We start from the raw sequence: 261,903 nt of genomic DNA, 5'->3' as shown, positions 1-261,903 counted from the left end.
GGCGGTCTATCGTTGCATCGAGCCTTCTCCATCCTCCTCTCATGGAGTCGATTATCAATCTTTATAGCCAGGGCGACCAGAGAATCGAATTTGGATGGCAGATCGAGTGGGGCCAGGTGGTCTTTAATGTCCTCGGATAGACTGTGCAGGAACGTGTCACACAATGAATTCTCTCCCCACTCACTCTCCGACGCCAGGGTGCGGAAGCGTATAGCATGATCGGCGACTCGACTGCTTCCCTGTCGCAAGTCCAACAGTCCACGAGCCGCCTCTCTGCCTGGTGTGTGATGATCGAAAACTTTGCGGAGGGCTTCCGCGAAACTCCTCGCTGAAACACAAGTTAACGACTTCTTGTCCCACTCTGCGGTAGCCCACTCTTGGGCCCTTCCAGAAAGGTGAGTAATCATAAACGCCACCCCGAGAGCTCTCTGAGGGGTAAGAGTGAGGCTGCAGTTCAAAAGTCATTGAGCAGAGTGACAGGAAGGAGCGACAGGTAGACGGATCACCATCCTACCTCTCGATACTAGGGAGACGGGGGTCTGGGTGAACAACAGGATGAGCCTCCCTAGGCTGAGGAGCAGGCTGAGCAGGTGGATCCGAAGCAGTGGTTCTCAGGCTAGCGAGCATCTGTTGCATCTGGTTGGAAAGATCTTGGAACTGAACTGACAGGGAAGTTTGAAACGCATCCTGTCTGGCTTGCAATTGCTGTACGCCACCCACCAGAGAAGACAGCTGCTGCTCATGATCGTGAAGCAAACTCCCTTGTGCACGGAGAGCCGAGCGAAAAACGTCTTCCTCTGCTGAGTCTGTCATGGCCAGATTGTACTGTAACAGTCCTTTACAGATCTGGGACTCAGTAGCAGAAAAGAAGCACGAGAAGCAAAATAAAGTATAAAAAAATAAAACTTTACTTCAAAAGTCCATTCAGGGATAAGGCAAAATCCAAAGTCATAGATCCAGGCAGAGTCAAAAAGCCAGTTGTCCAAAACACGAATGAAAGAGCTGGAGAGCATGCACCCTCTGGCAGAGGGTGAGGGGAAACACAGGGTACAAAAAGAGTGCTTAATGAGAAACAAGGTACAGGTGTGTGGGGAAACAAACAGGAAGTAAAGCTAGACACAGGACACAAGAACCCGGACAACAAAATAAAACAGGAAGTGGATACCAACAAACAGACTGCACAGATGTTACAATTTCATTTTATAGGTTGTAATTACTTGAGCATTGCTAGAAGAGAGCCTGAGACTCAAGCATTTCTCTGCCAGCGACTGCTTAATGTTATTCTTATGCATTTGACAATAAAAAATCTTGAATCTTGAAGTCAGGACAAAACGTAATTTGGAGCTTAGCTGCAGTTGGGTCTTATATTGTGGTCTTTCTTTGTAGTCATCAGGGAAATAGCTTGCGCACAGGATCCAAAATTAGCTATACTTACATAGCTTTTCACAGTCCAGACCAACTATGCTATGAAGAATACAGGAAGACACCATTATAACATTGCATGAAGAGGGACTTTATATGTCTCTTCAGTGGCAGTGAATACAACACATAGCCTTTCAATGACTTTTGCGCTGCAACTTGAGCTTACCCAGACATTTAGAGTCCCCTAACTACCCCAATGTGCAAGTACTCTCTCACACACTTGGAGAGACTCACTTCCCACGACAAAATGATACCAAAAATATCATAGCAAACAACTTCTCAAACTTGCAAATTGCTAGAAATTTTTCTTTGTGCCTGTTGCTTGGTACCTATTGTCAATTATCATATTGCCAGTTAGTAATAACTTGATGTAAATGGTCTGTATTCTGAGAGATATGGGGTCAGATCAGTAGCAATATTCACAAATGCACACTGAAGGATTCACAAATACATTCCAATGCACACAAAAAGTTATCAATGTATATAAATGTCAAAGAAACTAAATTAAATATTTTCACAAATATATTTTGGCATTTGTGTGTGTATTTATCTATTTTTGTGTGTGTTTGTATGCATTTGTGTGTGAATTCGATTGAAATTGTGTATGAATTGCTCTACACGTGTGTGTGGATTTGTATGCATTTGTGGGTGGCTTTTTGAGACTCCGTTGACGTCCCTGGATTCACAAATGAATGTGAATCCAATCTTGACTGTTGCTTTTGGACAGTTTCAAGCTGCGAAGGAACAGCTTGAAACAAGAAACTCCTTCAAAAACTATGGGTCCTATCGGATGCATTACACCATCAGTATCCCAAGACTTTGTCGAACACAGTGATATGCAAATGTTGTTGATAAATTTTAAATGTTTGACCCTGAAAGCGATATCAAAAAATTTGACTTTGAGCTACCTTCCATAAATATACTATATTCTCTTTTAATTTGGGAGTGAATGTGCTGGTTGGGTGGGACTCCTGTCGTGGTTAAGCGCCAAAAATTGCAGGGGTGCTAGATTTCAGCACCATTTTTACATTGTGTGTTTGATAGCAATTTCAAGGATCAAATGTCAGCTCCATTGATGATGTCATCTACTCTAACTCTGAACATTCCATCCAATACACACCAATTGTAAAAGACATTTTTTTGCAATTTCGGAGCAAACCGTTTGGCGAACTTCACAAATTTTTATTGTCCAAAATTTGTGAAGTTTATCTTTTTGCATTTTTCGTTTTAAAGATCCTATCTGTAGCTCTCTGGTTTTCCTGCTCGGCCCCTGACAGTCTCACTGAAATCAATAGTTGTTCTGCATGGCTAATGTGTTCAAAATATGTTTAATAAAAGTATCGCTCAATCATGTTGTGTTGCTTCCAATTACTGAATGGGCTGAATAGTTAAATTAAGCATTGTACATTAGCATCATTACTTTGTCCTTTTTTTTGGTCATTTTTGCATATTACTGATTCATGTTTGTATTTCTTAACTTGTCATGACTAAACAAATGACATAAGCGCTCAATCATTTGGATAGTTTAAAACAATTGCAGACTTTCGTAGACAAGAAAGGAATTTGAGACTGAGAATTCATTCTTGATGTGGTAAATAGCAGTTGACAATACCATCTGTTGGCTAGCTTCCAATCATGTCACATGAACTTCTGAAGGAGATGTTGCCCTTGGGAAATGATTCGGTTGATTTCCATTCTTCAGCTATGATGGCCAAAACTTAAAATATATTCTTGAGAACATGATCCACAATCTGATCAAAGTCACTATTAGGGGCAAAGGCCTCAGTAAGCCTGCTGAGATCTTTTCACTTATTGTTGCCACAGCCATTTTCTTAGTTTAATCATCTTGTTGCCATCATAAACACACCAGTGCTGGGCTAAGTGCTGCTAGGCTGGCATGTTTCCATAGCAACCACTGAAGTGGAGCACTGTAGCTGCTCCAGTCTAAAGATAGAACCCTTCTAAGCACACCAGTTGGGCAGCCGATCCACAGTGATCATTTTCAACACACAGAGGAAGAATTGCTACAGCCGACAATGAATGGCACTGAATGATAAGAGACAGAGACTGAGAAATAGAGCATCGGAAGTCAAAAGCAGGTTTGTTTTTTACCTCATATATGTCTTCAAAGTGCAGCTTAAGACAAATGGGAGTAGAGTTATCACAGGCAAGTTAGCTGTCCATAAACATAAATATGAAATTAGGAAGAAAACAGAGTTATAAAGACTGATCTCAAAATAAGCACAATGGAACACACTGGGTTGAATAAGGTGAAATTTAGTGGAAAAATTCAGGTGCAATATTCAAAGGACTAACATATTTAATAAGAACAATTCAAAGCAGTGAGCTTGAAAACAGCTGCAATTCTGTAGAGCTAAAGAGAATCGTAGAGTTTCTGAGTACCAGGGCTATAGTGGAGAGAAAGCACATGCATGGAGGAATCCAAATCAAGTTGAAATTATTTTAGTCAAACCAAAATACAATTATACAGATTTATACACAAGATTGGAAGCTGTTGTAAAATAATTAACAGATCTTTAATCCAGGGACTAACATGCAATTTTATAAGTTTATTTTTCTTTTATGCGGTTTCTGGCATCCTTACTACCGTGAGGGTTGAGGTTTTCTAAGATGAAAATATACTTGTTACAGCAGCAGAAGAGCAAAATAAAGTACAAAAAAAGACTAACAGTTGTGAGTAAAGTGATATGTTATCTGTGAAAACACTTCAAGTAATGCTTAGTAGTTGTGGTGTTGTCATATGAAACAATTTACTGCCTTTATGCTGGTCTCGAACAATTGTATGGCAAATTGTTTTTTATCAGTTGGGAAACGCAGATTATTAATTATCCACCCAAGTCAAATTGTTCACCTATGTATTAAGTATAAATTAAGTTAATACATTCAGGCATAAACTCTTCAAATCAAAATCACCAAGGAAGTTTAGGTATTGTGATAGAAAATAGTTTTAAAGCATCCTTTAGATTTTCTTCAAATTTTAATGATTGGTGTTTTCAAATGTCACCTTTGTATTCTTCAAGTTGTTGGTAAGACACAAATGCAAAATAAAAAAAACACAAAAACAACAAACTTAAGAAGCATATTTAAATCCACAGAAATAGAGACACACAAGAAGAGATGACTTCACCAGCCAACTGCATGTCTCACATGTCACATGACCTTGCCACATTCTCCACAGTGCCTCTAATTAATGGAAATGTATGGAGCATCTGAGATGACGTCATTGAGCCTGATGTAAGGCTGCCTGTCTCTCTGAAGAGGCCTTCATAACACATCAGCAGCCTTCCACCCACTCACATTCTGTTCTGGAGAGGAGTAATGTGCACAGCTATGAGCTACAACAAAGCAGGGACACTCACACCGAATGACAACGATGTTACAGCGAAACACACACATGACCTGTGGTTGTTTATCATGAAAATAAAATATATCTCTTTGGAAAGAAGAATCATTGTTCTCGCTTGTATACATGTAGTTCGATATTAGACAAAAGGACTGTGCAAAAGGTCCTTTGAATGTGTCACATAGTCTTCTTCAACAGAATTAGTACACTGTGTTGTACATGACATTGTAGGTGTTCCAACCTTCCATTTGTCTAAGAACTTATCTTCCACATTGATTTAATAAGTTAGTTTGACCTTTCGTTCTTGACACAACTTTCTCATCTCTGTCGGTCTGCTTGTCCTGGCACTGCACTTTCTTTCTCATAAGTAAACGTTTTACTTCCAAAGCAATTATTATAATGTACCAAATCCAATGTTACTTTAGGTGACATCACTTTGCGCCAGCTGAGAGATACCACCATTAATTAACAAAGGTTCAAACGTAAAAGCAAAAACACATGTGATAGACTCCGTCACAGTGGGTAGAAGTAGTGAGTCACTCATACTTTGCCAGCAGCTGTAGAACATTTAAATCTCCATGGCATGGTGAGCTCAAAGAAGGGCTACTTTACTAACTATTAAAAAAATGTATGGATTGGTTGCTCATTTTAGAAATATTATCCACAGCAGGTGAGGAAATGGTGATGAGGTTATACTTCTTGAGAATGGACCTGAAAGACTTTTAAATTGGGTCTTAAGCAGTGAAGCCAGTAACGCAAAAAGTGGTCAGATTAGAGTAACGTGTTACTCAACGACTCTGGACGCGTATCTGTCCCGTCTCACGGATCACCTCAGCAACGGAGCCCGCTGGGGGAACCCTCCGTTTCACGTCATTTTTATGTTGAGGCGGCGGGGGTGTTGTCGGCAGCTGCTGAATGTAACTAATAAAGTAACTTGTAATCTAACTAAGTTACTTTTAAAATCAAGTAATCTGTAAAGTAACTAAGTTTACTTTTTCAAAGTAACTGTGGCAACACTGGTCTTAAGTGATTGAAGTTTAAAGCTAACAGAAGGTTGCATGATGAGCTTGGAAGGTGAAAGGCCAGAATAGAGGGAAATATAGGATCTATTGTGAGAATCCGCGATCAGAGTGCATGGAGTAAGAAAGGACAGTTTTTTAAGGTGAAAAAAATCCAATCCACAATCCAGTTTACAGGGATTTTGCCAAACACGGAGGAGCATGTAATGATAATTGAGTTGGAGGATCATGTAGAAATAAAGAATAGGTGGATCAGTGCTTGTGCGCCCTTTAATATACTGTAAACTTTGATAAAATTAACAGAGGTGGCACATGCATTCTATGGTCATTTTTTGTATGACTGGTTGGGTTGCAAAAGGGGTGGCCAATTTTCGAAAAATTTCCATGGGAAATTAAGCTTTTTTACCGCAATTAAACGCTGAGCAATAAAACGTCATTCAAAACTCTATTTTAATGATGTATGGAATGCAGCACACGCTGCACTGTGCATTTCTCCATCATATTGGTAGTGCATTCTTTCATGTTCAGTGCATCCTTCCATCACATGCACAGATAATTCCCTGCATCCTGCACACTACAGCAGGTAGTCAGCTAACTATTTCTATCTCTGGCATTGCATTAGTGTTTTTTACAAGCTTTTTTCTCATCTTATTCTACAGAACAATGCCACGTGCACTAGCTCATGTGTGGTGACATTTCACCCTAGCCAATGTAGAAGAAAAGGCTGTGTACATTTGCAAATACTGTACAAAGACCTATGTTAAGAATACAAACACAAAGATGCAGAACCATATAGTCAAGTGCCAAAAGTTTCCTCAGGGCTCAAATCAGCTTATGACAAAACAAAATGTTTATATTTATGTCTGTATATGAGAAGGTAAATACAGTTAGTATAACTTACTCACAAAATTTTCAGTTTATTCCCGTTAATTCCTGTGGAAGTTTCCAACTTTGAATATTCCCGGAATTTTGTAACCTTAATGACTTGGTGTTTCACATGCCTCAAGCTACTCTAAAACCAAAACAGACGCTGGAGAAACACTTGACATCATGACAAGAAATCAGTTCATATCTATTAAAGCCCAATATTAAATAAATATAGCTATAACTTACTTATTGGAGGGGCGGCTGTTGCTGAGGAGTAGAGTGGTCGTCCTGGACCCAGAAGGTCGACAGTTCAATCCTCAGTCTTCCCCATCTGAAGTGTCCTCGGGCAAGATACTGAACCCCTAAATGGCTTCTCATAGAAATACGTAAATGTAAGTCGCTTTGGATAAAAGCGCTTGCCAAAAGAAATGTAATAATAATATTAAAATTAATAATTGCATTAGGCAAAAGGTGCCTTCAATCAGTCTTTTAATTGAAAAATACATCACTCACCATGTCGAGGCCACTCTAGAATCACCCAATTGGAAGATCAGAAGATAATTTTTGTGAACAAGCAGGGATTGAGACTGAATGAGAGCTCTAGGACCCTGCACTGCACACCTACATCTGAGACCTTCAGACGGTACTCGCTGTCAATCACATAGTGTACATGCACCAATGCATATCTGTTAGTTACTGTCAATATTACTCTTAATGGGACCATCATTTACTGAATGAACATCATGCTGAATAGAGGAAGAGTTGGAACTGTAGCAATTGAGACCATAAAGTCAATATGGAAATGTATTTACGTTATAAATTAAGTTTTCTATTACCAGCCTACGGTTAATACCATTTAGTGTGGTAAAATTGCAGTAGAATGGAAAATCCAGTATTTTAAACAGGTTGAGATGATGGTTGTAATGATGCCAAGTATAAGGTGTCATGTTCAATCATACAACTTATCCATTTGGATGGTTTTTGGAAGGAAAAGGTCAGAAAAGTAGCGAAAGTTGAAAGGTAATGTGTGCTGTGTTGCTGTGTTCAGTACTAAATATCGTAGAGGTTACTTGTTACTCCATATTGATACTCCGTTGTGAAACCCCGTAGTGTAACTCATGACGTTACTTCTACATTGGCTGACTGTTCTGCAAAAGAGTAACCAATTGTGAATATGTGTCTGATCTTCTATATGTAGCATGTATTAAAAGTATTATTTAATTCCGCCAGAAATCCCTCTGTTTTTGTTAATTAATGATTTTGTACTGTGTGTTTCACATGTGTTTGGCGCCCTCTGTTGGTCGCGAGAGGCTATTGTATTTATCCTCCCGGTTTTTCACCAGAATGTTCTAGATCTGGCTGAGACCGGCATGTGACCAAATGATGAATGTTTTCTGTTCTTTTGCTGAACCTCTGAACAGAAATAAAAGTCCTGTGTCAAGAAAAGAACAAGTCCTTGTCATCCATTTTTAGACACAACGCAGAGAATATCACCACCAGAGAGAGACCTGTTACATATAGGGGTATACAAACATAACGTGTCTTTCAGCTCTGTTCACCATCGTAAATGCGCCAGAATGAGACAGGTAATAGGCCTGGTAGCGGGCCACTCAAAGTGCAGTCAGCCAATCAGAGGAGGGGCTCAAGACGCAGGTGATAACATCCTGTTCTGTCTGCAGCTCCAGAGAGGGGCAAATGAGAAGACATGGACACCCACATTGCAGCAGTTTTTTTTACTGTAAACCCCTGATATATCATCTTAGGGGTACCAATACCTAAAATGAAATCCCAGAAAGATGTAAAATATGGAACCTTTAATGATAAATGTAGACGCCTATACACACCTGTTTGTTTCTGACTGCACAGCACATTCACAGAGCAGTTCACTCATTCTGTCACAGTCTGTCAAAAATGATAGGTGCATTTTTAAATCAATTTCCTTAAACAGCCGTTGAGTATGCTCTGGCCCGCAAACCAAAGGTTAAGGAAAAAAAGATTAGTCCCCGGCCAAACATTCTAGCCAAACCCTGCGTAGGGCTAGCCTCCTCGAGTGGTGCCCTGTTTTTATATAAATAGACTGCAGATCCAGAAGATCAATGAGGTCTCAGTTATTTGGTGTGTCCTGTCCTGGAATATTACATATTACATGCATGTTCATTGCACAGTGAGCACTTGGCTGAAAAAAAAAGTAAATCATGAGACTATAAGAGAAGAGAATGTGAAGATAAGTCACATCTTACCTTGTCATATTCATGTCTTGTATATGTAATCAGGCTCATGTTCAAATGATCACAGTTCCAGTACCAACCCTCAGACCACGAAAAGGAAGGTGGTGAGCACTAAGCTAGCCTACATACCCTCCAGTATTTTGTGATGATTATGTGGATCATAGCTAGATGAGTAACTCAATATCTGTCACAATAGATGATCTATTAGAAATCACTATTTGTGGTAGCCTCAAATCTTCGTGGTATTTATTCTTGTGTTAAATTACTAGATTCATACACATGTTCAGAGCAGCACCCTTCTTCACCATCATGATGGGATGGTTAAATTTGTTACACTGGGTAAATGGTAACAGTAATTGCAAGACAAACACGAACACTCAGACAATGGTGTGTAAGTTATACAGAAATTAATCATATATCAATAATGATTTTGAGATTTTAAGATCCTATGCCTTGAAAGTTTACATTTTGGTCTGAGGATAGCATTAGAGGAGAGTTCTTCTCAGTTGAAAAGTGAGATAATGATAGTATTATACTATATGTATTTGCTTTACCGGCAAAATAAAATGCAAAAATGTTTTTCCTCAGCCATTTGTTTCCTACATTTATAACAGCATCTTTATCAGTGCACAATCAAGTTGTTTAATATTTAACAGGACAGTGCAATGATATAGCTCATGGAAGCATTTTAATAGTTTCTGGACACACCAGGATCCAAATCACTGGAGAACCATAAGAGCAAAGCTGTAATACAAAGCTGTATTGCAAAAGAACTAAAAACAAATGGAGGGATGTTGTGCTTGAACACATGAGCGAGGAGTGTTAAAATGATGAGCCTTTAACTGCTCCATCCTTTCTAATAACGACCCATTCATCCACCCCATGTGCATACATAAGGATCCTGATTCCATCCCACTCCTGATTTCATACATCCACTTAAAAACACACAGGCAGTTAATTCATGTGAAATACATTCACACACATGTCTGCATGAGAACAGAGCTCATACAGTCCAGTGCAGCTGTTGCTGAGGGGCAACCTTTCGACATGGTTATCTGGATTAATAAGATTTCCATTTTTTTATTTCATATCTCTTGGGTCTTGAAATATGTATGATTTCCCTGATTATATATTGTCAATAACAGATGGAACAACAATAAACACGCTATTATTTAACATTGCGCCTTTTTATTTCCCATAGTCCCTGGACCCTTGTGGGTTACTACTGACTCCATCCAAGGTCAGCCTAATGGAGAGAAGGGACCCAGCAGTTACTGATCTATCTTTTATAACAGCAGGACATAGAGAAGCAGGGACGTTACAGAGCAGCCAACAGAAAAATATTATCTCTGAAATAAGCTTTGAAAAAATTAACAGCACAGTGCACAGATAGGAGGAGAGGAACACACAGGTGGGAGGTTTATTTAGCTGAAGCAGCGAGTTGCTGGTGTGGTTGTGCTGAGAATATGTGTTAGTCTGTTTCTGAAGTAACATAGACCTCAGTCACAGCCATCAATCTTACATAAATCACATGCAAATGACATCAGTGACATGCGTCCTCTGACAAAGTTCCATCCCACTCTCTATCTCAGATTGGCAGAACAAAAGGAACACATATGATTATGTTCAAATAAGAAATAAATAAAAAGAGTATATTCATAACCTAGAGCAATGTTGTCTTGCCCTTATCCACACAGAAAGGAATGGAGGGGGACTCTGCCATTCATCTAACATCAAATATCTGTTAGAGTTATAGTAAGTCAATTTAAATACATTACTACTTTCATCCTTACTTCTTGCATTTACTTTTTCCATACAAATGGAATTTCAATGGTTGGCCACCAGGTGCCACCATTGTATATTATGGCCAATCTGCTGTATTGTACAAAAACACTGGCAACATATTCATAGTATGGTCATCATGTCAGGTAAGAATCCACGGGACACTGAATTCACAGGAATTCAAGGGAAGGGAAAAGAAACCAGACAGGAGAGAGAGACAGATTCATTATCTAGAAGGTACCGCTTCTGGAGCTAATCAATTGTGTGTGTGTGTGTGTGTGTGTGTGTGTGTGTGTGTGTGTGTGCGTACGTGCACTTGGATACCTATCCAACAGTGGACCATGCTGTCATTAAACATTTACCAAAAGATGACTACAAAGCCAGCAGGGGGCATTTTGATGTTCCCTGTTGGCCTGGTAAAATGTTTGGTAAAATGTATCTACTAGGTCCGTTGACTGTAATAACCATGAATAACCATGAATTATTTTTTTTTTTAAATGGTGGATGATAATTCAAAAGCATTTGGAAAAACATTAATATGAGATCAATGAAAAGATCCAGGGCCCTCCTAGCCTGACGTTGTCATACTCATAATTCTAGTCAGAAAATGGGTCAGATACTGCTCTATTGGGCTGTGATTATGGGGCGTGTTTCAACCGAACCAGGAAAAAAAATGCCTCTTCGCTCAATTGGATAGACCTACAACCAATCAGAGCAACGTAGTATGTGACGTATGTTAAGCGATGCATAGTTGTTGTCAACAGAACTCAACTGCACGCACGCTGGAAGAAGTAGAAGGAGAAGATCAGTAAAAACGATTTTTGCCGGTGTTGTAAAAATAATTTAAATATACACTGAGAACTTATCAACACGATCAGCATTTTTTTGAGAAATAGTAACGCCGGGTTCACACCGGACGCGGAGAAGACGCCAAAACGCCGCGCCGCGCTAATCCCTAGTGCGCCAGTGCTTGGCTGTTCACACCAGATGCTGAAGCGTCGGGCAGCGCTAATAATATCACCCGTTTATCCAGTAGTATAAAAGCATATAGTTACTTGTTGCTCCAACATTAAGCAACAGCGTCCACGCATTTGTCTTTTTTGGTGTTGTCTTTATACAACATGTTCCGAGGATCATACAACTCACTGTACTTCTCCACTTCAATTAGTGATGAATGTCATCCATCCATTTGATGTGTGGTGTGGCTATAGTGGATGGACAGAGGGGGACATTTAATATTGTCATTGAAAAAAAAATTTAAACTCAAGGACAACAGAAGGGCAATTCAAAGTATTGATGCATATTTGTTCATTTATATCATATAAAATATGTCATCGATATTGTTTAAAATAATTTTTCAGTGTGTTCCCTGGCGCGAAACGCTCGTGTCAAGCACAAGAAATAGACTCGACGCCGAAACGATCGCTGCACGGTGTTAGGCAGCCTTGGCGCAGCGCGGCGCCTCAGCCTGTGACCCGCACAAAGGTTTAACTTGGGAGTGGATGGGAGCAAGCTGTTATTTAAGGCTTGGCGCTGCGCTTACGCATTGCTTTGCCGTCGTTTCACCGTCCGGTGTGAACTCGGCCTAAAGGTGAATGTCTAGTACCCTCCGGGTTCTGGCCATTTCGTTCCAGACACCATCTATCTCTCAGTTCGCTGCACTCAAGCTCCACCAACTTTAGCAACCTTCCAGTGACTTGTCTCAACTCCAATCCCTATTCTGATTGCTGTCACATGAGCATGTTTCTTCTTTCTCTCACACACACCATCGATCATGCAGGTGCGGACTGAGCTGTCAATCAAGTTGAGCTGGAGGCGGGACATAACTAAACTATCAACTTTGAATGGCTGAAACTCTCACTACCTGAATCTGCTAATCACGTTAAGCTGGAGGCAGTACATGACCAAACTATCCCTTCTGAGTGGCTGATCTTACTCTACCTATCGAGGCATGATCCTTGATGTTTATTTAAACCCTTTATCGTAAATGGTTTACATGTTGGTTCAGTATGTTGATCCACCTGACAATATTTTGAGTTAGGTGAATGATTTTAGTTGCCGTTTGTGTACTGCCTGTGCAACTGCCCGAAGGAAGCCAGAAGTAGCTCAGCGAAAGATGAAGGATATTTTTGATTGTAAGGCTAAGTCTCGACAGGTTGAACCAGGTGATCAATTCTTGGCTTTGTTACGTCTTGTAGGTTCTCCTTTCCAGGCAAAGTTTAGTGGTCCATAAACAGTTAAGAGCCATATGTCTGAGCGTGACTATCTTGCCTATACACCTGGCAGGGGAAAGGGTGTGCAATGGTGTCATGTTAATCTACTAAAGTCATACTATGGACATTCTGTTACTGAGACGGTGATGGGGGTAGTACTGCTATAACAGACTCCAAGGTTGTACTGGCTGTGGCAAAGGTTGCCAGTTGTTCCATTTGAAGACTTTGTGGTTCCATCAGAGAAGAGTGCCATAGGGAAACTGAATAACATAAGCTCAACTTGTCATGGTTTTGTCTTCTGAGTGTTTATTTTTTCCACCACTTTATGAAGAGTGTTTTCAGTTTAATTATTACCTCTTTGTGTTTTAATGTTTATCCCTGTGTTTATGTTTATTTTATATTATGCTATGAGTTGTTCCTGTGTCTCATGTTTCCCCACTCCCTGTGTTCTGTTTCCTGTTTTATTTTGTAGTTTCTGCTCCCAGTGTGTTTTCTTTGTTCACTTCCTGTCTTTGTGATTGTCTTCACTACTCATCATGTGTTTCACCTGTGTTCAATTGCCCCTGCCTTCTCTGTGTGTATATAAGTCTCTGTGCTTCTCGTTGTCGTCAATGCCTCTTCTCCTTCTCATCCTCTATATCCGTCTCTAGTAAGTTACTGGTGTTTACCCCTGGCTGCTCTTGTTATTTCAGTTTGGACTTTTTGAGATCTCTTGGGCTGTGTTGGTCTGTTGAACATTTTTCCCATTACAAGGACACTTTTTGTTTATAACTCTGTCTTCGCATCTTGGGTCCACCTGCTTAACATAACCCAGACACAACTGAGTTATGTGTCAGTGGTTCAACAAACCGATCTGAATCAGTTGATTAATTCTGACCAATTCTGTGTGTGTCGGCCCTGGCTGTATGTGTTTTCCTGGCTGTGTTCTCTGAATTGCAGGTGGTTTTCTGCTTGGTTTTGCCTGACTTCCTGGTTACTGGGAGGCTCCGCCTACTATTGATTGCTGACACCTGCAAAACCCTGTATAAAGGCCAGGCTGCATTGGACTGATCTCGCTCTCTCCCTGGACAGCCAAGGTCCTGCTCCTTGTTTGTCGTCCCCCCACCCCCCCCCCCCTGCTATACAACACATGCTACATACACATGGCTTCACTACATTCCAGACACTTACAACTGACTTGACATTCCTTGAAAAAGTAGTAGCAAATCAGCTGTGAGTTTCTCCAAGGAAATAATATATATGAAGACTTTCAGTTGGGGTTTAGAGCCAATCACAGCACAGAGACAGCCTTGGCAAAAGTCACTAATGACCTAATGCCTTCAGATCAGGGATTTGTGTCTGTCCTCGTTCTGTTAGATCTTAGTGCAGCATTCAACACAATTGACCATCAAATTTTATTAAAGAGACTAGAAAAGTTCATTAGCATTAAAGGAACCGCCCTTTATATTTTTTTCTGCTCCCTTCCAATTTGTGCAAAATAATGATGAGTCATCTGTGCGCAACAAAGTTAACAATGGTGTTCCACAGGCTCTGTGCTCAGCCCAATTTTATTCTCATTATACATTATATGCATCCAGTAGGAAACATTATCAGGATATACTCGGTAAAGTTCCACTGCTATGCGTAGGACACCCTGTTATACTTGGATAGGGATCCCTCAAATGTGGCTCTCTCTGAGGTTTCTACGTTATTTTTACCCTGTTAAGAGGGTTTTTTTTTAGTAGTTTTTACTTACTCTTGTTGAAGGGTTAAGGGCAGAGGATGTCACACCATGTTAAAGCCCTATGGGACAAATTGTGATCTGTGAACATGGGCTATACAATTTGATTGAATACAATTTGTTGTTCTGTTGATTATATTTGAACATGTTGCTTTGATTCAAGCTACCTGTGTAGACCTCCCTTAATTGTTGTGGCCTAAAAGGACCGTGCAGTTAAAATGTTTAGACTTTTAACTGCACGGTTGCTTTTCAGCCATCAAGAATTTACCATAGGCCTGACATATAATTAGTTGGTTAGTGGTTTAATATGTTTTTGTATTGGACAACTGTATCTAACTCTAGTGTACATCAACAACTTGGCTGTACATGTTAACTTGTTTGTTAACATCAAAATTTATTTTTATCTTATTTTACGTTCCATATATGGTATACCTGTCATTGTTCACTTTTTGCAATTCCCTTTTTTGTCATGCTTCTGTTAAACTTGTTAACTTCTTATAATACATTGATCAATATATAAACATATTTTATATTATATTCTGAATAAAAATATGTTTTTATGTCCAATTGGGAAATAAAAAGTGAGCTCCTTGGAGGCAAAAAAATACCTTTTTAATTAAATCCAGTCTGTTAGCATCATTGTAAACGATTCTATACATACCAGGTGTTAAACAGGAACATAAATTGTGGCACACCCAGCTTCTCCTCACCTGAGCTGAGGTGCATGGTTAGTTTCCACACTTCACAACAGGCACGCTGGGTGGTGGGAGTAAAAGTCACATACATTTCTAAACTACATAAGAGATGTAAAAAAACATTTTATGAATAGATTTCTGGCTGTAACCACCAATAACTTAGATCATTGATTACATTTTGGTGACAAAGTGCTACAAAATTATGAAAAAATAAAATCACAAATTCTCTAATTTGTGATATTTTTTGCACCAACATTTATAAACATGATTACTGCCTTGAACACCTGGAAACCAGGAATCCGCCTTAATAATTAAATTAATTGAATTTGATCACTGGTCAGGTGTTTGATATACGATCTATTGGAACATAACATGCTAGCTTGGAGAAGGCTGCATCTGCACCGTTTGAGGATATACAATTATAATAACATTTATTTAGAAGGCACTTCTTAAAAACTGAGTTTACAAAGTGCTTTGACAAGAAAGCAAGTAAAGTAAATAAAATTTTATAAAGGAGTTGTTTATTATGCAGAAATATAATGTAAAGACATTTGAGGCAAATGTGACTTGATTTTTTGCTGTTAATGACTTAACTTGCTTTTATGGATTATGCAATTCTCCCACCAGGTGGCTCTTCAGACATATAAACTGCAGTGTATATAAATAAGATCAAACTTTATTCATCTCACACTGGGGAAATAACCTTGTGACAGCATCTGACAAATCAGAAAGAAGTAGACCAGGAAATAAAAATATAAATGAATCAATCAAATTTTATTTGTATAGCCCATATTCACAAATTACAATTCATCTCATAGGGCTTTAACAGGGTGTGACATCATCTGTCCTTAACCCTCAGCAAGAGTAAGGAAAAACTACAAAAAAACCCTTTTGACAGGGTCAAAATATGTAGAAACCTCAGAGAGAGCCACATGTGAGGGATCCCTCTCCCAGGACGGACAGAAGTGCAATAGATGCCACGTGCAGGACAACATCATCAATAATCAAAGTCTCTAGCAGCATTGATGAGCGTAGACATCCCGAAGGACAACCCCAACATGACATGCCAAGCAGTCCCGCTGCAAGCACAGTCCATGCTCAGCAACCATCTAGACCACGATATACCATCCAGACCAGACGCCACTCCAGTCCTCAGTCACCGTCCACCGCTGCCCACCAGGAGGACCCATCACAAGCCACCACCGCGGTCCTGGTCCACCGCCCGTGCCCAATGCCAACGCGACACAGGGTCCGCCACCAGCACCACGATCAGCCCACATGACTCAGAATCCGCCACACTGGATCCAACACCGCGACCCCTGGTGCGCGATCCACAAACCGCAATCCATGGTGCGGCCACAGAGGCCCTGGATCTGCGGGTGATAAAGCAAAGGGATTCCGGGGAAGGGGGATAGGGATGGAGAAGAGGAAGGAGAAGCTGGAAAGAGAAGCTCCGTGTGTCATGTGTCATAAAATAGAACAAGTAACGTTCTGGTGCATTAATTAGCTCTAACTATAAGTTTTATCAAAAAGGAAGGTTTTGAGCCTACTTTTAAACGAACAGATGGTGACTGCCTCCCGAACTGAAAGTGGTAGATTATTCCACAGCCGAGGGGCTTGATGGCTAAAAGCTCTGGCTCCTACTCTACTTTTAGAGAATTTAGGGACGACAAGTAGGCTTGAATTCTGGGAGCGGAGTGCTCTAGTGGGTTTATAAGGTATTAACAGCTCTTTAAGTTATAAAGGCGCTATATTATTAAGGGCCTTGAAGGTGAGGAGGAGAATTTTAAATTCTATTCTAGATTTAACTGGAAGCCAGTGTAGCGATGCTAATATTGGAGAAATGTGCTCTCTTCTCTTTGTTCTCGTCAGGACTCGTGCTGCGGCATTTTGGACAAGCTGTAGAGTCTTTAACGACTTCCTGCTGGAGCCTGATAATAATGAATTACAATAGTCCAGTCTCGATGTAACAAATGCGTGGACTAGTTTTTCTGCATCTTTTTGTGAAAGGACATGTCTATTTTTTGAAATATTACGCAAGTGGAAAAAAGCGGTCCTAGAAATTTGTTTTAAGTGACTATTAAAGGATAAATCAGGATCGAAGATCACTCCCAAGTTCCTGACTGTTTCATTGGAAGCAAGGGCAATGTCGTCTAGCGCAGCTATATCATTAGATAATGCATCCCTAAGGTGTTTGGGGCCAAGTATTATAACCTCTGTTTTGTCTGAGTTTAATAAGAGAAAATTGCGGGTCATCCAGGTTTTTATGTCCTTGAGACATGTTCGAAGTTTAGTTAATTGATTACTTTGTTCAGGTTTTATTGACAAATATAACTGGGTGTAATCCGCATAGCAGTGGAAATTTACCGAGTGTGTCCTGATAATGTTTCCTAGTGGAAGCATATATAATGAGAATAAAATTGGGCCAAGCACAGAGCCCTGTGGAACACCATGATTAACTTTGGTGCGCACAGATGACTCATTAATTTGCACAAATTGGGAGCGATCAGAAAAATACGATTTAAACCAGTTAAGGGCGGTTCCATTAATGTTAATTAACTGTTTGTCTTTGTAATAAAATTTGATGGTCAATTGTGTCGAATGCTGCACTGAGATCTAACAGAACGAGGACAGACACAAGTCCCTGATCTGAGGCTATTAAAAGGTCATTAGTGACTTTTGCCAAGGCTGTCTCTGTACTGTGATTGGCTCTAAACCCCGATTGAAAGTCTTCATATATATTATTTTCATGGAGAAACTCACACAGCTGATTGGCAACAACTTTTTCTAAGATTTTAGAAATGAAGGGGAGATTAGATATTGGCCTGTAATTGGCTAAAACCTCTGGGTCTAGGGTGGGTTTTTTGAGTAGGGGTTTGATGACAGCTATTTTAAAAGACTGTGGTACATAACCTGATGATAATGACAGATTGATAATGTTAAGTAACAAACTATCAATTAAGGGCAGAATTTCTTTAAGTAATTTGGTAGGAATGGGATCTAAGATACAGGTTGTTGGTTTAGAACCTGAGATTAATTTGGTAAACTGATCACGGTTGATCAGAGAGAAGCTGTCTAAGTAATGGGTAGGATTCTCAGCCGTTTCTGAGATCTCTGTTGTTGGGAGGGTATTAGTGCCAATTGAGGGCAGGAGATGGTGGATGTTATTTCTAATAGCTTGAATTTTATCATTAAAAAAGGTCATAAAGATATTGCTATTTAGGGATCGAGGAATACTGGGTTCGGTGGAGGTGTGACTCTCTGTCAGCCTGGCTACAGTGCTGAAGAGAAACCTGGGGTTGTTTTTATTCTCTTCTATTAGTTTTGAATAGTAGGCGGCTCTTGCTTTGTGGAGAGCCTTTTTATATTCTTTAACACTAATTTACTATGTTTGACATTTTTCTTTTTTAGAGGCGCTATTGAGTCTAATGTTAATCGTAATGAGTCTGCAGAGCTATCGACGAGGTGGTCGATCTCAATGGAGCTCAGGGTTTTAAAGAATTTGTTGTTTATATCTACTGCTAATACGGGTTTAAATGTAATTGGGATTATTTCCTTAAATTTAGCTACAGCACTATCAGGTAGACATCTAGAAAATTAATTTTTTATTAGTGGCATATATTCAGTTATTGAAAAATCAAAGGTTATTAAATTATGGTCTGATAGAACTGGATTATGCGGAAGTAATGTTAAATTTTCAATTGCGACACCGTACGATAATACAAGGTCAAGTGTGTGGTTACCACAATGAGTAGGTTTGTGCACACACTGACTGAAACCAATAGAGTCTAGTATTGAAATAAATGCTACGCTAAGGCAATCTTTATTATTATCAACATGAATATTAAAGTCACCAACAATAATAATTTTATCGGTCTTTAGGACTAAGTTTGATAAAAACTCAGGGAATTCCTTTAAAAATTCAGTATAAGCCCTGGGAGCACGGTAAACTACGGCAAATATGATTGGCTGTTGGTGGTTCCTGGATTGGCGTGGAAGACTAAGAACCAGACATTCAAATGACTTGTAGCTGAGTTTAGGTTTAGGATTAATTGATAGACTGTTAAAAATAGCAGCAACTCCACCTCCTCGCCCAATTTCTCTAGGAACCTGTGAATTGATATGACTGGGGGGAGTAGATTCATTTAGACTGACATAATCATCAGGATGCAGCGACGTCTCAGTGAGGGACAATAAATCTATGTTGTAATCAGAGACTATTTCATTAACTAAAAGAGCCTTTTTTTCCAGTGATCTAATGTTTAAAAGACCACATTTAAAAGTCTGGGTTTCCTGTATTGTTTCAGAGGTTGTTTTAATTTGTATTAAATTTTTGTGTGGAGTTCTCGCTCTGTTATTGTTTAATTTCAATAATTTAATCGGACGGTGAACAGACACAATCTCTATGGGGTTTTTTGACTGATCCAGAGGGAGCGCAGAAAAGTGTGTAGCACTGCAGCTCTGCTTCCTGGTCCTAACTATGGGTTGTCATGTTATAGACTTAGTAATATTCCTAGATAAGAGAGCTGCTCCATCCCAAGTGGGATGAACGCCGTCTCTCCTAACAAGACCAGGTTTTCTCAAAAAAGTTAGTCAATTATCTATAAAGCCCACGCCGTTTACAGGACACCACCTCGACAGCCAGCGGTTAAAAGACAACATGCGGCTAAACATGTCGTCACCTTAACATGTCATCACCTGTTGTATTAGGGAGCGGGCCAGAGAAAACTACTGTGTCCGACATCGTTTTAGCAAAAGCACACACCGACTCAACATTCAATTTAGTGACCTCCGACATACGAAGCCGGGAGTCGTTGCTGCCGACGTGAATTACGATTTTATTGTATTTACCTTTTTTAGTTTTAGCCATTAACTTAAGTTAAGATTCAATGTCGCCGGCTCTGGCCCCTGGGATACAATTAACTATGGTCGCTGGTGTCGCTAACGTGACGTTTCTCAGAACCCAGTCGCCAATAATCAGAGTTTGTTTATCAGCGGGTGCCTCGCTGAGTGGAGAGAATCTATTTGAAACGTGAGCTGGTGGCTCTTTAATCGTGGGCTTTCTAAGTCTAGCACTATGCCCCATCTGGAACGTCACCCATCTGCCCTGGGCTCCCGGCTGCACGGGACTAGTCTGGGGACTGCTCGTTAAGGCTAAGCTACGTGCTAAGCTAGGTGGCTCCGCGGCTAGCGGGAGGTGGCTAACTACAGCTAACGGAGTTTCTAAGCTGCTGAGCCGAGCTTCTAAGTCATTAAGCCGAGCCTCCATCGCTACCAACACACTACATTTATTACATGTACCTCTACTGTTAAGGGAGGCAGAGGAGTAGGTAAACATTAGACATTCGGAGCAAGAGAGAGCAGTAGAGCAACAGGGAGAGAGAGAAGACATCGCTGCTATAGAGCTACGAGGGTGAGCTCAGACAGAACACAGAATCACTAAGCACGATAGAAAAAGGGTTGGTATGTGCGAGTGTTTAACTACAGACCGGAAATTTTAGCCGTAGTGCTACAGAGAAACAGTTGTGTTTAGCATCGGAGCTAATTCGCAGAGCGACCACCACCAGTGGCAAGAAAACAGGAAATGACGCAGCATGCTTACCGTAATGACGTCCTTGAAATTACATTTGGGAATGAAGTCAACATGTTTTTTTTTAAATATGATATGAGATAGTACATATGAGTATACCATACAGGTAGTGTGCAGAGGACACTGATGTTCACAACAGTGTAAAATAGTTTTCTAACAAATAGTGCAAGTCATTCGTAGATTGTGATGAGAGAAAAAAACAGCCAATATTTAATGAATCTTTAGGATGCTGCAGTGGAGTGTGACAGCAGTGGGAAGGAAGCGCCTGTGAAAGTGATCCCTCTCATACTGTGGGTGCAGCTTTTATGACAAACTCTCTGCTTCACATTTATAAGGACCAACGATGAAACATTTAGCGATGCAGTTTGTCACTGCTCCAGTTAATGTTTGTTTACACTGCATGTGAACCTTCATTTTCTCTTACATGCGAGGTGGATACGGCGCAACAGCGTCGCCGGAGTGTAAAAATTATGTTGCTGTTGTAAAAGCTAATCTACAAATGTTCTCACATTTTATTAACCAGGCATGTATAACATTAGTATGACCCTAATGTTTAAATCAAAGGCAGTTATTACACCATTAATAATTGTTCCTCTCGCGAAACCGGCAAGTACGTCTATGGTGCATTCAAGTACGCCTTAGGACCTCGTAATTCGGTGCGCTCAGATTCTAAATTAGAGAGATTAATATACAAATGTCCTTTAGAGAAACGCATTAAAGCTCTGGCTTTTGAAATTGGTAAACAAGAATCTAATTGAATCATTTACATATTTTTAAACCTTGGCAGAGGGCAAACTTGGGGTATGTTCAGATTTAACGAAAGTAAGGCAAATTTACCATCCAATAGATTTATCGGAGGATAAATGAAAAGTACTTGTAGATTTAGATAAACATAAAATTCCCATGCCATAAGCTACTGTCTATATAATATATAAAATAAAAGGTGGTCTCAGCTCCTATATAGTACTTTACACGTGTACAGAAATGCAACATTTGCACCCACGGTCGCCTAGCAACCAGCCAGCAGCACGTTGTCAAACATACTGACCAGAGGGTTTTGCTCCCGTGGGCTCCGTGTGGTGTTTAGTTATTATCTCAATTAAATTACATTAATTTTCAGCTTTACGCAACAAAGCATTTTAGCAAATCACCGTTAACACCGTATTTGTATTTCATAGTTAACGGCAGCAAAGCATTTTTAATATTAACCCTTTCCGTGCTCGAAGTCATTTAACATGGCTGAAGTTGTGTATCCACCAGAGAGTGTCTACAACAGTTTACCGAAGACAGAGCTTCTAACTCAAAAACCATCGAGGTAAGTTTGCAGCTGTAAAAATATTATAATCTAGTCAGATTAGTTTATAAGGAAGAAGAACCTTGTTAGTTAGTTATATCTTAAGCACGTTAGTAAGATGATAAACATTGAACATAAAAAAGAAGAAGCTACATTTAGGTTAGTTAGAAATGTGTACCCTTATCTCATGCTGAGATTTTACCTAATTTAAAATATGCTACAATTCAATAGTTAAGTAATAGATGATGATCAGAAGTCAATTGCTATTTTTTGATAATTTATGACAGCATACCAATTTTTAATTGTTGTGAACATTTCCTTTCCTTAAACCTGACCTGTCCAGGGTCTAGCCCACCTCTCATTCAGTGGGCTACACCTTTCATTCAATAGATAGAATCATAATTACATTTCATCCCATTCATCCTTCTTGCACACAAATGCTAATTTATCATTTTTCTTTGCTGCCTCTGAAGGTATATGTCCAAATTTAGACAGACAGTTATTCTTGAGGAAAAGGCAAAGAAGGAAACAATGAGAACAATGGGACCAGCAAAAGTAGAGGTGGCATCACCAGACCAGTACACCAAGAAGCATTTAAAAGAGCCCAAACTGGCCAAAAGTGAGTATTTTTATCAACAACATGACCATTGCATGGATCCCAGTTTGAGCAATCATCAGCTTTTGTGCTCATCTCATATTTTTATTTCTTCTAAGAGACGCATCCCTCAAAAGAGTTTTGTCACAGCTGTACTCTGAAGAAACCACCTGTTCCTGCAAGGACAGACAATTCACCCATGGGCATTCACACAAAAAGAGACTTTATAAAGACAACTACTTTGGTTCCAATGAAGCCACAGCCAACCTGTGTGGACAGCAAGGGACACAAGCAGCGTCTCGAAAATTCAGGACTTGTCCCAAAGTATTTAAAGAAAAAGGTATTTCTGAAGATACAACACTAAAGAAAAGTTTGTGAAACAAACTTGCACACAATTTAAGAGAATTGTTTTGCTATAGTCAGTTTCAACAGTTAAGCCTCACGAGACAAATTGTGATTTGTGAATATGGGCTATACAAATAAATAATTGTATTTATGATACAAATATGATTTAAATGATTGATACAAATTCACAACTATCTGTAGGATTATGGAGAAATACCAGAGTACCTTATCCAGCGAAATGAAGAAAAGCAGAGGGATCAGGAGGATTATGAAAACTTTGTGAAAGACCAGAAGGAGCAGGGGGCCATCAAACTCATGTCTGACATGGAGCGACAAGCTCTCCTGGCGGTACTGGAAAACATTTTCTTACCTTAAACCACAGACTTCTGGTTGACTTCTACAAGGTCTATATTTGTCTGTTATGGTTGATGATATTTTCACATGTATACAAACATAGAATCCTGACATATTTTATGCATCATTTAGCATAGTTTGTTTTGACACTGACTGATGATACCTGTGTCCACTATCCAGGACCTGAAGAAGAACTGGGATAAACTCCACCACGAATATCAGGGCCTCTCGCTCATCACCGACACCCTGTCAAAGAAAGCCAACAAGGAGAAGCTTGAAGCGGCGATGAAGCAGTTGGAGGATGACATTGAACTCTTCGAGAAGTTCAAAACCATCTACCTACCCAATCACTAGGACTTAAGATCAAATTCTCTGACTTGATCTAATTCATTTTGCTTTATTTCTTTATATACCCCATCGTTTAGATAGCACATGGGCTTGAGAAGATATGTTATGAATGACCTGTAAGTCTATAGAAAAGTTAGAAAAAGAAATGTTCAAATTAGACAGGTTGTCTGATTTATATTAATGAATTAAATATTTTTACTTATCTACTTGATCATAAAAAAATCCAAAACAAAACATCTGACTATGGAGTATTTCAAAGCAATTCTCGCAAATATTTCAGAAGATTTAAGGGAAGCAGTTCATTTAGAGAATTTAATATTCAAACGTGAGAATCAAATAATGAAACAATTTATTCCCTGCTTTTTCGTTCAGCACTGGCTTGCAATATGATATTTTTTAATCAATGAATAAAAGTTAACCAAATTTATGCAGTCAATTTGTTTTTAATTGCCCTCAGTGGCTCAGTTCTTGCCAACAGTTGTGTATGATCCACACAAACACAAACACACACATTGCATTTTGTATGGTATAGCCTTTATATCAATGCATTAGATAAATTTAATGGTATTTCATCACATGCTCAAGCATCTCCCATCCTCCTAAGCATTATAACACACATCCACATGTGGATGCTGCCATTTATAGCATCACCCATCTGCAGTGACCGGCTTTGTGTGTGTGTGTGTGTGTGTGTGTGTGTGTGTGTGTGTGTGTGTGTGTGTGTGTGTGTGTGTGTGTGTGTGTGTGTGTGTGTGTGTGTGTGTGTGTGTGTGTGTGTGTGTGAGTGTGAGTGTGTGAGTGTGTGTGTGTACACTTTGGATGAAGATGGAGCTGTGCTTAAGAGGGTAAGAAAACACTCGGGAAGTTGCAGGTCTTTAACATGACGAACACAGACAGACTCACGCTTCATTCACACTCAGAGTTTAGGCATTACTTGCATGTCTTTTTACCATGATAAAAATCCAGGGGTGCCTCCAGTAGCCGTCAGCATCTGGAACCAGAAAAACACATCCAGAAGGAATTTTGGACTTTTTAGACTTTATCGCCCCCTAGGGGGAATTTGTTTTCTCAGCCAGTTCAGTTTAGTATTAAGAATGGATACAATGAAATAGCCTACTCCTGTAGTTCTGAAAATAACACTGACTCATGGGTGACACCTGAAGACACAATTAGGTGAGTGCACGGTAAAGGTTTCATGTCTAATGAACTCATAGATGCATGAATCCTGCAATTTCTGGACTACCAAAATGCCTCTTTAGCCACTTTTATCTTTTGTTATCTGCTTCTGAAATCCTGACATAGCTATTACTGACAGTCAGCTTCCCAGCAACTGTAGAGACATTAAATAAACAACTGTGAACTGTTCATGCCCATTAAAAGGACTATGGGCATGGACCTTTGACTAAGATTTAGGCAGCTGTGACTTAGGAGATACAGCGGGTCGTCCACTAACCAGAACACCCAAATGTGCTACATAGGTGCAATTTATGAATATTTGTTGACATTCCAAGTTTCTATAATTTAGGATACAAATTTGATTTTCTTCAGTGAGCGGCCATCAAGACTAGAAAATGTGTTGTATATATACAGACAATTTACCATTCAGTGTTTGAATGAAAAATCCCTTTCAAAACATACCAGAATCACTCAGGATTTTTCTTCTATTGGTCTAATTATAGTCAGCTATGTTAATGGTCTGTATTTATATAGTGCTTTTCTAGTCTTGTTGACCACTCAAAACGCTTTACAGTACAGTTTTACATTCACCCAGTCACACACACATTCATACAATGCATCTATGTGCAGCTGGGATAGAACTGACAACCTTCTGGTTAGAGGACGATAGCTCTAACCCTTGAGTCACAGTCAACCATTATATATACGTGTGAGAGTCAATTAGGAAGAAGACCCAGATATGGAACCACAGTCAAGGAAGCTCAGTATAGGAACTTTAAAAGGAATTCCGAGTATTCCCTGATAGGTCAATCAGATGAGGGATGCAAAATATGTAGGCTCAAAATCCTTACTCTTATTGAGGGTTAAGGAAATAGGATGTCACACCTTGTTAAAGCCCTATCAGATAAATTGATACTTGTGATACTTTGATTGCAAAGCTTGTGTATCAGTCAAGGCAAATATGAGAGAGTGCAGTGGAAACAAACTGAGAATAAATGCATACAGTAAACAAGGATTGACAATCAACCATCTCCTGCTCTCAATTGGCACTAATACCCTTCCCAACAACAGAGATCTCAGAAACGGCTGAGAATCCTACCCATTACTTAGACAGCTTCTCTCTGATCACCCGTGATCAGTTTACCAAATTAATCTCAGGTTCTAAACCAACAACCTGTATCTTAGATCCCATTCCTACCAAATTACTTAAAGAAATTCTGCCCTTAATGAATAGTTCGTTACTTAACATTATCAATCTGTCATTATCATCAGGTTATGTACCACAGTCTTTTAAAATAGCTGTCATCAAACCCCTACTCGAAAAACCCACCCTAGACCCAGAGGTTTTAGCCAATTACAGGCCAATATCTAATCTCCCCTTCATTTCTAAAATCTTAGAAAAAGTTGTTGCCAATCAGCTGTGTGAGTTTCTCCAGGAAAATAATATATATGAAGACTTTCAATCGGGGTTTAGAGCCAATCACAGTACAGAGACAGCCTTGGCAAAAGTCACTAATGACCTTTTAATAGCCTCAGATCAGGGACTTGTGTCTGTCCTCGTTCTGTTAGATCTCACTGCAGCATTCGACACAATTGACCATCAAATTTTATTACAAAGACTCAAACAGTTAATTAACATTAATGGAACCGCCCTTAACTGGTTTAAATCGTATTTTTCTGATCGCTCCCAATTCGTGCAAATTAATGATGAGTCATCTGTGCGCACCAAATTTAACCATGGTGTTCCACAGGGCTCTGTGCTCGGCCCAATTTTATTCTCATTATATATGCTTCCACTAGGAAACATTATCAGGACACACTCTGTAAATTTCCAGTGCTATGGGGATGACACCCAGTTACATTTGTCAATAAAACCTGAACAAAGTAATCAATTAACTAAACTTCGAACATGTCTCAAGGACATAAAAACCTGGATGACCCGCAATTTTCTCTTATTAAACTCAGACAAAACAGAGGTTATAATACTTGGCCCCAAACACCTTAATGAATATGGGCTATACAAATAAAATTTGATTGATGATCGATTGATTTAAAGAAACAACTCAATTTCATGTCTCATATCTATGTGAAATCAATTGTGTATTTTCTGTTACAACTGTCCCTGTTTGGTCAGAGGAAGAGAGAATCATCGCATCACTACATGCTCTCAGCTCTAGGCAGAGCTTTTGGGTTTTCATTTTGGAGACAATATACACTGAGATGGGGACACTGTTGCTATGGCAACACTGAGGAAGAAAGATAGAGATGGTTAGAGAGGAGGAGTAGAAGGGCTAATTAAAACAGAGAATGAAAGGGGAATGAATGAGATTTGTGTCCTCGCTGAGTTGTTTGTTGCCTCACAGGGCTGTCTGGTTCTGTGACATCAAACATCTATAAGGTCTGCAGGCAGTGAGTGAAAACAACACCACTGAATTATTCGACTGCTTTTTTTAAGTCTCACAGAGTAAGAGGTCAGCAAAACACATCTGCAAATATCTTTGGCTGGAATCGGCTGAGCTTTCACTGTCATACAATTTCCCTCTGCTGGGGTTTATGGTGACCCAACCTAGGAGAAAAAAATAAATTTCAGGCACACTACCTGCCCCCCACTTCACACACACTTGTCTCTAGTTATTAAATAATTTGTTTTTCACGATCGCTTAAACACATTTTGTCCATTCCGATGTACGGGGTAGGTGGTTAATCCGGAAATGTATCAAAACCGCCATTTATAACCTTAAACTGACTTAATCAATTGCTCATGTCAGTTAATTTGTTCAATACTTTCCCTAATGCATGCATTCACGAACTGTCGGGTCTCTGCTACATTCATTTGTTACAAAATGAACGTGTCAGAGAGGGTTACCTTGTGCCGCCCCATATTTTCCTGCCGCATGTCCTCCCTCCTCACTTCCCTGCTGATCTGTGCTCATTTAACACGTTAACACGTTTGATTTGCGTTTGGAACAGGTATTTACTCCCATTGAAAAAAGTCCTACATTTTATGCAAACACAGTTCATCTACCACACACAACACGAAACGAGAAGTGACGCACCCATCCTGGACATCAGGGTTAAAGTAACCAGAACATTCCAGAATCATGATGCGACAACGTCACTCAATAACTAAATACATGTGTGAAGAGCGAAAGAGACGAGCACACACATAAACACACACTCCTCCTGCAGACAAGAGAGAAGTTTCACTTCATTGTTGCAAAAGAGGTAATGCCCCGTTTATCCATGAACACATAAATATATGGGGCAGCTGTGGCTGAGTAAAGCAGTCGTCCTGCAACCAGAAGGTCGGCAGTTCGATCCCAGTCTTCCCCATCTGCATGCCGAAGTTTCCCTGGGCAAGAGGATGAACCCTAAATTGCCCCTCATAGAAAGACAAGTGCTGCCACAAGATGCACTGTATGAATGTGTGTGTGAATAGGTTACTGGCAAACTGTACTGTAAAGAGTTTTAAGTGGTCATCAAGACTAGAAAAGTACTATATAAATAAAAACTATTTACCATTTACCATAAATAAGAACTCAGCAGTATATTATTAAGTTTCAGTACTACGTGGACTGATTAGATTAGGAAAAAGCAGAACAGCAGAGTCTCTTGTTGACTGTCAAATAATCATGATATTGATTTGATGACTCTGATGCTTTGTCATGTTTTAAAAACTAAAACAGACTGAAACACAAGCACACTTTCCAGGTGTCATTCATGTGATTCTTGTATATAAGTCTTTATGTGCCTGTGAACTGCCTTCAACTGTAAAACCTACTGTAAGTATTTACACTAGACAATTTGGGATATTCAACATGGTTTTCGCATGGCATTTTTCACCAAAGAACCAAAATCAAGAATTGATCAAAAATCTGAAACAAAACAATCTAATCACAGATCAGAATACAGTTAATGCAAATTATTTTAACGTGGTAATACTTACAGTAAAGAAACCAGAAGAATCATGTAGGTTCTCATCAACCTTGCTGGGGATCGTAAGCAAGCATAAATCCTTGATTCAAGGAAGTGCATTTTCACACGAGGTTGTGCTCCAAATGAGGAGAGAAAGTTACATTGAGTTAATTGTAAACTCACTAAGTCAAGGAGAAGGGTCAACAGGAACTATTATGCAAACCCCAAGAGAAGATAAGCACCTGAAAACATGATTTCATATCAGCACAGTTGGGAATAGAGTGATGAGAGAACCTCTTGTTCCACTGGATTGTTGACTGGATTTTCTCCACACATATTGTCTATTTGCTCTTTTAAGCAGTCATCATACTTTTCAAATGCATGAGCTCCAAAAGATGTCTGTTGACTACGTAGTAATCATCCATCCCACCTGCCTGTAAGCACTTACCCAGATCCACTACATACTTCAAAACATGGTGTCTCTTCCTACTTGTTACTAATGAGCAGCATCTGACTGTTAGTGAACATTCTGTGGATTTTGAGCACCTTCGGGAAAAAGCTTCGACACAGCTTCCAATCTGAAATTCAATAATTAATATGCTGGTCTCTTCCAAATTGCCAGAAATAAAAAAACAAACAATGTATGATGGTGAGATCCTTCTGCACCACAGAATTTCTGGAATTCTGCTGCAGGCCAGTATCTAAAAATGGTTGTATTTTTAGAGGGCTTAGGACGTACAAAGTAACAAATGTCCTCCTGCTCCTTGCTGTCTTCTCTCTCGCTAAAACTCAGGAATGAGGAGAGACGATTGGGTAACTTTTTTGTTTAATAAAATAATACATTAATTTCGAAGATTACTGGATGAATCCCTGATAAAGAGGAACACTAATCTGCACTGACATAACAACATCATACAGATAATGAACAATTGTTTTTTGATAAATGAACAAAATGGTAAATGGTCTGCATTTACATTTCTATTCTTGAAGAATTCAATTTTATATATTGTCCATCATTACCCACACTACAGCTGACTCCCAAACATATTTTCTAGATCTCAAAAAAGCACTGTTCACCATATTGCTTATAATTAAATGATAAATATACTGTATATTGAAATTATAATATTTTGTAGTAGGGAATTATACAGTAAAGTCATTCTCATCTGCTTTCCAAGAGCACTGCTGCTCTTTGGTCCAATGCCGTAGAACTGACGATGTGAGCCACTGGAAAAGGCAGAGACGATAGATGAGGTGTATATTTTTTCAGTTTTACTTTTTTTGGTCAATTGATTAAATATCTTTACTCTTTCATTTTAGTCATTTAGCTGAGTGGTATCAGAAATATGCAACACAGATTTAATTAATAACAGCTTTAATCAACTGTATGAACTGCTGACCTCAAGTAAACCTAAATCTCACAGTAAGAACAACACTGATATTTTATAAAAGACCAACATCCTGTTATAACAAAAAACAAAACAAATTATGAAAACGCTATATGTTGTGTTTGTCCTCTGTTCCCCCACCCACAGCAGAAACAAATCTCTGCAAACCTAATGTAGGACATAGCGCATTCCACCTTTTCAATAATTTGTCATGTGGAATGACAGAGCTTTGGCATTTCCAGCGTGTATTTTTTAATTATTGATTAGAGCAATTTGCATTATTTACTGTAAATCTGACATGAGTGGATGGTTCGAGACCAACCTGCTTCGCCTCTAAGAATGCTAATGCTTAACTTATGATATGTTCCATAAACACCCATAATATTTCAATTGATTCAGCGTGTTGTTGAAGAACGGTGTAAAAAGTCAACCTTTTCTATGAATTTGACAGTACCAACCAGCTGAATGGGACCAGAATGACACATATAGACGCCCTTCCGACCTGGAATTAAAATCCATCCTGAGTGATCTGACAGCATAAAGTGAGCTACATGTAGGAATGCATTCTAATGCATCATCAATGGTAAATGGCTTTGGCTTTGTATTTATATAGTACTTTTCTAGTCTTGATGACCACTCAAAGCGCTTTACAGTACAGTTCTACATTCACACACTCATTCATACAGTGCATCTATTCGCAGCACTTTGTTATTCTATGGGGGGGCCATTTGGGGTTCAGCATCTTTCCCGAGGACACTTCGGCATGCAGATGGGTCCGACTGGGGATCGAACTGCCGACCTTCAGGTTGGAGGACGACCACTCTACGCCTCAGCCACAGCCGCCCACATCAATGCTTCTTGAAATCCGACAGCTGAGGCCACATTTGGAGGTGGTCCGGGTTGTGATGTCTTGAGAAATCAGGAGATGCTTGTGAGGCGTAGGTGCACAAATGAAGAAGACAAGCAGTGGTTTCTAACTCAAATAAGGTATTCAGATTTTTTTTCATCCAAAGGTTATCTTGATTCTAGCAGACAGCTCAAACAAAACAAACACAGGTATTTTCAGGCGAACTTCTCATTTGTTGTTTTTCGTAACATAAAACTCTCTCTCTCTATTTGTCTGTCTCTGTCTGTCTCTGTCCTCCTCTCGCTGCATGGCGCTCTCTTTCAGCTAGGCAGCAGTCTTGGCCCCGGCTGCCGTGCTTACTATGGAAAATGTAGTCACTTAACCGGATGACATGATTGGTTGTAGGCTCTGCTGTATGTATGTATCTCCCCTTGATGACACTCCCTGGCCACATAAAAAGGACTTTCTGCTAAGCTGACGGGCTCAGAGTTGCTTCAGTTTAGCAATGAACCATTATTTTTTACACTTCTGAGAACTTGTATGTTGATTTGTTTGTGGCTTCCGCAACAAAATGTATCGTTATATTAAAGGCCCTACAAGGAATTATTAATTAATTATGAAACAGTCTCATTTTAATATATGCTCCCTGTAGATATTTTATATATATTTTATATAATTTTCTATTTTTGATATTCTATTTTCTATTATTTTATTCAATATTTTGTACCTGTAATATTACTTTAGCGCTGAGTATTGCTACTTAAGAGCTTGTGACCCAAGCATTTGATTGCCAGCAACAGCTTCATGTAATTGTTGTGCAAATGACAATAAACTCTTGATTCTTGAATCTTTATGACCTACAACAGCAAATGAGACAATCAAGAATAAAATTGTTTGTGTGTATAAACTATTCTTAATGTCTGTGATGAAGTCAGATTACCCATGAGGTCAGATTTTATATACAGTCTGAAGCTGTCTTCTTCTTCTTGTTTAACGGTGGTTGGCAATTCAGTTTATGGTGGCTGACATCTCAACGTGAACCATGTTCTGAAAGTGACGTCAGTCAAAACGGACCGCGGTGAGCAGGAGAAGAGGAAAGGTGGAGCAGAGAGAGAGGCTGAGAAAAATAAAATCCTTGCATGAAGGTTTTGATTCTTTTGATATGCTTAGTTCTTAAAAATAAATATAAAATGATTGGTGAATTCCTAACCAGTCTTTGAGGGTTTACCCATCTAGTAATCTGGTATTTGGTAAATCAACAAATAGCTTTAGCCTAAAGCATTGGTTCCCAAACTGGGGTACATTCACCACCACGCTATCCAGGATTTTCCGCACATCTCTCCGGGTAGACAGGAAGCCAGGTCTCTTGTTAAGCCTTCGTCAGGGTAAGCTGAGCGCCACAGACTTTGCCATAGAATTCCGTACCTTTGCAGCTGATAGCGGCTGGAACCAGAATCAGCTTTATTTCACCTCAGTTAAAGGACGAGTAAGCTCCTCTCTACTTACCCAGTATCTTAGACCCATTGGCAACCAATGTTATCCGCATTGATAAAAGACTTTCCGACCGAGAGTGAAAGATCCAGAACCCCAGTCTTTGTCGACCTTCACCTGGTTCAGCTCATGCTTCAACGGCAGCTGATTTCCGCTCATCTACCAGTTGATCATCTCCTGAAGGACCGGGGGAATCCATGCATTTAGGACGCACACAACTGTCAGCAGAGATGCTCTGGCTTTGACTCCTGGAGGGCAGATGCTTCTACTTAGTGCAGTCAGGACATCTCCTCACCTTATGCCCGTTAAAAGATCGGGCTCTTCACTTTATTTCAAATCCCTCACGTCCACAGGTTTGCGTTACTGTGTCTTCTTCTCTCTTTCTCTGCAGCTGCCAGGTTTGATGGATTCAGGATCATACGTGAACCTTATGGACTATGGACTGGCTGAGAGCCTCTGAATAACCATGGTTATCTGATACGGATGGTGGAGGATCTTGTGGCTGCATACAGGGAGCAGAGAGCGGGACTAGACAGGAGCTGGAGGTTATCCTGAGGCAGGTGGAGAGGAAGACTACACTGATGGAGTGTCAGCTGGCCTGGTCGGGGCCCGCTCCTGCTCCCGTCTGCCGCACCGCGCTAAAGAAGGTGGTGAGCACGGCCCTGATTATGTGGCCGCATGCAGAGCTGAAGGTGACTGCGATCAAGGCCCCGAGTCCACATCCCTGAACAGCTCTGGAGAAGCCCACAGCGGTAATGTCGTCGAGTTTGCGCCCTCGCACAGCGCTGTAGCTGGTGGAGGGCACAGCTTAGGTTCTGAGTACATCAACTGTGACGTCTCCAAGCGGGTCCTTTCTCCAAGCCCCTTCCTGCCCCTGCGCCGAGTCCAGAGGTGAAGCCGGCGTCCCCTGCATCGAGGTCGGCGGTAAAGCCGCGCAACCTGTTCTTGCACGGAGGTAAGTGGTGACACCAACGCCCCCTACTCCTGTCCCTGCTCAAAGATCGATAGGGAAACCAGAGGTCCCTGTCTCCACGCCCCCTGCTCCTGTTTCCACACCCACTGCCCCGCCTGCAGGACCTGCAGCCCCTGTACCTGGTCCCTCGTCGAAGGAGAGGCCGACGCCCGCAGGTCCTGCAGCTCCTGTTACTGGTACCTCGTCGTTGGAGAGGCCGACCACGATGCTGGATTTATGTTGTATTTAATGTTTGCACCTTGGTCTTGAAATAAAGGCGTTGAAATGTTGAAGAGCAAATGGTTTGTCTCTGGCTGCTGGGGTGAGAGCCTGTGGCATGGTCCACTTCCACAAATAACTTTTTAAGGAGCCGAGGGAACCCTGCTTCAATTTTAGTGGGTATAGTGTTGTCTGGTATTGATTCATTGTGCATAAAGTGTATTCAACTATGCATCAGATTAGTGTAATAGTGTCCTTAAGCAGAATACTGAAAGGTAAATTGTGGGTCATAGAAGAGTCCCAGTATCATTTCTATATGTACGGTTGAATGAAACTTTGAGTGGTTGAACGGACTGGAAAGCTCTATTTTTCATTGTAGTTGGCTGAATGGAGCAAAGTAACGTGTTGTGAATTATTTATGCCAGTTTCCTGTAATAGGCAAACGTCTGTCTGTTTGAGTTGATGATTTATGACTTTTATTCATTTTTCTAGTTAGTGAATGACACAAAGATTCCATGAAACAAAAGTTATGGGTTGCATAGAAAACAGAATAACAAAATAATGTTTTTAATTTGTTCTCAGATGTATAGGGTTGGCGACCAGTGTGTGTGTATGGTGAGTTTATCAATGTTGGGTTTATATGTGTTTGCATATATATATATACACTACCGTTCAAACGTTTGGGGTTACCCAGACAATTTCCTGTTTTCCATGAAAACTCACTCTTTTATTTATCAAATGAGTTGCAAAATGAATAGAAAATATAGTCAAGACAATGACAAGGTTAGAAATAATGATTTTTATTTGAAATATTAATTTAGTTCTTCAAACTTTGCTTTCGTCACAGAATGCTCCATTTGCAGCAATTACAGCACTGCAGATCTTTGGCATTCTAGCTGTTAATTTGTTGAGGTAATATGTAGAAGTTTCACCCCAAGCTTCCTGAAGCCCCTCCAACCAGTTGGATTGGCTTGATGGGCACTTCTTGCCACTCCATTACAGACAGCTTACCAGATGCCTGCTTCTTCCCTAAATAGTTATTGCATATTTGGAGGTGTGCTTTGGGTCATTGTCCTGTTGTAGGAGGAAATTGGCTCCAATCAAGCGCTGTCCACAGGGTATGGCATGGCATTGCAAAATGGAGTGATAGCCTTATTTAGTTAAAATCCCTTTTACAAATCTCCCTCTTTACCAGCAGCAAAGCAGCCCCAGACCATCACATGACCTCCACCCTGCTCGACAGATGGTGTCAGGACTCTTCCAGCATCTTTTCACCTGTTCTGCGTCTCACAAATGTTTTTCTGTGTGATCAGAACACCTCAAACTTTCATTCGTCTGTCCATACCACTTTTTTCCAATGTTCCTCTGTCCAACGTCTGTGTTCTGTTGCCCATATCAATCATTTATTTGTCTTGGCCAGTCTCAGATTTGGCTTTTTCTTTTCCACTCTGCTTAGAGGGCCAGCATCCCGGAGTCGCCTCTTCACTGTAGACATTGACACTGGCGTTTTGCTGGTACCATTTAAAGAAGCTGCCAGTTGAGGACCTGTGAGGCGTCTATTTCTCAAATTAGAGACTCTAATATACTTGCCTTATTGCTGAGTTGTGCACCAGGGCCCACTTTTCTTTCTACTCTGGTTAGAGCCCATTTGTGCTGTTCTCTGAAGGGAGTAGTACACACCGTTGTAGGAAATTATCAGTTTCTTCGCAATTTCTCGCATGGAATAGCCTTCATTTCTAAGAACAAGAATAGACTGGGGAGTTTCACATGAAAGTTCTCTTTTTCTGACCATTTTGAGAGTATAATGGAACCTACAAATGTGATGTTCCAGATACTCAACTAGCTCAAAGGAAGGCCAGTTGTATAGCTTCTCTCACCAGCTAAACAGTTTTCAGTTGTGCTAACATAATTGCACAAGGGTTTTCAAGGGATTTCTAATCATTCATTATTCTTCCAAGGCACTTAGCAAACACAATGTACCATTAGAACACTGGAGTGATAGCAGCTTGAAATGGGCCTCTATACACCTATGTAGATATTTCATTAAAAACCAGATGTTTCCACCTAGAATAGTCATTAATCACATCAACAATGTATAGAGTGTATTTCTGATTAATTGAATGTTATCTTCATTGAAAAAAAACTGTGCTTTTCTTTGAAAAATATGGATATTTCTAAGTGACCCCAAACTTTTGAACAGTAGTGTACATATAGGTGAAAAATGGGCTACTGGAACAAAACATGGATGGACAAGGGTAGAGAATATGGAGCTTTTGAAATGCTACAAGCAATCCCAGAGAGAGGGGATATATGCAGAGGATGTGGGACCTATGGATACTCTGATCCATCATCAAGACTAACAAAGAAGACGATAACAGAAGACAACAAGCTGGAAACCTCATACAATACTGGGGCTAAGTTGTAAAGTACCAACTAGAAGCAGGCAAACAGGTGGAATAAAGGAAGAAACGGCTAGAGGCCAATACAAGGACATCATGGACAAAAGTGAACCAGATAACTGAGCTGCAGAAAGGAGGTACACTAAAGAGGCAGAGGCCAGGAGAAGAACGCAGATGTTCACCACCAGCCAGAGTGTTCTCTTGATGTAAGTTACATCAGGTCAGATCCACCAAGAACATATGGGAGAGAAATGCATCTTACAACAGAAAATGCTCAGCTTCTAGAGGATCTAAGAGCTGAGCACAGAAACCTCCCAGACAGAGCTGGCCCTGGTAATGGTCAAACCCTTGGCGAGACTTCAGATTGGTTCAGACTAGTGAGCCTCAAAGCCACTATCCAGGATGAGACATCAAGCATCAATGAATACATCAAGAAAATTGCCTAAAATGATAAGCTAATTAGTGAATGTCTCAGACTGCAGAAACCTGAAGTTGGTGAAGAAGACAAGGAGCAAACAACTTGGATGGACAAGCCCCTACATGACATGTACCACTGCCAGATAGAGGAAGTAGTTGATATCAAGAAGACCTCCAAAGGCTGCAGAATGCTGGACTGACAGACAAAGCTGGAGGAAATCTGGAAGGTGTTAAGACTAATGTGATCCGTGTGGTAATAGGAGCACTGGGGATGGTGACCCCAAAACTGTGAGCGTGGCTCCATCATATTCCAGGATCAACGTCTGAAGCCTCAGTCCAGAAGCGCGAGGTCCTATTAGAAGGTCATTAGTGTCTTTTGTCAAGGATGTCTCCATGCTGTGATTAGCTCCAAACCCCGACTGAAAGTTCTCATATACATTACTTACCTGGAGAAACTCACACAGCTGATTGGCGCCAACCCTTTCAAGGATTTTAGACAGGAAGGGGAGGTTGGATATCAGTCTGTAGTTGGCTACAACCTCCAGGTACAGGGTGGATTTTATGAGAAGCGGTTCAATTACAGCTAGTTTAAAGGACTGTGGTACACATCTTGATGATAATGAGATTGAATGTGTTCAACAGCTTACTATCAACTAGGGGCAGAATGTCTTTAAGTAATTTTGTACGAAAGGGATCTAAGATACAAGTTGATCAGTGAGAATAATAATTCTCAGCTGTTCCTGAGATTTCTGTTCTTGATGGCGCATTAGTGCCGACTGAGGGCAGGAGATGGTTGATTTTATTTCAAATAGCTAGAATTTTATTTCAGAAGAAGATCATAAAGATATTGCTATTCAGGGGTCGAGGAATACTGGGTTCTGTGGAGGTGTGACTCTCTGTCAGCCTGGATACAGTGCTGAAGAGAAACCACGTTTTCTCTTTATTTTCTTCTATCAATTTGGAGTAGTAGGCAGCTCTTGCTTTCCGGAGGGCCTTCTTATATGCTCAAACATGCGTTTTTTGGGCGCTACTTCCTTTCCAGTTTTCTTGACGCTTGTTTTAATATGATTCAGTGGCGTTTCTACATTAGGGGCATGTGGGGCACTGCCCCACCAGATCCAGATGGCGCTGTTGTGCTGAAAGCTAAATACATCTGGACTTTGTGGCAAAATATATTTTATTTTATTTTATATGCAATGTAGCGTGAATGTGTGTGTGACTAAACTTGACTCACAAGCATTACATTCTTGTTTTGGAGTCATTTGATTTGTGTGTGTTTCTGTCTGTGTGCTTGCTCTGTGAAACACTTCTCTCTTGCCATCCGTCTCTGTTCTGGGGGCAAAGTTTCACTCACATATCGGATGAATAATACGGTTTGATCTTCGGTTTGTTCTCCTGACAGAGAAGCTAAAGACGTCTGTGCTCCCCTTTCTGTGGTAAGTCAAGTCTAGCATTGTGTTAGTAGTGATGAACAGGTACCTCTACATGGGTTGTTAGTTAAGCCCTGCTTGCCTGCAGGCGATGCGTACGGAGTTATTGACCCGACATGAACCGACATGATCCGGTCCAGCCAGCGGGTAAAAGCGTTACAGTTGATGAGGATGAGTGTAAGATATCTAATAGTATGTAAAGTTGTTTCACTCGCCAACCCATTTGACTTGACTACCTTACACAGATTATTATTCTGCAGTAACAGATTTACTGTGATCAACTGAAACGTGAGTTTTTAAAGTCACATCTGCAAATTTAAGAGCAGCTGTTTAAAGTAGCATTATGTCTCCTAGAGTTCTTTATTCATAGTATTGATGTTGACGTTGATGTGAAGCTATGTGTCTGTCTAACCTTTTTACTTTGTAACAATACTTTTTCTTTAATGCTGTATTGTAGGCAACATCTTTGTGTCGCGCTGAGCGCTAAAGCATGTGAAATATATATGAAATAGGATTTCTGCTCCCTGCTGGCACTCAAAATGCACCCCATAGTATATTTTACTGGTCTATATAGGCATACTGCTTATAATAATCAGCTACCTCTATTTTTGTGACGGTGATATGATGTCATACAAAATTGCCCCACCAGAAATTTTAGGCTAAAATCGCCACTGATCTGATTTAATCTGTTTTTAGGACTTGGTTTGAGAAAACTCAAGTGCAGGTGTTGTGTGAATGAGTGAGTGGAACTTGTAGCGCCCAAAATGTGGCCCTTAAATCTACAAAAATAATCCCTATTATGAAACAAATGATTTGTTACTATTTTAACTTTTCAGATTTTGAACTTGACTTGAACTTGAGGATTGGTCACTTAATTACACTTCTATGTATATATATTGCAGTGTTAGAATCAGCAAGCCTCAAATAAAATGTTCTGTATTTAAAAGTTGCAGTGTGTAGAATTTAGTGACATAAAGCGGTGAAGTTGTGTGCGGCAGCTGAACACCCCTCACCTCATCCTCCCCCTCCAAACATGAAAGAGAACCTGTGGTAACCTTCATTTGTCATAAAAACTCAAAGGATGTTTAGTTTATCCAGTCTGGGATACTACAACAAACATGGCGGCCTCCATAGAGAGGATCCCCACTGATAAAAATTTAAGTATTTCATACTTAAATTTGTATCTTTTATCTAGAGAAAATAAAACCACAATTTTTATAATTTAGATGAAACAATCTCTAGGATTACTTTATATTAAATCCCTTTCACCTAAATCTTACACAATGGACCTTTCAGACAAGAGTTATGTCAGTGTAACCCATATTAATATCTCCCATTTTATAAAAGTAATAATACAGAAAAACTTGAAATATATAAATATGCATTAGAAGGTATACTAAATAAATAAATAAATAGTCCACATTAATGTTGCCCTAATTTAATAGTAATAATATAGATAAATGTGAAATAAATAAATATAAATATGTATTGTAAATGTATAAATAGATAAATAGTCCATTAAATTGACAGGGCAACTATACTTGATTGTTTTAATACTCATTTTTCTGCCTCTGGCTCCTTATTCTCTCGGTCTTCTTCCACGATTGCTATGCCTGCCCTTAATATTGCGTCTTCTGCCCCAGATGTTGGAAACATGTCTCAAGGCCTTATCCCTGCTGGTCAACCTTCCTTTGTTTTTAGGTTGTTTTCAGTGGAAGAGGTCCATAGAGCTCTTTGCTCTCTTGATATCAGTAAATCTGCAGGTCCAGATCACTTGGAACCATATTTCTTAAAGTTAGCAGCGGATTTTATTGCCAAACCGCTCCAATATCTTTTTAACCTCACTATCACCACAAATTGTATTCCTGAAATTTGGAAAGTCGCTTACGTCCTTCCCCTTTTGAAAGGAGGGGACCCTACTTGCTTGAATAATTATCGACCCATCTCCAAGTTGTCCATCCTGTCAAAGGTCCTTGAAGGTCTAGTAAACAATCAGTTGAAAGATTTTCTCCATACTAACAACATTCTCTCCCCATACCAATCCGGCTTTAGGAAACAACACAGCACAACTACAGCCTCACTCAAACTCACTAATGATATAATAGACTGGCTGGATCAAAAGAAAGTGTGCACAGCTCTCTTTGTTGACCTTTCTAAGGCCTTTGACACAGTGGATCATTCCATTCTGAAGCAACGCCTGCTTGATATAGGTTTATCTGAGCAGGCTGTTGGCTGGTTTAATAATTATCTGTCTAATAGAAAACAATGTGTTTGTTTTGAAGGCAGCTCATCCACACTGCTAAATGTCTCTACTGGTGTGCCACAGGGCTCAGTTCTTGGCCCGATTCTGTTTGTTATTTATGTAAATACATTGGGCAGTAACGTCCCAAATGCCAAATTTCATTTTTATGCTGATGACACAGTTATATACTGTTGTGGCACCACTCTTGCCGAAGCCCTTGGCAACTTACAAATTGCTTTTAACCTTGTGGAAAATCAGCTCATTGAACTTAGACTTGTCTTGAATGCCGCCAAAACCAAACTGATGATATTTTCCAATGGCAGAAAAGTGCCTGTGTCTCCACCCAGCATTTTGTCATTGCAAGGGTATGAAATTGAACTTGTGAACTGTTACAAGTATCTCGGCATTTTAATTGATGATCGACTTTCTTTTAAACCACATGTAGAAAATCTGGTAAAAAATATTAAGAGTGAAACTGGGATTCTTCTTCCGTCACAAATCTTGTTTTTCTTTTTTTACCAGAAAAAAGTTGATTGCTACCACTTTCCTCCCTGTACTTGATTACAGTGATCTCTTATATATGAATGCCCCAGCAAACTGTCTGCGTTCTCTAGACACTGTATATCATGGTGCCTTAAGGTTTGTCACTGGTTGTAAAGCCCTCACTCACCGCTGCATCTTATATGCTCGAGTTGAGTGGCCATCTCTGGCAGCACGCCGCCTTATACATTGGCATATTTTTATTTATAAAGCTATCTTGGGTCTGCTCCCCCACTACTTATGTAAGTACATCTTTAAATCCCAGAGCAATTACTGCTTACGTTCAAATGAGCTTTATTTATTAATTATGCCCAAAGTACACACTGAATTTGGTAAGCACTGTTTTAAGTTCGCTGCACCTGCTGCTTGGAATGTACTGCAAAAAACCCTAAAGTTAAAGGAGCTCATAAACCTTGACACTTTGAAGACTCGTGTGAGAGAAATTGGAGCGGCTTCATACCACACTTGTTCTTGTTTTGGTGGGAATCCGGAGCTTTAGTCCTGTTGCCTTATCTTAAGGGAACAGGGAACTTATCTTGTTTGATCTGTGTTATGTGATTTGTGTGTGTCTTGTGACTGTTTGACATTTTTTGTATGCTGCTGTCTTGGCCAGGCTTCCCTTGCAAAAGAGGTCATTGTATCTCAACGGGACCGACCTGGTTAAATAAAGGCAAATAAAAATAAAAAATAAAATTAATAAATAAGTGAAACTGGTTAAAATCCATACATGTAATTGACTTAGTCAGTTAAAACCCATGGTAAGGATAATTTAATGGAGAAATATTTAAAAGTCTTCTGAATAAATAGTGACGCTCTCCCTTTAAGAGAATTGCATCTGCGGAGGTGAGAGGAAGTGGAGGGAAGGAAAAGAACGTAAAAGGGAAAATAAGGGGGAGTACGCGAGAAAAGGAGAGAGAGGGAGAAGTTTTGCTGCTGAAATCAAGTGTTAAAAAGATATATGAGGACCTTAAAGCAGTACCCAAAGTTTGTTTAAAAGTGCATTGCATAATACTTGAAGAGGTATTGTGATCAGGTGAACCTGCGAGGGGACACCTGTGTGTGTGTTGGAGCGATACACACGCAGCACAGACAAGATGGCGAGCTAGACCGGCGGAGTCAGTTTTTAAGGGCTGAAGCGATCATCCCTTTCACCTGGACCGGACTTCTGCCACTGCGCGGATTGTATTTAGGGTACTCACTGCCAGAGTGTTTGGAGTATCAGCATTTTCTTTTACTTTTTTTAATTGAACTGAAGAAGGACTTCAGGCGGAACTTTATTTTGAAAAGACAATTACAACAAAACCCTAGGAAGAGAATAAAGGAAAGAAGAGTGGGCTCCACTCATCTAACCACTCCTTTATTTATTGAGTTATGTGTATGTATGTTTTGTTACAATGGTTAAATCATTTTATTTTGAAACAGGAAATTTCCTTTAACGTGTCAGGTGACTTATGATCAGGAAGTGAAGGAAGAGCACGGCTCAGAGCCGCTGTTTTCAGTAGTTTTCCAATCCAGTTGAGTCTGTCTGCATCTTATGCCTTTTGACAGCATCGTTGGTATGTATTGATTTGTTTTATTAGGGCCCGAGCACCGAAATCGGTGTGAGGCCCTATTGAATTCTTAATTGTTACTTATGATCGTAGATGATTATTTTTGTGACAATGTTTAGTTTGGGAAGTTTTATGCACAAAATCCATCGAGTCATTATAGTTAATAACTACTCCGCTATGACAGAATAATAGTCGATGATATGTTAAAATACAGTGGTTTACAGGAACATATGTAGGTAAATCAGCAGTAAATTCATAAAAAGGTTAAACAAAGCAATTCATTTCATTGAAGAATCAGTATATTTACATTGTGTGTATGTGTATGGTTAAAGAGAAAGCATTTTGTTTGTATTCATTATGCCTTTTGTGTGTTTTAGTTTTACTCGTTCTTACGTCAATAAACCTGTTGACAACGGACAACTGTCTCCAGAGTCATGATGTCAAGAAGGAGTTTGTCTAACTGCCGAGGTGTATCACAGCACATATACTGAGGGCAGCATAGTAAAACCACGGCTTTCTAGCGGGCAAGATAACGCAGCCAGCTGACAGACGCTACCAACAACGTCATCACACGCAGCCAGTGGATGACCATCACAGCGGTGTCTAAACAGAGGTACGTCACCAGACAACGCCATGTCCGAAGAAGCAACTTCATTGAAGATGCGGTCCCGCGCTACATCTTCTACTGCATACTCAAAGGTATCCTCAACGGGGTCTGCTGCAGCTAAAGCAAGAGCGAGAGCATAGGCAGCAAAGGCACGCATGTCCTACGCTGAAGAGGAAATGATCCTAAAACTAGAAAAAGCTAAGCTACAAGCCTCAATAGAAATGCTCAATTACAAGAAAGAGACAGCTGCAGCCGTAGCTGAGGCCGAAACCCTTGAAGCTGCGGTAGATGCAAATAGTGAAAGACACAGTTTCATGTTAAATTTGGACTCCAGTCCTTTGGAAGCTGCACAACACACAGAACAATATGTGATTGACAAAGCCGAATCACAAAACACAGACGTTCAGCTGTTTGATGATGGTGTTGTAACAAATAGAGGGCCAAACTCTAACTACGAAACTCCAGCTTCATCTATCAAATCTGAAACCAACTCAGTCCATCCGGCCCAAGCCAATATTGCTCCCCATCATACACATGGCCACTATGCAGCTTCTCAACCAACTCGCCTCACCTCACAGCAGCCTTACATCTTTGAAGATAAAAAGGTCGATAGGATACGCAATGTTCGGTTTGACAACCACAATGCCACTCCTGAGCAAGGTCTTGGACCTCAAAACGACAAAGGTCATCCTGCTCTTAAGTCCTATCCCACATCGTCAAACACCAATAATGACAACTCCAACATTAGCGACTTCGTGAGATACTTTGCTCGTCGTGAGCTTGTGGCAACAGGTCTACTTCCATTCAACGACACACCTCAGAACTACAGATCCTGGAAACGTTCTTTTCAGAACGCAACCAGAGGTTTGGACCTGACACCAAGTGAGGAAATGGATCTCCTGTTTAAGTGGCTTGGCAAAGAGTCAGCAGAACACGTCGCGCACATAATAGCAATACACATCAATCATCCATCAACAGGCTTGGCTATGATGTGGGACAGACTTGAACAGTCTTATGGCTCCGCAGAAGTAATAGAAGATGCTCTGTTCAAACGTATTGACACCTTTCCAAAAATAACAAATCGAGATTATTCAAAACTAACAAAGTTGAGTGATCTTTTAATGGAACTAGAGTCAGCCAAAGCTGAAGGAGACCTATCCGGCCTCTCTTTCCTCGATACAGCGAGAGGCGTCAACCCAATTATACAGAAACTCCCCTTCGGTCTGCAGGAAAAGTGGGCGTCAGTTGGATCATCCTACAAGCGGCAATATCACTTTTCATATCCCCCCTTTGCCTACTTCGTAAACTTTGTTAGCCTTGAAGTTAGTGTAAAAAATTACCCAAGTTTCAACTTTGTCTCTCACTCAGACATGTCTCCCAGGACAGAAAAAACAGCTTGGAAGCCAAACAGACAGCGAGAAGTATCGGTTCACAAAACGGAGATATTTCCAAAAGCCATCTCTGATCCTAGGGAGCCCTCAGCGAAATTCGATGACTGTAACAAACTGTGTCCAATCCATAAAAAACCTCATCCTCTACGCAAATGCCGTAGAGGATGCAGAGAAAAAGTCCATCGAAGACCGAAAGACATTCTTAAAAGAGAATAAAGTCTGTTTCAAATGCTGTGCTTCAGCATCACACATAGCAAAGAACTGCACATTTAATGTTCGATGTTATGAATGTAACAGTGAAAAACCCCACACAGCGCTTCACCCTGGACCTGCACCCTGGGTTGAAGGCACATACTCGTTTCCAGAGCATGGCGGGGAGCAGGATAGCTCTCCACAACCCCATGTCACCACCAAATGTACAGATGTCTGTGGCGGAGACGTGACGAACCGATCCTGCTCTAAAGTATCCCTCGTAAAAGTGTATCCAGCCGGCCACGCTGACAAAGCAGTGAAGATGTATGTGATTCTGGACGAACAGAGCAACAGATCACAAGTTCGTTCACAGTTCTTCAAAGTCTTCAATGACCAAAGTCCAAGTGCTCCTTACTCATTGAAAACATGTGCTGGAGTAAAGAAAGCTTTTTTTATCACGCCCACCTAAAGTCAGTTGCACACCTCATCCCAGATATCGACCCACAGGCCCCAATTATGCTTCTCTTAGGTCGGATGTTATCAGGGTCCATAAGGTCCGCAAACAGGTCAATGGCCCACACCACCTACCTTATGCTCAGAAGTTGGATCTGGGATGGGTCATCGTGGGAAATGTATGTTTTGGCTACGTTCACAAACAACCAACAGTGAGCGTCTTCTACACAAACACCAAGGAACGGGGACGCCCTACTCTCTTCGAACCGTGTCCTAACGTGTTCCATGTAAAGGATAAATACAGTGACATCTAGGCCACAAATCACCTCCAAACACATCCTGAGGAGATATCAAACTGTGATGTTGACAGCCTAGGACATAACATATTCAAGCAGACCAAAGACGACAACAACATGGCTCCGTCTATCCAGGACATCTCCTTCATGAAAATAATGAAAGAAGGACTAACAACAGATGCAAACAACAGTTGGGTAGCTCCATTACCCTTTAAATGTCCACGTCAACGGCTCCCCAATGACAGGCCAAAGGCATTGAACCGTCTCAAGTCGCTCCGGCGCAACTTTGAAAGGAAGCCTGAAATGAGAGACCACTTTCTCATTTTCATTGACAAGATGTTCAAGAATGGTCACGCTGAGTTAGCCCCTCCTCCCAGTGAGGATGAAGAACAGTGGTTCTTGCCAATATTTGGTGTGTACCATCCAAGAAAACCAAAACAAATACGAGTGGTCTTCGATTCCAGTGCCCAGTACAACGGTGTGTCGCTCAACAACGTATTGTTGACTGGGCCTGATCTGAACAACACGCTGCTCGATGTACTGATGCGCTTTAGCAAGAAAGCAATCGCCTTTACAACGAACATAGAACAGATGTTCTATTGTGTTACAGTAAGGGAAGACGATAGGAACTTCCTACGTTTTTTATGGTTCCAAGATAACGACCCCTTCAAAGACATTACGGAGTATCGAATGACGGTCCACGTCTTTGGAAATAGTCCTTCACCCGCAGCGATTCATGGACTGCACCAGTCTGTTCAGGTCAGTGAGCTCCACATCGACCTTGACGTCAAACGTTTTGTGATGTGTGACTTCTACGTAGACGATGGGTTGAAGTCCCTGCCCACAGTCGTAGCTGCGGTCAACCTTTTGAAAAAAACACAGGATGTTCTCGCCAAATCAGACCTAAGACTACACAAGATTGCAGCAAACAATAAGGAGGTCATGGAGGCCTTTCCGGCCAAAGATCGTGCAAAAGACCTTTAAGACCTGGATCTCAGTGCAGATACGCTGCCAATGCAGCGTAGTCTTGGATTCAATTGGGACCTCCAGACCGACTGCTTCCACTTCAGCGTCTCTGATGAGATAAAACCCTACACTCGACGGGGTGTCTTGTCCACAATCAACAGCCTCTACGATCCTCTGAAGTTTGTAGCGCCAGTCACAATACAAGGCAAGGCAATTTTGAGAGAACTCACAACTGAGAAAGGTGACTGGGACTCGTCTTTGCCCCAAGAAATGGAGGAAGCATGGACATCTTGGAGAGCATCTGTGAAGAACTGTCCCAGCTTTCTATTCCCAGAGCCTACACTACAACTTCAACCACAGCAGCTGTCAGAAGGGAATTGTACGTCTTTTCTGACGCATCCACGAAGCTATCTCCGCTGTGGCATATCTAAAAGTAACTGACTCTGCTGGAAATAACCATGTGGGATTTGTAATGGGCAAAGCCAAGCTGACCCCCCCGTCATGAGCAAACAATTCCGAGACTGGAACTTTGCGCAGCAGTGCTGAGTGGACCTAAATCTCTGTACACACCGGAGACAAGTGCCTCAGAGAGCACCTACGAGCTGGTGGACCCAGGTTCAGACCCAGACATTCGCCATATATACAGACATACGACAACATCCAAGCAGCTTGGTTCTCAACGATTCTCAAAGTTCTCATCCTGGAAGTCTCTAACTCGGGCCATTATTCGCCTCATACACATAGCCCGTCTTTTCAACAAGACCTTGAAGAACAGCCCTTGTAAGGGCTGGCATCACTGCAAAACAGGATACACTGTTGAGGAGTCTGATCAAGCGTCACACATCATCATTCAAGCAGTACAGGAGAAAGTCTACAGTCAAGAGATCAAATGTATCCAAAAACATTAGCAGATCCCTAAAAGTAGTCCTCTCAAAAACATTGATCCTTTCATTGATGCACACTGCCTTCTCACAGTCAGAGGCCGCCTCCACAATGCAAACCTTGATCAGAGTGAAAAGACTCCAGTGATTATTCCTGGCAAACATCAGGTTGCAACTTTACTCACCAAGCATCACCACGAACAAATTTATCACAGGCCGTCTGTTTACAGAAGGGGCTGTCCGTACAGCTGGCTTTTGGATAGTTGGTGGCAAAAGAAAAGTGAGCAACATCATCCACCAGTGTATAACCTGCAGAAGGCTTAGAGCCCCACTTACAATTCAAAAGATGGCCAGTCTTCCAGCGGATCGTCTCTCGAAAGAACCTCCCTTTACGAATGTCGGGCTTGATGTGTTCGGCCTTGGAGTGTTTCTTCACGTAGAACAAGAGGGGGCCATTCACACAGCAAACGATGGGCCGTAATCTTCACGTGTATGAGCATACGAGTAGTTAATATTTAAGTCATAGAATCCCTTGACACATCCAGCTTCATCAACACGCTAAGGCGCTTTCTTGCTGTGCGCGGTCCAGTCAAACACATCCGCTCAGACCGTGGCACCAACTTTGTTGGTGCCTGCAAGGAGTTGAGGATACCCTCAAACATTGACAACACAACTGTGAAGACTTACCTGTCAGGCCAAGGTTGCTCTTGGACCTTTAACCCTCCGAACGCCTCTCATTTTGGCGGTACATGGGAAAGAATGATTGGTCTTACAAGGACAATTTAGGACTCCATGTTCCTTCAGCTGAAGGACAAACTTACCCATGAGGTGCTGGTGACTTTTATGGCAGAAGTGACAGCCATTATAAATGGCAGGCCTCTTGTTCCTGTGACAACTGACTCTGAGGACTCATTTATACTCACTCCAGCTGCTCTTCTCACTCAAAATGTGAATGTCCTTTCTGCTCCTACTGGAGAGTTTGGAGTATCAGACCTCTACAAGCGCCAGTGGCGACAGGTCCAGCACCTGTCCAACATCTTTTGGGACAGATAGCGAAAGCAATTCCTCCCAACACTACAGGCGCGCAAGAAGTGGCAGTCCACTCATCCGAACATCAACCCAGGAAGTGTTGTTCTCCTCAAGGATAGCCAAGTACCAAGAAATGAATGGCCTCTTGGACTGGTAACAAAGACCTTCCCCAGCGAAGACGGGAAGGTGCGGAATGTCGAGATTAAGGTCACACGAACAGGAGTGACTAAACTCTTTCTTAGGCCTGTTTCTGAGATAGTGCTTCTTCTCCTCCCAGAGGCTCAGTGAAGTGAACTGTTTAGGATTTATTGTGTGGCATGTTATCACGCCAGGCAGGGAGTGTTTTGTTACAATGGTTAAATCAATATATCATACGTTTTATTTTGAAACAGGAAATTTCCTTTAACGTGTCAGGTGACTTATGATCAGGAAGTGAAGGAAGAGCAGGGCTCAGAGCCGCTGTTTTCAGTAGTTTTCCAATCCAGTTGAGTCTGTCTGCATCTTATGCCTTTTGACAGCATCGTTGGTATGTATAGATTTGTTTTATTGTTACTTATGATCGCAGATGATTATTTTTGTGACAATGTTTAGTTTGGGTTTAGTTTTTGAGTTTTATGCACAAAGTCCATCAAGTCATTATAGTTAATGACTACTCCGCTATGACAGAATAAATACTTGATATGTTAAAATACAGTGGTTTACAGGAACATATGTAGGTAAATCAACAGTTAATTCATAAAAAGTAGCGGTAAAACAAAGCAATTCATTTCATTGAAAAACCAGTATATTTACATTGTGTGTATGTGGAAGGTTAAGGGAGAAAGCATTTTGTTTGTATTCATTATGCCTTTTGTGTGTTTTAGTTTGACTCTTTCTTACGTCAATAAACCTGTGGACAACGGACAACTGTCTCCAGAGTTGTGATGTCAAGAAGGTGTTTGTCTAACTGCCGTGGTGTATCACAGCACATATACTGAGGGCAGCATAAAGTATGTTTATTATGTTTATAATATATATTTATTTATTATGTTTTTTGTTTAAGTGTGTTTATTAAAGTGCCAGCTTTAAATTTAAAGTACCTGGTCTCTGGCTTCTTTTTAATGTTTTCACCCCACTCCTCAGAACCTAGAACTAGTCCAGTAGTGTGACTTTTTGGTGTATTAGAGGTAAATGCTACATCAGTCTAACATTACGACGGCAAAATGGATTAGAGGACACAAGGGCTGGTTTCAATAGCATGTTTATTCCAATCACCTAGACAATGCACTGTCATCTTCCCTGTTAAACGTGCTCTGAATACCATTGTGAATTCTAGGTTCAACTGTCTGAAAACCAATACTTTGCTATTTTATAGGTTTTTCTTGCTGCATAAAATTCAGACAGCTGATCACAGTATCAGAAAACATTTATTATTCATCCAGGGACAACACAAGAGGCTACACATGCAGAAAGCATCCATTCACAGTTTAACCCATTGGATCTACATATCTAACCATGTGTGATTTTTACACTCTTTGATTTCACAGACCTTTGGGACAGACTCGAATGCCATAGAATATTCTTTTTTGACTTTATATCTAATATATTTTATATTTTATGTTACTTTGGGTGGGTAAGTGGTTTGGGGAATTCCGTTATCTTATCTTGTCATACGAAAGGAATTATGGGCAATGTTAAGGCTTTAATCGAAAGAATAAAACTAGAATTTTGCAACCTCACAACACGTCTAAATTAATCTTTTAGTAGGCTAATGGTTATGAAAAGGTAATGTCACACAGGCTGGTTTCAACATGATTTATCGCATATAAAGAGTAGAAATACAGCCCTCTTGATATGTTTTCTTAAAAAAGGCTGGTAAGAAATGGCATTCTCAAATAATAGTTATGTATGTATACTGGGATTGATAACTAGCTCTTGTAATTAAGATCAGTTGCGTGTTTCCTGTCATTTCTATTTGGGTGTAGGTTTTTTAAATATTATTAGCCTTATAGCTAAAAACTGTCAATATATTCAACCGCATTAATTTGTGTAAGTACTGTTTTAGAAAGTACAATACAATTTAATAAAGATTATGGTATTTTTCTTAATGTCTTCAAATCCCAAGTACAGTCAAATGGATGAATGTATCCTATTAGAAAGGACTTTGTGTCATGCAAAAGCCCACATATTAAACATCTGTGTCATAAAGCTCCACTGTTGTCATTAAGCCAAAATATAGCATAGGTAACATGTTTCTTAATAAGCAGGTTCACACACATGAGTTTCTTTTGAAAAAATGTCACACTTTGTCCTACAGCTCAAAATAATGACTTTTAGCATCACATGTAGTATTCAGCCAGTCTTTTGAGGTATCATTGAATTCAGTTTACTGTTATCCTTTTAGCATTACATTGGAGAATATCCTTTGTGAGAGGGTGTTAATTTTAAAGATAATTATCACTATTTACTGAGCCTAGGTAGACATATGCACGTAGGACTGTGACCTTACTGTGTTTTGCAAGTAAAGATTCAATTAAAGACTATTACAGTTTAGAAAATTGTATCTCTTCAAAAGCCTCAGTACAACAGTGTACACCTATTATGTGCAAAGCTGTCAAGTGTGTCTGCTGTCAGAACTGCCACAATCGTAGTTAACTAGTATTGAACTTTCATGAGATCATGTTCAAAACATTATTTTGACATTCTGAGAGAAGTCAAAGTAGTGTAGCTCTACCTCATCATCGGGATTAAAGTGGGCCCAATAAACTGTTCTGTGGTGCAGCTAATACAAATACATCACTCAAGTTAAACTAGAAACTATATTTAAAATATTCAATCTATCTGGGTTACTTTAAAAATAGATATTTTCTTTTGAGAGCTTTTGAGTAAAACTTAATCTTTTTTGACACGTTTTTTAGAATATGTACAAAATTTTCACTGAGTATGATGCAGAGTGAGTGAATAAGGAAACCACCCTGTTGTATCGACTTGGAGGGCAACAGCACTTAGATAGAAAAGATTGTCATCTAACTCTCACTATGAATCACATACTTTAAATAATGTACATACTGTTAAACACTTATGCACAGGGAGAGCGTGGCCTAGGGGATAGAGCGGGTGCTCTGCAACAAGAAGGTTTCCGGTTCAAATCCCACTCTATCCCATCTGCATGCCTAAGTGTCCTTGGCAAGATACTGAACCCCTAGATGGCCCCTCATAAAAAATGATGAGTGTTCTAAAAATGTAAGTCGCTTTGGATAAAAGCGTCAGCTAAATGACATGTAATGTAATGTAAATTCAAAATAAATGCTCCTTTATGAAAAAAAACCTATGATATACGCTATAGAAAAGTGACCATGCAACTGTTAATAAATCTAATAAAGCACGTACAATATTATGCAAGCTTGCAATACAAATACTGAAAATTCCATCTGATGATTTATAATATATTTCTTTGAAAATTTCTAGCTTTGGCAAACGCTCCTATATAATAACTCTGGCATAATATTTTCACAAGGGCCAATCCCGGACATATTAAGAGGGTGCTTATTTAACCACTGAGATACAGATTTATGATATGCGCTATAATGTAAAACACTGTAAATAACCACTTCTGTAATGCCTTAACTCAGAAACAGTCCACCTAAAGCATTTGCTTACTAGTCACCATTCTGTGTACAATGTACATTTGATAAACTGGGTGAGATTTGGTAGAAAATCTGCTGGTTACTTAATCGCACAAAACTGGGAAAAGGGCTGTTCTTCCAATGCATATGACAGATGGTGAAAGTAAAGCTAAACATAGCAAAAATCCCCTGCTAAAGATGTGAATAGGTTTTCATTTGATACTGACTGATCATACTGAGGTATAACAATTTGACAGCAATATTGTATATTCTTGTTGAAAAATGCTACATGTAGTGCGTATAAAGGTAGGCTACGACAAAACAGGTTTTATTGTTACTATGTTGAGCACGTTACTTTTCAGAGCATTCTGCTTCTTAATCGTCATCCAAAAACGGGGTGCTACCAAATACTCTGACAATGCTGAATTTGACCATCAGTATTCATTTTTTCATCTTTCTTGATTTAATGTGGCATACGGCTAAATTTGAGGATACGCATGAGTCTTGGCTGCTATTGCTTTGGAGAATAAGTCAGTAAGAGGAACAAACCATAGCTTTTTGCAAATTTATAAACAACTAATTGTTTAATTGAGAACAAGGCCAGGCACCATAAAAGCTAAATTTAACTAAAATTGATTGATTGTATATATATATATATGTTTCAAGCTCATAACATTAAGCATCCCCTAGTTGTTAGTGCTGAAGTTTGAAGTTCAATCAAAGGATACTTTATAACAAAATGCAGCCAGTTCTTCCCTCCTACTTTGATGTACATTGGTTTTCAAATGTGCCTTTATTGAAAAGAGAATATATTTATTATACTAATATATTTAGTTCACAGCAGTCATCTTGAGTAATGTAAATTGGAGAATTGTGTGCCAACCCAGCCTTGTGAAAAGTCCAACTGCCATGCACCTAAGCATGTCTATGCAAAGAGACATTGTATTTTTACCTGGACATCCTTGAACAAATTTGTAACTGATACTGTTAGCACAAGGCTGCAGATTTGATAGCAGTATGGATATTCTGCTAATTGTAAGTGTTCCATTGAAAGCTACGAAGTATCAACATTAGTACCTGTCAACCTGTCAAATTTAAAGGCAAGTATTGCATTGGGTTTTGGAAGTACACTAATTATCTTACAGTGTAAAGAATATTTCGGGGGTTTGCTGTTTTGGTGCTATATATATGAGGCTGGCATGGGCATCCACATCTATGTTTACGGTCTACAAGGTACAGTAAACGTGTATTTCAGTGCAAGTCACAGCATATTTGACTTTGACATAGCTATAGAAAGAATGCTAAGCACACTTACGGTTCAAAACAGTATTGAGTGTGTGCTTTCTGTACAGAAAAGAGACAAAATACAAAAAATGTCTTTGTCACACATTAATATATTGTAAAATAAATCAATTTTTATCTACTCAAATCATGTATTATGCTGTATAGTAAATAGTGTTTTCTGGTGTAGCACCGGGGAAGTAAACAGTGGTTTTACAGCTATCATACAATTAGTTTGCAGTAGTTTGCCACAGTGCAAATGTTACTGTGCAACTCACTTTTTGTCTTTTGTTAGTGATGATTTATATCCAAAACATACAGAACTGTTAAAAAAGGTTATCCTCTCTCCAAAGCACTGGCACAGCATCGACACTACAATAGGTTTCTTTGGGAGTGACCACAAAAGTACACAGTGATTATTTCTACAACACCTAAAAGGTTGTGCTTTAGTGTAAACATGTACAAAATCTCATGCTGAATAAAACATGTTTTATTTTGAATACATAATGTTATGCACAATGGCAGGTCTACTGTTGTCACAATTATGGGTTCTCTGAAAATCGACTGTGTTGCATTATTCGCTACATCTTCTTAGAAGTTTTGAGTCAGTTTATGCATTAGTCCTTAAAAACAGGAGTTATTGACGTTCCCTTGTAGAAAATATTCCGGGCATTATCAGGGCTGTTGCATCTTTCTGGAATCAGGATAATATTATTGCCTTTTCTCTGGAGCGTGGACTCTTGACTCGAGGTGACTGAGAGGGTATCTGATGCAGTCTCTCCGCCAGCTCCTCCGCCACCACTTCCTCCAGAACCAGAACCACTACCATCCCCTGGAGTGACCCTGATCGTAGATACACCCTGGGGGTGGACCCTCTGCTCTGACTGGCCAGTGTTCTGGGTGTGAACAGTAACTATGGGTGGGGTGCTAACAGTGGCAGTGGTAGTAACAATGTGATTGGCAAGCTTCCTGTCAATCAACCCTTCATGCATCGTGTCAGAGCTCTCTGAGTCTCTATTTAGATCATTGAGATCATAGGACTGCTTCAAACTCCCACATCCTCCTGCTGATCCTCCTCCTGTTGCATTAGTCCCTGCACATCCAGTAGGTCCAGTTCCATGGTCCAGGGACCGCCACCTCCATGATCCACTTCCATCTGTGGCTGGAGCTTGGATCACGGGTCTGTTGATTTCTGGGTGGGCCTCTACTCTGACAATTGCTCCAGTACTCCCTGTAATGCTGCCTGTGGTACTACAAAGTGAGCTTGGCCCTGTGGTGCTGGTAGGTGCTTGATCATTTATCACCCTGTAGCGACTAGAGCCCTGGCAACTTCCAGCGGTAGGGCAGCCCATGCTACTCTCATCTAAGCTCTTGGAATGGGTCTGTAGTAGGCCCTGCTGCTTGGACATAGCAATAACTTGCATGATTCGTGGCTGCATATTCTGTCCATTATCATTAGTCCTACAGGCTGTCTTCTCTGCTGCCCTTTGCCAGTTAGCCTGAACTGTGCTATTTGCTGTTGACATCCCGTCATTTCCTACAGCGCCCAGTGTTCTCAGGGAGGAGGTGTTGTAATTCTCATGAGCTTCCTCTGGTATGTGGACCAGCTGTGAAGACCCGGGTCTAGATTGCATGGCTATCCTGGCCCCTCCGGTGATCCCACTACAGTTACTAGGTAATGTGGTACTAGTACCACTGGCCAGTTTGGACAAGTATGCATGACTATCGAAGCCTCCATTCAGCCCCATAGCCAATGGCTCACAGCTGGATCGGAGTTCCATGCTGCCGTGGTGGTGTGGATGCATGGGGGACTGACCAGATGATGAATCTACAGAGGACGAGAAAGAGTCCGGCACCTGCAAGGAGCATTTGTGGTTGTTGTTCTTACTTTTCCATTGAGATAAAAGCTGCTTTGAGCGACTAGAGTCCATTGAGGCATGGTGGAGGGTGGATGCATGACGCCTGGCTGCTTCCTCATACGCTGCCATGGCCTGGGGGGTGTGCACTCGTGGAAGAGTGTGGCTAAAGGTTGCTATGCCATCTTTGTTGTGAGAGCTATGGGGGGAGATCACTTCCACATCTGCACTGGAACGCTTATGGTTGTCATCAGGCCGCTGTTGTTGAAGACCTCGGTGGAGGAGACCCTCTGAGTGGGAGGTGGGTATGCCTTGCTCTCCAACCATGCTGGCTTTCATTTGCAAGTGGTGGAGGACCGCCTCCTGGCTTATGTGGGGTACAGAGCAGGGAGGTCGGTGCAGCTGTGGGGGTGGGCTGTTGCTGGCCTCCTCACTAGGCTGAAAATTTCCAACTGCATACAACCCCTGGCGAAACAATAACACATCAATATCACATAACACTTGATCTCACACTATTTTTTCCTGTTACCAAACATAGAGCTTTGGAGATTAAGGTTATAGAGGAAATCAGGATGAAAGGAGGTTCTTGATTGATTGAGTGGACTGGCCCCCTACCAGGTAAACAGCAATAGCTCCTCCAAGCAGGAAGCCCAGGTAGACGTCAATAGCGTGGTTCTTATACTGAATAATCCTGGTCAGACCACAGATGATGGCACAGATGATGAAGGAGAAGACCAACAGGGGCTTGAGCAGCTTGGATGAGTCTGTCAAAGTGCTGTTGAAGTACATCTGTGGACACATTACACATTTACTCATTGTCCTGCATGTACTTTCTGTTATAACAGTGTTTTATTCCTTTACATCGACCAGGCAGTGTTATTTGGCATTTAGGTGGAAACAAAACAAGGATCGTGCTCTCGGTGTTGTCTGTTTATGTGGGTATTGAGTCACCATCTCAATGTCATTAACTTTTCATTTGGAATTATTTAATACATTAGTTGGTCGCTGCCGGGGTCATTCCACAGGCACCCTTAAGTCCTTAGTGACAATAGGTATTATTCCATTGACTCATATGTTGATCTCTGTTATACTTTTACACAAATGTAGTAGAAAGCGTAAAAAAACTAGACATTTCACAGATGAGTCAATGAACACAGTAAAGCGTAAGTAAAGTAGAGAAAAGAAACATGTGAAATAGTAAATTTCATCCCTCAGTTACAAATGTTTGTCTGTGTAGGGCTCAGTGTTTGAGGGGCACAAACCCTTACTCACCGACACATAAACAGCGGCAAAGGATGCAAGGGTAGCGTGCTGCGAAGGGAAGGACTTTCTGCAGGAGGTGAAACAGAAATAGACTCAGCCAATGTTCACTTTGCATGTGTAAGTCAACAGGAGAGGGAGAAAAACACCAGCATATTGAGATATCTCAAACACCAGCCTGCACAGACACTTTGATGTTATGGGTTGGATGACTGAACCAAATTATAGATGGCACTTTTCATCCTCTCCAAGCCATTATTAAAATGTTAGAATCCCTCCAAGTAACTAATTTCACTACAACAATCTTTTACATTGTAGTGATAGGTTTATCTGATGACACTTGCCAAGTACCAGGCGAAAATATACACATATTCTCACACATTTCTGTGTAGCAGCAGGAGCTTGACTGTGTGCTGAAAGTGAACATGCGGCCCAGTTTTCACTGAGCTCCATCCCTGTGACCTACTTCTGACAACTCCTTTTCACTCCTCCAACCACCCCTCTTCCTTACTCCTGACTTTGCATGTGTGGATGTGTAAATGCAATGCGTTCGTGCAGTTGTATATATATGTATATGTGTGTGAGTTTTGTTTGTGCTACAGTTGTGTGCTCCTTTAACCAATATTTACAGCATCTGTAGACAACTTTAAATTACATTCAAAATAAAATACTAAAAACATTTTAGGAAACAAACAGTATGAATATTGTGTATATAATTATACATCTGTCATTATACATATATCACAATAAACAGATATTATTATAATGGGTTTTATTGTCTTAAAATAATGGTCAAATGATGTAAGTATTACTACTGTTCTTATTGACCGTAAAGAGATACCTGCCAATATATGCAGCTCAAAAAAATTAAGAGAATACTTCATCTTCACAGTATACACCAAGTCAATAAAACTTCTGGGATATCAATCTGTCCATTTAGGAAGCACAAGGGCTGCTTTGGTGCAAATGAAAGTGACAACAGGTGCAATGAAGAGGCAAAAGCAAGACAACCCACAAGATGAGTTTTAGGTGTGGTGGACAGGTTTCACAGGGAATCAAGCTCCTCCAGGATGGCACATCCATAAGTACAGATCGAGTGCCGGGGCTGCGGCCACATTGTGGATTATGATCAATGCTGTAAATACCCTTATTTTTCTGATGTTCCCCTTTACACTTGACATCTAATGCACTTCTATACGTCCTGGGAGAGGGACCCCTCACACGTGGCTCTCTCTGAGGTTTCTACATTATTTTTCCCCTGTTAAAGTATTTGTTTTTTGTTTTTCAGTACTCGTTGAGGGCTAAGGGCATAGAATTTAACACCTTGTTAAAGCCCTATGAGACAAAAACATTTGATTGATTGATTGATTGATGTTCCCTTGACCTAAATCAAATTTAGCACCTATGGGACGTTATGTATTGATTCATCCGACGTTGCCAAGTTCCGCCATTTTCTGCCCAGTAGCTCACTGATCCACACCATCCGCCGACTCATCAGTAGCATGCCCAGATGTTGTCTGGAGTGCATCGAGACAGTGGGAGCCATATACAATGCTGAGTCACATTATCAGTTGCTGTGATGGAATTCAACAAGTTGGATCAGAGTACAAGGTTTTCTCTTTGCATGCCTTGATAAAGCTCAGCTTAGCTAAGCTTGTAAACACTGTGTGAGGAAACCCTCCGAAATTTGCACTAGACAGACTATGATAGAATCAGAAGATGCCTACTTGATATGACTCTGGAAGCCTGATATTAAAATCAGAGAAATATTGGAATATTTCTCTGAAGAGTGTGAAATCTGTCAATCATTAGTATGCTGGGAAGGTATGTTTAATGGTTTGTGTAGATTATGTTATATTTTATATAACATAATCTACACAATCTACTCAAGCCTATCATACAGTATATACATGCTATTTTTTATAAATGAGCACCATTCCTGTACCTATGTACCTGCTGTTGATGTTATTTATCCCTTTTAACCAACTATTTGCCTACTGTACCGCATCTTAATAACCTTAGAGGTTGGGCTAATTAAACTGATAAGGGATTATAGGAGAATTGTATTATGTAATAGACCAGACCTGGCTTAAACATTTATCTTGCTGATTCAATAATGAGTGAACCCACACTTCCTCAGTTTTATCAATCAATCAGTCAATCCTTAAGATGTGCACAGAAAGGTACAATATCCTTTCCGTCATCTTCCTAATCACACTAAAAGTTATACTTGTAGTTTAGAAATCTCAGCATCAAGACCACAATTTAAATCTTTTAAACATATTTGGACCATTTGGTTAATTGCAAGTCAGTGCAAATGTTACATTTGGGTTTCAGAAGGACCTCCAAACCAAACATTAATGTTTCATATTGTTATGCCTTTGTTAAAGGGAGACAAGTAGTATACAATGCTATTTCTGCTATTAAAATAGGCTAATAGTACCCCTGGTGCAAAATTGCTGCAGCTTCTCCTGCTCTAGAAGCAAGACTTTAGATAAAGCTGGCACAGAGAGACCAGAATACTGTTTATGCCAGCAGCAGTAGGTTATATTTAGACTCCCATAGTCTGCAGACAAAACTACATGTGTCAAACCCTGCATCGTCTCCCTATCCCAAAATCTACTCAGGCAGTCTCAGAGGAGTAAAATCTTCGAAAAAGCTCGACCAATAACTGCTAAATGAGAGGGAATATTTGTTTCTCTCTCAGTGAATAAATTTAAGATATTGCTCTATTCCTTTCTGTGACTGAACTTATCCTGCTCTGGCTTACTTGGATAAAAAAAATCTATTTGTGTAAAATGAAAAAAAAAAAAAAAAAAACAGACCTCAAAGCAAATGAAGTACATGGGTACAACTTATTACTGATCATATAATAAGACATAGCATTATTAAAATTGCATGATGGGTATATTAATGAAAAAGTATACTAGAAAATAAACAAACAAAAAAAACATATATAGACTTGGCTAGTATAACACAGTTCAAAAGTTAATGTTTGACTGTCATTACATGGTACCTCTGATGCCTTCTTTCATAAATGCAGCGAATTTGGATGATGGCCCAGATTGACATTATTTAAATTTTTCATCATTTTCTGTCCAGGCAGGCTTACTCAACTGCGGTTCCCATGTGACAAAAAGACAATGGATTTTCAAAAAAATATTAGATTCTAAATAATGTTTGTGATGGGACCAAATAATTGCTTGATTTTACACTGAAACCTCAAATTTCTCATCTCAAGAGCCATAAGTTACATCTTTTGTGTGCCTTAAAAATGTAAGACGCAAAAGTTTGTTTTTGTCTCAAGTGAAATAAATTGCAGTGGATTTATAATGTTAACAATGGACATGGAGACAATGATATCAGTGAGTGATACAGGTCTCAGTGAAAATGTATGTGTGTCATATGTGTGTTTTCAGTTTGCATGTTTAACACAATTTCATCTAACGCATCAGCTTTGTCTCTCCTTCAAATCTCTGGCCCCATAGGGAGGCCATTCTCTTTCTCTTTTGGATTTAACCTGCTCAATATCCATGTCTATTCCAAACCATATTCCAATTTGTTAGTTAAAGGATAGATGAATGATAACAAATAACACTTTTCTGTAATAAAAATCTGTTTCAAATTGCTAGAGGAATTGAACAAACCCCTCTTGTATTGTATGAACACATTGTATTAAAACTGGTGTCTTAGATTTTTTCTCTATAGAATGTGCGTAATGCATCACAAAGTATATCTACTTAAGTCAGTGGTTCTCAAAGTGTCGGGCGTGCCCCCTGGGCACTTTGGGCACTGGACACTCTCCAGGGGGGTTCAATGTCACAGACAAAAAAAAAAGACCTACCACCTGTAACTGGTTAGTGAAAGCTCCCTTAGTGGTGAAATGCTAGGTGCTGGACACAAATCAAATGCTGTTTCGTTCCTGATCCACCAATCAAAAGAGGAGTGTTACCCAGCTTGCAAATGTTTGAGAAGCCCTGACTTAAGTGATAATGACAAGACCTCGATTTTGACTTTGGATTTTGAATCATTTTAAAATAGCATATCAAATATGTTAAATACAAGCAAAACCAAAGTGTTTTTCCTCCGTACCTGCCCTGGTTGATGGCTGTGGGGTCAGCCCCTGAGCAGATATCCTCCATGACATAGGGATTCTGTTCACAGCTGATGTTCAGTGTGGTGTAATTGGGTTTACACACAGTTAGGAAGTACGGTGTTGGGTAGCCTGTCATCAGCTGGAGGATGTCAGTGATGAGGGCCGTGGCACAAAGACCAAATGCATGGACACCTGAGGACAGAGGAGAAAGTGATGTTAAAGCAGGGAATCCAGCCAGTTGCGAAAACAGCCATTGAAATTCACACACAGACATTAGTTCTATCAACAGAAAATGGTGACCGTTAAAGACACATGCATGTAAACATATTGATAATTGTCCTCTGTGCTGAGAGATTTTACCATAAAATTAGTTAAAGCTAAATGTGAGTTTTGGAATTCAGGCAAGTGCTAGCCTAAGCATCCACCCGGCCCTCCATCTACTTCCTCATAAAGTGTCTCAACTAATCCAAGAGTCAGGACATTTCTCACCTATGAGACACTGAGACAGACACATTCCGTCTCTGAGACAGAGACAGGCCCGATCATTTATTAGTTTACAGGCACATGCTCCCACCCCTGACCTTGGCCTTCACTGATGAGTTATAAGGGTGACATTTACTCAAAAAATAATAAGAATATATCATTGCACTGTTTGTTTGAAGCATAGTTTACCCCAAAATGTTATTGTTCTTCTTTATTTTCTAATATTAGAAAAAAAGCTACATACTACTAAATCTGCGTACCAACAAATCGGACAGCTCTGCGTATGAAAGAGTTGAAGTTGCATCCAGCAGCGTTGATGTTGGCCTCTGTCGCTGCACCACTCTTCCTCCGAGACAGACAGCAGAACAGGATGGCCTCTCCAATCATAATCTGTTAAAACAACAACAACAACACATATCTTACATGTGCTAACAGTGGTGGGACAGTTCTGGGGTCAATGTGTTTATTTCCTCGTTTTTTTAATATTTTATAATATTTGTACTTTTATATTCAATGTAATGCTCTTTTATAACCTATGCTGAGATGTGTTAAGTCAGTCTGAATTTGTTCACATTGTTTCCGGACACAGATTTATGATGAGAAGTGACTGGGTTATCAACTAATGGAAAAATTTAATGGTTTGATATCCAGCTGCTCCAGTCGAAACGTGGGTAAGACACTGAACCAGCTTTGATAGGTGAATGTGTGCTTGAGTTAGTGAAACCCTCTGCACAAGCGCTGTGTGAATATAGGTTATTTATACTTGTTTCATAAAATGATCGATAGGCTGGACACACAAACCAATTAGTTCTGACTATTTAAAAAGATATTGAAAGACAGTTCATTCAGCTGGTTATCTTTTCAGTCAAACCTTAATTTAAATTACAATATTTTGTATCCTTGACCTCCATCTGTCGCACAAGTCTTTTTTTATTCCCTCCCTCTTTACCCACATTCATTTCTACTGACTCCATTAAACTGGACTGATGAGATATGTCATCTCTCAATTTATATCTGAACAGCAACTCTCTAGGATCACAGATCACTGAACACAGAAGGGGAATGAGAAAAACGGGCAGTATAAAGTGTTGGATAAAGTAGCGCTCAACGACCTAGAGATCAAAGCGAGAGGAAATAGAAATTCAGTATCTGTAACAGACATAGGAAAGGATTAGAAGTACTCAGAGGAGGGATTCTAAGGATTCTGCCTAAGAGTCTGACACACAGACAATGCAGTTTATTCTTTTACACCGTCTTTTGCACTTTATTAGCTTAAACAAGTTGATGGAGCTGCTGCGGCTCTATCAGCCACAGTCTCCATCTTTTCATTCAAACTATAACTGCTGCCAATCGCTGAATATCTTTCCCAGAATAACCCACTGTTTTTTTTTATGATTTCACCAGAGTGACATGAATTCAGTAAGAATAATTTTAACTCAAGTCAAACTAAATTGTCCCACAAGCTTTGCAGGTGAGCAGTAATTCTTACACAGAGAGTCACTTAAAGCAGCTTGTATTCAGAGTCCTGACACGTAGATAGAAAAATCTACTTCTGCTCCACAAGTTGCTGGCAGATGATGTGTTATATGCTGACATGAGGAGTATTAATCTATTGATGTGTAAGGCTAAAGCGAGAAAAAAGGAGGCTCAAAATCTTAATATACGTTTTATTTAACTAGATTTTCTATTTGCAGCTCATATCGCAACATAGAAATAGTAATTGCTAAACAGCAATTATATATATATATATATATATAAAATTGTGTGTGTGTGCATATATATATATATATATATATATAATAGGAAAATATGATTATTTGCAATAAAAATGTAATTCAGCTGGTAAATTAAAGATCTGAGGAAAGTAGGATCTTCTCTTTTATTTATAGAGTAGGATTGGTATTACTGGCATTCTTTCAATGTGTTGTTGCAGGAACAAACATCCTTCCTCCCCACAGGAGTGCCAAAAGGAACCATACTATTCCCCTTCTCTTTGGATTGGATTCAAATTGATTGTCATTACACAGAGTACAAGTACAGAGGCAACGAAATGGAAAGAAACCCTAACCCTAACCAAGACAGTGGCGCAAGCCAACTAGATAATGAAAACGTTAACTCAGGGAGGTTCAATTGAGATACAAAAAAGAAAAAAAGAAACACTAACGTTAACCACCTCTTGCTGGTCTACCTTCATGTTTATATACCTGATACTGCCACGTCAAAGAACAAAGCACTGTGTTAAATCATATTAAAAGTTAGTGTAAGTTTGCTGTCCCGTCATTAATCCTTACCGTGATGGCGGGTCCGGCGAAGGCCAAGCTGAGCAGCATCAGCAGGGGGATGACCTCATGGTTTGGGTCAATGTAGGGCAGACTCAGACTCCGGTCATGGCAGGTAAAGCCAGACTTCACTGGCTTGAACACATCCGTCCACTCCAGGAAGTAGAGACTGACCACAGATGATACCAGGATCGGCAGCTATCGATGGACATAAACAGCAGAGTGAAAGCTATTAGAGGGTTCAGAGTCATAAACAGCTGAGGCAAAAGGAGCTTTAACAGATTGGCAATGAATAAATAAATAGATAAACAGGCAGTTAATGCTGCAATGTGCCTGGTTATGTACCCATAACCCTATGGTTCAATGAACATGCTAATTTGATTTAACAATAAGGAGGGAGGCATGGGAAATAGTTTTCGTGACCTCAGGGGGGGAGGATGGTGCTGAGGGGGACAAACAATGGCATGTGGAATTAATTTTTCTTACGATTAAAAGTGCTCCCCCTGATCTGAGCTCTGATCCGTGGATGAATCCTCCCCATTCCCCCAAAAAATAATGAGAAACAGCTAGTTGATTTTTGTTATAGACAGCTTGAGGTATAAAAGTCATAAAACACATAACGGTTCAGTACCAACTGTGAAATAAAGTTTGAGTAATAAAGCTGGTGTTGATCTCTCAGTTGAACAAATCAATCCATGTTCTTCAATTGTGTCTGTAATATAGCCAGTGATCGAGGGCTCAGCTGTCATGTAAATATCTGCTTTAGATAGCTACAGCTATTTGACCACTGACCTGTCTCAGTACTGTGTACTATGAGCTGGTGGCATTTTACTAGTGGATACCCAGTCTTGTCTAGGGCAGTGAGATAGCAGAGATGTGGATTTCAACAGAGAGACACCACCATAATCTTTGCTCAGTTTGTGGGATTTTCCCTTGGACACATAGTGCAGTTTCCCCTAATGGGAAAGTAATCTCAGAGTTTTGGAATGCCACATCATATAGAATCTGACATTTTCTTCAAGGTAGCACCTGTTCATTATATTGTTTCTTAGTTCAAAGAGTACACAACATGTTTTTATAACGTTGTGCAAGCTAGGCCCGATATTTTATAATAGTACTTTACTGTATTGCTGTTTTGTACTGAGATGTTATACAACCAACTACGTATAAAATGTGAAACATTTACCATTTAAATACAGTGCATGAACATGTTTCTATGCATATGTATAAGTAGATCATTAAGGTCCTTTACGCTAAATCAGTCATCAGTTTGTGCAACTTGCCTGGAACATTGCTGCGAGAATCCTAACCACAGACAGAACATTTAATTGCAATATCCTGATCCTGATCTTTCATTCATCCTGACCTATATATAAATTGCTACATGGGCAAGCACCTGACTTCCTCTCTATCTTATTACACAATGTACACCTCTCTTTTGCTTCTGGGTAGCGATGAAACAGTGTAAACATTTTATATAATGATAAGCTGTATTATCGCTATATTGTAGAAATGTGCTGAAAATAAAAATAATAAATAATAATATTGAGTAATTCTGCTAACACACACACCAAAAGACAAACACCAATGAAAACTTAACAGGGAATCAGCCTGTATCAAAGCATTCTTATATCATAGTCCCTTATCTTACATTGGAATAGATCTCAATCACAACTTTGTTCGTTTTTTTTACCCTTTATTTATATGGTGATCATATTAAAAACCTTTCTTACTTTCATTGGGATTTTTGTAGTCAATGTCTCAACATAGTTTTGTCTTTTAATCAGTGATTTATGTAATAATACATAATAAAGCTTCAAACTCCTTATTCTCCAAGCCAATAGAACCTCTAGAGCAGTGATTCTCAAATGGGGGTACGCGTACCCCTGGGGGTACTTGAAGGTACTCCAGGGGGTACTTGAGTTTTTTTTTAACATATTTAAAATTAGCATCCATTCAAAAATCCTTGGAAAATTGTTATTTAACAAATATTCAATAAAATATAAGTGTAAGTTCATGAACTAAATTTTATATTCAGTAGGCTTTTCAATTTAATTATCCTAAAAAAACAGAGTCTTCCCCATACCGATGGTTTGACCCAACCTGGCACACGCCACCTGTCATCACATGTCATCACCTGCCTTGAAAACTTCAACAATGGACTTGAGTTGAAGTGCAGCAGCAATGCTGCTGAAACACGGAGGGACAAGTACCAAAGAAGGCGAAACCAGAGCAGAGAGCCTTCCCTAAACAACACCGTGAGAGCTTGTGCCTCTTCGGAGGGGCGCTAAAACGTAAAAGTTTTCCGTTGTGAAGTTAATGATTCATAACAAGAAGTCCGCGTCTCTACCGGTACCCTTTCAAAATAAAAGCATGTAGTACAAAAAGGGAAATGAAATTGTATGACCTTAAAGCGAGCAAATATTTCACAATAAAATAACAGAAAGAGACTTCAACAATATTAACAATAACATAGATTCGTTTTTTTCTGTGGGGAGAGATTAGCCAACAGGGGCATTTAGCCACCACATCTTCAGCGGTACCTCCAGACAAAACATGAAAGTCATGTTGGTGAGCCACCTGAGTTTTTTAAGAGGAAACTTTCTGAATTCAGGTCATCTCAAGACACGATGCGAAAAGCCTCCCCAAAGCAAACGGAAACAAGCTACCTGTCAGTATTCTTTTCGATCTTTAAAGAAGATATTTTAAGATGATAAATATAAAAACAATATGTTTTGAGCTAATCTTTTATTTAAAACTAAGTTAATGATTTATTTTTTGGGAATACGTGTTTAGCTATAATTAAGTTCATGAGTTCAGTTTGAGAACATATCTTTATTAAGATCCCAAAAGAGGTCACTCTAAGTTGATAATTATTTTGAGGTGCACAAATCTTTATTTATATTGAGATAATAATAAAAGTTTTTAGTTATTTTTATATCTTTTTATGTCGAAATAGTTCAAGAGAGACCACTACAAATGAGCAATGTTATTGACATTGATGGAGTTTTAAATTTGAATGTGTCTAATTACAAGGCTTAATAAATCACATTACATCTTTCTTTCAACCAAAAATCCTTTGCGCTGGTTAGGGGGTACTCGGCAGAATTTTTTCTTCGAAGGGGGTACGCCACTGAAAAAAGGTTGAGAACCACTGCTCTAGAGAAAAGCTTTTCCAGGCTCTGAGGTTTGATGCTTTTCTATGTTGTGAGAAGGATTGCGTACATTTAAAAAAAATATATCATTCTTTACAATTTAATGATGTTGTATAAGGTGAAAGTATTTTGTGGCGAGCTGGAGAATTTCACTACAAATGGCGACTTGACATACTGGCAGCATTTATATCTGCACTTCTCTTAATGCATTATTAGACTTAAAACTGTATCTGCGCAAGAAAGGTCTAGACACTATTCAGAAAACAATGTTGGTGCATATGTTTACATGAGAGTGTGTATGACCCTAAACCATCAAATCATATTTCATCCTATTGTTAGCAGGAAGTTTTCAAAGTTTTTGATGTTGAAATGACAGTTTATCAAACTCACATGTTTTTGTATTGCAGAAACAAGAGAGTTTTATAACCTCCCATAAAACACCATATACAACATATAACAAGGAGAGAGATGGTCTGAAATGGCACAAATAATTTAAGTGGGACCTACAAGTCAAGACAGACTTGCTGAATGTCACCAGTTTATATACTGTTGTCCGACCAGGTGAGGTGAATCTCCCTGATGACCAACTCCTCCCGTCAGGCTCCTGAAGAGAGAGGCCTGCTTTGAGAGGGTCATCACACATAAAATAGACTTAAAAGCTCTGCTGCAGTTCTGTTGTGTCAGAATTTTTCCTGAATTTTTTCCAACAACCCCCTGGCTCCGTGCTGACCAATGGAAGATTAGCACAGAGGAAGTGAGGTGCATCTGAAGGCAGATATCTGATGCGTAATTGAAGGCAGATAAGTAGCCTGCAGTTAGACGTGTCATTGGGAGTTGAATGTGGCCTGGAGCTTCATGGGTTTTATCATGCAGCTTAATACCCTGACTCACTGGTACACAGTGGCAAGCGCGATGCTCGCTCAGCTAAGTAGAGCAGTGTGATGGAGGAGGGCCCCAGTGGGAGCCCAACAAAGGGAGATCTCTTCAAGTCGAAACACTTCTGCTGGAAGCTGAGCTACTAATACACAATCGTGGATAGACGCACACAACCACAAAGAGAGTCTCTGTTTGGAGACTTCCTTCCCTTTATGTGTCTCCCATTTCTGCCAAAGGAACCTCACTAACACTAGTTTTCTTGTCCTTCCATCCTGTTTCTATCATTCCCTCCACTCTCCTCTTTCTTCCGTACAAATATGTAAATTTGAACCATTCAGTTTATTTAACATCCATGGATGAATGAAAGAAGGAGAACTATAAACCTGCACACATTACTCTCAACCTCACCAACAACATATTTTCATTTTAAGTCAGAGACGACTTTTCTGAAATCTTACATTGTGTTTTTGGTTTTTTTTCATTCAAAGATGTGATTTTACTGAGCCATGACTCGATGCATATCTGCATGAAGCATCATGCAAAAAGGATGCATCTTTACTGGACCAATTCCTGCAGCATCCAGCTGAGCTCCACACCACCGAGCCCCTCCCCCCTTCTCTCTCAGGTCTGTTTTCTTGGTTTACTGTCAGCATCTCTTACCTCTCGCCAAGCATCTCAGCTTCTAGAAATTAGATATTATGTAGGTCAGTGGTGTCAACACTCACAGTGCTCATGCTCTGCAGATGAAGCTGCTCTATGAGGAATACCATACTCTACATTATTCAAAGAGGATTTATGTAAGGTATTTTATGTTAAAAGTTTATATTTATTTGTGCAGCATGATTTTGCAAAGGCTAATAGATACTTACTGCATTTGATGTTTTAGTGTCTAATCTCATGTCTGTTTTACATTCCTTTCTCTTCTTTTTAGTAATTTATTGCAGAGTTAAGTAAACAGTTTAATGGTAAAACTGCCAATGTAGAGAAAGTTATTAACAAATTCATCAAGACCTATGCACGTGTTGCTCACATCACAGTAAACATTTGACAGTGCATTGGACTACTGGGGTTACATACAACCGGAATGCTTGGATTTATGCTAAGTATATTCTTTAAATAAGCTTCTCTCCTTGAAAAGTAATGTCTCTGCTATCTTAGGTTAGCCTGGATTGCTAGTTTATACTGTCTTGTCTTACCTTGAATTGTTTGTAATAGGATTTGTTTCACCCAAGTCTTTGAGAGTTAAAGAGAACAGGCCAAAGAATTAAAATGCTTGAATTTTATTCCAATTCTGTTGAAGGGCTAAGTTCTATTTTACTTTCTTCCTGTTAGGTAAATAGACTCTTATATACTCATCTACCAGCTGCATTATCTTACCTATTGTCTTTTGAATTTCACGCTGACAGCAACTATTCTGGTACAATTGACAATTGTTGTTCTTTATCGTCCACCAGGCTCTTAGGGAGATTTTTTGAAAGAATTAGACGTCCTCCTATCAAACTTCCCAGAAAATGGCCCTTCACTTATCCTTCTAGGTGTAAGGGGTGCAGTATGGTGTGAGGATCCAATAGCACAACACGGAGGCACAGGTAGGAGCAGTTAACAAGTTTTACTTCTGAAATATGGAACACGTAAAGGCAGACCAGACACGAGAACGTGAATCCAACAGGGAGCAGGCAGAAGCAGAGTTCGTAATAGTAAAGGTCCAGGGTCGGTACACAGGCAGGCAGTCTGCGAAGGTGCAGAGTATCCGGCAGGGAAAAGGCAGAGACGAGAACCGTTAAACAGGCAGTGGTCGGCAACAAGAAAGCTATCAGAGAGAAATGCTGGGATGCTAGGAACATAAAGATACAAAGACGAACTGGCAACGCGACACAGGAACACAGAGACTAAATACACAGGGTGATTAGGAACAGGTGCAACCAATCGGGGAGGAGCTGACAATCACCAGGGTGGAACACACACGAGGGAGGGAGTGAGGAGTCTGAAACGAGAGGAGAGATGAGTAGGGACAAACAACACAAAACATAAACCATGACCACCCAGGGGAAACAACTTATTGGACAGGACGAGACTTGAAACTAGGTGACTTCAACATACAGAGTAGAAGTATTTTGACTTATTACTTTGACTTTCTTCCTTTGCCCTCTCACTCAGTTCTTCCCCTCCTACTCACAAAGCTCTTAACCACCTTGACTATATTTTCACCAGAATCTGCTCTACCTCTAACCTGACTGTAACCCCACTTCATGTCTCTGACCACGTCTGTATCTCTTACTCTCTGCCACTTTCATAATCTGACAACCCTATCACATCAACAGACTCTGTACCTGTCCATCGCAACATTTGCTCCCTCCCTTCCTCATCTCTGGCCTCCTGTTTTATCAGCACAAGTCCTCACATGCTCAGTGGTTGTGTGACTAGGCGGACGCCAACATAGCCACTATATGCGAGCATCAGAAATGAAATGGTGAAAATCTAAACACTCTGATGACCTGCTCACGTATCAATATCTTCTCTCCTCTTTTTCTGCCTCTATTACTGTGGCCCTAAGCTCTTTTTACCAAACTAAAATTCAATCCTCATTTTCAAATCCCCACAAACTCTTCTCTATCTTTTCCAACCTCATTGACCCCCCAGTCCCCCTTCTTCTTCAAATCTTCTACCAAGCCGCCTTGTCAACTACTTTACATAAAAAAAATCTTCTTCCCTTTCTTTCCAAAGCACTCAATCGTGCTCTCTATAATCACAATCATATATCTGGTTTCAAGGCAGGCCACTCAACTGAGACTGCCCTCCTTGCTGTCTCTGAGCAGCTTCACACCTCTCTCTCCTCTGTCCAAATCCTTCTAGACCAATGGTCGCAAACCCGTCGATCGCGATCTACAGTTTGATCTCGCAGTCCTCACTGTTGATCTCCGAACTCTCATGAATCACTGTGTGTCGGTTGCCTGTTGTTCACACGGCAGCTTATCCACTCCTGGCGACGAAGCTGCTGGTTTATCTACTGCATTGCCTTCAAAACAAGTCGGTTTATGTACTAAACTAAACACCAGGACACTACAGTAGGAAGATGCGCATCTTCTGGTCTGTCGATAACAATCAAAGCCCCGTAAGAACAAATTAATGTATTCAGAAAGTGAAACGCTGTAGTGCTTTTACTTTTAAACAGGTTAGGGAAGTGTTGTAGATATGTTTGTGTCATAGACAGATAAACGTTGTGTTTCACAGAAGAATAAACAGAGAAAATAAACTTTCACAAAAGTTTATCTGTTGAAATAATGTCACAAACATGCATGTTAAAATGTTCAAACAAATTTCTGTATGCGTTTCAAAATAAAAGCACTCCAGCGCTTCTGCTAACGGAATCCATTCTTTTGTTTAAAAAAAGAGGTTTCTTCACTATAAAATATTTTTAAGAGCGGAAGACGCACAGCTTCATACTGTTTAGTAATTGCATTTATTTGAGTACAAGGGACTACTTTCATACAAGGAAATATTCACATTTATGGCCATATTCAATGCGAAGCCTATGTAAAAAACATTGTGCAGCCGAAGCAGCTCCTCTGCAGAAAATATTGTTGAACTGAAGCTAAATATAGTGCACTGAACAGATGCTGTAAATATGAATATTGATATGAATGTGAATATTGTGCATTGAATAAATAAAGTTGCACAACTGCTTCTTTGTGTATATGTATGCTTCTACATTAAGCCTTTAGCAAAAATTGCAAAAACGAATCAATATGACCCTCCTAAGTGGGTTTCTTGGAAGATATTAGTGTGGTAGGCTTACGTTTGGAATTAATAAGCGATCTTAGGCTTGTAAAGGTAGGTGTTAACTGTTCTAGACTTTTCTGCTGTATTTGCCACAGTGAACCAGCAGATCCTTATTTCCACCCTTCAGGGTCTGGGTGTCTCAGGCTGAGCTCTCTCCCTTGCTCTCATTCAACTTCAATGACTGCACTTTCCAGATAACTTAGAGAGGATCTGTGTCAGAACCTTTTCCTCTCACTACTGGGAGAAAGTGCTGCACAGAGTAAAACTGTATGAATGTATGTTTGAATGGGTGAATGGCCAAACCTGATGCTCTCTGAGTGGTCATTAAGACTAGAAAAGTGCTACTGAAATATAAACCCTTTACATATTTTCTTGTGTGTTTATCTATGTATATGTGTGTGTTTGTGTGTGGACCAGGTTGCAATGACCTAAATCTGTTTACACGCTCACATTACGGAGACTTGCTGTCACACCCCGCCTCGGGTGAAGGTAATGTAACCTTAAAAAGACTGGACTTTCAAACCCAAAGATGGCAAGGCACACAGTTGCAAATTGGTTTATAACAACATTTATTCTCCCAAAGTGTCAAAATAAGTGCACAACATACATAGGAGGCCAAAACCCAAACATCTCAGTAGATATTCCGTGGAGAGCTGAGCACCCTGCACAACACCGACAACCTCCTCCGGCAACAGCATGCAGCAGACTGTCAGAAGGACAGCAGCTCACCCCTTATATACCCCATGGCCCCTCCCACTAGACAGGCCCAATCAACAGGGGGATTATAATACTGAGCATTTTGACAACCAACCATGAATACACTCATCAAAAAATACAGGAACTGCAAGTTCAGGCAGGCGGGACAGGTAATCGGCAAGCAAGTTCGTTTTTCCCGCTCTGTGAGTAATATTGAAGCAATATGGCTGTAATGCCAAGTACCATCTAGTGACACGGGAGTTCTTATCCCTCATGGAGTTGATCCAGCTCAATGCCCGGTGGTCCGTTTCCAAATCAAAGGTCCTTCCAAGAAGATAATACCGAAGGCTGTCCAATGCCCACTTGATTGCAAGACATTCCTTTTCAATGGCAGAGTACCTAGTTTCTCTGGGATGCAGTTTACGGCTCAAATAGAGAATAGGGCATTCCTCACCCTCCTTTCCTTGTGCTAGGACGGCTCCAAGGCCCACACCAGAAGCATCGACTTGAACAAGGAATCTTTGGTTAAAGTCAGGACTTTGCAAGACCGGGGAAGAGCACATGATGGCTTTGACATTGGAGAAGGCAGTTTCACATCTTTCTGACCATTTCACTGGATTAGGGGCTGCTTTGGTAGTCAGATCTATAAGAGGAGCCGTGATGGTAGAGAAATGTGGCACAAATCTCCTGTACCACCCAGAAAGCCCCAAGAATGACCGGACTTGCTTCTTTGTCCGTGGTCTAGGACTGTCTCGGATTGCCTTCACCTTGTCCACCTGAGGACGTATTTGGCCATTGCCGAGATGGTAGCCCAGATAGCAAACCTCCGTTTTGGCCCACTCACATTTCTGGGTGTTAAGTGTGAGGCCAGCGGAATGGATCCGAAACAGGATCTGATGCAGGTGAATAAGATGGTCTTCCAAGGAAGTACTAAAGACCACCACGTCATCAAGATACGCCGCAGAAAACTGGGCACATCCCTGCAGAACTCGATCCATAAGCCGCTGAAAAGTGGCAGGGGCTCCATGGAGTCCGAACGGCATGACTGTGTAATGATAGAGACCCTCTGGGCCACGGAAGGCAGTGTACTCCCTTGATTCCTTCTCCAAAGGCACTTGCCAATATCCTTTACACAGGTCAAGGGTGGTAATGAACACAGCTTGGCCAAGTTTCTCAAGGAGTCTATCAATTCGTGGCATAGGATAAGCATCGAATTTAGAAACCGCATTCACTTTTCGTAGGTCATTACAGAGTCGTATAGTGTTGTCTTTCTTTGGAACAAGAACAATGGGATTACACCACTCACTGTCTGAGGGTTCGATCACTCCTAGATCCAGCATGGTTTGTATCTCATTGTTGAGGGGTTCAGTCATTCGCTCAGGCACCCTGTATGGGCGTTGACGGATAGGGGTAGGGTTCTTTAACCGAATGACATGCTCGATTAATGGAGTTTTCCCGGGCTTTCCACTGAAAAGGTCTGGGAACTCCTCACACACCTGCAAGAGTTCAAGGGCTGGTTGTGCAGGCAAGTGACTCACGTCAGGTTGCTGTGATGTAGTAAGCATGGCTAGATCTGTATCCTCTTCGGCATCCTCCATTCCCACTTCCTGTGCCAGCATCCCCTTTTCCACAAGTTCTGGACTGTCCTGGACGTCAGTTCCTTCCACAGATCCTTTCCTCTCCTTCAATTCCTTTAGAAGGTTGATGTGGTATACCTGGGATGCCTTTCCTTTGTCCGGATGAGAGATCTCATAAGTGACAGGTCCAACTTGTCTGGCAACGGAGTAAGGACCTTGCCATTGGGCTAGCAACTTATGGCTGGAGGTTGGAAGCAAGAGGATGACCTTTTGACCTGGCCGTAGCACCCTGTGTCGTGCTTTTTGGTCATACCAGGTCTTCTGCTTCAGCTGGGCCTTTCCAAGATTCAGTTTCGCCTCAGCTCGGTATTGTTCTAGTCTGTCTCGCATCTGCAGCACATAAGAAAGCACACCCTGTGGCGCAGGTGGTTTGGACTCCCAGGATTTCTTCAAGAGATCCAAAGGACCTTGAATAGGGAACCCATACATTAGTTCGAAGGGCGAAAATCCGGTAGAGGCTTGAGGTACCTCTCGATAAGCAAAGAGCACAAAGGGAAGCCATTTATCCCAGTCCCGACCGGTGTCGCCTACGAATTTGCGTAGCATGGACTTCAGTGTTTGGTTAAATCTTTCCACCAAACCATCAGTTTGTGGATGATAGGGGGTTGTGCGAATGCCAGTAATGCCAAGTTGTTTGTGAAGCTGCTTCATAAGCTTGGAAGTGAAGTTTGTGCCTTGGTCCGTAATTATCTCATCTGGAATTCCAACTCGTGAGAAGAACTGGACAAGTGAACTAATGATTTTAGGTGTCTTGATACTCCTCAGTGGGAAGGCCTCTGGAAACCTGGTTGCGTAGTCACAGAGGACAAGGATATATTCATGGCCTGCACTGCTCTTTTCCAGTGGTCCGACGATATCTATTGCAATCCTCCGGAAAGGAACATCAATGAGAGGAAGAGGTAGTAGTGGAGCTCTCTCAGGTCGTCTCGGAGAAGTCTTCTGGCACTGCGGACAAGTTTGACAGTACTCCATGACATCTTTGACCATTAAAGGCCAAAAGAAGCGAGCTTTGACTCGAGCCAGAGTCTTTTCTTGCCCAAGATGACCAGCCCAGGGTATGGAATGAGCCAGATGGAGTACAAGAGGCCGAATACAAGTTGGAACAACCAAGCGATTCTCTGGCTGACCTGCTGTATACAGGACTCCATCCTCCAGGAGGTACTTCTCACTCTGGTCTGGCTGCAAGGTGATGTTGGCGTCTTTCATCTTCGCCAGTAGGGGTACCAGTGAGGCATCGGCTCTTTGTAGCTCTCTGATGTCTTCAGGTACCTGCCACTCTTCATCAGGTTTCAAGTTAGATAGATTGCCTAACAGTGGAGTACCTTGGATCTTCTCCAGGCGGCGCTGGCGTTTGCTTTTCCGGGGTCCCTTTTGTCCAGCCTGGCATAAAGAAGGGTCCAAGTCAGGAAGAGGCTCCAGCCCTATCTTGGCTGTCTGGGAACGGGTAAGTACTGGATAAGCCTCTTGAATGGCTGGGGTTGAATTGGACTTCACCCGCTTCTGGCGTGCCTGATGCACAAGGTCAGGGAGAATGGGTAAGTCCCTGCCCAAGATCATGTCATGGGGCATGTTTTCAAGAACCCCCACACGAAGCAAGAAAGCCTGGTCTTCAATGACGACAGTCACATCAGTCACTGGATATCTTCTTTGATCACCATGGACACACTGTATGGCGGTGGCATGCCGATAGTCAAGATTGCCAAGCAAGACAAAGGAATGGTTAAGCAGTGTCATAGAGCTACCTGTGTCAAGTAGTGCTTGCACTTGACGACCGTTAACACGAGCTGGGATCATAATAGGCTCAGTGTCAGGTTCAAGCTCAGGTTCAGGATCTGGTGCTAGGAACGGTGCCACAACTGAAGCTGGGAGAGATGGATGTGGCACATAACAGAAGCTGGACAGTTTGGGCCCTTTCAGAGGACAGACTGAGGCCCAATGCCCTGGCTGTTGACAGTGGTAGCAGATGAGATCCTTCACTGGACCCGGTCTCCAGAATCCTTTCTTCTCCCCAAAGGTGCCTGGAACACTCACGGGACCAATGGCTCTGTGCTCACCTCCTTTGTGAGACACGTCAGCTGCCCCTTGGGCTGCTACTCGGGTATTCTGTTGCCTTGGCATTCTGAGACCTTTGCGAGCATTCAAGTACTGGCCTGCAAGCTTAGCCGCAGTAAGTCCATCTTCTGGCTCATGTTCCTTGACCCAGGTCTTCATTTCGTCGGGAAGCATGCGAAGCATTTGCTCAAGAATGAGAAGCTCGGCGATGTCCTCTTTGGACCGCTGCTCTGGCTTGATCCATCTTCTGTAAAGTCCTTTGAGTCTGCTATAAGTCTCCTTGGGAGATTCACCAGGAGGTATGTAGGTCGACCGGAACTGAAGTCTGTATGTCTCAGGAGAGATGTCGAATTTTGCAAGGAGTGCTTCTTTAAGGCTAGCGTAGATGTTGGAGTCGTCTTCCTCCATCGCGGAGTAGGCATCCAGGGCTCTACCCGTCAAGAGGGGAATGAGCCGACAAGCCCATTCAGACGGAGGCCAGCCCCAGGTGCGAGCGATCCGCTCAAACCGCACAAGAAAGTTCTCAATGTCCTCTCCCTCTTGGATAGGAAGCATCTTTGGACCTGGACGCAGCGGTGTGTTGGAAGAATCTCTGGACGGAGACGGAGGGGGATTTGGTGTTGAAGCTTGAGATCTGGGAGTGGCTGTGTGTGTGTGTGTCTGTGTGTCTGTAGGCATCTGCACACGAAGACTACCATCAGAAGGTAGGTTAAGAGGAGGGTAAGCATTTTGGCTAACAGGTGAGGCGGTTATGTTGGGCACTGTAATGGCAGTTTTTAACTGCTGAATTTCACGGACCAATACACCCTCCCTACGTTGCTGGCCAATCAAAAAGTCTTTGAACATGTCAACCAGTGTAGGTTCACCTGGCATTGTTGTAGGCCTCGGTGGCTCCGCAGACCACCTAGCCTTTCTAGACCCCTCTTTGACCCGCTTCGGCCTAGCCCCCAAGTTCTCATATCCTTGACCATCTTCATCAGACTCCTCGGTGTTCCATCCCACTCCTTCACGATCCTCAGCCATAGCCGCCGCACCTTCCAGCTTCATAGCCATGGCCCTCGGTTTGGCCACCTCTTCAGCCTTCTCTGTAGTTGCTAGCACTGACACTTGGGATCGTAACCCACTTCTCGCTCTGCCTCTGCCAGGCTTGTTAAAACCTCTGCGGCCTGCCATCCCACCACTGCCACCAATTGTCACACCCCGCCTCGGGTGAAGGTAATGTAACCTTAAAAAGACTGGACTTTCAAACCCAAAGATGGCAAGGCACAAAGTTGCAAATTGGTTTATAACAACATTTATTCTCCCAAAGTGTCAAAATAAGTGCACAACATACATAGGAGGCCAAAACCCAAACATCTCAGTAGATATTCCGTGGAGAGCTGAGCACCCTGCACAACACCGACAACCTCCTCCGGCAACAGCATGCAGCACACCCCTTATATACCCCATGGCCCCTCCCACTAGACAGGCCCAATCAACAGGGGGATTATAATACTGAGCATTTTGACAACCAACCATGAATACACTCATCAAAAAATACAGCATGCATGTTAATGTTACTTTCATTTAGCAGATTAGTGATTTTCACTAGTACATTTACAATTGTCACTCATTAATGTCCAATGTCAAGGTCCAGTGTCCCCCTTTGACACAAGGGAAAATGGTTTGGCCCAAACATGGCCAATCAGTCCAATTAGTTGCAGCAGGTATTTCCTGACACCATATTTAAAGCCCTCAGCCCCACCCTGACTCTTTTAGTCTGCAGTACAGAGCCGTGGTGAGCGGGTAAGATTGTTTGTGAGTGTTTGAACAAAAAGAATGTATGCTTGAGGGCCTTGCCGCTCACACCATCCATCAATGCGCGCCGCCGACATGCAGCCAAACAGGGACAGTGGTCTAAACTGTCACACTTGCCTTCATTAATCATTACAAATTAGAGAAAAGACAAAGTCTGAAAATTATCAGTCATAGGTCACGGTTTATCCATGTGCTTCTTCAGTTTGAACTGGCTGCTGGGAGTCCCAGGTAATTAATTTGTCAGAAACCATCCCTGAACAGTATCCTGATAATCCTGGTAATCATCTAAGTTGTACAAATTGTTGATTTCTTAACCCTAGAATGGCCTCTTTATATTTAAGTGCTTTATCTATACATCAGGAGCAGGTCCTCTCCATGGAAGCTGCCGTGTTGTTTACAGTAGCCCAGACTGAACAAACCAACCCTTGGAGTTTTTATGAAAACTGAAGGATACCACAGGTTCTCTTTCATGTTTGGAAGGGGAGAGTGAGGTGAGGGGTATTCAGCTGCAACATGCAACTTCACTCAAAGATGTCACTAAATTCGCACTGCAGGGCATTATTCCACAAAAAAAGTTGCCAGGTCTGAACTGCTAATCTGCCCTTTGCAGTGCCTTAAAAAAATCGGTCTCTGACTAAAAAATGGCACACTTTAGATCAGGGGTATTTAATTAAATCGAAAAATTCTTGAAAGAAACAACATTATGTCGACATACATTATGATTCAGTGATATTTATTTTGAGGTAGTCTAGTAATTCTATCAATGTCTTTATGAAGTAAAAAACTAAAACAAAGAAAGAACAATTCAATAGTAATTCAACAATGTTTATTATAAATGTTCACATTGAGCCGGAGGCCACTCTAAAAATAATAATGAAATAAATGTTATTTTTTCACTTCAAATAAAATAAGGTTTGCATTTAACAATGAATTAAAGACCTTTTGAAAAAGTACTTAATATTAGAAGTAATAAAGATGTAGTTTGAGTTTCCCCTTTTCTTCTTCACTACATTTCACACAATCTAAACAAATATTACCTGATGAAATAGAAATGCGCCGCCAAAATCAAATAATAGATCTGGGTCCATATAGAACGGCGTATGGACCGCGTCAGATCTATCGGTGACATATGCTTTAGATGTTGGGGCAGTTTTTTTCTGCTTCAGCTTGCTATCCCAGTGAAACTAACAGCAGGGTGTGTCCAGCCTCTCAGGTAACTTCACAATCCCTAACAATCCTACAAATTAAATACCTGGGATTCCCAGCAGTCAGTTTAAACTGAAGAAGCCTCTTGGATAAGAGGTGAAATGTCTTCAAGAAACTCAACCGAGTCCAGTTCACGTGTTAGGGTTAGGAAAGTAGTAAGTATGCAAGTACTAACTATTGTTAAGGTTAGAGTAAGTCTAATGTCGCCTTAAGTCATGGAGACACAACTGTATATGTGTGGGTGTGTGCACACAAGCCTATTGTCTGTTTCTATGTCAGTGCCAGTAACCCCTAAGCGTAATGTCATTATCATGACGAGTCCTCAATGACTCACAGACAAGCTACCAGCAAGGTAGCAAGGTTGTCAAGGTTTAGAAAGAAAAGTAAAACCATCTCCAGTGTTTGCTCATATCGTGACTGCTCCACTGATGACCACAAGGATCTTTGCCTTTGTTAGCCATACTGCTGTCTTGTTGAATATTTGTGATTTCAGCTGAGCTGTCCAGTAAGACTGTCCTACACTCATGGATGCAGGGAGCAGTGAAAATTGACATAATTATTAGGACACTGCTGAATCACATCTCATGAGGTTGAACAACAGTGGATAGTTATCGGTTTTTATGCTTCAATTCTTGCCTCTAACAACGTTGTACATAGATCTTTTTTTTTGTACTTTACTTAACAGAAATGAATTAACACTTAATTTGAAATGCATCATCTGACCCCTTATAAGAGAGTGTGAGATCCCCTAGCTAAGTGCTGCTGAGCACTTTCATGCTCCTTCTTTGCCTGAACAAGGGAAGAAATTTTTACCGTGTTTTTCATGCAATATCAGCCTGTATAGACACGGCATCCTCCAGCTGCCTATCTCTAGTCTTGTAGAGGAGTTATTAATCACCAGAACAAGGCTTGAGATGACCCTCCCTCCCACCATCACTAACAACAGGACGGAAATGGATACCGAAAAGAGCGACTCAACTGCCATACAAGCCATTAGCCAGTCACCTTTATCCTCATCGTACCCTTTGACCTGTATCATTGATTACAAGGCCAACACACTTGATGACGCTATGGTGTACAACCGAAGTTACATCTGAAGAAGAGGTCACAATTGACTACAATTGTATTAGATTTAGCTGCAACACTGTATACCCCTGCCTGCCTTATAAACTACCGTAACTTGAGTTAAATAAGTATATCTGCTGAAGGCTCATAGAGCAAAACAGCGCAATCAGTGTGGTGATATAGGAGCATAATAAAATCACAGAACAAGATGTCTTCGTATTCCTATTGCTCTCTCTCTCTCTTTGAATAGCCTTGGCTCCTCTGGGGGAGCTCAGCTCAGAAGAGATGCTCCATTGCCCTACATCTGCTCTAACTCAGTGCCAGCCTCATCTCTGTGCCTCATCCTCTTTATTCCACCTCCATTCCTTCTGTTTTTGTCACACGCTGACATTCTCTATCTGTGACGCGTATTGTTCCGTTCTATCAGGCTCTTTTCATTCGTGCCGACTGGATCACTGACACTGTCCTTCCACTTTCCCCTTGGCCTGTGTGCCTAGGTTTATATAATATGGGTCTTTAAAGCTTGATATGATGCAGATATGTTGTCTTGAGCCTGCAATAAGAAGCATCACAAAACCTGGACTGCCTCTGAATCTGTATTCAACAGATAACATATTTCTTGATTGGTATCTTTGCCATTTGTAGACTTAGGGGCAGAGTATTAATATATTACATGTCATTGTTTACAGAAACATAGTCACAAATAAATATCACATCCTTATATGTATGACAACAAACATGTGTATCCCATTTAAAGAAGCCATCAAAATGCTCAAAGTTAAGCCACAAAAAATGATATAACTTCTATGACTACAAAATAAACCATGGGCCACTTTAAAGTACAGTTAGTTAAAGAGTGATAATAAGCATTGATCATGATCAAACAAACAACTGTGGCCAACAAAAGGACAACATTCCATCCCAATGAACATCAAGACTGGGACACTGTTTAAGCCTAACAAACATGAAATTATTAATTTATCACAACAGACAGAATTCAAAATTCAAACTAATAGTTTTATTGAGCAATGGAAGAATACCTTAGACCCTCCTTAGGCCATTAGATTCAGTCAGTCTGTAATTTACAACCAATGGTCGTACTATCCCCTGGGCCTGAAGGTTTCTCGGTTTTTAAGTCCTTGAAACCTAGGTAGTGGATGTCTCCATGAAGGCTGATGTCCATTTTCAACATTGCAGACTTGCAATTTTGTAATACTCACAACAGAAGTCACACAGAAAAATATTTCATTAAAACTCTAAAAAGTGTGTACGAATGTATAACGTTTTGTCACTATGAACTGATTGTGTTTGTGAAGTTAATGAGTTTTTCTGAAATATTTGGGTTATGTTAACTCATAATCTGCTATTACTAAACAAATACATATACATTTCTGTGTAAAATGATCTGCCTTAATCCATAACATATCCAATCCATTTTAATAAAATTTGTTTAGTTAACTTGTTATTATGTCAGTGTTTATTCTCAAATGTCAGAACTAGGGCACAACTATGATCACCTTATCCAACAGAGTATCGCCCAAGATACAAATGTTGTGTATCAGAAGGGGATGTGAAACACCATCAACACAAGAGCTTGGTGGTGAAAAACCATATCTGCACAAACGCGATCGTCTTTATCCCTCATCTAGGCTGCTGGCCATGTCCCTCTCTAAACACTTCTACATGTGATTCAATCTTTTGTTTACCTCCAGATTGAGATAACAGTTGTTAAGCCCTCCTCATGCTTCCATTTGTTCCACTTTGGAGGAAAGGAAGCCTGGAGCTTCACAGTGGAGCCTTACTGCACTTCAGAGTCCACAGTAAAGGGGAGCAGCCAGCCGGTTGGAGGGAACCGACAGATCATGTCTGCAGCTGCTCGTCCTCAGACGTAAATCAGGCTCGTAACTGATTAGAAGTAAAGAATTTCAGCGTGTCCAGTCTCTTATATTAGTTAAACTTAGGTGATTTATTGAAACCATAAACTGACAAATGCTTACTCTAAGCATCCCACTTATTTACACTACATATTGTCCTCTTCCTATTGTGCTCTAAATGGGAGTGATGTGGAGGGGGAATCCACAGTTCACCTTGTTTGAAAAATTACTTTTCTTGACTTGATCTGAAGCAAACATGAGGCTACAGATATTATCAAAGTTTTTATTCAAGGTACAAACAATCCTTCTCTTTGTTCCCCAATTTTTTGTTTCACATCTGTGATAGAGGACAGTGACAAAAAAAAGAAGATTGAACTGAAAACATCCCTATGTTGGAAGATTACTTACTTGATTAACTCAACTGAAGGCTCATTAACTTCTGGTAAAGTGTTGGTTATGTCCCTCCACCACTTAAAACCTGTTGAGGTATTTATATGGACACCCGATTATTGTTTTAAGACAGATCTGACATTTAAAACTATATCCGTTAAAGCCTTGAAGAAACAAACTATTCCTCCTCTTCAATATCCTGAATGCAGTAACAATTGCATTAATTAAAAAAAATACTATCACAATTACCACAACTACCACCGCTACTAGTACTGCTGCTAATAATTAAAAGTACAATAATACAAAAGTGGCTATATTCCTGTTTGCACACCAATAACCTTTACCTTTTATCTGAAGTGAATTCTAATGCTACTGGACGAATTTAAGTCCAATATTCATAAACCTTGAATATTGTGCAGCATATTGTCCTGTTGTTTATGATGCATATTGTCTAATCGTTTGACGATAATGATGATGATGCCGAATGAGGGCATCAACTGTTAGACATTTAGACTTTTACTGTTGTGTCTCGCACAGTCCATGGACAGAGTGAAATTTGGAAACATGGTGTTCATCACACCTGTGTGATCTGCAGTGAAGATTTTACAATCAATGTGTTTCATTAGATGAAACTGAAGTTGCTTTGTTCCTGTTCAAATATGTGGCTTTCATGTAAGTTTGAATGATTTATTGAACGGCTTTGATTTATTTTTTTACATTGCATGTCATCTATTTCAGAGGTCTGTTATCCTCCGACACCATCTTCAGACCCAAGATTACAGCTTTTCATAATAAGAGCTCTGTAATTGTGCTCAATATAAAGCATTGAACCAACAAAACTAAGTATCTACATAGAGAAAAGTGCTGCACATAGATGCACTGTATGAAGTGTGAATGGGTGTTTGGCAAAAAAAAATTCTTTAAAGCGCATTAAGCAGTCATCAAGTCAAGAAAAGCCCTCTCTAAATTAACCAATACTTTCAAGGAAGTGCTTCTGTGAATGTTGCTAGCATGACAGAGATGATAAATTGGCGGCGATTTTGACTGACGGCTTAACACAGTTGCCTGACCCCTGCTGTAGTTTATCAGTTGAAGTAGATGAAGACATGCTCAACTGGGCGTAACAGATTGACTGTTAGCACAGCACTTCCCTGGGCCATTTACAATTACAACTATAAATAGCTTTTTGGTGCCTGCATATTAAATGCTGTCAGGGAGCATTGAGAGGTAAATGCAATATCTCTAAAACAAAACACAACAAAACTGAGGGAATTCCCCGTCCAAGTCACCGCAGAGAGAAGAATCCACTGGAATGATGCAGTCCTCCCAACAGCATCCATCATACAATATAAGAGGCAAATCTATAATGTATGATGCCAGTTTGATTGGAGAGCCACAGGCCACTGGTGAATTAGAGCATGCATAAAGTGCACAGCAGGGGAAAGGAGTGACAGTCACCACAAGCTTTGTGCTATCTTTATTTAAATGCTTTAAATCATCAGTCAATTTGAATCATTTTCCAAAGGAATCTTTCTGCTGGATATTCCTTAAAACGAAATGGCAAAAAAGGAAACATCAACAGTGGAGTCCGGCTGAGTGACCTCATACTAAACAACCCCGTTACCACCAAGACCTCTATTTCACGTCCATCATGGCTGCACTATCTGTACAGAACATCAGTACAAAATCATGTTCATAGCTACTTGCTGAAAGGTCCTCATCTTGTTTGTATTAGGTAGTGTGCACACTGTTGCACAAACTGTTAATCTCTTGAGTCATTTTGTGTGTAAAACCATTTGATGATGCTGCTGCCATTTGCAGCTTTTGTTGCACTGCACACTAAATAAGATGCAAATGCTCAAAATATATTTTCAAAACTGGGATCTCAAAGAGTACAGGGAAAGCTTCTAGTCTGATCTTATCTTTCCTTTTTTCATAATATGAAATTAATTTGTGTCATTGTGTCATTTGTGGTTGTCTGTTGGAAGTTAATTAAAAACAGGGTAGTAAAAATAGTGTTTGTGTATGTCATTGCTGTTATTGGTGTGTGGTTTTTTTTTGTAAGATTGTATCCCAATCCATTTCCTTCGCTGTGTCCATGTTCAAGACACAAATTTCTGAAATGAGTGTATGAATATATATTATCTATCTGTTACATAACAGTTTTTGACAAAGGCTTTTGGGGCAAATTAATACATAGGCCTACTATACAAAAGCAACATACAGGAAATAGGCCCTTTGAAAACACACATTGGATTTCTTAACAGCAAATTCAGCCATATGAGAAGGTTACAGAATGATAAAATGTCATGTACACTCAAGTTTGTATGAGAATAAAATCACAAATACATGTTATGCAAATGTCTTTTACATAATGAGTGCAATGCGTTTTTATGTTGACCTTATTTTATTTTTTTAAACAATTCTATATTAACGTTATCTCCATATGAAGAGCCACTTACTAGACATGGTTATCTATAGTAGCATAATGAATTATAGTGATAGTTACACACAATAGCACCTACATCCTCGCGATGCTGAATTGGTCTGCTGATAAATGAGGTTATGAATGAGAAGCATGAACCCACCTCCACGAAATAGAAACAGGGCAGCAGGCTGACACTGTCTTTGGTCAGGATCCCCTTCTCCCTGACAGACATGGTCAGGCCACGCTCCAAATATCCAAACAGATACGAGATGCGACGAGGGGAGAAAGGCTGAGGTCTTCCAGGCTTCGTGCCGGGATCAGGAGCGCTCCATTCCGCCGTGTGGACGCGGATGCCGACACTGACGGTTGCACTGTATCCAGTCCGCACTCCCGATACTCGGATCTACACAGTCCCAAAAGCTCTGATGGGGAGAAGGACTGACCCGGTTCTGTGCACGTTCACCGACGAGCTATCAGGTACAGACCGGAGCCACACTATGGAGCCCCACCGACGGAGGCAGGAGGAGGGGGAGGAGGAGGATGAAAGGGAGCGCAGGCGCACTGTGGAGTAGTTGATACTTGGATTGGACTGATGACAGTGGCTGCAAGCAAACACGTCGGTGTCACACTATTTTCTGTGTCTATGTCCTTTTGGCACGTGTTGGTGAATATGCAGGCAACATTTGATAATTTGATGAGCTTCCACACTCACAAGCCACGTGTCACGACCAGGTGGACTGACTTGAATATGCTCTGACAGCAGCCTTTATTTATGGGATTGCAGAACACCACTTAGCACAGTGGCATTCTTGGCCCCAAATGTATCCTGTATTCTCCTTATATTGAACATAACATCCAGACAGCCATTAATAAGCCAGTTTACTAAGACAGTTCTGCTCGTGGGTCCATGCATCAAGCAATATAAATCAAAATTGTTTAAAAATAGCAATTAACCAGTTTGATTTTCATGCCTGATACATTTGAACCACTCCTCCGATATGTTTAATGTTTTATTTCTATCCAAGAAACCAAGTGGACAACCCCCAGCTGTGGAAATAATATTGAAGTATATTATCAAGTTCATTTAAAAGCCTATTGGATATATTCCTCGATCCCTAAATTGCAATATCTTTATGACCTTTTTTAATGATAAAATTCAAACTATTAGAAATAAAATCAACCATCTCCTGCCCTCAATTGGCACTAATACCCTCCCAACAACAGAGATCTCAGAAACGGCTGAGAATCCTACCCATTACTTAGACAGCTTCTCTCTGATCACCCGTGATCAGTTTACCAAATTAATCTCAGGTTCTAAACCAACAACCTGTATCTTAGATACCATTCCTACCAAATTACTTAAAGAAATTCTGCCCTTAATTGATAGTTCGTTACTTAACATTATCAATCTGTCATTATCATCAGGTTATGTACCACAGTCTTTTAAAATAGCTGTCATCAAACCCCTACTCAAAAAACCCACCCTAGACCCAGAGGTTTTAGCCAATTACAGGCCAATATCTAATCTCCCCTTCATTTCTAAAATCTTAGAAAAAGTTGTTGCCAATCAGCTGTGTGAGTTTCTCCATGAAAATAATATATATGAAGACTTTCAATCGGGGTTTAGAGCCAATCACAGTACAGAGACAGCCTTGGCAAAAGTCACTAATGACCTTTTAATAGCCTCAGATCAGGGACTTGTGCTTGTCCTCGTTCTGTTAGATCTCAGTGCAGCATTCGACACAATTGACCATCAAATTTTATTACAAAGACAAACAGTTAATTAACATTAATGGAACCGCCCTTAACTGGTTTAAATCATATTTTTCTGATCGCTCCCAATTTGTGCAAATTAATGATGAGTCATCTGTGCGCACCAAAGTTAACCATGGTGTTCCACAGGGCTCTGTGCTCGGCCCAATTTTATTCTCATTATATATGCTTCCACTAGGAAACATTATCAGGACACACTCGGTAAATTTCCACTGCTATGCGGATGACACCCAGTTATATTTGTCAATAAAACCTGAACAAAGTAATCAATTAACTAAACTTCGAACATGTCTCAAGGACATAAAAACCTGGATGACCCGCAGTTTTCTCTTATTAAACTCAGACAAAACAGAGGTTATAATACTTGGCCCCAAACACCTTAGAGATGCATTATCTAATGATATAGCTGCGCTAGACGACATTGCCCTTGCTTCCAATGAAACAGTCAGGAACTTGGGAGTGATCTTCGATCCTGATTTATCCTTTAATAGTCACTTAAAACAAATTTCTAGGATCTCTTTTTTCCACTTGCGTAATATTTTAAAAATTGGACATGTCCTTTCACAAAAAGATGCAGAAAAACTAGTCCACGCCTTTGTTACATCAAGACTGGATTATTGTAATTCATTATTATCAGGCTCCAGCAGTAAGTCGTTAAAGACTCTACAGCTTGTCCAAAATGCCGCAGCACGTGTCCTGACGAGAACAAAGAGAAGAGAGCACATTTCTCCAATATTAGCATCGCTACACTGGCTTCCAGTTAAATCTAGAATAGAATTTAAAATTCTCCTCCTCACCTTCAAGGCCCTTAATAATATAGCGCCTTTTTACCTTAAAGAGCTGTTAGTACCTTATAAACCCGCTAGAGCACTCCGCTCCCAGAATTCAAGCCTACTTGTCGTCCCTAAATTCTCTAAAAGTAGAGTAGGAGCAAGAGCTTTTAGCCATCAAGCCCCTCGGCTGTGGAATAACTTTCAGTTCGGGAGGCAGTCACCATCTGTTCGTTTAGGAGTAGGCTCAAAACCTTCCTTTTTGATAAAGCTTATAGTTAGAGCTAATTAGTGCGCCAGAACGTTACTTGTTCTATTTTATGACACATGACACACGGAGCTTCTCTTTCCAGCTTCTCCTTCCTCTTCTCCATCCCTATCCCCCTTCCCCGGAATCCCTTTGCTTTATCACCCGCAGATCCAGGGCCTCTGTTGCCGCACCATGGATTGCGGTTTGTGGATCGCGCACCGGGTTTCGCGGTGTTGGATCCAGTGTGGCGGATTCTGAGTCATGTGGGCTGATCGTGGTGCTGGTGGCGGACCCTGTGTCGCGTTGGCATTGGGCACGGGCGGTGGACCAGGACCGCGGTGGTGGCTTCTGATGGGTCCTGGTGGGCGGCGGTGGACGGTGACTGAGGACTGGAGTGGCGTCTGGTCTGGATGGTGGATCGTGGTCTAGATGGTTGCTGAGCATGGACTGTGCTTGCAGCAGGACTGCTTGGCATGTCATGTTGGGGTTGTCCTTCGGGATGTCTACCCTCATCAAATGCTGCTTGAGACTTTGATTATTGATGATGTTCTCCTGCACGTGGCATCTATTGCACTTCTGTCCGTCCTGAGAGAGGGATCCCTCACATGTGGCTCTCTCTGAGGTTTCTACATATTTTTAACCTGTTAAAAGGGTTTTTAGTAGTTTTTCCTTACTCTTGCTGAGGGTTAAGGACAGAGGATGTCACACCCTGTTAAAGCCCTATGAGATGAATTGTAATTTGTGAATATGGGCTATACAAATAAAATATGATTGATTGATTGATTGATATTATAATTACATATTTCAAATATATCATGTTCATGTATTATTTTAAGGTTATTCTAATCCCATAGACATACACAGATTATAACTCAATTTAGCCCATCAAACAACAATATTAATCATGAGCTCTGTAAATGTAATGTGTTTTTCTGCGTGTAGTCTTTTGATGAGGATTGCAGGAAGTGTCTAAAACCAATAAAGAATAATGATAATGACAGATTAACATTGAGTAGTAGGGGAGAGCAGGGTAATGTGAGACATTTTTTACATTTGCTCCCACCTAGGCGAGCTAAAATGATATATCAGTAAAATGTACATTTCCCATTAATTCGGGATATATCCTAGCAATGGAAATTATCAGAATGTCTTCAGGACAAAGGACAATGAAAATATGATAGTTTTTTTTAAAGTGGTCTTGTGACAGACCAGAGAAATCAAGGGGTTAAAGTGATCCACTTACCTTTTCCACTTTAAAACTACCATAACAACACATGTTGTAATAGTTAAAATCCTGACAGCTAGATTGACAACCACACATTCCAAAACTAATATCGGACTAGTAACAGTATCATGGGGATTGGTCAATTAAGCACATTTATGATTATTATGATTCATGTGATCTCTTGCAATCCCTAGCTTACCTGCACATTGTTTCTCTGTCCAATTGGCAGGGACAGGGATATTGCTTTTCTCTCCGTGTTCAAATGTCAGTTCACGGCACTTAACTGGAGCAAGGCCATTGAACTGGTCAGCTTGTGTTTCAATTGTTTGGCAAGCTCCTCCTCCATCTCATCTGTGAATACTCTCTTTGCCTGAGCTACTGCACCCCAGGCTACTGATTTTACTTCCCCTTTTTTCTTTATGAATCTTTTGAGGGTTGTCTTATCAATATTTCTATCCCTTCCAGCTTTTCGTAAGCATCTTGGCATGATGGCTTTTTCTACAATGTGTATGACATTAAAAATAAAACATATGTAATATAATATTACACTAAAATATGTTCAAGACTAAACTTAACTTGTGTTTCATGTCTCACTTTACCCCACAGCCAACATTTTAGAAAAAACTAAATTTCTTAGCAATTCAGGCTAATCTTCAGCTAGCATCAATCACATGCAATACATTGTTGGAAAAAAATCTGACTAAACCACAAAACCACAATGAATGATACTGTTTGATTGCATTGATCATGCAGAGACTCAGAGAGCACATATTGAGTTTGTCAAGTTGAAATTTGATATTTGAATTTATCATATTAAATTGAAAGAGCACACACTGCACCGCAAAGACGTGAGATAGAATTGTAAAAATTATTATCACCACATTGTAAAAAAATATTAATGTATAGGTGCATATTTACCCAAGCCATACAAAGCAGACCAGGTAAAACAGTGTTGGCCAAAACATATACACTCACATGCCAATGTCAATATTTGGCAGATAAGAGATTTTGCAGTAGACATTGAGAATCATTGACATCTGGCTTGATACATATGATGTGGTTTTATTGACGTGTCCTGCAATGTAGAATAGAACTGGGATAGTTATATTAACCCCAATTGATAATGCTGTTTATATTTTACACAAGGTCTCATGAATATGTAAAGTAAATGGCTGCCTCTGTGTTCATAACACCATACAGCCGAGCGATAATTAATGTGTGTTACTGTCAACATTTCAGTGTGTGTTGCTGTGATGAAGGAAGCTGTCATCACAGAGGAACAGAGGTGTAACCGCTCAGCTCTGACACACTAGCTGCTTGCCAAGGTTTCTTCCCACTGCTCCATAATGGTAAGTGGACACCATGTGCACAGTAAGTCACAGTTTGTGTAATAGGACTCTTATTACTACTAGCAGAAAAGATACAGAGTGAAGTCCAAAAACACGACGTTACATATCAAATTGTTTAGGTCAAAAACATGTGCTTGACATACAGCATATCAGAAAGGTATCCTGTGCTCTCTATTTGAAATGTTTAGTAAAATGCTTCAATGTAAAGATTTGCTAAGATTTGCTAAGATAGGCTTGGCTGTCAATCGGGTGTCCCACCCCATTTCTAAATATGAAATTTAAACTAAATCGCAAAAATAAACACTTGAACATTCATTTGTGTGATAAGAACTAATAAGCCAATTTAAATACAGCAGAGGCCTCTGCTGTGTTGCTGCTGAAAGTGTGTTTGTGCTTGAGACTGGGTTGGTTAAGACTGGGAGAGTACCTATCTGGGTTATTGTCTGTATTGAGTCTGGAGTTGGTTATATGAAGGTCTGTAGTCTGGGGGGTCCTGGACTGGTGTTGAGACTGTGTGTTGCAAACCATCTTTTGGAAAAATGTATTTTACTTTTTAGTTTGGCCCATGCCCCATCCACTAACATGGAGGGAGTGGGTGTTGGCCAGTGATGCAGCCAGCCACCAGTGCAATGTTTTTGTTTCACTTTGGAGATTTGTCATGTTTAGGCTTTGCAGTTACCCTGCTAAAACTAACACAGTCCAATACATCCGTCATGCAAGAAATCCATGGAGGTTATAATCATCTGTTTTGGTTGAAACTCCTGTAGATAGATGCTATTTAAACTTCATAGCAACTGTGTCAGTCGGGGTAGGCTTCAAAGCAGTTGTCTGTATAATACAATAATAGCAGCAATTATATATTTTGAAAATAATTTTTAATTTCTATGTTTTAACGTAATGTCGCTCCTCTCTCAAGCTCACAACTTTGAACACATACTGATTTGTTCAAAATTGTGAGTTGTATTTAGTTTTTGCACGTGTTACCTCCGACATTATTTGAATGCAGCACTCGCCTCTGTCCAGCAGAGACCGTCCCGAGCAGGCGCATGCGTGGTAGCAGCGGAACCCTCGCGCACGCAGCACCACGGTATCCTGTAGCCTCATTTAAATAACCAATATGCGGAAAAGTGTTGCGGGCAGAAGCTGGAGCTGCCGGATTATCGCGGGCGATTTGCACACAGCGGACAGTGTGGCTGTCACTCGGGTGAACTTTGGCTGCTGATGCTGCTGTTTCACCCGGAGGCACTAACTCCTGGAGCTGTCCGAGGTAGGAGTCTCTCCCCCGGTTTCCTTCATCTGAGCTGCAGCCCGATCATTACCTCCGCCACCGGCAGGAAGTGCAGCAGTGTGTCCCTCCTCACCGAAGTCACACAGATTCCAGTACCCACTATCTATCGTCAGGTTAGTGATCATTATAGAAACAATTGAACAAACTCAGCTTTTCCCTTCTGCCTGCTTGTCTGATTTTTAAACTGAATCTCAACGAGGGAAGAAACTATTTTTCTTCAACTGCAATAACGTGACACATTACATCTGTGGACACCTATAGTCCAGTCATTGAACTTAGCACCGTCAGGAAGTTTGAATGCTGAATGTTGTAGGCGGACACAGGACAGTAGCCTACAGAGCAGAGGTGCTGAGTTTGCGTCAGTGAAAGCTGCTTCTATGCTCAGACTTGGATTTGGGTTAATATATCCGTATTTAAAGAATAGCTCTGTGGGGCATGTCGGCATTAGAAGATATTTAACAAGCACAGAAATCTAATGGAAAGGTGCTTTAAGTTACATCTAAAGTATATAGACCCGTATTAAAAAAAAATCTGACTAATGCATGGGGAAAAATGAAAAGAAAATGCAAACAGCTAATGAAGAGAATTTAAGTTGTTATCTTTGTTCATGATCGCTTGCACACAATGAGAAAGACGCCCCTCCATCTTGACTGTTTTCTTCGGCCTTGTGCCCAAGTGATGCCAAGTTCTAATGGATATCTAGGTCCACACACCTTTATTAGTATCAAGGTGTAGGATGGTTTTACTGGTTGGATCTCAATGGGATTGAGTAGGTTCTATAACATGTTCCTTACAATACATGCAGTCTGGCTCTTTCTTTATTGTGTAGTTGTCACAGCCCCTTAGAAGATGTTGCAGGGACCTAATCTACATTATCTCAAGGCTCTTTACATAGTTAGGTCGAGACCTTAGAAAATTAAACAGATACCCCCCATAATCTCCCTTTTTAAAAGGGGACTGGACACAGTGTGAGCGGCCATCTGCCTCAATAGGTTGTGGCGAGCGGAGAAAAATGGGAACGTGAGGAGAGGTTGGGGGAGAAGGGAAAGAAGAGAGAGAAGTGCAGTGGGGTTGAATTATTCTTATTCTAACTATCATTATAATTGTTGTTGTTGATGATTAGTGTCCGATCTGGATCCTGCAGGTCTGGAGTCAGATGAGAAGGGTTGGGTATGCACTTTTTTTTCAATACTTTACGCTCTCTGTTCAACAAAAATTGTTTTCCTGCATAGAGAATAACGAGGCATCGTGAAAAAAAAAGACCCAAATGAACACTGTAAACGAACATAGTGGAGCTGTGCATGGCTCCCTGGAGTTATGACTGGGTATGTGCCCCTGGGTGTCTGCATATCGGCCCGCCATGGTTCTGACTGTGTGGAATGATCAGAAATGAGCTTGGAATGATCCTGTTCAAGGGGTGAGTCACATTAATATGCTCTCTTGCTCTTTATCTAACGTATACTCTCTCTTTCACTCTCCCTCATGTATACATACCCTCTCACCCGGATGCACTCACAGGTACAAAAATTTGGGACTGATTACAGACGTAATTCGGTCGATACCCTTAAAAGTACAGTACAGAGTTCGATACCCAACCCTTGAGATGAGACCACAAAGAAGACGATGGTTCAGGTTAAACATAGACTTTACATAAAGTCCAATGATCGTACACAATAAGTTATAAACAGGGAAGCAGCACAAGGCCTTTGTCCTCACTAATCACTATATAATCCACTACACCCATTTTGTAGTGCTGTCTGAATGTAATGAACTTTTTTGAGTCATTGTTCCCCCCTAATGATCTGGAAAAGTAGTGTACAACCCACGCTCAATAACCGAGCAATATATACCATCATGCACTGCGCTCCTGACCAAGAGGAGAGAAGGCAGATTGAAACGCTGACCTGTCATACAAATATGACACAGTACGAACTGCAGCAAACATGTATATTTCTACCCTTAAACATGGTCATTCGACATGTTTTAGACCTAAAAGTATTATACTAAATTTAAAATATTTTTTTTACATTTAACTTACATTAAACTTTTGCTGATTATCGCATTATATAGTTCTCTACATAGAAGTCACTATGATGTCATGTGAGTGAGTGAGAGGGTGATTTCAGACACTGCAGGAGAAGCACTGGACTCCAAACACACACAAGACAATCTGGCAGGGAACGAACAGGATGGACATTTTAAAAGGGTTTCTTGTTGGGAAAAGCAGGGACAGGAGTCTAATCCGGTGCAGGTGTTTGATGGCTGTAGTAACCAGGAATAAAAAAATCAGTGAACAGGAAATGTTAGTAAACTTCCAAATAAAACAGGAATTGGACTGGATGACACAGTTCACACGAGGATGGCCTGTGACCCCACTAATATGTCAATGGTTTTGGTAGGTTAACATTCTCTCCTCAGCTCACTTTAATGTTAAAGGGGACATGTTATGAAAATTCCACTTTTGTAATACTCACGTTAATTTGGGTATCTGGCATGTCTATTGCCCACAAACTCTGGAAAAAAACACCTCCCCCGATTTGTTGTGGTTCCTCTATGTCAGAAACGATACGCTAGAGTGCGTCGAGACACCTCAAAACGTTGGCTCAACAGTGTGGAAGGATGCTGCTGCTGCGCTAGCTCAAGCTCCCACTGCTCCCACTGCTCCCACTGCTGGGGCTCTCGCAGCCAAGCTCACCGGGGGTGAGGGGGGCGGGGCACTCAAAATAGGTCAATCTGAGGAGGGCTGTTTTAGACAGGGTAAAAAGGATGCTGTTTCAAATGATCCTTGTGGTATTTTGACCTAAATATGTTACAGCCATTTCATTAGGACCCCAAGGAACCATATCAACTGTGGTAAAATGGGCATAATATGTCCCCTTTAACTGATAAACAGTGTTTGCTGTGTCACTGATGTTAGTCTTGTGGGGTCATGTGAATTTTATTCATATTTAATGAACGTTGTCCTTCAAACTTTTAGTATCGTGGTAGCTATGGCTGAGGGGTAGAGCGGTCGTGTCCTTGGGCAAGATGCCCCTCATAGAAAAGCAAGTGCTGCTAATAGATGCACTTTATGAATGTGTGTGTGAGTGGCAAACTGTACTGTAATGCGCTTTGAGTGGTCATCAAGACTAGACAAGCACTTTATATATACAAACCATTTACAATTATTTTATTGTCTTGGTCATATTAAATTAATTAAGTCAAAACACTTTACTTTTAGTGTCATGATAATTATGTTATCGACTTATTGTACAATATATTGGCATTACCAGGATCATTTTTGACGACATTTTTGTTGGATCGCGCCACCGGCCACCTAAAAAAAAAAAAGATTAAGATATGTTTATTCATACCAAACACATGCACAGACATGCGCAACACACCCATGCAATGGCAGGCAAATTCAACCTCTGCATTTAACCCATCTGTGTGCAGGACACACAGAGCAGTGAGCGACCATGTACGGCGCTCGGGGAGCAGATGTTGGGGGAGTAAGGTGCCTTGCTCAGTGGCACTAGACAGGGTAAGGAGACTCTTGGATTTTTGGACAGATCAATCCAGGTTCGTCTTTTGTTGTCTCTCCGTGGAGTGGAACCAGAGACGAACCAGAGACCTTCTCTGCCCATAGTCCAAGTTTCTGCCACTAGACCACCGCCTTGAGTTCATTCAATCAGTCAATAATCCAATCGCAACCCAGCGCGTTTTGAAACACTATATGGAAGTGGCTGTAGAAAAATGAGTTTAGGGATCTTAGAGGATCGTCTGTTTACCTTTATAAAAGCGTGTTGTAACGTCAGTCTGAAATTGCCACTCTGGAGGAGACGCCTCGTCTCTAAAGTAAAAGTCAGGAGGAAATCATCTGGTCGAGTGTTTATTTCCTGTAGAGTTCTCCCGGAGGTAGCGGTCTTAGCTAAGTTAAAGGACAATGCCATACGCCTGACTGACTGACCGACTTGACCATCGACGATACCATGATTGCCCTGTACATACTGTATATACAAACACCGTTGTATTGAAGTGTAACAGAGACACATTCAAATTGTATTTGTTTAGCCCATATTCACAAATTACAATTAGTCTCATAGGGCTTTAACAAGGTGTTACATCCTCTGCCCTTAACCTCAACAAGAGTAAGGAAAAACAAAAAACGAAACCTTTTAACAGGGTAAAAATAACGTAGAAACATCAGAGAGAGCCACATGTGAGGGATCCTTCTCCCAGGATGGACATAAGTGCAGTAGATGCCAAGTGTAAAGGAGAACATCAGAAAAAAACAGCATTGATTAGAATAAACAGTTTTTAACATAATGGGAAGGTGTGTCGATGTTTAAAGTATTTATACAGAAGAAAATGTCTGAAAGAAATGAAGGGAGCAGCGATGACAATTGAAATGGAGGGGTTATTGCCAGTAATGGTAGAGTATGTGAGTAGGCATGTTGGATATCAAGCAGTCATGTTGTAATTATAGTCCACGTCAGCCGCCACCAGGATCACAATCCACCACGACGATCCACAATCAGGTGCCACCACGATTACGATCCACTATCACAGCGGTTCCCAAAAGTTTTAGGTCACACACCCCTTCAACATCCCGACCGGTTTCACGCATCCCCAATCCCCCACACCTTCAAAAAATGAAAAAGCAACAGAGCCTATTTATAGCTGCATTAACTACGTCATCTTTAATCATGAACACATGATCAGTACGCACATAACAAAATAATCAAGAGATCGCAACAGTGCCCTCTCAAATTCGATATGAAACACTGCAACAAAGTTTCTATACATTTCAACAAAGTTACACAAGCTGTCACTTTTAAAGAGAAAAGAGGACAGCAAGGACACACGCAAGGGTTCAGATTTGCCCATCATGAGAGAACATGGGGAAAAATGCTTTTTCCGCCACAGTAAAGAAAATTTCATCAAATTTAATTTAAAATTAACCATACATAACTGCGGTTTCAGATATTAGAATACCATTAATCGGAATCGAATTACAATAAAGTTACACACGATCCACCACGTAAACTACAAAGAGTGGCACATGCATCGGCTCAGCAACAGATATGGATAAAAAAGATGATTCATTTGAGGATTTTCAAGAGCAGCGCAGGTAGCTCAGCCTTCAGCGAGAGAGAGAGAGAGAGAGAGGGAGAGGGAGGGGGAGGGAAAACCATTACATTTTCCTCTCGCGCACCCCCTAGAGGCAGCTCGCGCACGCCCCAGACTTTGGGAATCCCTGCACTATCAATCAAACATTAATCATATTTGATTTGTATAGCCCATATTCACAAATCCAAATTTGTCTCATAGGGCTTTAACATAGTGTGACATCCTCTGTCCTATCACAATCAATGTGTACTATGACGGCATCTGATCGTGATGGGGAATCCTGATAATGGTGGCTGATGACCCTGGACCATGATTACAACAAGACTGCTTGATATTCAATATTTTTTCTCAGATACTCGACCATTACTGTCAATAATCCATCAATTTACATTCCATTATGCTACAAGTGTTTATTCTATTCGATGCTGTAAATACTCTTCTCTTTCTGATGTTCTCCTATACACGCGACATCTATTGCACTTCTGTCCGTCCTGGCAGAGGGATCCCTCACATGTGTTTCTCTATGAGGTTTCTACGTTCTTTTTACCCTGTTAAAAGTTTTTGTTGTACTTTTTACTTACTCTTGTTGATGGTTAATGGCAGAGGATGCCACACCTTGTTAAAGCCCCAAGAGACAAATTGTGTTTTGTGAATATGGGCTATATAAATACAATTTGAGTGATTGATTAATTTTGCATTCCACCGTCATGATCTATGGTCCATGGTCGCAATCTATGAGCCACCATCAAGATCCATGTTGTGGCCACAGCAGAAATCCTAGATCTGCAAACAATAAGGCACAATGAATTCGGGGATAAAAGCCAAGTGAGTAACATGTAACTTTGGTGCACATCTTTGCGCACAAAACTTACATCAAAGGAACAACTCAGGTCTCGATCTCTGATTTGCGATGCACCATCATAATCCTCAATGTGGCCACAGCCGTGGATCTGCGGACGATAAGGCAAAGGGACTCCAAGGAAGAAGTCAAGTCAGTAACATGTATTGATGAGATATTAATTCCTCATTCTAGACCTATAGCAGCATAACTAAGAGCAGGTCTAAGACAAGCCTGGACCAGCTCTAACTATAAGCTTTATCAAAAAGGAAGGTTTTAAGCCTACTCTTAAATGTACAGATGGTGTCTGCCTCCCAAACCAAAAGTTGGAGATGAGTCCACAGGAGAGGAGCCTTATAGCTGAAAACTCTGGCTACAGTGAATTCAAACTGATAAAAGAATGCTGTTTATTGTCTTGTTGACTCATAAGGACAGTTAGCTGGCCGGAGAGCTGCTTCTGGGGATAGTGAAACCAAATCAGAGGTGAGATTGAATACTGATTGTACAAATTAGTGCTTCAGTAGCATTTACACATTGCTGATATCTGCGTGAAAGTTGGTGGCTGGCAAAATGTAGTCCATATTAATAAGTTTTGACAACATCTAAAAGTACTATACATGGCACTTTAAAACAATGTTATTAAGTTAATTCTCTTTGTAATTATATATGCATATATGTATGTTATGCATACATTTTGCATCATGTTATCTTATAATCGTTTGTGTATTTTAAGGTTGCTTATTATTATACTTGTATGTTTGTTTGAGTGTTGTCCTTTCTGCACTGCGCACTGGGACAATGCCAAGGCAAGTCACAGTGAACAGTCAACAACCAAGCAACACAGTTCATTCAACTTAACTCCACTCTATGTATGGAGTTGTACAAAGAAGCCAATTCAGATGTAGAAAAGGTGTGGCGGGTAAGTGTCTTTGAAACACACTGATGACTGGAGGTTACATTGCATCGCATCATAATGCTAACAGAGAGGCCATGGTTGACTCCATGGACCATTTCTTCTGAATTCATATCAGTAAAAATGAGCCCTGGAGTTCATTTCATTAAATTACAGTGACATTTTCTACTACTTCAAGATTCAAGATTCAAGATTTTTTATTGTCAAATGCACAACAATAACATTAAGCAGTCGCTGGCAGTGAAATGCTTGAGTCTCAGGCTCTCTTTTAGCAATGCTCAAGTAATTACAACCTATAAAAGTCTTATGGCCTGGGGGATGAAACTGTCTCTGAGCCTGGTGGTGCGGGCCCGGATGCTGCGGTACCGTCGGCCAGACGGCAGCAGGCAAAAGTGTTTATCTCACTGTGCTAAGAACAGCAGTGTTGTGCAATAGTAGGAGTAGATTTGACGTTGGCTAATTATTAATGATCATGAAATATGATTATTAAAATAACAATTATTTATTAAAAATAATCAAAAATTATGAAGCTATTAATTAAGAATAGTAAAGCAATTAATTAGAAATGATACGGTTATCCATTAATAATAGTTAAAATAATTAATGAAAACAATAAAATTATCAATTAAGAATAATACAATCTGTAATCATTGCTTATTGTCGCGGGGCACCACCCTGGTTACAGGGACCAACTAGTCAAACTATAGTTATCAGTCTCAAGTGATAAAAGTTAAATTAATAATCTCAATATTTAATATTAATGATTATATAATAAACAATGAAGGGTTTTAAGTTCGAGCACAGGCTATAGTAATCCAGCTGTTTTCACATACATATGCACAAATAATCACAGAGATACAAATACTTTAATTACAAAAGTATTCATTAAAAAGGGAAATAAAGTTAATGTTATTTCAATGATTCTTCATTTAACAAACTCAAATATTTCAAAGATGGCAACAACAGCAGCAGCACTTATCACAATTAAGACCACGCATGTGATACGGGGTATCTATGTGTGTGTGTGTGTGTGATCGTGTGTGTGTCTGGCTGTCTGGGTGTGTGTGAGAAAGAAAAGGGGGAAGTGGCTATGGCGTAATGACGAGTTCACGTGGTGACGTCGTCTGGCCGAATTCAAGGTGATGTTACATTCACGTACTTTCAAGATGGAGGTTGCCTAGTGAAGCCACGTTGCGAAAAGCAAAATGGCTGCCGGTCACTGTACTTAAACAAAGGGGATCTTTAGACAAAGAGATTCCTTATCTCCTGGTTCTGGCGCCGAATGGCGTCGAGATGTATTAAGGCTCTTTAAATCTAGATTTTCTATGCCACATGAAAAAGAGAGAGAGAGAGAGAGAGAGAGGTAGAGGTAGAGAGAGATCAGGAAAGCTCTCAAAACATCGTCAGAGACAAACTTCCAGCGAAGCAGGCAGTCCAGTTACGTGAGATATATCTTTTAACAGATGTAAATCTCCGCACAATATCTCTGACGGTAACACGTAAAAAGGAAGTGCCGGTTTGTTACCGCGCGCTTCTCAGAACATAGTAGACAAAGGAACAGGATGTGACGTCTCCAGTTCGTCGTGTAACACAGCTAAAAACAGATCAGCGATCTACAAACAAACACACTCAAATAAAATGACACGCTAAGTATTTAAACTAGTCTCTTACTGTGACCTCCGCGGTGTTGCTTGTGCGTGGGGCGCGGGTTTTCCGGAAGTCCAGTGAATCTCTCGTTAAACCTCAGGATGCGTGCTCGATCGGCGGATTCCTGGAAAACAAATGAGTGAAGTCCTGGCCTCTTAAGCGGTGCTCCGGTGGGTCTCATGGTTGCAACGGAGGTCAGCGCTGGGACGAATAGAGCGAACTTCTCTTGCTCTTGGAACGGAATTCTGCCTCGTCTCTTCTCTGAAGGGATTCTGCCTCGTCTCTTCTGCAGGGATGAACAACGGTGACGCAGCTGTGGATTGTGGAAAGAAAGTCTCTGATCTCGGCCTGCGAGCGAGTTCCTGTGCGCGGCCTTTTCAAGTTATAAACAAAAATAGTCTCTATCAAAGTTAGACGTCGACTGATTAAAGAAATAAAACAAAATGAAAATAAAACAAACGTCTGTAATTGCTCCCTAAAAATACCTCCTGATCAACTAACTGGAAAGGTCAGCTCTATCTTCAGGGAATTGGGAATGGGCTGATAAAAGTTAAAGTTGAGCCTTTAGAGCTGGAACATCTGGAAGGCCCCGAAGGGCCCTGGTTAAAGTCCTCAGCAGGGAGAAAGAGCGATTATTGATGTCTCAGTGGTTTTATTCTACCTGAGAGGTCCTGCCTCCTTGAGGTGCTGGTCATAGGATGATGCTGGCTTTAAGCCAATTGAGTGTCAGAGTTGGACCTCAGTGGGCGGGGCTTGGAACTCAGCGGGGGTCCTAAAGGCTCCCCAGGACATTTTCCAACCACCAGGGGGAGATTCTTAGGCCTGCTGGAGAATGTTTTCCCTCCAAAAGTTTACAACCCTTTGTCTTCCCATCGGCTCCAGTGTCTGGTGCTCAGCCTCTGGACTCTGGCCCAACAGCAGGTTTTTCAAACAGTGACAGGATGTTGTTGACCTGAAGTTATTATTGAGTGTTTTTGCTGCTGAATGCAGATTTCTTATCAGAAATGAAACCTTGCAGTATCGAGTATTTTAAAGGGGACATATTATGCCCATTTCACCACAGTTGATATGGTTCCTTGGGGTCTTCATGAAATATCTCTAACATTTCTTGGTAAAAATACCACAAGGATCATTTAAAACAGCACCTTTTTACTCTGTCTAAAACAGACCTCCTCAGATCGACCCGTTTTGAGGGCCCCGCCCCCCTCTCACCCCGCCCCCATCTTACCCCAGCCCCTTTCACCCCTCTCATCCCTCCCCCTTCTCACCCCTCCCCCCTCTCATGGAGGTGTAAGACATAATGTTTTTACCTCCATTAATTAGCCTGTGTTTGAATGTGTTCTCACTACAGAATGAATTCAACATCTATAGGGCAGATTATGGGCCTTTATGTCTAAGAGGAATAGAGCAGTAAGTTTTTTTTTTTTTTATGCATGAGATATCAGTAATTTCTGCAATACAAATATGACTGAGGAATAAAATACATAAATTACTCTTCCCTCTGTATTACTTTGCTAACTGCTCATCTTACAAGTGTCAATTGTTGACATGTTACATATCAAACATTAAAAGCACAAAACTGTTTCTATAAACTTTTATTGTCAGAAAGATTGCCACAGAGCTTTTTATTCATAGTTATTAAATGTACTAGCTGGGACAGAGGTAATGAATACAAAAATACCAAGTATAATAAAAACATTGATTACAAAAATACAATTTGTGCCATCAGTAGCCATACTGTAAACAAAGGAACGCTTTATATTTGTGTGTCATCTTTTATTCTCTAAATACAATGTGAACTTTGCTCAGCCGTTACAGGTATTTGGCGTACAGAAGCTTTGTTAGCTGGTGTTGAGGCCCTCCGGGCCGGAGAATAAGGGTGGTCCTGCCCTCCTGCATGGTGCTCCAGATACGCAGAGTGTTCCCTGATGCTCAGGGAAGTTATACAGGGTTCAGACCTGCCCTTGATTGAAACTCGACACATAGCTGGCTATAACTTACTGCTTGTCAGTAGTGATGGGAAGTTCGGATCTTTTTACCGTATCGGTTCTTTGAATCTCGTTCACTAGAATGAACGAATCTCCTTTTGAGTCATTCGTTCGTTTCAACGGGGGGGGGGGGTGCAAACGATCAAAAGACTCGTACCCGGCAGATGAACGAATCGTTCAACTCCCGACCGTGTCTTCAGATCAGTGACTCGTTCTTCTGCCAACAGAGTCTTCGGATCAGTGATTCGTTCATCTGCCGGATACGAGTCTTTGGATCATTTTCCACGTGACCTGCAGCAGCCTATGCAACAGTCCCGATGCGCGGCCACGAGAAAATGAACGAATCACTCTTTGAGAGGACTCGTTACTCCCGAGTCCTTGTAACGAATCGTTCACGAACGACACAACACTACTTGTCAGGTTTCTCATACTTAGCAGAGAGATCCTCAGGTTTTGGGATCTTCAGCACCTCATTCACATATGGGGCCGGGTCCTGAAAAACCTCGTGAAAGATGAGGTCCAACAGGTTATCCACGTAATCTGTAATACAAATTGGGGGAAAAGTTGGACATTTTGCAGTTTTTTGTATTTATTATTTTCTTTTTATAATTATTTTGAAATTACATTATTCTATTTATCGTGAAGACGATAAATAAATGGTCTTTAAATCGTGAAGACCATTTAAAGTTAATTGATATGTTATTTATGTTTCACATACTGTTTGTACATTATTTGGATTTTAAATAGAGCCTGTGAGAATCACGGAAGGCTGCATCTGCTTTCACCGGCTTTGCTGTGCATTCGGCCTTCCTATATATTACATCTGTCCCCCGCCGACACACAGGAAACACCTCAAACAGCTGCAGGAGGCAGTTATCATAGACAATATATGTGGGTGTCTTATGAACAGGGTTGGAAGATTCCATTCTATTAGAAAGACAAAGATTTCACCAAAAGGCTGCAACAGCTAAAAAACTGTAGGATGGTAATCCATCTGATTATTGAAATGTTTAGATTAAATATTGAGTCACTCACGTCACATCTGCTGACTCAGTCAAGACTGTGATGGAGTCATCAGGATCATGGGTAGCATCCTGTGGCTCTCTGAAGTCCATACTTGAACAATTTGGGTTGTCCTCTCCCTCCTCCAAGCGAGGCCTCTTACAGCTGAGGTCCCAAAACCGACATCAGTGCAGCACAGTTTTCTGTGTGCCTATGATAAAACAGACATTCAGTATCCATGGAGTCACAACCAATGAGATGCTGTTACAACTTTAACACGGAGACACAATCAATGACTTGACGAAATAACTGAGGGTAAACCAACCTCTACTTTTGTAGTGAGGTTGCAGTGTTTTCATAGAAAGCTGCGTTCCATGTGTGAGCATCTTTGGTGGGTCCGTCTGGCATGCTACGTGATGTAGCCTAGCACTGTGAACAGATGTGCTTGCCTGAACACCAAAAGCAGCAATGTTATTCATGTTTGTACTACTGTCATGCATACAAGGATACAAGGACACATTTCCCCAAACTGGGGCTGGTAATCAATAATCGTTCTAGTCCTGCACATTATGACAACAACATACTCCGGTATCTTGGTATCAGCCCGTAGCAGCAGCTGTAGCTGGAAGTTAGGTTTGTGAGTGTTGTGCTCTCCACGCTCTTTCCCCCCCTCCGCTCGTGTGTCCTCCCGTTAGTTCTGTTCCGCTGATTTTTTCCCACGGCAGCACTGGGCTTGAAGTTAGCTACGGCCGGCGCTCGTAGCAGCTACTACAAGCATCTGTAGCTAACTTCAAGCTACAGCAGCTACAACCGGAGCTCGTAGCAGCTGCTACAAGCATCCGTAGCTAACTTCAAGCTACAGCAGCTACGACTGGAGCTCGTAGCAGCTACTACAAGCATCCGTAGCTAACTTCAAGCTACAGCAGCTACTACCGATGCTCATAGCAGCTACTACCGGGGTTCGTAGTAGCTGCTACGGGGCTCGTAGTAGCTGCTACGGGCCCCTCGAGCAGAGGGGGGGGAAGAGCACAACACTCACGAACCTGCCGTGCTCACCCCGTATCGTGGACTCCGACGCCGTTTTCTCGCTAAGACTTTCCAGCCGTTCTCGATTAATTGTTCAATAACGTTATTAATAGTCGAACATGAAAACTCCTGTAAAGTCTCTACCTATCCCCCACCACTACATACTAGCCCCCCACCCCCTCACACACACGGCACAACATGCTAACGGCACTAGCCTCCACACAAAATGTCTAAAAGAAGCAAATACCAGAATTATAAAAAAAAAATACTTACGTTTCCCTCGTCTTCAGTGTTGCAACAGAAAGATGGCACCGAACCCTCTTTCAATAACAACCTTTTAGAGAATCCGGCGTTATATTGGCCCAGGTTGATAAAACAGTCCGATTCAAAGTGGTGGCAGAAACGTTGCCATCATATATGAACTCAATCCATCTCAATCTTGTGTATTCTGAAGCTGGAGTCACATTTGTGCAGCCGACCACTGAGCATCTCGGTTGTCGAATTCGATTTATGCTGCTAGTTAGCTTATCCAAGTGTTTCCAAGTCTTGCAAGAATGAAATGGAGGCCGGACACCGATGGACCGACCGGCTATAAGTGGGAGGGTCCATCTAGGGGTGGGTCGAGTGGTAGTGGGGGAGTGCATAGAGCTATGGGGGAATGTACTAAATGGGCATGTTGCGACTATGACGTCTATTTCGGTCTTAATTCCATTGGACGCACTCTAGGACATAGTTTCTGAAATAGAGGAACCACAAGAAATCGTGGGAGTTGTTTTTTTCCAGAGTTTTTGGGAAGGTAGAAATGCCAGATACCCAAAATAATGTGTAGAAGCACTACAAAAGTGGAATTTTCATAATATGTCCCCTTTAAAGGGTTTGTTGTAGTTCTATTATCCCTCAGCAAAGCCACCGTGGAATACCCCATAATAAATCCATGCAGAAGGGTTCAACTAGAATAACATTCATGCCACTTTCACTAATTTTGCGGTGGTGCTGTGTGTAATGAGGGCAGGCAGATTGCTTCTCAGCTGGATAAAGGTCACTAGAGTTCAAGCTGGGTGTGCATGCTGTGCTGCTCTGTAAATACTGTGTGTGTGTGTGAGGGTGTGTGTGTTTGTTAGTCAAAGGGCACATTTTGTCATTTGTTTGAAGGGGTTGTTTTCCATCCCACATTATTGATGTGATATGAATGAACTGTCCGCTGGGAGAAGGTCAATGGTTAACCCCCAGCTTGTTCAGTCTCCATAGAGAAGCAGCATAGTAGCCCTGTTTGATTGTGGATGCCTGACTTGTAGTGAAAGAATAAGACAGACAGACAGGCAGGCAGGCAGGCAGGCCGGCAGACAGATGATGATACTACAGCACACTATGTAACTTTCATTAATTGAAAATGAAATCTAGGTCAAACTGATATTACTGAATAATTCAAGAACAACTGTGTGGTACATGATGGCATAGAAGTCACAACACAACTTGGCTGTAGAGAGTAATTTGCACTCCTATCAATCTAGGCAACATTTGGAAACATTATTGGTCAGGAGACCTTCACATAAAGTTGTATGCAGGCTATGTAAGCTACCATACCAGCACTAGAAATATGCATCAAAATGAGCATGGCCTGATGTCCTCAACTCATGCCATGTCTTGACCAATACTTTGCTCCTTAATGTGCAGGCACTGTATGTAGATCTTTCAAGGGATGCATGTCCTCCGGTCTCTTATTTTGTTCACTCAATGAGAAGTGACTCATTGAACGATAGGCTGAAATACAAGGGAATCATTCTACACTTTTTAACATGGGACAAAGTATCTAATTTCAAGGTTTCTCACATTTTAATGTTCATTGGAGTCACATTCCAACGATAACAATAGTGCTTTGTGATTTGCATCCAATTCAGTGTAATGAGTAAATTCACAGTTTTAGAATAATTGACACAAATAGGTAATTTCCATCCTTCTCTGATCAAGCCAGAATAGCACTTGTTGTGCATCTACAGCTCTTATTACAGATGTGCTAAGAACAGACAGACAGACAGACAGACAGACAGATACATAGATACATAGATACATAGATACTTAATTGATTCCAAAGGCAATTTCGAACAGAAAAAGCACTAACTTTTAAGTGACCTCACTAGTCAAAAGTGTCATCAAAGGTGATACATTAAAAATGTGCACCGTAAATAAGGAATACTAAGAGTTTACAACTTTGACCTATCTTAGGTACAGCAGTGCTTTAATTTAAATACTGATGTCAGCATATTACTATTCAACACAAAGTACAATGAATGCTGATGGGAATATGATGATATAAGTACAAAGCACATAGACAGTGGAACAATATACAAACACTAACCGAGTAACATGAGCGATTGTCCCCCCCCCCCCCCCCCCCCAAAGTCTGAAGATGTCTCCCAGAACAACCCACCTAATACTTGATTTTGATTAGGTTATGAATACTTTATTTATTCTGTTTATTCAGATTGCATGTTGGGCAACAGCCCAGTGAGATGACCAGACAATAGGTTATAAAAAGTGAGGCCTGTGAGCCAAGATGAAGCCAGCTAAAGTTTCCCTCTAAGATCAAGCATGGAGATTGTATCTTCTGGTGGTAACTTAATCCCTGGGGTTTCCCAGGAACCCCTGCTCTGCTCCTGGCCGCTCCCACTCTCCTTTGACCTCTGACACTCAATTGGCTTAAAGCCAGCATCATCCTATGACCAGCACCTCAAGGAGGCAGGACCTCTCACCACTGAATAAAACCACTGAGACATCAAATAATCGCTGTCCATTCTCCCTGCTAAGGAGTTCGACCAGGGCCCTTCGGGGTCTTCCAGATGTTCCAGCTCTAAAGGGGCAACTTTAACTTTAGTTTTATCAGCCATTCTCCCTGCTAAGGACTTCGACCAGGGCCCTTCGGGGGCTCCCAGATGTTCCAGCTCTAACGGGGGCAACCAGAGTTATTTTCTTTTATTTCTTTCATTTTTCTTTTATCTTAAGTTGAATCTTATTTTGAAAGACTGTTTTGTTTTTAACTTGAAAAGGCCGCGCAAAGGAACTCGCTCGCAGGCCGAGCTCAGAGACTTTCTTTTCCAAGATGTTCTGAGAAGTGCGCGGTAACAAACTGGCGCTTCCTTTTTACGTGTTACCGTCAGAGATATTGTGCGGAGATTTACATCTGTTAAAAGATAAATCTCACGTAACTGGACTGCCTGCTTCGCTAGTAGTTGTCTCTGACGATTTTTTGAGAGCTTTCCTGATCTCTCTCTATCTCTCCCTCTCTCTCTCTCTCTCTTTTCTCCTAAACCTGTTTTTACACACGTCCCGACCTACACTCACATATTTCATGTGGCATAGAAAAATCTAGATTTAAAGAGACTTAATACATTTCTATGCCATTCGGCGCCAGAACCAGGAGATAAGGAATCTCTTTGTCTAATGATCCCCTTTGTTTAAGATCAGTGACCGGCAGCCATTTTGCTTTTCGCAACGTGGCTTCACTTAGGCAACCTCCATCTTGAAAGTACGTGAATGTAACATCACTTTGAATTCGGCCAGAGGACGTCACCACGTGACCTCGTCATTACGCCATAGCCACTCCCCCTTTTTTTTTCTTACAGACACACACACACACACCCAGAGAGAGACACAGACAGGCAGACACACACACACACGACCGCACACACGCATAGGTACCCCGTATCACATGCGTGGTCTTAATTGTGATAAATGCTGCTGCTGTTGTTGCCATCTTTGAAATATTGGAGTTTGTTAAATGAAGAATCATTGAAATAACATTAGCTTTATTTCCCCTTTTTAATAAATACTTTTGTAATTAAAGTATTCGTATTGCTGTGATTATTTGTGCATATGTATGTGAATACAGCTGGATTACTATAGCCTGTGCTCGAACTTAAAACCCTTCATTGTTTATTAGATAATCATTAATATTAAATGTTGAGATTATTAATTTAACTTTTATCACTTGAGACTGATAACTATAGTTTGACTAGTTGGTCCCTTTAACCAGGGTGGTGCCCCGCTATAATAAGCAATGATTACAGATTGTATTATTCTTAATTGATAATTTTATTGTTTTCATTAATTATTTGACTATTATTAATGGATAACCGTATCATTTCTAATTAATTGTTTTACTATTCTTAATTAATAGCTTTATAATTTTTAATAAATAATTGTTATTTTAATAATCATATTTCATGATCATTGCCAACGTCAAATCTACTACTACTATTGCACAACAGTAACGTACTGCTGGCTCTGTTGTCCATGTATAATTTTGATCTATTGTTATATAATTTTCAAGATAAAACCTTTTCTTAGTGTTGTAATTGTATAATTGCTGTTGCAAGTTTGTTTGGAGATAAATCTTAATATACATAATAAACACATTCTTATGGAACAAATAAACAACAGTGGTTCTATGGATTTACATGTAAAGATATACCAAAACATTAACTAAAAATGAACATATATAAATGGAAATTAACAGAGACTGTGTTCAATATTTAATTTAATATTTTAATATTAATGACAGTTTGGATAATAAATTATGTTTTGTAAATATATATATATATATATATATATATTTATATATTAACTTTGTACAAAATTAGACCAGTAAAGGTCCATTTTCTGGTTTGTCTCAGCAGAGCAGACTGAACTGTTGTGGGTTGATTTAGTGCATCAAAGTGTAGTTTAGATACAATCTGTATCTCAGTACTGAGATCAGAAGCCCCCTATAGTAGTTAGTTATAGTAAAGCTTTTTTTATTTATATTTAGTAAACCTCATCCAGTTCTGTAATGTCAGTCCTGTGCCTAACTGGTTGTGATTTAGTGCATTAGACTGTGATATATTAATACATTTACTGTAGTTTGTACATTACAAAAATCTATTCAGAAAGAAAGTTATTGTTTTGCAATTGCATTCAGCTGGCTACTGCTCAGTGTCATCTATTCATGCCTAAAATCTATTTAGAATTTAAATGTTATGTTTTGATAGCCAATACACTATACTTGGCTGCATGGAACAATATCATGTCCCATTGTTATGTGAGATTACTGCCTCAGTTGCCTTGTTAATATAAATTGAAAAGTAATATAACATTATCAAATCATTAGAGCATTCCTTCAAAAACTGTTGTATTCTTGTATGAATTGCGTGTCACCATGTTACCATGAAGTAGTTTTCCCATCTATTTCTCATCGAACTACATTATCTTCATCTCATCGATTATAAACGTTTTTGACAAATTTCATTTAACAAAAAGAACATAAGCATGATGATACATTTCTTTAATCACCAAGGCCACTAACATGCTCTCTGCATCAGCAGTGCTTCTGTTAATGTGTTTAATAGTAAGACTCATTCAAAAACAAAATTGACAAAGTATAGTTTATTGATAATCAAAACACACGATACATATCAGACCAGCTATTTTTATGGGTTAAGATGAGGGATGAGCGAGTACACGATTATCTGTATCTGTTTAACCAACAAAATTATCCATATTCCGTACCCGTTTTTAACTAAAAGGGGGCAGAAGATGATATTTTAAGCCTGACATGGATATGGGTCAGAAGTTGCTGTATTTATTGTTTATTAGAACACTATTTACAGAACAGCCTTAGAATTGAACTGCAGATACATTTTTACAGGAAGATAACCATTCAGAAGTCTTTTTATAAACTTCAGTGAATCAATGAACACACCACATGCAGTATTAACAAGTATTAATTCCAATGCAGGTTTTCATACTCAACATTTTCATTTTTATAGATTTTCATTTTTGTTTTACTTTTTACAGAGAGACCATGTGCGTCTAGCCGGGGATGGTACACTTTAACTCGGTGTGTGGCTGGCCTATCAAGGAATGATGTAGACACAGCTATCCAATGGGGGTTTTCATTAATCAAGAGTACGGATATTGACACATTTCACTCGGATGGTACTCGTGCTCCGTAAAAGTACATTATCCGTACTGAATACTAATTTTATCTGAGTATTTGGCTCAACCCTAGTTAATATAATGTCCTGGGTTTCTATTAGATCTAGAAACATTGTTGTTATTGTTGTCAAATCATTCCCGCCTGTCAAATTAAATTCCGGTTAATTCAATACTGTCTCCTACAACTTGTGTTTTTCTCTCTGCAGAGGATGCTTATACGAGGAACAAGTCAAAATGCCTTCAAAGCAACTCGGTAGAAAAGAGCGAAGGATGCTCTATACCTTACTAGCTGGAGAGGTAAGTTCTCACCCCTAAAGACAGAAAAGTTGGATTGATATCTCCATTCTTTTATGGTTCTAAATTCTCATATATGCTGTGTTTTACCGAACAGTTTACATTTACAGCATATACATTTCCTCCGACTCCAGTTAAAGAAGATATATTATGGTTCTGTGGAAGAAGGTTTTTATGAAACAATAACGCTGCGCGAGCACAAATAACACTAATGGTTTTAATGTGAACAATGAAGTGGATTAATAATCTGGCTTCAATTCACCTCGTCAAGTCTGCCTCGCCACCTTCCTGTCTCCAAGATGTTCATATTTATGTTTAAATTCTCCCATGAATTTTGTTATTATATATCCAAATATATACAAGATACATTTATTGGTCCCACACACATGCACTGACACACGACATGCAAATGGGGGGAAATTTGTCCTCTTCTTTTGACCCATCTGGTGAACAGAGGAGGACACACAGAGCAGTGGGTAGCCATGCAATGCGCCCTGGGTGCAGGTGTTGGGGGAGTAAGGTGCCTTGCTCAGGGGCACTTAGACAGTGGGGTAGGGAGAGTCCACTTGGACTTCTGAACAGATCCAGGTGTTGTCCATCCAGGTATTTTTTTGTTGTCACTCCATGGTGTCGAACAACTCGAGACTTTCTGCCCATAGTCCTTTTTTGCTGCCACTAGTCCACCGCCTTTCCCCAAAAGTGTGAGTAGTGCCGAACGCACAAAAGGAGGTCGGAAAGGTGCGTTTATAAATGATGCTCCTGGACTGGTGAAATACATCAAATCATCAAGCTCAGGATTTTTTTGTAAATATATAAGGATTGTCAGGATTCGACCTGGGACTCCCGTGTAGCAGGCGGTTTGCCTACCACTGTGCTACGGGTGATGATGACTCAGATGCAGACAGAGAGAGACGACTTGTTGGTGAGGAATCAAAAAAGGTTTCTTTACTTGAATATGGCAGAGGATTCCATAAGGCTTGACAGCAACTCCAAAAATACTTCCAGACAACTAAAACACAGTCTGGGCAAATTTACAATGCAACTAAGGGTGTCCAAAAAAACAGGCAACAAAAGATCTCAAGGACAAAAAAGGATTAACAGAGGTTTAGCTTCTAAGCAGCGGTTTTCTGAGCAACTCACGTGGCTTAACTTACGGTGTCAATTTCCAAGACTCGGCAAACACAAAGAAACTCAGGTGGCTTTTAAAGGCTGGCAAATTAGGCACAGGTGAACACAATGAAAGCAATCAATACAACACACGTGACAGGAATCACCGGAACGCTGAGGACCCCACATGGTCATTCAGGGTACTGCAGTCCAGAAACCCTGACAAAATAGTTCTTCAGGAAACAATCAGGCAGCAGCATTTTTAACTGTTGTTGAACTTCTTGTTCACAAGTTAAAATAACAAATACCGGAGTGGCAGGTCCTCTTTTCTGTTTCAGCTACTTCTGTTGAATGATTTGATGACAGAACTAAATCAGTCATTTACTTTTGGGGTTTAGTGACTGCACACTTTTTTACTTTTAATTCAATTTCAATTTCACATTTATGAGTTGCATTCTCCAAGTAAAAAATCAATATTTTTACTTTATTGATTTCAGATTGTGGATTCATGTAATCATTTACCTGCAATTTCATAACCTCTTCCATTTTATCTGTATGTGTTGAGGATAACAAATGTTGAAGGTCGAATGAAAGGTCTTCCTTGTGGTACTTCTTCAAAAATGTTACCATGTTTGTTTAAAGTATTGCTGTAGAATATTATGATTTTTATAGAGGAGAATCACTCCTTACTTGATCACAGCCCATAATTATTTTTTTTGAATTTTCGAGTATATAAAATGTTTACAGCAATGAAAATAAAAAAATGTTATTCCTCATACAGTTAAAGGGTCACACACACACACACACACACACATACACAAAATAAAGGGGATAATCAATAATTCCATGTTACCCGTATAACATTTCCTTTTTCAGTCAGTGATAGATGTTTTGTTTGCCTGAAAGGACATTAATGAGTCCCAAATACAAACAAATTCTTCCTGTTTACAACAAACCAATCAGGGTCCACACAGTAGGCCTACGTCATTACTATAATTATCTCTGAATGTTAGAGCTGAAGCCTCTCACCCTGTTCGCATTGTGTATATTGTATCTACTAAATGTTCATGTGGCTGCATTGCTGTTTAACTGATTAGGGCCATTTACCAACTCTCCATTACCTGAATGCTAATAAATCTCAGAATATGTTGTAAAACAAGAATGCTTTTTTTCTATTTAATTTGTTTTCTATACACATTTTTGACATTGGTTCATAGTGACAACATACATCCATAAACTTAGAGTTTGGTATGTTGGAGCATGTGGTCCAGAATGAAATATGTTCAGACATTGTATCCTTATCATTTTGGATCTTATCAGAGTGATAAGATCCACAGTAGGCATAGTAGTTCAGGCTTGGAGGATCTAATGACAGATACAATCAGGTCATACTGTATGGGATGTGTGGGATTCAGTGTTTTTGGAGCTTGACTTATACTGATCTCTGACTTATTTTTCGTCACTATAGACTCAATTTCATGGGAGTGCAGTATATGAATCAGTAAAATAAATTTTCTCTAATAAAAGTCTTAAAGAGAAAAAATTCTATTGTCTAATATGAGGTAAAAAATAACTATGTCCCGTTTCAGTGTCTCCTGTAACACTTAAGTCAAATATATTTTTATATATATTAGACATATTTGTGGTTTTCTCAGCTGTTCTAACCTGTATCTCAAAAGTTAATGTAAGTGTAGAAAATATATCAAGTATTATGTCCCACACTACTTATATATGGTGTGTCTGACTCTGTAACATAGACTGTAGCCTATGCAAAACGGTTTGTAATGGAAAATCCAACCTTTGGTCTTTCTGCCTCATTTTCCTCTCTTCTTCTATGAGAGATACATTTAGAGGTAGAATATGTATGCAGCAGTAGGACTGATTATGAAGCCATTAGCATTGGGCCTAATTGTCATTCAACTCATGTAATTTATAAACTGAATAAAGGCTTTTGTTGGAATTATGTATGGCAGCAGTGAAGGTGGGTGTTAATCATTTTGTTGTCCATTGTCTGTCATTAATTATCAGAGACAGCTCTGGCCATGTCTTGCAAAAGAGCATTTAGAATGCAAATACAATTTGGGATGATCATCATTTTATTTCCCGAAACACTTTCATAAACAGTTTCTATTTTGTTATTTAAAGGAATGCAGTTGAGGCGTGTTGTTCAGAGATTGGCCACTGGAGGGCACAGCCTGTACACTCAGAAAAGGCAGGGATAAGAGAGAGTATGTTTTTCCTTTTCTGTCACACATCTCTTCTGGTATAGACCTGCACTACTGTGACCTTACATTGATACCAAATTACTCAATTACATAATGTAGTGGTATGTGTGTAGTACTATGTTAAGTATATTTGGTTGACTGTGGTGCACATTACTCTTCCTGACTAAACGCTTTCTGGTGATTCTGCACACCAGCAGCACAATCATATAAGCACTGTCAGTAGCACTACACTACACCCAGCTAAATGCACTTATCTATAAGTATCTAAAAAAAACGAGACGCTGCTGCTTTGCCTGCTTATTTAGTCTTACTGAAAGTTAGTTGTCCAGTTAGCTAGATTGCTCAAGACAAGGTTAGTTTTTTTTTTTGTATTAAAAATGCTATCTATGCTACTGGACACTCAACTTAATGTCAATACACATTTCAGGAATGGAGCTAAAAACTATTTGTTTTTAATATGTAAAGAACTTAATGTATGTTACTGTTCTTTAACTAAGTCAATAGGGAAGCAGCCATCTTCCTTTATGTGCAGAGTTTAGAAATATTTTCTTTGCAAATTAATTTTAATTGCAATGCACAAATTATATAAACACACAGTGTAGTAAAAAATCAACACCTTTCTTGCAGTTTCCTGACAAAACTATGCATAATTTGTGCAGCTTTGTTTCACAAGATCTTTTTCCTGGTTACTTTGTGATTTAACCGTCTCTTTCTCCTCAAGAGACATCTGGCATCCGATTTGCTAACGTTGTTGCTGTTGTTCAGATTTAATAGTTCAAATCAGTTGGATGAAATATATGTGAAAACAGTTTGTTGAAGATGAGAATTTGACAAAATATAACAAGGACTACGGCTAAGACTTGGTCTAACTCTAAAAATAGCAGACAAAAGTAAAAAAGAACACTGCCCGCAGTTGTGTTTTTTCCCAAATATCATAAATTACTTTTGTTTTCTACTATGTTAATTTGTTAACTAATACATGTGTTGCTCTTGGTACTTTCCCATTTATAAACACTGAATTGCAAATAAAATTAACTCCATAAAGATGCTGGCATGTTTCTTTGTTTGTTGCCTAGCAAAATTGTATGCATTATTAGAGTAACTTATCCGGTTAGATAGCAGATAGCAACCGACCGTATGGGATGTTGTAACAAGAAAAGCAAAGAGTACGAGAAATGAAAATATTGAATTGATGGAAAGCCATCATAATAGGTTGGATGCGACATGGAACTATGGACGAGCAGAAGATTAACATCCACAATTACTGAGTACCTTGGACTACAAGGTTAACAGTGCAACACTGGAGGCCAACTCTGTTGCACATATGCCTGAACCCACTCAGCAAGTTCATTGCAAAGATTGAAAATAAATACAGATTCAGAAGTGGATTGACTATCAGCCACCTATTATACATGCCATCAAGCTGTGAACGAGATTATGAGTCAAGACACAAAAACTCGAAAAACAAAGGACTGAAGGGTACAACCAAAGCCAAGCTAACTGAAACTCTACAAGCAAAGAAAAGAGGGAGGGTAAGGATTAATGGGCCATGATCCAAAATGAAAGGTGGAGTATCCGCAAAGACATCAGGGAGAGGCCCTCTGGGATGGCCCCCGGGATGAACTGCTAAGAGAGTACCTCAGTATGCATGAGAGTGAATGATGAGGAGGAAGAGAACGTATTGTGGAAACCAAGTCCCTCTGTTGGATGTACTATTGGCTAAATTAATGAATGGAACAGTTGTAAAAGGTCCAGAGTGGTCCCTGTGTATCCCTATAGGAGCATCAGGAGCTGTGACTTTAAGCTGATGGTGCCAACGGATTTCTGGTCCATCATCTGTCCAGAAGAGTGCAGTACTAGGATAAGGTATGACACTGCAAGAACCCTTAACACCTTGATCTTTTGTAAAGGACCCCAATGTCGGGGTTAGAGTGACATTTCTTTAACATTAGGGTGTATCTGAGGGCAGACAGTATTGAGCAGGAACAGAGCAAGTTTGTCCTCTAGAAGGGATCATTTTAGAAAGAGCTAAATCTGAACATGAAATGAAGAAATAATGCTCTCAAACTAAAGACAAGGCTAAAGATATAAAACAGTTTTTGCTTATCTCCTCATACAGACTGGAATATAAAGCAGGACTGCACACCCCTCCCTCATCTCACTGCCCATTTCCAGCAGGACATATGTTGAATGTATACAGATTTACAAATGGTTTAGTTTTTTCCTGAGAGGACAAGGAATCAATTGGATTAGAACGCTAATGCTTTGAGTTATCTGATAGAGGACGGAGCTTGTGCTAGTTTGCTGCCGCCTCCTTTCTAGGAAAAGAATAGAAGACAGCCAACAGATGTGTGTTGGCTCATCAGTTATAAAGTTAAGAGCTAAGCAACTTCACGGCAAAGAAAGAGTAGGATGTTTGAGTCTGTACTCATGTGTTGCATTCAGTGGTTTTACTATCCAAATACACTGTGCTTTGTCACAAAGACATAAGGCCATGTATGACAAAGAGCTTGAAAGGGAGTAGTTTCTGTAAGTCTAAAATGTCTTGACCAGAAGTTATCGTAGATCAAAAATGTGAATCTGTGCAAAGGCAAACATGCGTGAATCTGACCATCATATTGGTTTTCTAAAACTGAGATTTGGGACTGGAGGGCAGTCAGATATGATTCAAATATACCTAGGGATAAATTAATCCAGTCATAAATGTGGTCAAATTGGAACTGAAAAGAAAGAGAAAGAGGAAACTAATCTACCCAAAGGTCTTTAAAATTTTGACCATACCTAATTTGTCTTTATTCAGATTTTTGACAATCAGGAAAACTCTGGATTACCTTCAATGATGACATCAACATGTGAAAAATCTAAAACTTCTTACAGTTATTCAATGATTATTAGGGCCCGAGCACTGACAGGCACTGACGTACCAGGGCTTACATCAGATCAACTTCAAATTGAGATGAGTTTCATCACAACAAGATGGAGATACAAACTAACTCAAAGCTCATCATAAAGAATTACCATTGTATATTTGACTGTACAATTGTACATTGATCTACATTAATGTTTGTCATCATTCAAGTTCTATACATGCTATTTTATTGTACTGCTTTTCTTTTTCTTTTAATTTATTTATTTTAAGATGTATGATTATAATGAGGTATCTGGCCCTCTGAATGGCAACTGGAGGGTGGTTAGGATATAGTTAAAGTTGTGGAAAGTAGAAGAAATTTTCGTACTGTCAGCAGAAAATAAAATGTGTGCTCAAAATCGGCGCCAAAATAACGCCAAGTTCACACCAGCTGATTTTGTTCTTTTCACCATGTGTATGAATCATTCTAAATCGACAGGTGCGTGTCCACTCTCTGTAATGGGGGGGGGGGGTTCTTGTCGAGGGCAACACCAAGTTAATTACAAACGCGTGCTTTGATTACCAGCATATGCTTCTATTACAGCATGGTTCAACCTAACCTGTAGTTACGCTTAACCTTAAAGTTACTCTCGAAATCACCAAGTCAACCCCGAAGTTACCTTGATTAGCCAGTAGCCTTGCTTGGTAATTCAGGACAATGATGCAAAGCAGAGCTCAAAATCCACATCAACAATCACAAGCTTTAGCCCTTGGATCAGCTGTCACTGTCCCCTGAAATCATTGAAATGTTGTCCACTTTGTTTTTAATTTGATCTCAGGGCCATCTGAAACAATATAATAACCCAAAGTGATCTGGGTGAAAATCCCAACATCAGGAATATAATGATGCAGTTAGCTACAAAAGTAATCAAGTAAATATCAGCAGTGAGTGAATGGAAGCCTCTGCCATGGAAAGGGCATGACCTGGTTGAAGTCTGCCACTTGGCTCAAGGCCCACACAACTATGAGTGTGATCAAAAGTTTGGTGGATGGATGGATGGATGAGAATAATGGAATTATAAAAAAGAGAGCTGTGTTTGCCCTCAGCTTCTGAAGTGCTGCATTAAAAAGACGGCCTAATTTTGAATGGAATCTTTAGAGAGACACTATTAGTGTCTTTGTAATAATTTGATGTGATGAGCAGATCACCTTCAATAAGTGAGACACCTACTTTCCTTGGTCACCCATTTGGATGCAAGTCATTAGCAACGTGTTAGATGGTTCTCCCACAAATCTGTCCCTCCTTGGCTTTAATAAACAACAATGGCACCTTATAAATAATCCACCTGTTCTGTTCTTTTGTAGGTTGTATTCTTAAATAAAAGCAGGTTTCCCCTTGGTTCTTAGAATTGACCAGAAATCAGTTGCACAGAATCTAATTCTGTTTAGAATTATGTTAATAAGCCATAGGAAAATCTGTTACAGACACAGTCAAAAGGTCTCACCAAACCAGACATTAATATGATAGTTAACTTACTCCTATTGTATCATGATATCTTTTTTACCCTGTTGATTGATTAGGGGGATCAAGAATTGCCATTAGGGATTTTCCACGGATGACAAGAGTTTTATTTGAAACATGTTGTGGAAAAATGTCTTTTTTATCCATAGTTATGACATTTTTTGAATGAAAACAATACCTTACTTAAAATCCCCAACAGTGAACGATGCCATTATAAGGATTTTGTAAATGAGTGATGGTGAAATAAAATAATTTTAATCTAATTTGAACAGAATCAGCAAAACATTAACGGAGTGACTGATGAAAAGGGGTCTCAAACTCAAATTACCTGGGGGCCACTGGAGGCATTATCTGGGTTAGGCTGGGCAGCGTCACGTATTCCACAAAAAAAAACTTTGCTAAAAAAATCCAAACTTCTCAAATTTCCTTATTAACAGTTATTTAACTTCAATGGGTTCTTCTGAACATGAATAGAATATTGAAGAACATGAACAGTTCTTCTGAACATGCTTTCTCTTGCCTACTTCTTGCTGACAGATCCGGTACCTCTCATATCGAAAAAAAATAAAAATATTAATATGAATATTAAAAAAAGTTTTTAAAGAAATAATTAAAATAAAATATAACAATATAATGTAATCACTAAAACATTACGGAGCCCCTGTTGACACCGGTGGATAAATTACTAATTTGTGGCCACGCAATAACAAGATAATCTAATAAATTATATATATATATTAACAACAGCATAACAATTTCATAAAATAATAACAAATACAGACTTCTAAGATGAACCAAAATAATTATGCACATCGTCATGTACAATCTGTGGCTCGGTGCGTAAATGTCACCACCAGAGGATGAGGGAATTTAAATCATTAAAATTCATCCACACATATCAGGTGTAAATTATAATGTAAAACAGCCCAGACTGTAAAATGAAGATATTAGCTCACTGACGTGTTATAAAACTGCTGCGGTTTAGAATAATCCGTCTGCATAAAATAAGTCCCACTGCATTGTAACTGGCATGTGTGTGCTGTCTTAAGCGTCGTTTTATGTGCGTTCTGGGACCTGTGCTCGTCGTACCTGCGCTGTCATATGTACATTAGCGGTCCGGCACCTTGAGATTTACAAATGAAACACTGGATACATAATGACCTGCGCGAAAGAGGGCGGAAAACTATGCCGCACTAACATTAAACTTTCATATTAAGGTGTGGGCCACAAAATATCGTCCCGAGGGCCGCAATTGGCCCGCAAGTTTGAGACCCCTGGCATAGACCATCTGGTCCCATCTCTCCTTCCACTTGTGTTTGATGTGCTCTGTGCTTTTCCCAAAAATATCACACTAGCAGGTAGAATTATTTCAGGTCAGGAAAACAGCTGCATATCATAGCATTGTAGCATGTGATATAGGGCTGCAAGTAACAAATATTCTGATAGTCGGTTAGTCATCGATTATTGAAACGATTAATCGACTAATCTGAATATGAATGACAATTTCGCAATTGCTCTTATTTAGCCGACAACTTAAAAATTTAGCTTGAGGTTATCGAGGCATGTGATGACTGATAATAAAGACAATAAAGATCGATACCTCATTAAAAAAAAAAGTGTAAACTTTGCTGCATATAAGGGTACTGTTGAGACAAAAGCAAAGAAAAATCTACTGAATAACTGTGATTAAAAAATAAGTTTGTCAGGCATTAGGATAACATTACACGTTTAAATTTGTTTGAACCATATTTTTGTAATGGATTCTAGAATCCTGCACACAGACGTTTATATAGCAAGCTAGCTAACAGGCTATCTTGTCGAGGCAAGTCCGCATCCTTTACGTTACGATGTCAAACCTCCTCCTTAAATGCGCATGCCATGAAGTTCTCCCCCCGATGCTGTTGCAGCGGATGCCGCCATTGGTCCATGTTTTTTCGCTATTTCACATGCGCGACTTTCAGCGACAGGAAGGAAGTGAGATGGCTCACTCCTCAGTTACTTCCATCAGCACCTCCGGTAAATCAACGCTTAGTTCAGCTGCACGGCACAAAATGCAGGCGCTATGACATAATCAACCACTCATCGACGTGTAAATTCGTCTGCGACTATTTTTGTCATCGATTTTTGTCGACGACGTCAGCTAATCGTTGCACCCCTAATGTGATAGTTGTTTTTATAAACACGCATAATGTCCAGTATAGGCAGAGCTAAATCCTGTTGGCTTTACCTTCCATAAAACCACTTCCTGAGAATTTTTGTTTGACGCCTTTAAATATTGTAACTGACAGACTGGCATATTGTAAGATTCAGCTTTCTCCTTAAAACTGGTGTAAAGCAAAATGTCAGTAACAAGGCATCAAAACTAGACTCTATATTTGATTTGGTGTGAGGAGGTAAACAGGCTTTACAAGCCTCAGTAGCATGAGGGCTGTTTTGGGATACGTCATTAATTGAAACACTAACAACCCTAGAGAGTTTTGATCTACTTTGTAATGAGAGAGAGAGAGAGAGAGATGTGAGAGAATTTTGGACCATCTTCACACATTACATCTGTTCACCATGAGGAGAATAGAGCTCACACCACATATATACTCCCTTCTCTCCAAGAAATTTCCAACGTCAGGTTATAGATAAAGGGCCAAGCAGCAGTACATTGTAGTGGCTACGTTAAAGGACTTTCTTACCCAATTCAGATGCCCAGCTCTTTTGCATATTTCCCCAGTAGCAAGACGTAAGGACACAATGTGATTTAGGAATTCATACTTTAGGCTTAACTATCAAAATGGAAATGTGAACACCTACATGTAACATAGAGAGTGAAAGCAAATCTAGCAATTCATGGATGTGCTGTTGGAATGGGTGAAACAAGTAGAGGGAGATATATGGGGATGCTGTGGGAGACATCTTCAATGGCTCAAGTTACTCTTTTGGCGTTTGTATATTGTTCCACCTTCTGGTCTCCTTGATGGTAGAGGCCGAGGTAGAGGTAGAGGAAGAGGAAGAGGAAGAGGAAGAGGAAGAGGAAGACCTGAAGCAGGAGTAGAACGTGATCAAAGAAGAAGAGGACCAAATTTATCAAATTAAATTCACGCCTGGACTAAGAGTTCAGCCAAATCTTAGCAGATATACAGTGAAATCTGTCATCCTAATCTGTACTGGATACAAAATGTTCTGTTTGTCTGATATTTGCTGAGCTTATGGTTTTATGCACACTACTCTAGTAGCATGAAAACTGGGACATGTTTTGTGATGATTTTCCATGTTGACATGTTGACTGATTTGGGAATATGGAGATCTGTCTGCAGCATTGTTCTTGTTTAGTGTTTGGTGAATTTATTGTATATTTGCACTTTCTATGTTTACACCAGTTACCACCGGGCCCTGTTTTAAAAATCGTGCTTAAGCAAAAGAGAAAAATGTAATAGGCTCATTTCATCATCAACTGTTATTCATAGTCTATTGAAATAGTATAGTATTAAAATCAAATAATGTTTGGTACTGAAGCCGACCCGTTATCTAATCTGCTCTTGTTTTAATTTGCCATTGACACTATTTGTTGTTTATGCTAATGCAACATCACATCCAATTCAATATGGAGATCCATCTTTACTAAATAAAGCTCTCATTATGGTTGCCTTTTAAATGGTCTGTATTTTGAATAGACCTTTTGTAGTCTTGATGACCGTTCAAAACGCTTAACATTTATTCACCTGTTCACACACATATCAATTCAGTGCGTCTATGTTCAGCACTTTCTCTATTTTAATATGCCCAATATAAAAGTAACCAGTGTAATTTGCAACAAATGATTGTGGATGATGTACTCAACTGTGGAAAAATAACCTTCACTTATTTTGGACAATTTCAAAATCACGATTATTCAAACGATTAGGTGCCCTTATTCTGAAGTCTGAATCCTATCCCTTACCCTAACCCTTCCGGTTCAGGTAAACACTGATGCTGGCTGCGTTTCTTATTCCTCCGTGAAACCAAGATATTGGTGCCCGGTTATTCGAACCCTTAATGATGGCAATCCTAACACCCTCTGACTGGCTGACCGGCGTGGAGAAATGCGGGTCCGGTCTGAACAGCCAGGCGGCAGCGCGTTTGAGAATAGCGGTGCGCGGCACGGATGCTACATGGTGTGCTGCTGCTCGAACTTTTTCAACCCTTTTTGTCGATCAGACGGGGGGGCCCTGGTTTTCCACTCGCGCTGTTTTTTTCACCGCCGGACACCACACACACAACTCGCCACCTTCACGTTACGGCTGCTTGAGAGTGAATGCCAGTCAGCTGAGCCGTTGAATGCTTTGAGGGAAGGACTGAATGGCGTATCCGCCTCTCTTTCGAAAAAAATGCCAAATAATCGTTTCAACTCAATTATAGTAGTTTGGAGATCGTTTGACCCCATAATCGAAATCACGAATAAAGTTCGATTAATCGAGCAGCACTACTTAAACCTGCAATCACTGATTTAAGTTATGTTGAATTTGTTCTAAAACAGTTGCTCACTTCCACCTCATGCAGTTATAGAGAAACACTAGCATGGAGTTGTGTTGGAGTTTCTACCACTAACAGATCTGCAGTTGCTCTATTATCTCTGAGAGGATGAAGACTTTACGTTTCATTTATGTAATTTCTGAGTCTGGCTTAATGTTAAACTTAGCTGTTTTCTGTTTGGGTGACAGGTTTGATTGGCACTATTGTATGTGCACTAGTTATTATGTTTGGCAGCATGTTGATGAATGTGATATCTTTTTGGTGTGAGGTCCCTCTATTAAGAATCACAGAGTCGGTCAATCATACTCAGTCCACTAGTATGGTCAAGAATGGATTATCTTTACAACTTGGTTCCATTCTAGTTCAGATGTTGTAATGATGAACTATCTCAACATTTACCTGATGGACTAAGACATTTTTTTTTCATACATTTGTGTTTCTCAGAGGATAAATATTAATGAATTTAGGATTAAATCATAGTAAATAAAGTTATATAGGTATTTAGATTATTAAGTGATTCCCTGACTTTATAGCTCCACATGAGGTCAACCTTTTTGATTCTAGGTTAAATTGGCAGTGGATAGATTTACATGCAATTTGGTTCATATATATTCAAGATTAACACAAGCTGATAATGACTGAATGATTTTTTCATGTAGCACTATCAAAAGCTCAAAATGTCATTATGAGTAAATTAATAGCAATCAAATAAAAACGGCTGAAACTAAGACATTGCCTTCAGCTGAAATGTGTTTAGAGGCCAAATTCCTTCTACAATTACATTTCCTAAGAGTTTTAAATGCAGACCACTGTAAAATCAGCTACAGGATTAGCACACAAATAGTGTATATAGTCCATTGTGTGTCCTCTTTAATGTGACCCAGTGTATGTGGAGAACACGGCGCTGCACTGGCTGCCCCAGCATTCAGTCTCCACTTCCACCCATGCCTGCCACAATTGTTTCATTCATGAACAGGGGCCTGCAGGAACCGCCTTTACATCAGTGGGTTGCAAGAAAGACACTGCATGAATTTCTTATGAAGTGTGACATGCCAGATAAGCCTGGGATGCTTGAAGCATGTTTCTTTGAAGTTTTCTCCTTTGCTGCTTTGCCTTTTTAATGCGAGCTGTTTATTCACACGCGATGATGAAATCAAATCTGGTGTGCTACACTTGACTCGAGCCCTGTTAGCTAAGGTATTTTTGCACGCTTACATCTGTGATATATTGACTATATCTAGGTCACAGTGCTGCCTTTGGCCTAATGGTGTAATAAAACACAATGTAAGCATTTCTCATATTTCAACAACAACATGCCTATTTATAGATTCTCTGTTGGTCATAGAATAATGGTTTATTAATCATAATTGGGGTAAAAGTTTGAACCACCTCAAAGGAATGATCTCCTTTTTTGCTCAGGCGAGTGCGAGGTAAAACCAGTAGGCCCTGATCCGGAGACCACAGTGACCTAGATACAGAGATGGGCAAAAATACAAATTACCCCTCAAATAAATGTATTAATATAAAATACAAAATACTGGTGCCAGAAAATGTAACAAAATACAATACATGTATTTTGTATTTTAAAATATAGGAAATACTTTTTCTGGATTTTCCATTTTCTCACAATTTGGTATAGCAGAGCATTCAGGTTTTCAGAGGAGAGGCGGTGGTCTAGTGGCAGAAACTTGGGCTATGGGCAGTGAAGGTCTCTGGTTTGTCTCTGGTTCGACTCCACGGAGAGACAACAAAAGACGAAACTGGATTGATCTGTCGAAAAAATCCAAGAGTCTCCCTACCCTGTCTAGTGCCCCTGAGCAAGGCACCTTACTCCCCCAACATCTGCTCCCCGTCGCTCACTGCTCTGTGTGTCCTGCACCAGATGGGTAAAAAGCAGAGATTAAATTTCCCTACCTGCATGAGTGTGCCTTTGCATGTCTGTGCATGTGTTTGCGATGTATAAATGGATCTTAATCTTAAGGTTTGGGCTATATAATGTACACAAATCTCTGATGAACCCCACAAAAAGGAAGAACAGTCACAGAATGTCAGTGTAACTATGCAAAGCTATTCAAAGACAACAACTTGATTGATTATGTATTTACATTTTTTTTTAATGGGACTTAATAGCCCATAAACTTTGGCTTTGTATATAGAATTAAAACCCGTTGTACACAGGTAAAGAGCCTAAATAATTACTGTACATCAAGTTCTGCACTGAAAAATAAATAATAATAAAAGGTAAATAGTAAATCAATCAAAAGAGAACAGGTAACTTAACAAGTCATTAGCCTACATACTTCTCTTTTACTGAACCATGGGCAGTGGCATGGTCGCCTACTTATTTCTCTCTTATATTGACCAGTGGCATGGCAGGCCACATAGTTCTATATTAAATGGTAAATGGCTTTGTATTTATATAGTGCTTTTCTAGTCTTGATGAACACTCAAAGCGCTTTACAGTACAGTTCTACATTCACCCATTCACACACACATTCATACAGTGCATCTATTCGCAGCACTTAGTTATTCTATGGGGGGCCATTTGGGGTTCAGCATCTTGCCAAAGGACACTTCATCATGCAGATGGGTCAGACTGGGGATCGAACTGCCGACCTTCAGGTTGGAGGATGACCACTCTACCCGTCAGCCATAGCCGCCCACGTATTACAGTGTTAAGTGTCTCTCACAGGTTCACACTGACATCTTTATGACATAATAATCCTTCCATTTTGGTTCTTGAGACCCAACCACTGAGTAGCCAGTTTAGTTGCCTTTAAGAACAACTAACTTTAAAAATATTTCTGGTGTTAACCGCCTCCTGTGCGGATGGAATATTATTCCTGCAAATGAGAACAGCCTCTCCACCGGAGCTGAAGAGGGGAGGGTCGTGTTAAATCAAATAAAAAGGAGTGTGATGGAAATCTGGAGATACAAGAGGCTGGAAACAACAAAGTTATCTACGTGTATTTAATAAGGGGCTTTCTGCAGAAAGGATCAACACAGGGAGACCACAAGGATCTCAGAGTGAGGATGAAGAACAGTCAAAAACACAGATCTTATATAGGAGGATTTAGGGCTGTCCTTCTGAACCAATCCAGGAAGGATACATGGGTGGGGGAAGGAGAGGAATCTAAACATTAGCAACTGATTCACATGTGTTTCCTTAGGTGATAAGAAGACATCCACTCCTTCCTTTGATGGGTAATTAAGTAACAAATGGTCTCAACGTATTTCAACACTAACAGTCCCGACCATAAAACAGCTCAAGTCATAAAAGTCTCTTGTCAAGGCTTCAAATGCTTACTATCTAAATACAAAATAGTTTGTCAACCTTGCTTAGTTAATTTTTCTACTACAGGAGCTTGATGAGTGGTTACTGCTGAAGAGAAAGCACGTCTTTTCTGATGTCCTCCAGAAAACGAAGGGTCTCTAGCTCCCCTTTGCTGTGGCGTGTGATCTCCTGTCTTTCCTGTACTTAAGTTTCTTCAGCTGAGAAAGCAAAGAAGTAATCTTCCTCATCATCTTGGAAGTTGGAGGCCGTTTCTATGTTTGAGTCATCCCTAAATCATTTTCTGTGCTAATTTTTTTCTTTGTGACCGTGTTAGTGTCAGGAGTGAGGATGTGACATTTTAACTTGTTAAATCTCCTTTACATTCAGGGAGAAGTGGCATGATATCAACACTCTAAAAGCCTGATATATCAGCTTGTCCTGGCGGCTGTGATATCACACTGTTGTCACACAATATCAAGGTACCATGATAAAGTTTGTCATGGGTGATGCTGAAAAATATCACATTAAGCGCATTGTTAAGAAGAGTTTTAAAAAGAGTATCTTTTCATTGAAAAATGGAACTGCATTCACAGTTTATGTTCAACTGACAATGACTGTAGTCAAAGTTAAAAAAAAATCATTATGATTTATTTTGTTGTACTTTGATCCCATTTTAACAACATATTGCGTTAAATCACAGATGTGATTTTGCTTTCATGATCAAGTGTGTGTGTTTGTGTGTGTCAGGTTCTTGTCACGCTTTAGTGCAGCTGCGGTGCAGTGGGACACCTGTATTCACCAGGCAACAAAGCTCATTAGTTGCTTCTCTGGGAGGAGATGGAAAAGTCTACTGCTCCTGATGAGAGTGAGACAACTAAAATAGACCTGTCATTATTGGTTCTGATGTCATATTTACTGTGGCAGCCCACGTATTGCTACTGTGTGTGAGGATTGGCAGCTGGTTACATTATATATTTTTTGTGTGTTAGTTTTGAAAACTAATCCTTTTATAACCATATATATATATATATATATTTTTGGCATTTTGCAAAGTCTAGTTCACGCTGCCTGACCTCCCTTGGTCGTAATTTTCCATGCACAAGGTTTGGGTTTTATCATTTGGTTCTGTGGTGTATTTTCTATCTGAGCTTTAAAGCTTCCAACAAATACAAGTTCTAGTTCTAGTTAGTGCTCAGAAGGTCCTGAAGTGGTGCCAATGAGATTCTAAGATGATCTGTCCTCTGCTCTGCTTCCCTGTAGCTATCATGGAATGTTAGTTTCCCCCCTTTCATTCCTGCTTAGCGATGACAGTAATTTAGTTCAGCTTTTAATACGTCAAACTTGTGTTGCTCAACTGACGGCGTACAATCATTTTGATTACAATTGCTAAATAAAAGACCAAGAATGGAACAAGCATGCGAGCTGGTTATGGCAGCCATCTCAAGCTGCGCTGCTCCAATCATGTGATATGCCTCATTCTCCACATCCTCTACGAGACACATTGTCCCAATTTGGCAATCTATTTAAACAAGAAAAAATTCCCATCATTCCCTTTTTTGCGTGCCCCCCGCTGCTGTTGCGTCAGTATTGTGCCGGTAGATTCAGCCCCCACAGTCCCAGCATCCACCTAGGCTTCGTCAGGGGGGTTATAAATATTCGCTCTTCTTTCATAAAACAACCAAACACCGTCGGAATAAACAAATACAGTGTCACTAAGATCATTACTGTTTGATTTTCTCCAGAGTCAAGTGCTCAGTCAGGTGGATGTACAAACAGACAATAGGTGCTAACAGACATGCTGGTTTGGTTTTGTTGAATAACAATCTGAAAACCATTCTGACACAGTACATTTATTCTTATTGTGAGCTGAGATACATCCTGTATGCGTATATGAATGTGTGTGAAGGCGTGTGGAGGATTTCTTCTGCTTGATTGGTGTGTGTGTGTTTGTGTGTGTGTGTGTGTGTGTTTGTGTCTGTGAGACCTATTCAGCACCTTAGCAGTAGATCAGAGATTTTGGGACTCCTCATAGGATGAGAAGGACTGTGACAGATGGACATACAGGTCTAGAGTGGGCTCACACCTGTTTACATGAACTGTGCTCTGATTGGATGTATCTGGAGCCTATTTTCTGCTTGATTTGTGTTTGGAATATTTTTTTCCACTTTTATTTTATAAAACAGACGTTTCAATCAGGATATAGTAATGTATAGAAATGATGACCCTCGATTTTACATAATTTACTTGCAGGCTTACAGACTAATCTTATTTTCTTTCACATCTGGTATAGAAAACATAATTTAGACGAGATGAGAGGGGTATGAGTAGTGTGGTGAGACTGGTTTTGACTTGACAGAAAACTGTGACTTAGATAACCAGTCTTTTGAACTCTGATGAGCAGAAAATCATCTCAGAATGGAAAATATGTCCAACCTGGAGGCAGATGGGCTAGAACAGCAGGGTTCCGCTCCTGTCAGCCAAGAACAGTCATCTGAGGCTGCAACACTGGACAGATAAAGACTGAAAGATGAAGCCTGTGTGATAAATCTGGGTTTCTGCTGAGAGGATGGTAGTATCAGAATTTGAAGACGACAGCATAACCTGTCTTAGGTCAGCAGTCTAGGATGGTAGTGTTGGTGTTATTCTTTGCACACTTTGCCCCACTTCATACCAATATATCACCTTTTGATACACTGTCTGAATATTTGCTGAGCATGTTCATCCCTCATTGGCTGTATAAAGGTAATCTCAAACTGGTTTCATAAAAATGACAGTGAGTTCACTGAACTTCAGTTACCTCCCAAATCGATGTGAATCCAGTAGAACTTATTTTAGATATGGTAAAAAAGGAGATTGGCAACTTGAATGTGCAACTTGAGAGTGCAGCTGACTAATCTGCAGAAAATATTTGGCTATCGTCTGACAATGAATCAGCCTCATGGGGCAACGGACAATATTTTGGGGCCTCAGATGTAGACAGCGGAAATCTGGGCCAAGTCGTCTGTTGTTTGTAAACTGTTTACAGTCAGAATAGTTCCTTTATCCCACAAGTTTAACGTTTCTCCACACAAAATATACTGTACTACTTTTTGTAGATATTTATGTCCACATAGCATTTTTGCCTAATCTCTAATTAAAGCTATCTGTATATGAATGCAGATAAATTAAAAAGCTGACCGCCAATGCATTTCATTCCATGAGTTCCAGCCCTTTTGCTCTCCACACAAACTGTTTACCTGCAGGCAACCAAATCATACTCAAATGTGATTGTTCAAACTTGAAACGGAAACCAGAATGCCTCTGGCCCCGTAATCTTGCAACTCGCCTACAGTTTCTATATATTAACATGTTTTTAGAGATACACCTGGGAGAGAATTTCAAAGAAAATGTTCCAATATCTTGTGGAATTAAATCCAAGGAGAACTGAGGAGTAAACTATAAGAATTAATATGATGTTCTTAAGTAGAAGGTTCCTGTGTACTATGTATCCATATGTGGCTATGTGAAAACTTAAATGTCAGCACTCTCCCACATCTAGGAAATCCTGCAGCTGTTCGGAGATTACTGGGTTGAAATCACAAATTGAATCTGAATGTCTTGGAAAGCAATGAACTGTCCTGGAGCTGTGTTGAATGTGCAGGATGATTACCATCAGGCGGATGTGTGAAGTGTCACAGGTGTCACTGGTTGTAAATGTCTGTAGCCAACATTCGTCAAACTGCTGCAACTGAATAGAAAGCTCTGTTCAGCTGAATTAATTTGATTATATCAACTTTACCCGTAGTGTTTAGTTCCTGAGCAACTTCAGCTCCTCAGCCAGTATTAAAATACAATACTTACCATTTTCTTCCCGCTCCACACATCTCCTCCTTGATAATAATGAGTTCCCACTTCCCAGGCACAATTAATGCATGCATTATTTTCTCTCGTGACACATTAAAATGTCTCTGTTCTGGAGGTTCTCAGCCCTAGTAGTGTTTGAAATTGTGTCAGCACCTATTCAATGGACTACAATTTAATGTATTTCCGACTTAAATGTTACCCTCAGGATGAATTATAGCCCCTGTGATGATCCCCTGACATTTCATCTGGCACCATCACCACGTTCAAATGTTAGTTTGGTTTATGCTTTAGAAACAAATCAATCCTTCCAGCCTTAGTTGTAATATGTATTTAGTACTAAGGAGTAAATACAAGCATCCAAATCCTGGGCTCAGACTACACAATAGTTTATTTATTGAAATGGTAACTGTGTTTTTCCTTGCTGTGTCATGGCCATGAGACATGACAGACTACATGCTCCTCACCCAATCATCTTTTGCAGTCTTTTACCATGAGCATGAAGTAAACCATAAAATAAGCGTATGCCACTGACTTCAGGGGCCAAGACTGCAAACAAACATGATGTCCAAAGGGGGGTGCATGATATTGGCTTTTTGTTTTTTGCTCATCAAAGCCTAAAATCCTTTTCCCTTTTTCACAATTCCACCTTGCGACACCAATAACATTCTGCTTTCACTTGGTCATCCAATTTCCGGACAAATGGGAATAAGTAAATCAGATTAAAATTGGATTCATTGTGAACAGAACGATTAGACTTTAAGGCTTAGATCCGAGCAGGAGGTAGAACTATGAATTTGGTCATTTCAAAAGAGTGTTCAGGCTCCCCATGGCCTAGATGAAGAATGAGGCATCAAGTTTGGAGGTCTCATAAAGGGCTTCTGGTCGGAGGGTTTGATGTGAGATTACAGGGCACCATGAGTAGATGTGGTAAAGTAGTGGAAGTGGTTAATGCAGTGTTCACCGTACTAAGATGAAAACTCAATGAGAAGAGAGAGAGACCATGTTAAATTTTGACGTCTTAAAAGTGATTGTCTCTAAGTGACAGTGTGGGGTTGTGATTGGATGAATAACTGACTTAGGACACATGAACAAGCAGATAAGTCTTAGCTTCATTTAAACTATTTTCCTCTAGATCCTCTCAATTAAACAATCTGTCTATGTTTCCTCTTAAAGTCATGATGACCAGGATTTATAGTTTATTAGACAGTTGTTAGTTTAATAACAGCAAATTCTTGATGTATGCATGACGTAATTAACCATGTTTGATGATACTATAATGTAGGGGAAAATGCATCATTACATCTCTCTGGCATCTTCGAGCATGAAGCTAGGAGTATATAGATTTGGCCTAGTTAGTCATAAAATGGGGAGTAATGATGGAATGACACGTTAATGGCAGCCATTAGTCAGTGCTGTCAGTGAGTACCCACTTGATGCCCGGCATCTCTGCATCCTCACCTCTGTCTGTCCGTGTCCATCTGTCCCTCTGTGTCCTCCACCTTTATTTATGGATTTTAACGTGCCAGTAGAGCAGAAAAACGTGTTTCCGGTGGCAGAAAGAGAGTGCGTAGAGTATAAATTAAGATGAGGCTTCAATGATCCATTTAAGGAAATGGGGTCACTGCAGCAACACAAGAAAAAATATATAAATAAATAAAATAAAAATAACTAGACCGAGTGGTGGGTAATGAACAAAACACAACCATTCTAGCTTGGCAAGAAGGATAAATGTGTGAAGTTCTTTGACAGAATAATTGAGTGGATACAGCAGGTCTGCAACACTGCTGGGAAACAAGATAAGCACCTTTTAAAAGCATGACAATAATAAACATTAATTTGAGAGTATGTTACAGTGGATGATGGGAGAAATGTCAATGAGATGGTTCCTTAGTTACTCTACAATCCTATCCTGGTGTCATGTATAAAAATGCAGCCCCTGAAATGAGTGCGGAATAAACCAACCCTGTGATTTGGTCTCCAGGTCTGGATGACTGTAGACATGGACTGAGCCATATACACACTGATAGTGTAGATTGTGTAGTACTTGCATACATTTTCATCTGTGAATTCTTTGTGTGCAAGTATGCAGTTTAAATCCTGTACAGGAATGAAAACGTACACATAAAGGCAATTACTGGATTACATTTAAAAGTAATGCTGTAACTACATTTATGGTTACAAGGGTTACATTGTATAGTGCATTTTGTATATTGTGGTTGATCCTGTTTTCTCTTATAAACACTTCTTTCATCGTTGCTTAAAAGCAATAACGTGCAGCAATATACAACGTGAACCTATACTCCAATTCGCTTTTTTTTTTACTTCAATCTCATCGGTTCATGCAGCTTCCGCTCATCTCATTCATTTTATTTTACCCAATGATTAAATGTGGGCTAAATTTAGAGTTGGGAGGATCTCCCTCATACACACACCACTCTACCCCCCCCCCCTCATACACACACACACACACACACACCACTCATATGCCCCCCCCCTCATACATCCACACACACTACTCACTCCCCCCACTCTCTCTCTCTCTCATATACACAAACACACCCCTCTCTTTCTCATGCACACACCCACACGCTCACTCCCCACTCTCTCTCTCTCTCATATACACAAACACACCCCTCTCTTTCTCATGCACACACCCACACGCTCACTCCCCCGTCTCTCCCAATCCCCCTCTCTCTCTACCCTCCCTTCTCTCTCTGTCTTACACACACCCCCTCTCTCTCTCTTTCTCTCTCCCCTCCCTTCTCTCTCTTACACTCACACACGCACACACACACACAGACACGCGCACACGCAAACACACACACACACACACACACACACTAACACACACGCACATACACACACCCACAGTCCTGAGTCTCAGCAGCAGTGGAGCAGGGGGATCCAGACCGAGCGAGCCTCCACCGTGATCACAGAGCGGCTCCTCGCGTGCAGCCGAGCCGACATGAGGCGGTCAGCGGGAGTCGGTACCGGGGGGGAGGACGAGGAGGCTGGGTAGGAAGAAAAAAGGATTTGTTCTAATTAAATGTCTCTCGCTCTTCGTCTGCATCATGCTGTACTTCCAGCTGGTGATCATGGCCGGGACCGTCATGCTGGCTTACTACTTCGAGTACACCGACACCTTCAGCGTTCACGTGCAGGGCTTCTTCTGCTACGACACCACCTATACCAAACCGTACCTGGGACCGGAGGACAGCAGCGCCGTCCCGCCCGTGCTCCTCTACGCTGTGGTGGCCGGACTGCCCACGCTGCTGGTGAGTGAACTGGGACCAGTGGATCTGAAATGGCATGTGTAGATGAGCCGTGAGATCAGCCCGCTTTTATATACATTCTATTATTACTGTAACTCTGACTCGTTAGTTCATTCATCTGTTAGCCGATAGATGTCCAGTTGTGTGAATGATTGCTGAATGATTTAGGTCATTTATCAGCATCCCCTGCTGCTGCCTCTCCAACGGGAGCTCTGCTGATGTAGAACTGTAAGATGAAAATCTGAGAGAATCAGACAGATTGAGATGTCACCTTGGGCTCCATAAGCTTGTGATGGGATTTTGGTCTGTTTGATCTTAGGATATTGTTTAGAACAATTCCTCACTCATTAAAAAGCAGATCAATAAATTACATGACAGATAATCTGATAGTGACGATATCCATATTTGGCGTTTAACACCCTACATTTTCTTGTTGATAAAAAAAACACAAAATCAAATTTTGGTCAGATTGATTTAACTGTTTATCTGGAGGTGATGTTGGTCCGTACTTGATAGGTTTTTCTACAGAGCACATTTCCCACACTGATTACTGCTGACCTATTCTTGGTATTCGGTCTCCAGTGTAATGAGAATATACAATGCCATGTGATAAAGACTGATGTCCCATAACCCAGCTACCTTCCTGTTTATCTATTTTGATATGATCTCTTCAAAATAGACCTAAGATGACTCATGAGCAGGTGACTTCATTTTAAAGGGGACATATTATGAAAATTCCACATTTGTAGTGCTTCTACACGTTAATTTGGGTATCTGGCATGTCTACCGTCCCCAAAACTCTGGAAAATAACAACTCCCTCGATTTGTTGTTGTTCCTCTATGTCAGAAACGATAAGCTAGAGTGTGTCGAATGGAATAACGACCGAAATAAACGTCATAGTCACACCATGCCCATGTAGGGAGTCTCGCTACATGGCCATGGACTCGTTAGAGCCGGGCTCACAAGCCTGGCTCCCCTAGCTCCCTAGGGACTCCCCCCGGCTAGGGGAGCTCGCTAGCCGGTGGAGCCCGGCTAGCGTTAGATCGTTACTGCTACCCGTTGGCCATTTAAGTGGCCGCATAAACAAGGGACCCCCGGGACACCTCTAAACGTTGACTCAATAGTGTGGAAGGATGCTGCTGCTGCCCCAGCTCAAGCTCCCACTGCTGGGGCTCTTGCAGCCAGGGTCACCGGGGGTGAGGGGGGCGGGGCACTCAAAACAGGTCAATCTGAGGAGGTCTGTTTTAGACAGGGTAAAAAGGATGCTGTTTTAAATTATCCTTGTGGTATTTTGACCAAAATATGTTAGACATTTCATTAAGACCCCAAGGAACCATATCAACTGTGGTAAAATGGCCATAATATGTCCCCTTTAAGTGATTTGGCTTTTTGTAGAGATCGCTAATGTTTTGAACACCTTTGCTAAAATAATGTCTCAGTGCTACTGTAATAAACACATCTATTTGTAGAATGAGCTTTCAGTGAACAACACCACCACCTGCTGCTGAACATATGATCATGATTGTGTCCACCTGAGGAACTGATTCGTCAAATATTCACTTTCTTCCTGCTCAGTTTTGGACTTTGGTCTTAGCCTCTAAACATCCCACTATGTCCACCAGACACTGTCTACCTCTAACACAGGGGTGTCCAAACTTTTTATCCCAAGGGCCACATACAGAAAAAAATACGAAGGTCTGGGCCACTCACGCCGCCACGCCCCCCTGCCCTGGAGCGGACTGTTGACAGTGCGCCTCAATCGCGTCGCTCAGGGCGGGGGGCGTGTCGGCGCTCTGAGGGACAGGTCAGAGGTGAGTTGGGTGCCATTTAGTGTCTAAACTGAGAAGTAAAATACAGTGGCCATTGTCCATTCTGTTTAGCTGAGCAACAAGAATCAAGAAAGTACAGTTTCTTCAAAAATAGAGCAAAACTGAAAGTGCTATGAGTAAGTGTCATTTAAGTGCTACTAAATGGTTAGTTTCAATAAAAAAAAGAAAATACATTTTTGAGACGGGCCAATTTAAAATGGATGGCGGGCCGCAGATGGCCGTTTGGACACCCCTGCTCTAACATATTGTGTGCTGTATGGTGCTGGCTGGGCATGTAAACAGCTGCTTGCTGCTGGAAGAAGAGAGTTTGGAGGCCAAAAAGCCAAACCAAGGAGATGCTAGAGGCTCAGCCTTATGAGTGACATATTTCACAGTCCAAATGCATTGATTAGTGCAGCTGTAATACACTTTTCTCTCCTACATCTTTCTCTGAGCTTTGATATAATGTCCAAAATGGCAACTTCACCTTTAGAATAGCTGTTGATCCATAATCTGATTTGATCATCGAAGAGTGGAGCAGTGACAGATGTATTTAATTGGATTATTCTGAGGAGTTATTAGTCTGCCAAGCTGTCATCTCTGATGATGCACTTAAGGTCTTGAATGCTAATGTGCTTATCTTTGTTAAGATTCCTGCTGATTTCCATCTGATCTTTGCCTTCCATTATACATTATACATATCCCTATACAGATACAATTTAATGAAATATAACGATGTTAGTTGTACAGTAGACTGCACTGACTTCCTGTCCTCATCATATTAACTGCATAGCCTCTAAATGTATGATGCTTGAGCTATGTTGCCTTGCTCTTTCATTAGCTCTGCCAATTACAAGCTGATTGTGCAATGAACTTATAAAATGCAGCCGACAGGGGTGTCTGACTCTGCAGCTACTTGCCTGCCTGCCTCTGTATACACACACACACACACACACGCACATACGCACATACGCACATGCACAGAGCCGAATAAGTGACTACATCCAAAGCATCCTACAGCACACTCTCAGTCTTCGTCTCATAGTAGATATTGCATCGAACCAGATTTAGAAATGTAGGTTTGCTTCTGTCTCCTCTGCTACACCAGGATTGTTCTCTTGGATGGCAGAAGTATTTACACTAAATATTAAATTTTGATGTAATTAAGTTGAGATCAGACTGAGCAACATGCAATAAAGTTGTGTGCAGCTTCTACAGGTGTACCCGTGGCACACCAGTAGACTAAGTATAAATGATTGCAATCGGTACAGAGAGGACAGTTTCTTCACTCTTATCTCCTTGCTGAAAATTTGAATTTATCAGCAAGACACAACATAAGGCATCTTGTAAGAAAAAGTGTCCTGTTCTTAGAAAGCACTTTTTTCTTGACTGACTGGCTTGTCAGGTCAGGGAAATGCCTGGATGAGTGAAGTTCAAACAATATCGTATTGCCATTTACCAAACAAGGAGAGTCTGATGAAAAAACAGTATGGAGTGGAATTGTTGGAAGTGTATGATTCTGTGTTTTTTTGGAGTTTGATCCATACAGTGGACAAAACAAATCATGTTTACTCTTTCTCCAATCAGTTGTTCAGTTTCTTGCAAACCTCATTATAGGGCCATACTACATAACTGGAAGTATAAGACTGGTGCTATTTGGTTTTGTCTTGAAGTTGAAAAATCCTATGAAAAGATTGAAGTATGTTTTGACAATCAACATAAACAGCCAATGAGAATGAGAATAGCTGCGCGCCGAACCAATCATGTGGCTGGAATGGAGTCACAGCCACATCAGGTTAGGTTGACGCACACAGCACAGAGTGTAGGACCAGCAGCGGCACACATGCTAATGTTTGGGCTCCTGCAGAGAGGTGGACGGCCCTGCATCGATGAAGTGACTGAACACAATCATGTTTTCAGCTAAGTTCCTAGTCTCAGCAGGATTTCACTGCTGAATAATTATAACACTGCTGCTCCAGGATCAGACGCTCATTAAAGGTCCGGTCGTCCTGTGTCAAAGTCTCTGTCAGTCTGTAACCTCCTCGATTCCCCTCTGACCTGCATTTTACACTTTAACAATAAACACCATCACTGATCACAAGTTATTAAGACACATAAAGGACAGGATACATTATATACACCTTTTCACTGTAGTTGTTTGTATGAAATGTTATGAGTAAAGGGCACTGGCACAGGCTGTTTGTACGAGAAAGTAAAATCTGTTTTGTGCTTAAGAAAAAAACGTTTGTACATAAGAACATTGATATAAAAAGTGCTATTTTCTGTAATTTGATTTATATCTCAATTTATCGATACCAAAAATAATATCGTGAATTTCTTTTTTTCCATATCGCCCAGCTAAACTTTCATGCATATCTCATGAGCTGCCACAGCCAGAACTAGGGGCATTGCAACAGATTAGGCAAAGTAAGCAATTTTCAAGGGCCCTGAGCTGAGAGGGGGCCCCTGTGAACAGCTAATTATGTTAGTCCACAGTAATGACAATTTTGTTTAAAGTTCATTGAAATATGTGATCAGTTATGTACAGGAGACTGCATCGATTCCATGTTTAGAAATCCCAAACAAGGCCTCATGCAACTAACTTTGGGCCAAAAGCTTCACAATTTTAGAGATTTGTAGGATGATCCTGGTGATGAGGGTTTGCAATTTTTCACTTTTTTCACTACTTTTTGAAAATAAAAGATTTATTTGAAGATTGGAATGGTTGGGTTTGGTATTATGGGTTTTCTTGGGTCTTGTTTGACAGATGTAGGGCCCCCTTTTGCGTTGGGACCCCAAAGTCCCCTGTAACACTCCTGGCCAGGAGCATGGAATTGCCATTAAAGCATGGATAGGTCAGTGCCTCTCTCAACATGAGAGGATTTAACATCTAGTTTACTTAAGCAGACTTTACCATCTGCTACAGATAATCAAAAAATCCAAAGAACATGCAGAGATATTGTGGAAAACAGGACATTTTAAGATGCTGTAACTGAGTGTAATCCAGGATTGGCAATGTCCAATATGAATGGTTTTGTCTGTCCTTTTATATAGCTCTCCATCTACTGTTGCTCATTTTCCAGATTTTTTTAACAAGTTTAATCGGTTAAGCATAGCATTTTGCGCTATAAAATGTGGATATTTACAGTTTATATTTGAACTGATATGGTACCAGTACAGGTACCTTGAATTCAATACCAGCATATTATATGACAATAACGTTTTTGGTCCTTTACTCCCCTTGAAGTGTGTAATATTCTTTCAGTGTGCATCCTGTAATATTTCCCCCTTATTTGGTCATTACCTTAAAATCAGTAGTGTACAGTTCAGTATACAACCTTGAAACATGTAACAGTGTATTACTATCTTCGATTGCGAATTGTGAAGTCCATAACTGTCGGAGGTCACTAAAGTGAATGTTGAGTCGTTGTGTGCTTTTGCAAAAACGGACAAAGTAGTTTTCTCTGGCCCGCTCCCTAATACAACAGGTGATGACATGTTTAGCCGCATGTTGTCTTTTAACCGCTGGCTGTCGAGGTGGTGTCCTGTAAACGGCGTGGGCTTTGTAGATAATTGGCTCACTTTTTTGAGAAAACCTGGTCTTGTTATGAGAGACGGCGTTCATCCCACTTGGGATGGAGCAGCTCTCTTATCTAGGAATATTACTAAGTCTATAACATGACAACCCATAGTTGGGACCAGGAAGCAGAGCTGCAGTGCTAAACACTTCTCTGCGCTCCCTCTGGATCAGTCACAAAACCCCATAGAGATTGTGTCTGTCCACCGTCCGATTAAATTATTGAAATTAAACAATAACAGAGCGAGAACTCCTCTGAAACAACACAGGGAACTAAAACTTTTAAACATTAGATCACTGTCTCCAAAAGCTATTTTAGTTAATGAAATAGTCTCCGATTACAACATCGATTTATTATCCCTCACTGAGATGTGGCTGCATCCTGATGAATATGTCAGTCTAAATTAATCTACTCCCCCCAGTCATATAAATTCACATGTTCCCAGAGAATTTGGACGAGGAGGTGGAGTTGCTGCTATTTTTAACTCCAGTCTATCAATTAACTCTAAACCTAAACTCAGCTACAAATCATTTGAATGTCTGGTTCTTAGTCTTCAACGACCAGTCCAGGAAACACCAACAGCCAATCATATTTGCTGTAGTTTACCGTACTCCCAGGGCTTATACTGAATTTTTAACGGAATTCCCTGAGTTTTTATCAAACTTAGTCCTAAAGACCGATAAAGTTATTATTGTTGGTGACTTTAATATACATGTTGACAATAAGAAAGATTGCCGTAGCGTAGCATTTAGTTCAATACTAGACTCAATTGGTTTCAGTCAGTGTGTACACCAACCTACTCATTGTTGTAAGCACACACTTGACCTTATATTATCGTACGGTGTCGGAATTGAACATTTAACAGTATTTCCGCACAATCCAGCTCTATCAGACCATCATTTAATAACCTTCGATTTTTCAATAACTGAATATATTCCAATAATAAAAAAACTCATTTTCTAGATGTCTACCTGATAGCGCTGTAGCTAAATTTAAGGAAATAATTCCAATTACATTTAAACCCGTATTATCCGTAGATATAAAGAACAAATTCTTTAAAAACCCAAGCTCCATTGAGATCGACCACCTCGTCGATAGCTCTGCAGACTCATTACCATTAACATTAGATTCAATAGCCCCTCTAAAAAAAGAAAAAGTCAAACATAGTTAATTAGCTCCGTGGTATAATTCCCAGACAAATGAGTTAAAACAATTATCAAAAAAACTAGAAAAGAAGTGGCGCTCCAGTAACCATGTTGAAAACCTCATAGAATGGAAGAATAGTGTTAAAGAATATAAAAAGGCTGCCCACAAAGCAAGAGCCGCCTACTATTCAAAACTAATAGAATAAAAACAACCCCAGGTTTCTCTTCAGCACTGTTGCCAGGCTGACAGAGAGTCAAACCTCCACTGAACCAAGTATTCAGCGATCCCTAAATAGCAATATCTTTATGACCTTTTTTAATGATAAAATTCTAACTATTAGAAATAAAATCAACCATCTCCTGCCCTCAATTGGCACTAATACCCTCCCAACAACAGAGATCTCAGAAACGGCTGAGAATCCTACCAATTACTTAGACAGCTTCTCTCTGATCACCTGTGATCAGCTTACCAAATTAATCTCAGGTTCTAAACCAACAACCTGTATCTTAGATCCCATTCCTACAAAATTACTTAAAGAAATTCTGCCCCTAATTGATAGTTCGTTACTTAATACAATCAATCTGTCATTATCATCAGGTTATGTACCACAGTCTTTTATAATAGCAGTAATCAAACCCCTACTCAAAAAACCCACTCTAGACCCAGAGGTTTTAGCCAATTACAGACCAATATCTAATCTCCCCTTCATGTCTAAAATCTTAGAAAAAGTGGTAGCCAATCAGCTGTGTGAGTTTCTCCAGGAAAATAATATATATTTGAACTTTCAGTCGGGGTTTAGAGCCAATCACAGTACAGAGACAGCCTTGGCAAAAGTCACTAATGAACTTTTAATAGCCTCAGATCAGGGACTTGTGTCTGTCCTCGTTCTGTTAGATCTCAGTGCAGCATTCGACGCAATTGACCCTCAAATTCTATTGCAAAGACTCAACCAGTTAATTAACATTAATGGAACCGCCCTTAACTGGTTTAAATCTTACTTTTCTGATCGCTCCCAATTCGTGCAAATTAATGATGAGTCATCTGTGCGCACCAAAGTAAACCATGGTGTTCCCCAGGGCTCTGTGCTCCGCCCAATTTTATTCTCATTATATATGCTTCCACTAGGAAACATTATCAGGACACACTCTGTAAATTTCCACTGCTATGCGGATGACACCCAGTTATACTTATCAATAAAACCTGAACAAAGTAATCAATTAACTAAACTTCGAACATGTCTCAAGGACATAAAAACCTGGACGACCCGCAATTTTCTCTAATTAAACTCAGACAAAACAGAGGTTATAATACTTGGCACCAAACACCTTAGAGATACATTATCTAATGATATAGCTGCGCTAGACGACATTGCCCTTGCTTCCAACAAAACAGTCAGGAACTTGGGAGTGATCTTCGATCCTGATTTATCCTTTAATAGTCACTCAAAACAAATTTCTAGAACCGCCTTTTTCCACTTGCGTAATATCTAAAAAATTAGACATGTCCTTTCGCAAAAAGATGCAGAAAACTAGTCCACGCCTTTGTTACATCGAGACTGGACTATTGTAATTCATTATTATCAGGCTCCAGCAGTAAGTCATTAAAGACTCTACAGCTTGTCCAAAATGCCGCAGCAAGTGTCCTGACGAGAACAAAGAAAAGAGAGCACATTTCTCCTGTGTTAGCATCGCTACACTGGCTTCCAGTTAAATCCAGAATAGAATTTAAAATTCTCCTCCTCACTTTCAAGGCCCTTAATAATATGGCGCCATTTTACCTTAAAGAGCTGTTAGTACCTTATAAACCCACTAGAGCACTCCGCTCCCAGAATTTAGGCCTACTTGTCATCCCTAAAGTCTTTAAAAGTAGAGTAGGAGCCAGAGCTTTTAGCCATCAAGCTCCTCTGCTGTGGAATAAACTACCACTTTCAGTTCGGGAGGCAGACACCATCTGTTCGTTTAAGAATAGGCTCAAAACCTTCCTTTTTGATAAAGCTTATAGTTAGAGCTAATTAGTGCGGCAGAACGTTACTTGTTCTATTTTATGACACATGACACACGGAGCTTCTTTTTCCAGCTTCTCCTTCCTCTTCTCCATCCCTATCCCCCTTCCCCGGAATCCCTTTGCTTTATTACCCGCAGATCCAGGGCCTCTGTGGCCGCACCATGGATTGCGGTTTGTTGATCGCGCACAGGGGGTCGCGGTGGTGGATCCAGTGTGGCGGATTCTGTGTCGTGTGGGCTGTTCGTGGTGGTGGTGGCGAACCCTGTGTGGCGGATTCTGTGTCGTGTGGGCTGATCGTGGCGGACCCTGTGTCGCGTTGGCATCGGGTACGGGCATTGGACCAGGACTGCGGCGGCGGCTCGTGGTGGGTGGGGGTGGACGGTGACTGAGGACTGGAGTGGCGTTCTGGTCTGGATGGTGGATCGTGGTCCTGCTGGTTGCTGACCTTGGACTGTGATTGCAGCGGGACTGCTTGGCATTTCATGTTGGGGTTGTCCTTCGGGATGCTTACCCTCATCAAATGCTGCTAGAGACTTTAATCTTTAATCTTGAAGACTTTAATCTTGATGATGTTTTCCTGCACGTATTATCTATTGCACTTCAGTCCGTCCTGGGAGAGGGATCCCTCACATGTGGCTCTCTCTGAGGTTTCTACGTATTTTTACCCTGTTAAAAGGGTTTTTAGTAGTTTGCTGAGGGTTAAGGACAGAGGATGTCACACCCTGTTAAAGCCCTATGAGATGAATTGTAATTTGTGAATATGGGCTATACAAATAAAATTTGATTGATTGATTGATTGATTGATAACTGTTGAATACCATGCAAAGTTTTCTCAGTTGAGCAGCTGACACCAAAATAATCAGATCATGATCATGTTCCCACCCTAAGATCGGGTTTGTCTCTGTGAGTTTACACTCAGTTCACACACCGCTTGTCAAGATTTGACATCAGCTTATGCAAAAACCCAATAAAGTCAACCAGTGATCCAAAGTTCTTCATATGCATCTGCAAATTTTGAAAACTTTCATTTAGACTTTACTCTCAACATAGTTCTCACCATTGTCCCCCAGCGAAAGACGTTTTTTTTTTACACTTCATATCATTGTTCCTCCACATTCCCCTCGGCTCAGGGTGAAAAAGGGTTTGCTTTCAGAATCCACATGCAGATAAGTGATACAAGTGACTAGCAGCTTGAAAATGGTTGAATATTCTGTGTAACAAGCAGCTCTCCCAGGTGAGGTCAAGCCGTTTCAGAGGTAGACGTGAAGAGTCACATCATGCAGATTGTGCATGAGACCCAGTTGATGTTTAAAATAATTGTTAGGTTGGTGGATTAAATGTGTGCATTTTTAAGCCATTCCGTGCTGTCTGCAAAGAAGTGAAGGGAACATAGATGGTGATTTTGCAAGAGAGAATAGGACACTGATATTTATCTGAGATCTGATTAACAGTGTTTGATGTGACACAATCACACAGATTTTTCTGTGTTTTCAAAAGTGAAAGTGTGCGCCATTAATCAGACAAAACTGAGAATATAATTTGTCTCATAGGGCTTTAAAATGGTGTGACATCCCCTGCCCTTAACCCTCTACAAGACTAAGGAAAAACTACACAAAAAAAGTAAATTAACAGGGTTAATAGAACAACATATTAGATCAAGCAGTCTTGTTGTAATCATAGTCCACCATCACCTGCCACCTCGACCGTTGTCCACCACCATGATGGGATGCCAACACGATACAGGATCTGCCATTACCATCACAATCTGTGATTCGCGATCCATTATCATAATCCACAATGTGGCCGCAGCTATATTGACATACATTTTTTCTTCTTAAGCCTACTCTTAAACGTACAGAAGTACAAAGGTGTGGACACATTTTTCTTCGAAAGGACATGTGTGACTTTTGATGTTATATCACAATTGGATCAAAGATGACTCCCAAATTCTTAACTTATTCTTAAAAATTGCTCGATGCATTTCCTTTAAGTCATTGTCATCAGCAGCTTCCAGGATAGACTGAATGATGTAGAAACAAACAAACCATCCCCAACTAAAGCAAAATAAATCTTGCATTTGAGTTGTGTAGAGGACCACGGGTTGTTAATTTTTCCAGCTCCATTATGTGAAGACAAAAAAGGCAAACAAGTGTGTAACAGTTCATTGGCTCCCACTTTTCAGTAGATCGTTTTCTTTTCAAGAATAAAAGTGTCATAAAGATGGATGTGCGTCTGTGTAGCACAGAATTTGGCAGAGCCTCAGCCTGCAGCATGCAGCCAGTGAGAGGGAAAGACATCTTAAACACTTTGCTTTGGCAGCAAACTCTAACAAACCTGACAGAAGAACAGAATACAAAGATATTTCTTTCTTGAGGCTCGATGTCATTGTTTCTGTTAAAGATTTCGCCCTGATCTTTCTCTGTCTAAGTAACCCCATATTTAACAAGGCTCCAGCTTTACATTACTTAGGGACAAGTAGAAGACAAAAATACTATTTACAAAAATTACAGAAAGCAATGTAAGTGTGGTACAGACTTCACATTCATATGCATTTATTGAGAACTATGTGCTGGAATTAATAACAGTTTGTGAGATGAGTCAATGACCCACTGTAACTGAATCCAACAGATCGTTAAATCCTGACCTGAAAAGGTGAATCTGTGAGGAACCTTGGCCTTTCATTGCTGCTTTCCTCTTATGGTGTGTATGCTGCTGATCATGAGCTGCTGATCTGTTGACATTCTGTTTGGTTATTCCTAAAGTCTATTAGGCACATCTGTTGTACACCATCTTGAGATATCTCATTCAAGGGGCAAAAATAGTTTTGCAAGGTCACAGTGACCTTGAATAATGTATAATCAGCTCATACGTTTCTTCCATGTGAAAGTCTGAAACAAATCTGATGGAATTTCATCTTCGTTTTACTGAGATAACTCTTTTATGAGAATTGGAAGGACAGCCCCTGAAACATAGCTTTCCCCGTTGCTGAGGCATAAAAACCTCAGATTTGAGGTTTATTTCAACATAAAACAACCAAACATGAAAAAAAATCTTTAGTACAAGAGGCAGAGAACTCACTCACTTCTCCGCCCACAGATACTGCCGGAGACAAGAACTGAATTCGGATGAGAAACCGCAGTGCTGTCATTACAGGTTATGTTGTGACTAAGTGTTTAAGGTCAGTGAGGACCATGCAGAAAATCACCTCAGTGCTGTAAAAATAGACAGTTATTGTGAGACACTGTAAACCAGAGTAAACATGAGAGTGACTCACAATGTAATGAAATTCAGTAACTTTCTAATAAAAGCTCACAAATATCATTGCAATTCATCCATCTGGAAATATAACTTTCCAACTAATGGATTGACCATATGCTCCAAAGTGCTATTAATAAAATAGACTTAGTTCTATATGAACTATGCTCTCCGTAGTGAGTTTGCTGGATTTATTTGAAAGTATTAAAAGAGAATTTCCTCAATAAACTGTTCTAACACCAGTTCATATCCCCTGTCCTGAAAAAACAAGGTGAGGTGTGATTATAATATCACTCAGTCGTTTACAGGGAAATTGCTCTGAAATTTATGTTATACCCGTTACACATCTGTGACACAGGCCTCAGTTTTTACAATCATGGCACTGATCACTGCATTTTGTTATTTTAAAGAGTAATATGTGGAGTTGCATGAACAAGAGTGTACAAGTGAAAAGTAAATGAGTGAATCTGTGTCACGATGTTAAAATACTTTGATTAATTTGCTAGCAATAAACAACAACCTGGTTAGGTTTGAATAAGTTAGGATGGTCAACATTGAAATAGATGTGGTTGAGTTTAAACTTGCCAGTCGGAATGTAAAATGTATTAGAAACTAAATGGTGAAAAAAAATATAATAAATCTGCCTCATCGCGTTTTGTGACAAATTGTGGTGTCTGTGTCCTCTGACATTGTTCTTTTGAATAAGGGAAATCATAACATTAGTTATATTAGGCTGGTACTCATCTCTCATCAGCCCAGCGGTGAAGCTTGTGGTCAAGTCCCCTGACCCTTCCATTTATGCCAACTTCATTAATGTATGACCTCATATAAATGCCCCCCATCTCTGATCGCCACTTTAATTACCTTTTCACTCCTGTCAATAGCTGTAGGGGAATCTAAACTATTACTGCATGTTGCATTGCTTAAAAAGTGATGATAGGACAGTCAAGAGAGACATGCTCAATGGTAACCTCTGCATTATAATCACACAGTGATCATCCTCTTTATTTGTAATAGCCCAGCGTACCTCTCTAAAGAAGCTAGTCATAGATCTCACCTAGGAGATAGCAGAAAATACCTAACTGGACAGAGCTGCTTTCTTTCAACATTTTAGTTTTTGTTGATTCTGATGCAGCTACAGTGATTTTGGAAAATAGATATATCAGTTTTATTGTTCAGTTACATTGTAATTTTTGTGTTTTCCAAAATGATAGTAGTCTAATCAATTGCATGTGCATTATGGTACTATAAATATCAGCTGATACTTATATTTTCAACATTGGTTTTATGAGTTCTTATGCACAATAAAAAAAACTAAAATGTGGTAATGAAATGAGAAATGAGGATATTCAAAATAAAATAGCTTTTCTTTGTTGAAGACAGTATGATGTGAACTTTGGTGAGTTTTTGACCAGCATAAGCCCAAGAATGATCCCACAAAAACAATAAGTTCCACAATCTGATATATGCAATATCATTGAAGTTGTAAAATGTACTGTTGGGAATATAGACTTAGACTTGCCTATTTGGATCATTAAAAACACTATTTTGCATTAAACACTTTGGTAGATCATACTGTACATCTTAAGTGTGCATCAGTGTTTAGTATCAGTCAAGATCAGTGGAGTTGTATTGACACCCAGTCCTTGGCACCAGCTCCTCATCTGTCATTCTACTTGATCAGGTTGTCATGCATTGAAGGATACCCACACTTTTTTTCGACGTCTTCAAGTTCAATCACTATTCCAAAGTATCTACTTGCCCACTCTTAGTAGACATTGAATCACTGAACAAATGGCTTACAACACAACGAATTTCACCCAAGATATTATGTGACACAGATAGTCAACTTTGTTTCTGAACTATGACCATTCCACAACTTTAACTGTGAATTTATTATCATAACCATCAGGCATGTGCACAGACATTTTGGGGGGCAAGGTACTCAAACCCCCAAAAAAGGGCACCTCCAAAAAAGGGCACCCATCGCCAAAATTATTTATGGGTTTAGGGTTAGGTAAATAATCACAAGAACTCAAATAAATGCCCCGTCAGATATCAAAACACATTTGGGGGGAATTGATGACAGAGAGAGTAATTTTTATTCTTTAATATTGATGAATGAAGAAAAATTGGGCTCCAGCAGAAGGGCACTTTTCTCACACCCCCCATTTCTCATGGGGGGGGAGAAGGAGAGCGATGCGGTGATCTAGTTAGCATATGAGTCGCAGTGAAACCCCTGGCGAGAACTTATCTCACTTCACCATTGGATTAAACCACAGACCTTTGAAACGAAAAGTCATGTGTGATTGGCTGGTAGATCTGTTGCTATTGGTCAACCTGGGTCATTATAATACACACGTGGGTAAACCCTCCCACACGATACTAATAATAATAATGATAACCAAAAACATAATTAATACATTTATTACTAATTCATTATTTGTAAGCCTATACCAAAACCACTGCAGTTACTGAAGACCATACATATATTCATGTGGTGTTATATGTTGTATATATTGTAGGAGAAAAAAAATGTATAAGGTACATGTTGAGTCAAAGCTTTATGTACATACAGCACAAATAGTTTAACAATACAACTGGCCTAGCCAGTGAAAAACTAATCAGGTGAAGCTTGAAATGTCTCTTTGACGACATTCTGTACGAATTTGCCGCAGTGTGTGGACGTCTGTGGTGTGTAGCTGGGAGATCCAGTCTAGCTTTCAGTCTTATTTGAAGTATGGCACACAGGTCGGTGAGCTCCTGGCTGTGGAAGAATGGATCCATTTCATCTGCCCCGCTTCAATCAGCTGTATACACAATCTGTACAATTAGCACATGTAACTGAAAAATGCTCTTACCGTAAATTTGAGATTTTGCGCCCGTCTTTTCTGCTCCCAATCGTCCACCCTGGGCCCGCAGCTTAACTTACCAATGCAGTCAGCTTCTTTTCAGGGGAAACAGTGTGGTGCTGACTAGGCACTAGTTGACAAGTTTTTTTACGTTTTTAATGGATTACGCCGAAAGTTTAATAACAACAATAGGACAATTGAAGTCCAAATTATGAGGCAATTTCAGCAGAGCAAACAACACAGTATGCCAGGGACATGTGAATATGGGGCTGAGTTTGCCAGTAATTTGGGAGGACAAATGTTTGCTGATATGCTATATGTGAAGCACAGTGTTTTGGTGTCAGCAGAAAGACTTCTCTTCGAACTGTACAGTGGTGCCACTCTCTTCATTCTAAACGATTATCTTGGATGAGTTGACAGACATGCAATGTTAACAATGGGATATCAGATGTACCCTGAACTTTGTTTGATTGCACTCATTATAGCAAACTTACTAATATAAGTAATACTAATAATATATAGTTATACTAAGCCAGATGTTGTTCATATGAGAGACTTTCTTAAAAGGGAGTTAGTACCTTTTACAAAAAGGTTTAACCCTCTGCACCACTGAGTGATTCAATCCTTATTTGCATTTTTAAAGATCACAGTTTTTCTATTTACATGTGACAGCCTCCAGGTCATGGTGGCCTTATATAATTGTGGGAAAAAAATATGTACAAATATGCACACAGAAACTGCACTGCACCACAGAGCCATAATTCTAGTTCATTAAAAATCACTGTTGCACTAGTTCCTTTAAACCTGCAATCGATTACTCATTACATAACACTACTAAATTTCTTTCATTCTCACTTTCATTATTCAGCTGTCAGTGCAGTCAATGGTGCTTTAAAGTCCAGATCATGCCACTTTTTTAATTTAAGACATCAAGAAGTAGAAAATCCATTCTAGAGCTTGATCATATGATAGTTTAGATGTTAAAGAAACATTGAGGATGGATTTTGATCTGCTCTACCAAACTAACTCTGTAGCTGGACAGTCTTGGTCTTGGTTCTGTCAAAAGCTCTTGGATTGTATGTAATAAGTCAGTGTGGACATGACCTCAAATAAGAAGTCAAAGTAAGTAAACCATCAGCAATATGAATAATCTTACTCACTAACTCAGTGATCTTGCGTAGCAGTTGCACTCCATATCATGCACCAGGTGCCAAAATGTGAGTATTTGCATATTGTAGGAAATAATTTAATATCAGTGTTTCAATACTAAAAGAAAATAAGTTTAACAATCACAGTAGATGATGCCAGCAGTGTTATAGTTTTCACATCTCTTATTTAAGCCTTCTACCATCAGCCATAATAAGCTATTGATCATGTCAGACCAAGTAACAATTGATTCCATGTTGTAAGAGGTAAATTGTGTTGTTAGCTTTTCTTAAAACTATGTGACCGTGGCAGACAATCATATTCACACAGTGCAGAAAGGTGCTAGGTTACTGAAAACGGCAGCTGCTAGCAGACCGACATTGTTGCTTGGTGATGGGTGTTAAAAACACCTCACCATGGCAACATCACTTCATCACACAGATGAGACACTAGAGAGACTCAGAGATCCATTTGTAGCTTCGAGCTACAGCCATGTTGATCCACATGCATCTCATGTGCAGAATGTAACGGCTCAGCTAAATCAGTTTGTGCTGCCAGATCTTCTCTGGTGTATGCATTCAAATGTGACTGCTGTCTTTTATAATGCTCATCACTTATACCAAGGAGGTTTACCACTTTCAGAAAGATACACATACTGGTGGAAATCCTTAAAATGTGTGCTCTCACTTGTCAAAACACACAATTGATGAGGCAGTTTATTACAGCTGATCTCAGTACTGACAGACTTTTCATTTAATCACAATTTGGATCACCATGAACTTGAGTTCAACCTCTTTTATCTGACATGGTGTCACCTCTGTTGCACCTTTTAAATACCAAATCTCATGAACCAAGATTCCCAGTCAATCCATTTACTCAGGGGGCAGGTGTGGTTCACACTGTGTGTCTCCTCTGTGGTTCGCCAGTCAATCAGTTGATTAATTCATTCTGACCCCTTTTTCACCAAGCTACCTGCTTAACACTTGAATGTTAAACCCTGATCTCCGGGTTGGTTGCCTGTATGAGAACTCAAAAGAAAAGCCAGCCATAGAAAGAGATCCTGGAAATATGGTTTCAATGGTTGTTTGTCCATAAGGGACAAATGGTCATATTCAGACATAAGCTTTTGAAGTGACAAACATAATGTAGACAACCACTGTGCTGATGAGGACAATTATCTCTAGTCTGTTGTGCAACCTTAGTGCAAGCTGACCATAGGGCTGGTGAACCTGTCAGCCACCTATTAAATTGATATCAGGCTGGTGTTAAGTGATGATATCATTTTTTGTTTTAAGGTTTGTTATACTGTAATAGTGGAAACAAGTCATGTTTGAATCATCATATCCCTAAATGAAAAGCCATTGGCATTGTCAATTTGGCACAGCAGCTGTGCTAGTTTGGACTATGGTAATTGCAGTGCTATGTCATCCTGTTCAGTCATGGTCTGGTGGATCTTTGTCTTAAAAGCCCAATGTTCTGAAAACAAAAAAGGAAGATATACAAACATGGATACAATACAACATGAAACATGCATTAGAAGTACGTTAAAAACAAAACACATGATGCTCACAGAGAAAACAAAGTTTGTTTCATCAAATTAAGCACTGTAGCTAATCTAAGCCCACTGTGCACAATATATTAATTACATTATGACACAAGATCCTATGTATGCTATTATGGTGATTTCTCGATGTGGGCAAGTATCATACCTCAAAAATGTTTATTTTCCATCGTCTCCCTTCTCTGACTTATGGATGTGTTGCCAGATGACCTAAAAGTTGACAGAGTATACTAAATGCTGTATCCACTAATTTCTCATTGACAAATGGGAGAAATTAAAAAGAAGTAGAGAGGCATCAAGATAATGTAACAATGTGAGAGAGCAGTTTGATATTATACGGCAGTTTCGGTTGTTATCTAAGCGGAAAGCTGTTTCAAAGATTGAAGACAAGAAAACCATATTTGACTTGTCCAAAAAGTGGAAATTGACATTTTCCCTTTTCCTCATTTTATGTCTTCTATTGCCCACAGACATCTATAAATAGAACGACGAAATTCACTTATGCTGTTTGCTCAAAGGAACTGAAAACTATGCAGATAAGTGTATTAATTTGTCCAGATAAATAAACCTTTATTCATCCTGGACAATATTACAAATTTTGTACCCTTCAATTGCAAAGGTGATCTTAGTCCATAATCTGCTGTGCTACTTGGTTTGTTACACATCAGACTTTCCAGTCATATCACTGTGGCCCCTCACGTTTGTGGCTGTAATTAGTAGTTATTTGAAGATGCTAATCAGATTGACTATTAATGTAAAACTTAGTGGTTGTAGATAGAGATGCTTTGGATGCGACAATACATCATGTTGTTATGCTTCTGCTATTTCAGGGAAGCAAAAAAAATATCAGCAGCGACAATTTTAATGAAATCAGCCACTCTAGCTCTCAGACACTCCATCTTGGATATTTATGAGATTAAGATTAAGATACATTTATTTATCCCAAAAACATGAACAGACACACTCATGCAATTATAGGGAAATTTAACCTCTGCTTTTAACCAATCTGGTGCAGGACACACAGAGCAGTGAGCAACCATGTACGGCGCCCGGGGAGCAGATGTTGGGGGAGTAAGGTGCCTTGCTCAGGGGCACTAGACAGGGTAGGGAGAATCCTCTTGGATTTTTGGACAGATCAATCCAGGTTCGACTTTTTTGTATTTTCTCCGTGGAGTCGAACCAGAGACCTTTTCTGCCCATAGTCCAAGTTTCTGCCACTAGTCCACCGCCTCTGAGATACATCCTTTTAAAGGATGTTTAACACCGTCGGGTTGGGTGTTTACTGGAGAGTAGGATGTTGGGGAGACAAGATGTCCTGTTCCCTTCTGGCTCAGAATATTCTATGCTGGATATCAGCACTGGGATTTTTTTCAAATAAATGTAGTAGTTTGTCTTTAACCAGTGTACCTCGGTAGGCAGTCCATATATGAAATGGACTGTATTTATTTTGTACTTTTCTTGTCTTTGTTATGGAAATCTACTTAATGACCACCCAAAGTACTTTCCACTCAGTCACGTTCACCCATTCATACAGCTTTCTACTTTTTTATTACTCATACAGTCAAACACTGTGTTTTGACTAATGACATTTTAATGTGCAAACTCGGACCAACGACCTTCCAGTGAAGTAGCTGCCCTTTAGTGTCCTATTCATAGCCATGCTGGATTGTCAGACCACAGGGTATTTTCTTATCGCAAAATACTCTTTACAGATGTAAACTTTTGTAAAGTGTTTACAAACTGTCTGCTAATGTTTCCCCACCTAATATCGTTGTAAAAAAATAAGTCACAGTGTCCCCATATGCTTGAATATACTTAAACTTTAGTTTAATGTTGCAAAGCTGTATGCTGGTGATGCTGCAGTTCATCTCATGCAGTGCAAAATCTTTTCGTAATGGACCTGAATGAGAGACAAATAAACAAAAGCATTCAAAATCTAAATCCTAACAAATTCACATGCAGTGTTAGTGAGACTTAGGGAAAATACATATACCATAATTATTTAGAATGCATAATACGAGTAATGAAGTTTATCTAGTTACATTTAGAGTTAAGACAAGTGCAAAAAAGGTTTGTGACATTTTTCAAATTAATAGCCTCTTTTCTCAATGGATAATGGGATATGAAAGTTATTAGGGCCCGAGCACCGAATGGTGAGAGGCCCTATTGAATCTGTAAGGATTTTTATTATTATTATTATTATTATTATTAGGGCCCGAGCACCGAATGGTGAGAGGCCCTATTGAATCTGTAAGGATTTTTATTATTATTATTATTATTATTATTATTATTATTATTATTATTAGGGCCCGAGCACCGAATGGTGAGAGGCCCTATTGAATCTGTAAGGATTTTTATTATTATTATTATTATTATTATTTCCCTTTGGGGGGCTTTTTCAGGGTCTAGACATGCTCAAAAAGTTATGAAACTTTGCAGGAAATTCAAGGTCTGCGGATATTTTAGTATTCTGGAGTAATTGGAATTGGGCGTGGCAAAATGGCTCTACAGCGCCCCCTGGAACCAGCCCCTAGGTTTCCACATAACGGATTTTCATCAAAATCTGGATATAGGTCTATCGTGACCAGTCATGAAAAAAAGTCTCATGGAGCATTATGAAAAACGCAACAGGAAGTCCGCCATTTTGCTTTTAGTGGCCATTTTGGCAATATCCCACATTTTTACTTTTACGTACTTGTCCCAGGGCTTTCATCAGATCAACTTCAAATTCAGATGAGTGTCATCACAACAAGATGGAGATAAAACATGATTGAGGGATTTTTTTTTTATCACACCGTGTGACCGTGGCATGGCGTTAAAAATTGGTTACACGCCATCAAAACACGGGCATCTGTATCTCGGACATACATGTTCCAATCAAGTCCAAACTAGACATGTAAGACAATAGTCCCCGCCTGATGACATCTATGCATAAATGATGACTTAAAACCGCAGCGCCCCCTGGTGGCAACAGGAAATGTCTTGTTTTTTGCTTGTCTTACACTTGGATGAATTTCTCCTCATCCACTGACCTCAACCATGTCAAACTGTATCAAATGGGTCCCAAGGCATTGACAATGAAGACATAAGATTACCGTGACTTTTCGTCAAACGCCATATGAATGGCGTGGCATTAAAGTTCATCAACTCGCCGTGAAACACGAAATTGCTGTAACTTCAGTGTTCATGATTCTATCTCTCTCAAACTACATGTGTGTAACAACAGCCCCCCCCTGAAGATATTCATATGGTTTTAAGAAATGGGCGTGGCAAAAAAACTGACCAGCGCCCCCTATAGGGCAACCCCGGCACTACGATGGCCGACATTTATACAAATCTATCGGGACATGTGTCGTTTCATAACAAACAAAAAAATATCTTGGATAGGTATGCTTGACCAAACAGGGAGGCCGGCATTTTGGATTAAGTGGCCATTTTTTTTCCATATTCCACATTTTTACTTGATGCACTTGTCCCAGGGCTTTCATCAGATTAACTTCAAATTAAGATCAGTGCCATCACAACAAGATGGAGATAAAAAGTGATTAAGAGATTGACCTTTCGTCACACCGTGTGACCGTGGCGTGGCGTCTTGAGTTTGATTAAACGCCATCAAAACACGAGGTTCTGTATCTCGGACATACATTGTCCAATCGAGTCCAAACTAGACATGTAAGACAAGGGTGCCATCCTGATGACATCTACACAGAAATTATGACTTGAAATTACAGCGCCCCCTGGTGGCTACAGGAAGTGACATGTTTTATACTTTGATGAACTGCTCCTGGCTGATTTACAATATACAGCTCAAATCAGATCAGTCAAGTCATTAGATCATGGTCAGAATTGTGACGTTTCCTCAAACCATGTAAACATTGATGTTTGGCGAAGGATCATCCTTCGCCAAAGGACACGATGTTTTCATAATTACACTGTGCATTGTCCTATCACTACCAAACTTCTGTCACATGATAAGAGTACAAGCCTGAACAGCTCTATGTGTCAATATTTCCTCAGTGTCATAGCGCCACCTACTGATTCGCCAGGAAACAGGAAGTACTTTGTTAATCCACTCTGCATTATCCAACCGGCTCCAAACTACTGACCTATGATCACAATACTGATCTGAACAGCTCCACATATAAATATTAGTTCAGGGTCATAGCGCCACCTACTGATCAGTGTGAAAATTAAGTTGCGGAAACATTGTCCAATTGACACAAAATTGCTCACGCTACATCAGAGCGCCTACATGAACAGATATATATGTCTGTACGTAATAATAGTGATGGCGCCACCTACTGGCAAACCTACTGCCGCAGAGCGCAAAACGCATGCAACGTGGAGAAGTGCATGCTCGATCGATGATGTGCGCTTGGTCATCGATCGCTCTCTCCACCGACCGCAACAGGCTTCAACGTGCGGGTGCTCGGGCCCGCAAGTGCTACAACGTAGCCCTAGTTAGGGCCCGAGCACCGAATGGTGAGAGGCCCTATTGAATCTGTAAGGATTTTTATTATTATTAGGGCCCGAGCACCGAATGGTGAGAGGCCCTATTGAATCTGTAAGGATTTTTATTATTAGGGCCCGAGCACCGAATGGTGAGAGGCCCTATTGAATCTGTAAGGATTTTTATTATTAGGGCCCGAGCACCGAATGGTGAGAGGCCCTATTGAATCTGTAAGGATTTTTATTATTATTATTATTATTATTATTATTATTATTATTATTTCCCTTTGGGGGGCTTTTTCAGGGTCTAGACATGCTCAAAAAGTTATGAAACTTTGCAGGAAATTCAAGGTCTGCGGATATTTTAGTATTCTGGAGTAATTGGAATTGGGCGTGGCAAAATGGCTCTACAGCGCCCCCTGGAACCAGCCCCTAGGTTTCCACATAACGGATTTTCATCAAAATCTGGATATAGGTGTATCGTGACCAGTCATGAAAAAAAGTCTCATGGAGCATTATGAAAAACGCAACAGGAAGTCCGCCATTTTGCTTTTAGTGGCCATTTTGGCAATATCCCACATTTTTACTTTTACGTACTTGTCCCAGGGCTTTCATCAGATCAACTTCAAATTCAGATGAGTGTCATCACAACAAGATGGAGATAAAAAATGATTGAGGGATTTTTTTTTTATCACACCTTGTGACCGTGGCATGGCGTTAAAAATTGGTTACACGCCATCAAAACACGGGCATCTGTATCTCGGACATACATGTTCCAATCAAGTCCAAACTAGACATGTAAGACAATAGTCCCCGCCTGATGACATCTATGCATAAATGATGACTTAAAACCGCAGCGCCCCCTGGTGGCAACAGGAAATGTCTTGTTTTTTGCTTGTCTTACACTTGGATGAATTTCTCCTCATCCACTGACCTCAACCATGTCAAACTGTATCAAATGGGTTCCAAGACATTGACAATGAAGACATAAGATTACCGTGACTTTTCGTCAAACGCCATATGAATGGCGTGGCATTAAGGTTCATCAACTCGCAGTGAAACACGAAATTGCTGTAACTTCAGTGTTCATGATTCTATCTCTCTCAAACTACATGTGTGTAACAACAGCCCCCCCCTGAAGATATTCATATGGTTTAAAGAAATGGGCGTGGCAAAAAAACTGACCAGCGCCCCCTATAGGGCAACCCCGGCACTACGATGGCCGACATTTATACAAATCTATCGGGACATGTGTCGTTTCATAACAAACAAAAAAATATCTTGGATAGGTATGCTTGACCAAACAGGGAGGCCGCCATTTTGGATTAAGTGGCCATTTTTTTTCCATATTCCACATTTTTACTTGATGCACTTGTCCCGGGGCTTTCATCAGATTAACTTCAAATTAAGATCAGTGCCATCACAACAAGATGGAGATAAAAAGTGATTAAGAGATTGACCTTTCGTCACACCGTGTGACCGTGGCGTGGCGTCTTGAGTTTGATTAAACGCCATCAAAACACGAGGTTCTGTATCTCGGACATACATTGTCCAATCGAGTCCAAACTAGACATGTAAGACAAGGGTGCCATCCTGATGACATCTACACAGAAATTATGACTTGAAATTACAGCGCCCCCTGGTGGCTACAGGAAGTGACATGTTTTATACTTTGATGAACTGCTCCTGGCTGATTTACAATATACAGCTCAAATCAGATCAGTCAAGTCATTAGATCATGGTCAGAATTGTGACATTTCCTCAAACCGTGTAAACATTGATGTTTGGCGAAGGATCATCCTTCGCCAAAGGACACGATGTTTTCATAATTACACTGTGCATTGTCCTATCACTACCAAACTTCTGTCACATGATAAGAGTACAAGCCTGAACAGCTCTATGTGTCAATATTTCCTCAGTGTCATAGCGCCACCTACTGATTCACCAGGAAACAGGAAGTACTTTGTTAATCCACTCTGCATTATCCAACCGGCTCCAAACTACTGACCTATGATCACAATACTGATCTGAACAGCTCCACATATAAATATTAGTTCAGGGTCATAGCGCCACCTACTGATCAGTGTGAAAATTAAGTTGCGGAAACATTGTCCAATTGACACAAAATTGCTCACGCTACATCAGAGCGCCTACATGAACAGATATATATGTCTGTGCGTAATAATAGTGATGGCGCCACCTACTGGCAAACCTACTGCCGCAGAGCGCAAAACGCATGCAACGTGGAGAAGTGCATGCTCGATCGATGATGTGCGCTTGGTCATCGATCGCTCTCTCCACCGACCGCAACAGGCTTCAACGTGCGGGTGCTCGGGCCCGCAAGTGCTACAACGTAGCCCTAGTTATTATTATTATTATTATTATTATTATTATTATTATTTCCCTTTGGGGGGCTTTTTCAGGGTCTAGACATGCTCAAAAAGTTATGAAACTTTGCAGGAAATTCAAGGTCTGCGGATATTTTAGTATTCTGGAGTAATTGGAATTGGGCGTGGCAAAATGGCTCTACAGCGCCCCCTGGAACCAGCCCCTAGGTTTCCACATAACGGATTTTCATCAAAATCTGGATATAGGTGTATCGTGACCAGTCATGAAAAAAAGTCTCATGGAGCATTATGAAAAACGCAACAGGAAGTCCGCCATTTTGCTTTAAGTGGCCATTTTGGCAATATCCCACATTTTTACTTTTACGTACTTGTCCCAGGGATTTCATCAGATCAACTTCAAATTCAGATGAGTGTCATCACAACAAGATGGAGATAAAAAATGATTGAGGGATTTTTTTTTTATCACACCGTGTGACCGTGGCATGGCGTTAAAAATTGGTTACACGCCATCAAAACACGGGCATCTGTATCTCGGACATACATGTTCCAATCAAGTCCAAACTAGACATGTAAGACAAAAGTCCCCGCCTGATGACATCTATGCATAAATGATGACTTAAAACCGCAGCGCCCCCTGGTGGCAACAGGAAATGTCTTGTTTTTTGCTTGTCTTACACTTGGATGAATTTCTCCTCATCCACTGACCTCAACCATGTCAAACTGTATCAAATGGGTCCCAAGACATTGACAATGAAGACATAAGATTACCGTGACTTTTCGTCAAACGCCATATGAATGGCGTGGCATTAAAGTTCATCAACTCGCCGTGAAACACGAAATTGCTGTAACTTCAGTGTTCATGATTCTATCTCTCTCAAACTACATGTGTGTAACAACAGCCCCCCCCTGAAGATATTCATATGGTTTTAAGAAATGGGCGTGGCAAAAAAACTGACCAGCGCCCCCTATAGGGCAACCCCGGCACTACGATGGCCGACATTTATACAAATCTATCGGGACATGTGTCGTTTCATAACAAACAAAAAAATATCTTGGATAGGTATGCTTGACCAAACAGGGAGGCCGCCATTTTGGATTAAGTGGCCATTTTTTTTCCATATTCCACATTTTTACTTGATGCACTTGTCCCAGTGCTTTCATCAGATTAACTTCAAATTAAGATCAGTGCCATCACAACAAGATGGAGATAAAAAGTGATTAAGAGATTGACCTTTCGTCACACCGTGTGACCGTGGCGTGGCGTCTTGAGTTTGATTAAACGCCATCAAAACACGAGGTTCTGTATCTCGGACATACATTGTCCAATCGAGTCCAAACTAGACATGTAAGACAAGGGTGCCATCCTGATGACATCTACACAGAAATTATGACTTGAAATTACAGCGCCCCCTGGTGGCTACAGGAAGTGACATGTTTTATACTTTGATGACCTGCTCCTGGCTGATTTACAATATACAGCTCAAATCAGCTCAGTCAAGTCATTAGATCATGGTCAGAATTGTGACGTTTCCTCAAACCGTGTAAACATTGATGTGCGGCGAAGGATTTTCCTTCGCCAAAGGACACGATGTTATCATAACTCCACTGTGCATTGTCCTATCACTACAAAACTTCTGTCACATGGTCAGAGTCCAAGCCTGAACAGCTCTATGTGTCAATATTTCCTCAGTGTCATAGCGCCACCTACTGATTCGCCAGGAAACAGGAAGTACTTTGTTAATCCACTCTGCATTATCCAACCGGCTCTAAACTACTGACCTATGATCACAATACTGATCTGAACAGCTCCACATATAAATATTAGTTCAGGGTCATAGCGCCACCTACTGATCAGTGTGAAAATTAAGTTGTGTTAACATTGTCCAATTGACACAAAATTGCTCACGCTACATCAGAGCGCCTACATGAACAGATATATATGTCTGTGCGTAATAATAGTGATGGCGCCACCTACTGGCAAACCTACTGCCGCAGAGCGCAAAACGCATGCAACGTGGAGAAGTGCATGCTCGATCGATGATGTGCGCTTGGTCATCGATCGCTCTCTCCACCGACGGCAACAGGCTTCAACGTGCGGGTGCTCGGGCCCGCAAGTGCTACAACGTAGCCCTAGTTATTATTATTATTATTATTATTATTATTATTATTATTTCCCTTTGGGGGGCTTTTTCAGGGTCTAGACATGCTCAAAAAGTTATGAAACTTTGCAGGAAATTCAAGGTCTGCGGATATTTTAGTATTCTGGAGTAATTGGAATTGGGCGTGGCAAAATGGCTCTACAGCGCCCCCTGGAACCAGCCCCTAGGTTTCCACATAACGGATTTTCATCAAAATCTGGATATAGGTGTATCGTGACCAGTCATGAAAAAAAGTCTCATGGAGCATTATGAAAAACGCAACAGGAAGTCCGCCATTTTGCTTTGAGTGGCCATTTTGGCAATATCCCACATTTTTACTTTTACGTACTTGTCCCAGGGCTTTCATCAGATCAACTTCAAATTCAGATGAGTGTCATCACAACAAGATGGAGATAAAAAATGATTGAGGGATTTTTTTTTTATCACACCGTGTGACCGTGGCATGGCGTTAAAAATTGGTTACACGCCATCAAAACCACGCATCTGTATCTCGGACATACATGTTCCAATCAGGTCCAAACTAGACATGTAAGACAATAGTCCCCGCCTGATGACATCTATGCATAAATGATGACTTAAAACCGCAGCGCCCCCTGGTGGCAACAGGAAATGTCTTGTTTTTTGCTTGTCTTACACTTGGATGAATTTCTCCTCATCCACTGACCTCAACCATGTCAAACTGTATCAAATGGGTCCCAAGGCATTGACAATGAAGACATAAGATTACCGTGACTTTTCGTCAAACGCCATATGAATGGCGTGGCATTAAAGTTCATCAACTCGCCGTGAAACACGAAATTGCTGTAACTTCAGTGTTCATGATTCTATCTCTCTCAAACTACATGTGTGTAACAACAGCCCCCCCCTGAAGATATTCATATGGTTTTAAGAAATGGGCGTGGCAAAAAAACTGACCAGCGCCCCCTATAGGGCAACCCCGGCACTACGATGGCCGACATTTATACAAATCTATCGGGACATGTGTCGTTTCATAACAAACAAAAAAATATCTTGGATAGGTATGCTTGACCAAACAGGGAGGCCGCCATTTTGGATTAAGTGGCCATTTTTTTTCCATATTCCACATTTTTACTTGATGCACTTGTCCCAGGGCTTTCATCAGATTAACTTCAAATTAAGATCAGTGCCATCACAACAAGATGGAGATAAAAAGTGATTAAGAGATTGACCTTTCGTCACACCGTGTGACCGTGGCGTGGCGTCTTGAGTTTGATTAAACGCCATCAAAACACGAGGTTCTGTATCTCGGACATACATTGTCCAATCGAGTCCAAACTAGACATGTAAGACAAGGGTGCCATCCTGATGACATCTACACAGAAATTATGACTTGAAATTACAGCGCCCCCTGGTGGCTACAGGAAGTGACATGTTTTATACTTTGATGAACTGCTCCTGGCTGATTTACAATATACAGCTCAAATCAGATCAGTCAAGTCATTAGATCATGGTCAGAATTGTGACGTTTCCTCAAACCATGTAAACATTGATGTTTGGCGAAGGATCATCCTTCGCCAAAGGACACGATGTTATCATAACTCCACTGTGCATTGTCCTATCACTACAAAACTTCTGTCACATGGTCAGAGTCCAAGCCTGAACAGCTCTATGTGTCAATATTTCCTCAGTGTCATAGCGCCACCTACTGATTCGCCAGGAAACAGGAAGTACTTTGTTAATCCACTCTGCATTATCCAACCGGCTCCAAACTACTGACCTATGATCACAATCCTGAATAGAACAGCTCCATATATGAATATTAGTTCAGGATCATAGCGCCACCTATTGCTCAGTGTGAAAATTAAGTTGCGGAAACATTGTCCAATTGACACAAAATTTCTCACGCTACATCAGAGCGCCTACTTGAACAGATCTATATGTCTGTGCGTAATAATAGTGATGGCGCCACCTACTGGCAAACCTACTGCCGCAGAGCGCAAAACGCATGCAACGTGGAGAAGTGCATGCTCGATCGATGATGTGCGCTTGGTCATCGATCGCTCTCTCCACCGACCGCAACAGGCTTCAACGTGCGGGTGCTCGGGCCCGCAAGTGCTACAACGTAGCCCTAGTTGTTTATATATATTTTTGTATCTTAAAAAATGTAATGCTGTGATGCTATAACACTACCTTAGGAACAATTCAAGGTTATTCTGTATAAACAGTAAAATTATTTTAACCCTTCCAACACTGCATACGTAGCATTGGAGATGATCACAGAAAATTATAAAAAATATATAATAATTTTAATTTGACGACCTGTGGAATAAGATATTCAAGTACAGTCAAAACAGTCAAAACTACCCCTTTAAAACCTTTGGAAAAGTCTAGCAGATATCAGCTTATTTTGTCTGAACCATTATGATATAATCAATAGGACAATGCACACTGCCCTTCCACTAAATATGATCTGTATGTTACATTTTATTATATGCCGGGCTAAATCTCATCTTTCACACTTTTTATCATGCATTCCTTTGTGATAACCAAGTTTGAATGTAAACTGTTTTAATTGTACTGGGACATAGATTTCTCCCCTGATAAGCCTCTAAAATGTTGTCATTACGTGACCCAACAAAGCATAACCAGCAGTCATGTTAATACATACTGTAAACTTAAACCTTGAGCCACTAATGCCATTGGGCACTTTAAAGATTTAGATACAATAATGTCACAAAGGATGTCATGAGTCATTATAAAATAGCAAAAAACGAATGAAAATAAATATTCACCTCCAGTTTGAATGGCGGAGAAAGAGGATTAACATGAAAGCATTTCTGTATGTATGGTAAACAAAATGCCTTTATATAGCACTTCCCTGCTTTTGAGTCTTTATAATAATAAGCTCTGCAGACTTTACAAGTACGGGTGCTCAAAGTGGAATAACAACAACAACTGGCTGCAAGTTCAGATAAGCCAGAACTTATACAAAGAGGCATTGCATGAGAGATGATATGAAAAAAAGAAGACATCAGAGACATGAAAGACATGAGATCATCATCTATGTCTTATCTACTGTGTCCGTCCGTCCCCGGTACCAGTTAGAAGAAAAACATCACCAAATAAGGGTTCCATCCTGTCAAGTAGACAGTATCACAGCAGTGAGACACCTAGTCAGGGGATTTCCAATACCTTAGACACTAGTCAGTGGAATTTTGCATTACATCCCTTTTCTGTTGAGCACTCAAAGCTCTTAACCACGTACTTTTCATTTACCCATTCACACACTGACGATGTGGCATCTGAAGCTGTTAAGTGTATTGCTCAAGGACACGTCGGCTCTCTCTCTGGAGGTCCATTGTTCAAACAGGACCCTTCTGATACTAGACTAGATTCTGCGTCCTGGGGCAGGCCATCCCTCATTTGTGATCTCTGACACGCTTAAATGTTTATCTTTAAACCGTCACATTGTAAACTCATAGCAATTGACATCATTCTATATGTATCAAGGGTCATATTAGATAGATCTCAAATTTATTGTTTTCAAGTACATTTTACAATATATATATGTCTCCTCATCTGGTACTTACAATTATGCAATCATGAACACAAGGCTAATATTTGAAAGTCAGTCTATTCTATATATGCAGGATAAAATCGAACACACTCAGTTTTTTCTTTATCTTTATCTCTGTTTCTATAAAAGCTTATATGCTCAGTAGTCTATCTAGAGTAACCTGGATTCTGAGGGCTGCTTTTCCTTTGAAGGCATGCTAGATGAGACTATGCTGTTATGGCCTCAATAGACTGGAATACCAGTCAAGAGGAATATTTAGCTGTCATAGACAAGCAGATAATGCAAAGTACTACCCAACTTTTTTATAAGATGTATTTTTTTCTTTCAGAGGGTTCAGCAACATTTCCCAGTTATGTGCCAATAAGGCCAGGCAACAATACGCCCCAATAGGATTTTTTTTTTTCTTTAATTCTATCAAAATAAAACTTTACACAATGAAAGTACCCATGAAAAGTAAAAAATTTAGTATGATAACTTTCTTTGAAAATGAATTTGAATATGCAAATGAGCTATACACGGATCGAATATGCCCAAAATACACCAAAATAGGCTTAATTTTTTCCTTTACGCCTACCAAAATAAAACTTTACATGGTAAAAGTATACATGAAAAGTAACTTTTTTTGTATTACAAGTTCATAAACAAAAATGATTGTTTATGACCTTTTCCCTTGTATTACTGTATATATATATATATATATGCATATTTATTTCATTCTTATTTATTTATTTCAATGTGTTTACTCTTAATTGTACCCTTGGTACCATTGTAAATGAGGGTCTTATTCCTCAAAGTGTTTTCTGAGGCTTAAATAAATAATCATTCAATCAGTATGTTGTTCTGAACACCTCATAGAAATGATCTATGCTGAAAAAAAATCTTTTACAATTAACTCGATTTTTGGCACCAAAATGAGTTACTTTGCCTGGACTATAGTGAATGGAGTTGCTCATTTGTTAAATGTTATTAGCACATGAACTGTACTGAACTTTATTTTGTGATTGTTTGATTCACTCTAGAGTTTATGAGACGCGAATTTAAACACATTAAAAGAAAAGCCATCTGACTCACTCACTTTTATCCCTCTACTTCATCTACTCTTTACCAGTTGACCCACTTAAATCAATGCTGCACTGCCTAAATATGTGGCAGCTCTGTAGGTTGCAACTTCCGGCCTCAGTACCCATTGCACATCGCCATGCGCGCTTGCACAATCACATGCATTATTGGGTACACTAAGCGGCACTCTGTGACAAAACTTGGTGCATCTCGGTGTTCTGCCAAGTGGAAACATTTACATTACACAAGGTCAGGAGGCTGTTAATTCCAGCAGGGGCAACCTGTAAATCTAATATGAATCCCTTAGTACAACCAGTGTGAAATCAGAAAAGTGTTGCAAACATTTGGGCTAATAAACAGTATTCTAAAGACCAGGAGCCACCTGTTTATGGCACTTAATGCACCTTTCTTTTTGGGGGGTTATTAGTATTACATTCCTATTAAAGGCAACACATATTTTTCAAATGGTTATTTATTGTATTAAATATTGCTATGGATTTGAGTTCGCTAATAAATTCAAATAACAACATTATTCCAAAGGTTATGTTTTTCTCAACTGTTTTGTACATATATCACAATCTCAGCAAGGGAGCAGGGACACCATCACATCTCATTTAAAATATTGTTAGTGATGCAAATGTTATTGTGCAGGGAGAAAGGACTACTTTTTCACGTCATGTCTGAAATAAATAATCAATTTTGAACATGCCAGATGGACAGACGGACAGATATTTCTGGAGTTATTAGATAGATTAAATGCTCTTTAACGATCTCTGTTTCATCTCCCCTTTTATCTTTAAAATACAGCAACCAATCAAATGTTATCAATAGAGAAGATTTGGGAAGGTTATCTCTAGAGTAAGATGTTGCACATTCGGTTGCTTACTTATTTCTCTGAGGGCCTTCATGTACAGGAGAAAGCAGGGCTCTCACTTCAACTGACATTTGTGCAACTGCAGCCATCTGTCACTTTTCTTACATGTCAATGGCTTTAATCTCCGACTAAACGGACACTTCATTAGCTGTCAGTTGTCAGGTCAAAGAACTTTTCAACTGCTTTCATCTGTCACTCCTCAACATTGCAACCTCTTTTATCCCATACTTACATACAAGTTAGTCTGTTATCAATGAATACACCTCAGTACAGTTGTTTTCAGGTCTTCCACCTGAGCTGAAAGTTAGGTGACATTTGCACAGGATTAATATAAGTTATCAGCAGTGTTGTGCACGTTCACACCTCTCATGAACTAGTTCAAAGTTCAGTTCATACAAGTTAAAATGAATAGTTCACGTTCATAGTTTTAAGGTGGAAAGTGAGGCGCCCGGCTGTTCACACCGGACCCGCATTTCTCAGCGCCGGTCAGCCCATGATTCTGCTTTCTCCGCTTGTTGTTGAATGTAACCCGTTCAATGTAATGGTTTTGGGTACAAACTCTTTTATCTATATGACTGCTTTAGTGGATGGGCAGGGGGACATTTAAATATGTGATTGTGAAAATTAATTAAAATTAAAACTCCAGTACAACAGAAGGGGAATACAAAGTATGTGATGCATATTTGATCATTTATATCATATCAAATATGTCATTAATATCGTTTAAAATCAATTTTCGGTTTGTTTCCTGCCTCGATACGCTCGCGGCGAGCCCAAAAAATTTACTCGACGCACTGCGCCCTGCACTGATGGTTTCTGGTTTCTGCACTGCACAAAGGTTTAACAGGGGGGCGGGTAGAAGGCGCTTAGCTTTCCTTGGCACTGCCCAGCGCGGTGCGGCCCGTGGCTTCGGCGTCTGGTGAAAACCCGGCGTTAGACAGCATCTCTCCTCAGAAAAAGTAAAACATTCCCTGACGTTTTAGCTAGACCTCAGATAATATGAACGTGTTAACTGTTCAAATTCATTATTTTTCTGAGTTGCGCTCAGTTCATCATTCTCATAAAAACGAACGTGTTCAATGAACGCGTTCTTTTGAACTCGTTCATGCACAACACTGGTTACCAGGATCTGACTCCTGTTAAGTCAATGTCTGATACCTGGTAACACAAAATGGTTAGAAAATCTTAAAGTATGGAAAAAACCTCTGGGTTTGCCTCACAGTGACTAAGGTAAAATTATCAATTAACGAAAAAACACAGTTTCATAGGTAAACACTGTATAATAAGGCCCAACAATTTATAATAAAACCCAAGCACATTAAATCAAACCCTATCCGGTCAGCACTTTAACACCAAGGTCGGGCAGCAATACCTTTATTGAAAACAAAACAGGTCTCAAAAAAAGCACAATAGTTTCACGGGTTAACAGAAAGTACAGAAAACAACATTTATAAACAAAGTAGTCCAGTGAATGATTTACCAAACTAAGGTGAAATAATATTTACAGGGGAAAAAGTCTCAACGCAGTCCAGTCGGCATTAGTGACCCACGATCTGGTAATCCTGTGGAAGTAATCCAATTTGTTATAATCCGCACACAAATGCAAGATTCCTTGGTTGTAGTCCCACGTAGTATGCAGTATCCCACCTGACCAAAGACAGACTTCTTCCCTGTTCAGTTCTTCCCTGTTCACCTTGTTACACATCTTTTCATATGGCAACAGTTCTCTAAAAACTCCTTTCAGTACATTCTTCAATTGGGTAAATTAGGGAAGGCAGATGATCATTACACATTCATGAAAATGGCATGAAAGGGTAAAAAGAAGAACTTTCTGAGGTTGGAGATTGATGTCCTCATGTCAGATACCCAGAAAGTTTTCTGGGTATCAACTTTTTTGCCGTGTCAGCATTGGAATTAAGAGACTAACCAATTGAATTGGCTATTTCTTTGCTCAGAAACTAAAAGAATTTGAACTCAACCTGGTGACTATAAGTGCTCTCTGATAGAAGCCCAGTTTAGTACACATAGGCTATTCCAGCTAATTCAGGGTTAAAAACCCAACATCTGCACTAGTCTAGATGAGTTAGTCAACTCCAGTCAGTAAATTTATATAACATGTTAGTGTTTTAAAATCTAAGTAAAATAAATACAAAACTAGTATGGATAATAATTAGATGTGCAATCAAAATCAATGCTAAAGCCAAAAATAGAAATACAGTTTTTAAAGTCAAAAGTGTTTTACTGGTTATGAAACAGTCTAATCTTAATATTGCTGCAGCTTTATAACCAAAAACAGAAAATTAGACAATCAGGAAGAAATCGTGCCTCTTATATAAACTATAAGCCCAGGCAGATATAAGGAGGGAGCATAAGAGCAGAGGAGAAGCTGTGTGTGTTCATATGAACAACAGCTGGTGCACAGCCATGGACAATGTTTGCAAACACTGATGCACCGACCTAGAGCTCCTCACAGTAAGAGCAGACTGTTCTTCCTTTCAAGGAAATTCACCATAACAACAATTATGGCACTATGGACTCCCACAAGCTAAGGCTCAGGTAGCTCTTGAAAAGCTGCATGACGTCATCAACAAACAGCACCCAGAATACGTGACTATCGTAGCAGCAATCAACAGATCTCAAACTGCTCAGGGTCAAAAGTCAAAACAATTTGAATTTCCCAGAAAAATGAACAATAACAATCATATAGTAAAAAAAGATACATGACCTCATCGTTATGCATCCTGCATCCTTTTCACTTCTTCCAAAACAAGTGCACATGCTGGCTAGACCAAGGTTTTTTTACGACGGGAGACAGTGGAAACACTACAGCGTTAGTCCTCAGAGGCACCAAAATAAAAATAAAAGGTTCCTTGTAGGGTTATTAAATCCAATCACACTGCACCATATAATACAATTTCATGTGGGTTTTTTTTCATCAAGATCAACACATTGCTGGTAAAAACCTTAAAGAATAATAATAATAATAATAATGTAAAAGTGGGGAAAAAAACCCAATTAAATGGATACTTGTTCCCTTTTCCATTCTTCCTTCAATGGACAGGGGTAAAGACATAACCTGGAGGTAATGACAAAAAATTACAGTAACAGAATCATTCTAAATGAAAAGCAAGGATAAAAAGGTAGAACCTTAAATTAGTTTTTAAATTTTTGATAGTTTGACAATAATTAATGTTGAAACGGTGACTGTTCCAAAGATCGTGGGCAGAAAAGGATAAAACAAGATCTCAATTCAATAACCTGTTCTTGAAAATCATACGAAAGTTTCAGAGCAACAGAGACACAGAGCATCCACGTTACCATAGTAACTGACTCACACATCATTCCCGCCTGCGTGTGCACAATGTAAGTGGAGAAGAAGGGAAGCTGCTGCAAAGGAACCTATGATTCTCTGGTCATTAGTGATAATATTACAGAGTATACGAGAATGTATCTCACCCCAGACTGAATACCTGTTGTCTGCTGTGTGCTGTGTGCTGTCAATGTCCTCTTTTCATGCAGCAACATTATCAGTTATGGTTTCGTATTTCACATTGTTAGAAAATGCACGCGTCGGTCTCCATTTTAATGGATATAAGTAGGTAGTTACTTTGTGTTGGTAAGGTTGTTTGACGGTTGGTGGCTGGGCTGAACTCCCATCGGCAGTAGCTTTCAGTGCTGGTCTCTCACATTTCGACTGCTTAAAGACATTGGGTCCGGTAATACTGAGCAATTTCTGATCTTGGAGCCTCTGGTGATGAAGTAAATCTTGTAGTGGTGAATGTGAATATGTGTGAGATCCCTGGTGGCTGCAGTCTGAAGGACGGGTGGCGGTTGTGTCAGGTGGGATTGGCAAATCACGGAGCTGTTGGCTGTGCAGCAGCTGTCACATATTGACACTGCACTGACTTTTGGTAACACAGACAATTATATACCAGCTGAAGATGAAGCATTAATACAGACTACATTTCATGATCTCATATTTTTAAACAATGTTTGGTAAACAGTCAATTTAGTTCATCATGCATATGATACTATCTTTCTGTCTGTCTTTAAACAAAGCACAGCTAGGTTGGATAATGGGTAAAAGAAGGAGATCACTGTACCTTTCCTTTGTTATACCAACAGACAGTAAGTAATTGGTTTCTATCAAACTGGCCTGGTTTACTCAGGAGGTTGAGAGGATTGTGTACTAACCAGAAGGTTGGGGGTTCCCCGGCTCAGACTGCACGTCTAGATAACTTCCGGTTTAACCCTTAGTTTTTGTGGAACACTTCGTAGCTCTGTATATCACCGTGCTAATTTATGCTGCACACCAAACTCGATGGATGTTGTGTTGTAGATACGATTATAATGTATAAAAGCACCAACTTCTGACCAATTGGTCCTCTTAGACAATTGTATCACCATTTGCAGGAATTCAGAGTTTGGATTATGAGAGAGCAAGAGGGGTCAGAGAATGGAGAATCCCTTTGGCCTTACCTGAGGATCTGTTATCATCAGCTCCTCAGCTCTTGTGACCTCTCATGTCTTCTTCATAAATATGTTTTCCTTGGTGGCTACGAGCGATGTCTTAGCCATTCCATTGTGCTCAACAAAGCATTATTGAATTGCTAAACCGTGTACTTTTTGAATTTAGATATAAAGCCCACTTATCAATTTGTATTATGCTTTTATGTCATTTCAAACAATTTCTATTTTTTCTACCAGCAGTTTTGCAGCTGAAAGAAAATTAGGTTAAAATTGTTATGAATGACTCACATATTAATTTAATGGAGCACACAAATTTAATTATCGTCGGTTCTATTACAGTCTGCTGACAAAACAAGTCACTCAAGGTCTAAGCTGTGTTACAGAGTGTGAGAAACAAAGGCAACTCAGCCCATCTGAATTCTTCCCCTGTGTCTCTGGCCCTTGTTCCTACCAGATCACAATAACCGAGACAGTGCTGTTCCTGGTCCAGTACACATCCAAAGAGTTTGATCGCTCAGAGAAGACAGTAGCCACTGGGGACTGCTGTTACCTCAACCCACTAGTGCGCAGGACCTTCCGCTTCCTTGGTAAGTCTCAGGATGCTGTATTGTTTGTGATTACTGCAAACTACATCTGTTTTGTTTTCACTGTTTTTGGACACATAGTTGAGTTTACCTGAAGCATTTTTGTGAATGTCTACACTCACAGAAGAAACACTCAACCATCTACGTGGGATGAGAACAATTTCCAATGTTTCTCAGACTGGTTTTCCTCCCACGGTCTTGCAGGTTTATTCATGACCTTACTTGCTTAGTTATCATGGAGGCTGACCGTGTTGCTGATCAGACCAGTAAGCAGATTTGCATCATTTCCTGAAAGGCAGCAGATAATTGTGTTCAATTGTGAAGGGGGGTTATTTCTAAGGTCTTTAATCCTTTTTGGCTATTTATTCACTTTGCTACCATATATTTACTTAACTTTTTATTTACTGGGTTTCGAATTTATTGCATTACTGCAACCGAACTGCTCTTAGTTTTAATAGAAAAAATGTTCTTTATTTGCTTGCACATTGAGACATCTTGTCTCATATTTAGAATTATCTGTCTCATTTTCCTGACCACCTCCCATATTAGTCACAGACCAGTTTACTTTCACAACACATTTTGTCTTATTTTTTCTCTATCACTGTCATAGTTCAGTTATATAGTGGCACAGCTTATGTCACTGACATTGTTAAAATGTGATGAGGTTATCCGCTGTTTTCCAAAAGGCCAACTTTTAGCATGGCTTTTTAATTTGAGTGACATTTTTGTGAATTAAATCTGCTCACTAATTGGGAAACACGGGCATCCTTATAAAGCAATTTAGTGTAATCCGTTATGTTAATCATTCAATCTCTTGAACCCACACCTTTTCAAGTGAACTGCTATTCATCAAATTCAGATAAGCAATATTAAGTGGTTCTGCTGAATAATACTTTAAACAAAAAATGAACAAGATGGTGATATTCATGTTGCTGCTATTTTATATATTCTTCCTAAGAGCTAGAATTAAGCTAAAATATTCCAGATACATACACTGCGATCTTGTGCCGAAGACATAATTTGGAGCCAGATTCTGCTCAGTAGCCATCAGGGATGGAGCTGTGGTAGCAATGTGCCTCTGATACATGCACTGAGTTGTGTCAGTCTCAGGGGTCAATCATGACGCTTCACACTGTTTTACAGCATCAAATTACAACTAAAACCCAAATCTGCCAGATAAATGTAACATTTGAACATACCTTAGTATAATCAAATCTAACGGAAATGACAAAAAACCTCTTTGGGGAAAATTCATCTGACCCTGGATGAGAAAAGTACCCTTTGCTGGAGCCCAATTTTTTCTTCATTCATCAATAATTAACAATAAAAATGACTCTTTCTGTCATCAATTCCCCCCAAATGTGTTTTGATATCTGACAGGGGCATTTATCTGAGTTCTTGTAAGAATTTCGCCCCAACACGCTCCGCGGCGCCCACTAGCGCACAATTTGAGTAAGTTTGTTAACAAAAATAAATATATAAGTTGAATATATCCTACTGTGTTTTTTATTTATTCATTTATTATTATTTTTAATTTCATGAATAATTTTGGCGATGGGTGCCCTTCTTTTAGGGTTTGAGCACCTGCCCCCCAAAATGTCTGTGCACGTGCCTGTCTACACCTGTCAATATAAGAGAAACCATGGCGGTTTTTAAACAAACATTTTCATATGCACAATGCGGGCACATTTGTGTGCTTGGTGATTGTCCAGCAGGTACAACAGCATAATAAACACGCACAGCCTCTCAGTGTGTCAGACCCTATACAACAATATCAGCCTCTCCTCTTCCTCTCTTATCCTGAAGTGAGAGCAGCAGATAAAGCTGTGGAAGAGGATTATTACCTAGATCCCTAAAGGGTAATCCACTTGGTGGCCTTGCCTTACCCTCACATTTACACATCCAGCATGTCATTCCCACTGCTCGTTAACGTTCGCAGGCCTCTCATTCCAGGCTAAAGCTCCTTACATCCCTAAGAGACTGGAATTGGCTATCATGTATTACACACTGGCACACTGTTATATCTGAATAAGGCTTACGTCTCAGCGGTAATTGATGGCAGTTTTAAAGGGTCTTCCAGTTTTTCCTGCAAAGCAGAAGGAAGGAAGATAGACACCTTAACCTGTTTTATTTGTATCTTTATTTCTTCAACAGTGATAGATAACCACAGTCAATTACCTTTATTGACCCTCCTTAAAGGAAATTCATAATCCCATCTTTTCTGCTGCTGGAAAACAATAATTTAAGAAAAAGATAGTCAGAGTCACATAGAGTAGAGTAAGAAATTGTATTTGTTGTGGAATTGCCTCATAAGTAGCCATCCTTATTATTTCACTTTACATTTCAGTTCACCAATGTGGTCGATGTAAGTGTATAGTTAGTGAAACAATGAGATTAATGAGGCCAAAGTGAGTTTCTTCCTGAAAGTGGCTGGGCTCCAATGGTTGTTTAACTTAATCCCGGGTTATTCAGGACACATACTGTAAGTATGTATGCGGCTTCTGTTAAAGGTGCAACCTGACAAATAACAGGTAACATGGTTTGTATCTTAGGCCCTCAGGTTACCGTCAGACATTCATCACAGCAAGACTCATGTAATCTTACTGTGCAATGGGGAATCATTAGCTTCCTTATTGGTGCCAAAGGTTCAATGGTTTGTATATAACCTTTCTGCTCATGTTTCATGAAATATTGAATGTTGTCGTTGTGATGGTGCTTATCTGAGCAATTACGTTGGTGAGTAAAATGTCAGGAATGATGGAGTGAACCATACTCATAAAATTTCCTACAAAAGTATTTTTGCACTAGGTGCTGATGTCATACCGCATCTGAGGCACTTAACCTCAGAATTTGTTCTGCAAATCTCTATTTTAGACATGCAGCCAGTTGTCTTTTTAATGTTTGGGGAGCTGATGCAGAGAAGTGCTCCTGTCTCAAATCAAAGCTCGCAGCTCACTGAAGCAAACTGCATAAGAGATGCAGGATTTGCCTCTCTTTACGAACATCAGCTAATGGGTCTGTGGTGAGCTGTCAGTGCCTCTCTATAGCAGCATTTGCAACAGTGGTTATGCCAAATTACAAAGCGCTATTTAACATACACAATCCGGATATCCAATTACATACAGTATGTCTGCCTGTGTGTTTTATGGTACGTTTGATCCAGCTACTCTGCTGCGCTATGTTGAGCAATCGGTTCTCCTTGTGCTGCCAAGCTCTTTTCTGAGGCTGATACTTGCATGCTTCTCTCAGAGCCTTGGAGCCAGGCTTCCTGAGTTAATTTGACTTATTTGCGGAGGGATTTGTGTGCGTGTGGGATCAGAGAGCATTATTTCAAAGATCTTGGAGCCAGATGATCGTAGAGCAATACAGTAAAAGGACTACAGGACTCTGCAGGGCTCGAACTGCGGGCATATATTGAACCTGCCTGCTCCCCCTGTACAGCAGATGACTGATGGAATGAGGCAACCTAAGAGATTCATTGTAAACCTAATGTTTGTTTATTCAGGGCTGATTCCTTAAACCTGAAAAAATGTAAGATGCAGAAAATGAGGATTTAAAAAAACTTGAAGTAGGCCTGCACTTACATCTTTCTAAAATGTCCGATAGGCTCAGAATTTGGTTGAGATGTGATGACGAGACAGAAAACATGGTTTTTACATTCATTTAAATGTCTTTGAAACCCTTTGAATTAATTTAAAACCCTTCGAGCCAAGTATGGATGCAGCTATGTAGACGCTCAACTTTCTAGCAGGGATATATAATTAAAAGTCAGAGACAATCCAAAGAGTCGGGTAGAGAATATTTCCCCAAAGATTTATTCCAAAAGGCTTGAGCCTCATTTAGTCTAACTAGCATTATGAATCAGTGCAATATATGTTTAATTACGACTCCTGTGTGTAGTCCCTAACCTCCCTCACTGACCTCGCACAACATTTATGCATAAAATGCTGTACCAGTTTAATTAGTTTCAATGTTGAAAACAGCAAAAATCCCAAACGTGGGCCAAAACAAAACAAAAATAATGCAGATCTGTGTGTTGCTTTGGCATGTGGCGGTCTGAATCTTATTCTGCAATAGCCCTGGTCCTGGAGAAGAAGTATGAATCAACGATGACGATAAACCAGTCAGCAGCTATAAAGACCCCGGAAAAATTTGCCAGAACATGGTCCTCTCCAGTCAGCAAAGGCGTCCTCTCGTCTAGTGACACCATCTTTTTTACCACGAGCACGCACTTACAGTTTCCCTTAATCACTGTAAATAGGCAAGAAAAGTGTGTTATTTCCACAGCTACAGTAGTCTTCTGATACTCAATCACTCTCCGGCTATTTACAATAGCCTATCTCAGAATTTCTTTGGCTCTTTGTTTCTCTCTCCTCTGCATTAATCTTTGTCTCCACTCTTATTGTTGTTGACCCCACACACTATTGTTTTCTTTCTTAACTTGGGGCAATTACCACAGTTGGCTCAGACTGACAGATAGATAAACCAACCAAACAGTCCAGCTATAGAGATGAAACTAGCACACACCAAGCTATTTTTCTTTAAATTGTATTTATTTACCTTACTGTTTGCTTTTAACCTTCTGAGTAAAAGTGTATGTTAACAATATCTTCACAATTTAATCACTTACTTTGATGAGTCCACCATTTTGGTTTGAAATGAATTTTGCAACAAAGAGCATCCCTCTGCCTCTCTGTGTATGGTGCATGCTACTGCTGCTTAAGCAAGATTATAAAAAGAGTAAAAACTTCAAGGTCAGGCTTTACTGAGCTCAAGATTAAAGGCTCAGTTCATTACAAAATAGCACATGGGAGGCCTGATTGAAACTGTTTTTCACCATATAAATCACTATCGCCAGTGTTTCCACTATGACAAATACATAATCATAACAGATGTCTTTATTCGAGAAGTGGACCACAACATGTCATAACCACTCTCAACCAATGATTCCAGAGTGTTTCGATTCCACAACTTTGCTCTGGCCCGGAATGTTAAATTGCAGTGTGAGTGGGACTATACTAGCAGGGCTCTTGTGAATATGCTCTAATCTAGTGTAAATGTATATATGTTAAACGTATAGAAACACTGACTATTATCATAAATAACTACATATAGTGCTGACTTGCAGTTTCCAGGTTAGCAGGCCTGCACAGATACTGGATCCGACTATGGGAAAGCTAGGGTTTTTCTGTAATGAAAACTATTCTCTTCTCCCCAAGTCATATGACATCTGAACCCACACTCAAAGTTATTGGACGATTGAGGTTAAATGAGGTACTGGATTAAGAATAAACTGAAGCTGCTTTCAGACATGCACTGAATTCATCCAGAAATTTTCCAGAGGAGCTGAATGTCAGAAAGCAAATGTTTGAGTCAGTTTCTGACTTTCTACCAGCCACCAAGCAAAATGATCCCAGAAACGTTAAACTGACCCCATGTGAGTATACAGCATGAACATGACCGTAAACATAGAACAAACACAGTGTATTGAAATGAATGTTTGAGTGAATGTGACTTTGAGTGGTTCATAAGAAATTTTATCAAACCATTTACCGATTCATTGTAATATATATAAATTGTAGGATGCGTACCTGAAAACCTTCCTCTATGTGTGTATTGTTTATATGATAACTGACTTTAAGGCAGCTGCATATCATAGCCTCTGTAGATCCAGTGTGTGACTTTGCATGCATTTTTTAAAGCAATGATTTCTGAATGTAGTTATTGCACATCATTCCTCTTAATTATTAATTATTAATAATCAGTGCCTTAGGCTGTGTGAAGTTTGCTGTGTTCCTGGAGAGTATTTGAACATAGATAATATATTACGTCTTGTACTTCTCCATTACAAACACAACGATGAAGAATGGATAAATACTTGAAACGGATGCGTTGCAGAGTGACATAAGTTACAAACACGAGGATGAAACATCACATCCAAACAGATGGGGAAGCAGATGGGAGAAAGAACAGATGTGTGTTACATATGACATCACTGACCATCTCAAGGCGAAAGATTGCGTTTCTGAGTTTACTGTCATGACATATGTGTGCAGTGAATATATTGGTCACATATTCTGGAAGATTTGATCAAAGGTTAATCCGGAATAATAAGACAAAATATGTGTGTGGTCCAAAATTGCCTAGTGTGCAAGTATTCACACGTGCCATGTCTAATCTGCATGCTTAACCTTTTTGTGTTTCTGTGTTTGTGTGCCTGAATGTGTGCATTCATGCAAATCAATATGTACGCTTGGGCACGCTTGTTGCCGGATTTTACATCTGCTGGAGAGCAGCGCAGATCATGTGAGCCCGGCCAATTTCGCATCTCTACTCCCCTCTCACTTAGGCCTGACGTTGTTTTGCATAATGACTCACAGGGCTGCGCTGTTTGAGAAAGATTTAAATTTAGAACACAGCCGAGGGTCGTGGTGCGCTCACACACTCAACATCAGCTGTGTGCTTTTTACCTTTATTCATTTTAAGGCTTTGCTTATTGAACTTTAGATTTGGGCGGTTCATGCACAGCCCCCTCTGTCAGTGACATTATGTAAAATAGTTTACGTAACACGAACATTCACAGAGACGTGAGGCCAGCCCCTCGGGAAAACACATCAGTTAGTTTAAAGTTAAAAAGTGCACCAGTTCTATTAGTAAAGACTATTTTTCTTCAACAGCACTGCCTCCGTGTTAATCCTCACACAAATCATTCTCAAGTTTTCATTTTTTGATACATTACTTCTTGCCTATTTCATAGGTCAGCGTTTATTGTGGAGTTTTCACAAATTCTGTGGACAGAATTTGTGAAAACTAATATTCAGACCACACATACTACTTAACTATATTGTCTGTTGAGATGGATCGATTATGGTGATCATTGATTTGCCAAGAGATAGCTAGACATTAGTTGGACACCAAAGAATCACAAATGACAGTTTGACACCTTTTTCATGAGCTAGGTGTCAGGGAGGTGTCATGTGATTCCTTCCCAGTCAGTAGAAAGAGGGTAAGTCTGCATGTAAGCCACAAAAATATGTGTGTAGAGTGTGATGTCACACTCCAGTGCAGTATTCCTAGAAATTAAATCTTTTATTAAAATGTGCACTCGTGCAAATGCCGACAGAAGTAGTGAGCAAGAGTCCATGTTTCGTAAGTGGACTTTTGAATGGGAAACGGTCTGACTACTCAAAACACATATTAAACATTTAAAATATTTTAAATAACAATTTGGATATAATTCACTGGAGGCCCATGTTGTTCATAATCAAACTCCTCATGTCAAGTTTGTAGCATCATAGGCTAAGGTTAGCAGTTGGTAAAGGCCTGGAAAGAATTTGCCAATCGAAGGAAGTGTAGATGTGCTTCTTCTTCACTCTTTCTGATTTGACAGTTTGTCTTCATCTGTCTGGATTGTCATGGACTGATTTGCTAGTCAGCTCAGGTGACAAGGTCAAATTTGTGCTTGTAACTTGTACATTAACTTCATTGTCACATATTTTGATAAGAAATTTCACCATTGAAAATTCCTTGAAAATATATTCTAAAATAAAACCTTAGATATGTCCTACTTCACATTAAAATGTAACTTTAGGTGGAATCAATCAGTTAAATCAATCATTGACATAGAGCATTTTATTATTATTATTTGGGACCTGGGAACTTTTCTTTTCAAGTGCACTGCCTGATCTAATGCTCTGGACCTACTTGAGTGAGTCCTCCTCAAACAGGCCTATAATTTACGGTAACTTTATATTGTATGCCTGCTGGATGTTTCGTGCCGAGCTTTGAATATAGTTAATGGTGCTGAGTGCTGAAATGTTAGAACATTTTGCATTCATCCAGCCTGGTTTATCTGCACCAACCCGTCGATTGTCGATGATTAACCGCATTCTCTTTTATTGCAATGCTATATTTTTCAGAAAATGTAATTGAATTTGCTATATTTTTTTCCGTTCATTTATAAGTTTTAATGATCTACTGAACTGGTGTTTTTTGATACATTGCTTCTTGCCTATTTCATGGGTCTGTCTTCAGACACAAATTCACAACTTTTCAAAAATATAAGCTGTGTATATCAGCGGTAACAAAAACAAAGGTTTTGCTTTTGTTTTGTTGACAAATAGCTAGAGAGTAAGGTTCTATGAACATTGCCATGAAAGAGATCAGCACTTATGAATATCTGTGTCTCAGAGTCTATTGCAATATATAAAAATACTAAAATGATGTGGTAGGACTTTCGGCCTATAAGCTACCAACTGTTATTCTGTGCTGATTATTTGAGGACCAAGAAGAAGACATTTTCAACTCAGTCTGCAGACTTCATGTCAGCCTGTTAGCACGCTGCTGCCCCACCCCCACTGACTGAAGGTACTGTTCATCTGTTCATTCAACGTTTAATAATACAGTGGAAATGTACACACACACGCACATACACACACACACACTCTCCGCTGCTCACTTTTCTCTCTCTTTTTTTTTGCTAACTCGCGTACACACCAACGTAATGATCAATATCTTTCTTCATGGCTGTGCGCATTCAGCTCGATTCTCACAAACAGTGTGATTCGGCAGGTGTAAACTCAAACTGGCCAATAACAACTGATTTTGTAAACTTAAAGAATGTGTGGAAAGCCGGAGGAGATGGCTCGATTTGTCTTTAACATATCTCGTCTCCCAATCACACCAAATTTGCACTTCCAAATTGGGCCCATGACATACACATGGGAAGTGTGAAGCCGATAAGATGACGGAATGTCGAGGTATACAAGTCCCAGACAGACAGAGATGGCTGAATTAGTAGAAAGATATCATGAATTTATCACTGAGTAACTCGTGAGTGACAGGCATTTTTTGGCTGCTTGATGTTTAAGTCACTGCTCTGCCTCTCCACTTTCTTTTTTGTTGCCACTGCAAAAACAATTGGGCTAATATCAGTACTCAAAGACTAAGTTCTGTAATGATTCCCACTGGCAAAGCTTTTCGGCAGTTTTAACTGTGAACAGGAAAATGTCTGTTCTAATGATGGTGCTGTTGTGAAGCACATATGCTGGCTGACTACAAAAGAGCTGTGAAGACAATACAATGATTCAAAAATATCATAAAGATCTTAGACCCTGTTTTCATTTGCAGTTGAAAAAAGTATTTGAAGGATGTTACATATTGATCAAATGTACCTTCTGAAAAAATCTAAAAACTATGGGTTTTATTTAGGAACATTATGGGACATCTTCTTACCCATTGTACATTGTTTATTTTATTACTGTGGGTTTGTTGTGCTTATTGCTTCAAGATAATTTAAGTTAATAATATAATATATCTAAGCACAAAGCAAACAAACAAAAAAAAGGCATTGCAAGTGTAGATCTTAGAACTCTTTCATGTCTGCAGTTTGCTTCGGTTGGACCAAGTGCAGCATGAAACACAAAAGCAGTGAAACTGTCTCTTAAAACACTAAATTACATCTTTACTCGATAACTATATTCCAAAATATAATAGAAGTTTAATCACCCAGAATTGTCGTTGTACAATGTAGAGTGAAACCGTTTTAGTATTTTGAGTCAAATGCCAGCTTATATTGACAATGAGTGTCAATATAAGCTTTAATCAGTCATTTATAATGAAAAAATTATATGGGAAAATATTTGTCCATTTGTACATTTTCTTTCAGAATTCATATAAGATCCTTTAAATTGTGTGAGGCTGATTCACTTATTTGAGTGATTCGGAGAGGTACATAGAAAGTGTTGCTTTTGTTTGAACATTACAATTAACATGTATTTTGTTAATCCTACCGTCCTGCTTCTTGCAACAGTTCAATAGGTCAACAGACAACTAGGTCAATATATATATATAGATATTAGTGCTGTCAGTTAAACGCGTTATTAACGACTTTAACGCAAACCCATTTTAACAACGTCAATTTTTTCTCACGAGATTAACGCAGAACGGCCGACTCTCACGCTTTCGCCGTGTGACACACGCTTTTGCATGTTTTCACACGCAGACGAGATGAGACGAAAATGTTGGTGGGGGAATAAGTCACAATAATTTTTTAAACATCATCGTATCAGGCCGTCAGGAAGCACCAGGAGCGGGTGAGTGCGTGTGTGTGTGTGTGTGTGTGCGTGTGTGTGTGTGTGTGCTCCCAGATAGCACACCTGTCCGGGGGCTCCGCCCCCCGACCTTGCTCACTCGCTCAGAGAGACACAGTGAGATCATAGCTCGTTTACGTGAAGCAGCCGCTCAGTGACTGACTGCTTCTTAACTATGGAAACAATGAAAACACAGAGTTTCTCTGGTCTCAGCTGATCAGAGATCAGCGCCTCAGCTTCTTGATCAGAGCAGAAGTTGGTTTCTATCGAGCTTCAGTAACTGTGTTCGCCTCCTGACCTGCTCTCGCTTTTTGTTTTAATATTACGCCAACTAAAATATATATTTTGAGGCTATTAGGCTGCAGCTATATGTTTTTTTATTTATTTCAAAATAGGGTACTTCTTATTTCATACATTTTCCACAAATATGGGGAGGACTGAAATAGCCCTACAAAGTTCTGGGTTTAATTTATTTAAAAGTAGGCCGACATTTACCTGTATATTTTGTTAGTTTGTTATTTTGTTGCTTGTCTGTTTGAGTAGCTGGCTGAAAGCAATAAGTAGTAGGCTTACCTTTTATTGACAACCTAACAGTTACGGTTCATTGTTTCTGAAATAAGAGGCCTGACTGCTATGTTCACAGCAAACTTGAAGAAAAGAAAATATTAAGCCATGGTTTAACTGCACTATGGGCTGAGTCCTTCTCATCATTCTCTTTTTCGTCCGCTTATCCGGGGTCAGGTCGCGGGGGGAGCAGCTCAAGCAGGGGGCCCAAGACTTCCCTTTCCCGAGCCACATTGACCAACTCTGACGGGGGGATCCCGAGGCGTTCCCAGGCCAGTGTAGAGATATAATCTCTCCACCTAGTCCTGGGTCTTCCCCGAGGTCTCCTCCCCACTGGACGTGCCTGAAACTGCTCCCAAGGAAGGCGCCCAGTGGGCATCCTTACCAGATGCCCGAACCACCTCAGCTGACTCCTTTCTTTTTTTTTATAAATTTCTTTATTGAGCAACAGAGATACAAAGTAAGAACATGAAATAGATATTTTACAATGCTCACATTTTTCCAATTTTTTACATTTTACGTTAACCCTCCAGCCCTCCTCCCGCATACCCACCCACACCTCCTTCTCCTGTAGGAGATCCCACCCCTATCTACCTCTAGGTAAAGGGAAAAGAAAGAAAAAAAAAAGAAAAAGAAAAAAAAAAGAGAAAAGAGAAAAAGAAACAAAAATAAAGATTAGGAACAAAACAAAAAACAAAGAGAGTAAATTAAAGAAAAGCTAACATTCTGGGAATGTAAAATGTAGTGGTACGTCAGCAGGACTCAGATATCCGACTCCTCAGGTGTAATATCTAATGAGTCCATAATGGACAACAAGGTGTTCCAAATTTTGCCAAATTTCCCCAGAGAGCCCTTGAGGGAGAATCTTAACTTCTCCAATTTTAAGTTGTGTACAATTTCCTTAACCCATCGAGGATGGGGGGAAGCTGTGCTTCCAGTTTAACAAAATTAAGCGCCTAGCCATCAGAGTGCAAAAGGCCATAGAATGTCGAGCCTCAGTCGTTAAAATGCTGTTGTGTGGGATACCAAAGAGGGCAGAAAGGGGATGGGGGTCGGCCACAAAATGGTAAGCAATTTGAAGGGTGTCAAATATTTTGGACCAGAGGTCTTTAAGCTTTGGACATGACCAGAACATGTGTATGAGATCAGCAGGGGACTGGTTGCATCTATTACAAGTGTCAGCCACATTGGGATAGAATTTAGACAGTCTATGATTGGTGTAGTAAGTCCTATGTATTAGTTTACATTGAATCAGCCCGTGTCGGGCACAGACAGAAGAGCTGTGGACTAAATTAAGGATATTGTCCCACTGATCTTCTTCAAAATGGAGCCCCAGATCCTGCTCCCACAGATGTTTTGTTTGTTGTGGGAAGACTGAAGTAATGGCGTCCATCGTGTTAAAAATTCGGGAAATATTCCCTTTCTGGTTGGGGTTAAGCATGAGAAGGGTATCTAACAGAGTTTTAGGGGGAGTGTTTGGGAACTTGGTAGTTTTTTTGGGCAAAATGTCTCATTTGAAAAAAACAAAAAAGGTGAGATGAGGGGAGATCGAATTTAGTCGATAGTTCACCGAAGGACATGAAATTACCACTATCGTAGAGGTCATTGATAGATGCCACATCTCTCTCCGACCACAAATGAAAGGCAGAGTCCATAATGGATGGTTTAAAACTGTGATTATGGGATACTGGGGCATGAATAGAGGGACCCTGCAGGCCAAAATGTTTCCTGAATTGTAACCATATCTTAAATGACTGCTTGACTACTGGATTATTACTGGCTTCAGTGGCCGACACAGGAAGTGGGGAACACAGCCACGACCGCAGCGAGACCCGAGATGACAACTTTTCAATGTGGACCCAGGCAGGCTGGTCGGTGTCAGGTTTATCAATCCAGTACAAGAGCTTGTGAATATTGGCTGCCCAGTAGTAATATAAGAAATTGGGAAGAGCAAGGCCCCCTGTGCTCTTAGGAAGTTGCAACAACCTTTTCTGCATACGCACAGGTCTATCTGCCCAGAGAAATTTAGATATTGCCTTATCCAATTTAGCAAAAAACTTTTTTGAGATAAGAACAGGGATATGCTGGAAAAGGTAAAGGAATTTTGGCAGAACTGTCATCTTGATGAGGTTCACCCTACCGGCCAACGATAGAGGCAAGGTAGACCATCTATGAAAGTCCTCCTTAACTCTGCCAAGCAGTGGGACAAAATTTTTTGGGAAAGTGTCTGATAGAGACCTTGCTATAAGTACACCCAAATATTTAAAACAGTTATTCACTCTTTTAAAGGGAGCTGTGCTGTCTGGCAAGTCGCCAACTAAGTTATTAATCGCAAATAACTAATTTTTTCCGAAATTGAGTTTGTAGCCAGAGAGCTGGCCAAATTGCTTTAGGATGTCCAGAATTATCGGGAGAGATGTGGATGGATTTGATACATATAGAAGCAAATCATCTGGGTACAGTGAAAGCTTGTGCACTGAACCTTGACGGGCGACGCCCTCAAATCTATTCTCAGATCTCAGCCAGATGGCCAGGGGCTCAATAGCTATGGCAAATAATAAAGGGGATAGTGGACACCCCTGCCTTGTGCCGCGGTGGAGCTGGAAGGGGTTTGATACTATATTGTTAGTTTGCACCGAGGCTACTGGTGTGGAGTACAACAGTTTCACCCATGAAATAAAGCCTGAACCTAGACCAAACCTCTCCATCACCTCAAATAGAAAGTCCCACTCCACCCTATCAAAAGCCTTTTCAGCATCCAGCGACACCACTACCTCGGGGGTGGTGGAGCTGGGCATGTTCAAAATGTTAAACAGTCTTCTGGTGTTGTGGAATGAGTGCCTCCCCAGCATGAAGCCAGTCTGGTCTGGTGAGATGATTTGTGGGAGAACCCCCTGAAGACGCAGGGCCAAAATCTTAGCGAGGATTTTATAATCCACATTTAACAGAGATATAGGTCTAAAACTGCTGCAAAGTAAAGGATCTTTATCTTTTTTTAAGAGAAGAGTAATTGTGGCATTAGTCAGGGTTGGAGGAAGCTGGCCGAGAGACAAGGCCTCGTTATATACATCGCACAAGACTGCAGAGACAAGTGGGGCGAATCTCTTATAAAATTCTACAGTAAATCCATCCGGACCCGGCGACTTGCCACTCTGCAAAGTACCAATAGCACTAATGATCTCAGCTGCTGAAACTGGATTAGCCAGACCCCGCACCAGTTCTCCTTCCACTCTGGGAAACTCAATGTTGTTTAGAGCACTGGCTGTACTAGTCTGGGGATGGTCAGAGGCATATAAATCAGAATAAAATTTGGTAAATGTTTCATTTATGGATTTTGGGTCAGTAAGAATAACGCCTGGTGTGGACCTAATACTGTGAATAAGCCTGGAGGCGGATGCGGCTCTGGCTTGCTGGGCAAGGAGTTTTCCAGCCTTGTCCCCTGATTCAAAAAATCGCTGTCTAGACTTAAGCAGTTGCAATTCTGCTTCGTTTGTAGATAAAAGGTCAAACTCAGTTTGGAGTTGTAAACGCTTTTTATAAAGTAGCGGGTCTGGGTTATTAGAGTATCTATCATCAATCTCCAAGAGGCTCTGTGACAGTTCCTCTTGTCTGGACTTAGCCTTTTTTCTGTGATGCGCTGTGTAGGAGATTATGTGTCCTCTCAAGTACGCCTTAAAAGCTTCCCACAAGGTTCCTTTTGATACTTCTGGTGTATCATTAATTTCAAAAAATAGTTGTATATTAGATCTCAGGAAGTCTACAAAGGTGTTATCGGATAATAAATGTGAATTAAATCGCCATGGTTTTAAGATGCGGCTGTAATTGGGAAATTGTACGTCTAGCGATGTGGGAGCATGGTCTGAGATTAAAATGCTGTGGTACTCGCATGAGTGTACATTAGAAATAAGTCTGTTGTCTAAGAGAAAAAAGTCTATTCGAGAATAAGAATGGTGGACATGCGAAAAAAAAGAGAAGGATTTTTTATTTGGGAACTTAGATCGCCATGGGTCTGACAAGCCCAACTCACTTGCAGTGGAGGTTAGTAGTTTGTGATATGTTTCAATGTTGGGAATGGAATTGAAAAACTTGGATATGAATTGTTTATCGTCCCAGTTTGGTGCATAGATACTAGCTAAGATAACCTGAGAGCTGCACAGCTTTCCCGTCACAACAACAAATCTACCCATACAAATCCACTAGCCTGATCAGCTACAACTCTCTCTGGTTCAAATGGGATGTTGCTTTGAATCAAAATGGCAGTGCCCCTGGCCCTCGCATTGAACTTTGAATGATATAAATGGCTAAACCTACCCCTTTTAATACGCAGGACCTCGTTTTTGCGTAAGTGTGTCTCCTGCAAGAAAACTACATCACCTTTCAAATCCTGAAGATGAGACATGATCTTATTTATTTTGGTGGCCTGGTTTGCCCCCTTGACGTTCCACGATATAAAACGAATGTTATTCATAGTTTTTTACTTTCCATGTAGGCCTGAGTGATGGATTATCTTGTATAGCATAGCGAAATATCTGATTATATCTGAGACGAAGGAAAAAGGAGAGATGAAAAAGAAAAAGAAGAAAAGGAGAAAGAGAGAAAAAAAAAAAAACCTAAGAGACAGTGTGAGACCCCAACCCCCTCCCCAGCCCACAAACACATTCACAGTGCCCCCCAGTTCCCCACCCCACACCCACCCACAACCCTTGCACAAAAGTGCCATGTTCCCTTAGCAAAATTCTCCCGGGGTTCCTCTCCTCCATTCTCCCATCCTGCCACACAGTAGTCTCAATGGTAGAAAATTTAAGTCAATTTGTAAAAAGGCACAGTGTGACTGTCTCGACAATATTGTAACACGCACTTAAAGGCTCGACATGAGTAACAACAACATAGGATAAAACAATGCAATGTAACAGTTCCATTCAGAAGTGCTGAAATAAAAACAGTGAGCCCAACTTATTGCAACCACAAATAACTTTGGCATCATTTAAAACCAGAACACGAACAGCCATATTTGTTCTGCTAAACAAAACGCAATCACATACCTGTTCCATCCAATGACATGCGATTAGGATAGGCTATTGATAGTTCAACCGACTTTAACTTGCATCAGTCTTTTAGTGCTTCTGGTGTGTGGCCAAAAGTTGCTGCTCCTCCTTCACTGACGCGAGACGCCGTCTGCTCCCGTCCTCAGCATTGATGAACAGCCGTGCTGGGTACAAAAGTGAAGGCTTGAGATTGAGGGCGTAGAGCTGTCGCATCACTTCCTTATACTCCGACCGCTGGTCCAGGACCTCTGGGCAGTAATCCTCATAGATGTAGACCGGTTTGCCGTCATATTTAAGTTCGCCTCTTTTTTTACGGGCAGCGCGAATAACAGAATCTTTGGTCTGGAAGTTGTGAAAACAGACGATCACGGCTCTCGGTTTCTCCCCCGCCGCTGGTTTGGGTCTGAGAGCGAGATGAGCTCTGTCGAGCTCTGGTGGGGAAGACAGCACATCTTTCCCCAGCACGTCCACCAGAAAGCCAGAGAAAAACGCGGTCGGCCATGAACCCTCGACTGCTTCAGGCACACCTATGAGACGCACGTTGCACCGTCTGCTCCTCCCCTCCAGGTCAGTTAGCTTGGCCCTCAGCTTTGCATTATTTTCAAACATGGAGGTTACCTTTTCCTCCAGGAACTGCAGCTGGTCCAGCCCAGATTCCAAATCAGAGATTCGCTGTTCATGGTCCGTTACCGTGGATTGTATCCCATCAAACTTTGCGTCGATTCCCGCCAGTTTGTTCTCAAATCGTACAGAGAGTGAGTCCGGTCTGGTCAGCAGGTCCGCTCTCAGCTCCGCTAGCATGCTGGCTAACGTAGCATTGTCGATAGCAGTGTCCGGTGGGGCAGCTTGTTCAGATTTTTTCGACGGCTTGCTTGGTCTGGACGACATGTTGTTGGGCGAAAAGCTCGTTTGGGCGCCGTTTAGTGTTAAGTTGCAGCTAAGTTGGGATCATTTAAATTGACTTATGGTCAAAAAGGAGACTGTGTGGCAGGAGCCAGAAGAAACACGACTACTCCATTCCACTCACCAACCGGAAGTCCCAGCTGACTCCTTTCTAAGTAAAGGAGCAGCGGCTCTAATCCGAGTTCCTCATGGATGGCTGAGCTTCTCACCCTATCCCTAAGGGAGACGCCAGCCACCCTTCTGAGAAAACTCATCTCGGCCGCTTGTACCCGCGATCTCGTCCTTTCGGTCATCACCCAGCCCTCATGACCATAGGTGAGGATAGGAACGAAGATCGACCGGTAGATCGAGAGCTTTGCCTTGCGGCTCAGCTCTCTTTTCTTTACAACGGTGCGGTAAAGCGAACGCAATACCGCCCCCGCTGCTCCGATTCTCCGGCCAATCTCACGCTCCATAGTAGCCTCACTCGCGAACAAGACCCCAAGGTACTTGAACTCCTTCACTTGGGCTAAGGACTCATTTCCTACCCGGAGTAAGCAATCCATCGGTTTCCTGCTAAGAGTCATGGCCTCAGATTTAGCGGTGCTGATCCTCATCCCAGCCGCTTCACACTCGGCCGCCAGCTGATCCAGTGAGTGCTGAAGGTCACAGGCCGATGATCCAATGAGGACCACGTCATCTGCAAAAAGCAGTGACGAGATCCTGAGACCACCGAACTGCAACCCCTCCCCACCACGACTACGCCTCGATATCCTGTCCGTGTATATCACAAACAGGATTGGTGACAAGGCGCAGCCCTGGCGGAGACCAGCATCCACTGAGAACGAAACTGACTGGCTGCCGAGGACGCGAACACAGCTCTCGCTTTGGGAGTACAGGGATTGGATGGGCCTGAGGATAGACCCCCTTACCCCATACTCCCGCAGCACCTCCCACAGTTTCTCCCGGGGGACCCGGTCATACGCCTTCTCCAGATCCACAAAACACATGTAGACCGGATGGGCATACTCCCAGGCCCCCTCCAGGATCCTTGCGAGAGTGAAGAGCTGGTCCGTAGTTCCACGTCCGGGGCGAAAACCGCATTGTTCCTCTTCAATCTGAGGTTCGACGATCGGCCAAACCCTCCTTTCCAACACCTTGGAGTAGACTTTACCAGGGAGGCTGAGAAGTGTGATGCCCCGGTAATTGGCACACACTCTCTGGTCCCCCTTTTTGAACAGGGGAACCACCACCCCAGTTTGCCACTCCTTTGGCACTGTACCCGACTCCCATGCGATGTTGAATAGGCGTGTCAACCATGACAGCCCCTCAACACCCAGAGCCTTTAGCATTTCTGGCTGGATCTCATCAATCCATGGGGCCTTGCCACCGCAGAGATGTTTGACCACCTCAGTGACCTCCACCAGGGAAATTGACGATGAAACACCATCAACCTCGAGCTCTTCCTCCAACATAGAGGGCGTGTTATTCGGATTCAGGAGTTCCTCAAAGTGTTCCTTCCAACGTCCGACGACCTCCTCAGTTGAGGTCAACAGAGTCCCATTCTTACTGTACACAGCTTGGATGGTTCCCCGTTTCCCCCTCCTGAGGTGCCGGATAGTCTTCCAGAAACACTTTGGTGCCGACCGAAAGTCCTTCTCCATGGCCTCTCCGAACTTCTCCCACACCCGCTGCTTAGCCTCCGACACGGCAGCAGCTGCAGCCTTTCGGGCCTGTCGGTACCCTGCAACCGAGTCAGGAGTCCTCCAGGATATCATATCCCGGAAGGCCTCCTTCTTCAGTCGGACGGCTTCCCTGACCACCGGTGTCCACCACGGTGTCCGAGGGTTACCGCCCCTTGAGGAGCCTAAGACCCTGACGTCTGGTGCATACGCACAAACAACAGTCAGAGTTTTCCCCCCTACAACCCTTAGGCGCAGGGAGGCGACCCTCTCGTCTACCGGGGTAAACTCCAACACCCCGGCGCTCAGCCGGGGATTTATGAGTATCCCCACACCCGCCCGGCGCCTCACGCCCTTGGCAACTCCGGAGAAGAATAGGGTCCAACCCTTATCCAGGAGTACGGTACCAGAGCTGAGACTGTGCGTGGAGGTAAGCCCCACCAGATCTAACTGATAGCGCTCCACCTCCCTCACAAGCACGGTTCCTTTCCCCACAGCGAGGTGATGTTCCACGTCCCCAGAGCCAGCTTCTGCCGCCCGGGTCTGGTCCGTCGAGACCCCTGACCTTCGCTGCCACCCATGTGGCTGCGCACCCGACCCCAACGGGTCTTCCCACAGGTGGTGGGCCCATGAGATAAAGAGAGGGGGGGTGCCACGTAGTTTGTTCGGGCTATGCCCGACCGGGCTCCGTGGCAAACCCGGCCACCAGGCGCTCGCCATCGAGCCCTCCATCTGGGCCTAGCTCCAGACGGGGGCCCCGGGCTTCCTCCGGGCCGGGTCCCATCTCCTCTTTTTTCGGTATTCATTGAGGCTTTTTGAACCATTCTTAGTCTGGCCCCTCACCTGAGACCACTCTGCCATGAGAGACCCTACCAGGAGCGCAAGGCTCCAGACAACACAGCCCTCAGGTTCACAGGGACACGCAAACCTCTCCACCACGATAAGGTGACGGTTCCAGGAGAGGTTGAGTCCTTGTTTAACTGAAATGTGCACTTTATAATTTTATTTTGTACCGCCCTGTTTGGCCCTGTTTGTTATTTTTCAATAAAATAAAACATTTGCATAAAGCAAGCGAATCCACTTTTCCATGTTGATAAGAGCATTAAAATGAAAAATAAATTATGATTTTATAATTTTAACTTTTAGAATAGATACAAATTTGCGATTAATTGTGATTAATTTTGAGTTAACTATGACATAAATGCGATTAATCTCATCTCATCTCATTTTCACCCGCTTATCCGGGGTCGGGTCGCGGGGGGAGCAGCTCAAGCAGGGGGCCCCAGACTTCCCTTTCCCGGGCCACATTGACCAACTCTGACGGGGGGATCCCGAGGCGTTCCCAGGCCAGTGTTGAGATATAATCTCTCCACCTAGTCCTGGGTCTTCCCCGAGGTCTCCTCCCCACTGGACGTGCCTGAAACACCTCCCAAGGAAGGCGCCCAGTGGGCATCCTTACCAGATGCCCGAACCACCTCAGCTGACTCCTTTCTAAGTAAAGGAGCAGCGGCTCTAATTCGAGTTCCTCACGGATGGCTGAGCTTCTCACCCTATCCCTAAGGGAGACGCCAGCCACCCTTCTGAGAAAACTCATCTCGGCCGCTTGTACCCGTGATCTCGTCCTTTCGGTCATCACCCAGCCCTCATGACCATAGGTGAGGATAGGAACGAAGATCGACCGGTAGATCGAGAGCTTTGCCTTGCGGCTCAGCTCTCTTTTCGTTACAACGGTGCGGTAAAGCGAACGCAATACCGCCCCCGCTGCTCCGATTCTCCGGCCAATCTCACGCTCCATAGTACCCTCACTCGCGAACAAGACCCTAAGGTACTTGAACTCCTTCACTTGGGCTAAGGACTCATTTCCTACCCGGAGTAAGCAATTAATCATGATTAAATATTTTAATCATTTGTAAACACTAATATATATATATATATATATATATATATATATATGTAGGAAAAGAAGAAAGAAAAATTAAACATGACAAGCCTCAGTTCTGTTGTGCAATAGTAGTAGTAGATTTGACGTTGGCTAATTATTAATAATCATGAAATATGATTATTAAAATAAAAATTATTATTAAAAATAATTAAAAATTATAAAACTATTAATTAAGAATAGTAAAATAATTAATTAGAAATTATACGGTTGTCCATTAATAATAGTTAAAAAATTAATGAAAACAATAAAATTATCAATTAAGAATAATACAATCTGTAATCATTGCTTACTGAGCGGGGCACCACCCTGGTTACAGGGACCAACTAGTCAAACTATAGTTATCAGTCTCAAGTGATAAAAGTTAAATTAATAATCTCAATATTTAATATTAATGATTATATAATAAACAATGAAGGGTTTTAAGTTCGAGCACAGGCTATAGTAATCCAGCTGTATTCACATTAATATGCACAAATAATCACAGAAATACGAATACTTTAATTACAAAAGTATTTATTAAAAAGGGGAAATAAAGTTAATGTTATTTCAATGATTCTTCATTTAACAAACTCCCATATTTCCAGGATGGCAACAGCAGCAGCAGCATTTATCACAATTAAGACCACGCATGTGATACGGGCAGGGGTGGACTGGGACAAAAATTCAGCCCTGGCATTGTCTGTCCAGACCAGCACACTACATTATCAGCGGACACCAAATAGAAGTCCACAAATCTTGCGGCGTCTTCTCTCATGCATACTAATGTTACCACCTAGCTCAAAGATGGCAACAAGAAGGGAGGCCACACACAAACCTCTCAAGCCAAAAGTAAATTTATTTAACTCCAAATCAAGATAGCTCTAACTACGTATTGGGATGTGTAAAATATGTTACGGGTCAGTGGTGTAAACAGTGTTTGGATGTGTGAAAATAAGGTTTGATGTATGTTGTAAGGTGCAGAAGCAAAGAAAAACAAAGGCTGAAGCCCAGCCCAAAAGGGCAGGCCCAGGGTGACGCCCCTGCCAGCTCTACCTGTGTCTGGAAAACAACTCCTCAGGCTCTCAATGTCAAGTGGTCAACCTGAGAAGGACATGGATACATTATAATGTCTCTAATCATCACAAATTAAGTATGATTTCATAAAACATAAAAAATGATTAAACTCACCAGACTAGAGGAGACTCAACAGACAAACTTTGGTACAGTGAAGGCAGAGAGTGATGGCAGACAGAGAGCAAGTCCTCGAACATGGACAGAGGGGGAACAACTCCTCAGGCACTCACATGTCAAGAGGTCAACCTGAGACGGACATGGATACATTATAATGTCTCTAATCATCACAAATTAAGTATGATTTCATAAATCATAAAAAATGATTAAACTCACCAGATTAGAGGAGACTCAACAGACAAACTTTGGTACAGTGAAGGCTGAGAGTGATTGCAGACAGAGAGTAAGTCCTCGAACATGGACAGAGGGGGATCACCTCCTCAGGCTCTCACATGTCAAGTGGTCAAACTGAGAAGGACATGGATACATTATAATGTCTGAAAAATAAAGAAAATGTTTTCCTCTGTCCTGCACCTAGAGTTGAGAACTTTTTGGATGTGTGTTTCTTTTAAAACCTTTTGAAAATTATTATAATTATGAAGTATGAATTTATACATTATAAAATAAATGATAAACTTACCAAATTCTAACAGTGGTCCCAAATGTCCACATATAAAACAGAGGGAGAACGACTCATCAAATATATCACAACAACCTGTAATGGAGAATAATTGATCATTTAGTGTACATGATCACACCATTAAGGATCAACACATAAGCACTCTCATCTCTATTTACAGCTCAGAAAGTTTTCTGTTGCTAATGCAACAGTAAACGATGTTAGCAGCTCTTAGCTAGCTTAGCTTAATCATCTGAACAATAATAACCCATAATATCACAATTCGGCATATTAAAACAAATCAAAAACGTTTTCTACTTTGTTTTGGACATGTCTCAACAATGTAGCCTAGCCAGCCCCAGGCCAACGTTACTTACCATGTCTGCCTCCACTCGCTCATCTTTGTCGAGTCCTCCTCGCTCGTCTCTCGGCACACCTGCTGCTGCTGGGCTGGCGAACCCGGCTCCAAACAGGTCCGTCAGTTTGGCACATTTAGCAGCCTCCACCTACAGAGACTTCAGCTTTTTATCCCGATGTTTCTCAGCGCCACCCGGGCGTTTTTTACTCTTATTATCCATTTTAAGTTTCTGTCTCAGCAGCAGCCCGTCCCGCGACTCCCCCCGCCAATGCCATGAGGTCCCGCCCCACCCTGGTTTGTGTTGTGATTGACAGCACTGTCAGGGCTCTCTGAGCCTGTCAGCCCATGATTGATTGACAATGACAAACAATAGACCAATAATATGTGTCGATGCTGGCAACACACTGCTAGCCCTCTGTAGCCAATTGGCCGGCCCAATTAGAGGGAATTTAGAGAGGAAGAAGAGAAAAAAAAGAAAACAAAAAAAACATAGCGGACCAGACCGGCCCACATTGGGTCAACGGCCCACAGGGACGATGCCCGGTATGCCAGATGGCCAGTCCACCCCTGGATACGGGGTATCTATGTGTGTGTGTGTGGTCGTGTGTGTGTCTGCCTGTCTGTGTGTGAGAAAGAAAAGGGGGGAGTGGGTATGTGGTGACGTCGTCTGACCGGAATCAAGATGTTACGTTCAAGTCATTTCAAGATGGAGGTGTTATGACCTCTGGGACGACATGAGGTCGAAGACAAGATGGCGGTCGGTCGCCAGTTACACAAAGGACTATTTCTAGACAAAGAGATTTCTTATCTCCTGGTTCTGGCGCCGAATGGCGTCGAGATGTATTAAGGCTCTTTAAATCTAGATTTTTCTATGCCACATGAAATATGCAAGTGTAGGTCGGGACGTGTGTAAAAACAGTTTTAGGAGAAAAGAGAGAGAGAGAGAGAGAGATAGAGAGAGATCAGGAAAGCTCTCAAAACATCGCCAGAGACAAACTTCCAGCGAAGCAGGCAGTCCAGTTACGTGAGATTTATCTTTTAACAGATGTAAATCTCCGCACAATATCTCTGACGGTAACACGTAAAAAGGAAACGCCGGTTTGTTACCGTGCGCTTCTCAGAACATAGTAGACAAAGGAACCGGATGTGACGTCTCCAGTTCGTTGTGCGTTTACACGGCTAAAAACCGATCAGCGATCTACAAACAAACACACTCAAATAAAATGACACGTTAAGTATTTAAACTAGTCTCTGCCCAGACAATAAAGCCTCTTACTGTGACCTCCGCGGTGTTGCTTGCGCGTGGGGCGCGGATTTTCCGGAAGTCCAGTGAATCTCTTGTTAAACCTCAGGATGCGTGCTCGAACGGGCGGATTCCTGGAAAAAAAATGAGTGAAGTCCTGGCCTCTTAAGCGGTGCGCCGGTGGGTATCGTGGTTGCAACGGAGGTCGGCGCTGGGCCGAATAGAGCGAATTTCTACTTGCTCTTGGAGCGGAATTAACCTTCGTTCTTCTCTGACGGAATTCTGCCTCGTCTCTTCTGCAGGGATGATCAGCTGTGGCACAGCTGTGGATTGTGGAAAGAAAGTCTCTGAGCTCGGCCTGCGAGCGAGTTTCTGTGAGCAGCCTTTTCAAGTTAAAAACAAAAATAGTCTCTATCAAAGTAAGACGTTGACTGAATAAAGAAAAAATGAAAATAAATGAAAATAAAACAAACGTCTGTAACTGCCCCCTAAAAATACCTCCGGATCAACTAACTGGAAAGGTCAGCTCTATCTTCAGGGAATTGGGAAAGGCAGCGATTATTGATGAGCAGCCCCTCTTATTAACCTGTGGAGGCCCAGCCTCCTTGAGGTGTGGTCATGGGATGATGCTGGCTTTAAGCCAATTGAGTGTCAGAGGTCAAAGGAGAGTCGGAGCGGCCAGGAGCAGAGCAGGGATTTCTGGGGAAACCCCAGGGATTAAGTAACCACCAGAAGATACAATCTCCATGCTTGATCTTAGAGGGCAACTTTGACTGGCTTCATCTTGGCTCACAGGCCTCACTTTTACGACCCATTGTGTGGATCCCACCACATGGTTAGTTCTGTAGGGACTCTTGCCCAACAGTTCTCCTGGGTGTGGGCAATGTTATAGAATCCTTAGCACCAGCCTCCACTCTGGGTAAGAGCGACGTGTTGGTGTGGAATCCTCTCCACTCAGTGCTCCATCTGTCAGGATGGGGTGAATGATCGTACCAAAACAGCGTAACAGTGTTTCAGCCTGACTTCAGACTAATGACTAACGTATACAAACAGCTCTTCTGATCAACTCTATCTTTTTCAGATGATTGACTGTGATCTGAGACCTAAACATCCTGTCTTTTCCTGTCACATGTTGTCTTCAACCCTCTGATTCGTGCTGTGAGGTGTCTGCCTTTGTCATGTTTGAGCCTGGAAAACTGTGATAACTTTGAGGCGGACTGGGGTGTGCATCACGCTGCAGTATTGTGGCAATGCTGGCAACAGATCAAAGTAGAGGTGCATTGCTTCAACCCTGCTCACTCTCAAACACACACACACACACACAGAGCACAACAGTAAAGCTACAGTGGCTCTGCAGCCGATAGTAACTCTGTTTGAAGCAAGCAAACTGAGTTAGATTCATGCCCTGATAAGCAATTTTCGTTTTTCCCTATCTGTGTTCCCAAAATCACTCGGGATGAGAGAGGGGGCGTTAGCTAGCAAGTTTAAGCAGTCCATTACATGCGAAATACCCAAACTTCAACATTTGTGACAGTAGAACTGGGACAGCCTTGGAACCATGTGTGGCGACTGAATCACAAGATGCTTGACAAAATCTATTTGATTCTTGTGAGGAAACTGACCTGTCAGAATCTGGAGGCTCACACCGCTCCTCTGTGGCTGATTAGGACTGAGGAAGGGAAGCGAATAACAGAAACTGTGTCATTTACAGTTTTTTTCGATTGCATAAACACTAAAATCAAAGTTATTACACAATTATCAAAACTTGACACTCAAGGAGCAAAACATGGACCCAGATCTGCACCACAATAAGCACAATGTCATCTTCACACTTTTTGCAAAACAATACACACAGTGATCTGCAAAACATTAAACACACTTGTATACATTAGATACGGAAGTATATCAAGATGTCACTTCCTTGCAATTCCTAAGCACTGACTGTCAAATGGCGACCCCTATGGGCCAATTGGTTCAACACAGCCATCAGGTCTTTAAACACATGATTGCTTAATTTTATACACACCAATCAGGTTTAAGCACTAAACAAATGCAGCAGCATTCACCTGTTTTCAACCAAAATGGAATTTGTGCTCAAAAAAAGAAGAAGAGTGAGGGTGAGAGGGGGAATCCACGGAGGAGGAGAAGGCTGCGGCTGTGGCATTAGTAATGATGTTGTGTTTGATGTATAATGTAAATTTTCTGTATTCCAGGTCTATGCTGAACTTCAAAATCTTGACTTTCACTATATTTCTGAGAGTTTTACAGATGGATGCTGATGAAATCCTGTATAAATTCATATACATAGATGAGGCAGGGTTCAACCTTGCGAAAGCAAGAAGGAGAGGCAGAAATACCATTGGCCACGGGGCTATAATCAATGTGCCAGGGCAAAGTGGGGGTAACATCACCCTTTGCGCTGCCACTACACAGAATGGGGTCCTCCTTCGTAACGCCAACATGGGCCCTTACAACACACCTCACATTCTCACATCTTTGTGCCGATTGCACAACATCGTCACAGCAGTAAACCACATGCACCAGATGCAATACGTTTTCATTTGGGACAATGTGTCATTCCACTTCTCTGCTCTGGTCCAGAACTGGTTTGAACAACATCCACAGTTTACAGTACCATACCTTCCACCATACTCTCCGTTTCTAAACCCAATCAAAGAGTTTTTCTCGGCATGGCGGTTGAGGCTTTATGATCTCTGGCCCCAGGCTCAGGTACCCCTCATTGAAACCTGTACTGGATACAGAATGTTCTGATTGTCTGATATTTGCGGATATTTAGCAAAGTTTGTGTATCGTTTTTACAAGAGTGTTTCATTTTGCAAAGGATCTGAGGTGTTTGGTTGTGCTGATCGTGTTTAGTGTTTTGAAACACCGGGCCCTGTTTTGAAAATCGTAAGCAATCGAGAAAAACTGTAAAACAAGAACTTTTGTGAAAGAAGAGACACACCTCCCTCAGTAGTGAGAGTGCCTCACTGCCTGTTTCCATGAATGTCTTTCAGCTTCAAAGCCTGGGCTGAATTAGTTAGCAGCAGCACAAACACTTTACAGTGACGAGAAAAGCTGCTGTTGTTGCCCCAGCAATTAATGCATCCTGGAAGAGTGTGTCTTTGTGGCAACGTGAACACCTCTCAGAGTGTGCAAGAGAGTTGTGTGACTAAGCATGGGATTGGTAATTTAGTGTGACAGAGGGCTGGGCTCTTGTAGGAGGCAAGTCATTTTTCCTATTAGAGGCTTTCAATCACTGAGACGTAAAGCCTGACCGGTTTAGTTAACAAGAGAATGACAGGATGTTGGCAACTAGGTGATGTGTGTGTTTGGTTTGGGAGAGCAGCAGGGGATGGGTTTTTTCTCTCTATAGACAGTGTCACATATTGTGAGGAACAGCAAGTCTCTCCTGTGGGTTAGACAGACTGTGTGCGGTGTTAGAGGGAAACATTTACACAGAAAATACAAGTAGATTAAATGATTTATGTCCCATGCACTTTGCTTTGTCTCAACACAGTGGATCTAGTTTAGATCAGGAGAGGGGAGACAGCCAAGCTTCAGACAGACGTCACACTGATTCAGAAGCTTCAGTACACAATCGTTTTGAGGGAAAAAGTTATCCCAGCTCAGTTTAATATGGCAGGGTGTTTCATTTAAAATATCTCTACATTAGCATAGGACTGGGCGATAGAACAGTATAGATAATAATCGCGATATATGCTTTCCTTGATAGTAATTTCCATAGAACTCCTTCCATGCAAGTTTGACAGACAACACGCACAGCCAATGATAATGAGCGCCGCGCCGAACCTATCATAAGGCTGATTTAGAGTTGCATCGATGAAGTGACTGAACGCAATCACTAAACACTTTAACAATAAACACCATCACTGATCACAAACTGTTAGGACACGTACAGGACTGACGTTTACTTTGTGTTTGTTTGATTTGCTCAAGGTTTTATGAGACACAAGTTTAAACCTTACACGCAGAGACAGGACATCAGGGTTAAAGTGACCGGAAAAAGACGGAGTCATGATTAAACTCAGACAAAACAGAGGTTATAATACTTGGCCCCAAACACCTTAGAGATGCATTATCTAATGATATAGCTGCGCTAGACGACATTGCCCTTGCTTCCAATGAAACAGTCAGGAACTTGGGAGTGATCTTCGATCCTGATTTATCCTTTAATAGTCACTTAAAACAAATTTCTAGGACCGCTTTTTTCCACTTGCGTAATATTTCAAAAATTAGACATGTCCTTTCACAAAAAGATGCAGAAAAACTAGTCCACGCCTTTGTTACATCGAGACTGGACTATTGTAATTCATTATTATCAGGCTCCAGCAGGAAGTCGTTAAAGACTCTACAGCTTGTCCAAAATGCTGCAGCACGTGTCCTGACGAGAACAAAGAGAAGAGAGCACATTTCTCCAATATTAGCATCGCTACACTGGCTTCCAGTTAAATCTAGAATAGAATTTAAAATTCTCCTCCTCACCTTCAAGGCCCTTAATAATATAGCGCCTTTATACCTTAAAGAGCTGTTAATACCTTATAAACCCACTAGAGCACTCCGCTCCCAGAATTCAAGCCTACTTGTCGTCCCTAAATTCTCTAAAAGTAGAGTAGGAGCCAGAGCTTTTAGCCATCAAGCCCCTCGGCTGTGGAATAATCTACCACTTTCAGTTCGGGAGGCAGTCACCATCTGTTCGTTTAAAAGTAGGCTCAAAACCTTCCTTTTTGATAAAGCTTATAGTTAGAGCTAATTAGTGCGCCAGAACGTTACTTGTTCTATTTTATGACACATGACACACGGAGCTTCTCTTTCCAGCTTCTCCTTCCTCTTCTCCATCCCTATCCCCCTTCCCCGGAATCCCTTTGCTTTATCACCCGCAGATCCAGGGCCTCTGTGGCCGCACCATGGATTACGGTTTGTGGATCGCGCACCGGGGGTCGCGGTGTTGGATCCAGTGTGGCGGATTCTGAGTCATGTGGGCTGATCGTGGTGCTGGTGGCGGACCCTGTGTCGCGTTGGCATTGGGCACGGGCGGTGGACCAGGACCGCAGTGGTGGCTTGTGATGGGTCCTCCTGGTGGGCGGCGGTGGACGGTGACTGAGGACTGAAGTGGTGTCTGGTCTGGATGGTGGACCGTGGTCTAGATGGTTGCTGAGCATGGACTGTGCTTCATCAATGCTGCTAGAGACTTTGCTTATTGATGATGTTCTCCTGCACGTGGCATCTATTGCACTTCTGTCCGTCCTGGGAGAGGGATCCCTCACATGTGGCTCTCTCTGAGGTTTCTACATATTTTTACCCTGTTAAAAGGGTTTTTTGTAGTTTTTCCTTACTCTTGCTGAGGGTTAAGGACAGAGGATGTCACACCCTGTTAAAGCCCTATGAGATGAATTGTAATTTGTGAATATGGGCTATACAAATAAAATTTGATTGATTGATGATACGGTCCCCATCAACCCCATCAATTAAGGCCCCCGTCAATACGTTTTTTGATTTATGTGTGTGTCTGTGTGTGCGTGTTTGTGAGGGTAAATGTTAAAAGTAATCGTGAAAATAGTCTTTATAATATTTATAATAATGATGGAAGAACCCGCTTGCAGGCCAAGGTCTATGTAGCCTGATTAGATTTTCTCTGAGTTGCTCCCACAGTCCAAAGACATAACTTAGGTGAATTGGACATTGCCTTGAAGTGGCTGTAAGTCTCTAAGTCCTAGCCATTTGGAAAGTTGTCCAGGTTCAGCTGGAATCGGCTCCTGCCCCCACTGCATCCCTATACAGATAAGTGGTATACATAATGGTTGGGTGGATGGTAATAGAGGGAACCTCCACATGATTAACTCAATGTTTAAATATCAAGAACAAATATATGGCCCGAAAAACACACTCCCCCTCATATTTTCTCAAGTAATACCGCAAATTATATTGATTACAAAATTATTTTCCATCATATGATCTGATAGGTGACATCATAAAGAATGAAGTCAAAAAATTACGACATTGCATAGTTCCTGATATTCTTTTTAAATTGACAGAGAATTTGATTAAAGGAGATACAGTCTAGCTGACACACAAACACACAACATATTTTTAGCATACAGATTGAGATTGTGAGGGAAGGACGACAACAGAGGTTGTAGCTTGTGGAAGTTCCTTGGAGACAAGCAGGCAAACTTTTGATGTCTTCTTAAAATTATGAATTGTTCAAAAAACTCCATCTCAAGTCCCGGTTCATATTTTTAGGGTAATTGTTCTTATAAGTGTTAAGTTTCATTTGCAGCTTGTTTTCAATAAAATAATTGTAGCTGTCATATACTCTTGAAAGTGTATTAAATTATTTGATGGGCATTTTCAAACTGTCTTTTTGTGTTTTTTGTGGTATGTGGCAGCAGTCTGTTGTTGACAGATAATTTCGGCCCCTTGCTCACTTTCTACAGTAGTGTCGTCAGTAAATGCTTTGGACTGAGGACTTATTTCCATCATGGCAGCACAACACAAGCGCTAAGGAAACACTTTTAGTTCTAACAGACATTATAAATAGACTCCAAGTTTGTCAGTTGACCATCAATATTAAGGGCTGTTGAGGCAAAAGAAAAAAGAACCCTTTCATTGAGAGAATGTGAAATATATGGGGGATTATAGACTGTGGAAGATTCTGGTGTTGGGACAGCTCACACAGCTCCTTTTTTTAAAATTCATAATTAAACAATAATTCACCTTTTGATGGGAACACATGAGTCAATCCTCTTAGCATCTTCTTTTTTTCTCAGGAGTCTACACCTTTGGCCTCTTTACTGTTGACATCTTTGTCAATGCAGGCCAGGTAGTGACAGGCAACCTCGCCCCCTACTTCCTGACGATCTGTAGGCCAAACTACACAGCACTGGGCTGCCAGCAGGCTATGCGCTACATCAGCCACCAGGAGGCCTGCACAGGAAACCAGGACGACATCCTACGAGCCCGTAAAACCTTCCCATCCAAGGAGGCCGCGCTCAGTGTGTACGCTGCACTCTACCTGGCTGTAAGTGACTCTGCTCTTCTTCTACATATATACTGTGGGTTAGAATAAAGGAAATCTTACTCACGGTGATTTGTTGAAAACCAAAACATTATGGGTTCATCGTTTCTCCCATACCTTTGGACCACACATATATACTGTACTTGTAGGTACAAGGCAACAAGAAGGTAGGGAATATGAGAGTAACAATCTCGGAACTATACCTTAAAAGATGAGCATTTTTTATTACTAAAGAATAACTGTTCCAATATTAGGTACTTGCTCGTTAAAATATCAATTCCTTCCAAATGCAAGTTTGTTGCTTGGTAGAAGTACGTGCCACTTAATTGAAAAATACCCACAATCTCAGTTTTCTTCTTCTCTTTTATTTCCCAAATATCCCCCCTTATTGTGAGATGGACCTCTATGCCTGTATTTAAGGTCCTAACATTCACGCTGCATGGACAAAAACTAAGCCATGAACTCCAAGGTGCTGCCTGTAAGCCTCAGGTGTAAACGTGTGGTGCAGATCATGGGTATGACTCTGTTTCTAGAGCTTTGAGTGTTCTCAGGAGTGGGGTTGCCACGGGAGCCAGTGTTAGCAGTGTTTTACACTGTTCAGACACACACTAGTTACATAACATGCCCACCAGCCCCACTGTCTGCTTGAGGTTTTTGTAGGCATAAACCTATTTGGTTTATTTTCATGTACCCGCATTAACGGCAACACATAAAATAAATAGTCAAATTTGTGAAACACGTCAAAGCTAATAACAGAAACACCTATTTGCCCAAAAGGGAACCTGCTATCCTTAATCAGTCAATCTTCAAATTCTGTCAAATGAAGTTGGAGGTAACATTCTAATTCACACACACACAAACAAACCTTCAATTGAGGTTGCCTGCATCCAAATCTTACGTTACAGATCAAAGTGAGTCAAAACTCTTCTTGTCTGGTGTAATCATTAATACCAGCGTTGTCATGACATTATTATCCAGTGGGACAATTCACAACATGGCATCCCCACCCAGGAGCACAGTGGCCTCAATAATTTGGAAACGGAAGAACTTCTGAACCAGAAGGAGTGGACTAGTAGATCCATCCAGATCTTCAGATGTTCTCTGCAGAGACTTGAGAGTCCTCTGTGGAATTTTAACTAACTGTTCACATCACACTTTGACCAAAAATCCATCATGCTTGTAAGTTTGATCACAAAGAGAGCAGAGCAGCAGCAGATATATCTTCTGAAAGCACACAAATCAAACATTTCCAGAAAGGCTCTGATTCTTGCCTATGGTCTTATTGCTTTGAACTTGAATTTGAATCAGTGACTCCCTGCATGATGGGGGGAGCAGATTGCTTCCGTTATCTAGGTCATTTAGCAAAGGCCATTGTATGTGTGTAAGCTCTGCATTGAGGGCATACATGCAGTTTGCACACATAGAATCACATAAACACAGACACACACACTCAGAGACAGGCACACATGGACAAAGAAGATGAAGATTACTCCTCTTTGAACTCTCATTGGCTCGGTCCTAGCAGCAATTCCAGGAACGTACATTTGCGGAACCCGAGGATTTATCGAAATGAGGTTGTAATTACTCCATTCAAATGGGAATGTAGCAGTAATGTGGAGACTCAAAATTAGGCCCTGCATGACAGTTAAGTTTTGCAGTTTTGTTTTTGTGGCGATAAAAACATTTCATAGGCTTGTGTCGTTGCAGAGGCATGAGATCGCAGCACATTTAAGACACAGACAGAATGACATCAGCATTTTTACCCCTTTCCTAAAATGACAATAAATTAATCTAATAATTTTAGAAATATCTGTCTGTCTATTTGTTTGACTTTCTGGTTGTGTTTATCTTTGGCTTGCATATCTCAAGAACAGTTAACCTTAATGGCTTCACACAGGAACTTGAGTGTCGACTTAAGTGCGATTTGGACAGGTGATTAGTAAACTTTGAATAAACAGGTGAACAGCGCTCTGTTGCAGCAGTGACTGGGACTCATCAACGTATGTGATGACAACAGCATGACAACTGATTTTCCAGTTTGAGTATCTGTCGAGCTTCACCAATTAACAGGTGAAATGCAGCAGCATTTTCAAGGTTCTGTGCACTTTACTTGCTGCGGCTCAATTAGTGCAGGTCACCTTTACAGTTACAGAAAGAAGGCTGCAACCAGCATCAGCACAGGCCAAGGAAACAGCCCCCTAGTCCAAGCAGCCATGTTTAGATAGATATATAGATACCTTATTTTAATATTGATCTTAAAAGACAAAAATGTCGGCATTCCCCAAAACATGTGTGTGTGTGTCTGGGTGTGTGTGTGTGTGATAGGAACATGTTTCACCGTATGCGTTACATCCAGCTGTGATGGTCTGAGCTTGTTTTGTTGTCCCCGGCTCTAGTTAGTTTGTTGCCATGGTATTTCTACTCAGAGCTAGCACTGCTGCGCTATGACATCATCTCTTAACATAATATTTTTTTGAAAGCCTTTTTTAGACTATTCAGCGTTTCCTTTTATTATTAAAAATGAGCCAGAAACATATCATCATGTGCACACCAGGCAAGATGAGACAGTCGTGAATGCATTTTTAAGCATCTGCAAGAAAGTTTATATTCACAGCTTTACATAAACGAACTCTGTGCTAGTGAAATATAAAGAGCAAAGTTACAAAATGTGTTTTCCAGCATCACAAGCTATACAGCAGCCCTGGCTCACGCAGTGTTTTCACCTTATTAAACAATTCTGCATAAAGATATTGAATAGCAAGAACAAAGTGCACATGTATCCCTACATCCACTTTAAAGCTCACAAAGTAAAGCACATGCAGTTGTAAAATAAAGTTAAATTCTTGCTAAAGCAAGTTGTACAATATCTACTTCTATAAAATATATTCTCAATGCCTTGTTCATCATTTAGCATAAAAAACACAATAACATACATGTATCAGTCTATCTCTGGCTGAACCCTGCTTATTTTCTGTTGACTCCCTGCTAGCATGAATGCTATAAATTTATGTTATTGATAGATATGGGTGCAGTATAAGGCTACAATAAATGCGTAAATCCAACATGTCAGAGTTTTACCTCTCTGAATGGCTTCTTTTAAAAAAAAAACGTTATATCTTGCTGAGAGATGTGTCAAAATTAACTTAAAAAAGCCCTGAGCGAAATCTCTCTGTATATCAGCCTAAGTATATTAACACAGCATCCCCAACTGGTTCCACAGCTCAGCTGCCCCCACCCAGGATGCCATTTGAACTTGGCAAGATGTAAGGATTGATTGATGGCTGAGCGGAGAACGAGCTGCTCGGCCCCATCTCCCCAGATTGAATTTGTCATGTCACACTCTCCATTTAGCTGACAAGCCTCTGATATAGGGAGCATGCCAACAGCTGCTAATGTCTGACATTAAATAGGAAATATAGGTTTGAGCACGCTTCCTACGACGCCGGCAAAGGCTGATAAGACAAATTAAGTTGACCAGAGCAGTCTCAGGTGAAATGAGGTCCATTCGAGAAACATTAATATATACTATTAATGGTTGTGTGTTTTTGTGTGTGTGTGTGTGTGTGTGTGTGTATGTGTGTGTGTCTGTGTGTGTGAGTGTGTCTAACAGAGGTCAACTAGTTGTGGTATTTCTGTGCATCAAAGTATTACATTGATAGTGGCTGAGAGCTCATACAAGCCACAAGCTTCACAGGGAGATATCACCTTGAACTGTGGAAGGAAGGTTGAACACACATACACACACACACACTGACACCCACACACCACAAACACAAAAAAACACACAGCATGACCAGCTCACAACTGTCAGCTCTGACAGTTGTGAGAATAATGTGAATCATGACCGCAGAGCAGGGACATGCACAGAATATATTCTGAAAGCCAAAGGCCACAGATACACAATGACCACTATAAAACAGATCTAACATCTCATAGGGAACTGCCAGTACCTGTAGAGTACAGTGTATCCACACATGTAAACTATAGACTACTGAGAAGATCAACATACAACATGCACACACACTAAGGCAGTGATTTTCAACCTTTTTTGAGCCGCGGCACATTTTTTACATTTGAAAAATCCTGGGGCACACCACCAACGAAAATGACACAAAATGACACTGTATGGTCTAACACAGTATATATAATACATTTAGTTAGTAACATAGTTTATAAATGTATTAAAAAGCACTATTTTAAATTATTTCAGCCCTTTATCACTCTGATCTTTTAATGAGCACAAATTGAATCAGATTTATGAAATAATCTTTGATTTAACAAAACTTTATTTAACAGACATATTATGCCCATTTCACCACAGTTGATACGGCTCCTTGGGGTCTTAATGAAATGTCTGTAACATATTTTGGTCAAAATACCACAAGGATCATTTAGAACAGCACCTTTTTACCCTGTCTAAAACAGACCTCCTCAGATTTACCTGTTTTGAGTGCCAATAGTTACTCCCGTCGTTTACCCGTGCTTCATTGAATTTCTTCACTTTGACATTCAGAGCACTGGGTAGAAATCACATTGCGTCAACACCCACCGTGGGCCTTCGCCATGCTTTGTTTTAATTAAACAGTCGGATTCCCCTGGTCCACACCAGTTCTAACGCCGGGTTCACACCGGACGCGGAAGTGACGCCGAAGCGAGGCGTAAAGGCCAAATTATACTCGTGTTGCACGGAAGCACGCAAGCCGCCAGAGGGCTCGAAAGGGGCGTGTTGCGTGTCTTGCGTGCATGCGTCCGCCAATTTTTCTAACTATATCGTTAGGACTATAATCACATAAAAAGTGTGTGAATGGCTGAAAGGCAAAAACTGCACTGTAAAGCGATTTGATTGGTCATCAACACTAGAAAAGTGATTTGAAAATACAGAGCCTTAACCATTTACCGCCCCTCTCATACATCTCGGCAGGTGGCATGATATTTGTAATAATCAATCTAAATAAGGAATAAATTAAGCATAGGGAGGTAAATGGAAACATTTGATCTGGTCTAAAAGGAGATTGTGAATTAATGAAAAAATACAATTAGGCCCTAGAGGCTGTCTGCTGCCCTAAAAAGCTCAAAATACTCAGGGTTTCAGATCTCAATCCTACAACAAGGCTAGATGTGATATTAGGATGCATGTATCACATAGTTATTGTTCAAAAAACTGCTCACCAGTGGAGGTTAAGGCTGTGTGATATGTGTCTGCTCATGTTTGAATCCACTTCTATAAGACCTTTATTCAGATTTGTTGGGGACTATTGTAAAAAGAAGGATTATCCACATGGTGTTTCAATGAATATATCTGGCAGCGGGACTGTGTATGTGTGTGTGTTGTCTACTTAGATCTTTGTGAGGACCATTTTAAGCATAGACCTTACAGCAGTGATCCCCAACCACCGGGGCATGGCCCGGTACCAGTCCGTGAGACATTTGTTACCAGGCCGCACAGAACGAATAAATAATTTATATTATTCCCGTTGTATTGATTATTAGAGTCTGAAAGGTGTTTTATTTTGAAAAACTATTTTGATTTTCTCCGACATAGCAACATCTTTGACGAGCTTCTTTGCAAAGGGGAAAAGGCCAATTGAGGAGCCAGAAGAGGAACCTACGACCTCCAAGAAAAAGAAAGCTCCTTTTAACAGACAATACCAGGAGTCATACTTAAAATACGGGTTTATCGCAACAGGTGACTCTCACGCATCAAGTCTGCTTGGTTATTTAATTTTTGCTGTTGTAAGATATTTTATTTAGTGACCCTTATTAACCCACTGCCGGTGGGTTTTGCGTGTAGTCCCCCGGCTTCTCCTCTTCATGCTCCTTCGCTACAGGACGAGGGGTCACCCCGAAGGAGGCTGCAGGGCTGAAGAGCCGCTGGCGGGTAGTGACTCCGGCACGAGGGAGCCTCGCCAAATTGTGTCCTGTTCTGGTAGAGCTGTGAGACAGCCGGTTCATTTCAAGCAGTGGCAATTTTAGCCTGAAATTTCTGATGGGGCAATTTTGTATGACGTCATGTCACCGTCACAAAAATAGAGGTAGCTGATTATTATAATCAGTAGGCCTATAAATACCAGTAAGATACACTATGGGCTACATTTTGAGTGCCAGCAGGGAGCAGAAGTCCTATTTCTAATACAATTCACATCCTTTAACGCTCAGCGTGACACAAAGATGTTCCCTATAATACAGCATTAAAGTAAAATGATTGCAACTAATTAAAAAGATTAGACAGACACATAGCTTCACATCAACGTCGACATCAATACTCCGAATAAAGAGCTTTAGGAGACGTGATGCTACTTTAAACAGCTGCTCTTAAAATGCAGATGTGACTTTAAATACTCACGTTTCAGTTGATCACAGTAAATCTGTTACTGCAGAATAATAATCTGTGTAACGTAGTCAAGTCAAATGGGTTGGCGAGTAAAACAACTTTACATACCATTAGATATCTTACGTGGAGGAGCTTACTCTCCAAACACACTCATCATCATCAACTCTAATGCTTTTCCCTGCTGGCTGAACCGGATCATGTCGGTTCATGTCGGGTCAATAACTCCGTCCAGTCCCGTTAGCATCGCCTGCAGGCTAGCGGAGCTAAACTAACAAGAGCCTGTTAGCCTGTTAGCTCAGGTAAAGCCGGGCAGGCAACAGGCTAGGAGCTGGAGTCGCGTTTTGCATTATTCGAGTTGAGATGCTAGGCAGATTTCGGGGGGCACATCTGAAAGTGCCCAATCTCCCAATGTTAACTTTGGCCTGTGTGGTTCACTCTCATTGGTGTTTCCATGGCAACAGTCTTGGGGCGTGGCCCGCAGAGCAGGGACGGACAGCAAGAGAGAAGCATTTCACAGAGCAAGCACACAGACAGAAACACACACGAATCAAATTAGTCCAAAACAAGACTATAATGCTTGTGAGTCAAGTTTATTCACACACATTCACGCTACTTTGCATAAAAAATAAAATAAAATATATTTTGCCACAAAGTACAGATGTATTGAGCTTTCCGCATAACAGCGCCATCTGGATCTGGTGGGGCAGTGCCCCACGTGCCCCTATTGTAGAAACGACACTGATTTCAGGGATATGTTGTTTAGGAATAACTGATCTGTTTGACAGTTGTGTGGGTTAACTGACATTTTTTTTTTGTGGTCCGGGTGTATGTGGTACATGGTATCATGTGTATATGTATAGATATATATATATATATGTTTTTTATAAATATATGTGTACATTTTGTTTTGGCTGTGTCTGTTATTATTGGTTTTGTGTATTGATATTGTCAATGTTTAAGAACGGGGACGTTTCTTTTGTTAGGGGGGAGGTATGTAAGCTATTTTATTTAGTGACTCTTATTTTGAAGAGGGGTTTTACCGGAAGGATGTTCTGTGAGGAGTGTTGTGGAAATGTGACGGGTAATAAACGTCTGCTATGTCCCGAGTTGATGACCCTCTCCTGTCTTCTTTCGGCTTATTCGATAAAACTAAACGCTCCGCTACACTGTATTTATCTGCTAAACCTTGAAGGCCGGTCCGTGAAAATAATGCCTACATTAAACTGCTCCGTGGTGCAAAAAAGGGTGGGGACCACTGCCTTACAGTGTCAGGATATATTTGGAAAATGACAACATTTTGAAAGGTCTTCTCTTTTTAAATGGCTGTTTGAGGGTTAAGACTTGCTGTTAGGGATAGAAATATGTTATGGTTAGGGTTAGGGTTAAGTTTATAGTTTAGATGGTTAAGGTTAGGGTAAGAGGCTAGGGAATGCATTATGCCTATGAGTGTCCTTAATAAGATAGAAGTACAAACGTGTGTGTGTGTGTGGGAGAGAGAGAGATTGCTTAAAGTAAACCACAGTGTGATGTAGGGCTGCTCGAATATGGAATAAATCATAATCTAGATTATTTTGGACAATATCGAAATCACGATTATTCAAACGATTATTAATGTGACCTTATTCTGAAGTCTATACTTTATTCTTTAAATGACTGGACCGGAAGTACCAGTCACTTCCTGTTCCGGTAAATTGAAATGTCGCCATCTCCCCCCCCACTACAAGCACACAGACAGAGAGAGAAAGAGAGGGGTGGGGGATGGCTATGAGGACCATCATCATTTACCCGACATTGAACGGGTTACATACAACAAAAAGCTGCGAATCGCGGGTCCGGTGTGAACAGCCAGGCGGCTGCACGCTGGAGAATGGACGCAATGTGGCTTCTACATTGTGTGGTGCTGCTGCTCGTCGGATTCTTCGAATCCGAAGTGTTCCCATACATGAGAACTTTTCTACACCTTTTGTGGATGAAACGGGGCTGCCCTCCCTCTGCCATTTTCCACTCGCGCTGTTTTTTAAATACTGCCGGTCACCACTTTACAGCTCGAGAGTGAGTGCAAGTCAGCTGGGCCGCGTTGAATGCTTGGGGGAAGGACTGAATTGTGAAAAAAATGCCAAATAATCGTTTCAACTTAATTATAGTAGTTTGGAGATCGTTTGACCCAATAATCGTAATAACGGTTAATTTCGATTAATTAAGCAGCCCTAGTTAGTGATGGGAAGTTCGGACCATTTTAACGACTCGGTTCTTTGAATATCGTTCAGTAAAATGAATGAATCTTTTTTCGAGTAATTTGTTCATTTCAACGGGGGGGGAGGGGGAATTCCTGCATTAAAATAATGTATCATGACAGTTTGGATGATTTGTAATGGTCATTTATTATCACACTAGCATTTAATTATCCCGGCAAACAATTACGCTGCACTGAACTGTAAGTAAAGTACAAAAAAGTTAAAATAACGAAACCTGTAATTATTACTTGTATCAAATATCATTTACGTCTTACTAAACCTAGTCACGCGAAAATGAACGAGGTAAACAAATCCTTTCTGTTTCCTCTTCTGAGCCTATGCAGGTCATTTGGAAAATGATCCCAAGACTATTATTAAACTCAGACTTGGAATTTTGTCATTCAAATAAGATGTGGCTGTTTAGAATTTATTTCCATTTTTCATATAGAATATTAAGCAAAACATTGCAAGTCATGAGACTTTACAAAGACAATGACAGCTCATCAAAAAAGAAGCCAAAGCGCCATGATTGCCACGTGGTGGCTGCCTGCAGTATAGTTCATAAACCACCCCTCAGAAATGATACTGAATGGGACAAAATTCAAAATATGTGTCAAATAAATAAATGTATGCTTTAGTGCTTAACTTTGTGTTCAATATTGAGTGAAATGTAACAGCAATTTTTGGACCTTTATATCGCATCTCCAATCGATCGAAGTATTTGGTACAAGATGGTGAGCAAGTCTATAATGTGAGCAAGTGCACGGAAAGTGGAGATCAACAAAGAAGAGAGAAACAAAAGAAAAGAAAATCAGTGAAATTGTATTTGCGTGATTGTTTTAACTCTTTAATATTACAAAAATTAAAATGGAAGACTCATCAATTGACATTGATGCAATGATGCACGGCGTGCTTTCTGGTTGTGTTTATGATGAGGATATATTATTTACAGCAGCTCAACTGAGGCCCAGATGGTCAGAGGAGGAGAAGGAAATAGCAGGAGCAGGAGAGGAGGATGATGCTTGCAGGCTCTCTCTCTCTCTCACTCTCTCTCTCTCTCTCTCTCTCCCTCTGTCTCTCTCCCCCTCTCTTTATTAGGGCTGAGATAAAACCAGATGTGGACTCCCCCCTCCCCCTCCTATTTTGTCCTCTCTTTACCCTACAATCATCGCCCTATCCTCTCTGTCCCCTTCATTTTCTTTCCTCTTCTCTATCCTGTGAGTTTTCAGTGCAGTCCCTACATGCATGTTGTGTGATTCTGTTAATTATAAAAGTCCCTTGCCAGTCTTTAATGTATTCTTTATGGAGTGAGGTAGAGGAACTTAACTGTGAGTATTTGTCCCGACAACAATGGTTCTCAAATCTTTAACATATTATTACTGGCATGTAAATATATTTTTTAAACATGCAATTGCAAGAAGGGATGTCAGAATTAACCGATTCTCCTAACGTCACAGTTTCTTAACTGTCAGATTTGAAAAAACTACGATACCTAACTATGGTGTCCTGCATCTCACATTTTGTGGTTTGAGTGTGCGAGCCACTTAACTGAAACAGTAGTTGAAAAGAGGGAACTGATGTAACAGCCTTATTTCCACCTGGCCAGAAAACTTCATCGGTGGGGATCATAGAAAGAGGAGCAATTATTGTTTACTTTCGGTTCCTGACCAGCTCCGAAGCAGCGGATAACCCACTGTCGCTCACTCTCTCTCTTAATATTAACATTCGTATAAATAACTTTTAAAAAGCCAAACGTTACACCAGGGGTCTTCAACATCGTTCAGGCCAAGGACCCCTAAACAGGTGGAGAGATGGTGCTGGGACCCCCATTCTATAAATATTGTATAAAATTGTGTTTTATATTAAACTGGGCCTAGTGCCATGTATAAACATGTTATTGAGCATTCAATACTAAGCTATTCAAATAATACAGAGGTTCATATATTCATGTTTTTATTTTAAACATGTGCAAGGTATAGGAGCTGCAGTGTGCACATTTCTGACTGAAAGATATCGTCTTCTGCTTCCATATATGCATTTGCTACAATATGTTGGATGCATGTTAATGTGTATTTCAGGGTTCTTACGGTCATTGAAAACCTGGAAAAGTCATGGAAAAAAATATACTCCCAAAAGTTTTGGAAAAGTCATGGAAATTTGTTATATTCATATTTTCATGTCGTTCATTTTAGGGATGGGCATAATTAATCGACGATGGATTAATTGATCATTAAGAATTTCGTCGATGACATAATTTTTCAGCGATGAAAACTGTTGCATGTTCGCTATATGGCACGTACAGACCCCCGTCTGGGTGAGGGGTTCCGGGAGTGAGGGCCTGACAAGATCAAGATTCAAGATTCAAGATTTTTATTTGTCAAATGCACAACAATAACATTAAGCAGTCGCTGGCAGTGAAAAGTCTTAGGCTCTCTTCTAACAATGCTCAAGTAATTACACACTATACAATAAAATAAGAGAAATAGAATAAAATAGAATATCAAAATAGGAAATAATGTATATATATCTAAATATATATGAACAGCTGAGGAGAAAATAAAACAACAGAAGTGCAAATATGTCACGATGCTAGTTTGATGGAGTTATTGCAGTTCAGAGTTTAAAAATCTTATGGCCTGGGGGATGAAACTGCCTCTGAGCCTGGTGGTGCGGGCCCGGATGCTACGGTACCGTCGGCCAGATGGCAGCAGGCAAAAATGTTTATGGCTGGGGTGAAAGGGGTCTTTAATAATCCGGCTGCTCTTCTTCCTGCACCGCTGGGTGTAGAGGTCCTCTATGGATGGTAGCGCTGTCCTGGTGATGTGCTGGGCAGACTTCACCACCCTCTGTAAAGCCTTACGGTTCAGGGCGGTGCAGCTGCCATACCAGGCGGTGATGCAGCCAGTCAGGATGCTCTCTATGGTGCATCTGTAGAAGTTGCAGAGAATCCTGGAGTCCATGTGGAGCTTCCGCAGCCTGCGGAGGAAGAAGAGCCGCTGTCTGGCCGTCTTTCTGATGGAGTCTGTGTGATGGGTCCAGGTCAGGTCATCAGTGATGTGGACCCCGAGGAACTTGAAGCTGCTGACTCGCTCCACCGTGGCCCCGTTGATGGAGAAGGGGGCGTGTTCTTCTTCTCGTCTCTTCCTGTAGTCCACGATCAACTCCTTAATTTTGCTGACGTTGAGATGGAGGTTGTTGTCCTGGCACCAAGATGTCAGGGCTCTGACCTCCTCTCTGTAGGCCTTCTTATCGTCGCCGGTGATCAGGCCTATGACAGTGGTGTCATCAGCAAACTTAACGATGGTGTTGGAGCTGTGGGTGGCCACGCAGTCATGCGTGAACAGGGAGTACAGAAGAGGACTGAGCACGCAGCCCTGGGGGGCCCCGGTGTTGAGAGTCAGGGTGGAGGATGTGGTGCTGCCGATCCGCACTGCCTGTGGTCTGCCCGTCGGGAAGTTCAGGATCCAATCACGGAGGGCGATGTTGAGCCCAAGGTCTCTGAGCTTGGTGACGAGCTTCAGGGGCACGATGGTGTTGAATGCTGAACTGTAGTCGATGAATAGCATTCTCACATAAGTGTCCCTCTGGTCCAGGTGGGAGAGGGCAGTGTGGAGGGTGAGGGTGATGTAAATCTGCAGTCTACCTATTTGACCTGTAGGCAAACTGAAGAGGGTCCAGCGAGTCAGGGAGGGAGGAGGTGATGAATGGTTGGACCAGCCGCTCGAAGCACTTCCATGATGATGGAAGTGAGTGCTACTGGGCGGTAGTCGTTCAGGCAGAGGATGTCTGTGAACACATCTGCCAGCTGATCTGCACACACCTTGAGAGCTCGGCCGGGGATCCCATCAGGTCCAGGTGCCTTGCGTGTGTGTTGATCCGGTTGAGGGATTTCCCCTGGATATGACTGGGGGGTAGCGGTCCTCCTGGGCCTCTTCGATCTCCGCAGCCGGGGAGTTACTCTCAAAGCGTGCATAAAAATTGTTCAGATCCTCTGGGAGAGATGCAGACACCACATCAGCACTGCTGGTCTTGGCTTTGTAGTCTGTGATGGTTCTCAGTCCGGCCCACATGTTCCTAGTGTTGGAGCCCTTGTAATGGGACTCCACTTTGTCCCTGTAGAGTCTCTTAGCACTGCTTATAGCACTCCGGAGCGAGTACCTGGATTTCTTGTATTCCTCCAGATCCCCCGAGATGAAGGCAGCAGTCCGTGCTTTGAGTTTAGCATGGACGTCACCATTTATCCAGGGCTTCTGGTTGGGAAATGTTTATACTTCTATCCTGGGTACGACGTCATCGATGCATTTGCTAATGTAGCAGATGACCGCGTCAGTGTACGTGTTGATGTCATCATCCTGGAACACGCACCACTCCGTTGTGCTGAAGCAGTCCTGAAGAGCCGAGTCTGATTGATCGGCCCACTGCTGGATGGTCCGAGTCACCGGTCTGTCACGCTTGAGTTTCTGCCTATAGGAAGGCAGCAGCAGGACGGAAACGTGATCTGATTTGCCAAATGGGGGGCGGGGGAGGGCCTTATACGCACCCCGGAAGGGAGTGTAAACATGATCCAGCGTGTTCGCTCCGCGCGTCAGGCAGCTGATGTGCTGGAAGTATCTCGGCAGGACTTTCCTCATCTTGGCGTTGATAAAATCCCCGGCCACGATAAACGCAGCCTCGGGCCGTGATGTCTCTGTCCTGTCGATCACCGCATGCAGCTTGTCCAGTGCCTGGTTAGTGTCTGCGCCGGGCGGGATGTACACCGCTGTTAGAATGACCGATGTAAACTCCCTCGGGATGTAATAAGGACGGCATCTGATCATGAGGTGCTCCACGTCCGGAGTACAGCCTGAAGAAATAATTCTCACATCTGAGCACCATAGATTATTCACCATGAAGCAGACACCCCCTCCCTTGCTCTTACCTGAGTTTGTTGTCCGGTCCTGGCTGTGAATGGAGACCCCCTCGGGAACAATGGCGAAGTCCGGGATCGAGGGGTCGAGCCATGTCTCTGTGAAAACCATCACGTTACAAAACTTGATGTCCCGTTGAAACGCCATCCTGCTACGAAGTTCATCCAGCTTGTTGTCCAGGGACTGGACATTAGCCAGAAGAATTCTTGGTAGAGGAGGCCGGTTTTCACGTTTCCTCAGCCGGACCAGGACGCCTGCTCGCGACCCTCTTTTCCTTCGTCCTTGTCTCCGTGTTCCAGGTACAGCAGGTAAACCGCGCCATGGGTAGTCTCCTTTGTTTGTTGTCGGTGGTGGTGAAAAAGTGTTTTTTACCGTCAAACCGACAACCGTTGTGGTCGAAAACTTTTTTCGAGAACGCTGAGTTTTAAATAATTCATATGCTTTTAAAGAAATACTCTCAATATATAAGCAGGCATACTTGGGTTTGTGTCATTTAAGGTATACTGTATGTCTTGGAATTCCCATTGATAGTTTGAATACTACATTTTCTCACTTTTTCGCGTAAACACAGAGATTTCACAAAATGTTCGGTCATGGAAATTTGGTTTAAAGTTATTGAAAAGTCATAGCCTGACGTTGTCATACTCATAATTCTAGTCAGAATATGAGTCTAGTACCGCTTCATTGGGCTGTGATTATGGGGCGTGTTTCAACCGAACCAGGAAAAATAATGCCTCTTCGCTCAATTGGATAGACCTAAAACCAATCATAGCAACGTAGTATGTGACGTATGTAAAGCGACGCATAGTGGTTGTCAACAGAACTCAACTGCACACACGCTGGAAGAAGTAGAAGAAGAAGATCAGTAAAAACGGTTTTTGCCGGTGTTGTAAAAATAATTTAAGGATACATGAAGAGCTTACCAACACAATTTGCATTTTTGAGAGAAACCGTAAATGTAACCGCCGCTTCCCCAAACATGACACAGAGTTTCTCTACTGATGTCACACGTCTCTTTATTGTTCACTTCATCGTAGCCGTAAATACACCGTAAAACTGGAATGACATTAAGATATTTTAGTCGATAAAACCAAACACAAACGTTAAAATACAATGAACAAAAAAATCACCAAGAGACAAGTCTGATGCGTTAACCTGACATAGCGACTCCCGTTCCGTGCTACCTGCAGCAAAGTAAAAGGGACCAGCTTCCTTACCTCTTTCCGCTGGCGAGGGGTGTTTAACTATAATTTTTGAGAAATGCCGCACAGCCGGCGTCCGGTCGTTGTTCCTGCTCCTATCTTTGTGCCGGCGCTGTACGGCAGGTGTGTTATTGCACTGGTCCACAAGCGAGGGATCTGGTCCTTCTATTAACATGGTCCGCTCCTTAAACTGCAGGTATTTATGCGGGGGGAGTCGCTACTTTTAAAACAAAAATAAGCCCAACACAAAATAAATAAAACAGTATACATAAAGGTGGCAGGTGTAGCAGTTAGCTACAGTAAAGGTGAATGCACGTACAAACAAGTTCTCCATTTAGGATTACAACTCCACAACACATTAAACAAATCATATCGTGGTGCTGGTGGCGGACCCTGTGTCGAGTTGGCATTGGGCACGGGCGGTGAACCAGTGGCTTGTGATGGGTCCTGGTGGGCGGCGGTGGACGGTGACTGAGGACTGGAGTTGCGTCTGGTCTGGATGGTGGATCGTGGTCTAGATGGTTGCTGAGCATGGACTGTGCTTGCAGCGGGACTGCTTGGCATGTCATGTTGGGGTTGTCCTTTGGGATGTCGACCCTCATCAAATGCTGCCAGAGACTTTGATTATTGATGATGTTCTCCTGCACGTGGCATCTATTGCACTTCTGTCCGTCCTGGGAGAGGGATCCCTCACATGTGGCTCTCTCTGAGGTTTCTACATATTTTTACCCTGTTAAAAGGGTTTTTAGTAGTTTTTCCTTACTCTTGCTGAGGGTTGAGGACAGAGGATGTCATACCCTGTTAAAGCCCTATGAGATGAATTGTAATTTGTGAATATGGGCTATAAAATAAAATTTGATTGAATGATTGATTGATATCGCATTTGTCGGTCCTGTAAGAACTTAATAACAAGGTTGGAAAATGTGTATGAACCCTGGTATTTAAATACATTTAAATTTGTATGAAATAAATTGGATGAAAAATACAAGTCAATGTAGTTGATGATAATAATAAATATTTCTGTTCATAAGCTGTGTTGTTAGCTCTTTATTGGTTGTTGTGTGTCTTTTTCATTCTAGAGTATCGATAATCAGAAAAAACTTTAAACTGTGATATTTCCTCTGACAACATTTGTGGAACCAAAATTTCATATCGTGATATCCCCAAATACAAGGACATGTATACTAATCTTGGGTTTCAGCAGAAACATCAAATTCCAATGTTCATTCCTGTTGAGAAAACCACCAGTGATAGACTGAGTTAGACAGACATTAAAGAAAAGTCACATAGAGACTCTGAATTTACACTTTTTATGATTACGAAAGGATGTCTTTTCATAATGGGTGGAGCCTCCTACTTCGGACAAATTTTTCACTAGTAGAGAGGTTGTGATATAATTTTCCCTTCCAGATACCAATTTCAAAATCTGGACATTGAAGTTATCCAGAGTAGAAGACCCCTCAGTGTGTCAGATCCACAGACAATCTTAGTTCACTATGGCTTGACAGTGGTGATACAGAGTGGAGCTTCTTCCCTCACAAATGGTCTTTTGCCATGTATTTTTTTAGTCACCCACAGCCGGTATGACCTGTTAAACAGTCAGGATGAGATAAAAAAAATGCTTTGCTAAAAGAGAAAGAACAGATAGTTCGGTCACAGTGTCAGTGACCAGTATATCTTTGTCCAAAGTACAAAATCAATATTTGCCCTCACACTACTTAGTTACAATTAGGGGAAGTTGACTTATCTTTCCTGTTTTCCCTTTGCCCTGCTCTCTGCTCTGTCTACAATTACTCTAATTCTCTCTCTCCAGTTATCCTGCCCTTCTCTTAGCTGCTTTGTACTTTCACCGCCTCCTTGCATTTCTCACCTTTTTTCTGCTTTTCTTAACCTCACTTAACTTATTTATTGTGTCTGTCTCCCTTTAGGCAACGTCTTCTTTCTTTCGTTCGTTCGTTCGTTCTTTCTTTCTTTCTTTTTTCTTTCTTTTTTTCTGTCTTTCTTTCTGTCTTTCTTTCTTTCTTTCTACTCTGTCTCCTCTACTCATCTGTATTCAGTCTGTCTATTACTCTCCATCTGTTTCGTTCGTGGCAGAGTGGCAGATCTGCCATCACTTCTGTAAATACAGGGAAGAAAATAGAAAGATGCCCTGAGGAGAGACTTAACATATCGGCTCATATTTACAAACAGACGCAGCTGTCTGGTGGCATTTCACCAGAGTTTTTAGTAAAATATTAGATGCTAAGGAAGTAAATTCAGGATACTTTTGAAAGTCAAAGTAAAAATGAAGTTGATTTTCCGCATTCTGCCCTCAAAGGAACACTATGAGTGTAGGGAAGCTTTTATTTTCATAAATATGTCTCAGTCTGTACACTGACATATATTTCTCAAAAGAAAACCTTATACATGTTGTGCAATAGTGCTTAAAAAGTGTTACCATCGAATGGTGTGCCTTTAGGCATTCAATAAATTTGGTTATCAAAATAAATATAAAACATTAATATTTAAAATATTAATGTTAGATCATAACTTTAGTTGGTTATAGTTCTCGCGGGGCACCACCTTTCAAAGAAGGGAAAAGATAGCTAATGTATTGATTAAGATCAGTCTCATTCAGATCTAGTTTGATTAGAAATCTCAATATTTACTGTTAAAAATTATATAATGAACAGTGAAGGTTATGGAGTACTTAACAGTGTAACCGTTGGCAAAATTCACTTATGCAACATTAATGACAGAAAATTTGTGAAAGAAAACTTTTATTATGAACATAATAAAGTATTACATGTGGGCGGTGTGGCCTAGGTGGTAGAGTGGTGGTTCTTCAACAATGAGGTTGCCGGTTCAAATCCCCCTCTTCCCCATCTGCATACCGAAGTGTCTTTGGCAAGATTCTGTACCCCTAAATGGCCCTTCATAAATGTTGAGTGTAATAATTGTAAGTCGCTTTGGACAAAGCGTCAGCCAAATGACATGTAATGTAATGTAATAACAACACAAATTACTAAACAAAATGGTGGTTGACCAAAAGAGTAGCGCCTTACGATAGCACCCCTCCCCTTCTCCAAAACCTTTTCTAACATACATTATCTCCTCAATCAATCAATCATCAATCAAATTTTATTCAGAAAGCATTGAACTGTTACTTTTCAGACACAGTGTGGGATCTTAACTCATTTATTAAACATCTGCTCCTAGGTCCTAGGATAGCTGTTTTTTTAATCTTATCTAATCTATGTCAAAGTTACATGGTTTGTTTGCGCATCCATCCATCTCCTTCGGAGATGTTCTGAAAGAGCACTATGCTGACTCCACCTTTGCTCCTGACACACTGGTGAATGTTAAAGCCATTAAGGTGATGTAATCCCTGCTTTTCTCTTTCCTTGCAGATGTACGTGACCTGTACGGTGCAGGCGAAGGGCACTCGCCTAGCCAAACCGGTGCTGTCTCTCGGGCTCATGTGTCTGGCTTTCCTCACCGGGCTGAACCGCGTGGCTGAATACCGCAACCACTGGTCGGACGTCATCGCTGGCTTTATCATCGGCACAGCCATTGCTGCATTCCTGGTGAGCCTCACATCCACAAACATTGAGCAGTGATGGTGTGATATTAGACATATGAGACATCATCAGTTGCTGTGTTGATGGTATCTTAATTATAACACTGTTTCAATACAAATTCTCACATGGTAGCTGGCAAATGATTTAACCTAATAATCATAGAGAAAGTGGAGCAAATTACCATTATTCAATTAGGGGCAGCAAAGTCATGGTTTTGCTACCCTTTCTCTGTCAAATTGAATGTATATCATCCTACAGTCCCCCCAATTACAGGATTGCATTTGTGTAGAACAAATAAATGATTCCTATGTTCAGCAACTGACAAAAACAAGTAAAAATCCAGAGGGACAATCTATTAGGGTTGGCTATCTTTAAAATGTTATTGATTTCGATTCTGATTGTGTTTATCGATTCCGGTTGTTATCGGTTCCCCGTTTTGATTCCAAAACCAAAGATAAAATGTTTGAATAACAAAAATGTTTTCGTTGGACTGGACCAATGCACTTTTTCATGTTCCACTGGGGCAGCAGCTGTAACGCCTAGTGGTATACAGGCAACATTACAAAACAAAATTTTCACAACTCTTCTCAGAGCCTTATCAGACATGTTCAATGTCTTTAACCCAACTCTGTATTACTAGTAACTGATAAAGAGGCAATGTTAAAAGGGTTTTCCCTTAAAAATACTGGTGCTTAAATTAACAAAACAACACCAAGTAAGTTGTATTTGTGGATAATAATTAGAAGAAAATGTTCTTATTGTCCCTGTAATCTAATGTAACATCAGTAATTGGCAACTTTAAGATCTGTGATGAATATGAATCTCTCATATATTCCATAACAACACACTGGAAATCAGTAGCAGTAGAGCCATATTTGGATAATAGTGTTTTGAGCTGCTTGTTGTACAGCATCTTTATAGGAATCCTACTCACATAATTTATACAAGTCATTACAGACAGATTTCCTTTGAATGTCAGCGAGAACGGTGTGTTGCTGCCATCGCAGCTCGCTCTCCCTAGCTCTACTGGAGGTGCTAGCAAGGTGCTACTAGTGCTAGCTGAAGATAACACACTCTGGCTCGGAGACAGCATGACACAGGGTTTGTACAGTCATGGAAAACCTGGAAAAGTCATGGAATTTAAAAATTTTGTTTTTCCAGGCCGGGAAAAGTCATGGAAATTTTATATATTCATATTTTCATGTCGTTTATTTTAGGGATGGGCCTAATTAATCAACGATCGATGATTTGATCATTAAGAATTTCGTTGATGACATTACTTTTTCATGAATGAAAACTATTGCATGTTCACTATGTGGCAGGAGGTCGGAATATCCGAGTTGTCCTGAACGCAGCACAGCGAGCATGTTAGCAGCTGGAGGAAGCAGCCCGAAGCTAGCCTCCGCTGCTTGCTCGGCTTCATGTCCGCACGGACCATCAGTGCACGCAGAGGGGAACCCGGACAGACCCGGGTCTGGTTGAGGGCTTCCGGGAGTGAGGGCGTGACAACAACCGGACTAAGAGGTCAAGAACCGTCAAAACGAGCTAGCTCTCAGCGGCTAGCTGCTGCTCTCTCATCGGGGTTTAAGAGTACAGCAGCGCATATTTTCAAGTGTAACCATTGAACTGATCCCGTTTAACTGCCACAAGAGTTATTCATCTTGTAATAAAGATCTCAATGAGGAAACACGCTGTGTTTTTCCTATTTTCACTACATTTTAATATAGCCTATAAATAGTCAATCAATCAATCAAATTTTATTTGTATAGCCCATATTCACAAATTCACAAATAGTGAATTTTAATATTAAAATATTAACGTTTAATCAAAAATCGATCGTTACTTCTCCCAGACGATCGATTATGACAATCGCATGCCTATCCCTAGTTAATTTACGCTGAGTTTTAAATAATTAATCTGCTTTTAAAGAAATACGCTCAAAATATAAGCAGGCATACTTTAAACCCCATAGAGATTGTGTCTGTTCACCGTCCGATTAAATTATTGAAATTAAACAATAATAGAGCGAGAACTCCACACAAAAATTTAATACAAATTAAAACAACCTCTGAAACAATACAGGAAACCCAGACTTTTAAATGTGGTCTTTTAAACATTAGATCACTGGAAAAAAAGGCTCTTTTAGTTAATGAAATAGTCTCTGATTACAACATAGATTTATTGTCCCTCACTGAGACGTGGCTGCATCCTGATGATTATGTCAGTCTAAATGAATCTACTCCCCCCAGTCATATCAATTCACAGGTTCCTAGAGAAATTGGGCGAGGAGGTGGAGTTGCTGCTATTTTTAACTCCAGTCTATCAATTAATCCTAAACCTAAACTCAGCTACAAGTCATTTGAATGTCTGGTTCTTAGTCTTCCACGCCAATCCAGGAACCACCAACAGCCAATCATATTTGCCGTAGTTTACCGTGCTCCCAGGGCTTATACTGAATTTTTAAAGGAATTCCCTGAGTTTTTATCAAACTTAGTCCTAAAGACCGATAAAATTATTATTGTTGGTGACTTTAATATTCATGTTGATAATAATAAAGATTGCCTTAGCGTAGCATTTATTTCAATACTAGACTCTATTGGTTTCAGTCAGTGTGTGCACAAACCTACTCATTGTGGTAACCACACACTTGACCTTGTATTATCGTACGGTGTCGCAATTGAAAATTTAACAGTACTTCCGCGCAATCCAGTTCTATCAGACCATAATTTAATAACCTTTGATTTTTCAATAACTGAATATATGCCACTAATAAAAAATTCATTTTCTAGATGTCTACTTGATAGTGCTGTAGCTAAATTTAAGGAAATAATCCCAATTACATTTAAACCCGTATTAGCAGTAGATATAAACAACAAATTCTTTAAAACCCTGAGCTCCATTGAGATCGACCACCTCGTCGATAGCTCTGCAGACTCATTACGATTAACATTAGACTCAATAGCGCCTCTAAAAAAGAAAAATGTCAAACATAGTAAATTAGCTCCGTGGTATAATTCCCAGACAAATGAGTTAAAACAATTATCAAGAAAACTAGAAAGGAAGTGGCGCTCCAGCAACAATGTTGAAAACCTCATAGACTGGAAGAATAGTGTTAAAGAATATAAAAAGGCTCTCCACAAAGTAAGAGCCGCCTACTATTCAAAACTAATAGAAGAGAATAAAAATAACCCCAGGTTTCTCTTCTGCACTGTAGCCAGGCTGACAGAGAGTCACACCTCCACCGAACCCAGTATTCCTCCATCCCTAAATAGCAATATCTTTATGACCTTTTTTAATGATAAAATTCAAACTATTAGAAATAAAATCAACCATCTCCTGCCCTCAATTGGCACTAATACCCTCCCAACAACAGAGATCTCAGAAACGGCTGAGAATCCTACCCATTACTTAGACAGCTTCTCTCTGATCACCCGTGATCAGTTTACCAAATTAATCTCAGGTTCTAAACCAACAACCTGTATCTTAGATCCCATTCCTACCAACTTACTTAAAGACATTCTGCCCCTAATTGATAGTTCGTTACTTAACATTATCAATCTGTCATTATCATCAGGTTATGTACCACAGTCTTTTAAAATAGCTGTCATCAAACCCCTACTCAAAAAACCCACCCTAGACCCAGAGGTTTTAGCCAATTACAGACCAATATCTAACCTCTCCTTCATTTCTAAAATCTTAGAAAAAGTGGTAGCCAATCAGCTGTGTGAGTTTCTCCAGGAAAATAATATATATGAAGACTTTCAATCGGGGTTTAGAGCCAATCACAGTACAGAGACAGCCTTGGCAAAAGTCACTAATGACCTTTTAATAGCCTCAGATCAGGGACTTGTGTCTGTCCTCGTTCTGTTAGATCTCAGTGCATCATTCGACACAATTGACCATCAAATTTTATTACAAAGACTAAAACAGTTAATTAACATTAATGGAACCGCCCTTAACTGGTTTAAATTGTATTTTTCTGATCGCTCCCAATTTGTGCAAATTAATGATGAGTCATCTGTGCGCACCAAAGTTAATCATGGTGTTCCACAGGGCTCTGTGCTCGGCCCAATTTTATTCTCATTATATATGCTTCCACTAGGAAACATTATCAGGACACACTCGGTAAATTTCCACTGCTATGCGGATGACACCCAGTTATATTTGTCAATAAAACCTGAACAAAGTAATCAATTAACTAAACTTCGAACATGTCTCAAGGACATAAAAACCTGGATGACCCGCAATTTTCTCTTATTAAACACAGACAAAACAGAGGTTATAATACTTGGCCCCAAACACCTTAGAGATGCATTATCTAATGATATAGCTGCGCTAGACGACATTGCCCTTGCTTCCAATGAAACAGTCAGGAACTTGGGAGTGATCTTCGATCCTGATTTATCCTTTAATAGTCACTTAAAACAAATTTCTAGGACCGCTTTTTTCCACTTGCGTAATATTTCAAAAATTAGACATGTCCTTTCACAAAAAGATGCAGAAAAACTAGTCCACGCCTTTGTTACATCGAGACTGGACTATTGTAATTCATTATTATCAGGCTCCAGCAGGAAGTCGTTAAAGACTCTACAGCTTGTCCAAAATGCTGCAGCACGTGTCCTGACGAGAACAAAGAGAAGAGAGCACATTTCTCCAATATTAGCATCGCTACACTGGCTTCCAGTTAAATCTAGAATAGAATTTAAAATTCTCCTCCTTACCTTCAAGGCCCTTAATAATATAGCGCCTTTATACCTTAAAGAGCTGTTAATACCTTATAAACCCACTAGAGCACTCCGCTCCCAGAATTCAAGCCTACTTGTCGTCCCTAAATTCTCTAAAAGTAGAGTAGGAGCCAGAGCTTTTAGCCATCAAGCCCCTCGGCTGTGGAATAATCTACCACTTTCAGTTCGGGAGGCAGTCACCATCTGTTCGTTTAAAAGTAGGCTCAAAACCTTCCTTTTTGATAAAGCTTATAGTTAGAGCTAATTAGTGCGCCAGAACGCTACTTGTTCTATTTTATGACACATGACACACGGAGCTTCTCTTTCCAGCTTCTCCTTCCTCTTCTCCATCCCTATCCCCCTTCCCCGGAATCCCTTTGCTTTATCACCCGCAGATCCAGGGCCTCTGTGGCCGCACCATGGATTACGGTTTGTGGATCGCGCACCGGGGGTTGCGGTGTTGGATCCAGTGTGGCGGATTCTGAGTCATGTGGGCTGATCGTGGTGCTGGTGGCGGACCCTGTGTCGCGTTGGCATTGGGCACGGGCGGTGGACCAGGACCGCAGTGGTGGCTTGTGATGGGTCCTCCTGGTGGGCGGCGGTGGACGGTGACTGAGGACTGAAGTGGCGTCTGGTCTGGATGGTGGATCGTGGTCTAGATGGTTGCTGAGCATGGACTGTGCTTCATCAATGCTGCTAGAGACTTTGATTATTGATGATGTTCTCCTGCACGTGGCATCTATTGCACTTCTGTACGTCCTGGGAGAGGGATCCCTCACATGTGGCTCTCTCTGAGGTTTCTACATATTTTTACCCTGTTAAAAGGGTTTTTTGTAGTTTTTCCTTACTCTTGCTGAGGGTTAAGGACAGAGGATGTCACACCCTGTTAAAGCCCTATGAGATGAATTGTAATTTGTGAATATGGGCTATACAAATAAAATTTGATTGATTGATTGATTGATTTAAGGTATACTGTATGCCTTGGAATTCTCATTGTTAGTTTGACTGCGACATTTTGTCATTTCTTCGCGTATACACCGAGATTTCACAAAATGTTCGGTCATGGAAATTTCGTTTAAAGTTATTGAAAAGTCATGGAAATCCATTGGTCAAAATGTGAATGAACCCTGATGACATTAAACGTTGTCCAGTCTTTCAGATCTCCGAGTCGATGACTCGGAGATGTCGATGACTCGGAGATGACTCGGAGATATGATGACGTCGACGCTGAAAATGAGTCGACATCAATATTTTAAACCGACGCATCGGATCCACACAAATTATGCATTTATGTTCTTCTTCAATATCACTACATAACGCCGGGTTAACACCGGACGCCGTAGCGCTGCGCCGCTCCACACAGCACAGCCCTAATCTCAGGTGCGCTTTCGCTTTTTCTCTTTCTCTCCGTGTCTATCTGCTTGTGTGCTTGTAGTGGATGGGCAGACGGGGTCATTTAATTTTGTGATCGGGAAAATTGGGGAAATTAAAACTCCAGGACAACATAAGGGGAATACAAAGTATGGGATGCATATTCAATAATTTATATCAAATAAGACCGTGGTATCGTTCTATTTGATTCACAACAGTTGATAGACATGTAGGTTTAAGATTAAGATTAAGATTAAGATAAAGATAAAGATTAAGATTAAGATTAAGATTAAGATGCATTTATTAGTCCCAAACACATTCACAGACATGCACAGCCACACTCATGCAGGTAGGGAAATTTAACCTCTGCTTTTAACCCATCTGGTGCAGGACACACAGAGCAGTGACCAACCATGTACAGCGCCTGGGGAGCAGATGTTGGGGGAGTAAGGTGCTCAGGGGCACTAGACAGGGCAGGGAGAATCCTCTTGGATTTTTGGACAGATCAATCCAGGTTTGTCTTTTTGTTTTTTCTCCGTGGAGTCAAACAAGAGACGAACCAGAGACCTTTTCTGCCCATAGTCCCTCAAGAGAGGCAGTTAGCTAACAGCTATGTTGTTAAGTTGTGGACCAATAGGATTAGGCAATGAATGTGGGGGGCGGGGCTGTGCCATTAGTGTCTGATTTTAATAAACCTTCTAACTAGACACGTTCTCTCTCTCTTGAACTATTTGGAAATAAAATGATATGAAAATAACTAAAGACTTATTAAAAAATAAATTATTATCTCAAATATAAATAAAGATTTGTGCACATAAAAAATATTATCAACTTAAAGTGACCTCTTTTGGGATCATAATAAAGATGTTCTGAAACTGAACTCATGAACTTTATTATAGATAAACACTTCTAGCCTGACGTTGTCATACTCATAATTCTAGTCAGAATGTGAGTCTGATACCGCTCCATTGGGCTGTGATTATGGGGCGTGTTTCAACCGAACCAGGAAATAAAATTCGTCTTCGCTCAATTGGATAGACCTACAACCAATCAGAGCAACGTAGTATGTGACGTATGTAAATCGACGCATAGTTGTTGTCAACAGACCTCAACTGCACGCACGCTGGAAGAAGTAGAAGAAGATCAATAAAAACGATTTTTGCTGGGGTTGTAAAAGTTGAGAGAAACAGTTAATGTAACAGCCCCCCCCGAACATGACGCAGAGTTTCTCTAATGATGGCACACGGCTCTTTATTGTTCACTTCATCGTAGCTGTAAATACACCATAAAACTGGAATGACATTAAGTACACGATATTTTAATCCATAAAACCAAAAACAAACGTTAAAATACAATAAACAAACAAATCATCACGATGCGCTGTCGATGTCTCCTAAAACAGACTCAATGACAGCATCTACACATCTCAGCGCTCCAGCGGCAGGCATGTTTGTGGAAAACAAAGTCAACCCAAGCGTTCTTTGATGACGTAGTTGATTAGGTTACCGTTGATCATCTGTCCATCATCGTATAAAGCCCGCCCTGACAATCTGATTGGCCCGGTCGGGCATAATTTCTCCCCAACAAGCGACTCCAGACCGAACTTCCCGACCTCAAATGTTGTGGGCGGGGCTGAATTCATCTGGCATCCAGGCTAAAACACTTCTTCACAAAAAATAAATAATTAACTTAATTTTAAATAAAAGATTAACTCAAAATAAAAATTTTAAATATGTATCATCCTATATCTTCTTTATGGATCGAAAAGAATACTAACTATCTTAAATTTACAAACTGTCATCACTTAAGATTACATTGCTGCATTGAGCTGAGTGAGTGCTTCATTTACATTTTAGTGAGGAACTTGTGCTTCACTGAGGATCTTTGTCAGTCTTGGTGGTAGGGAAGCAACTGCTGTGATCAAGCTCTTCTCCATGCACTGTTTCTTTGCTTTGTTTTGATCACAGTCATTGCAGAGAAGGAGGCTCACATAAATGTGTGGATGCAAAGGGTAGTAGCTGCTCCAAAGCTTTCCGTCCCAGGTGTGGGTGCTCCTGCTTCACACACACACAAAAATTTGTTAGTGTGGATGTGGCCAACTTCATCTGGAGGCCACGGTCAGATGACACTTCCAGGAGTTTTTCCTGATAAGTGACAGGTAGCTTGTTTCCATTTGCTTCGGGGAGGCTTTTCGCATCTTTTCTTGAGATGACCTGAATTCAGAAAGTTCTTCTTAAAAAACCTCATGTGGCTTACCAACATGACTTTCATGTTTTGTCTGGAGATACCGCTGAAGATGTGCTGCCTTAATGCCACTGTTGGCTAATCTCTCCCCACAGAAAAAAACACAAAGTGTAAATAACCCAATCTATGTTATGTTAAAATTGTTGAAGTATCTTTCTGTTATTTTATTGTGAAAAATTTGCTCGACTCTGGGTTTTTAGGATAATGAAATAGAATAGCTTACTGAATATAAAATTAATTTCTTGAACTTAAACTTATATTTTATTGAATATTTATTAAATAACAAATTTTAAAGGATTTTGAATGGATGCTAATTTGAAATATATTTAAACAAAATCTCACGTACCCCCTGGAGTACCTTCAAGTACCCCCAGGGGTACGCGTACACCCATTTGAGAACCACTGGTTTAGATTAATCGACTGATCGGTAAAATAGTCTACAGATTAATCGATAGACAAAAATAGTCGTTAGTGGCAGCCCTACTGTAAATGACCCAATCAGGCATTATTATATAATAAGTTATTATTCATCTGTATTAATGCAATTTAATAATGATCATGTGATGATTTTTCCATATGATGACCAGGATGACTGTGGATCATGTCTCCAATCTTACTGGTTGCAAAACAATAATATATAATATGATAACTGTTCTTTGATATTACAAATTATGTAAATCTCACGGTTTTAGACTTCTTTTTGAGTTGGTTCCGTCCAACCCATTATTGTATGAGCAGACTGAACTAAGCACATTAATAAATGAGAGATAATAAAGTTAACAAGTCAGTTCAGTCATATCAAGTTATGATGATCTAAGTTATGATGATTAATTCCTGTGTAACTGTACAACGAGAGCAGTTATTGCTGTAGTTGTCTTTTCATTCATCATTTCATTCATCCAAACACTTTTGTTGCATTTGAGGATTCCTTGTGAGAATAGAGAAAAGCAGCCCTCGGGTCTAACATAGTTAAACCAGGTTTGATTATCCAAATCATATTGTGAGGTGCTCTGAGGCTATTTTATTCATGTGACTTCTTTATTTCTATCCTAGCAGCACATAGTTTACCATTTTATTCAACAACTTGTTTATGGATGTAATTTCAGATATGAATAATAATAATCATCTTTCCTGATTATCTCCCCTTTCCTGGTTATAATAATTTGTTCATGCATTCTTGGTTTTCATATTAGCCCAATTCTAAGTCATATAGATTATTGCAGGTTGCTGTTAAATAAAGTTGTCTTTCCAGAATAGGACCCCAGGCACCCCCAATAATTGTTTCCTTCAGTTTTATATTGCTCTTTTCTCTCCCCAAGCTGTTATTGGGTGTCAGGGGAAAATTAGATTTTCATAAGAATTGTGTTTGTTTCTGCAAATCACACAATATAAAAATGTGCTTAAGATACTTTAAACCGTTTAAAAAAAGACACATTATCCTGTGGCTCGGGTAAATATTCTGGTGATGTGATGTTATGATGTTATTTACAGAGAGGTATGTGTCCATACTGGCTTATATGCCCAATCAACATTTTAAATTGAATTTTTAATAGACTCAATGCCAATTCATTGCTTTTTTATCTTAAAACTCCTTATAGAAGAAAATGAAGATTGTTACTTTGCCTAAATATAGCCTGGGCTGGTCTTACTTCGTTCAATGGACACATGTTCAGCAAACACATGTTCACATACAACATAAATATATATTTTCCAAGCTGGTCTAGAAGTGGTGCCAAGCAAGAAACCCGACCATGTACAACACAGCATGCCTTATCTCATGACCCATAACAGAGTAGGCTCCGGACAAATCAATATGACAATATTACTGAGAAAATCAACATTTCAGCCCAGACACTCTGCGAGACATTGCTACCCTGACAGTTATGCTGTTAGCCTGGGTAAATAAGGATTTAAATCATTTCTGTGTTTTCAGAATAATCATGAAGTAATAAAGAGTAACAATGTAATTCATAGACATGAGCATAAGGAGAGACAGCAAAACAAATTTGGGGCAAGTTAAAGTTAACCATTTCTCAGCATTGTTCAAGGCATCATTTTGAGAAAATGTCTTCCATGTGTTAAATGTCGGCTGTTATAGTATAGATACAGGTTTTTATCTGCATGGCCTTTATTAGCCATTATTCTTCATGCTGACCACCACCAGGCTATTATTCTTATTATTTAGTGTTAAAAATAATGATGAAAGATCATTATGACAGAAAGATATATGATATTTCATTCATGTTCTGAAAACAAAACAAAAGTCGGATTATTCTTTGCCTGACAATAAAGTTAGATGCTAGCCAGAGATGAAGAAAAGATCCAGTGGTATCAGAGAACAATCTCCAGCAGGGTCAGGGTTCAGCTGTACTCTGCACTGCAGTGTGATTGTTACATTCACACCTAATTGCCTGTCTTGGTTTCGTGGCTCTTAATACTTTTTATAGCTTATGTTCTTTCATCAAGGCTTGTCTCTCCCTCACAGCTGTGCTTCACACCATCATGAATTAGTCACAGTGATGATTATTGGGCCCCAAATACAGCATGTGTCCTCACAGCAGCTGAACAAATGCAGCAACAGAAGATAATCTCGCCCCTTTTTTTTTGTATTATCCTCTCTCTTGCTCTTGCATTTAACAGAGAAAGGTCAGTACTTTCTTTGTGACTAGAGGGCAACTGGAGAGAGAGTGGGTCTGTGACAACCCCTCGCTCAGCCTCTTCCCACAGACTTCCATTAATGTTTGGCTCTGCTGAACAACACTACACTGCCATTAGTAGTAAATACTGTATAATCCTCTGCTTTCATTGCATGCAGGGATTTTTTAGGTTTTTAGAAGATAAATACACTCAGCTAGACATAGTATGCAGATGACATCACTGTTTTTATAACCAAACAGGGTAATGTTCAAATTCTTGAATGGAAATCACCACGACATGAATAGGCGTCTTCTCTAAAGTGTGATGGTCATATACCATCCTCTGTTATTATTATTAGCAATGCAGCAGTTGACCAAAAAAGGGTTCTAAATATTTAGGTGTCTTTCTGTGGAACAATGACTTCCAAAGTAATGGTTTAAGATGATTGATGGCTGTAGGTCCAGTTCCAGTTATCCTACAGGGGAAGGACCTTAACAATTAACAACCTGACTGCGTCCATGCTCTGGGACCAGTTCATTGTTGTAGAACTTCACGATTACTATTGCAAAATAAATACTGGTTAAGATTTTCTTTAGAGGATATCACTGTACTCAGGCTGCTGTGCTGTTTTAACCTGTGTCAGAGGGGGGTAAGGGACTGATTGACCTTGGCAGCAGGTTTTTTTCCATCGTTTTATATCATAAGCAGCAGCTCTGAGCTGGATCTGTGCTGCTTTACAGAGTGAAGAATCTGGCCAATGAGGAGCACCTGTTTCTCAAGGATCTAGATGTGATGGACATTTCACAAAGCCCCTGTTGTTGTCATTCAAGCCTGGATAACTGTTTAAAAGGCTAAGAGAGATATACTATAATAAGATATATGGCAACATTGTTGAGGACCTTTTCTTAAAGATTACTGTGTAGTAATATTAATATTAGTGTGGATTTCCAGTGGAGGACGGTGCTTGGGGCTGTGGCTACTGAGGACACCTTATACCCTTTGTGACTAGGATATCCCAGACTGGCCCCTCTCTTCTTTTTGCTGAGACTGTGTCCTGCTGGTTTAGGCTTATGTCTTAGAGGATAAACTGTTTATTTCTGGTCCAAGACACTTAGCAGCAAGGGGTAGGAATATCTGTCTGGTTAACCTTTTGAATAGTAAAGCTAAGATGAGCATATCGCTCATTAGGAAAAACAGAAGGTAGGAAGCAGGATCTGTAGATGTTGAATGCAAATTCAAGAGTCTGGTGGCTGCAGAAGATCAAAAACTATAAAAATGAAGACAGACTACTAAGAATTTGTTTCTAATTGGGGTCTTCCAATGCAATGTGGTTCAAGCATCACTTATCCTCAACTTTTGAGGGAAAAAAGCTCACACCAAAAATGCTTTTATATTTGAACAAACTCCAGAAACAGCTGATACAGTGTGAGCAATATTATATGTACATATATATTTATTGACTGTGGTGTGTAATCAGTTTAATGATCCTGTGATCACCAATTTTATTTTTAGTATTAGAGGCCCAATTATAATTAAATTCCCAAGAACTAAAGCCAGAGCGTTACGCACCATAACCGCCCCTTTAAAGGATTTATTTTATGGAAAATGTATGATTTATTTATTGAGAATATTATATACACTAAGTTCACGCCTTCAAAACTGTGCAGACTCTTTATGAACATGGAGCTTATCACAGGTGTATCTAACATTTGACACAGGTCTCAGGATCAAGTCTTTCGGCAGAAATCTGAGAGCACTTTTCTCCCAACAGTAACTTAGTAACAGTAATAAAAGAATGACACCTCTGTTTAAGATATGGATTTTGCTGCATTACACTTAGATGTATAAGTAATGTTGCATATTCATCTGTAGCACTGATGGGATTAGATAAACAGCACATAAAATGTAAGTATGCACAATTGTCTCTTGCAATACAGCATCATGCAGATATGTCAAATCATCATCAGAAGTTTTTCTAGTCAGCCTCATATGACAACAGCAAAGTACACTCATATTCCACCTTTGCATTGTTCCATTAATAACAGGTTGCTGCCTATTTTTTGGAGCAGGGGTGGGCTCTTCAAAATTTCAAAAACATAGTCTGACAATGTTTTTCATCCAGCCACAATTGTAGTAATTTATGATAGTTAAAAACACCTTTACCTGCAGACACTGAGACGACTCACTCTAACAATGTATTTGTTTGAAGCACCATAAACTCTTAAAGATTCAATACAGGAAACTGAAATGAAAGCATACAAAGAGATTGAGAATCTACTTCTTTGTCATACTTTCAATATTTGTTATAATTTGATTTCCTTGTTTACTCTAAATAGTGTTGACAAAAGAAGGCACCAGGGTTTCTGCTCCGAACAACACAGGACTGTTACAGGGAAACATCCATCCATTATCTAAATTGCTTATCTTTAGAGGGTAACATTGAGTAGGAGCCAATCCATCTGACATCGGGCAAGAGGCAGGTCACCCATCTACTCCAGGGCCAACATTTTGAAAGAGAAACAACCAGGCAATTATAGAGAGAAAGGTCTCGGCCGCAGTCAGGATCCTAAATTCTTGCTGTGGCGTGACAGTGCCACTTCCTGTTAAACAGTTTAGTACATACGATCTACACCAATCTGCCACTAATTAAAACAGGAAACTTGTTTTATTTGTTTTCAACAGATGTGCTGTTACAGCTGTTGGAGCCCACACAGGAGCATCTGTTTCATTAACATCTTCTCCCCCTGTCTCTGTATTGGTGTTCAGCCAAAACAAACTTATCGTTCGATTTCTTGTTGATTTGAATGTAGCAGAAATATTTTTTGATGTGCTTGTGCGGAGCTGTTCCATAAAACAAATGTGCTTTTTAAATAAGCTTAAAAACTGTTGCTGGTCCACAGTGCTACAACCGCACTTCTGAAGGTATTAAGTAGTTTTAGTCATACTGACCTTACACCTAACAACATGGGGCACAGGGCATAAGACCACCTCACAGCCCCCCGAACTCTTCCCTATTGGTTCTGCCCTGTCCCACTTCCTAGATTCCTCTTGTCATATGGGGCAGAGAGTTAAAATCTGTGTTCACGTCCTGCTTGTTGCATATTTTTTTTATTCAAATGATAATTAAAAATTAGATTAGATTAGATTAGATTAGAAGATTAGATTAGATTAGAAAACTTTATTTATCCCAACATGGGCAATTTCGATCACAGTTTCCAGTCTCACATAATAGATTACCTAATAAATACAATAAATAGCAATAGGAGGTAGACAAAAACATATATCAAAGGCAGTCCAACACACACATTTAACTCACAATTCATTTCAGCCCGTCAGTAACAACCACCCTGCCCCCGGAAATTAAGTAAATTAAAGATAAAATAAAAAGAATACAAGTAGAACTGCCTCCCTTGAGCTGCTGTGATTCACTTTAGGCGATTTCTATATCCCTTCCCAGGACACCATGCTCTGTCCGAATGCAGAGGACTCGATTGTACCAGCCCTCACAGTTTCTATGTATCTCATCTGTGCTCATCCAACTTGAAATGCTTATTTCATTTTGAACCTCAAAGGCAAGTTCTGGTCCCTATTATAGGAGCTGATGCAACACCCCCATCCATCAACGCTACAGCAGTACCCTCAGGAAAAATCCAATACACAAATATGTGACCTACATACTAAGGTTACTCTGTTAAACCAACTGAACCACTCTTCTCTGTCAGTGCTTTAAATTCAGTTACACTCACATCTTCCTTATCTGTTATGTCGGCGTCATGTCTCTCCCAAGTGTAAGTGTGTGCCTGTGTATCATATTTGCTTTGTGTGTGTTGCAGGTGGTGTGTGTGGTCCATAACTTCAAAGGCAAGCTACTGCTGAGCGAGGAGTCCCCCATGGAGCAGCGGCCCAACAAAGCCATGCTGAGCATGGGCCGGATGGAGAGTCCTTTGGAGAAGTACATCGCCTCGCAGGTCGGTACAACCCAATACACACCTTGTGTCAGGTTTGTGGATGTTTCAAAGTTGATCAGTTCTCCATGTTGGAATAAATTCAATCTGTGTGAGGTACTCTCATACTGTGCATTATGGTTAGACTAACAGACTAAAGCTGTTCTTGAACCATTTGGAGTACATGCATGATCTTGGTCTCTTTTGAAAGGTAACATTCTTAACTCTCCCCCCCAACAGTCAGAATCACTCTAAGTGCTACTGGCATTGAGTAATAGTATTTGGCACACAATGAAGTAGAAGGTTTTTATTTCCGCCTGAATATTTTTTAATAAACAGATACCTACAGATGACTCGAGCTGGAAAACACAATGGGACCCTAGCATGAAGCCTTGACTAGCCCAGGTTAAAGTTTGATAACAATGCATGTCTAGGAGTTTTTCACAAAGGCCATTTGGAGACTCCAACGGACCCTTTGTAACCATGGTAACCAACCAGGCTAAAAAGGCTAATTTTACACTCAAAATCATACTTTTATATAAAGAAGACAAAACCGGTCATATGGTTTAAAATTAATACAAATAAACATCTTTTATATATTTAAGCAACATGTAGCAGTTACGACGGGGACGAAACACTGACTCACGAAGCTCTGGCACCAGCTGGACACTGTTGCGCAGTGATTTGCTCGGAGTCTCCTTGTTTTTGCCCCTGTCAAACAGCATATTATAATTTGGGAAATATCATTCGCTAAACGATACGCCAGTCCTCAGAACAATCGGTTGCAATTGGCTCATCCTTTACACGTCAGAAGAGGGGCAGGCTCTTTCCAACAACAAGGTGACTCGTTGGCTAATGCAGGCTGTGGACAACCCATGCCAGCCCATGCCAGCTCCGATTGGGTCAAGTTTAGATTGACTGCTCACTTGAAACAATAGGATATGGCTAGCCACCATTTTGAGATCTTTGTTTACATGGACACAGAGTTACGAGGGAGAGTCACAGTTTACACGGAGGAGGTGGCTGCGCTGACATAATGCAACAGCTGACAATGGCTATTCTTTGATGTAATTGTATGTTTTGGACTGATTATGTTACTGGATTGGATCGCCTGGACCTTTGGCAATGTTCCAACACCGATTTTGTTGGAATGTTATCGATCTGTGGATTCAAATGATGATTCTTAGGTGAGTCGCGTCAACTTTCTGATCGTATTTTTTTCTACTTCCGGTCTAACTGAGACGTTGATTGTACCGGCTGTGGTGATCGGATCTTTAAATGGTTTACATCAGTGGAATCAGAAGAAGTAGTTTTCTTGCGATATGTTGCATTAGTACCTAGCTGTACGACGCAGTTCTGTAAATAACAATGTTTGACGCTGATCGGTAAAACAGCACACATGGATGGCGCCCCTGGGGGGGTGTTTGCAATTAGGTGTTAAAAGGACAAGTATTTATGAGATTGATGCAGCTGATAAAAAAATCAGACCTGTTCACTTTTTCCCCAGGTTGCAGCAATGCTAAATAATTTACATTCAGTACTTCCTAATGATAAAGTGAAAGCGCAATATTAGAATCTTTTGGGAAAGGTATTAATAAGGAAAAACTCAGATATTACATTCAGTGTTTGTGTGTTTGCATCGACTGGTCATAGAGACAGGGCTGGTGTCAAGACTTGTCTTTCCAAATTATGTCTAATTAATTTAATTTACAACAAATGCATTCTTAAAGGTACATAGCATAACTTAATCACCTTAACAATTAAAAAGAATTATACCAACATATATAATGTAACAAAATAAAAAATCATCCTTTCCATCATTTGGTTATATGTTAGCATAGTTGCCAATATTTCAAGTTATAGCTAAGACAATCAAAATTGTCATTCTGTTTTTCCCTCATTTGAGATTCAGAAACACTGTCTGACAAAAAAAAAACAGCCACTAGTCATAACTGGATGTACAGGTAGCAGTGCCAAAATATGAATTTTGGGTGTGACCAATTGTTTGATTACACACACGTGCTGCTGCAGGAGACAGATGATGAAGATGAGGAGTCTTCCTACATCAAGGAGCGTCTCTCAGCATTCTTGCGCTGGCTGCGAGGTCTGGATTGGATCCAGCGTCTCAGAAACAAAAGGCAACAGACTATGAGTTTGTGTAACACCTGAGTTCTGCCAAATATCTCTGGACACAACTGTGCTGTGATGTTCTGAGTGGATCAAGTGGCTGCTTGTGCTGTAGGTCTGGTTTCGCCTCTGTCCTGTGTTTTTCATGTGCCAGATACTGGGAATACTGCCATGAGTTAGCAGAGCGTTTATCAGGCGTGCACACTGCCCTTCCTCTGCCAAGACTGATGTATGAAATCCAAGCAACTCGGCTCTTCTCAGATCCATTCCACAGTGTACAGTGGACTTCACTGTATCTGTTCTTTTCCCCGAAGACATCCTTCTCACACACATGCTGTCATTTAGAGGGACGTATGGTGATGTCGTCTTAAACTGTTACAACCAAGTGGGAACAAAAACAGGGAAGATTCAATACCACATGGCAAAGATATTACAAGTAAAAACCCTTTATTCTAAGAGAAAATACACGAGTGCTCATTCCATCCAGGAGCGGACTGAAAACCAAATCTTCATTCTGCAAAGACTGTTTAAAATTTAAAAAAATGACAGCAGACATGAATTAATAAACACAGACTTCAGCAATTCTACCATTTGATGTGTTAGGTCCTCTGAGGTGATATCATTCAAAAACTGCCTGGTTTATTACAGCCTGGTTTATTACAGCACGGCGCTTTTGCTAGTAATCACTGAGTTGTTTTCATTGCTTTATCTGGCCACAGAAACAGATGATCAGACACGTTGAAGACAAATGGCAGTTTAAAGACCCACTTTCTGTTTCTATCTTTGTTGGTTTGCTCACACAGTCTTTCAAACTTAACAGGGTCAATGTAGAAATGAATACTCACTTTACTCCTCGGTTATTTAACTAAATGTTCCAGTCAGCATTTTAACCATCAGGAAACTACAGGATATGTGAAAAGCATTTAACAGAACAAAGCCAAAGACAAAAGTTGGAGTAATAATAATAATAATATTTTTTATTTGGCGGCGCCTTTCAAGTCACCCAAGGTCACCTTACAATACAATAGTACAGGATAAAAGATAAAAACATTAAAGATAAAAACAACATTAAAACAAAACATCAACATAAAAACAAGTGAAGTGCACAGGGTCCAGTTATAAAGAGTATGCCAGTTTGAAGTGCTGGGTAGTTGAGGAGAGGCCCATCTTTCTGAGTCATGATTCACTCATTATTAACAGACAGGAAACACCTTGTACTATAATTCAATGTGACTTACACACCGCAAGAATTTTATCATCTCTGATGTCCATCACAAATAAACAACCTTAAATCCACCTAGAAATCTCAGAGTTTCAGAATTTATCTTCAACATCAGGGTAATAGTTAGGTTTACATGCATGGGAACATTTCAAAATAGGTGCTGTTAATTGCTAATTTGGAATACAAGGACTCAAATGAGGACTACCTTACTGTAGCTGACAATAAAACAGAACATCTGATGAGGCTATACTGGGGTTTCCGCTCCTGGTAACGACGAGGAGAGGAAACCTGTAAATTTCACACAAAAGACTAAATTTGTGCCAAGCTAAACAAAAAAGAGAATAGAACAATATGGTTATTTGTATCCAATGGGGATAGGTCAGGGATGAAGTTAATATCCCAGGATGACTTTCAGGTTCAGAGAAAAATGGGAAAAAATATTATTTTTAACATAGACCAACATAAGATGAGATCAGATAATCTAATATTAGTCAAAAATAGACATCAGTAGTAACTAGTGAACAGAGTATGCACAGTGAGTGAATACATTTAGTTAAATGGATTTCAGATAAGCTATTCAATCACTCAATCAAGTTGTATTTGTTTAGCCCAGACATGGGCAAAGTACGGCCCGCGGGCCGAACTTTTCCAAATATTATTAAAAAAAATGTAATAACCCTAACCCTAACCCATTTTTTTTATCTAACAATTTAGTAGCACTTGAATGGCACTTACTTATAGCACTTTGTAGTTTTGCTTTATTTTTTAAGAAATTGTACTTTCTTGCTTCTTGTGGTTCTGGGTTTGTACCCTCTGGGTTGAATGCACTTATTGTAAGACGCTTTGGATGAAAGCGTCCGCTAAATTAAATTTGACCGGGAGCGTGGTGTATAGTGCTGGAAAGGGCACATGATCTCCCTTCACTTTTTCGCTTTGCCCAATTGAAGGCTGTATGTAAGTACAACATCAGCCATCAGCAGTGGTGGGAGGTAACGAAGTACAAATACTTCTTTCCTGTACGTAAGTAGATTTTTCACATATCTGTACTTTACTTGAGTATTTATTTTCCTGACGACTTTTTACTTTTACTCGCTACATTTGAACAGATATGTGAACTTTCTACTTCCTACATTCTCAAAACTGTCTCGTTACTTGAGCAGCGGAGGTTGGCGCAACGCGAGCCTGTATGCACGGCGCACCTCTCTCTCTCTCGCTCACTCGCGTGCCCGCTGCCTCGGGAGATGTGCGGGTCCGGCGGCGTGAGGGAGGGGGGGGGGGGGGGGGGGGGTCGGGCTGCCTTGGTCGACCGGGGTCAAGCAGGCTGTACCGGTCATGATCCCTCTGCAGGTTCACCATCAGAAACCCTGTTACGAGTTTGACTTCCTCTAGATTCCAGTTAGATCGTCTTGTCGGCGCTCTGCCAGGGCCGTGACCGACTCTGGCGGGGCCGATCCGAGGACCTCACTAAACCATCCAATGAGGAATAGCGATGTGTACAAACACCAGCACATTCCCCATCCATTTATTCCCTTTATAATGATCCAGGTGCTCCAGCAGGAGCTCGGTTCAGCTCAGTCTTTATTATTCCGTCTGAAATTTGGCAGCAAAAGGTGTCCAGTGAGTTTTTCTTCTCTGTACTGGTGCAGCTGTTAACAAAAGAGAAACTATCTTATTTTGTGTGCCTAGAACTTGTTTCCCTTTGCTGAGTTATCAGAAAGTGCATTGTGTATCACTCCTGCTACTGATGAAAGGTCCAGGTTTAGTGATATTTACAGAATGTTTTAGTGGTTATACTGTGGTTTATTAATGGTCTAAGGCAGACACAAGAGGCACTTGTTTATTCTGTTGTTTTGATTCTTTGTTTTCTCTAGAAGTTCAGATGCACTGATCCATTACTATTTGAACCTCAGTATCTAGGGTTCAAAATTTGTAAAATTATAGATTATATGCATATTGTTAGAATTTTTCAGTCAGTTGAAATAAATCTTGAGGAGAACATTTTTGGTATTTTTGTGCCTGTATAGACTATAAAAAGCACTTTAGATTTTTAATTTTGGTACTTGTACTTTTGGTACTTGTACTTTTACTCAAGTAAATTTCAACACCAGATACTTTTAATACTTAAGTACATTTAATATGAGTTAACTTAAGACTTTTACTCAAGTCATTTTCTGACGGGTAACTTTTACTTTTACCGAAGTCACTTTCAAGTAAGATATCTGTACTTTTACTCAAGTATGGCTTTCAAGTACTTTATACACCCCTGGCCATCAGTCATTCTCCACTTTTCGTTTCCTTGATCCGCTCATTTACAGAAGGGCTCACAGGGCTAAGCGAAAAAGTGAAGGGAGATCATGTGCCCTTTCGAGCCCTATACACCACACTCCTGGTCAAATTTAATTTAGCTGATGCTTTTATCCAAAGCGACTTAGAATAAGTGCATTCAACTCGAGGGTACAAACCCAGAACCACAAGAAGCAAGAAAGTACAATTTCTTCCAAAATGAAGTAAAACTACAAAATGCTTTTTTTTTTTTATATTCGAACAATTTCGCGGGCCGTACTTTGCCCATGTCTGCTTTAGAGTTTCTGCGAACGTATTAATACAAGGAGAGCAATATTTGAGGATAAAAAGTGGTTTCAGACATGTAAAAGACATTGAAAAATCCAGTACAGATGAAAATGAGGATTTTTTAGTTTCTAAACAGTTTATTTTTATTTTATTAGCCTTTTTTATATATATATACTTTGGGTTAAAATTTTGTGATAACTTGTGATATTTCCATTTAATAGTGACCTCCAAATGAGGTGGCTTAGATACTGGGGCTTGAAGGGTTTATTTTCAACATGTCTGATCATGCTCTGCCTGACCTATTTTTAATGACGTCATCATGTTCCAAGATGTCAGCAAATACAGTGTTTTCAAACAATGATGACCTCAACTACAAAAATGAGAGCAAAACTGTAATAAGGGGAAATTTCCCTTCATCATTTATATGTCGATTGGTCCGACGTTGGTCTACTGAGTTCCCCTCTTTTGGTTTGGTCATCTTTTCCACAGGCGCACTGGCCAGTGAAGCTAAAAAAAGGATGAGATAGATTCCGCCGAGCAGTGTCCAGAGTATTTGGCTTGTTTGGTTGAAGTGCCTCTTTCTGCTTTTTCTTTTGTATCTGAGTGAAATCAGTTATACAAGTTTCCTTTTACTAGAGTGGTGTGTTTCTCTTTCTGTTTCTATTGCTGTGTTGTCATTTCTCATCCTCTCGCACGATACATATTTATCAGTGAGATTCAAAAAATACGCAACTTCAATCTGATGCTGAAAGAGCCTGCTCTGTTTTGTGACAAGGAGCAGAAAACCTCACACTCTTACCTCAGTTACGACAGGCTTGGTGGAAAATTGCCCGCTCTTAAAATAGCTCAGCCTAAACACGCCTGGAAGCTAAACAAACCACAGTGAACAAAATGTCGTGGCATGAAGGAAACTCGGAGCAGCAAATAATGAATCCTGCGCTTTTATTCTATCTATTTTCCTTCTTTCGTAAAGTGAACGCATATGGTTTTATGTTCCGACCACATGCTGTGAGATGTCACAGTCAAACCTGTGTACTTAGTAGATTTTGCTACATCCATACACAGTGCTCATGGGTTGGACCAAAATAATCTTCAAACAAAATAATCTTCAAACTAATTGATCTCACCTACACACTGGTTTTGTGACTGCTGCTTGAACAGTTTTATACATCCACAGACAATTGGGAGTCTTAGAACACTTTCCCATTCACTGTAATTGGAATGGAGGGGGAATCATTAGCATGATAAACAAGAATGGACTGGTGCATTTGTGATATTGTTTTAGCATTCGAATGAACGGCAGTGCTTTTTCTAAACAGGACATCCTCTGCTCTACTACACCCTCTCCTCCTCTTCTCTTCTCTTGCTCCACAACCAAACACAATCTGAGGTTGGGATTAGAGAATCAAAGCTTCTTCTCTCCATGAACAAGCATCCCCCTGCGTACGATTCTCACTTGCTTTTTTTTAAATGTTGTGGTGATTACTTATCAGGCATGAGTCTTTTTCTATGTAAATGCTTTGATATATGTTCTGGAATAGCAGAATGATTGGAGTCCTTTGATGGTGTGTTTTTGGAGTTACACATGTCTTTAGCTTCAAAGCTAGGATGACCCAGAGTCACAAAGGCCTCTTTCTACATGGCAGCCAATTAGAAGTGCTTTCATAGACCAAAAATAATTGCGTGCTTACTAACTTTCTTTTTTCTGTTGTTCTGGTTTTGCTTTCCTGCATCCCCCCCCTACAGAATCACATCGCCTTTGCTGAGGTCACATGACGTGGAGTCCGCCGTATGGCAGACCCATTGGACATCCACTCTCTGCACCGTCCAATCCAATTAAATGGAGTGCAACGCTAAACCCATTCTCTGTTTGTGTCTGGTCTGCGGCATGTTGTTCTATGTTGTCTTTCCAGGTCCCTGTTGTCATTTGCAGCTTCTCGTATTTAAGTCAGTAACTCAGCAGGACACGTCGCTTCGTGTTCTTCATCTATGCACTTACTCTGAATCCTTGACAGAATCCAGCTTGCAGTGAGGCAAAGCCTGGAGCTTGTTGCACATTGTGGGACACTAGAAGAACAAGTGAGGAGCTAAAGTCACTATCTCATCTCTGCCTAGGTCAAATATGTTCCCTAAGTTTGCTTATTTGTGTTAAATAACATTTTTACAAAAAGATGCTATAAGGAAAACTATCTTGTTAGTAAACAGACAGAGAGAAAAACCTTTGATTATGTTTAGTTAAGTTCATCTCTGTGAGAGCTCAGAACAAAGAAGCAAATTTGGAAATCAAGATTCAAGATTCAAGATTTTTATTGTCAAATGCACAACAATAAAATTAAGCAGCTAACAATGCTAAATCACTCTCTATGTTTGTATTCATCTATCATTTTTTTTCCTGAACATTTCTATAAGGGTTTTGGAGTGTGCTTACATTGTATACTTTATGCAGGCAAGTCCAACCAATGAAAACACTAACTGCATTCAAACAAAACTCTCAAGGGTTTCTTAGATAAACCAGACAATCACAACGTAGCCCTCGCTTTCTTTTTCTCTGTTTCTCTTTCAACTTTAACTTCCTTTGAAAATCTACAATTGATTTCTCCCTATTTTGTCAGAAATAGTATTAATTCATGACCTGCTTCCTGAAACCACAAAATAAAGACATGCTGAGCTGCCTTCAAACTGAGCTTACATACTGTCTCCACTTTCATCCTACGGCAAGTTGGGTCATGAAGGCCTCTGATCATTGGCAAAGCTGCAAATGTTTGTGTTGCAAAATTTTGTTCTCATGTAGCTTGGTATAACTTTTAACATGACAAAATCATCTAGTTGGATTTACACATTAGTTATTGTAACTATCAATAATGGACATTATATTTTTCTTTTAATGTATAAATGTTTGTACAATTGAAAATTTAGCCATATTTCTGTTATACGTGTTGTGTTAGAAAACTTTTTTTTTTTCAAACATATTTTTAGTCACATCAATATTTAGCTTTCCTCTTGTTTTTGAAAACCTTCTCTCTGTTTTTGAAAACCATCATGTCTTTCTTTTAGATTGTTTTGATGAATCTTTCTGCCCCTAGTGGCCAAAAGTGAATAAATGCAGCTTTAACTGGTTTATTTATTGTCTATTAATATTAACATATTCAATTTGATATTAAGTAGTAACTAATATTAATGTTGCTTTAAATGGTACACAGATTGTGTATATGCAGTGAGCCTAATCATTTTTCCGTGTAGCAATAACTTGTCAGACTTGCTTTCCCATCGGCAGAGAGGAGAGGAACAAAGTCAAGGTCTAATTCTGGTACCCCTTCAAATCTCTATTTTTGTAATAATCACTAAAGCACTTATGAATAAAGACTTCGGGCAGGAACATGCAAAAAGCAGCACTTTAAATCATGCTGTAAATCCTCTCATTGCTAATGAAATGCCACCAATGTCTCTGCTGCTTTAAAACAAACATCAGACTGAATATTCAGGATTGTCAGCTCAAATGTGCATTGCAACAGCCATCCTGGCTTAATTAAAGGAGAAGAGAACTGTAAAAATATATATGTTCAAATTATAAATATATATAGTATAACTATCTCTATACACTAACAAACACACAACACAAACATACACACTCACCCGATACACACAGGTGTGTGTTTATCAGTGTCATATTCTACATTAATGCTGTCTATTTTTTCGTATGACTGTGCACTGTGTGAGTGATCACAATATCTTTAAGCTGTTATTACTTCATGTTATTTTACTGAAATGAGATTTCATGTTGCTGTTCAAAGTTACAATGACATTTTGATTCTGTGTTTTGTGAGTAGTGACATTCATGTTTGTTATGTTCTTTTTTTGTTCCTTAGTCTAACAAACATTTCACATTTTTCCTGAAATGACTTTGCTCTGAGACATAAGTCACATATGTTTCTTAAATGGTGGTCTTTACCTTTGTTCCCTTACTCTGTCATGTGATTTGTCATGTGATTTATATATATATTTATACATATTTTTTGCTTCTAGTGGATCATTTTGTATGGATGTTGTTTCTCTCATTCTATCCCTGTTCTTTTTATATAATGCATATTTCTTTAAAAAACAAATGTTCTTTTCAACTTGAGTTCAAACTGTGACCTTTTACACTGTAAAATACAGAGTTTACAGCCTTTTTAATAAAAAACATTGAAATGACTTGAGCATTTGTCATTCTATGAAATAAACCAGCGAATGTCACAGCTCTATGGACAAAGTTAAGTTCAGCGACAGGAATACCTTAGTTGGGAAATGCTGGGGTCCATGTCAAAATTATTATTTTGGTATAACTAAGTGATGTTTATGGGGTACGAAATAGTTTGAAATGGGAATGAGGTAGCAGTATCCCATGTTAATCTTGTTTCAGTGTTTTCTTGACTTTAAACAGACTAGTGCAGAGCTTGTTCTAAACTAACAGTTTCCTTGGCCCGTGGTAGTGCTCTGGAGCTACCTTACAATTCTTCCTTGTCATTTATGAGTCCTCATACAAACCGTACATTCTACCGTCACTGTTTTATTGTTTGTGTGCAGAGCTTTTTACACAGTTTATATGCAATGAATATTTTATAATCCGTATTCATAAAATTAACTGTTTTTGCTTTATTAATGTCTGGTTCATATATAAGATTGAATGATTTACTGAATCAATGTTAATTATTCGTACATTGCATGTCAATTATTTCAGGTCTGTTAAGCAACTGACACTATCATCAGACCCAATTTCATAACTTTTTAATATAAGATTTCTGTAACTCAGCTCAATATAAAGCAATACAGCATCTAAACAAATGGGCTTTCACTTTAAAGAGGAAGGGATTCTGTTAATGTTGTGGCTAAGACGGAGATCAGCATATGTGATCTGTGTCAGTTTATCTCCCTTTTGTTTAGCACAGTTAAACCATCAGTTTTGCATATTTGTATTACATCTGTATTGATTGTTTTGAAAAGGTGTACAAATTTGTAAACCACAGGAAAAAAATAATACATTTTAGAAAGGACTTCTGCTGTGCTGAGAAGATGATGAAGAAGATCATAAGGATTGTGGTTTAATTAACTGTTTTGAAGCAATGCTTGAGCCATACATTTGTGGGAATACCCAAATTATCCTTATGCCTAAATTAATTCCAAGCCTTGGATCATTACAAATATCTTACATGTGTTCAGCAGTTCAATACGGGTGGTGTTGTGCTCATTGACAACAGTTTTTGTGGTTGGAAGGACAGGGCCATCAACAGTATGTGGCAGGAAAATGAACTGGATGCCTTGAACCCTGAACAAACTCAGAATTAAGGGCTGACATAATAAAAAGAGATACTGGCAGCTTCAATGTCAAATAGAAAGACATCAGCATAACGGATATATCAGTCACTGACTGGTTAGTATGGTCTATCATTTAACTATTAGTCACACAACTCCATGGAAGGTTAGCGAAATGTCAGCAGTGTTCACAGCCTCTGAAAGAGGTGTCACCAGACAAGAAAATGAAGAAAACACCTTCATGGGTATATTGCATGAGTGTAGGGTCCCTAATCTCATAAATGTCTTCAGGAGTCAATGACAAGAGCTGAGACGAAGACTCATTTGTAAGTGACCTTTACTAATGAGTCAGCGGAAGTGAAGTGAGGTAGGCCGTAATGGCTAAAAGACTCCGGATGACATAACCTGTGTCCTCTGGGACTTTTTAAAGAGCTCCCGCTCAAAACTACTAGCAGGGTCAACAGGATTATAGGATCTTGGCAGATCACTGACCAAACCTATCAATCTGTAATGTAAAGTCAGGGAGACTGAAAAAAATTATTATTATTTTTAATTTTTATAAATAATTTTGGCGATGTTTTTTTTTAGCACCTACCCCCCAAAATGTCTGTGCACGTGCCTGCCAAGCACCATACAGCTCTGAAGATGTTAAATGCTACATTATGTTCAAGTTTCTTGAGCAACAGTTAAATGAAATTTTCCCCTAAAAAGCATTTGAAGCAACATTTGTATACCAGAAAGAAAATACTAGATTTTGCCTTTAGTTTAGAAAAAAAAATGTATAGACTCTGTCAATGATAAGACCCCTTTTAATTATGTTTTTGAAGGAGCAATTTATGATAACATTTCAACCACCAAATGCAATACCAAATCAAGTTAATTAAGAGTAATTCAAACTTCTTTTAATTGATTCAACTCACAAACATGAGCAGAGCTCCAGTTTGTTGCAGTGATAATCAAATTGAAGCAAAGCTTTAGTTATAATGGAACAGAGAACTAAATGATCATTAAACATAATCAAAATAGCGAAGAAATACGTTCCGAGCTGTGATCTATTCGACCCAATTCTATCTTAAAACAAAAGGACTGAATAACATAATAAAGAGTTGAATTTATAGATATGCATGCAGCTTCTGTTTCCACTATCAGATGAGAGCACACAAATCAAAAAAAATAATTAATTTCCTTCACTGTAAAAGTGTACTTACCCATATTTTACTGTCTACAGCCTTGTAGCATAGCTTCTTTAAATATAAGATTAAGATTAAGATTAAGATATGTTTATTCATACCAAACACATGCACAGACATGCACAACACACCCATGCAATGGCAGGCAAATTCAACCTCTGAATTTAACCCATCTGTGTGCAGGACACACAGAGCAGTGAGTGACCATGTACGGCGCTCAGGGAGCAGATGTTGGGGGAGTAAGGTGCCTTGCTCAGGGGCACTAGACAGGGTAGGGAGACTCTTGGATTTTTGGACAGATCAATCCAGGTTCGTCTTTTGTTGTCTCTCCGTGGAGTTGAACCAGAGACGAACCAGAGACCTTCTCTGCCCATAGTCCAAGTTTCTGCCACTAGACCACCGCCCATCTATATTAGGATAGAATGCAAAGATGGATTGTGCGTCTCACCGAGAGTACAATATTGTAGCCAAAATATTTACAGGAATGATGATCTTATTTTGCTGGTATTGAGGGCCAGGGTCTGTGCAGAGTTGATTGTTTGGTGGAGCTCCAGTGTCCTGCCGAAATATGCACTCAAACGATCGTGACTCAGTCTTAGCTATCGCGCTTCACATTTTGGTGGTGTCATGTCGCCTATCTTTATATACTGTAACGACAATGTGAGGATATTTATAAAGGATAGTCTTCAGATTGGTTGACATTACACAATTTTGTCATCAAGAAACTTCTGATTTGCAAATTCTACTTCCAGCATCTCACAAAAATGTCCATGACAACCTGTAGATCTCAGTGGGACTCCACGTCTACTTGCTCTCTGAGAACCAGTTTTCATCTCCACCCTTTTATAACCACCAGTTATCATGTGAGGGAACTGTGAGGTTCTTGAATCTCTCTCAAAAAGAAGGTGGAGCATGTTCCTGGCCCACCTGAGGACCATAAGCAGGTATATGTTGCCAACACTGGTAGAAATGTGTGAAAGAATGTGAAAAAGGCAGCTTACTGTTCTACAGTATTGTGATCAAGTGGTGACAGTCTTTTTCCTGCTGCTTAGAGCCATGTTTGCAGAACTGATACTTGGAGTGGAGTGCCACCGGGCCACCTCTTGATCATCATCATCATCATCATCCTCATCTGCATGCACACTGTTATCAGGTGACTACACAGAGGGAATGACTGGCTGAGGATGATGCTAGATTCTGCTTGTTGGCAGAGACTATGGACCTAAGCTCTGTAAAGCCTCTGAAGCTATACGGAGGGGGATGCAGTTGGGGATGTACATCGCCTCAGCTGGGGATGGACACATTAAATTGCTCCTAGCACAGGGTTGATAGAGGCCTAGCAGGCTCTCTTTTCAGGAATGTACTGACAAACAATGCAGATGAATATAAGTTTATGCCGCGTGGGGCGCGCCACACAGTTTGAGAACCACTGCTTTATACAGTGGATCCCCTGTCACCCCCTTGTCCATTCCAATTGGGAGTCCCCCTTCTCACGCAGCATCAAGCAGGGGCGCCAATTTGCCAATTCCCCATACAGTGATATGATAGATAATAGAAAACTGCTTCGCGGGCCAGATGATTTTTTTTTTTTAAGTGCTCGTGCCGCCCCCCACGTGTCAAGAAAAAGTGCTGCCCGGTTCGCCCGTGCACAAAACCGCCACTGTAGACTGGACATCAGCAACACACTTCGGGTGTTATTGTCACTATTAGCCCTAGATGGGACCGCCTTGTTGCAGAGAAACAGGCTCAGGGTTTCCACTGATTCAGCGTTGTGGTTAGTTATATTTTTCATGCACTTTATAGTTGTTTTTTATTTGTGATTAAATCATTGTTACTCACTGTTGTGTTGTTGGTGCAATGTTACGAGGACACTGCTAATAAAGTTGCTTAAGAATACACCTCAGTTTCACATTTATTATTTTTATACTTAGAAAATACCCCAGTTTTTATGCTAGTCGTATATCATTATATTTTGTCGTATTTATCTGCCACATACGGAGCCCTTCTAGTGACATAGGTTGAATTTTTTTTATGGCAGATGTGGGCAAATTAAATGCAAGTTAATAGGCATGTTAGTCAAGCAAGCAATTAAGTTTCATTTTTGAAACAGTATGATTTAATTATGATGTTATTCACCTCATTAATTGTCATGCATTGTCATGTGGTAATTCGATTCAGAGGCCTACTATGCAGTTTTATTTTGTATTTGTTCGTGCACTTGGAAGTTGTTCTAAGGTAAATTCTAAACAACTGATACAGTTCACCTGAACTGAGTGATTAATTTTGAAACACATTTCCTTGATAGACTACCATGCACTTTTAAGTTGTTGCAATTCTATTCAGTTCCATGCAATGCACGTTGTTGGTGGAGATACATTTGATTCTGCCTGTCACTCAAATCAGTTTAATCTTAAGTATTGAGGATAATGACCAGTGAAGTTGTGTTGGTACAGCTATGTACAATGAAGTTCATGTTTTTGTTAGTTAATTGCATTTCTCCAATTGTCTGTTAATAAGGCTTGGTTATTGCTCACCTGGTTTGATTTTTGAATCCTTGGGCCTATGCGTCCTCTTGGGCATATGTTGTAAAGCTTTTACAAAATAAAATAGATTGACTCCTTCAGTATGTTGTTGTAATTTCTTGTTACCGTGATCACTCATATCCTCCAGCCCCTGACTTTGCCTCAGTTTCAAGAACCGGCCCCAGCTCCAAACTAATTGAAGAGCCCTGCACTAGACCCTGTACAGTCAGTCATATTGGAAGCTCTGCTAATGTATTTGTACACAGTAATGTGTAAATCAGTCTGGCCTTTGTTTCATCTAGAGAATGTAAAAGCAAATGAGCCCAGATATTTCCAGGCGATATGCCTCTATGCTCCAGACCCAGTTTAAACCTGCTTTTGAAAAGTGTTTTTGATAAGATTACAATCAGATCTGTATCAAACCAACTGTATTCATGAAGCCATCTCTGGTTTGGGAAACAATATAAAAACATTGAACAAAAATGTAAATGCAATTGCTTTGTCAATTCAAAAGTTAATTTTCTTGCTTTGAACTAAGTCAACTATTATCTCAAAACAAATTGATTCAGGTAGAAGCACTTATATCATACATGTTGATAAACTTCCAACCTATTAAACCATGTGATTGATGCTAGCTGAAGATTAGCTTGAATTTAGTCTTAAACATATTTTAGTGTAATATTACATTACATATGTTTTATTTTTAATGTCATACACATTGTAGAAAATCCATCATGCCAAGGAACTATACCAGGAAGACAACCTGGGGCCAAACACCCCTCGCAGAGATGGAGAGTGCAGCCGCTGAGGTAATGCAAGGAAAGAAGTCCTTAAGAAAAGCTGGAAGGGAAGAAATATTGATAAGACAACCCTCAAAAGATTCATGAAGAAAAAAGAGAAAGGGGAAGTAAAATCAGTAGCCTGGGGTGCAGTAGCTGAGGCAAAGAGAATATTCACAGATGAGATGGAGGAGGAGCTTGCCAAACACTTGAAACAACTAGCTGACCAGTTCCATGGCCTTGCTCCAGTTAAGTGCTGTGAACTGGCATTTGAATATGCAGAGAAAAACAATATCCCTGTCCCTGCCAATTGGACAGAGAAACAATGTGCAGGTAAGCTAGGGTGTGCAAGAGATCACATGAATCATAATAATCATGAATGTGCTTAATTGACCAATCCCCATGATTCTGTTACTAGTCCGATATTAGTTTAGGAATGTGTGGTTGTCAATCTAGCTGTCAGGATTTTAACTATTACAAATGGAGCTCAGCGTAAGTTCAATAAGGAAGACTTAAACCCGCATGCAGATCAGCTGACGGCGGGCAGTCCTAAATATTGGGAACGCCACAGGAGGGCTTACCTGCTTGCTGTCAGCTGATCGTGGGCGTTCCCAAACATCCAATCAGGCCCGCGCGTTTTTTTTCAGCCAGTCACACAGCAGCTGTCGAACTTTAAAAATCCCCTCTTTTTTCTTCCTCAGCAGTGTCAATGCAGCGACTCGCACAACCCCTCCTCCACCCCAATCTCCTCCAGTCCTGAGATGAACATTCATCACCTCTTCCGGATCCCGATGACAATAGATCACGGGCTATGGTGGCAGCTGACTGCCTGACAACATACTTGTTACTCGTGGCATCCATTGCACTCCTGTCCATCCTGGAAGAGGGATCCCTTTCATGTGGCTCTTCCTGAGGTTTCTACGTTTTTCTCTTCAAGAAGGGTTTTTGTAGTTTTTCCTTACTCTTGTGAGGGTTAAGGACAGAGGATGTCACACTTAGGAAGTCCAACAGGACAATTCTCATTTATTGGCCATCCAGACAAACAATGACTGATGAACCACCACCAGTGTTTAGACCCCGGGGGGGTTTTCCTGTACGGCGCTCTGCTCCACCCCCTTCCTAATCCTGATGACATCACACAGGGGTCTAAAATGCCAAAAGACTATAAATATTCGCATTCTCTGTGCATTATAAAATAAACTTTGTTAAATTAAAAATCAATTCTCTCCTGATTGAACATGTGTTGTTATAGTGGTAATAATGGTAGTTCTAAAGTCGAAAAAGTAAGTGGATCACTTTACCCCCTTGATTTCTCTGGTCTGTCTCACTTTACCCCAGGGGTAACCAGACAAGACCAATTTTTTTAAAACAATCATATTTTCACGTCCCTTTGTCCTGAAGGGAGGGAGGTTTAGCTGTCTTTGCAGATTCAGGATCGCAGCTGCGGCCACAACGTGAATCGTGGATCGCGTTGGCAGCTGATAATGGATTAAGATTAAAACTAGATTGCCTAGATACTACTAACACATTCTGCCACCCTTGGCTATACCTCTTTTGCTGCTCACTTCATCTGAGTCAGACTTTTTACTTTTGATCATCGATACAGCTCTCTTTTTAAGCTAGACAATTTCTATTCTTATGAATTTTATAAATATAGTTATTTTGTTGATGTGCTCTGGTACAATAATAATTTATTATACTTCTCTCTGTCCTTGGAGAGGGATCCCTTCTTGTGGCAGGAGAAGTTGCACATCGTCAAGCCCGATGAGACAAATTGTGATTTGTGAATATGGGCTGTGCAAAAAAAGTTGACAATGATGATGACATTTCAGGATGACCTCACATATTCAATATAAATTATCCTTGTATGAGTAACAAATAAATTCAAACTATACAATGGAGGACTCTGTTTAGGGATATCACATCAGTTAGCTTGAACTGACTGTTCATATTACTGTTCCCATCTGTAGGAGGTGGTCTGTCTGGGTTTTCTGTCCTGCTCTCCCCCTCCTCTCCTGCACTCAGGGCAGAGAGCTGTCTCACCACATATGTGTTGGATAACCTTGTGAGCCTGAGCTCTCCATCTTAACTAGGTCTATATACAAAGTCCAGCTGCCCCCTCCCAGATGGATGATTGCACTCAGCCTGTTGTCTCCAACTGTGGACATGGTCAAACTCACTGCCTTAAGCCTGAAACATGCTTCTGCGACTGCGTCTGCGTGTTTTCACGCCGCTGTGGCGCAAGACTCGTTTTCATTCATGCTTCCCCAACCGTTGCGCGTCTTACAAAGCAATTCCGCGCGAGAACACTAGGCGGAGTAATGCTTTTTGTCGAAGACGACCTTAGAGACGCCTTCTTTCTTCTTTGTCGATTGTTTATTTACATAGCCACTGCGGCTCCTCGTAGCCTTTTTCTGGCGGACAAATCCGCCAGTCAGTGACAGGTTATACAAGTGATCATACTATCGGATATCTTCTGCCAAGTGCTCTTCTATTTGGTCCATATTCGTTCTTCTAAATCTTCCGTGATTTCTGCCGGTATTATGGGGCATGAAACCGAAATGAAGCTCCAGAAGGGATGTAGAGCAGACCAATCACAGCCTTGCGGGCTGAGTGAGCTTGCGGAACTTTGCCGTAAATTTTAGAAAAGGGGGTCGACACCCGTCAGCACGTAAGGAGGGATACAGAAGCACGTAAGGGACCCGGAAGGGCTCTTGCGCTTACGGGCCCTTGAAAACGCAGAAGCATGTTTCAGGCTTTAGGTGTGTTAGTGAAACAGGGAAAGCATGTTCCCTCCCTGCTGGTAGACTGATCTCAGTTTCAATCATTTTTCTTTCTTTTAGCATGATTGTAGATTATACTTCCAGCTAGATAGCTTAGATATTCCCTTCTTCTAATGTACATACCTAGTGTTTTTTATTTAATTTTCCTTTATTCTATCGCCCTTTTTTGAAATATTTGTGTCTCTTATCTAATTCTGACCTGTCAGCTAGTGAAATAACTGACTTTCCCCTGTATATGGATCACTCCACATTTATCTTATCGTTTCTTTTAAAATATGTCTACTCACATACACAGAACTACCATTATAGGCTATACATCTATAGATGCTGCCTTCATCACTGTCAGAATTTTCTTATGTATTGTATAAATACCTTATACCTTAATGCTAGACACTGTCATTTCTCATGAATGTAGTAAATATTGTTATTTTGTTGATGTGCTCTGTTACACCAATCAATATGAGACAAATTGTTATTTGTGATAATGGGCTATACAAATCAAATTTGATTGATTTATCCATTCAACAAAGCCCTCATGAGAAAAATTTGTATTTCCTTAAAAAATTTAAAACATTCGTAACACAAAGCAACAAATAGAAACAAACATCTGTATTTCACTTTGTGTGCTGCGACAATAAATCCAAGTCAGTAAAGGCCTTTTCTCTCCTGCTGTCCTTCCACGTCACATAATGGAAAGTCTCTGGATACATTACCATTATATAGCCATGTGCCAGGGCTATATAATTACACCCAGTCCAGCTGGGCTGGACATGGACCAACACACGTGAATATAAATGGAAACACAAACATTAGCAACATAGTCAGTGCAATGAGAATGAGGCTGTGACTATAGGGTGATCTCAACCTATGCACTTCTGTAAATAGTTATACTTTTGACACAGCCTCCTAGACTTTACCAATTAAATCTGAAGAAGGTAAATGGACCTTAAAATAAAGCACTATGCATGCTGGCCACTGATCGGCTGCACCTGGTTAATAAGTTACTGCCTTTGGGACATTCAGTAAGAACTTAATCTAACATGGCTTTTGCCCCTTACTGCCTGAATTGATTTCCAATTATATAAATAAATTATTATTTGAGTTTTTGCCTGTCATACAGATGCAAAATTGAGTAGAGATTGTTAATTTCACTAAAGCATATACAATATGTAATAAATAGATAATACATTTTGGTGTGAGGCAAATTAGCGACATTAGGCATAATGGGGCATAACCTTAATTTTAACAAATTTTCCTGTGAACTATAAATTACACCAAACTTGTTATCTCCAGATGATTGTCTTTTTCAGCTGATGGGTCGGAAGTGTGGAGGTGTAAGGGACGGCACCCCTGCAGTTGAGTATGAAGTATCAAAAGACATATCTACCGAAATTATGTCAACGAAAGATTGTAAAATCCTCATGGATGTTTTAACAGTCAACGATATGGGTATGATTTCTCCCAGTGTTGCTGGTGGTCAATCTGACTGTAACAGTCATAGTGATTTTGTGCGAGAGTGAGCTCTGTTCTCCAGTTCTTAAACTGCGTATCCCAAATTTTAATTAGCAGGACTAACTTAAGATGTTCATCCACAACTCTTCTATCTGCACACACAAGCCTCTCTCTCATACAGGATGGGGGATTACTGCGAGAGGATAGCAGAATTGACAGGACATCAAGAGGGATGAATTCCTTCATTTCAGGCACTTAAAAGCACCTGCAGAGGAAAAAGACATGTCTGTCAGTGAGTCTCACATTACTTTCATTGTAATTTGCATCGGAGTCTCAAATTAAGGTCAATGGTTTAATCATGTTGTGTATTATTTTTTTATCAACATCCTTCCATCCATTCCTTCAGCAGAGTCGAGGGAGCTTTTTCAGCTCCCAAGCTGAATGGAAGCTTGATTACTGACTGCCGTGTCAGTAATCTACCTCCTGAGACCTTCCGGCTCTGACCAGGTTTGCCACTTTCATCCCTTTCTCTTCCCCGAGAATGAAGAGAGACTTAGAGCGATGTGGGTAGGTATGAAGATTGGGAATTAGACTTTAGAAATGTGCATTCCCATTTCTGTGGGCTAAATCCCCTGCCCTGTCAATTATGGTGAAAGCAGCATCTGCAGGGGGTTAGACTGAATGCAACAGGTGGAGATGACTGACAAGCAGCCCAGTGGAGAGACTTTTAATGAGGCAAATGTTTTGTCGCTCTTGTCAGATGATGACAGGAGTTGGGGTGTGATACATAGAGAATCAAGTATTATTATCAAAATCTCCTCTTCTCAGAGGACAAAGACATGTGTTGACAATACACTCAGTGGCATTATCTGAGGACACTTACACAGCTCTGTAAATCCTATTCAAATCTTTGGTTGAAATCATTCTAGTAAACTTAAGTTGCATTCAAGTAGAATTTTGTAAAAACAATTTTTATATGATGAGTGAGTCACATGAGTGCACATTGGAGACCGACACCGTCCATAACTGTTTCAAGTTATCAAGTTTCAACTTTGGTAGTATATCTTGACATGATTATTTTTAGATATAATTTGATGAGTCATATGTGTTCAGTCGATATATTGTCAACTTAAGTTCGGGAGCAGGGCTACACCTCAACCCAAACCATCTTCTTCTCTTTCATCCTCCCCTGCCTATATATTCTTTCATTCTCTTTTCTTCCCTTCTTATTCATTTTGATGGATGACTCTTACGTTACATCCAGGTACTGCCGGGGGGGCTATAATCAGCTTCGGTGGAATGATGCCTGAACCACCCATGCTGAGTCTCCCTCTGTCCAGTTTCCAGTGCATCCTCCCAGACAAATCTTCACTTCAACCCGTTAACTCAACATCAGCTTCCATCAAAATCTGATACATCACACTTTAAAATATGCATAGATCAGTGAGACAACTTTATTATCAGGATGTCCCAGTAAGTCTGTGAAAAGCCTCCAGTTGCTCCAACATGCTGCAGCAGGAGTGCTATGAGGAACTAGAAGAAGAGATCATATAACTCCTGTCTTAGCTTTTCTGCATTGGCTCCCTGTAAAATTCTGAATAAGGTTTAAGATCCTGCTCCACACATACAAAGCCCTTATTGTTTTAATTATAACGAGTCAAAGCTGATACCTGATGGTGCATGTTTTCCTGGTCTCTTTCTCCTCTCGTGAACTCACGTCTGAAATGTTTATCGCAGGAGCAGAACCTTGTAAGGGTTTGGAAACAAGGCCCTGATTTCACCACTTCCTGGGATGTGATTACATAAAAATATCAGGGAGTGATGAGCAAGTATCATTAATCTCCCTGTCTGAGCCTATGGTTGGATGCTGGGCAGGTGGAGGTGCTATCAACAGGCAGCAATACTGATGCAGGGGAGCACCGAAATTGACAAACCAAGAATAGCCTCAAGCTTGAATAGGCTGCCAGGATTGGGAAAACTGAATATGATAGAGGATTCCTTATATATACTATATTTGTTTTATTACCTCAGGGGGAGGGGAATAGGCGTCATGCCTTCTTCACTCTTCTCTGACTAGAACGGCTATCAGCAACTGGGTCACACTGCAGATCAATAATCGCAGTCAGTTCTTTTTGATAATTCGATTATTTTGATGTCACCATGGACTGACCTGCGATGGGTATTGGTCCATGCCACGTTCAAGTTTTAATTTCCAAAGGTTATAAAGTTGTGTCTAAAGATTGTTTTTAACAGGCCTCTGACTAAGCGGACAAGCAATGTATGAAAAAAATAACACCCGCCTCAGTAAATCGTCAATGCGTATTTATAAACCACACACATGAACAACTAATAGTTTCCTTTATGAGAAACGTTGACTATAAATTCATTTTATTACAGATGTATGATGAACACAAAGTTTTCTAAATTTAATCTACACCATACACTGCACATCAAAATCTCTTCAGACCACGTCCAGCAAACAAACAATAAAAAGTGATGGACTACTGTAGAACTGAGGAGGACAAGGAATAACTTAACACAGGCATACAGGCAAGTGCAGAATGGGCACTGCGCTGGTTGGATTAATATTCTAAAGCCTTGAAAGGACATAGCTAACTCTGTGTTAATATCACTGTCCTAACAGGGCTGTATCATTGTGAAGAAGATTGATGCAATCCTTTTTTTCTGTCTGCTAATCCAAATTGTCGGTGAGCTCTTTTGGCCTCCAGAGTTCTGTGGCTGATGACTCACTGGCTGTGCATCGATTTCAATGAGCAGCAGCTGCCCTCATCCTCGTCCAATCTACACACACACCCACTTATCTTGTTTAATGGCAACTCTCCCGACTGTGGATCCATGCATTGAACAGAGAGACACACAAATCTACAAGGACGAGGCAGGAGTTCCTCTGAAACAGTCCCAGTCAAGGACAAAGGATTCACCTCAGCTGCTGCAGCAGGGCCACAGTCCACATAGCAAATCACAGAGACACATTAACAGTGTTCATCTCAAACTGGGTCAGGGCAGGCTGATGAAACAGGAGGAGAACATGGCAAAGCAGTGCTGCCTGCGTAGCATCAGGCGTGGGCTGTGGTCATTAAGTCGTATTATGTCACACTGCGAGTCTGGATCTCTGCTGGCCTTGGGGCTCACTGACCGGGACTCAGTCTTCACATGATGTCAGAGGTAGAAAGACCAGGCTCGGCTGAAAGAGATACTGCAGAAGATAAAAAATGTGATGATTAATTTCAAACGCATTCTGTTTTTCAGAAAATGACAGGACGGCACAGAGGCTACAGTGTTCCTTCCATTTATTCAACTGGCCTGGGGGAGGCTGTATTGTTTAAAATATCCGCTCAGAGAATCACTATTAGTCATATTTAATTTGATTCATCATCAGGGAGTTTACAAGAATTAATTATGTATAACCTCAGATTTACTGAGACTACACTTGATTTGGTTGAACTGTTTGGGTGATGTCATTGTGTATCATCAGCACCACATAGTTGGGGCCATGAGAAGACGTCACTGCTGCTTATGTGTTTATTTTGATTGACAGCTTTTATTAACCGATACAAACATGACCGAATCAAACACAATAAATATATTTTCTTCTTTCAAAATGTCGGTTACTATACTTTCACAGCCAACACTGTCCAAGGAAAACACAGGGGACTATATGCTGATGTGTCCTTAGCATAGCTTCAGACTTGATTTTGCTGTTTAAGTCAGACGCTGACAGTATTTGAAAATAAAATCCATATGTACAAAATAAAATGTAATTAAAGACGCACTAGGACCTCATCTGTCTGCAGCCTAATCACACATTGACAAAGAATAGGGAAACTTAAGGTTCTATAACAATACAAGCTCATGATCTAAATCAGTGGTTTTAAAACTTTTTCTGCCAAAGGCACAACGAAGGGCAAGCCAAAATCACAAGGCACTGAAAACTGTACTGTAAAGACCTTTGAGACCAGAAAAGCGCTATATAAATACAAAACCATTTACCATATAAATATATATCTCTATTTTTGTCTGCCCTCTTGCTGTTTTATTGGTGCAAATTGACCCACTGTGCCACGAATATCTTATCTTATGTCTCATTGAAATATTGTCATAAACAATATTGCCTGGCCATATTGGCAGCGCAAACGGAAGAAGTAGGACATGCATGGTTAAATAAATTGATTATGTGTGTGTGTGTGTGTGTATGTGTGTATGTGTGCGTGTGTGTTTGATGGACACAAACAGACTTGTGCACATGTACATTTATTGAACATGCACACGCACAGCCACGCCTGCAGGGCCTCAAGAGGTCTTTCAGTGCTGCCTTACTTGGATTGATTCCATCACACGGAGCATGTCATACACTAGAATACTTGGCTTTGTTCGTCTGTGCTGATGGAACATTCATTCGTTGCCAGGCCAATGCTGTAGAGTAGTCTCTCCTGGTGAATTATGAATCCTCTCGGTACCTGAGGGATGCTACAGTAGACCGTATGTGCCAAAGTCTCCAAGAAATGAGGTTAGCAAGGGAGATACCATGCTCCGCATAGAAGAGGAAGATTCTGTGTAATTTAAGTCCGGCTTTTTTAACTGGTGTTAATGATGACAATCAACGATCCGCAATGAGAAAGCACAAGGACTCTGGGAGAGAAGTCAAGTGGGTAACATGTGTTGATGTGACGTTAATGTGATGAGGAGGGAGAAGAGGTAAGAGGAGCTGTCACATATCATGTTTCCCCAACAATCAAGACCTATAGTAGCATAATTAAGAGCTGGTCCAAGACAACCTGAAGCTTTGATGATAAGTTAGATACTTTAGGGTTGATAAGTAAGCCTGAATAATGTCAGCAAGACTTTGCACATTGCCGAAATGTACTGTGGCGGCTGTGGCTGAGGGGTATAGTGGTCATCCTCCAACCTAAAGTCGGCAGTTCAATTCCCAGTCGGACCCATCTGCATGCCGAAGTGTCCTTGGGCAAGATGCTGAACCCTGAATGGCCCCCCATAGAATAACAAAGTGCTGCGAGTAGATGCACTGTATGAAGGTATGTGTGAATGTAGAACTGTATTGTAAAGCGCTTTGAGTGGTCGCCAAGACTAGAAAAGCGCTATATAAATACAAAACCATTTACTTTCAAGTGCTTTAGTTAGTCAACAAGACTAGAAAGCTCGATAAAGAAACTTTTTTTTTCATTTTTTTATATAATAATGTAAGGTCTTGACCAAAAAAGGCCTTGAGATAATGTTTATTGTGACTGGATTGCACTGGAGCACAGAAGCTATATTGCTTATAATCTCTGGGTGTATTTCGAATCAATAAATACGTTTTTTTAATAATTCGATGGATGCCGTTGATTGCAGTCATATGTCTAATGCCCAATTTTCACTTTAGGTTATAAGTCATCGAGTATGGTTTCAACTAACAATTCACACTGGTGTCTTTAAACCATTACTCTATGTAGAATTCTGACCTCAAACAAATGCTTCCAGTGCAGAAACGGTGCATTTGGTAAGGCATTTTTTCTAAATGCCTTACCAAATGCACCTAGCGACAAACTGGTAAAAAATATAATTTTGCTGACACGGTAAGGCCAACAGTTGCTATTGTATGTGGACAGTTTGAGGACATAGTTTACACTATAGAGGTTGGACCATATATATAGTACATATAGTGATTTGATACTTTGTTAATGATTAAGGGTAGAGAAAATAAATGCAGTAAAATTTAACTGGTCAATTTATCAGTGTGATAACATAACAGAGTATGGTGCTTATCTCTTAAAAAAGTATTTGAAAAGCCATATCTGTCCAAATGTATAGATAGAGTTATTAACCAAACAGCTTTGTTAACAGAAGGGGTATGCAGTACAAACTGTACAATATATGTGCAAGGAATTTACAGCTTCGCTTTTAGCAAGAACAAAATGTCTATTCCTGTCTTTCTGCATGCATGGTGAGGACCGTGCAGCTGCACAAGCTACTGCTCAGAAGGTTATTCTACACACTTAATCACATTAAATATTAAATAGGGTTCTTTAAATAAACTGGTGCCTTGAAAATTAGACCCTCCACATGCGCTTTTTCCCAATGCAGAAGGGAATAAAAACAGGCGAGTAGAAAAGGGGAAGAGGGGGAAGGACAGAGCATGATTACATCTAAGAGAGCTCTACACTGGTGTTACATTTTTTCACAATTGTTAAAACACGTTTTTCAAAACAATAACGGCTTTCTCAAAACTGCACACACAAAACTGAAAACCTCACACACAAAATGCTAAACCTGACACTCCCTTTGCAAGATGACTCTTTGCCATCAAATCTCTTACCTGTTCACAAAATGGAACTCGTGTTTTCATTTGGTACACACAGCCATATTTTCAATTGACAAACACATACCATTCATTGAGAACACACAACTAAGCATTTGCTTGCACACTACCAAGCATTTGCTTGCACACTACCAAGCTGTAGTGCAAAACTGAAAACACAATCATCAAAATGGAACACACCATATGAATGACAGTGACTCTGGAGAATGAGCCATTTCTCCTTTTGTAAAATGTCTCAGTGTAGGCCCACTTTTTTCATAGTCAAACATAAAACAGCACACAAATATGCAGCATAAAAAGGTTTATTTTGGTACACACAGAGAACAGTACAGTACTGTAAACCGGCCTGCTCAACCCCCCCCCCCCCCCTTCACAACACACGTTAACACACGTTTTTCAAAACAATAAAGGGTTTCTCAAAACTGCACACAGACAACTGAAAACTTCACACACAAAATGCTGACAGGCCTCGACACTCACGTCGCCACAAGCCTCCTCCATGGCCTGGAGCAGTGAGACCCGGTCCCACTGGCTTTCATTCATATACTTTCCACCTCCAAGCTGAAAATAATTTCTCAATGGGATTCAGGAAAGGAGAATAAGGTGGAAGGTATAGAACGGAAAAATTTGGGTGGTCCTGGAACCACTCACGCACTTGAGCAGCCCGGTGGAAGCTCACATTGTCCCAGATGATAACGTGATCGATCCGCTGTGGGTCATCTATCTGGCCAGGTGGTACCAGCAGGTCATGCAGGCCATCCAGGAAGACGAGGAGACGGGCAGCGTTATAGGCCCCTAGGTCGTCATGATGGTGCAAGATCCCATGGTGATTCATTGCAGCACACAGTGTGATGTTCCCGGGACACCCGTCGCCTCCTCTTCACCAGGTTGAATCCCACCTCATCAATAAAGATGTACTGGTACAACAAATTAGCTGTGTGAGGCTTTCTACCTCAATATTTTTTATTTTATTCTATTGTATTGTATTTTATTGTATTCAAATGTACCGGCTGCTATGACGACTTAATTTCCCTTCGCGGATGAATAAAGTAATCTAACTATCTATCTATCTCCTGGATCCGCTGACACAGACAGCATGAGAATGCAAGTTACAGTATGGACACAGAGAGGTCAACACAGTGGGCTACAGTGAGACACTGTAGAAAAGGAACAATATTGGATTACAGGTACAATACATGCATGTGTCAGTGCTGAATGTTGGTACTTACAAGCACAAACTCTCTCTGTAACTCCTTCATGCCTGTGTTACGTTCAAATGGGACCCTGAACACTTGTTTCATTCACATGGCAGTCCTATGAAGAATACGCTCCAATGTAGAGAGGCTGACGGTCTGGACGTTTCTAAATGTAGCATGGTCCGCCAGGATCCTAGTTTTTATTTGTCTCAGTGTGATAGAGTTGTTCTCACGAACCATATCTACAAATTCAGTCTCCTGTTTGTCTGTGTAAATGAGGTGAAATTGCTCAACAGACCTGAACGTTTAGAGATTTGAGTATTTGTGTGTTGTAGGTTGATGCTTTGAGATTTTACTTGAGAAGTGTGTGCAACAACTGGACATTGTGTGTTGTGTTTTGACAACAATGTGATGTGTAATTGACATCAGAGTGTAAAGAATGAAAGTCAGAGTATAATGCAGATAAGGGAGTGTGAAGTAGTGCCAAATTGGGTCGAATTTTCGCTTTTTGTGTGTTAACAATTGTGAAAAACTGTAACAACTGAGAAAAACTGTAAGTGTGCTGACGACTGCTGTGTATACTCCTCCCTGTTCCCTGCAGAGAGAGGAAAATTTACATTTCTTGATTTAGAGCTGTAATATTTGCACCCAGTGTTTTAAAGTTTTTTTGGTATTAACAGCACTGCTGAAATCTATTACTGTAATATACCCAGAAACACATAAAGGCAAACAAATCTGGTGGTGGTTTCATTGGAAGCAAGGGCAATGTCCTCTAGCGCAGCTATATCATTAGATAATGTATCCTTAAGGTGTTTAGGGCCAAGTATTAGAACCTCTGCTTTATCAGAGTTTAATAAGAGTAAATTGCAGGTCATCAACGTTATTATGTCCTGAATATGCTTGGAATTGAGTTAATTGAGTCTGTTCTGGTTTTATTGACAAGTATAACTGGGTGTCTTCCACATAGCAGTATGTCCTGATAATTTTCCTAATGGAAGCATATATAATCAGAATAAAATTGAGCCAAGCACAGAGCATACACCATGAAACACCATGGTTAACTTTGGATGATTGATCATTAATTTGCACAAATTGGAATCGACTTGAAAAATATGATTTAAACCAGTTTGGGGCTGTGATATTGATTAATATGTATTTTCCCAGTTATCTGTACAACTTAGCTGAGAGAGGGTTATATATTTTCACAAAATTCGAGGAGCTAATTGAGTAAGAGTGTTGTTTATTGTCTCTTTGTCATCTATAGCTACAACATGATTCTAATATGGTAGAGTTATTTTCTCACTGTACAATTGTTTTCCATATAGTCAGTCTGGGTCACTGTGGTCAGCTGCACATCATTGCAGCATTAAGGAAGCACCTGCACCACCTCAACCTGCTGTAGCCAGTCTGAGAGCCTGACACAAGATCATCGTCTCTGGCATCACTTATAGTCCAGGCAAAGTAACCATTTTGGAGACAAAAATCGAACTAATTGTAAAAAAAATAGTTTCATTTTGATAGGAGTAAAGGAAAAAATAGCCCCATGGGGTGTATTGTTGCCTGGCCTTATTGGCACACATTGATGAGAATTAACCATATTTCCTCAACAAGGATTTCTTAGGACTTTTAGTATGTTGTTCTGGACACCTCATAAAATGATCAATGCTGAAATTTTTTTTTTACAATTAGTCGGTCGTAAAACGCTACTTTGCCTGGACTTTTACAGACCCGTTAAAGGGAAATTTGGCAAAGTTTTCAGGTTTGTGAATAGTGTTATAGCTACATGTGCTAATTGTTTAAGTGCCATGTGTTTTTTTAAACTAATGGGCCAATGTGCAGTGACATAAGATGAAAAGGCCAAACGA

The 261,903-nt window shown here is 40.6% G+C and overlaps 2 protein-coding genes across 5 annotated transcripts; both read left to right on the top strand.

Moving 5' to 3' along the window:
• Positions 1 to 21,869: 21,869 nt before the first annotated feature.
• Positions 21,870 to 24,263, top strand: LOC133932852 (enkurin-like). The gene is made up of 5 exons (XM_062379727.1): positions 21,870 to 22,215; positions 22,668 to 22,813; positions 22,909 to 23,129; positions 23,336 to 23,482; positions 23,669 to 24,263. Exons 1-5 carry the CDS (start codon positions 22,136 to 22,138, stop codon positions 23,840 to 23,842), a joined length of 768 nt encoding a protein of 255 aa, XP_062235711.1. The 5' UTR covers positions 21,870 to 22,135; the 3' UTR covers positions 23,843 to 24,263.
• A 66,264-nt stretch (positions 24,264 to 90,527) lies between these two features.
• plppr5b (phospholipid phosphatase related 5b) lies at positions 90,528 to 242,678 on the top strand. 4 transcript variants are annotated; one of them, XM_062379625.1, is made up of 8 exons: positions 90,528 to 90,801; positions 109,391 to 109,481; positions 131,884 to 132,072; positions 168,772 to 168,904; positions 199,169 to 199,419; positions 217,480 to 217,656; positions 232,460 to 232,594; positions 240,237 to 242,678. In XM_062379625.1, exons 2-8 carry the CDS (start codon positions 109,419 to 109,421, stop codon positions 240,264 to 240,266), a joined length of 978 nt encoding a protein of 325 aa, XP_062235609.1. In that variant the 5' UTR covers positions 90,528 to 90,801; positions 109,391 to 109,418; the 3' UTR covers positions 240,267 to 242,678. The 4 variants fall into 4 exon arrangements, with proteins under 4 accessions (XP_062235609.1, XP_062235613.1, XP_062235610.1 ...); XM_062379629.1 differs by lacking the exon at positions 131,884 to 132,072; XM_062379626.1 differs by lacking the exon at positions 90,528 to 90,801 and having other exon boundaries at positions 109,059 to 109,481.
• Positions 242,679 to 261,903: the final 19,225 nt, after the last annotated feature.

This window comes from Platichthys flesus, chromosome 21 (genome assembly GCF_949316205.1).
Source record: "Platichthys flesus chromosome 21, fPlaFle2.1, whole genome shotgun sequence".
Lineage (NCBI taxonomy): Eukaryota > Metazoa > Chordata > Actinopteri > Pleuronectiformes > Pleuronectidae > Platichthys > Platichthys flesus.
The sequence above is the reverse complement of the archived record's forward strand: the minus strand, read 5'-3'. Positions and strand labels throughout refer to the sequence as shown.

Coding starts and splice junctions, on each gene's coding strand:
- LOC133932852 (XM_062379727.1), top strand. CDS start 22,136: ATGGCTGAAGTTGTGTATCCACCAGAGAGTGTCTACAACAGTTTACCG. Junction 22,814..22,908: donor AGAGCCCAAACTGGCCAAAA/GTGAGTATTTTT, acceptor ATTTCTTCTAAG/AGACGCATCCCTCAAAAGAG. Junction 23,483..23,668: donor AGCGACAAGCTCTCCTGGCG/GTACTGGAAAAC, acceptor TCCACTATCCAG/GACCTGAAGAAGAACTGGGA.
- plppr5b (XM_062379625.1), top strand. CDS start 109,419: ATGCCTTCAAAGCAACTCGGTAGAAAAGAGCGAAGGATGCTCTATACC. Junction 109,482..131,883: donor ATACCTTACTAGCTGGAGAG/GTAAGTTCTCAC, acceptor CTGTACTTCCAG/CTGGTGATCATGGCCGGGAC. Junction 168,905..199,168: donor CAGGACCTTCCGCTTCCTTG/GTAAGTCTCAGG, acceptor TTTTTTTCTCAG/GAGTCTACACCTTTGGCCTC.